Consider the following 203218-nt stretch of genomic DNA (forward strand, 5'->3'; position numbering starts at 1 on the left):
TGTCAGATAAATACCAGTGAGGTGGGCAGCACGGTGGTGCAGTGGTTAGCACTGTTGCCTCACAGCAAGAGGGTTCTCCAGCTTCCTCCCACAGTCCACATAGGTAAGGTTAACTTAGTGACTCTAAATTGCCCATAGGTGTGAATGTCAGCATGAATGGTTGTCTGTCTTTATAACTCGGCCCTGTGATAGTAAGACAACCTGTCCAGGATGTACCCCACCTCTCACAGTCAGCAGGGATAAGCTCCAGCCCCACCACAACCCTGAATATGATACAGGTAATTAATAATGAATGAATAAAAAGCACAATATTTGCCTCTGAATCAAGGGCGTACGTTTTGTTTTGACATTTGGTGGGACACATATTAAGGTGTTGAGGCGTCACACACTATGTTTCTTGCATTCTGGTGAAACATGCACAGATGAGACAAATGTCATAGTACTTCCTGCTTCAACCACCATGCAGTGTTATTTTTCAATCTTCCTTCTGTTAAAGCAGATTGCAATCAACTACTTTAGTGGAGACATTGTTGTGTCTAGGAGTTCAGTTGCATTCCTGCAGTTTGTCACAATAAAAGTCCTCTGGAGCACACAAATGCACATGTTCTAAATATTAAAGGGGGCATGTCTCCTGCATCCTCTTCAGTATCTACACTTTTGCTCTTAACTGTAATGTGGTAGAGTATAAAGCAAGCAGCAGCCTCCAAGGCTGGAAAAATGGAGCCAATTCAGATGTGCCAAAAACTGCAGTTCCTCTAATGGCCACATGAGGCTGGCTCCAGAAACCAGTCAATCCCCACTGACCTCCAACTTTATAACAGAAATCTACATGTTTACAGCCTGGTATGAAAAACGTCTCAATAACTAATTTCATTAAGGCTTAGAGTTACATATATTTAAGGGTGGGGCCACTTTGAGTGACAGGCTGTCTGTGGATACTGTCCTCGGGTTCTCAGTCAGATCCAACACTCGCTGCTCCATTGCCACGGCCTCTCGTACAAATATGTCCACTTCTGGCTCCAAAATTCCAAGATGGCGACAGCCGAAATGCTGAACTTGAGGCTTCAAAATGGGAGTCCACAAGCCAATGAGTGACGTCACAATGGCTACGTTCATTATTTTTTACAGTAATGGTATAAAGTGACAAAAAGTACACATAGAGAAATGCATACTTCCGTACAGCATCTAAGTAACTGCACTTATCATACTCATCGCTGTGATTAACTTCACATTACTTACTTTACGTCGTTTTTTACAGGGGAGTCATAATAATCACAATACAGTTGTCCTGTTCCAGTTTGTTGTTGTTCACACTGAGCTTGTTTTCTGCACTTTCTAGTGGCAAACTGTTATATTTGTGCTCACTATTGTCATGTGACCCTGTCATGTGACATCTACAGGAAGCAGTTGTTCACAAGGTGCTTTTCAGCTACACCCATCTGACAACAATCCATCTGCCATCATGTGTCCTGCTGTTGTATTGTCTGTATGTATTGGTTCATTTTCATCGTATCTGTTTTATCTTAAGTGTATTTAGTAAAAAATGTTAGTTTTTTTGAGTTTTTAAATTTTTTTTATTGAAATTAGCTCATCTGTTTAATGTTACCTTACGTCTTATGTCAGTCTAAACTGATTGGAATGCTCTTTGTTTGTGTTTCTGTTTCCAATTTCAGCCTTCCATAACTGATAAATATGTGGATGAAAGAACATCTGTCTGTGGGGTTAGTGAAACACTTTCAAACCACATGTTCATTTGGAGCACATGAGTAGTGAGAGATTACTATCACTTTACCTGAGGGGGGCACAAAACAGTAATATTTAAGTACCAGTAATTAGAAATTAACAAGTTGTCATATTTCTGCTGCTCATCAGGTGATTCTGAGGAAATCAGGGATGACTTATTACTCAGATACTTAACCCAGTAAAAGTACCAGTACCACACTGTGAAAATTCCCCCTACAAGTGTAAGTCTCGCATTTAAAATCTCACTTATGTTTAAGTATAGATGTACTATCAGATAAATGTGCTTCAGGTATTAAAAGTAAAAGTACTTGTTTTGCAGAAAATTGGCCCCTGTGACTGATATGATAAATATATTATTATTATTATTATTATTATTATTATTATTATTATTATGTGTCAGCCCTGTGATAGTCTGGCAACCTGTCCAGGGTGTACTAAGCCTCATACCCAATGTCAGCTGGGATAGGCTCCAGCCCCCACGCGACTCCTAACAGGATAAGCGGTTACGGAAAATGAATGAATGAATATTATTAATACAGATGCATCAGTGTGAAAGCAGAATGTATTGATGTAGCTGGTCCATGTGGAGCTAGTTTTAACTACTTTATATGCAGGTGGGTGTTTAGTGCCCTGGATTCCTAACCTCGGGGTCAGGCCCCCCTCTAAGGGATCAGCTAACTAAAATAGAAGTCTCTATCTGTCCTTCAGTTTTTTTTTGACAACCATTCATTCGATCGACTTCACGCTTGCTACATGTTTGCTGAGGACCCAAGGAAGTGCAGCGTCCAGGGCAAGCTCGTGAGATCTACAGGATGTATTTGTTATTAGTTGTGCGCTACCACCACAAGAAGTGTCCACTGTATATAGTATTGGGGAACCCTATTAACTTTTACATCACCAAATGCATGCTGGGTAAAGCTAGCTCTCTGTCGCTCGCAACAGTATACTCAAGAAAGAGAGACCGGAGATGTTACACTGTAGCAAAGTCAAACACTTCAAGCATCAGCGATGTGATTTTCAGAGTGAACGCTTTGGTTCTGGAAATAGCCTGGTCCAAAATATTTAGCTGTTTGCAAAGGACATGTATACTCTGGCATAGCTGGGGATGCAACTATGGCAGGTTTGTTGCTCAGGACCCAAGGAAGTGCAGTGTTGAGCATGAAGTTGTTTGGATTGGCAGTTCTTTGTGAGCAGCAACACTGGAGGCTAAGCAGTTGGCTCGCTCCAAACAGGCACCTTTAACAGGCACTGCACTAGATAGATAGAAGATAAATCTGAGAGGTCGTGACTTTTCAGTTCGGACTTTTCAAACCTTTGCCACTTGGTGAAATATTGGAGGCCTTTAGAGACATTTAGGGGGGACATGTTTCCTTTAAAACTTAAATTAAAATGATTAAATGATTAAAACATCTGAAACATGACAAGAAGCCTCAAATAGACACTGCTGTTTGTTAATCCTAGACATAGACATAGACATAGACATAGACGTCATATGTGTCCCTGAAATGTAACGGAGTAAGAGTAAAGTGGCATAAAATAAAGATACTCACAGCTCAATGGATTCACACATATATTGATGTAATTAATATGAAGTTATCAGTGGTGAGAGTTCATGGTGCTGGTACTAGTACTAGCCCTGATCACCATTTCTATTTATTGCCAAATTTTAAATCCATGTCTCCTGTATTCTGTGGAGATCCTTGAGTATGAGATGGGGCAGGGTGGGTTGCTATTAGGGTTTTGCTTTTTGTCTTGTTTTGTGTTGTACTGTTGATGTTTTATGGCGTTTGCTTGTATATATCTGAAGCAAAAGAACAATAAAACAGGAACTACATAAGTACAAGTACCTCAGAACAGTACTTTAGTATAGTATATGTACTCACTTAAATGTAACGGACTTGGCCGTGCTCTTCTAAAATTCCGGCAACAGCCCTGAAACGGTCCCAGATGATGGCTGCTGATGTTATCACAACTTCACCTGCTTTAACAAGATCAAACATGGCTTTTCACGCAGTGCAGTGTTAGCCCGTTTTATCCTTGATCCTCAGTGCTGAGCTCTGGGTTAAGCATCCAACGTCACTGGCATGCGTCTTCTCTCAGCAGGGGTCTGTTGGCTCGAGGCTGAGTTTTAGAACAGTTGTCTGATTTTTTAAATTGAACTTTTTATCAAACTTACACAGTTTTAGTGATCTGTTTATTAAGACTGCTCATTCAAGGCAGAGCCATAAAGCCAGGTGGGTGCACAGGTGCTTCTTGAGTTGAAGACGAGATGAGGGAGAAACCGGTGACACCAGTGAGACACCGTGTGACGGTCGAGGGAAATTCACTGACAGCTGCAGAGTCAGAAACAAGAACCAATCAAGGAGATTTCTTATTTCTTTTCACTGACTCATTTCCAGCCACAATTCAGACAAGTAGACTTGTTTAAGTCAGATATCTTTCACAGATTGCAGTAAATATAATCACAAACACAAACACAGGCATCATCTGTCTCCCTGACACTCCTCCTCTCTTCTCATTCTCTACATTTGGATGATGCCCCATCTTGTGGACACTTTCATACAGCTACTGGTGAAAAACAACCCCACCCCTTTTTCCCTTTGGTTTTTACATATTTTGTTGTATTGCATTTTACACCACTTCCTTGCAGCTGAGAAACAAAAAACAGATAAACCTGCCTGTGTGTCATCGCCACTGCAGGGTGGCGCATTTAACGAAGACATCATGACAGATATTGGCAGAGGACGGGCACACATGAGATGAGTGATGAGGAGAAATGCAGTATTGATTGTACACCAAGCTGGACTATCAGACAAACAAGTAGGTAACTGCCCTTGGATCCTGGACCCACAGAGCCCCCCAAAACCCCTGGTTCACTGTGGGACAATTAGCCTTCAATAATTTGATTAATTGCAAATTTTCTAACACTGCAGTGATAAGGGCCTTAAAGGATTTTCAAGTCTACTTGGATACAAAACTCACATGCACTGTAATTGTTTCTCCTGTCTCCTGTGAAAAGATTAAATCCAGAGCTGAATCCGAAGTTCAACTGAGGCTAAGCAGTCTGACTTTAATTTAAGTGGGTATTTTTAATATGAAATTCCCTCTTTGTGTTTCCACAGACCATATCTCTGTGCTGAGCTGCAGTATGGGGATGGTAACAAAAAAGAAAGGAATGATCCCTTCAAGGTCAGTGTGGACAGGAGGGACAGCAGCTGAAAACTCTTTTAAAGTACATATGGACACGTGAGTATTGCTTTGAGATACCTTTAAGAAACATGAACCTATCTTCTGAAGAATGTCTTGCAATGTCAGTCTTGTTGAGGGCAGGGGTGGAGCCAGACATAAACATTCAGGGCTCAGCCCAAACCTAAGGGGTCTGGGGACATGCTCCCTTGGGAGATTTTTTTTTCCCATTTAGTGCAGCTATATGTGCTATTTTGCAAGCCATTCATTACAATAGAATGCCTCAACATTGGTACATCATTTGGGAAAAATATGATGGCTGAAAAGGAGAAGAATCCTGTATTTTGTATCTAATTGTTGTCCAACTGTCTTCATCATTCTGAAACTATAACGCCACAAAATGTTAAAGATGACTAACTTTCACTTCTGCCATCTAAAATTGGCAAAAAATTGTCTGGTGTTGCCATTTTTAACATAGATAGAAAGAAAATAAATATGGAGCCACAGGAGGAGGGTAGGGCAGCACAGTGGTGTGGTGGTTAGCACTCTCGCCTCACAGCAAGAGGGTTGCTGGTTCGATCCCAGGTGTGGGAGCCCTTCTGTGCGGAGTTTGCATGTTCTCCCTGTGTCAGCGTGGGTTCTCTCCGGGCACTCCGGCTTCCTCCCACAGTCCAAAGACATGCAGATTGGGGACTAGGTTAATTGATAACTCTAAATTGTCCATAGGTGTGAATGTGAGCGTGAATGGTTGTTTGTCTCTATGTGTCAGCCCTGCGATAGTCTGGCGACCTGTCCAGGGTGTACCCTGCCTCTCGAGGCAGCTGGGATAGGCTCCAGCCCCGCGACCCCCAAGAGGATGAAGCGGTTAGAAGATGAAGAAGGAGGAGGGTAACTTGCCAGGAGCTCTGCACATAGGGTCAGGTTATTTAGTGCAGTGGTTCCCAACAGGTCCAGCCACAGGATCCAGATTTCTCCTTAGTCATTATTTCAAGGTCCATACAGTTCAATGCATTCAGCGTCATATTTGCATTTGGCCATGTCATCAAGCCAGTTTGCGTATCTGTCAAGTAGCTGTCCGTTATTCACTCACTCTGTAGCAAAAAAAAACAGCAATTCAAAATATAAACTGTTTCTGTGCTGGAAATTCACTGTACTTGTAAATAAAATGTGTTTTTTACAAACTTGACATTTTTGTGAGTCACTTGCCATCCATTCAGAATGGACCCGTGACCCACTTTTGGACTCACGAGTTGGGAACCACTGATATAGTTAGTTGTGGTTTTTAACTCTCTGACTTGAATGATAGGTCAGCAGAAGAACATAAACTCAATTATGTTTGATATCTTTGGGGGTAATAGTGGGATTAACAACATGAGCATATAAAGTTGAGGGTGTTTTTAAAACCTGAAAGATTCGGGGCTTTTATATAATGATAATAACCTTAATTTATATAGCACTTAACAAGGATACAAAGTGCTTCTCATAAAAGACAGCAGATTAAAACAAAACAGCAATAAAACAACAATAAAATAAAATAAAATGCACACAACACAGCTGTCATAAAATGCATAAATACTGGGGGACAAAGTGAAGGTTAAAAAAGTAGAATAATATGGCAAAGGAGAGATGATAAAGCCTAGCGACATATAAAATGTTCATAAATGCTTTCCTAAGGGAACAACCGGGCTGTTTGCACAAGACTCTACAACACCTTAAGTTAAGATTTTCCTTAAAGTCCTACTGTAGTTAAGGTTTCCTCAAAATGAAATTGGTTGCACAAAACACCCTTAAGTCTTCTCCTTAAGGTTTCCTTCAACTGTTCACTGTAGTACTTATGGTTTTCTCCTTGTCTTGGTCTTATACTTAAGGAATCCTTAGACCATTGCACAAGAGACCTTAGCAACCAAAACATGGTTAAAAAAATAACATTTAAGGTACATCTGACTCTGTTTTAACGGCAACATGACAGAGAGTATGGTAATAAATGGAAAAAACTAACACACACCTCAAGAGGAGTGTTCTGCGACCAGGAGAACCAAATGATTTTACACTATAGATTTGACTGAATTAATTTTCATTGCATTTCCTCCTACAATCGTTCTCTGTTTTCTGGTATTTGGGAATCAAATTTACTTTGTAGAATGTGCTTTCTATGATTATATTCCTCCAGAGGTGTAATCTTTTCCTCCTCTGTCCAATTTTTTTTTTTCCTCTGGCATTTTTTCACGTCTAACTAGCAGCCAACTTTGTGAGACAATAAGGCATCACAAGCGTGAGTGTAAGCAAACAAGCAATCTCCCTGGAAACTGTAAAATCTCTTTCAACACAGTAAATGAGTTAACATTTTTCCTAAACTAAGGAAACCTTTTAAGGGATTCTGTGCAACTGGGAAAAATTAAGCCTTAAGTGTCATACTTAAGGAGAAAGGTGCTAAGGTGTTTTGTGCAACTGGTCCCAGGAAGTTAGTTAGAAGATAACTAACTTCTTTTTTTGTTTGTTATTCTAGTGTTGTTTGTATGGCATTTAAAACGTTTGCATAGTTGTTTCTAAGTATATGAGTGTATTGGTGCATGTGTCTTGCAAAAGCATTCACCCCCTTGGTGTTTTCCCTATTATGTTGCGTTACAACCTGTAATTTAAAAATATTTTTATTTGGATTTTTTGTAATGGACATACACAGTATAATCATATTTGGTGAAGTTTAATAAGGAAAAAATTACACACTTAGTAAAATAAAGTCAACCTGGGTTCAGTCTAGGTGTCACATGATGTCAGTAAACATACATCTGTTCTGAAAGGCCCCAGAGTCTGCAGCATCACTAAGCAACAGGTACCACCCATAGACTGTGGTACCACCAGCAAGTGACTCTCTCCAGACAGGTCAGAGATAAAGCTCTGGAGAAGTACACATCAGGGTTAGTGTATAAAAAAAATATCTAAAACTCTGAACATCCCAGTGAGCACCATTAAATTCATCATTACAAAACGGAAAAAATGTGGCACCACAATAAACCTGCCAAAGGCTGCCCATCAACACTGACTGACCAGGCAAGAAGGACATTAATCAGAGAGACAACAAAGAGACCAGAGATAAACCTGTAGGAGCTGGAGAGCTCCACAGCAGAGACTGGTATCTGTCTATAGGACCAGTTTAAGCCATACACCCCACAGAGCTCAGCCTTATGGAAGAGTGGCTAGAAAAAAGCCATTGCTCAATGAAATAAACAGAAGCATGTTTGAAGATTGCCAAAAGCCTCATGAGAGACTTGGCCATATAAGACTAAAATCGAACTTTTAACCACTCTTCCATACTGCCCAGCTCTGTGGGGTGTATGCCTTAAAATCGTTCAGATAGATACTCCAATCTCAGCTGTAAAGCTTCCCATCTCCTTCAGAGTTATCTTTGGTCTTGTTGTTGTCTCTCTGATTAATGTCCGCCTTGCCTGGTCGGTGAGGTTTGGTGGGTGGCTGTCTCTTGGCAGGTTTGTTGTGGTGCCACATTTTTTTCATTTTGTTGTAATGGATTTAATGGTGCTCACTGGGATGTTCAAAGTTTCAGATAGTTTTTTAGAACCTAACTCTGATCGACTTCTCCAGAACTTTGTACCTGACCTGGATGGAGAGCTCCTTGCTCTTCATGGTGCCTCTTGCTTAGTGGTGTTGCATACTCTGGAACAGTGGTACTCAGTGTAGAGTACCACTTGATGTTGATGCCGAATAACCAGAAGCCATCGTAGTAATGCTTCAACTCATCCACAATTCTCACATGCAACTTAGAGTTGAGTACCACTGGCTCATGACAGGTTGCTGGGTGGCCCCCTTACCATTTTCTAATTCAGAATAAAAATAAATTGTTTCACACTGGCATTTACCATAAATAAGATGCCAGAGTGCATAAAAGGCATCAAAATAGAGGGCCAGGCCAAATGTCTTCATATCCTAGAAGCGCCCCTGCGTACACCTGACCAGTGCTGAGCTACTGTGACTGGGCCCTGGCTTTCTGTCATTTTGCAAAAATGGCCCCTGGACAAAGCAAGTTGAGTATCCCTGCTCTGGGGCCTTTAACAACAGGTGTATGTACACTGAGAACATGGGACACTTAGATTTCACACAGATTGAGTTATTACAACTAATTATGTGACTTCTAAGTGTAAATAGTAGCACCAGGTCTTATTTAGGGGTGTCATAGGACAGGGGATGAATATATATGCACGCACCACCTTTCAGTTTTTTATGTTTTGGAATTTTTTAAAACATAATTTTGTTTTGCTTTTAGTTTTTTTTTTCTTTCATTCAGTCAGCCCTGTGATAGTCTGGCGACTCCACCTCTTGCCCAGTGTCAACTGGGATAGGCTTCAGCCCCCCTGCGACCCCTAGCAGGATAAGCTGATAATGAATGAATAAATGATTGTTGTTTTTGTTTTTTTCATTTCACTTCACCAAATTTGACTATCTTATGTAGGTCTGTTGAAGGTGAATGCTGTTGACTGTACATAGACATGATGTGTACCTGATAAGATCGTTGAAGAAGGCCCAGTAGGTCCTGGCTGATCCCAGTCACCCCTTATTTAATGAGTTCAGGTTGCTTCCATGTGGCTGCAGTTAAATGCCAGCTTGCAGGACAAATATACCATTAAATTTATTAATAATTTAATTTAATTATTTTTATTTAATTTTAGTTTTGTTTAGTTTAGTTTAACTATCTTGGTGTGATTTTTTTTTTTTCTTTGTTTTGTTTTGTTTTCTGTATTTATTGTATATTTTTTTATTTGCTTATATGCATGCCGACTGCTCAACATATTGCTCTTTGGGGATAATAAAGATATCCTGAATCCTGAATATATAATCATAAATGTTATATATGATATCGACATATCATATATGACATTTATTTATTACTACCACCACTAAATAATGAAGGACCTGGCAACTATTAATTTTACTGAAATCATATTTATGATTTCATTTAACAAATAAATTGACTGATTGATTGAATATGTAAAAAAAAAAAATGCATAGCCATGTACAGATGAAGTTCTGCGTTTTAATGTATTCTACATCTGTTCAGTTGTTTAACTGTGAGCATGAATGCTAATAAACTCAAACTCAAGTTAAGGGGGCCCAAAGCTACATTTGGCCCCAGAGGACCTTTGGAGGAGTCAGGTCTGGACAGCAGCCTATAAAGCATAAGCAGACTGAGGAGCTGTCCGGTGCTGAAAACACTTAAAACTGGCCTTATATGGACTATACAGTTTTATATGTGTTTTAAATCAACAGTGTCCCAACATGACAAAATGACCTTTCATCAGATTCACGATGCAGAGATAACCACCCTGCAGGAGACTTCTTGCTTGTGATTGGCTCGTCACATGTGTGTGTGTCCACTCCTGTCCCTGCGTTCATGTATGATGGTGACGTGTTCCAGATTAATGGGACGGGTTATAATTAGCTTCATGAAGTATTTCTGGAGTGGCCCATTTGTGTCTGTGCTCCTGCAGGAGTCATTCTTGGTTTCTCACTGCCACCTTGTGGATTTGGGGGTTGTCGTCCTTTCAGTGTGTCATGATGTCGTAGGTTACATCTTCACCATTCAAACGCCGTCCTGTCTGCACACAGAAAGTACTAAAATAACATGTGACAGGTGCTTATTGTGGATTTAATAACAAACAGCGTTAAGATCACGTGCAGATGTTTTTCTTTAATGGACTCAGTTGATAATGTCGGGATCAAACTCATTCACATGATCGCAGAGGGGAGAATTAAATAAATAAATAGAGGCAATTAAAGGAGTATTTAGGCTCGTGATTGTGTCTTTACGTCTGCCCTCTTGTTTTTTTCCACAAAGAACAAAACCAGCGACCCTCTCCCCCCTCCCCTCCTCGATCCTGATCCCTCCTCACGTAATGTGTTGCTCATATCATCAAACTTCAAGTCCGCGTCCGTGACCAGGATTCAAACCAGAGCTGTATAGATCCGAAGACAATCAACACTTCCAAAAAAAAGAAAAAAAGTCACTCTTCAGGGGCCGAAAGCGGCGCCATTCACTGTCCAACCTGCAGACTTGCCTGCAGACGGGTCCGTTCCACAGATATGCAGCACCGGTGGAGGTAGTATACTTGCAGTGACTCAGTCGTGCGCACTGACAATAAACAGACAAGGCTTGCTTTAAATGTCAGCAAATTAAACCCCAACAAAAGCAAGGTCACCTTGGGATTTAGCACTGAACTGAAGCTCGCCTCTGGCTTTCTTCTCTTTTCTTGGAGTGTACCAAAGAGCGCAGCAGTCTCTCATTCAGGACTTAATTTGGTGGTAAATTCACTTTTTTTTTGGACTGCACCTGTTCACCTGGACCCACATCACCACGGTGAGTAGTTTTATTAATTTATGGCGTCTAACACGTGAAAACTAAACGAACTATTTCCTAATTGTCATTGGAGATGCTCTAACAGGTGTTTTATAAGGTTTACTCCCTGCAAAAATTAAGCTTTAAGTGACAGAATCGGCCTGTTTGTGTGTAAAATGCACGTGTTTATTAGATTATACACAGAAAAAAATATCCTGTAGCCTTTAGTAAAAGGTTGGTGGTTTGCACAAGAGGGATGCATGTGGATTTTTCTGTGTGGGTGACTTTAATCTGCATCATCAACAATGCAAATAATCACCTTGAGCTGTTGCGTGTCATGCAAGTTTGTGCACCCAAAGCCAGGCTGCTGCTACAGGCCATGAATATTGTGGATTTAAGTGAAATAAAAATTGCATTTTTTTGCACACAGCCTCACCTCCACATATCAATATGTGTGTATTTTAAAGCTCATAGCTGTAGGACAATTAGTGCTATGAGGATGACAAACATGGAGCTGTCTGGCGGCTGTTAACCATCATCCATCCTGAGCAGGATCAAGATATGATGCTGAAATAACCTGCCCCTGTCACTGGCTATCAACTGGTTCAAGTGAGGATTTTTCTTTTGGCAGGGAGCAGCTTATATCTGAACTTGTCATCTTAGATTTACCTTTGTTTCTGTCTGAGTCTTGTGCCAAATATTGGAGTCTGAACTTGTAAGACAGACTGCGCCCTTGTCGCCAATTTGAGCATCTCCTTCAATGTGAGAAATAAATATTAGTAATAAAAAAAAAAAACAAGATGCGCATATTTAAAATGCTGTATATTGTATGAGGTTTTTCTCTTTCCCTGCCAGTGAGCCTTACTTTTCATCTTGGATGATATAAAGAGAGAGATTTTGGGGGCATTTAAGGAAAGGAAAAAAAAAGTGACCAGGCTTTTTGAGGTGAGGACTTTGGCACAGGGTCTCGGGAGTGATGGCGGCGTCTGCACCCTCCTCCTCTGGCGGCGAACCGGATCCCAACTCGACAAATTTACGACCACCGGGCTCAAGTAGGTCCATCACAGATAAAATGCTATTTCACGTGTGCTATTTACTTTGTGGGCAATGCCATTAATCATTTCCATCGAGGGGGAGAGAGCGAGGGGAGGGGAGAAAAAGAATCCGCTGCCATTTGAGAAGGCTTCCTTCGCCACAAATCACCGCTGCATTTCATTCACCATACCGACCTCCCGGCATCTGCGTGACAGACGAATGCTGCTGTCAAAACCTGATGTCCTCCACTAACATTACACTGGAGGCAATTAGCCTGGAAAACAAGCCCGAGGCTGCACCACCGGAACATCCTATCACAGAGGCTGGAAAATGAATATTTATCAGCAAAAAAAAAATAAAAGAATTATTATTATTTTTATTATTATTATTATTAGGGATGGTGTGTGTTAATGCATTCGTGTTTTTTTTCTTCATTGTTTTGGCTAAATGTGCTCTGGCTGAATAAAGTGCCTGCATGGAAAAATGAAAATTGCCCCTGAAGTGGCTGTTAATTCAGCCATATTAAATTGCCCCTAATGGCACACTTAAGCATTGTAGCCTTCGAGAAAGGGCACTGTAGAAACCATACAGCCACCACAGTCCTTTCATTGTCAGCTGGTAGGAAAAATAAGCCTCATCCTCCCTGTGAATAGAGGTCTGAAATCACGTACAGGTGTATATATGCCCCTAACGTAAGAAATATACAGATATTTACCTTTTAAAAACACCATGCACTATTCTCTGTGCAATGCAAATATGAGCTTTTTAATTCCACCAGTGTTTGATTTTAATATCTGTGTAGCTTTGCATTGTCAAGTGATGAGTGTCTGATGAAAAGCAGAGATTGCATCATGTTAGGCCCATGAAGAAATTGCCTGTAGCTAAAGCCTTCAAGCTGCACCTCTGCAAACAAGGGTGTAGATTGATTCAACATTGAGGGGGACACATATGAAATAGGGGACACATGAATTTCCTGAGATTTTTATGCAGATTTTTTTGGGGATTTTCTGCACTAATTGATGGTGCAAATGTCTTTAATTTGTCAAAAAAAAGTCCCCTTCTACTTTCATGCTTTTTTGGCACATGTTTTGGTGTCCTCTGCATCCCTCCCTGAAATCTACACCTGTGTCTGCAAATGTGATATAGGCTGCTCTGAATGCTGTTTGTCAGCACATCTGCTCTTGTTCCTTTTCTTCCATCTTTTTGTGTGTCACTTGTCTCCTTTGTTGCCCATCTCATTTCCTCTGGCTTGGAGAAAATCATTGTGGGGACCGTGTTAAAGTGCGTCCAATGAGCTGAGCAGAGCAATGATTTATCTAATGATCCAAAGCAAGGGGTTAAATTGGGATGTGGGAATGGGACTGCCCCCCCACCCCTCCAACCCTTCTCCACCTCCCCTCCCACCCCTCCTCCTCCTCCTCCTCCTAAATTGCTGCTTTTGAGGATTTCGTCTATGCTCCCCATCCAAGGTGCCCCATCCCCTCTCTGGCTGGAAGCCCTTGATAACGCTGTAATTCTCTATCTGTCACTGGCCAGCCGGCTCATGTCTACTGATGCTCGCATTCTAACCAGCATCCATTCACTCAATTAGATCTTTAGCCTGGCGTGGATCCAAAGGGCTAATTAATTTGAAGTCCTCGCTGAGGTCATGAACAGTGACATATAGTGGAAATAGGCTAATCCAGATCCAGGGGCCCGGGGAGCGCCGGTTTAATGTTTAAATAATCCCAAGACATCCATGCTTGCTATTTTTGTTTCAGCTCTCGACCTCATACGTTCCTCCATTTATTTTCAGCACCAAATTGTCCAAGAAAAAAAGTGCACTTTTTTTGCAGGCTAGTGTGGAGGCCCTCTAATTGTTTTTTTTTTTTAAATCATTTTTAGGCTATGATGCTTGGTGTGGAGTTGCTCATGGATGTACTAGAAAATTGGGAATGAAGATATGTGGTAAGTTGCTCTATTTTTAATAGAATTATGAAAAAAATTGAATTGTCAGGGAGAGATAAAAATATTTTTTTAATGTGTCCATAAGCATGACTGTAGGCTATTTGTGGCCTGCATCATTTTACTCGCGGCTCATTGGATTACTGAACCAGCAGGATTTTGAAATATCATCCAAACAATGATTAGATTGACCAACATTTTTTTTTTATCTTATCAAATAACCACTTTAAGTGATCTGGGTAATTTTAACAAAATTATTATTTTTTTTTAAATTCGAGGAGCCAAATATCACACATTTATCTCTGAGTTGAAGATAATGAAATTGAAAAGGGGGAATTATACAGGAAGGATTTTCCCTTTTCACTCTCACACTACACTAAACAAGGACGGAGTGACATCTACCATAATGGTGAATGTCATGCACCAGTGCGCACTATTTTCTGGCATTTTTGACCGACACGTTCTGCTGGTTTCATTAAGGCCATTTAATTACCCAGAACCTATAAAGCTACAAATACAAAGGGGACAGAAAAATACAACAAAGGTGTAGTCTGGTTGGATTAACATTGCAGGGAAACAGGTTTAATATCGCAAAAGTGGCGTTTTGCGCAATTTTTACATGAGATTTTGTCAAATTTTACCTGTGAACCAGCAGGCTTTCTTAAAAAAATCAAATCAAATGTGCCTTTGGCCTGTGTTGTTATTGTCTATTGTTCTATCTGCTCCTCACATGTCGCAGGAGCTTCAACAACAATTTACAGCCGCTACATAACAGCCATTTGTTTTTGCTTGGCTGGAGTTTGATGCTGATGTCACCGGGCTCCAACCTCCCACAGAGCCTCGCGCCCATAAATAGGACACCCTGGGCAGGATGGGACTTTTTCCACATTAAAAGAAAGAGAGACAGGGAAAGAAGAGTGGAGATCCCCGGAGATAGACAGATGAGATAAAAAGTCAGAAATGGAAGAGGAGATTTATTAGTGGGCCCAAACAGCTGCAGCTCTCAACATGTATGGGGAGTGTAACCACCCCGCGGACACCTCTGCTTCTTGTAATCGTTTAGGGTTTTTGCAGAAGAACAACAGTCTGGAGGAGAGGAGCAGGATTGTGAGTTCCTTCAAGGAGCGCGCAGCCAAGAACCTGCTGTCCTGCGATAACACCGGTGGAGATGCGCATTTCAGACGCACCGAGACCGACTTCTCCAACCTGTTCGCCAGAGGTAGGTTAATGAAATTTATCATCATGCACTTAATGTAAAATATACTTTGAGAGACGTTGCATGGATTTTTTTTATCTGGATTTTAATAACCAAATATACTGAAAATGCTTGGAAATAAATACAAGTAAATCATATAGATAATCTAGATAAATGATTATCTAGACAGTCATAATAGAACTACCCATATCTTGCATGTGTTGGTGGAATCAAGTGCTGTATTTTTAAACCAACTGTTGGAGGATCTGCACAAAATAAATATGTTAAAAGTCATTTTCTAACTTGCTGATAAAACCAGAGGTTACAGGAAACCAAGTGTGAAGGTTTTGTTTCAACACTTGAAGCAAAATATGAATCAGAGGGTATGAGGGTCCTCGGCCAGGAATTTTAAGTGTCAAATACTTAATTTCCTGCATTTTTTATTTTTATTTTTATGCACCTATTTGTGCATTTGTTTGCATAATTTTATTGTGCTAATGTCTACTTTAATTTTGCCAAAATAAAAGCCCTCTGCTACTTTTATTTTTGTATTTTGGGGGGTACATATGTTCTAAATATTGATATTATTTTCCCCTCAACCCCCTGAAATCTACACCTATGCAGTAAACTCAAAAGTAAATGGACAAGTCTCAACATGAGAGCGATCTTCAGATTAAGGTTAACCAGAAGAGACACCAACAACTGTCAGTTTAATATTTTATTTTGTAGATCTGTTGCCTGCCAAAAATGGAGAGGAGCCGACCATGCAGTTCTTGCTCGAGGTTGTGGAAATCCTCACTAACTACGTCCGGAAGACCTTTGATAGATCCACCAAGGTCCTGGACTTCCACCACCCGCACCAGCTGCTGGAGGGCATGGAGGGCTTCAACCTGGAGCTCTCTGACCAGCCCGAGTCTCTGGAGCAGATCCTGGTGGACTGCAGGGACACCCTGAAGTACGGAGTGAGGACAGGTGAGAACAAAGAGGCCCGAAGGCGTTCAGCGTGGCCTGCTGCAATCAATAACTCTCATTAACTTACATGCCAGCGTAATGATTACAGATAAGCCATTTTCTCCCTTACAGTCTTGAATGATGAATTGTTTTCTGGGGATTATGTTGCTTTGTTGTCTCTCTTTCAATCACAGGTCACCCCAGGTTCTTTAACCAGCTCTCCACTGGATTAGACATCGTCGGGTTGGCAGGAGAGTGGCTCACCTCCACAGCCAACACTAACATGTGAGTACAGTGTCATTTATCAGTTGTTAAGTAATATTTGCACTCTTTAAACACAGTCATGCAGATAATATTTGAGATATAAGCATTAAGAATAAAACTGAGTCTGAAAGTCATTAGGTTCATTTTATTTTACTTTTCTTTTTAAAGCTTTTTTGTACTCATTGTTTTCTAAATGGCCCGTGCAGAAGAGGGGCTTTCTGTTAGAGGAATACTTTTAGTGACATACAGTAATTACTGTCGCTGGCTGAAGAGCACCCTGCATGCTCTAATAGATTGTCAATCAAGCAGGAAAATAAAAAGCACAAAAGAAGACATTTGTACTGCTACTCCCCCACAGTATTGTCAATGTTGGCCTGTGCTCAGGCTGTGGTCACATAATTTAGCCCTGCAGGCAAACTAAATTGCATATTGATTCGCATTCACAGTTTACATGGTGTCTTTGTTTCATTTAGTGCTAGTTCCTGTGACATAACAATGCCAGGAGGGGAAAAGAGCCTCTTGGCCTCAGGCCATCTGTACACAATATGGACAGCCATCAGAGGGACTCAGCCATGAGTTTGGCCTCAACTATAAGAAACTTATGTTTAGTTTTTCATGACTGTGTCAGCGGGGTGTTGATTCATTATTCATTATTCTCTGTCTTGTACTATAATTTATTTAAGGTATTAGTGTGCCTTATAAACTGGTAGCTTAGTGTATGATGATCAACTTAGAGGAGCTGTGTATGATTAATACATTAATACAGCAGCAAACCACTGCTTGCTATATAAACATATAGTAAAGCAATGGTGTCCTGAGCAGAAAATAAAGTCATGCTACCTCTCTGTGTGGGCTGCAATCAGAGCTTCTCTGTTCTTTGTTGAAGTACATGGTTTGACTGCGTGTGCTTGTTAGCAAATGTGAGTCCCAGTTTGTGTATCCCCCTGGGTAGCTAATCGCTACCACGCTGCATTGCGCTCATACAGCAGTACCCGCTGACATCTGGACGGGGTCTTTGTGGAGGCTTAACACACACCCTCTGTTGTTAGCACTGTTCTTGTTGTGAGCACTGTTAGCTGCTAGCTGCCATGGATCTATACAGAGAACTGGATACAACATTGGAGGCAGGGCCCTGCTCATTCCTATGAAAGTTGCTCAGTAGCGCATGAAGCCAAAACAAGTTACTATGTGCAAACTGTGGTGCATAGAATTGTCCAGATCAGCACTGCTTTGGCATTGTGTGGCCGATAGAACAGGCACACCGACACTAGAGACTTCCGTCGACTGAGCCAGCTACATACAGTTTAGCAGTCTGCTAACTTAAATGTGGATAAAATGAGTCAATTGTGCTCTCTTCTAGACTTTCCAAATGTTATCGGACTGAATGGATCAAATTCTGATAGTGAAACAAATCATTTTATGGGGGCTGTGACGCTCCAAAAATGTATCCAGCGATCTATAAATGTCTCTTTTGCCATGTAAGTCAATGGAAAAACAATGGAAAAAAAAGTATTTTTGGGCTCAGTGGCATCAGGTGATGGATGTAATTCTAATGTTTGGCCACTACAAAAGTTGGCTTCAAAGCCTAGAGCATTTCCTAGGGGACTGCTAGCCACCTGCTCAGCCACCTCCGTGTTGTGTGCAGACAACCTCTGAATCATAGATACGATCTGAATATCATAAAGAGCTTCTTTAAGGACTGAGACTTGAATTCAGGGTCCCTATTTCCCATTCCTATGTATTTTTTTTTAAAGATTATTTTTTGGGCGTTTTGCCTTTAATGGACAGGACAGTGTGAGAAATGGGGGAGAGAGAGAGTGGGGAGATAACATGCAGCAAAGGGCTGCAGGCTGGAGTTGAGCTCGCAACCGCTGCAGCGAGACATCGCCTCTATACATGGGGCGCCGGCACTATCCACTACGCTATCGACACCCCCCTATTTCCCATTCCTATTACTGTTGTAAGCTGGGGTCACCTGCAGCCTCAGAGATTTTTTTGTTATTATTACAGCCCTACAACTTTTTGTAAAAACGATAGCAGTATCATAATTAAATCACTTGATGTAGATGACTATTCAGACTAAAATAACACTAAAATAAATTAAAAAATCTAGCTGTAAATTGATAGAAAACATCAAACTATTTTAGTAGCACTCTCTTAAAATACTTTCCTTATAAAGGGTTTTCTTGGTTAACAAATCATTTACTAATGCTTTATAGATCAGTTATAAGCCATCAGTAAGAACAAAATATCAGTTATCAGGTTGTGAAAAGTCCCTTTCACCAATCAGACTGTCTGGCCACTTATCATCTGAAAAAGACATTTATTAACAGCCGGGTTACTAGCATTTATAACTGCAATTTTCCAAATAAAAACATCAAACACCAGACATTTTTCTTTCTTATTAAAGGTGTATCATTTATGTATAAAGCTGTCTTTTATAAAACGAGCCTAGTTAGAAAGTGGTACCATAATTTATGATTTGTGGTGAGGCCTCTCAAGATGAAATTAGGATCTTGAGAGCGTAACAGAGGTGGATCTTAAACCTTTATTTCAAAACTTGGTTAAAAATCTTATATAAGCAGTCATCAGGCATGTCTTAATAGCCTTGTTTGTTCTCGCTGGTTCAGCAACAAGTCTGTCTCCCACAGCCGACCTCAAAGAAGCGCTGTAGTCAGCTTGTGTGTTATTGGCGACATCACCGAGGATGACTCGAACCAGAGGGTGGAGGTTGCTTACATACTTGTAATTTACCTTTATTAATTACCCCATCAACCCTAATTACCCCTGGCAGATATTGACTGACACTAATAGACTGACAATCACATCCAGGTCTTACATAATCAGAATGAGTGAGCGTCGTCTGCATGAATGAATGCGGTGAAATTAATGTGCGACATCTGCGGAGTGGCATCTGACTTGTTTATTTTTTTTCCCCTCTCTCCATATTGCTGTGTGTGTGTGTGTGTGTGTGTGTGTGTGTGTGTGTGTATGTTAAAGATGCTGTGGGGCACAATGCGACATTCTGCAATGTTCCTCTGATTCATTTACTTTCTTTGCATGAACAGATAGATACTTATGTAATTGGAAGAATATTGGTCAGGAGAAGATGGATGAGCCTGCCTGCGCTGTAATTCCAAATCGACTGTGCTCTTCTCTGAAGCCGAGGGGTTTTTAATGTACTTTGATAAAATGGGGAAAAAATTATATACTTGAGAGGATAAAACATGGGACCCGTTCCTGCAATGAGAGAATTAAAGGCACCTGAAACATCTTTGTTTTGTGATTGCAACAGCAGACCATTCAAATTAATTTCCAAGTGTTTTTAACCATGTTGTCCCATTAAAGGTGTTCATATCTTGACTATCCTCACCGGACCAACGTCACATTTCTTGCTAATTTTCTGCAAAACCAGGCTCCTCATGCTGCATCAGTGAGCGCAAGACTGTGTGACATTTCACTGCAGCAAGAGGCCATTTCTAAAACAACAAGATGGTGTTGTCACTGAAGTGTGACTGTGTACACAGCACTGTATCTGTTCCATTTCTGTTGAGAGAGCAGCATGCTCAGTAACCATGCTGTACAATTAGACTATACAAATGCATGTTGTTAAATATCAGTGTACTTCATATCGATCCCATCAGTCTCTCCTGCAGCCTGTAGGTGAAATGGCGTTTTACTTGAATATACTGTTGCTCAATTAACACACAACAAAACACAAATCTCACAAATGTAACACTGAGATTATGTTCAATGACACTTTCATCACACATTCAAATGGGTTTTTTGGTTTGTTCCAGGTTTACCTATGAGATCGCCCCTGTCTTTGTGCTCATGGAGCAGCTGACACTGAAAAAGATGAGAGAGATAGTCGGCTGGCCTGATGGAGAGGGAGATGGCATATTTTCTCCAGGTGAAAGACAAACCAATAGCTCAGTAACTCTGAGCCCTCATGCAAACATGTCAGACTCTTGTAATAATGTCATACTTTATCTGATACCACTTGATGTTCGATGTAGTTTTCACTTCTAAAAGATATCGTCTGGTTTCCAGTGGTGAAAAAAATGTTGTTTTGAGACTACTTAAAAGTGTAGAAATACTCTTTTACAAGTAAAAGAGTATTTTGCAAGTGTTGGCGTCAAAAGAGTGGCACATTTCAGAATAATATATATAATAATTTTGCATCATAATTATTTTTATTTAGCTGTTATTTAACCAGGTTTGTCCTTTTGAGATCAAAGATATCTTTTACAATAGGCCTGGCCTAGAATAGCAGCAACACAGAGTTTTAACAATTAACATAAAAGCACATAGATTTGATAGGACTGAAATGATCACATAAACCATTTGCAAACAGACAGCCTAGACTCAACAGATTTCACCATAGTTTAAACATATTTGGGGTTACTATGGTTACTATGAAGCTCAACATCAGTCTGTGATTGCTTCGTGCAGTAGGTGCAAAGAATTTAAAAGCTTGAAAGTTCTGACTTTAGGAACAACAAAACACAAGAAGTCCTGGGATGAAGATTGTAATTTCAATAATTCAAATTTAAGGGAAACAATAATTAGGTTCAGGTTCAAATTTTACCAAAAATAGCTTTGTAACAGGGTCTGAGGCAGCGTGTACACAGAGCAGGTCAGCTTACTTTGAGTGTAAAACACAATGGTGAATAAGTTTGTAATGAATCTCAGAGCAGGTAAAATAGGAAAGAAGTAGATTCCACAAATGACCTCTTTTCACAAAAAAAGCAAAGCAAGACTTTCTTTAAAAGGAAAATCCAAATAAAAGTTTCCCATTGCCAGTAGAAGAGTGTGCCTTTTTGTTTAATTTTTCTGGTGCAGCAAGTTTGACATCACAGACAGGCCAAACAACATCTAAATAAAGAGTAGAAAGTAGCGTGCAGGCCAACTAAAATGCTACGGTGGTTACTTATTTTTTATATCTATATGTCTTAAATCTGTATGTATTCAGTCTCTCTTTCAAATTCTGTGTGAAGGTTTTGTGGCAGCCTTTTATCGTTGCACTGGCAAAGGGGCTAAGATTAATGTGCCCACACAGGGTTTTAATTGCTGAGTGAAGATGATTGGAGCTGGAGCTGATAAACACACATAAATACTGCAAAGTCATCTGTCCCAGGAGAGAATGCACAATGCACAGAATCTGTATAATCAGTCGGTCATGAAACAAGCAACAAAAATCTCTTCAGACTCTACTCACCCACTGTCCTCTGAATACGAACTTCTCCCATCAGGAAGAAGATTTCGTATACCAAAGTACAAAACAAACCGCCTCAAATTATCATTTGTTCCAGCCTCCATTAAGCTGTTGAACAATGTTAAAAACTAGTGCAATAGAGCAACGAGCAATGTGCATTAAACACACGGCACTTTAGCACTCAGCACTTTTTCTTGCACTTTAGACGTCTCTGTATGTTTCTGTGTTGTAATTGTTAAATGTAGTCCATGTCTGTTTCATGTGATAGAACTGTCATTGTGATGATGTGCCCCTGTGATGATGTTTTTATCTTGTCCTGTGAAGCAATGAAATGTAGCACTATGCCCAAGATGAATTTCCCTTAGGGGACAATAAAGTTTACCTTACCTTACCTTACCTTAACTTTTCTCATTAAATAAAAAAGTCAGATGTTAACAGGTGTTACAAAGTCTTTTGTCCATTGCAAAAAGATACTCAAGAGCCTTAGTAGGGGTTGGTGCAAAGCAGTAAATGACAGTGTCATCAGCATAGAAATAAAAGGCTGCGTTTAATAGATTCTGCCTGAGGCAATTTACATGTATAGTTAATAATAGAGGGCCTGTAACTGAGCCATGTGGTATCCCCTTGAGGACTTACAGTACATCCAAGTTAACACCTTCTAACTAAACAGACTTAATTATTGATGCAATCTGCAACATTATAACATTACTTTAATGTTGTAGGCTGTACAGGTGAGGCTAATTTTAACCGACTCGCCACCTTAATTATGCATAATAATTTATTTGCTGATTATGTTTCACTTTGATAATCCTATTCTGCAAAGTAACTAGTAACTAAGGCTGTCAAATAAATGTAGTTGGTAAAAAGTAAATATGTTGCCTCCAAATATGTGTACTGTAAAATACCTTTAAAATTTAATTACTCCAGTACAGGTACCACAGATGTGTACACTATAACTGTATTACTTTCTACCACTGTTGGTTTCTACAGGAGGAGCAATCTCCAACATGTACAGTGTGATGATTGCCAGATACAAGTTCTTCCCTGAAGTCAAGACCAAAGGCATGGCAGCTGCACCCAGACTGGTCCTCTTCACCTCAGAGCATGTTAGTCTCTGCATTACAGTTATCACAAAGTTTAACAATTAATATCTCATAAATCCAGTCTGAAACGTGACTGATCGAACATCTGTTTCTTGCAGAGCCACTATTCCATCAAGAAAGCCAGTGCAGCACTGGGCTTCGGGACGGAGAACCTGATCCTTTTGAGCACAGATAAGAGGTTTGCTTTACACTGAACGCACATGCAGAGAGTCTGGTAAAAGATCGAATATCTGGATGACTTCCTACTGTATGTCTTCTTCTTTTCCAGGGGGAGAGTCATCCCCGCTGATTTGGAAGCCAAAGTAATAGAGGCCAAGCAAAAGGTGAATGCCAGCAGCAGTGACTCAGACATCGGCCCCTCTAACTTATTTATTTGCTTCTATCAGTACAATGAGAAACACTCCCCTGAGCCGTGGAGTTTACTTGTAGCAAGGAAACACTTATGTGTGCCAGAACAGCGAGGTTATTTCAGTAAGGTTAATGCTTCTGTCTGCTCACATGTGATGCTGCCCTGGTCTAAAGTACCTCTCCTGGAAGTAATCCTTCAAAAGCAAAGTGATGTGCAGACTAGAGGAAATGGGAAAGCAGGAGGTGCAGACGGGCAGAGTGCATTATTTGAGAAATGTGTTTTAGTCCATCTCTTTGATGTTGGCAATCACAGGAAGAGAATGAGCATAACAGCTTGAATTCAGCCCAGAATTGTAACCAGTCTTTTTTTTCCTCCGATGTTTTCGGTTTGCAGGGGTATGTTCCGATGTTTGTGAATGCCACTGCTGGCACCACCGTCTATGGAGCCTTTGATCCCATCAATGAAATCGCAGACATCTGTGAAAAGTACAACATGTGGCTTCATGTGGACGTAGGAGAATATCAATAATGTTCAATACCTTAAACAAAAACATCAGATGCATATATCAGCCACTGTAGTAGACTGCTATAATATACTGTGTTGTGACCTTTGCAGGGTGCATGGGGTGGAGGTTTGCTGATGTCCAGAAAACACAGACACAAGCTCAGTGGAGTGGAAAGGTAAAAGAGTGCAGTACATGAACATATAATTCATTTACCAGTACAGGAAAACATGTTTACTCATCACAGCATAGGTATAGATTTTGTGGGGGATGCAGGGGACACATTATTTAGAACACGTGCAATGAAAACATGAAAGTAGCCGAGGACTTTTATGGACAAACTGCTGGAACGTGACTCCTAGACAACAACAATGGTAAACTAAGTGGTTGCAGTCTACCATTAAACAGAAGGACGAAGAACTATGCACTGTTGAAGCATGAAGAACCATGATATTTCCATCATAAATAGATGTAGAAGAGGCGTGTTAAGTGTGTTAATGTGTTAAACAGGGGACGCTGAGTTTGGAAGACATGAGCAGACATGATGGATAAAGTTTACCACAGACACTAATGAGTTGCATTATGGGAAATGTAGGATCTGGTGTTGGTGACACTTTGAGAAAGAAATTTAGGACATTTTGGGCTAAATCTTTTTTAATTTCCCATTTTTTGTTTTATATTCTAGTATTTTTTAGATAGTAGACGGTATGGGATGGGACATAGACCTTACTGGAGAGGTGGATTTGGCCTCCAGGTTTACTAATGGCCAGCAGGGGGCGACTCCACTGGTTGCAAAAAGAAGTTTGATTGATTAGAAGCTTATGAGAAAATGACCCTACTTCTTGCTTGATTTATTACCTCCGTTAAGATTTTCCTAATGACTTCATGATCTCAGTCCCTAATTTCAAGTCTTCTTCAATACATTATGATATTGATTTTGTAAATTATGGTCCCATTTAAGGAAACAAAGCAGGGTATGCTTTGGGCACAGCCACCTTATGACTGACAAAGTTGCTACTAGGCGCTGTCCTCTAGTTCTCAGTCTGATCTACCTCTCACTCCTCCACAACTCCACCTTCTTGTCCAAATATGGGTTCCAGTACTTACTCCATCATACTATTTAGTATGCTAGAAAAAGTTTTATTGTGTCACAAGACATCGTATGTCAAATGCAATATGCTAAAAATATTGCTTCCAGTCGCATTTCGCAGTCTGCAAGCCAACATGCTTTTCTGGCTATTCTGACCAACAATCCTCTGTTCAGCTGAATATTTGGCACATAGACAGATGGCAGCCCACTGACAGCTGACAGAAGCCGCAATTACTATAATCAATCAATCACAAACAATGTGCGATGTATGCAGTTATAACTTTAAAGTTAAATTACATACTGTAGTGACGCCCACATTTCCCATCATGCTGGATGGAGTAGTTTGTAGTTTGCAGTTGAATTTGCAGTGTTAAGTTCTATAATGCAAATGTCACTTTTATTGTTACTGTCTATAGCGTGTATGTTCAGAGCATGGTGATTTATGCTAGTTATTGTCATTTAGTGAGTTTGCTATTACATTTCATGACCCCAGCTGTATTTCCCCACAGAGTTCTTGAGGTTGGTTCTCATTTGTCACATGTCAATAAGACGTTGACACTGTTCAAAGTCACTCCCTGTCCACAGACAAGCAAAAGTTGTCACAATACATTGTAAAATAACAACAGCAGCTTGCTAAGTTGACCTCAGTGAGCTCTGCTGCTAGTGTCATGCCATGTCTTTGAGGTAATGAGAAATGAGGATGTTAAGATCTGCTGCTCTCCAAGTTGCATGTCTTTTCTTTTAACTTAAAATTTTACATTGCGGACTACAATGGATATATGAGCAAGAGAGTCAGAGTTCAAAGCATGCACATACTCTATGCAACAGTACATACTTTTTAAGGGCAGCTGCAGTACGTACAGACAGTTAAGTGAAAAAGTATGTGATTCAGAATGGAGGGATGGTCACGTCTGGCTCCTTAAAAAAGGGGTGTCAACAGCCAAAATGCCAAACTCAAGGGTTTTAAAGGTAGTCTATAAACCAGTGGGTGACATCACGATGGCTACGTCCACTTCCTTTATGCAGTTTGAGTGGTTAGCACCCTAACCCCAAAGCCACAAGGGCACCCCAATTTCCTCTCCCACATGGAAGTACAATACTAAATAGCTTGAGTGCCCCTTTAAAATCTGAGCCAAAGAATCTGGTGTCCATCTCAGATCTGTAGTCAGCTTGAACAAAACCACAGATGTCTCATACTATCTTTGAAAAGACTCATGTGCAGAGTTATTTCAATAAAATTGAAAGGATCAGTGTGTTCTTACATTACAGCTCCTGTTCCTAGACTTGACACACACACTCACAGAGCTCTGTATACTGTTTCAATATCTGTGCAGGGCCAACTCAGTCACCTGGAACCCCCATAAAATGATGGGAGTGCCGCTGCAGTGCTCTGCCGTTCTGGTCAGAGAGAGGGTGAGACTGTTTTTCCACTGCTGCACACAATACCCCTCCTGCACTAGCAGGATAAGATAACTGTTTACCACCGGTGTTTGCTAACCTAAATATCTTTTTCATCACCACTGTGTCCGTTGCAGGGATTATTACAAGGCTGCAACTCCATGTGTGCTGGTTACCTCTTCCAGCCTGATAAACAGTATGATGTTACATACGACACAGGCGACAAGGCCATTCAGTGTGGGCGACATGTCGATATCTTCAAGTTCTGGCTCATGTGGAAGGCAAAGGTGTGCATTTAATCAGATGTTTTCTTCTAAAGCTTCTATGAAGCCTGCTGCCATATTTAGATTGTGATGGTAATGACTCCTTATTCTTTCTTTTTCAATCTACCCAAAAGGGAACAGTGGGATTTGAACAGCATATCGACAAGTGCCTGGATCTGTCAGCATACCTCTACAATAAAATAAAAAACAGAGAAGGCTTCGAGATGGTGTTCGACGGAGAGGTGAGAACATTATTTCCACAGACAGCTTCTTTTTTTTTTTAACGAACACCAAAGTATTCACTGCACGGAGTTATCAGATGAAGATAGATCAGAATTCATTGGATACTCAAGATGATCAGCTGCAGCAACAAAGGAAAACTGTCTGTACTATTCTGTTTATCACAAGAGAAAAGCAGGTGTTGTGTAAAGCAGAGAAGCCCAGGTAATAGCATAAACAACTGCAACAATATATTTCATATCTTAACTTGGTTTCGGGATTGATTGGATCATTTTGCATTGCTGACACGTTGACAAGAAAAGCTGAAATTACAGAAGGTTGTTTTTATCTGCGCTCATTACAACTGTTGTTCCCATTTTCTCTTATCAGCCGCAGCACACTAATGTGTGTTTCTGGTACATTCCACCGAGCCTGCGCAGCTTGCCTGATGGCGACGAGAAGCGGGAGAGGTTGCACAAGGTAATGACTCATCAATCTGCTTTTAAAGCCACATTTCTAGCTCACCTGCTGTCTTAGACTGGTTTATATAATCTCTACTTACAAACCCAGATTCCAAAAAAGTTGAGATGCTTTGTAAAACATACAGAAAAACAGTTCTTACAGTGGGGGAAACAAGTATTCAATGTCAGGTTTTTTTTTTCATTAAACACATTTTCATCAACAGGAAGGCAATCTAGGCACTCAGAAAACATGTAGAAAAACAAGGAAGGAAATATTAAAAAGCCTTAATTGTAGTGGCTAAAATATTTTTTTAAAAATTACAAGTTAATAAAAAACACAGAGTGACATGAGATAAGATACCAAGAAAAAATAAACATAAATATATGCACACCTATCTTAACACATAGGCTGTGAGAAAGATGGTGAAGCATGTAGAGAATAATGACAAATCACAAAAAAACACATGAAGTCTATATACTCATTGAGACCAGGATACTAAAAAGCAAACATTTGATGGATCCAAAAAACATCACCTAATTTTCAGTGCAATTATTCACATGGAATTTAGACCTAACATTGGTATTAACTCAATAAAACTACACAGATGAAGAAATTGCAGTGTTTTGGTCTATTAAAAAAAAGTGCAATAAAGTAGAATGACACGGAAAAAAAGTACATGCTAAGGTCAACTTGAAGATGCTTCCTGTGTGAAGAAACTAATCTCTCACAGTGTTCAGATGGGATTTTAGTCCATTCTTCCACACAGACAGTCTTTAAATGAAGAAGCATGGAAATGCCAAATACTGCAGTTCTTGGAATGACCACTTGAGGCTGGCTCCAGAAGTGAGTAATTCCCATAGAGACCCATGTTAAAATGCCCAAATTTATAGCTTGATAGAAAAAAACAGTTTTTGTCTGTATAGCTAATTTTAACACTCACGACACACATTACATTTTAGTAAGGCTTAAAGTTACAAATAATTAAGGGAAAGCATCTTTGAGTGACAGGCTGTCTGCTGATGCCAATAGACAATAGAGCAGGGTATGCTTTAGGGCGTGGCTACCAGTGATGGACAAGTCGCTACCATTGCGGTGTCCTTAGGGCTTTCCGTCAGATTCACCCCTCACTCCTCCACAGCTCCAGCCTCTCATTGTAAATATGGTAAATATGGCTCCAAAAACCAAGATGGCGACGGCTGAATTGACTTGAGGCTTTCAAAACTTTCAAAATGCCTACTGAGTGTAAATGAAATGGTGATGTAACACAGTGGTCAACATGCCCCGACCAAACTTGTTGCAGGCATCAAATTCAAAATGAGGGTATATTTATACAAAAATGATCAAATTTATCAGTTTAAACATTAAATATCTTGTCTTTGTACTGTATTCTGGGTGGCACAGCAAATTGCCTTTACTGTAGGTGTGAACGTGAGTGAATTGTTGTCTGTCTCTATGTGTTAGCCCTGTGATAGTCTGGTGACCTGTCCAGGGTGTACCCTGCCTATCAACCAATGTCAGCTAGGGTAGGCTCCAGCCCACCGTGACCCCCAACAGAATAAGAGGTTATGGGGGAAAAAAAGTATTTACCTGAATATAAGTTGAGAAGCATTTGCAAATCATTGCATTATGTTTTGATTTATGGTTTACACAGCATCCTAAGTTTTTGGGAATCAGGGTTGTAGATTCAGAGATTCCCACAGTAAAGTCATGAGCACATTGTGCGTGCTTGTGTTTTACAGAATTTGGTTGGTAACTGTATGTTTTCCTACAACAGGTGGCCCCAAAGATCAAGGCAATGATGATGGAGTCCGGCACTACGATGGTGGGTTACCAGCCACAGGGAGACAAGGTCAACTTCTTCCGTATGGTCATTTCCAACCCAGCCGCCACCAGGTCAGACATCGACTTCCTGATTGGGGAGATCGAGCGACTTGGGAGCGACTTGTAAGAGCCTCACCTAAACCCCCCTATTTTCCCCAAAAACAGTTGCGACTCTGGAGAGCCTCGAGCTTGGCTTCTTGTCTCTTTTGTCTCATAAAGACGTTGAAATTTTTTGCTTACAGATCTTCTCTGGCAATGCACAAGAAATAATACGCCCTGTGTGTCTCCTCTCTGTCTCTGTCTTTAGCAGCGATGACATGTATTCAAAACATTTACACACCAGGTTATCAGAGAAAAAAGGACGTAAGTCAAAACGGTGGGAGAATCATAGAAGCACACTCATATTCTTGCTAAACCATATGTTTAGTGGAATTTATCCCATAATAATGTTGATTAAATGAGATTAAAAGTGTTTAGCGTCCATGTTAATATGAATTAGCAAGAATATCTGAGCACACAAATGATTCTTTCTATAGCAGCTATAAAAAAACGTAATTTTACTGTTGTACAATACGAAGGTCAGTATTAAAAACAGACTGAAATCAAAATATTTTTTCACAAGTAACAGAGCACAATGTAGGGAACCTTATAGTATAGACAAAATTAATGTATACGATGTACTGACTGTTGGTGCTCCATGTCGTCTGTGTATTTATCGAGCCAGATGCACCGCCACATTGTACCCTAGCTGTTATTTCCCTTTGATATTACATAGGTGGAAATATATAACACAGTCGTTGTACTTGATCGCTGTGTTTTTAGAGATTTTTGTGTAGATTGTGTATAGTATTGTTACATTGCCTTTGTGTAAAATGTGTCCTAGTTTTACAGTGAACAAAAAAAAGCCTATATGTAAATGGACCACACAGTATAGTATGTAATAGATGAATCACTTTATTTATATCCAGAGATTCTAATTGTGGATACGCTGTTCTGTTCCATTTGTAATGTATCCTCCTTCCTATTTGGAAACTCTGCTGTACAATATCACAATGTTTTGGATAACATTGAATTCTTTTAGTGTATTTGTGAACCAAAGAAGGGTTACGTTACATTTATGAACATGCCCTTATTCTCCCTTATGGATGGATTCAGATGTTTATATAAGAATACTTAACGTACCGCTCTTAACTTTAGTGCAATCTATGTTGTGTAACTGTGCAATGTCATTGTGATTCACTGACTGAATGTTGGCTCTATGTGGGAGGCATGACTGGCAGTGCGGCCGCGACTGCCGGTGCTTTGTTCATGATAAAAAGCACAATGCTAAACCATGATCATGGGGCAGCTTTTATCCTGCAGACACGTGACTGTCTGTATTATAATGTGTTGAGTGGAGTAAAACTATAATATGCAAAATTTTGTTTGTCTTAACACTGTATCTCACTATAGGCACACTTTTATGTTGAGAAAAACAAAGTGAGAAACTGGGATTATTTATCATGAAGAATTTTGCTTGAACAATGAAATGCACAGTGTTTGCTACTGTAATAAGATTTATTGAACAATTGTACATTCCTGAATTAGTGGGGTGGAATATCCCTTGTTAAATTCAATGTGGGCACTTTAACTTAACACCATCATTTGCAGAGTATTATTGTTGTATCCACAGCACTAATAAAGACATGAGCTGTAGAACATCTCTGACTATTTTTTAAATTTATGTAGTTTTTTAAAGGACAATGCACTGCCTATTAATGGCAAACAACAGTGGAGAAGACTTATAGATGTTTCCATATTCATGGGTACTTCAAGCATGTTTTCATAACCAATCAGAAAGTCAAACTTTGCATGCATCATCATCATTAACATTAATGGGAAGATATGAAGTGTAGAACTAATGTCAGTCTTTCAACATATACACGAGAACATACAAGAACTTGTGAAGCTTTTCTGCCCTGATTGTTTATGACACACTCTATTGCTTGATGCTTCTATTTTGTGATCAATTCTCTATGTTTCTACTGTAAATTCACTAAAGGACTCATTATGTTAAAGGGACAGTTCACCAAATACGTATTTCCCTCCTACCTGTAGTGCTATTTAGCAATCTAGATTGTTTTAGTGCATCTACTGCTAGCTCACCTAGCACCACCGGGCTAGCTAACGTTACAGCTCAGCTAAATGTTTACATCATGGCAACAAACCTCTCGTTCATGAGTAGATGCACGCTTCCTTCTGCACAGTGATGTGGTTGGCAGGTGTAGTTTGGTAGAAAAAAAAATAATTCCTACATGAAACTGCTCACAACAAGGTCTGTGGATTATCTTGAGTAACCGGGTCATGGTTTCTGGAAAGAGACATTGCTGTTGAGTTTTTCAAATGTATTTTTTGGCGCTTTGAGCATCACAAGCTTAGCACCTTCTGGTTTCATTATATTGGAGAGAAGGCAGACATCTCTACAGCCGATATCTCCAACACTCAGTAACTCAGTATCTAGACTGATAAAGAGCACTACAGGCAAGAGGAAAAATATTTTTTTTTTTATTTATTCATATATTTTTATTTGGGGTAAATTGTCCCTTGAATTAAAGTATTTAGTTGACATTAGCTTTACTTACACTGCTAGAGGTGTAGAAATAAAAAGGTGCTCCTCAAGGATGGAGCAAAAAGCCTGGCCAGCTCACTCAGTATAAAAGTCCATACTGTAGTACAGGCAGGCAGTCCAAAATGCATCCAAGGCACTCTGACTGTAGTTAAAAATCCTTTATTAATAAATAAATAAACCAATGCGTTTTGATTAGAGTCTTCATCAGGGTCTTCAACATTTTTTGTCTTTCAAACAGAAGTAATGTGTAATTTTTGTTAGTTCAAAATCATTATCATAAGCAATCCTCATTAGGATAAGTTATGAAACATCAAGGTGATAAAACATTGCTATATATGTTTTCGAGCTGAGGGCCCGAGGTCTCCAGGACTCCAAACACAACATTAGAGGTAAAAGACACTCAGTCTCTGGTCCTGGCTGTTCATCAGTCATTGTCAAAGACATGTCGAGTGCAAGCTAACTGTCTTTGTTCTGGTATTCAACCTCCAGACAAACATATGCAAAATAAGTTGAATATATGGAGAAAAATGCACAATGTGGTAGAGTGATAAATCAATCTCAGCTTGATATTCTCTACTCTACTACAGTAGAAGACAAGTTTGGGTAAATGTGCATATTTTACATTTTTTGTTTCTTTTCTCTCGCACATCTTTTCAATCCACCTGGCTGTCACCAGCCACTGGTCAGATTAATCACCCTGGAGGGACTTTTTATTGGCTGATCATCTCACAGCTGAGATTTCATGAGCACCCCCCTGCCAATTCCCTCACTCCTCTCATTACTCACACTTTTAAGATATTTATCATAAAATGCATTAGACTGTGCTCTCTTAGCATTTTTTCTTCTCAGGCGCCTATTTCAAGGCTGTGCCTGGCTGCCTTTTATTTCGACACAGCCGTAGAGGGACTGACTGTTTCACTGGCTCTCCTCCCATCCTCCACCAGGGCAGACGCTGCTTCTTTGTTTCATGCTTCAGTGCAGCGATCATTACAGACCCGGTGTCACCGGCTGGCTGCTGTGTAAAGTTACAGGGAACAGAGGATTAAAGGGATAACTACTCATATAATGGGGTAATAGAAATAATAACCCCTGACTTCTTGCCACATCTAAAGAGAGAGTGATTCTTTTTTTGTTTGTTCCTCTGCAGTATCATTGAAGGTTACACGTGCCAAAGCGTAATGACATGGCTAATTTGGAAGCAGGTGTTAGAGAACCTTGTAATGATTGAATGCAAATGAAACCAGGCTTTCAGCTACTACACTCTAAGTAATAAAGGTGCTAACTAGAACTATATAGGGTTCAGTGTGCTGTCCCCACAGAAGAACCATTTTTGGTTCCTGGTGGAACGTTTTCCTAGAACACATCATAAAGGGGTATACCTAGAACTATCTGTGACCATAATTCCTTTGTGGTGTAATGTTTATTTCCAGAACCTGCTCTGGGGGTTCAGTCCAGAACCTTTTCACCTTCTGAGGATGCTAACAGAATCCCACCAATGGGGTAGAGAATAAGGATGGCTAACTTCCATATTTGAGTACACACAGTACATTACCATAAGGTATTCATCTACTTGCAAAAAGAAGTCTAACGTTAGAATAGGAATGTAATTTGGCCAACAGTGGAAACAAGTGCAATTTAAAATTAATTAATTAAACAATTAGGCTTCAATTAGCCTATTATGACATCAATTTAACATTAACATGAGAAAAATCAGCAAACATTTTGTTGCTGCTGTTAACTTCAGTATTACCTAGGTCAGACATAACACTTCAGTAGGTCAGTTCAACGTACCTGACTACTCATGCCCATCCCTAGTGGAGAACCAATTTATATTCCAATGGTTTCATCTACAACCCAAACGTGGGGTTATAATAATAGGAAATGGCTACATAGATCTCTCTCCCGCTAATAATGGTGTAAGTGTAATAGGTTAGCTCGGGGCCAAGAGAACCACGTTCCACAGCCTTGGACGTCATAGTTCCTAAAGGGACGGGGCTGATGTGGTCCAGCACAACTCACAATACTCATGGATCACAATCATGTTTTTAGGGGGTGGCTATTTCGTGAAATCACTGCTACTACAGCGTTTACTATTTCAATTGTGCAGTAGGTTTGGGAACCGAAATTGGAAAATTATAGATAAGAAAAATTCGAAATTAGAACTGAATACAAAATGTCGAGTAACAAACCAGACCATGACCAGACCATGTGGCACTGGATGGCTTGATGGTAACTATGGCAAAACACAAGTAAAATGAACTGATTACGGGAAATCCAGATACATTTACATTTAAAAATATCATTTGAATCATGGGTAAACATTTGATTTGCCAGTGAGGATCTTCCAACATCTATGCTTTCAACAATCCTTGAACAACTCTTTCTTCCAAAGGGGTTTTTAATAGAACTCTTATGGCTCATGTACACACCCTTTACATACTTAAAAAGATAACATCCATTTTAATGTCACTGCCCTCACACTCATACGTCCTTTATGATGGTATAAATACAGCCAATAGATGGCACTAGAGAGGAGAGTCAAGGGTTTCACACAATGACAAACAAGGTGATGGTTGAGGAGCTCGTAATAATTTACCTTTTCACGGAGGCACATTGTTTATGCCGGTGGTCTGTGAGGCCATTGAATACTTATAAACATGTAGGAGAATTCTTTTTTACTGTTTTACTGATTCACTTCATTTCACCATATTTTTAAAGGTCTTCACTGTGTCCTACAGTTGTAACCTGACTGAACTACACTGCGCTGCCTCTACAATCTCCAGTGGTACTGCTCCGTTTCGCCAATATCCAAAAGCTTCAAGAAAATATGCACAAATACAGACAAAATAAACACAGAATAAGGACAAAAGGCTCCATCTGTGTTTGTATACGTATCTAACATTGAGCATAAATGAGGCCTTACAGAGAAATCTTGAAGAACTCTTTCATCAAAAAAGTGTTCCCCGGAAACAAATGGTTATGGGTAGAACCTCAGCTCCTCAGGAAGCACCATTGTAGAAGCTTTATTTCTAAGAGTGTATAGTTTGTCACAGTCTGGTAACTCACGAGACGTGAATGAATGATGAATGGCCTCTCAAAGTAAGTAACAAATATCAGTCTGTAGAATACAAAATGTTTCAGAAAATCATTTATATTGACGTATGATCATAAATAAAGTATGAAAAGAAAAGGTTTGTGGCTGATTTAGACCATCAAATTGATATATAGTGGTATTTTAAGGGGTTCATCACTTTAATCAGCAATCAGCATCTCCATCAATTCTAATTATAAGCATAATTAAACTTTGATCGAGAAGAGATCAGGCCAGTAAAATAATACCGAGCTGGAGCAGTTCTGTTTTTGCAGTGGCGTCTGTCTCTGGAGGGTGGGTGGGCTGGCTCTGAACACCAGACTGTGAAACACTTAATGTCTGTCTCTGCACAAGTCTGTTCACCCTCCATTTCACACCTGGCACACACACACACACACACACACACACACACACACACACACTTGTTCAAATACTGCAAATGAAACAAAGACCATCACATTCACTGGGCTCGCTGCATTGCATTTTCTCCTTGTGTGTTAATTGTCTTTCCACTACGGACACATTTTGTGAATATTCTGAGGTCAGAGCAAAGTTTCCTTTCTCTCTCTCTCTCTCTCTCTCTCTCTCTCTCTCTCTCTCTCACGCACACACAATAGGTCGCTCACCCATCTATCCTTTCTCAGCTGTGTTACTCCTCTCTCTTATATATCCATGAATCTCGTCAGTGGTTTCCTGAAGTGCCAAATATATCTCCCGCCCCTGGGAATCACTGCCACATTAGCTTCCTGATAGATACTGACGTTCCCATTGTGTAAGGCAAGTCTAATGAAATGATGATGATGATGATATTGACTGTGGGCTGCTTGCCAGCCCTTCCCCCCTCCCCCTCTCCACACACCATTAATACACACATGCAGCTATGGCCACAATTTAGCCTGAAAACAATTTCTTTTTTTAACCTTTCCAACCTTATTTACTTAAGTTCACAGCTCAGCATGGCCACCATTTTGTCCTTATACTTCAATTTAAAGGTCAGTGTGCTCCTAAAAGGTGCTCATGTGCCACTGCAATCTGCTTATTTTGGTATTAAATTCAAATCCTGCTTGACATTAAAGAACGGCATCAATTGTAACACCTTAAGGCCTCTGACTTGTAAAGTAATTATAATGGGTTACACTTATCTAAATAGCCTCCTCTTATTGACTGCGTGTCCACGGCTTGATTAATCCTGGCAGAAAGTACATTTTAAGCAGGAGATTAATAGTCCAGAGACTTTAACTCGCCTGTCTCCATGGCTGGGGAGTGTAAACCTAATGTGGCGCTTGTTAAAGTTGATAGGCTGCTAGTAAATGTCTCCGTTGGACATTTTTTTCTAAAGGAATAAGCATGAGCCCAGGAGCAATTACACTGCAGCTAACCAAGTCTATGTGTGGTGATTGCTATCATGCATGCTAAATGAGCAAAACAACCTCTAAACACATGACAGTAATCTCGTCCTCTTTCAAGTGAGGTCTGCTGCCATTTTTTTCTCTCCCGAATGGGGACCATGGGGCAGCCCAGGACAGGAAACATGTGTGTGATGCTGCTGAAATTAAAATGATAAACAACAACAATAATGACGTGATAACTACTTGTACTGGTGTTTGGCTCCGCTGCTCGGCCATCTCAACGCAGGCTTTTCTAATTCACTTTTCATTTTATCTCTGTCTCCCAGCACAGCAGAGTACATTATGTCTGTGTTTATTAGACGACCCTTTCATCCTGCAAAAAATGACCTCTCGCAGACATTAAGTAACCAACCCTGACAATAACAGCTGATAATATTTGTAGTGCTTACTGTGTAGAAATGCACTGTGTGAGGGTGGGGCACAGCGAGCGAGGGGACCTATAGATATTTACCACATTACAGACATTTTAATTTCTGGCCACTTCTTTGTTAATGCCTTCTTGGCCTCCTCGGGCTTGTGGTATAAATGCCTGAACAAAAGTAAAGTGCTCTGCAGCTTTAGCTGTAAATTCCTTGGGGGACTGAAGAAGTATAAATCTGAGAGAGCTATCCAGAGCAGTGATCACAGAGTTTTAAGGCGTCAGCAAGCTTCTGCTGAAATACAGAGTTTATTTATCTGCTTCTTGAAGGAGCAAGTGTCACCATGTGAAGTTTATTTCTCACCGGTAGTAGATAATAGATAGATTTGTTAAGGGACAATGAAAGATGTAAGTTTCAGATTTGTGTGGTACTGATAATGGGACTATAACAAATGACTAAATTATTAGTCTGCTGATTATTTTTCACTAGTATTTTATTAGTCATTTGGTCTATAAAACATCAGAAAACAGTGAGAAAGGTCCTTTGTAACTTGTTCTTGTGTATATGTTGAGAAACTGACTTCAGTTCTACATCTCATATCTTGCCATAAATGCGAAATGATGACGATCTAGTAGCATGCAAATTTTGACTTCCTGACTGGTTATAAAACCATGCTTGAATTACCCATGAATATGGAAACACCTATGAGGGAGCAGAGCAGGTAACCTAACCAGATTTGTGCCATTGTTGATTATCTATGCTCCACTAGAGCTGAGAGGACAGGGGAACAACATTTGGTTTTCTTCCAAGGTTAAACCTGTCGTAACATAGGGAAAGGGTGAAATATCCCTGGCACTGAGCACCTTACAATTTCCTTTTATTGTCTTGTGAGGCTTAAATATAAATGTGTTGCACCAGTGTCCCTAAAGATGCTGGCGGTGAATTTTGAGGCTGTAGTGTTAATGCAGTGACCAACTGAACCAACCTGTTTACTGAGATGTTCATGTTCTGCATTATGTCATGTTTTTAGACTGAGCCTGTTGTTGTAACAGAGATAGTCTTGCTGTTAAAGTACTCACTTTGTGTTTGTCTTGGTAATTTTGTCATTTTGATAATTTGTTGATTTGGTTTTAAGATAATTTTTTTTTTATATAATTGTCAGCAAATAATAAGAAATGCCTTTCTTTTTCTTTGTTGGTATTTGCACATCTTATTAAGGAGACAAACTATGATTCTAAAGTGATTATATGACCCATAATGTTGGTTCAAAGCACAGTGCCACGAGTAAAATCTTCTTGTCAGAATGTATCACGCCGCTGCTTGATCTCCTCTCTTGAATGAGGATGCACTTTCAGCTTAACATATCTTCCAGCGCAGCCTGCAGAGAGACGAAATCAAGGTGAGCTCCAGCGGACGCAGAGACTGACAGGATAACTGGTGATTGATGAGGAGAATCACAACACTGTGCAAGTTTATTTCAAATTATTTGATAAGAGCTGCTGCACTACAGAGATATTCAACTACATATGCATTAGTCTACACCTCCAGCTCGTGTTCTTTATAGCACTAATGATAGCCATTATTATCACTGTTTGATCAAAGAGACAATTTTATTCTCTTACATCTTCTCTGTCTCTTGTGTCTGCTCTGACATGATTATACAATCACGTCAGAAGCAGCTGGGATCTAAAGAAAAATAAATAAATAAATAAAGCTGAGGTTTCACTGATATCGGTCAGTTATGTTAATGGTTATAGATGGTGACAGGAGGTTACTGGCTAAAAGGCTCATTACTCATCTTTCAGAAAAGCTAAGGTAGGTTCATCACCTTCATCACCAACAGAGCCAGTTGATAAATCAAGCTTTTACCAAATCCAATCTGTGACTGGCCTTGACTGGTTTTTAATTTCTTGAAAGAATGTTGAGCTCACATCATCAGGATGGTCTTACCAGGCTAGGTACTGGTGATATACATCAGTGTATTTCATTACATATTATATTCTGAATAAAACTTTATCTGGAACATAGTGTTACCTAGCAACAGCAATCAGATTTTGGCAAAAAGTATAATATATTCTACTGAAATATTGTGGGGTAAGTTTCATCAGTGGAGATACTCAGGTATTAACTTGTAATTGTAAAGAAGAACTATACACAATTAAGTGCACTCAACCTTCCAGTAGAGCTTTGGGCTTCAGACCTAAATTTGAGTCAGATTTCCTTCATAAAAATGTACAAAACTCCTCCAAGAGTTGGCTTGACCTGATCAAAAGCAAAAACATTTAGATCTCAGCTTCTGACCTCGAGAAATACCAAGACAGAAAGCAAAAAACAAAACAGAACAAACATTACAGCATTCAGAGACCTGAAGGGCTTGCATATGACTCACAGTTTACCCATGAAGACAAACCTTGTGAATCCCCACGATGGACCCTCTCACCCTCCACAAACCGCACTCGGTGCACTGTGCATGTCACCTCCAAGTGTGCTAGGTACCCCAACAGAGGGATGATGAAAAATGGTGATGGTAAGGAAAGGTTCTATTGGTACCATCCACAACTTCTCATAATGTAAATGGAAAAATTACTGTTCTACTGCGTATCAGACTGAACTGAACCAGACTGCTTGGTGCATCACGCACTTTGCAGCTGCCAACCAGTTTTCACGTGCAGGTTTTCTGTGAGTCAGTTTGTGGAAAGTTGATCTAACACATTTCGCTCACTCTTGAAAATATGGACAAATCCTTATTTTTTTTGTATTTGTCAGTCTTCAATTATGCTGGGAAACTATATTTTAAAAGATCAAAGTCTTGACTATTAAACCTTGTAATGGGCCAACCTCCCAGTGATTTCAGTTTTTTCTTAAATAGCATACATGATTGATGTCAGAGGTATAATCTGATGGAGTTACTGTCTTATGGAGTTGACAAAATTTTATATATTTATTGATTTCACAGCAGTAGTGACTAGTCATTTTAATTTTCAAAGTTGCTAAGAGGTCTCTTAATGCTAATCAAAATACTCATTTTAAACCCTAAGTCTCATTTAGTGGAACACACTCCCAGACCACATTAGACAGTGTACCACTTACTGCTCCTTTTCACGAAGTCTGAAAACCTGGTTTACCCAGAACTATGTATGCCCTCATGACTAATCCTGCCTGCCTACCCTGTCTGTCTGCTTTAGCTTGTCCCAGGTTTTGTTGCCTGCTTTATCGTTGCATTCTGGCTGCATGTATTACTGGTTGATTCTCTGCTTGTCCTTGAATAGGAAATGGTTTGTTTCTTGTGGTGTTATTCTATTGATGTCGCTTTTATTTGACATCTCTCCCTTCCTCTGTTTCCTCTACCCCTCTCTCTCTTCTCTGTCTCTTCCCTGTGTGCTTACAGTTCTATTGCATGTGCTCCCATGTACTGTCTGGCTATTTGTATTGTTTATTCGTGCAAGTCTCTCCTTGAATTACTGCATGCTTGTTTTATATACCTCCTTGTTTTTAATGGCAATTCAATCAGGCCCAGGGACAGCAGCTGAAAATTAGCTAAAGCTAATGCTGATGCATTTACAGCAATGTGTAAATGTTGTTGTTGATTAATGTGTATTGTCCCTGCACAAATAAATCAATTAAAAAAAAAGATTTAGAAGGGCTACAGAGTTAACCTGTTATGGCTGAAACATACCCAATATCAATATCATTTAATGAATTTATCTAAAAATAGAAAGCTTACCAGTACTTGAGCAGCAAGTACTTTTTTTTTTTAGAAACCAGGAAGTGAGACAGGAGTTTTTAAGATATAGCTAACCCCCTTTTATGCCTGATTAAATTATGTTTTTGTAGAAATCTGACAAAGTTGACAAAATTCAGGGACACATTTTTATAAGGGCCAACATTTTCATAAAAATGTATTTTAAAACAAAGATGAATATAACTTTTTACACCTATGCTATCCGTATGTGCTGTTAGTTATAGATTTCGAAGGCTTTTAACACATTTTTTAATTGTATGAAGTTGTGAATTCTTGTCTGAGGCAAGTTTTCAGTTTTCTGGCATAGGGGTGCCAGTTTAAAAACTAAAAGAATGAGAGCAGATCAAAAATATTTTTCAAATGATATTAATTTCCTATAAATAAATAATTTTAGAATAATGTTTCACCCAAGAAACAGAATCATGGTGTTGATAAGTTATTATTTTTATTGTATTTTATTTTTTGGCAGGACATGATTTGTCCAGTTCTCCAGAATGGGTGATTTACATAGGAATATGCACACTGCACCATGTGAGGCACAATATCACCCTAAAATAAAAGCTCCAACACTAAATTTCCACACAACCCCACAGGCAGGACTATTCTCAGTTAAAATTTTACTGTATTTGTGTGAACTCACTTGCAATTGTGCAAAAGCAGATGCATGAATTGAAAACATGCAGTGGGGTGGAGCCCTGAGGCAGTTGGTAATGCAATAGAGTAAAAAAAAAAAAAGCCACCTCTGTCCTCTAATGTGTCCACCTGGATGATTAATAATGAGATGTGTAGCCGTGCAGTAGACATGTGTGCAGTGCTCCAACAGCAGCCACACAGGGCTGCACCACAGCGGAAGTGCTGGGAACCAGGAACAGCAGGAGCCACGGCGCTGTCATGTTCTGGTGGAGAGACGCCTGCTAACTAACTCCGCTAGCCCACCCTGACACACACATCCAGGGGACCATGGGAGGGTCTTCAAGCGTCGAGATACCGGGTGGAGGGACTGAAGGCTACCACGTCCTCAGAGTAAGAGCAGTTTAATGTCCTGGTGACACGCAGTGTGTTTTCTGTGGAGGCAGACAGACCTGATGTTAGCTGCAGACACAGAGGAGGGGGCTCTGCTAGCTAACCTCTTAGCTAATGTTGGTGCTACAGCTAAATATTATTATATCTTCACTCAGTGGGGTTATTTGATTATGACACATGAGAGGTTTCGCTAACATCTAATTGCCTGTAGTAGCTAGCTAACTGTCAGCAGCTAGTTGTGATGTATGTGAGTGTGTTTGATGTAGGTTAGCATGTCGTTAAGGTGTATTCTCAGTGACCTGTCAGCCTGTTATATGTTAGCCTCCTCATCATTTATGTTAGCTATTTGTCAGGTTGTGTTTAAACTGCATGAATTCATGGGACTTGACTTGGTATTTAGTGTTACAGCATGCGCAGTCGTCCTAACAAACAGATAATTACCTGTGTCTGCTGAAACCTCCATGATGCCTGAAGAACCGGTGTGGCTACTAACTGCAGGACACAACCACTCAACATGGGTGTGTGTACCTTCATATAGGAAACCCCTCATTGTTTTAATATATATAAGGCCATTAAAGTTCACCTTTATGTCACTTTTTTTTCCAATGATGGAAGAAGAATTCAGATCCTTTTATTTAAAGTACTAATACCACACTTTCAAAATACTCCACTGCACGTATATGCCCTGCGTTCAAAACCTTACTTAAGTATAAGAATGTAAATATAAACAGCAAAATGTACTTAATGGCAAACTTAAACACTCTTCAACTCTGACCCTAGTCTTATGTTTTTGTGTCTAAGAAGGAATTCACACTGGTGCTATTTGGTCCGCTTTAAACAAACCCTGGTCGGCTTCCACGGATAGTTCGGTTCATTTGGAGTAGTGTGAATGCCCATTCGAACTCTGGTGCGGACCAAACAAGCGACCCCTGGTCCGCTTAAAAACTGGGGGTCTCACTTCACTTGCAAGTGAACCCTAGTGCAGTTTGCTAACAGTGGGAAATGCAAATGGACTATCCAGCGAACCAAAGAGAGTAAGTGACGTAGAGTGCATTTTGGTTAGAAAAAAACAAAGCCAACAGCACAAACTGGGAGATGCAGAGGTAAAAAAAAAAAAAGAAAAAGTCGGAAAATGTTTCATGGGCGGATGTGGAGTAGTGAGGAGGTGCATAAATGCATAAGTTTGGTGTTGCTCCATTGTTGTTGTGGTGACCAAGCCGGCTGAAGGGGATGGATTTCTGTTTTCGGTCCTAGCCAACCGATGAGCTGGGTTTTCTTCTTCCTCATGTTTTTCTCTTCCTGGTCAGTGGTCGTTTCGGCCCTCACCGCCCCCAAAAGAGCAGCTGTTGTAACTGTGTGACGTTGTCCAGGTAGCTTGGTCCGCTTTAAAAAGTGCAGTGTGAAAGTGAACCGAACCAACTGAAGGTGTGAAATTTTTTGGCATTCCCCCCCCAATCGAACTGAGTCCCCTGGACTATCCTGTTGTGAATGCGCCCCAAGAGACTAATGGAGATAACATCCTTTTGAAAGTGGTTCAGTATTGAGTGAGGCCGCTGCACAGCAGTGACGAAACCAGCTCCAGTGTAACCATTGGGGGTATTTGCAACAATTTATGTCCCCTAAAAGGGCTTATTTTTGCCACTGACGGGGTCAAATTGTTATTTGAAGTGTCTGACAACATTATGGATTGTAAATCTCACTCCATTCAAAGTTTACAGAAACAAAATAAAATTCACGAAAGCCATCTCAGTTCATCATTCTGCTGTTACAACAATCAATAACTCTGGTTTAGGTATTCATCCAGTTATTTGCAAACATATGCTCTATACATGCTAAAATTACTCTTTATTTTAATGGAGTCTGTGAGTTTGGTGATAGCAATTATGTGGCTGTTTCTGGTTAAACATAAAGGATTATACTCAGGGTTGAAATTAACTTTTTTGTTTACCTGCCACTAGGGCTGCCACGGTTAGTCGACTAATCGATGACTAATCGACTATTAAAATAATCGATGACTATTTTAGTAGTCGACTAATCGGTTTGAGTCATTTTTCATAGAAAAGTACTATAAATGTACCCCAAAATACTCTTATTGCAGCTTCTTACGTTCAGATATTGGCAGCTTTACACACTCTCCCATGACGGTGAACTAAAACCCTTTGGTGTGAGTACGAAACAAGACATTAGATGACGTAATTTTGGGGTTTGGGAGAGACAGACCGACATTTTTCAACATTTCAACACATTTTTCGATAAAATGATTAGTCGACTAATCGAAGAAATAATCGACAGATTAGTTGACAATGAAAAGAATCGTTAGTGGCAGCCCTACCTGCCACTGTGGCTGCTGGATTCCAACATCTACCAGCCACTCAATAGATCACTGTTGTTTATTTGGCTTGTGAGTGAAGCTAATCCAGCTGACAGCATTTGACTGGTGCTCACATTCAACCCTGATAATTATCTTTGTGAAATAGGTCTATCTCTGTATGGATCTTTTCCATAATGTTGTCAGACACTTAAAATAACAATCTGAGCCTGTTAGTGGCAAAAACAAACACTTGAAGGGGACATAAATTGACAGTACACAAATGTTCCAAGTTGTTACATTGCAGCCTGTTTAGCCACTGCCTGCTGCAGCCTCTTTACTCAATGCTGAACCAATTTCAAAACTGTTGTCATCATTACTCACTTAGACACAAAGACATGAGGAGATAGGACCAAGGTTAAAAAAAAAGTTTCCCTTAAAGTATGTGAAGTAAAAGTACTCATTGTACAGTAAAATGTTCCCTCACAGTCTAGGATGTTTTAGGATTATTATTACTGCATTTCTGCATTCTGCCGCTATAGCTGTTTAAGGTGGGCTAAGCTCAGTACACGGATCTTAAATGTAGGATAAAGAGAGAGCACTAGTATTGGCGCTGGAGTGCTGCTTCAAGAAACAACTGGTTAAGTCACGTTTATTTCATGCCAGGCATATTTCCAGGGAACTAGGTTCAAGTTACTTGGTTCCTGCTTCCACAATAGGTTGATTATAGTCAGAAATTAAAAAAAAACAAAAAACTATAGGATTTTGCCTCTTTTGACTTAGAAACAGAGCAGGACTCTTTGTCACATTTGTCTGGGATTTTAGAGGCAAAGACGATAGTGTGAAATTGGCAAACAACCCAAACAACCAATGTTTTCCTTTTAAGGTTACGTCTCTCCGGAGATTCACGTTGTATACACCAAATTCCGACCCTGCTATCTGCATGTGGCAGCAGAAACCGAAATTAGTTAGAGTGGGAGACGGTTTTCCACTGTCCAGTTTTTGTCAGGATGTGCCCAGTGTGGCCTCAGTTTCCTGCTGTGGTCTTCAGCTGCTGTAGCCCCATCCACTCTCAGGGTCAACATATTGTGCATTCACAGGTGCTGCTATGAGACTGTATAGCATTGTTGTAATTCTGTTGTAATGAGATGTTGCCACATCATTGGCTGTTTAGATATTATAGGAACATATACTGGTGTTTCTAACAAAGTAGCAACTGAGTGTAAACATCCAGCAGATGATGGTATTCCTTCATACATGTGATGTAACACCCCCCTAAAGAATTTGAGAGTTTTAACAGGTTTCAGCGGGACGTTCAGTGTGACAGTGACATTTTCGCAATATAGTTAACAAACTGACTGCGCAAACGATGGATCTGAAATGGCAATAACATTTTTTGCCGATACTAGGTATCAAACAAATCAAAGACTGTATCGTAATTAGTTGCTGTGAGCTGTTAATTCACTGCTTCAAAGCAGAAGGCAGAAGATGAAGTTATCTCAGAGCCTTACAGTGAAAAGCCTCTCCTCCTCCAGACAGCTGCTGCTGTGTCTGCAGCTGCCTGTACTAAGCAGCTGCATGAAAGTAGTGACGAGCGCTCACTCTGCAGCAAAATCCAGGGACCAAAATGTCTCCAGAAGTACACTGCACAGCCCACTGTCTAGCCAAAAAAACAACTGCTGGACTTGAAGCAATCTCAGTCAACTGAGGGGTCTCCGACTAATGATTCAAATCTGTGAATTTCAGGGGGCAGCCCTTAACACGATGTAAGATGTAATATAATATAACAAAGAACGACTTTGTGTCCCTCCTGATCTGCCTCATTCGTTTTTCCGATGATATTTTATTGGCCTTTACTCACAGCTTCTGACCACCAACTGTAATTATTCATTAATTATTTATCTTGTAGCTACACCTCAGGATGAACACTTTCATATTAGTGTTTGACCATTTTGGCTGTTGGTAAAGCTTTAGTGTCTTATTGTTATGATTTTACAGGTGCAAGAGAATTCCCCCGGTCATTGTGCAGGACTGGAGCCTTTCTTTGATTTCATCATTTCCATTAGTGACACTAGACTGGTGAGTATAACCTGCTCTAACAATGACAGAGGACTGCTTTATGACAGATGATCCGAACGTTGTGATCTCTGACAGAACAAGGACAATGACACCTTAAAAGAGCTGCTGAAGATGAACGTGGAGAGGCCCGTCAAGATAACGTTATACAGTAGCAAGACGCTGGCAGTGAGGGAGACGACCGTCACACCAAGCAACATGTGGGGCGGACAGGGGCTGCTGGGAGTCAGCATTCGCTTCTGCAGCTTTGAAGGAGCCAATGAGAATGTTTGGCATGTTTTGGTGAGTGTGCCGCTCTGATGAGGAAATATCCTGAAAGCTGCTGAGATATAATACTGGATATGATTTTTGGATGTTTAACCATTCGCAAGCTTGGAAATGTAACACAGAAATGTAATTGTCATTCAAGATAAATATAAATGAGCTTTCATTGCTGTCACCTAATGTGTTTGTACATGGTGTTGGAGTCCAGGAAGTGGAGCCAAACTCCCCTGCAGCCGTTGCTGGTTTGAGGGCACATACTGACTACATTATAGGAGCTGACACCGTCATGTGCGAGGTATTTGCTTTCATGTGTAAGATATTTGCTTTCCAGATCAGTGGTAATATTGACTTAACAGGTGAATAACTCTTGTTCTTTCAACAGGGTGAAGATCTGTTCTCTGTAGTGGAAACACATGAAGGGAAGGAGCTGAAGCTTTATGTTTACAACACAGATACGGACAACTGCCGCGAGGTGGTCATCACTCCAAACTGTGATTGGGGTGGAGAGGGCAGGTAGGAGGAATTTTTACATCTGAAGTCAGTCGAAAACTGTGAATCGTGGTATAATATTGTTTTCTATCAGTTAACAAAATGTTGGACATAGAAAACCCTTAAAGAATGCACTGTACAGTCCTTCCTACTGGCAACACGCATACAGCACCATGAAACCATAAAGTTTCAGGTGTAAATCCAGCCCTCAACCTTTGCCGCATGACTATCACACACCTCCTTAACATCTTTAGATGACAGAAAGTAATCCCAAATAGTATAATTTTCACATAAATGCTTGGTTTTACCTGATAAAAATCAAGTATTGGTCAGGACACTTTTCACAAGAGAGAAATGGTTGTAGATAATTTATGTTTATACACTTAAAGGTCTTGTCAGCGATTCTATTTCAACACAGTTAAATTCAGCGAATATCTCCTCACAGTCGCTAGCTGACAGTTTTGTGTGTGCACAGAGAAATATCTGCTCTTTATATGTAGCCCTGCCTCTGTAAATGCAGGGTGTCTGCAGGTCCTTAAAAAAGTCTTAAATTCAATTTTATAAATATAAGGCTTTACAAGCAGTTTAATAGTCTAGTCTAATAGTGATTTTATTTATTCATTTTTTGATTTATTTTTGTAAAAACTAGTCAAGCTCAATTCTGCATTAAAGTTCACATGTCTGATGTTGCAAATATTTAAACCTACCACTGGACCTAATACTGTCTTTCTACTTTATACTTGCACTTACCTGTTGGCAACATGTACATTAACTTAACTCACTCCTTTAACCATATTCCTACATAAAACATACCTCTGCAAGGGACCACATACACACCACTTACCTCGATACTGAACTGCAGTGCACGAATAAGAAAGATGCTTTGTCCAAGTGGCTCAGACTGAGCTACAACATTATGTCGGCTGCTCTTCCACATTCTTGCCCATGTGGAGCAGAGCTGATGGGAATGAAACATAAATAACATTGAGATATTTCTGATGCTTCTGAAGGAGCACCTGGTTGAGTTGAGTTCAAGTGTCATCAGTCTTTCACCCGAACCATTTCCTGTTTCAGTCCACAATCTGTCTTCAGTTTGGGTTTGGTAGTTTTGTTAAGGTTATTTTCACTTCTTAATTCAGTATTTTTAATAACGGTGTTCACAATTACATTTTTAATAATTGCAATGTTGTGTATTGTTCCTAAAAATAATATTTATATAAATTTGTCAATCATTATTTAGTCGAGATTATATTGAATCCTATTTGACCCTGAAAAAAACATAAAAACAGTTGTGTATCGTTTTACTGAATTTTAGTTTCATACAAACTTGTTTTTTCAGTCGTCTGTTACATATTTTACTTTTAGATCCCCTTTCTTTTTCTGAGTAAATTTTACGGAAACTTACAGAAAAGTTAATTTTCTCATCTAATGACAGATGGACTCAACAACAATAGCATATTCATGGAAAACAGTCACTGACTGAATGGGTTTTTAAATTATAGCATGCTAAGCAGCTACCGTACCATCATCTTTTAAAGCCACATGTTGCAATTTGTATCCCCCAGAGTGGAAGGTTGTTATCGCATATCATCTTTAAGGGCACTATGAACTCTCTGTGTGAACATTTTCCTCTCCAATATTTCCATCTCTTCAGTCTAGGATGTGGGATTGGCTATGGCTACCTGCACAGGATACCTACACTGCCATTTGAAGAGGGCAAGAAAACCAGTTTCTCTGCACAGACTCCCAGTGAGCCAGTAACTCCTCCGAAAGATGGCTTCACAGAGGTAGCTCAGCATCTTAAAGAAAGACATAATTGTCTGCACACCTTTGTGAACATTTACTGAGATGATGTAATTTTGGTTACCAGGTCCATCTCTCTGCTGTCATTCCAACCGTTCCAGTTGCTGCGTCTTCTTCTGCTACGACTGGATTAGATCAGTCACTTGCTGGCTTGTCAGTGAGCTCTAATCTGACCGCTGTTGTTAGCGATCTACCGACAGGTACACAATCATCTCTAAATTTTCAAAACATCCTGTTGACCTAAATTCAACAACATATTACTTTAAGAACTAAAAAGAATTGACAGTGCAAACAAACAGAATAACAGTTTTGTTAAAAATTTTCAGGAGCTCCTACTGTCCCTCTGCCCAGCCATGTCCCCTCCTCACAAAGCACTCCCCTGTCTGTCAGTCCTGCCGCCACACTACCAGGTTAGTAGAAATTATTTTGGGAGGCTATAGCTCCTCAGGCGTGGCACCAAAACCAGCTACTCTGAAACCAAACATGCATGACATCTGCTAATTTAACACTGTCTAATATACATCATATTTGTTGCACAGGTTTAATGCCCTTACCTGGAGGTCTTCCACCCTTTCCTCATTTACCAAATCTAAATATCACCTTGCCACCTGGAGCTGGTGGATTACAACATACAGGTATTGTTTTGTTCTCTGGAATGTACTGGGGTTGGTGTAGATAATCCTGAGGTCTGGTATTATTCGATATTTTTCTTACTGTCCACAAATCCCATAAAAAGACGAAAACCTAGGATGAATTGTTTGTACACTAATAAGTAATACATGTTTAGCCAAAGCATGGTATAACTCAGTGGTTCCCAACTGGTGGGTTGTGGTCTCATTCTGGATGGACCCCAGGTGACTCGCAAACGTGTAAAGTAAAAGGGTTATTCTGCTGCAAGTTATGACTTTAAAGACATCTGTACAGTAATAGTAATGGTCTGTTTGTGTTGTGCTCTACAGGTCTTCCACCCCTCACCCTGCCAAGTGTGGTCCCTGGTGTAACTCTGCCTCCACCTGACTTTGTTCTTCCCCCAGTCGCTGCAAACACACTTCCTGCTGTTACAATGAATACCACATATCCCCCCTCTGCTATCCAAATGAACAGTTCACTGACCAGAACCCCCATCACACCATCAGTGGCCACCCCTGAATCAATAAATATCACAATAACTGCTGACTCATCTTAGCTGAGAGCACTGTTAAAAGTTGTCGGCTTACACAATATAGCCAGTCTATTAGCTGCATCACTCAGTTGACAAATTGCTCCTACATGCCGTTACGATTGTCGTATGAGCTCCGGTATCTGGAGGATACTGGGAGCTGGTGCTGGTCTGCTCACATGAAGCGTGAATGTGTGTCCGGCAGCAGCTGGCTTGTTGATGGCAGTAAAAAGAAAATTACAAGAATAATTCAAGCCTCCCAGCAGAGTTCAAATATTCACTCTGCTTCAGAGCAACTTTTAAAATAGCTCATAGCTCAATAGTAATAGGTATTAACACAAACTATGTGGGCTTTTTTAAGCTTGGCTGAAAAACAAGGTGTAAAATATGTGGAAACAGGTTACTTTTAAGCGTGTGGGTCAGTATGTTGGCTTTTTTTTTTTGTTTGTTTTTTAGGACTACGGAGCCTTTGAAGGGTCATAATTACCCCTTTTCCACCACATGGAACCAGTTCTGTTCTGGTTCCCATTTAATTTTGAACCGTTCAGAGCATTTCCATCAAAAAGTTGGTTCTCAGGTCAGGCCAAAAAATAGGTTTTCCTTAAATTGAAGTGCCAATTGTCACCACATCAGTGGGCGTGTCATTTTCTACAGGTTGGAAAGGGAGGATGGAGGCGGCAATGATGGAGAGGTCATGTGAGAAATCAAAGAGCGTGCAGTGGTCTCATGAATAATTAGTCCATGCATGTTTTTTGGGGGGGGGGTTAAGACATATCTGTACTAACAGAACAAAAGTTTGCAGGTAATGAATGTAATCAGCCATTTTGCTGCGATTGTTTACTTCCATAGTGCATTATGCGACCTCTTCTGTTGATGACACATCCTCCATTGCAATGGTCCTGCTCAACACTGGTGGCAATGCAGGCTGCCTCACAAGATATACCATGAATTGAACCAGTTAAGGACCCAGAACTAATTTGCTGGAAAAGGGGTTATTGTTTTTTCCCTCAACTACTTTTGTGCTCCCTTGCAATGTTTTTGCAGTCTCCCTGATCCACAGGAACATTTTGTGTGTTGGTCCAGTCAGTTCTAAAGCACAGTTTAGGGAAATATTGTGCAGATACTACAGAATGGAGACCTGATTGCTCATTACTCCTCTTAAAAAAGCCAAACTCCAACAGTATGCAGCCACTGCCTGTGAGTGCAGCTGCTCTGCCTGGCTGTGAATATGGTAATTGCGTAGACTAAGGTTGCAGTTTTGGTTGTAACTATGATGCTGTGAATATGGCTACTGTAGCTGTACAGTGACTATTTACTGCTTCTGTTAATGCTTTCACAGCTAATGCTAACCATACAGGCTATAATACAGATGTATTTAACACCACACTTAGCCAGCATAACCATGTCAGTTCACTGCAAACATTCCATCCCTGCATGCAGATATTGTTACACCATTATATAGATTAACTTGTCATAATCATAATGACCAAGGTATATATATAGCTACATCCAAAACCACAGCTACCGTCTGTCTCAATCAGACTTGGCAGGAGTCAGTGAGAAAGCTGTGTCGACTAGTTCTGCTCTATCCAGCTGCAATGATAGACCGGGCGACATACAGCTAAGAGTACACCCACACGAGGTGCTCCCAACTAGCAGTGGTCATGTAATACATAATAGTGTATTCATAATACAGCTCAGCCTCTCTATGGATCAGAAGAAATGCAGAACATATTGTGAGGTAACACAAAAAAGGAGAGAAAAGGTGGCTCTTTAAACTACTGGAGGTCTTCAGGGGAAAGAAGAGTGGTAACTTATACTACTGGGGTTTCTCTTAGAAAAGCAGGTTTGCTTGCTACGGTGCTGTAGCCATTAAAAATGTATAATGGTGTTGATTTTGTACAAAAATGATTTGTATAGTGTTATATCGTTACCTTGATTAAACTGATGTATTTTCTCTATCTCAGCCTCGTCTCCACTTCATATTCCTGTGCTCATCTCATCATCCTTGCTACGCCCTGTAACAATGCAGTACCACACAAAGCCACAGAGTGTCAGTGTGATTTCAGAAAATGGAGACAAATGGCAGCAGATTGCAGACTAAACTGTTCAGTGGGTCATCAAGTGAATACGGATGTTAACTTTAGAATGAACAGGCTGATTTTACAGTACCATTCAGTGGGAGAGAAAAACGTTTCCTGGCATTTATTATTCACTCTTAGCAGAACTGTACAATTTGTACCCGAAGTGGAACATACAGCCCTTGAAAAAGTAAGAGCAACAAAGCAGCAAAATGAAACACTCCAGGAAACTAGTTTTGCATGGGGAAATTTTAACTCTTTGTACACATTACTGCTGCAGTTCAAAATTTGAAAATTCACCTGTACAGCATATACAGTTTCCAATTTATCTGTTAATTAATATTCCTGCATAGGATTCTATACATTGTCATTTTCTACATTTGGTTACTTTGTGCATTAAACGTTAAGTACGCTGCCCCAACCTACATGTCACTAGATGCCACTTTTATGCTACACATTACATTCTCATGGATAAGTAACTCAAATTAAAGCCTAACATTTGTGAAAAACAGAACATTTAGCCAAATCAATAGTGAAATCTTTGTAGTTCTACATTAACGATGACTGTCCTCACAGTAAATTAACTTCTAGCAGCTGAATCATTTGCACCCTGGCAGGACCATGTTATTTCAACTAAACGGCGGGCTGCCAAGTCTCCCTTCGGCCCGTTAAGGCTTTATCCATCTGCAACATCTGAACAGAGCGTCCAGTCACATTTTCTTCAAGGTTCATCGTCAGTTTCAGTGCTTTTATCGGACCCTCAGGAGATCCTTTTACCCATGTCCTTTTAAAACATCCCCTCACTGTCCCTCCGTTAATCAAGTCCTGGTAAACAAGTAGAAGCCCGGTACAGGTCAGAAGAGGCCAGGTGAGATCTCCCCCATGGGTGTCCTGCTCCTCCTGTTGCCGGCTGCTTTCCTCTCCCACGAGCCAGAGCCTCTAAGAAGCTCTGCAGGCGTGGGAGCAACTTGGTCAGTTTGCCTTTTTGTCACAGTACGTGGCTGTCAGTATGAGATGATGCTGGAGGAGGCAGGTCCTGAGCCAGCAGCATTCATCTGCAGGTTCCCAGAGGAGCTTGACCTCCGCATGTGAGGGAGCAGGTAGGGGTCACTTCCCAACTGGTGAACGTCGATCCTGTCCTCCTTCCTGTATGCCAGGCACCGCCTTATGAAGGCCTGGAGGGGGAGGAATAGTATTAATTTGCAGGTCAACAAGCTATTTTAAAGGGGACCTACTATGCTCATTTTTTAGGTTCATACTTGTATATTCAAGTTCACCCCTACCTTTGCTTCATTACTGGAGACTGGCTTGACAGGGAACTGAACGTCTGTAGCTTTCAGTATGGTGTTCTCCTGCAGGATGTCCTGTTGTGACTGATTGTGGCCAAAAGGCTGAAAGGAAAAAGGGACGAGCAATGCTTTATAATCATGCAAGAAATTACAGAAACATTCAAAGGTAGAATCTGTATCGCCCTCCTTACCTTCCTTCCATAGAGACACTGAAAAAAGATAACACCCACAGACCACACGTCCACCTTGTTGGAGATCTTTGGAGGTTCTTTACCAACTACAAAACATTCAGGAGGCAGGTACCTGGACAGAATAATAAAAAACGTCAAGTGAAAAGTAACTTGGCACACTTACACTGTAAGTACTGTCTGCTTTATGCCGCTACATTTATTTAACAGTTGTTACTAGTAACTTTTTATACCAAGATTTTACACATAAAACATGGCTTTAAAAAATATGATGCAGATATGAGATTAAACTACCCCAGAGTACATACATCAGTTTAACTTGGCCCCACCACGACCAACTACAACATTAAAGTATTGCTTACATGTTGATTACATAAAATAAAAGTGAAAGGGACCACTTTGCATGACCAGTGCCGTTACGTCAGATACTTATTGATAATACTTACGCACTTTTAATTAAAGAACGGGTCCATTTTTTATTTATAAGTATTTTTATCATTCTGTAGTTTTCCAGTGATCCTTTTCGTTGACGTGCCTATGTTTTAGCATCAAAATGCTATTTTCTCCAACATTCTGGAAACATTTTTCAACTTGACCTGACGTGGGTTTCTGCATGATGACGTTGCTACATATAAACCCCCTAGCCTGCCCAATGTGCCACTTCATGACTAAGCCTAACTGTGTATTATCAATCTTCAAAATTAGCTATATGACATTATCTAAGCCCCTGACTGGCACAGAGGCTACTGCGTGGACACTACGTCAGTTGGGATTCATCAAAATGACTAAGACAGTGGTAGACAAGTAACTCCCGTGTTTCCTGAGGCATAATTACTTTTTTTTTTGTCAAAAGGAGTCTGGTGGCTTTAAAGATGGATGAAGATAAATGGATATCATGGCTTCTGTCACCGGTCAAAAAGGGCTGTCTGACGGCAAGGTAAAGCGATATAAATATTACACTGGCACCTCACACAACCCACTTACAAAAATCCAAACTAAACCTTAAGACGACGTGCCTGCCCACACTATCTTTCAGTTGTTGTTTTTTATTTCTGTTGATTGTGCAATGCTATTTCGGTTATTTTTTTTTAAGATATTGTAAGCTTTTATCATTTACTTATATTCTGTTATTTATAATTGTTTTTATTTGTTCATTCCTGCCTTTTAATTTGATCATGCCTCTGTTTTAATTAATTTGTTTGTGAAGCACTTAGGTCAGTGTTCATTGTTTATAAATGTGCTCTATAAATAAATCTGACTTGAAATGACTTTTAGTCATCATTATTATCAGCGCTTGCCACTCTAACGTACATCACAGCTTTTCTGCTAATGGCTGAGCAGACCTTTCCTTTTGAAAAACCTGGAAAAGACACGGAAGGACCCACTCTTTCAGTGAAAAAAAAAAAACAACGCAAATTCACTATAGCTCTGACCATTTACACACACACACACACACACACACACACACACACGTCTCTGGTCAAATAATGCTTCTCTACAACAACTGAGTTATGAAAGGAGAAGTAGCAAAATGGTGTGTGTTTCAACAAAGTCATGATCTGTGAATTCAATGTGAGGTTAGGCGCCCAAGTGACCTATAGAGGTGCTGGTCGCAGGTCCAAATTGAACACTAAATCATTACTTAGAGTATCTTTATTGTGTGGTATTGCTACACTGAATATTCACATTGTATGTGGTGTGTGAATATGGGACACTGTTTCTCACCAGTAGGTCCCTGCACCCTGTGATGTCAGGTCCATGCCATCCACGCCATAGTTGTCATCATCCATGATTTTTGACAGACCAAAGTCTGTGATTTTGATTTCCCCACAGGCTGTGCCGTCCACCAACAAGATATTGCCTGGAAATCAAAGTAACAGAAGTTAGTACTAAAGAGGAAATGGCGCACTATCAGTTATATGACTGCAGCCCACCACACAACTGACACTCAGTTGGCACAATACGATTTAATGTAGAGTAACTGATATTATTGAATTAATATGTCATCAGTTACCCAGAGGGGCGTGTTTACCTGGCTTAAGGTCGTAATGGATGATGGGAGGTTTGATTTCATTCAGGTATCTTAGTGCGTTCACAATCTGCATGACTATAGACCGTGCCTCCTTCTCAGACATTAGCTTATGCTGTTTCAAGTAGAAATCCAAGTCATTGCCTTCGCAGTACTCCATGACAGTGCAAAACCTATTGAACGGAAAAAGACTTGTTAAGAATTATGACCCACATTGAACAGAAATGAGCTGAAAAGTGCTGGAAATGGATGAACAAGAATACATCGAGTGCACTAACGTGTCCGTGTCCAGTGAGAAGTAGTCGTAAAGTTTCACGATTCTGGGGTGGTCCAGCTCCTTGTGTATTCTGTACTCTCGACATGCATGCCTGTGGAGAGGAAGGTAATTATGCTTGTATTAGCTATAAAGCATGAAGGTGGAGGTGCTGTCTCCTGCGCTGACAGCCCAGGGTTGGTGCTTATGGAGAGGAATAACAATACGCTGAATGTAAAAGACATCAGAACAGCTTGTCAAAGTGTGTCACAACAGTTTAAACATTAATAATAGTATACTGCAGGTGAGGTTATGCATTTCCACATTAGTCTACATACTTGTGATAGTTCTCCTTTTTCTCTTCTCTCCAGTTCTTGTTAAGTTGGTGGATTTTCACAGCAGCATATCGTTGCTCAATCAAGTCAAAAGCCTGCACAATATACGGACAAAACATTGGCTTATACTTGAAATGCAACACCTGCTAAGAGTATTATTTCACTTTGACACCCCTGACGTCAACATTTAATTACTTACCTTGTAAACTTCACTGAAGCCCCCTCGTCCTAGAAGGTGTAGGAGCAGATATCGTTCATTCAACGTTGGGTGATCTTTAAATCTTTGGATGGAAAAACAACAGAGACAATAAGCTTTGCTGAGCCAATAAATGATCAATGTGGAAAAACACAGAAGAGCTTCATGCAGTGGGCAGTCACTTAATATCACCACTATGGGTGAGGATACTGGCCCTGTGTGCACATCATGTTCCAATGTCAATGCAGCAACTGTCAGAGAAATTGATTCAGACTCACTGTGAGCTGTCTTCATTATTAATTCTCTTCAGCTCCCGAATGTGAAGGTTGCGCACTCTCTCCAGACGCTCCAGCTCCGCCTGGATCTCAGCTTCTTCCTATAAATGATTCAAACACGCAAACACACAAATGCACAGAGAGAACTTCAGAACTCTCGACTACAAGGAGAGGAGCTCATCAAAACCCACTTGTACACAGCCGACTAGTTCTGTATTAAATATTAACGGTTGACTTAGTACAGAGTCTGTCAGGGGCTGCCTGTGATGCTTATTCATCGGGAAAACAATGAATACATCGACAAACTACAGGCTCGCTCCATCTTTGGGGAGATTCACACAAAAGGGAACAGTGGTTCAGCTCAGGAAGCAGGAGAATCAGACTGAATATGTTCAATTATCTTTATGTTGAGGACAAATATTTGCTACGTGTAACAAGATACAGACTCCAACAAGGGTTTAATTTCTAAACTGTGTAAAAGCGCCCTTTATCATATACTAGGTCCTGGAGAGGATTAGGTTCCAAACTCTGCACTTTTTTTGAGAGATATTTTTTGTGCCTTATCTCTATTTGATAGGAGAGCTATCGTGTGAAAGGGAGGGAGAGAGGGGTAATTGTAGTGTAAAAGTTTGTGCTTAGTAAATCAAGTAACAAAGTTAAGATATCTAAGTGATTGGGAAACAAAAAAGAGCCATATAATCATGTACAAGGCATTATAAAAGCTTTGAATTTGTATTAGATACTGTCGAGGTCATTTACTCCTTTGATCATTCACTCCTTTGAATCTGTTGTCAAGGTCATTTACTGAAAGAACACACCATGTCCTGTTTCATGATGAAACACATACTCAGGTGCTGTAACTAGCACACACTTGCTCACATATTGTACTCCAAGGTTTTATTTTGCATGAAACTAGAAACACTGTGCGCCGTGTAGAAGTCCCTGGGATTCACATCTTGCATGAAACTAGACGCACTATGGACTGTATAGAGAGTCCCCAGAATGCACATATTTTTAAAAAATAGAGCGAGAATGGAACCGAACCTAAGGGAAGGAATTTTGGGAAATTCCAGGCTACATCACACCATTAAAAACAGCCCAATCAGAATTGGTCACAAAGAAGTTCTCCACCAATAGAATTGGGTTCGAGTAGGAAGTATTAGCAAAAAAGGTGGAGACTCGTCTGGATCTTCACCAGCATATAAGCTAGGGTTCTGAACGCAGTTCTTTAGTCACACTCTGGAGTCTGACTCACTAAGTTGTATGTGTTAAAGCCTGTTGACACATTAAACTTGATTGCATTGGACCTTGCCTGTTTCCAGTGTTTCTTTAAGTATTTGCCAGCTGAACCTAAGAGATCAAATCGACATTTGAAGACGACTAACAAGAGACAAGAAGTTCAAGGTCGGGAGCCTACAGGCCCACTTCCAGGCACCGAATCTTTGACACTTCATAATGACATACAGCAAAGGGCCCTAGGTTGGAATCAAACCCGCAGCCGCTGCGGCAAGGACACAACCATTGTCCATAGGCACGTGTTCTACCTGGAGCATGTGGGCGCCCCCAAACTCTGTACTTTCAAGGGTACCGACTGAGTTACGTTGGTAATACTGAGTACCAATTCACATTACATAAATCGGTGCCAAATTTTGGCACCTAAAAGTTCACCTGAGTGAAAACATCAGGCTCAGACAGGAGGCAGAAGTATCGTGAAGCACCCCAAAGTGAAGACGCCTTCTGTGGAACACCGTGCCCTGCTTCTGTGCTTTGGGGAACTTCACAGTGGAGCTTTGTGGAGCTGCTGGGGAATTTGTCTTCCTGTGCAGTACAGGCACATGACCTCATGTACTGATTCATTTCACAAGTTTCTCACTTTATCCAGGACTAGGGTTGGGCCTACTAAGCTCTGCAGAGCCGCAGGCTTGAGAAAGGAGGCGGAGGTGCGGCTGAGTGCTCTTCAGCCTTGAAGCCAGAAGGCCACAGAGCTCCACTGGCTGCTAGTGAGCCAAAACTCTAATTGAAGCACTGATAGTTTTGGTCTATTTTCGATTTTAGAAATAGCCAAGTTTTGATGTTGTTGTTTTTTTAAATTATATACCATTTCCACATATTTGTCAGTCAGACAAGCACAAAGACATACAGACACTTAACTCTATGTGTAATAAGAGAAGAGAGAAGGAGCAGGATCGCTTGTTGCGAAAAAAGTACAGTTTAGTACCGGTGCCGAATTCAAGGTACTGGCATCAGTACTGCTATTGGTTTAAATGTGAACGGTATCCTCGTCCTAGACAAATTGAGTAACTTGTGAAATAAATTAATATATAATGTCATGTGCCTGTAATGCACAGGAAGTCAAATTACCCACTGAAACAAAAAAAATGTTTGAATAAATTGGGCAAACCTTTTTGAGATGTCCAAGTCGCAGTTTGAAGATCTCTTCCTGTTCATGGTACTCTGCTAATGTCAGCCTTTTCGGGATGAGAGAGAGAGAAGTTTCTTAGATTACTACATTCAGTTATTCATACATTCCTGTTAAATGTGCTTTACAACAGCAGAGTATGCAAAGGAATAATGCCAAAGCTGAACTTACAGCTGAGGTAGGCTGGGTTTTAGAAAGGGATCACTTTCTGCTCCATTCACCGCCTTGGTTTTGCGTTGCTTTGGCTCTGAGTTTGTGGTTGGTGCTTGGGAGTTGCTGGAGGACGGAGGTTTCCTCTTGGCCAGAAGTTTTCTCTGCCTTTCAATGTCCTCTCTCTGTTGGTTTATCGACTCTTGCTGTCTGCAGATGGAAAGCAGTGCTTTTTGTTAGATGAGATTATTTCCATTTCCATACCTGCGCTCCACTAAAAAGTCTAGTCAAAACATTTAATCTGACACCATGATAAATATAATCAGCAGTTCTGAAAGTTGTAATGTTACTTTTGGTCTGCGCCTAGAACATAATTTTCCAAGCTGAATCTGATTCAGATCAATTACATGCCTTGAGAGAAGCAGCCAGACACTAGTGGTGGGAATCTCTAAGCACTAGCCTGTGTGACTACTTGCTACCTTTCAAACAGCATATTTGTATTGATCTATAATTAAAATAAAAGGACGAATTTATTTCCATTATGTATTATTAATACAAGAGAAGTAACAAATAGAAGAGGAAGGTTACATTTGCCAACATATTCACTGCTGTTCTTATTATTTATTTCGTGGAAGCTTTGATGTCACATATTCGATTCTCTGGTTGGCAGCATCTACAACAAGCTGTTTTTCTTCCAACCACAAAAGCAACATGAAATATGGTTTCTCATGTTTACTGTGTTTCCCAAATATTTTAGTTTAGTCAGGCACAGCTTGCAAACAGTGTGGCTTTCATCCAGATCCCCTTTCCTTTCAACTTCATAGAAACCATAACGCTTTCATTCGCTAGCTTTTAAGCCAAAGGGTGCCAGTCAGACTCTAGTCTAACTCACTAGGGGACTCGTTTATAAAACAATGCGTAGGATCCGTACTAAAAATGTACGTACAGACAAAAGCCAAAAAATATTAGAAATCCTACAATCAGGTTTCCACCTCACCCTCTCTGTCGCCTATTTCCTGTCTCCTAAATGTTCGTAAGCAAGGGTCAAAGTTTGTCCCATCAAGTCTGATCGCATGTGAAGTGGCATATGCCTCTTTCAGACCTTATTTTATGCGTATGCAATGTTTATGAACAAGACCCCAGATATGGACTGTAGATATAAACCTGCCACTGGTCAGCTGATTTAGGCTGGCATTCTCCCTCCCTTCCACTATCTGCATGTTACCATATTCAAAATAGTTTTGATAGGTAAGATCTGGATTATGCAATAAGACATGCCTGCGTTGCTGTTTCGGTTAACTGCTGTAAAGATCTACAACAAAGATAACAAACTGAGGGAAGCCCAGACTCCATCTTGCAGGAGTCTCATGTCTGATGTTGATCCATTTTCTGTCACGGCCAGTGGATTTGCCACATTTTGTAACTCTGGCAGCAACATGCCCCACTGACACTGACTTAACTGATGTACCCATCTGTTCCACTCCACATGAGCTTTGGTGATATCACTAGGTTAGCAAATACGTTGCTGGCAAATATGTTTCACCACCCATTTTATCAGTCATAAGGGAATGTACAGCCTGGTCAAAGTTCCGAATTGTTTGAGAGAATTGCGCTACACAAGAACTAATTTTTTCCTCCACCCCTACCGCTGAACTGTTACAGCCTACATATTGAGGGGAAAAAAGTGCTCTACTGTGACATGGATGTTTCTGAAAAAGAGAGTGTTTCTCCAAATATAACTAAAGCTTAAAAATGAAAAACGTAGTAACAAAAATAATCCTAAAACAACTAGAAAAGGACAACATCAGTCAGTCAATTTCAGTAAAATCCTCTTACTTCACAAGGTTCTGAAAGGCATAGCCATCAGTCCACTGCTCTGTGAATGACGCTCCATGTCTCACTGTAGTGAAATGGCCTAAACGAAGTCTGTCCTGCATGCTTTTCTCCCGACAGGCCTGCTTCTCCTGGGTGCTCTGAAGAACAACACAAAGTAGGGGTTTGCATGCAGGTTTGCAGACATACAGTAAATCCTGTGTGTTTATAAAGCATTAAGAAAATTTACCTTCTCTATGAGCAACTTCTTGCTCATGGTGATGCATTTATTCAAGCGTTCCTTGTACTTTTCGAGTAATTTTTGTTGTTCATCTATCTGTCTCCTGAGATCACAGTTTGCCTGTGAAGCAGAAAAAATGGAATCAGCAGCTGTACAAATTTTATTATTTCCCCAATCCATCACTTACTTACAAAATTTAAAAAATACCAAACATCACCTTTTCAAACATTGTCCACTTTATTTTGCATTTAAGTTACATCGAAGCCCAGACAAGCCTTTCAGCAAGGTAGTGAACAGAGTTAGACCTTCTCCTTACCCTTAGCAAATCGTCTATTCTCCCCTCCTTCTTCTCAAGGTCTAGATTCTTTGTGCTTTCAAGGGCAGCCAACTTCAACACTGTGAGGTCAGTCTAAAGTGGAAAACAACAAGAAAAATGTTTTAAAAACTTGCCCAGACACATTTGAGAGCATTTGCAAAGAGCCGGTGGCGTTCAGGCGATCTACAATCACCTCTCCTCACCTGAACAAATTTGACCGCTAGTTGCTTTGGATGCGTCATGTGGTCCCCAAAAGACAGACTAGTAGGAGATGAGCTATTTTGTCTAACCTGCAACAGAAGAGAGAGCATTTCTCTATGACAGGGCAACACCAAATGGAGCAGCAAAGAAGATCCTGTGTACAAGTTTTGGCGTAACTTACAGCAATACCCTGAGCAGAGTGGGAATGTGAGTTCTGGGGCGAACGAATCACTGGTGGGAGACCTCTCACAGGACTGGACCCATTTCCTCCCTGGAACTAAAAGGTTAAAAGAGGAAAGGTGACATCACTGCCAAACATTTGATAACAGCACCCACTAGTGATTCTTTTTCTATCACATTACTGTTAGTTTAGAGACAGGAAACGGATTATGCCTCAGTGGCTGAAAAGGCGAATACAGCACACATCATTCACTCAACACTTCCTTTCAATGCACACATCATGAAACTGAAAACTTACATCAAAATAATCACTTATTTTGGGTCCTCGCACAACTGATTTCCCTGTGAAGGTAAAAGAGGAAAAAGAATGCTCCTTAATAAAATATTTCACAGTGATACTGTTAACAAGATTAAGTTTAACACACTTACCTTGGCTACTCTCTGATTGGATCTCAGGTTTCCTTTTTCTGCCTCTAGTTGTTTCTGACTGCTTCTTCTCTGGGGTCTGAAAGAGAAATTTTATTTGACGATGTTTATTAAAGCAATAACTCCATAAAACGGCTGTTTTGACTTTTAGACTTGGTGCAGCAAAGAGGACAGAGGAGACAGTTTAAACTAGAGATGTCACCAGAACCAATACTTGTGTATCACATCAATGCCAACTTTCTGAAAACGTGAAGGTACTCATTTTTCTTCTGTACCGTAAGTACCAGGGATGCAATTCTTCCAGACCTGAGGGGGCAGCATGTACGCCTACAAGTGTTCTAGTCAGCCGTTAAATGTCAAAAGAAGAAGATGAACGCCTACAAGCATGAAAGGAGAACTTGTTGAAGACAGCGACAAGTGCAGCTGCAGTGACAGCTCTGCCTCGACTCGTCGCAGTTTTGTCTTGAGGTCAGCATAATTTTTCTACTGCCAACTCAGCGCTGCACGTTTGGCATTGTGTACTGGTCATCCAGAGTTAAAAAATGTTCAACTTTGGGTAAAACGCTACACTCGTCACTGTCAACCACTCTTTCAATCACAGTGGAGGAGGGGCGGGACAAATAGCCTACCATAAACGCTGTCACATCATACACGCACTGAACAACATCAATAGAGTAGAAATGTGTTAACATACTGAATACATATATATTGATATGTTTCTGGATTAGTCCTTTGCATTTGTTTAAATTACATAAAATTTAAATTTTTAATTCTTTTTAAAATTTTATATACTTTATTAATTCCCCTGAAGGGAAATTCAATTTTTTTCACTCTTTTTGTCATTAACACACAGGTCCGAAAGACACACACGTGCACAAACAGGACCTATACATGCATAAAGTAGAGAGATGTCAGAGTGAGGGGCTGCCTTGGTCAGGCGCCCCGAGCAGTTGGGAGGTTCGGTGCCTTGCTCAAGGGTACCTCGGCAGTGCCCAGGATGTCAACTGGCACCTCTCCAGCCACCAGTCCATGCTCCATATTTGGTCTGGACGGGGATTTCAACAGGCAACCCTCCGGTTCCCAACCCAAGTCCCTATGGACTGAGCTACTGCTGCCCCAAATGTATTTAATAAAGAAGTGTATGTTTAACTACATGAGATTAATTGTTTTGTTCTTTACCATGGTATCGCATTGGGTATAAAGAATTATATAATTTCACTGGCATTGGTATTGACTACTAACTGCCTGGTAGACTAAACAGACCCAATTATTGATTTGTTATTTAGTTACCACAACAGATTTTAGCCATAACATTAACTGATTTTACTCTGACTTGTGTGACTGTTCTGATTGCAGTTTTGTCCAGTGTTCATGTTACCCACAACTATGGAAAATACAACAGCTCTTATCAGGACTACTTTTAGCTGTAAGATTTCATCATATACTCACCGAATAAGCAGGAGAACTGCCTCTTTTCACATCTGACCCCTGTGTAAGTGAGAAAGACAAGAACTTCAGAAAAATAACATGAAAAGGAGCAGCTACACATAGCGGAAGGCATTTTACTCCATCAGTACTTGATTAAAAATAGACTCAACAGTATTCTTAAACAATGAAATAATTAAACAGCATGTTTCTCAAAATCGATAGATAGATTGATAGATTGATAGATTGCCCTCTTGACTTTTTCATCACAAGAACTACCATTTCAGACACTTTGTGATGACCAAAACCAACCAACTTTGTGCCTCCAAAGCATTTGACAACAGGTGCTGGTCTGATCTGAGTCATCCCTCGTGCCTCATTACAAACCATGTCATGGGGACTGCACAGCAACAGACATTTACAGTTTTTATAAATATAGCAGAGTGTAAAGGTTAATTCAGCTGATCAAAATACTGGATCAAAAATGCTACAAAATGCTGCTTAAATATGTCATTCCAGATGAATTCAGATGAACAATACAGAGGCAAAGTCTCCCCCCTTCCAGTGTTTCCCCTATGGGATATTATGATATGGTAGTCTTTTTTTATCCAAATTCAACACAAAATGCTACTTTTAATCACTACTGCAGTCTCAAAATTATTCAACCCCCTGTCTGAAGCACACTTGATGCAACTAATCACAATTATTCAACCCCCTGTCTCAAGCACACCTGGTGCAACTAATCAAGGGCTTCATTAGTTCAGGTGTGCTTGAGACAGAACACATAAATACCTGGACTGGCTAGGGTTTTGTTGAGAGTGACGTTTGATTGCAAAAAAAATGTCCAAAAAGTTCAGAGAAGAAATCATTGCCTTGCACAAACAAGGAAAAGGATACAAAACAATAGCAAAAGCTCTGTCTGGAGGAAGAAGAATGAAGCATATGCTGAAAAGAACACCCTGCCTACAGTGAAGCATGGCGGTGGCTCAGTGATGCTCTGGGGCTGCTTTGCTGCCTCTGGCACTGGAAACCTGCAGTGTGTGAAGGGCACGATGGATTCAGTCAAGTATCAGGAAATCTTAGGTGAAAACGTCATGCTGTCTGTGGGGAAGCTGAAGCTTGGGCGTCATTGGACCTTCCAACAGGAAAATGATCCCAAGCATACCTCAAAGTCCACCAAGGCTTGGTTTCAGAAGAAGAAATGGAAGATTCTAGAGTGGCCGTCACAGTCGCCTGACTTGAACCCCATAGAAAATCTCTGGTGGGATTTGAAGAAGGCAGTTGCAAAACGCACACCCAAGAATATTACTGAACTGGAGGCCATTGCCCATGAGGAATGAGCTAAGATTCCTCAGGAACGTTGTCTGAAGCTGGTGTCTGGCTATGCATCACGTTTGCTGCAGGTCATAACAGCAAAAGGGTGCTCTAATAAGCACTGGAGATGCTTGTCATGAAGGGGTTGAATAATTTTGAGACTGCAGTAGTCATTAAAAGTAGCATTTTGTGTTGAATTTGGATCAAAACCCTTGTAATATTAGTTTCATTGAACTACTTAAACAGTTCTTGTGTAATTTGTTTATTGCAAACAGCTGCGAAATTGTATATTTTGCCAATAAGCCTAATATGCAATGGGCGTTGAATAAATTTGATTACAACTATACGAAATAAGGTCCTAGTGTTCCACCAGTAGGGGAGCAACTTCACCTCTCTATAACACTACTGCAAAACAAGACATGAGGTTGCAGTGAATTGGGAGTGCTGCTACATTGTATAAGAAGAACATAAAACATGAGCATGGAAATCCAGTTTAAGGCTTATTAAATACTGGGACACAACATGGTGGTTTGCATCACACACTGTGCCAATGCAGGGAACTGAGATGGAAAGGAAGTCTTTGTTGGCCTGAATGCAGTCTGACACACTTCCCATCAGGGAGATTTAAGTCTGTTAAATTCAGATGTGGAGGTTCTCAAAGTTGTGTAGCCAAATGGCCAAGCAGATAATTTGGGAAATGTATCAAAGACTGACACAAAGTGTCAGGATGATGATGTTCATGATATCAGCTAGTTGAAATACCAGCTGCAAAGTGCAAATAATTTTTTATTTTTTTTTTTAGAACATTTAATGTGATTTTCAATATGATGTTTAAGCCTATGGACAACATGAGCTGCATGAACAGCATTAGAGTAAACCATGTTAAATATCTAAGTATGGTACTGTTATTGAGACAGCAGACATATGATATATACAACTCAGTCGCATTATGACACAGGTATTTCATGACATACACAACAACCCTGGTCTGCTCTCAAGCTACGGAAAACTCTAATCCAGCAGGCCACTGTAACTCATTTATTGGTCCTAACAGCTATACACAAGAATATGAAGGGAATATCAATGTTAACTATAAGCCATTAACTAATTTAAAATAATGATTTGTCAATTGTTCAAGTCAATAGGCTAGCATACCTCTGACTCCTTGTCGCTTGAGGATCCCAGGCTTCCAAAACTGTGATTTGAACATTCATTATTGGTCAAACCCTGGTTTTAAAAAAAAAAAAAAAAAAAAAAAAAAAAGATATCAGGATATGGACTGGATTGGATTGGTTTTTAGAAATTATTACGCTAAAACAATGACCCAGCTTAATATTTACTCACTTTGGTTCCCCCGCTTGTGCTACCAGTGCTGCCCCCTGTGCTGCCACTGACCCCACCCATAAAGCGTGCCTCCAGCAGCTCCTGTCTCCGGGGGTCCAGGCTGTGCAGCTCCTCCATGGTGCCTGGGAGGATTAGCAACAATTCACAGTATGTCTCGGTTATTCAAGGATCAGCTTAATTGAAGCCTTTGAATGCTCCCACTCAAGAGCAGATGACACAGTAGCAATGAGCTTGGGAGCAGGGTTATAATAAAGGCGGCTTATTTAGTTACATATACAACCTCAAACCCTGGCAGGTGATAATATTTTAGTCTAGATCAGAATATCAGCCCAAATTAAATATATGCCCATTCCCCAGAGGCATAACCAAGACAGGTTTCACTCTACCTTTGTGTCGCACAGAACAAGATTTTCATTATGTGTACTCCTACACCACAACTACATCTACTAGAGCAGCTCAATAGGACTCCTGCAAAAAATAAAGCCACCAAAATAATTTATGAAATGCAGCGTACAAGTCCAGAAGTAACAGGCATCTCTATGCCGCAAACACTATTATACTGAGAGTCCGACAGCAATGTTTCGACTGCTAGGCACTGATGAATACTGTGCTCCTGTGGGACTGTTACGTGAGCTCCCTGGGCTTCGTTGCTGCTGCTGACTCAGAGGGGTCTGCCCACTAAACCTGTGCTTTAATGAGACAACCATTTTGAATCTACAAAGGAATCAATTTAAATGGAGGAAAACCTAATGTATTGAGAAATTCTTCCTAATAATAACTACAAAATCACAGCAGCTGGGAACAGACCATATTTGTGCTCAAAGAAAGGTTGGTCGAATGATGAATGCGCAACAAACATGTACAAATATGCTAACTTTAACATCCATGCAACATCAGTGTCTGAACAGCTCATTTATTTACAAAATGTTTAATATAAAACTGCAGACTTAACAAACATACTAGATAAAGAGAAGTTGTGAAAAGTCAAATACTACTTGCGTATACTGTCCACATCCTTATTGACATGCACGCACACACACACAAGTTTCACATCTCAAAACAATCTTCAGTCATCATAGAACTTGACAGTATTTGAGCTTAATTTAGGCCAAGTGTTGTAGTGTCTGACAGAGCCTCAGCTAGAACAGCTTTTTAAAAAGCCTTTCATTATATCCTCTAAAACAAAAACACTGTCTGCTATCAAGTTATACATCACAATGCGGTAGTCAGCACATAGGCCCACATCAGTGTGCAACATGAAGCCTTTTGAGAAATGTGTTTGAACAGGTATGAATGACAAAATAATATCGGCTTGTGACTATGTTCCAGATTAGCACAAGAACAATGATCATGTACATAGAATTGTTAAATAGATCTGCACTTGAATAGCATCTCTCTAGTCTTCCAACCATTCAAAGAGCTTTTACACTACATGCCACATTCACCCGTTCACACAGATGTTCATATACTGGAGGCCAAGGCTGCCACACAAGGCGCCACCTGCTACTCAGTTTAGACAGTCACACACATTTCTACACTGGTGGCACAGCCATCAGGAGCAATTTGGGATTTAGTATCTTGCCCAAGCATACTTCGACATGTGGGCCGAGGAGCCAGGGATTGAGCCACTGCTCAGTCACCCAAGGTGTCCAAAACAAAAATGCAAAATAGCATACGTAAAACCAGCTGCAAAATGTATTTACACTTCAGGGATTTAAAAATTCAGGTCAATTCTTTAACAAAAACTAATATTTTATTGCTAGTGTGTCATTAACAACTCAGTTAACAAGCAATGACCCACCAATAATATACAATGAGAATATGAACAGCAGCAGAGATAAAGAAAGCATCCATCGTATCTTTTAAAGAGCCACTGTGGGGACAGTTTTGGATAAATCTTGGATAAATTTTCAGTTTTCTGACAGAATGTTAGACTGACTAACCTGCTGGTCACTCGTCTGTTAAAAAACTTAACTGTCCAGCATCATAGGATGGAAATGGGTGGCCGCCAAATTGAAAACAGGCTCTAAAACCAGATTTACTGGTATGTCATGGTTACCAATAATACTCTGTACATATGAAATAGTGCACTGAAATGCAACACAGAAGCAAAGGAAATGTTACTTGAAATTAAATTATCAGATGCACAAAAGTATCTAAAGATAAGAAAAATGCATCATAATTAAGAGCTGCATGCAAGTTAAACCTGGACTCAACATAATGATATGGTTTATTGAAGGACATTTACCTGGATTAGGATGCTTTTGTTCAACTGCAAACCTCAATTGTTCATCAAAAACCTCTCATTATTATCTCCTCCACACATTAACCACTCACTACATTAGAAGCAATGATCAGATTTTCAAGAGACTGGCAATGTCAACTAACCTTTGCCCTCACACTTTTACCTGATAAGACCTAAAGATCACATCAACAGCCACTACCTTCCCATACTTAAAGACACTTGTGCAGGTTAAAAACATGTTATTAGAACAAATCTTACTAACAGTCAGGCAACAGGACAATTTCCTCTTCCTAAAGCATCTCAGAGACAACAAAGTAGGCTTGTCATATTTCCTATGATGGGTCTGTGGCTTGTAATCAAATTTGCCATCTATTTCGCCGAAGGAGTCATCGGTCTTATACAACTACAGGAACAAACAAGACTATTTTGCAATCAGTATTTATACAGCAGTGCTAAATATTTAGTCCAAAACAAACAGAGACAACCTTTCTTACCCAATTTCCAACCATTCAAATCAAATGCACAATTTTCACCTTTCACCTCACTGTAGTACGACTACCAAGTGTAAGTCATGTAGTGAATACGTGACTGGTGTGTTGTGTTTACTGTTTCATCATAAATTCAACATAAGCACTGTAATATACACGAGAAGCAGTTGTTGAAGGTGTGCAGTTGTAGGAGTTCAATTGGCCCTGTTAAAATGATATGATTTCACCTATAAAAACTATAATCTTTACGAGAGGGTGTAGCTCTAAAACCCTTCCTCCTGCTGCTGCTCCTCGGAGCAATCTTGGGTCTTGCTAAGATGGCTCCATAACCATATCTCACTTTTCACCCAGTACGCTTCTGCCAGTTTCACATCATAACTACAAATCAGCTGTGTTGCGTTTCTCAAGGATTTCCCTTTGTTTCAAACATGAAGGCCTCAGTGCACAAGTATTATCTATATCCCAGCCCCTGCAGGAACAAGTGGTTGAACCCTTATAACTCTTGCTGTGGATGTCATTTTAACTCTGTGCTGCTCAGCAGAGTGACCACCTGTTTATGGCAGACACTTGTAAAGTCTTAAAAATCCCTTGCATAAACTGGGTTGGATTCATTGGCAATTTAAGCTTTAAAAACACAGATAACAGTGGTCTTCCTAATATTAATATTTACCATTATAAGTGATGTAGGCAGCCATACTGATTGTCAATCAATGCATGCAACAGTGATATTACAAAGAAAGCTAAGGTAAAGTCCTCCATCATTACAATATCCAGTGAAAACTACTGAGGGTGCAAGAAGGCGTGATTAACACAAGTGACAACTATACTGGGCCACCAAAAAGGACCAGTTATTTGATTGCGTGTGTTAGCATGCTGCACAGCCCAAAGCAGCATGTATCCCATGGGTGTCCCCTCATTATTGTCGTGGCATCTAGCGTTACATGACGGTCCTTGCTCCAAGTAATACTAAAAGGTCAAACAAGGCTACCTTACATCCTGTGCAGCAGCATCTACAGCAAAGGGCTATCCTTAACACCACACTTAATGTTACATGCATACAGTCATGTTTAAAGCCGATCTAAGACCCTTATGTACCGTTAAGAGGATGGTAAACGTCAGTTACACATGCACATATACTGTGACCACTGTTGGTAAGGAAACACCACAGTCTACAAACAAAGGATTGCGACGCACACCTAACTTATCCGGTCATATCACATTAACCATCACCATAAAAATGCTTGATATCTCTTCTTGCATTTACTGATCCATTTTACATCTCTAACTTAACTAACGTTAGTGTTTGCTCTTGTAACGGCAGCATGCTTAACGAAGGATGCACCTAACACAGCGGTTACCCTTTCTGCTTTCGCATAGGTTTAACGCCATTATGCACGTATTTCTCTTAAGGTTACTGCACTGGCCTGAGCACAGAAAGACGGTCCTGTGTCTTCACTGCTACTAGCTAGCCAAACAGGCTCAATTGACTTTGGAGCTGACGCGTTAGTGTAACGTTAGCTAGCAAGCTGGTTTCGCCACCAACATTTGCTCGGTCGTTTTAACACAATTTCCTTTCGTCCTGCACAAAATGAGCTAAACGAGCAAGTAGAAAATATATGTACGTCTTAATACGTTTAACGATACCTTCCTGGGCCTTCACCACTGCCGTGGTATGTTGCTGAAAACACAGTCCGTGTTGGGGACGTGGAGAGCTGGGACCAAAGATGGCGTCCCCTCCAAACTTCCACTACTTTGGACACTCATCAAGCTACTTTTCGTGTGTTGGTACCACAGCGCACACGGTTAATCTTCCACACGGGCTGTGAAATTAACCGACTGACAAACCACGGTTGTTTCTCACATGGACACGACGGCTGCCACCGAGTGAAAATGTGTAATAATTATCTGTTTTTAGGGCACAAACCTCTTCACACCTCAGCAGTGCGTCCTGGCTCCAGGGCCACCTCTCCGTCTTCAAGTGGTTGCCTATGAAACGTCATGCATCGTGTGCAAAATTTTTATCGCGAGGGTGATACATTTTTTCCTCACGTCAATGACAAAATGAGGACTGCTCTTAAATTACATACACTGCACACATGATCTATGCACGACCACACTTTGTGTACAAGTTGTACTGGTGGGAAAATCAATGGCGATTATGATGTTCAATAATTAAAATAATTATCTGCCATTTGTATTTAAAGAAACTAAATAACTGTTGGACGACATCAAACGATTATAAAGTCAAGAAGTCAAAATTATGAGATAGGCTACTAAATTTGAAATACATGCCATCATTTTGACCTACTTCATAATTTAATACCTTATCATTTAGAGTAATTGACAGATTATCTCGTAATTTTGATTTAGTAAGGGACTGTACTTAACTTATCAGAGGAGGGGGTGGCCTGACATATGACTTATTTTTTTTCTTTTCTTTTCTTTTTTAGTCTCCGAGGCTATAAATATTTTTCCTTGAGCCTCACTGTTTGTCCGGAGGAAACGCATGGCCCTCCCTCCACTAAACAAGAGTGACAATATAATTGGCACAACAGACATTATTCAGTTTTAAAAGGTTAAGCTTTGATGTTTGAAAGTCAAAAGTTGAAAACAAAATCCTGGAGTTGAAAAATGTGTTTTCACTATTGTCATGCATGCAGGGCTGCAGAATTTATACATCATATGAGTAGAGAGACTTGTGCGAATTTATACAATGTAAAATGTCATAGGCCTGTGCTAATAATGTTAGCATCTTATATTTGTTTGGAAAACATGTTAAATATAAGATGGTTCTTTTGTCAGTGAATCTTGTGAGTTGCAATAGAGCCACATTTGTGACGTTTCCTTTGTTAAATGTTGCTGTTGTCCCTGGCTGCAGATGAGTAGAGAGAAGTCTGCTAATTTACACAATGTAAAATGTCATAGGCTTGTGCTAGTAACATTAACATGTTGTATTTGTGGGGAAAATATGTCCAGAAAAAAATAAACACTTTGTCTGTAAATGCTGCAAGTAATAGCGAGGCCGATTTGTGTACTTGTGTCTGAAATTGTCTCTATTAAACAGGAGCGTACCTATGTTCCCCGGGTTCTATGTTCCCCGGGTCGTATGTTCCCCGCTTTGTATGGGACCAGGGAACATAGAACCCTTTTTAATAATAAGGGTTCTATGTTCCCCGCTTTTCCCCAAAAGGACCCGGGAAACATAGGCCCTTTTTTTTTTAAAGGGTCCTGTGTTCCCCGATCGGGGAACATAGAACCTCGGGAACATAGAACCTGGGGAATATAGGGATGACCCCCCTATTAAACCATGTTTAATGTGTGTTTAATGTGTCTTTTGAATCAACTAAACTTTACAGCACTTTACAGAAACCTCCGCTGCAGACTAGTGTTTTGGAGGTGTAACTGCAGAGTGACACAGACAGCACTGCACAAGTATAAATGCTCACAACAGTGTCAGCCACTTGTGTAGGCTACAGCGTCTGCAGTACAAGTATAAATCCCCCTTTAGCTGATTTTTAAGAGGAAAGCCTACATTGTGCATGATATGCTGAAGGATCATTGGAATTTGAAATTCCTGTCATCTAAAGTAGTATTTCCCTTCTATAATATGTAGTTAAAGATGAAAATAAGGAATCATTAAATCATTATCAAAGTTTTCCATTTGTAGAGCCCAAAGCTCCCCAAATATAAATCATATACTCACCTCATGGATATTAATACAGTGATCTACAGTACATAGAATAACAGCTTTGCCTGACATGTTTTGTAAATTTATTGCACACAGTTTTGTTGATACAGACTCCTTTGGTAGAAAAAAAATAATTGAATAAATAGGTACTACAGTATAAAAAGTATAAATATACTAAAAGGCACAAAGCTCCAACTTAGGCTGCGTATGGTGTTAAGATGGTGAAGGTGGATATGGTTTTCTGAACTTGCTCTGCATCCAGACCCGATGCATTGCAACTTTCTTTCCTCTGTTCACTTGAAGTCGTCTGTCCTCGAGATTCTGAATTTCTTGCAGTCCAGCGTTGGAAAATAAATCATGAACCTCATCTGTAAAAATATACATAATAACACTGTCAGTAACAAGGGCTGTACACTAGAGATCATGAGTCCCCCAAGAACACACTAAAATAAGGTCTTAAATTGTTTTGATGAATTGTATTTTAAAAAACATAATTTGCTTTATTTACTTAACTGTTAAGATATATTTGTTAGTCAATTTCATTTCCCAACATGGACATCTACATATTGTTTTAAAGGAGCTCTATACAATATTCAGAGGTTGTCTGCACACGGCCCTCGTCACTGAAGTGACTGAGACGGTGGCTAGTAGCTAACAGTGCTAACAGCACAAACAGTGCTAACAACAGCAACGGTGCTGACAGAACTAAAGGTGTTAACCAGTCCCTGCACCTATCCCTGCTGTCCCAACATCAGCTATAACCGCCATATGGGCACAGCGCAGAGTGGGGGCAAAAAGCTGGACACAAAGGACTCGCATGCACCGACATGCACATGCGCCTGGACCATAGATGTATAATAACTACATATTGGACTCCTAGATGGAACTACTCAGACCAGTGGAATTGCTCGTCTGGTGCATGAGCCAAACAAGTTTCTGGAATCGAACCTGCTGCCACTGCAGCAAGGACACAGCCTCTGGACATGGGGCGCACACTCCAACAGATGAGCCAGTGGGCACCCCATCATAATTAACCTTGTCTGCAGTTCAAGGTGTGCTGTCAACAGTTACTCAGATGTCTCTTTCCTAATGGTGGTCTATGGGGAAAATGCTTTTTGGGCCACAGGGCATTTTTTTCCCGCTGCAATACCAAGAGTGGCCACTGGAAAAATTTGCTGGGGGGGCGTGGGCCAACCCAGCAACCACAACAAAGAACAGAGAAGCTCAGATCACACAGCAGGAGTACTTTGTTCAGGATACCACCCACTACATCTTTACAGAGCAAATAATTGTTTGCTGCTTTATTAATCCTCAGAATATCACTTAGAGCTCCTTTAAAGCCTTGTGCTCACTGCCAGGAGTTAAATTCTAGTTGGAAAAACAATTATTTATTTACTGGCCTGAAAATAATCAAGCTTAAACTGTGTCAACCTATTCCAGTACCCCCTAAAAACCTGGCCATGTGGTACGTAAACTCCCCCAAGGTTCCTAAAACCCCCAAATGCTCAGAAAAAATACCAAGGACATAACCCCAGTGTCCTCAGTGATAGCTCTGGTCTTATTCACTGCATGTAGAAAAACATTCAGATCTCGCGGTACAAAAATACCTTTAGTAAAAAAGTACACGCAGGTTCCATCTCCACGTGTGTAGAAATTCTCTGATAAGCACCGTCCTGATTGGAAGAGATTAATAGAGTAGATTAAATGTATAAAATTGTTAAAAAAAACACTCATCAAAAACAGAATCGTGTACAGAATATAAAACAAATTACGTGAAGTAAATAAAAGTGGCTGTGTTCAGGTGTGTGTCACTATTTGGAGGCTCACCCCTCTTAAACCTGAGCTGTGAGAGGTCATATCTCCCATAATCACGGAAGAGAAATATCCCTCCATGTTTCAGGTATGTAGATAGTCGGTTCACAACTCCTTGCGTTCTGTCAAAGAAATGTCAATTAATGGAACGATAATGTTGTACGACAGGATTGTATGTAGATATATTCATTTACAGACAGCTAAATGAGTGAAAACTTACAAACGGAGATGTCTTACTGTACATGGATAGTGCTGTGGTGCCAATATAAGGTAATACTAGAGCCTTAAAATTACAATATGCATACTGCCATCCCTTTAATGTCTAGCAAATCCCTGCACAGATAATATGCTGTACTCACTGACATAATACAGCTAGATTTATACTGTAGTCTGTAATGAAATTCAGACAAAGCCCAGGGACAGTGAAGGTGGGTTGGGGGTTGTGAAGGGGTCCACAGAGGAGCCTGGCAGGTGAGAAATGATATCAGGTTCTCCTTTGTCTTTTGATCTTAACCTACCGCTCCGGATGAATGGAGGAGAGCACAAAGACCGCCAGGATAACATCCAGGCTCTGTGGAGGGAAGGGAAAGGAGGCCATCTCCTCACAGATGTCATGGACAAAGGCGTGACACACAGAGTCATCGTATCCTGGGTGGTCCTATATGAGGAAAATAAAGTAGGCTAGATCCCAAACTGTTTTATAGTCACATAAAGTCTCCAGGTGGTAGCTCAGATACAAATTTTAGCAACTGGGTTTATATTGCAACCACAGTATCTATTATGTTACAAATTTCACACCTGATTTCCCCCTCGCCATCATTTATAAGAAGTGTATGTATAGTGTAGTTTTGCACTTATTTTAAGTCAGGTTAAAATGCAAATGTACTTGATCTCAATGAATGCTGCTATAAATAATCCAATAGATGTGCTATATTGTAGAGGTCTGTCCTGGAGTCACATGACAACTACACAAAATCAAAAAACATTTGCAACTCAACTTGGACTTGAACACCAGTGACTTATGACTTTACTTGGACTTGAGCCTTTTGATTTGAAAATACTTGATGCCTTACCAGGTGCCCAAATATTTGAAAGTATGCTATTTAAAACATGTGCCACAAATCAATTAAATTCGCCTCATTTCTGGAATCAACAAATGTTAATGGTTTAATCATTTGCGTTAATCTTTCCCAGCAAGTCGACACTTAATTCCCCAGATCTACTTTGTTTGATCCAGTCTAACAGCATCAAATCAAGTTGCAGGAGATAATCATGAAGCGCTAACGTTACATTACGGAGCGCCAGTTCAAAAAAATTATACCAGATATAATTTTGTTCACAAATAAATCTACGTGGTGGTCCACAAAAATCGAAATGTAGTGTGCAAATCAAGCAGGTAAAAAATTATAGACAGAGATGCAACAACGTCCAACAAACTTGTTTTAACAAATAAATACAAATTTTAAAAAGCATTCATGACTTTTGTAAAGCTAAGATATCATTACTTAAAAAGGCTTTACATTTGGTGAAGAATGCATTTTGATTTGTGCAGGACTCAAAACCCAGAGCTTAGGACCTGAGACTGGACTCTGGACTTGACACTTACTTTTGACTATGCTGTAAAGCCCTCTGAGGCAAATTTAAATCTTTAACTGTGTCACATGTACTTCTAGATGTTCCTGTTTTACCTGATTAATGGTTTTACATATTTACTGTTTTTATTCATTATTGATGCTTTTATTTATTTTCTTTTACGTTTTTAGTTGTGGCTTTTATTGTTTTTACTTCTTGTTGCCACTTTTATGTAAGTTTCTCTCTGGCTTTTCTGTGTCTAAGTGCTTTCATTTTTTCTATCATTGTACTCGGCTACATTTTAAATGAGGTCTCTACCTCAATGTATTTCCGAGTTAAAATAAAGGAAATAATAATAAAATAATAAAATTGTGATCTGTGATATTGGGCTTTATAAATAAAATTGAATTAAATTGAAAAACAATGACTTGGTCCCTTATATTATATAGACAAGAGTGACAGAAAATAAAAGTTGTCTGGTATAGATAATACAATCTCAATCATGCAAGCAAAATTTATGTTACACATCTTTTTTTTTTTCATTAAATATTACAAGGAACAATAAACTGAGTGAGTCAAATGATGAATAAATCTCTTTCAATATCAAAGCAAGCTACAGGATGTGAAAATAAATATATTCCATTATTTCAGAATAGAAACATATTAAAACAGATCGTGAGTTTAAATCAAATGAGTTATTTGCTGAGCCAAAAGTTAAAAAAAAAATCACTTTAAATGCTAAATGGACTTGCACTTGTACAGTGCCTTTCTAGTTTTCCAACCACTCAAAGTGCTTTTACAACCTTTTCAAATCCTGTGCAAAAATGTCATGTACAAATGACCAGACTCTCTTTGCTGCTTCTTCACATATTAATACTAATTGGTTGATTCAGATTCAGCTGTAGCTACTAGGCAGAGCTTTGAGTTATTCTGCAGTATGCACATTGTGTGAGGGAACAATGGTCTGAACTATAAAATCTAATATGAATGGATATGCTGGAAAGCTCAAGGACTGACATTAACAACAGCTTTACAATGAATGAATTAAACACATTACTTCATCAAAAGTTAATGTATTCTGTCTAAATATTTTAGCACTTGATGACATGGGGGGCTTAATCATGATCTGATATGACTGCAAGCACCCTGAACATATTGTCCGTATGACCACAGTAAGTACTATAACTACATCACTGCTGGTTTAACATTATATAGCTTTGGCTGTTTGGCTGCTGGATATCAGTTACTGTTGCTTTGAAGAAATGTATTAACTTTGATACAGCATATAGCCTACTATACTGAGCAATATTAGAAATGCTTACCTTGACCAGCTGAATGGCACATGTGGAGAAGTCACAGCAGTATAAAAATGCATCTGTTCCTCTGTGAAGCAGAAAAGCCAATATATCAACCCTTGACTCAGTATCATGAATATCTCATAAGGATTACACCTATCAGCCAAAACATCAAAACCACTGACAGGTGACATGAACAACACTGATCATCTTGTTCCAATGCATTGTTCTATCGGGAAATCTTTGGTTCTGACATCCATGTGGATGCCACCTGACACGCTCTACCCACCTTAACACCAGTGCAGACCATGTACCCCCCTTATGCCAGCAGCATTCCCAAGTAGCATTGGTCCCCCAGCAGGATAAGGCACCATGCCACATCACATCAACTGCTCAGGAGTGGCCCGAGGAACGTGACAGAGACCTCAAGGCATTGACCTGGCCCCCATATACCCCAAATTCTAGTCTGATCAAACATCTGTGTTACATGCCAGCATCCCACCTCCCACTCAGATCATTCCTGAGCAGTTTTTGTGATGTAAAAAATGTGTACAAAAGGTACAGGACAGCACTCCAATTACAGTGTTTATTGCCACACGAACGTTTCGGGTGAAACCCTTCCTCAACGTGCACATGCAACCAAGTAAATGGATCACACACAGGTGTCATATAAACAATCAGGCTGACACATTTTTACACATACACATTTTTTACATTTTTCATTGAGGATTCAGCACCCATTCATACTTCTGAGGGTTGAGCGTGTTTGTTTGGACTTCTGACAGTTTTTGTGATGTGGCATGGTCACTGTCCTGCTGGAGGGCACTGCCATCAACAAGTGCCATTGCCATTGCCATAGGGGGGTTTACTTGGTCTGCAACGGTGTTCCGGTGGGTGTAGCGCATCAGGTAGCATTTACATTAAATGCCAGGACCCAAGGTTTTGCAATGGAATATTGCACTGTAACAAGATGATCAATGTTATTCGCTTCACCCACCAGTGGTTTTAATGTTTTAGCTGATTGGTGTATGCACTGAAGCCAACATTTTACATTTACTTATTGTGGAAAATAACTCCCACACACTGTCGTCTACATTCAAATTTATCGGGAACAACGCTTCGGTGCAGAGACTGATTAACAAACGGATGAAGGTCTCTGTACCGAAACACTGTTCCCAATAAATTTTTTATGATTTTAAGAGTAGAAGACAGTGGGCAGGAGTTTTTTGTTCTACTATAAAGTGCTGCAGGGATGATGTTTATTTGTAGGCTAACCCAGAAGTTAGCATTGCTCTGGAAAGAGGCGTGAAAGAAGCCATCTACATCAAATTGGAACGATCATCATTGAACAGAGGAGGTGGCTTCCAACACCACTTATCACCCACCTACAATGTAGTCTTGGGATCCCTCCCCAAACACCTGGACCCATCTAACCCTAACAAAGCACACGATGGCTGGGTGGGTCGACAACTCACATGCGACCTACACGACTCTGTAGGGTTCAAACCCAAACAGAGTTTAAAGCCTGCGACGCTGTTAGAACTGAAAAAGCCTCTTAGATGAGAGGTGAAACATCTTCAAGAAACTCAAGCAAGTCCAGTTGCCTACGATATAGCACTTAAGACTACCATGACCCAGATGACTGAGAATCTTCACCAACCAATTGCTCTGGTTCCCTCGTCAAAAAGCCAATGGGATTTTTTCTTTGGATTATTGCAGAAAATAAGCTCTGTGGCAAACAAAGGTTTAAGATACTTACACATGTTGCTTAGCAAGATAATCTGTACATACAAATGAAGACCACTTCTATGATTTCTAAAGCCTATATGCTATCACCAAAAGTAAAACTATAATGACAGGCTATAACCAAACTAAACAACGAGCACGTGACTTCAGTGTCACCACCACGACAAGGCTATAAAGTCGTGTTCGGCGTCATGATGCCCTGTAGTTTCATTAAGCCACATGTTGGCACCCGCCTTTTATAATAGACATTAAAGCTTCAAAATTTACGAGCGAGGTATTTAGAGACGTATTTTAATTTGTACAACAAAATGGGAAAGTCTCTTAAGCATGTGTTAACTGCAGACCTTCTTTCAGGCATCTAATGAAAAACCCATTCAAAAAACCCATTGACTTCAAAAACGGGGGAAGCGTGAGTGCTAAAATGCTAACTCATTTCCAGGTTTTAGGACTCATTCCTGCAGGACTCTATAGTTGACTCATGGTCTTCTCTTATGCACTGGTCAACCTAAAAGTTTTGCGTTTTGACCTTTATTTATTGCCTATTGCCTGCCTCCCTTAAAAAACAAATGGACATGATATTGCAGAAACAGGAAATGAAAAGTGTTAACATGCCACATTTCACAACGTTAAAAGAGTCTTCATTCTAAAAAAGGGAAAACGTGAAAACCTGGCATACAAATTCTCACTGTGCACTACACTTGTGCACTTCTCTGCACCACTGCTGGTGGGTTGATCCGCACCTCTGGCTTCAACTACAGCCTGCGGTGCCTTCCAATACCAGCAAAATGCCTCCTCTTTTCTTTCCACACTACTATCTTTACCCAGTCCTTGATTTTAGTGCTGATATCTCGCCAGCTATGCCATTAAGCCATTTCAAAGCCACTCTGCAGGAATCCTTGTCTAAAGAAGCACAAGAGGGCCTTTTCACAGAGGACATTTTGACATGTCACAGTAGGGAAATTAAATGTGTAAGAAGGGTCAGGGTCCTGTTACTGAGCACGCTGCTGACTCACTTTCACACTGTCATGGCTTACTGGGACACTTGATTGGACAGCGCCATTCTTATTGTTATATGTAAAGCCTGTGCTTGTCCTGCTATGATGAGTCAAAATGTCTGCCCATTAATGCCTCACAAATTTTTAATACGTTCCCACATCTGTTACAACTTCTATTTCAATTGTAGTATTGCAACTGTTTCAATTGACCCTTCAAAAGTGTTAAAATATTTTAACAGTACAAGTAATATGTGTACATTTCATGCAATGGTATAAATCTTGCTCCAACTGAGATAATATGTTACACCATATTATTCATGATGAGACACAGTTTTGTGCTGATTGAGGATATGTAACCAGATAATGTCATGGTCTATGAACAATAAATGGTTAATAAAACAGTATTTTACAGGACATTATTGTGCGTATTTGAAATGTTTGCTTCTGTAAACATATGAAGGACTGAAAATCTACACATGATCTACATTGATAACACTGAAATGGTCAAACTTTAATGGATTAAATGGAAATATCTGAAATATTTACTCACTTTAAGGAATCAACGATGGGAAATACACTGTTACCAACCCCACATCCAACCTGTGAAAAGAAAATATATTTTGTCGATATTTGTTACCATTTGTAAGTGCTGTTATCTAACACCAAATTAGAATAGCAACTTACAGCCTACTACTTTTTATATCACTATTGTATAATGATCCACATGCAGTAATTTTTATCAATACATTCAGAACAAAAAATCAATACATGTGACTTTTGAAAACCTCCAAGATCCTGAAAGATGCATGCTGGCCAGGGAAAGTAGTCGTCTGTGTGGCAGCACACGACTCCTGATGGTTGTGATGGTGTGTGGTGCCATTGTGTTGCTGGTGTCTGGTGTCTGTGTCTACACTGGATCCAGTAGGTTGTAGGTATGACGCCTGCTCAACACCCAGACACCTGTTTGTGGCTTGACTTTTTGCACCAGAAGGAAGCAGCTCTGGGAACTCTAAAAACAGCCACTTGCGGTCTTTAAAGAATTTATCCTGATGCATCTCGTAAAACTTGTCCCAGTATTGGTGAGCCTCTGTGTCGAATTTACCTGCGTGGAGGAGATTTACAAGTATATTTTTTATTTGCAGTATAAAACAAACGTAACTGACTTGGGAAAATATTATTGCAGAAATACAGTCTTGCCTTGTTCCTCTTTGGGAATTTGTATGCAGGAATTTTCTTCTGCCTTCTGCCGTGCATTTTCTTTATCCTCCTCTGTCCAGTGCACATGATCCCTAAAGCATTACAAAAGCAACTGTTGGATATTTGTTCAACTACAATAACTCACAAACTGCAACAAATATAAAACTGTGACATATGTCCACGGTTGTGTTTTAGAGTCGATCAGAAAGGTCTTAACTCTAACCCTGAATTTCAGCTCAATGTCATAAGCACACAAGGTCAACTGCACTGTAATCCTACTATCTACATGAGAGGCATTTACTAGTGTGTGACAAATTAAAGTCTTACTACAATACATCACTGACCACATGTTGTGCTTAAAGATGTCATCAGGACTGGTGAGAATCCGTGAACCCAGTGGAGCTGAAGGTCTTCCTCCTGTGCCCTTTAGCCTTGAGGGCCATCTGCTGACAGCTTTAGCCAGTTTGGCTGCAGAGAAGCGCCGCAGTGTATGCATTTACTCTGTAAAAATGCAGACAGAGTTCAGTACATGGGAAATGGAGCTGTTTAATGCAAACAAGATAATTGTTTTTACTCTTCTAGCAATATTTTTCTGCTGTATGTTGTCATCAACTTAATACATTTTCTTTATCTAGTTTTTTTAGAAGGACAATTTGCAGTTTAATATAAATACATTCAAGCAAACATGAGACACATGAACATATATTAAATGCCATAAGACAAAGGTCCCTGTGTGCTCAGTTAGGAACTTAACAGTGAGCAGCATTTTTTTTTTTTTTTTGAGAACAAATTTCATTTTGTATTTCACTGGCTTTTCTGCAGTGACCTAAGGAGTTGCTATTTAAAAAGAATACAGTTTAGGAATCCTAATTTGTTTTGGTTATGCAAATTTAATATCGCTCTACTGAGGAGGCTTCATAACAAGGAGGTTTTTGTTTTGGCAAGATAAATATTGAGGTTGAGACAGAACATCCTGTATCCTCGACTGTTACTGCTATATGTTTGGATCTTTTGAAATGTTTTCATATAACCCCCTGACCTTCTGGCGTGTTCGCTATTGTAAATTAAGGCCATGCAGCCAAACTTTGTTTAAACCCACAGGACTTTATTTCAGATTCCGTAGGGATCCTAAAGTTCCTAAAGGTAGCAAATGGCAGGCATTTTTGTAAATGTGAATAATATGATGCACAATACAGCTAGGATATTTCTATTTGACCAAACAGAATACACAAAAATAAATAAATAAATGGAAAAAAATTAAATTAAATTAAAAACATGGAAGTCTTTGGTTTGAATATTTCAGTCAATGTAAGCATCAAGAGGTGGGTGGAAAAATTGATACAGCTTTGTATTGCAATATCATGTGTGCCAATATTGCATCGACACATGGACGCCAAATTTTATCTTTTATTATATGAATTATTAATATTACAAATAAAAATGAAATTTTGGGAGCCAACTAGAATCATAAAATCAATTGTTTTTCAGTCCAGTGGAACATTTTGCTGCAATAAAAATAATTTAAAAGAGAAACTTTATTTTTTAAAACTTTATGATATTAGATAAAAGATATGATATTATGATATTAAATAAATTTTTCGCTAATAAAAAAATAATAAACTTATATATTATTTGTATATACATCTAGCCTATGTTACTCAGCATATCACAAAACATTTAAAATCACAATTAAATTTTTCCAAACATAAGACTTAATTTTGGGTGGTTTGTGTATTATTCTTCATGGTCAACGTATCAACACTGGAGAGGAGGGCGCTACTGTTCTAAGATGGATGCCGTGTGCCGTAATTCCATTCGTAGAAGAAGAATCTTGTGAAGACTACAAATATGGAGCGGGGGAGATCAGGCAGCTAACATGGCAACTTTTAACTACTGATATCCTTTCTGTGTTTTCACCCCAGGACAACTACCAGGTTACGCTAACGGCAGGTCATAAATATCGATATAACCAGGTACGACTTTAGAACAGAGTACTTGAACGAGACGTCGAGGTGCTGTAGTTCACCGGTGCTAACTTTAGTTAGCGTTAGCTTCCAACTGATCGTGTTAGCTAGCTAACGTTAAATCCAGAGAGAAGGTTCAGTGGTCTCGAGAAGACGGAGCATAGGTGAGGGGCTCTAACGTCATCACTACCTCGGACTGGGAAACCACATCGTCCTTACCTGGCTCTGCCTGTGCTCTCGGGGGTCAGCTCAGGTTGTTGCCTCCTGTCATGCTACCAGACAGTCCTGTTGTAGGAACAAGTGCCACCTGCTGATGGCGCCGTCCCGGAGAAAAAGAGCCGCTAACGCCACTGAGCTGCTGGACCGGAGGAATAGAGGTATCAGGGATGCTGGGACTCTGGTCAGGCACAATATGAAGGTCCTTAGAGGTATCCTCCTGCAGGTAATGGAAGAAATGGTGCTTTTAGATACTCACTGGAGCAATGAATACTGTAATCACTAATATATTCTTTATTATTGTGACATTGCAGGACAACAGGGGTTTTATTAAAGCATGGAGCAAGACCTCAAAATCCACAATAACGTACGAGAATGGTAAAATCTACTTTGAAAATTACCAGAACTGCTACAGCTGGTGAGTAAGAATAATTTACGTTATATGTTTTCAGTCTTCAACACACAGACAATACAAAATAACACATTTGAGTTACAGATAAATAGCAGAAAAGTCACATAATTCCTAAGTCAATTATTATATCTCTGAAGAAATCAAAATCTGAGAATTACAGGAAAGATATGAGGAATGAATAATTCCACACCATGATTTAATCTGAACCTTGCAACTCATGAAAGTCATGAAAGACTGCCTTCCTTTATGAATTTGGTGGCAGGCTTTGTCACTCTAAATACATAGCTTGCCAGATAAGATTCTACTTGGTTTACTGACGTCATCTCCTAATTAAAATGATTGTTCCCTGTTTGGTTAGAGCAACATGAAAACATGCATGTATATCATCAGGATGTTTATGTACATGGCATTCAGGTGTAGAAATGAAAGGGACACTGACATCAGAATAAAAGGTTTAAACTCTTGACACGTGAGTGATTAAATCTTCTGTTTTCAGTGTTCATTCAGAGCCTCAAGTACTGTACAAACTGCCCAAGAGGTCTAAATTGGAGAAATTCGAAGATGCCTTGCTGTGTCAGAGCCCACTTGTAAGTTAAAATTAAACAAACACTCTTATGGAGTTACGCTGAATTTTCAATGATCAGATTTTAACAACCCAGATTGAGATTGTTGTTTAATTTGTCTCGTTGACAGGACAAAACGTTAGCCTCCCCCTCTGATCATAAACCCAGCCTCTTGGCTCTAACAGCTAATAACTGGCTTTATCGCCTTTCAGCTGAAACGGGAGAAGAGCTGCAGAGAGTTTACCTCTCTCCAAACCATAAGTTCAGGTATCTCCAAAGCTCTGACTTCTCTGTTCTTAGAGTTAAGATAATAAATGTGTTTTTAGGTGTAGTTCCTTTAAAAACATTTTAACCTCATTCTGTGTTGTTTTTTGGTAGGTATCTTGGCTGGGATGTTTCTCATCAGATGTTTTATGTTAAATCTATTCAAAACAAAGAAACATCTTTAGCACGACAGGTAAGTTATTTTGTGGGGTTTTTTTTGCCGTACTGAAGAGTGTCCACGCTCTTTCTTGAGCGTAATAGAATCTAGGATCTTTCTGTACATGTATTTTCAGCAGTTCATGAACTTTGACAGGTGCATTGCATACATCTAGGAAAGCTGATGTCAAATCTTGTAATGAGTCAGTTAAGGAATTCAGGTATCACTAGTCAAGGGCTGCAACAAAAAAAAAGAGATCAAAGTGACGTCTTTGAATTGCTAGTTTTGTCCCAAACCCCAAAACATTATATTTACAATAATCAGAAACTCATCAAAACCAGTAAATCCTCAAATTTGAGAAGCTGGAACATGCAAGAGTTTTGCACCTTTGCTAAACAGATGACATAATTGAGTCCCATGAATTTTTTTGTGGATGTAATCTATCAACTAATCCATTTTTTTCTAATTCAAAGGCGGGTATCACTCAGAATACGGTGTTGCATCTGGCTATCTTTAATGTCTTCCCTTTACAAATTGTGGGCATTTTGGAGATCAACAAAAAGGTATGCAGATTTCTCTGTATAGTAGTTTAGTATTCTTTTTTCAAACGTGCCCACAGGAGTGAAATGTTAAAAAAAAATTAACTTTCATCCTTTCAGGTGTTTGGAAATGGCGTTACCGACGTTGTTCTGTCTCAAGGTGTCCTTGTGGTGTCATACAGCAACAAGTCAGTGAAGATGTACAGCTTTGAGCACATTGTCCAAAAGGTATGTCTGTATTTTTTTTATCCTGAAAGAGTTTTCTGCACACTGTTGAGCAGGCTGAATACATAAATACATAATACATATTTAATCAGATTTCTAAACATTGCATCAGGAATACATTTGTTGGAAACTGAATATTTGCAGGGCTGTACCTAATGTGTTTTTTTTTTTGTTTTTTTTTTTTACATTCAAAGCATTAAGTGAGGTTTTCGAAAGTAGCTTCAAATGTCTGTCGTCATATTTTATGATGTCATCAGCCTTAAAAAATAAAATAAAAATTTAAAAATTCTGGTACAAAATCCTCAATTTGAATTAAGTGATTCATTGACCATTCATTGAGTTATTTTTTTAATTAAATCAACTTTCAATAATGAAAAAATATAATTAATGGTGCTGTTAGATTGCTGCTGGACTGCCCTGTTAATACAGGTGCATGCTTCCCTTTGTTTGCGGCAATCAGAATAGCAGATGGTTTTTTGACCATAGAGAAAGTGTTGGGTTTTAAAGGTTAAACACCCACAGATATGCAGCCCTGTCTGCCTAGAAACATACAGTACATTTTGAGGGAAACGTAACAAAAGGAACAAAAGGAAAGAAAATGTTCCTAATTAATGTACCTGGCATGACCAAAAATAGTGATAGTTAACCTATTAGCAAAGCAATACTTCGCACGTCTATTTCCAAACAGGTGCACAGGAGAGGTATGAGTAGAACAAAACTTCTAGAAAAGACTTCTGCACACTGTCTAACTTGCAAAAATAATGATTTTAATGCTGCAGCGTTTCAGTGACTCGATCTTCATCAGGCTTCATCACTGTTTGCCTGATGAAGGTCTAGTCACTGAAACGTTGCAGCATTACACCATCCAGCCATGGTGACTACAGCATCATATTTTTATTACATTTTTCATTAATATGTAACCAAAATCACAATGTTTCCCCTCACCCTAACCAAAGTATTGTGTGGCCTAAACCTAGGACTGGAATCTGTATGCAAACCTGAATTTCTGGTATCTAAGTTCTGTCCCTTTCTGCCCGCCATCCTCCCCAAACACAACCTTGCAAAGCCTGCATGACACATGAATGTGGTGTTTTGTTACCTGAAAGAAACGTCTGTGAACATAATCCAGGCAGTGATTAGTTTGCCACAACAGTGTAATTAAGACAGCAGCTTTGTAACACACACGGTAATATCCAGGAGACAGGTTTGCAAATATGGAATGAAGCTGAATGTTTTTTCGACAAACGCATATTGTGAATTTTGGAAATGACTACATCTCGCTTTTTACAATAAACTTTGACTTTTGGATTTCATGACATTCTGGAGTTATTGGAAATGTTTGGATCACTTGAGTCAGACACAATGCTACGCAGCCACCACTGGAACCTAATTCTACAAATACTATAATCCTAATTATAGTAGTGTAGCCTAATCATTATCTGCAACTATGCAGACATACAGAGTTTCAACAGAATAGATAGGTATGTAAAAAAAGCTGCACAGCATTCGAATGTTGATCTAGAATTTGAATGCCAGCGTTATGAATGAAGCTTCAAACTGTTCGGTGCAGTCCTAAATATTTGCATAGTCAGTGTTTTATTATCCTCCTGGCTCATCTTGCTGCTGTCTATTTAAAGAATATTTTCTTTGTTTTCAGTACTTGACAGAGAAGTTAACGCTTGGAAACAAGAGTTCACTTCTTGGAGGCAGAACAGTGGGAGATGTTCCATTTGGTATTCCAGTAAATATCCAGATCACTGGTGAGTCAGATTATAAGTCTAGTGCTGTGGTTTCTTATTGTTAAAGATTTTAGTAGACCTACTTTGCTACCATTAGCAGAAATGCTTTTCATGCAGAAGTAAACATTGTAGATTTTTTCTTTGTTGTCTTGTACAGATTGTCCCCCGGTGCTTTTCGAGGTGTCATGCACTGATAACTGTGTCCAGATCGGAGGCTACCCGTGGCACTACATCTACACACCACCGCAAAAAAAACACAAGGGCTCTCATCACATCTGTTCGCTTAAGGACAGCATGATGGTGAGTTTAAAGAATCCTCTTTAACTATACATGATAACATGACATTTCCATTACCATTACAGTTGTGTAATCTGAGTATAAAACGTAGCATAAGCTTGACTCTGATGGATAATTATCCCCAATCTTGCTCTGTGATAGACCACTAAATTGGGCAGAGCTTATTGAAAGTGTCAGAGGAAGAAGGGCCACAGCTGTTTGTGACAGTCCTTGTACTCGGCTGCCCGGCAGAGCAGGACAAAAACAAACCTGTAATTGCTATTCAAAAACCCATAAAGTGGTTCAGCTACTTTAGTGCAGCTCTTTTATGCACGTGTAACATAAGCCTCTCTGTATTATTCCTGATTTAGTGCCTTTTCACGACACTGCTCCTGTTTGTTTCTTACCAGAGACAACTGGTAGACAAAATCACATTTAAGTTGCTGCAGTTTCCAAAAACACAAGAATTATTATTATCACTATTATTGGTAGTATTATTTAGAAATGGTACAATACCTTTTAACTGATAAGCAGAAACCTGATTATTAAACTGATCCTCCATCTGTATCAAACGCCACCATCACACCCCTTTAAGCTCTAAATCGTCACCAGAAGCAGTGTCTTACACAACCACAGTTGAAGTCTGCAGTGTCTAAGCTGTAATCAAACAATAGAGTTTGGGTGGAGTAACACGTAAATAAGTCAAGTCTTGCCTTTCCCACAATGGTGCTTGCACAGGTTGTTGACGCTTTGCAGACAAATCTAGTTGCACATCTCAAAACAAACTTGTCAGTAGATTCAAAGTTTTTTTTTCTTTAAAAACTGCAAGAGGAAGCAATCTCAGAGTTACATGTTCATAGTACCATGTGCATTTTTCAGTGCCATTAATAATGCATGATACTTGATCATTTTGTGACAACAGGCAACAAATGGAATACAAAACATGAACTGCTGCTCTCTAGAGAGCGATGGGATCTTCTTTCACCCTGACGACTCAGGAAGAATCATTCATGTTGGACCAACCACCATAAAGTGAGTACCACAGTCAGTGTTGTCAAAAATACCAATTTATTGATAGATATTGATTCTGAATTTTGTGTAGTGTTGATACACAAGTACCAGTTGTGCTTTCAAGCTTTCTCTTACTGTTAACGTTGAAGTCATTCTGCTGGTCTGTGCCCCCAACCAAGGAAAGAAAAGTCATTGTTGTCATGTTAAAGCCTTGTTCTGTTTATCTTTTATAACAAATTTTAACTTGAGTGTCCCCAATTTCAGTTTATCCCCATAATATTGAAAACTGAATATTGATATTTTTCAAGGTGTTGCATCAAAGTTAGAAAACAGCATCATGACGACACTAACCACAGTCAGCCTTTACATACCTAAATGAAGACTGTGCAAGAAAACTTTGGTAAAATATCTGTGGTGTGTGGAGGTAGATGTGTCAAAATAAATGAATCATGAGGCGTTCCTATTGAATGAAGGATTAAAGCCTCATTAAGTGGTTGATCTAAGCCCCTGTTAATGAAAGCAACAACATCATGTTCTTTGATACATATACATTTTTCTTACTATCTTATTATGCTGAACTTTTCTTTCCTCCAAGTGTCCTAAAAATTCTTGGTGAACTGAACAGCAGTTTGCCATCAAAGGTAGTTGAGGACTTCTCTATGGCAACCCATCGAAACAACAGTGTAAGTGTCACACTTCACTCACTGCAGACTCAGTTTACCTTGATCATAAATCAGCCTCATGTAGAGTATGTGTCACATGTGCTCTGTCACATTGGTGAATCAGTCTTGGTGTGGTTAAAATGTAATGTTTCTGCTTTTCTTCCACTGCAGCCTACCTCACAAGTCACTGTCACTTCATCGGGCCGCACGGTGAAGAGACGATTTCATCAGCTGGATGATGACCCAGATCAAGAGGTACTAGAGTGATTACACTTTTATTGTTCGAGTATCTCTGAAAAGAAAATACTTATTTTGCTGTTTTTATCAAAAGAAAGAGGATGTTCAAGCACACAGTAGATCCAAGTAAATTATATAGATAAATAGTATACATCAGGGCTATTCAATTACGAATTCAAGTGGGCCACATTTTAAAACCTGGAAACGTCAAAGAGCCAGACATTTTCAGCAGCCTATTCAAAACCTTTCTTAGCTTTTGGTAATGACACATTTTATACAAATGCAAATGAATGTAGTACATTAATAGCAAAAATCTATTATTGGTCCCAGGCACTTTACACAGTGCAAAAACAGAATAAGACACACACTCTATCTGTCTCTACCAGTATCTCCCTCCCTCTCCCCTCTGTCTCCCACACACACATACGCCTCACCTCATGAACTTATCCATCGAGGTCATGGAAAAGTGTTTAGGAAAAGACATAGGACAAATATTTTGATTATTAGACTGCAGACCAGATGTTCTGAAAAGCTATAAAACTTTGTCAGTGGCATTGGTTGATTTGTGATGGATTCCTAAAACAGATAAAATATAATTAAGAACCTAACGAAAAGTTTGTGAAAAAGGGTATGTTTTTAGTTTTTTACTGTTGTAGCAGACCATAGTTCATGCGGAAGAGAATTCCAGAGAGTCGGATTATAATGACTAAAAGCACCACGAGCTGATATGAGATTTGATTTTAGGTACAATGAGTAAACCCTTATTTGATGATCTAAGGCAGGGATGTCAATCATACGGCCCGTGGGCCAGAACCAGCCAGCCAGAGGGTTCAATCCGGCCCACTGGATGACTAGGCTAAGTACAAGGTTTTAAGGGCCAGGTTCAAACGTGATTAGACCGGGCCTCTCCGCCGTAGCTACAATATACTTCTCTAGATAAAAAGACACCCAAATACTTACAGATATTAAACATTGTGCAAAATATTATCAATCAGCAGCTTCAGCACAAAAAGAATCTGTGGAAAAATTCTGTCTTAAAACAATATAAAAGGAACCGTATCACCAAAAAATGTGTAATGACTGAGTGGTGGACTGAAACAGCACCTATTTTTCTGAAGACAACTCAGGTTCATCTGTTTTATGAAAGGATGAATATTTACAGAATGTACTGTATTTGTGCTTGTTTACATGAAAAGAAAGAGCTGCTGTTATTTACAGTACAGGTTATTTTTTGATGGTTTTATCGGTCCAGCCCACTTGAGATCAGCTGGGCTGTATGTGGCCCATGGACTTAAATGAGTTTGACACCCTTGATCTGAGGGATCTCTCTGGTGTGTACTCTGTGGGAACATAGGTGGGAGGTGCTTAACCATTAAAACATTTAAAAACAATAAGAAGTATTTAATAAGAGTTATGTGGTCAGACCTTTTAGTTTTTGTTAAAACTCTGGCTGCTGCATTCTGAATAAGCTGGAGTTTATTTAACGTCTGCTTTGTCAGTCCAGCAAAAAGTGCATTACAGTAGTCCAGCCTACTGGAAATAAAAGCATGAACCAGCTTTTCAGAGAGTAACTCAGAGTAACTTTTGATATATTTCTGAGGTGATAAAAAGGCAGTCTTAGAAATATTAGAGATGTCCTTCTGGAGGTTAAGATCAGCGTCTAAAATCACACCCAAGTTTTTGACATGCCCTCATGGTTTTACAGACAGGGGAGTTAACAGAGGTTGAATTTCATTCCTCAAAGCTTTTGGTCCGACTAACAGAATTTCTGTTTTGTCATGAATAAGCTGTAAAAAATTCTTCACCATCCAACATTGTCTGATATCTGTGACATACTCTCTGTGAAGGTGAGGAAGCAAGTCCAGTCTCACAAATCATTTAACGTTAGCTGTCTGTATTTTAAGTTTTTTGTTACTGTCAATGAACCTCACGAAAAGACCAAAACCATCAATTAATTGATCCTGTTAACAAGTATGGGTCTTTTTATGATAGTTGTTTAGTGTTAAACATTACAGAAGCTTGATAGAAGGTGAGAGAACACTTGAGATTAGAGGATATACAGAGGTATTTAGTAGTCCATTAGCCAATGTTTGTGTAAAGCTGTGACTTCTTACAAGTCCTCAGGCCACATTTTTACACATGAGAAGAAGTTTCAAGGGTCATCCTCCTGTTGAGTTTGACCAAGATCAGACCAGTGGTGACTGAAACACCACCTGAGATACAGACAACCACAGTTACAGCTGAATAACACAAGGTCAGAATTATGTTTCTTCATTAGACCACTGAGGGACTGCTTGCAAATATGCATTTTATTCAAAGTACAGGAAGTTCAAGATGATAGCTCGATTTCAATATTGAATCAGTTCTTTAAAGAGACTGCTAATAAGAAGCAGGGTATGGGATTTATGTATGTATTTGGTGTAGGCGTCCCTGTATAAACAACTGAACACATCTTTACAACAGCGGGCCTTTGATTTTCACAGACTTTCCGTATGGTGGAATACGAGGATGAGCTGGACCTTCTGGCTGTGGTGGTAACTAATGGTGAGGAGGGAGAAGGCAGAGCGCACATCCGACTGCACGACAACCAGAGCGGGCAGTTACTGCGGACGCTTGATCTGGTTGAACCATGGGACGAGGTGAGTGACCCGATATGACCTGACATGACCTGATGTGACTGTACCAATACTAAACCGAAGTGTGTGTGTGTGTGTGTATGTGTCATGAATTCATGTGTGCTCTTGTCTTTTGTTTCAGACTTATCGACATGAGTTGTTCTTTGACAAAGACACAATTGTTCACATTGAACAAAAGAACACCAACTTCTGCTGCCATGTTTACAAACTCACTGCTGACAGGAAATAAGTGGTGTTTATGTTTTAAGAGCATGTAAGTATTTGTTTACAACTTGTGTTGCTATACAGCTGTTCTTGAACACTCATAATGATGTGTTTCACATCTGGATCACTGTGTCATTATTTCTTCTGGGTAAATAACATTTGATAATTATTGCTGGTTATTTAAATCATTGTAAGTAACACTGTTTTACTGTTTAACATGTTATCTTACATATTTTTTACACTATTTCTCTTAAATAAAAATAGTATATTTTACGAAGTTAGTCTGTAATTTCTGCCTTCTGTGTTTCCATCTTGCCCGTCTTGACCGTGAAGGCCCTTGCACACCTTCAGTTCCTTGTAGACAGGTGTGTAGGAGAAAATGTCCACTGTCCTTTTACGCACAGTAAACTTTATTATAGAAATACATTTCGCTCCTTAGACCTTCATCAGTAAAGCAGCATGCTTTGTATTTATCAAGTAGAATTTATTGCAAGTAAAAGGACAGTGTGGAAATGATATATTTTCCATCATGTCCATCCAAATATTAAGATACTCAAAAGTTGCTTCCATGTATTATATATGTGCATTATTGGGTATTTGCTTTCACAACACACTGTGCTAGTGTGTTATTTTAGTCCATAAATAAAGGGGTGCAACCAGGCTATTCGTTTGAAATTATAGGTTTTGCAGTGTGGTATGTTGAAGGCCCCAAAAATAACTTATCAAATCAGCTTCTTCTTACTATGACTTTTTCCCCTGAATTTAGAATTGGTTATTTACACTCACCGGCCACTTTATAAGGTACACCTGCATTTAGGCATGTAGACACGGTCAAGACGACCTGCTGATGTTCAGATGGGCTGGTCTGAGTTTTTCTTTAAACACCACAGCCTACCTGAGTATTGTTGCTGGCCGTGTCCATCCCTTTATGACCACAGTGTACCCATCTTCTGATGGCTACTTCCAGCAGGATAACGCACCATGTCACAAAGCTCAAATCATCTCAAACTGGTTTCTTGAACATGACAGTGAGTTCACTGTACTCCAATGGCCTCCACAGTCACCAGATCTCAATCCAATAGAGCACCTTTGGGATGTGGTGGAACGGGAGATTCGCATCATGGATGTGCAGCCGACAAATCTGCAGCAATTGTGTGATGCTGTCATGTCAATATGGACCAAAATCTCTGAGGAATGTTTCCAGCACCTTGTTGAATCTATGACACCAAGAATTAAGGCAGGTCTGAAGGCAAAAGGGGTCCAACCTGGTACTGGTAAGGTGTACCTAATAAAGTGGCCGGTGAGTGTATGATTAATTTTGGTTTTCACTAAAACTAAAAGGAGCTCCATACGATATTAGAGCATATCTATGATTAAGAGGTTGTCTACACACGGCTCTCAACACGGAGGTGGCTGAACTGGCATCTGACAGTGCTGACAGAGAACCAGAGGGTGGGCACTTGCTTCAGCACAACACCATCCTGAAATCAGCAGTAACTGCCATATAGGTGCAGTGCAGAGTGGCAGTGATAAGCTATCCAGTGGGATACACAAACAGGACTCACATGTACAGAGGCTATGACTTGATTCTCTGATCAGGATCCCATTACTCCACCATATCTTTACATAGCAAATATTTGTCATTACAGTATACCCTGAATATCATTTAGATGTTGTTTAAACTTACATGCAACCTTCATTTATATTCTGGAAAAAAACTGAGGAACAGGAGCCTGCTTTTACAAGTGTGCTGAGAAAACAAGAAGTAACAATAAACATAACAGTAATTACAGGCAAAATGCAGTGATAAAATAAGCTCAGATATCCAGTAATGAAAGAACATAGTTTAAAAAAACAACTTATAAGTAGTCTATTACTGAATCAGTGTGTTAGTCAAAAACACTGTCACAAGAACATGTGGCCCACAGCTGAGATGAATCATCAGGAAATGTGTTTGTCAGTGATACAATGCACAAAAAAAAGAAGAAACTTTTGGTTATTAAACTGGTCCCAGACTCTTGTATAACCTCGAACTTACAAAACGCGTATCCTCCAAACATTTGCGCAGTTCTGTGTCACGTGACCGAGGTCCCACCTCACCACTTTAAGCTGTTGTAGTTGTGAAAACAGCTGCTGTGGTCAAGGCTCTCCTCTGTCTGACAAACACAGGCAGCGATGGAGAACTTCAGACAGTTCCTGGTCGCCTTGTGTGCCGCCGCCGCCGTCGGTGTTGTCTCCATTATATTCGTGCTGAGATGGGTCCTGCATTTTAAAGAGGGTTTAGCCTGGGATGGAGGACTGGCTGAGTTCAACTGGCATCCGGTCTTAATAGTCATCGGGTTTATTTTCTTGCAAGGAACAGGTGAGAGGAGTCTGTCTTTTTTTTTTTTTTTTTAAGAAATGTGGTGGGTAAATGTAGATACTTGCTGAAAATATGTAAACAACAGAAGGAAATTATTGCTCAAGGCCAAGTTACACAAGACTTTCTTTTTCCCACTATGTCAGAGGGGAGGTCGCTTCTAATAAGTGCGCAATTATAAAGCGTCGCCTACCAACCAAACCTCTTTTGAAAATGCGACCATTTAACATTGATCACGTTCAACTGAGTTTGCTACGACAAATAGAGACATGTAATTAAATGTGAGTAAATTATGAGCGAAGCCTGACAATTCGCCTTAGCAACATGAGCAAATTTCTGTCAAGGGTGAATGAAATTTTGACACATGGCATGTCAACTTCACATATCATTTACACAGACGGTAGTAGAGCTTCCTTTAAGTTGTTGCCATCAACAAGCCTACACTTTTTACACATCAATCTTGAAAGAGGACATTTCATATATTCTCCTATAGTCTAAGACACTCCAAAAACTATTGGTAAACATGAACAACTTTCTACCAAATCCAAAAACAAAAGTGCGAGACTTGTCATAGGGAATAAAGTCTGCAGCTGCTCCATAGGCAATGTATTGGGAAAGATGTTATACATGAAACCAAGAGCATTCCAATAGAATAAAGCTCATTTTGGTATTAAAAAAAGATAAAAACATTATGTGGATCCACAAAATCAGGCCCCCATTCATTTTATATGGAGCAGCTCCAGACTTACACTTGATGAGATGGTGAGTTTGAGGCGTCCTATCTGGTTTCTTGCTTTGAGAGTAGCTCATGTTCACAAATATTGATTGAATTTTCCTCGGCCATTGAAAAACATGCTTGAGTTCATTAAAACATGTTTCATACTGTCAAATTTTAAAATATGCGTCATAGTTGCATCACAAATTGTTTGAATGAAACTGAGTTACCTTCTCTTGCAGCCATTGTCGTCTACAGGCTCCCATGGACATGGCAGTGCAGCAAGCTGATAATGAAGTTTATCCACGCGGGCTTGAATTTACTAGCCTTCATTCTCGCTGTCATATCTTTGGTGGCGGTTTTTGACTTCCACAATGCTGCCAAAATCCCCAACATGTACAGTCTGCACAGCTGGCTGGGCCTGACAGCAGTCATACTGTACTGTCTACAGGTAAATACGCTCTATTTATTTTGAGTTATTTGAAGAAATGGATGATAAAGAAAGGCTGCTGGTTTGGTTTTGTGGTGCTGATCATGCTACTCATAATAAAAAGTACATAGTTTTAAAGTTTGCACCTGACAGACTTTTTTTTACAAACCTTTTACGGAGGTATGAACATATTTGAAACAATACATACAGAGTAGAGCAGACCGATTTACACACTGAGAAACAACACACTCTTCTGGTGTTTTCTAAAACGCTAAGTCATTGTGAACAACAGTCTCATTTAATACAGTATCTGATAAGTGGATGTGTTTTTTTCTCCCTCAATGAGCAGCTTGTTCTTGGAGTTGGCATGTACTTGATACCAATTACACCTGCGTCCTGGAGAGCAGCCTTCATGCCCCTCCATGTCTACAGTGGTCTTTTAATCTTCACCGGCGTGATAGCTGTGGCACTCATGGGCATCACTGAAAAACTCATTTTTGGCCTGTAAGTATTAAAAAAGAAATAAAGGCTTGTAAAAGTTTATTAAATTACAAAGCAGGTGTACAATGTTAATGTGCATAACTTCAATTTTTTGTTCTTCGTCACCAAGGAGCAACCCAAAGTACAAGGACTCTCCCCCAGAGGCAATTTTTGTTAACATTCTGGGACTCCTCCTCGTGGTTTTTGGAGCTCTTATCCTCTGGATTGCCACTCGAACGTCTTGGAAACGCCCCAGTGACCAGACCCTGCATACTCTGCATACCAACGTGGGAGGTGAAGACAGCAGCAAAGTCGGTCCAGTTATGTCTCAGCTGTCTGATGGAACTGATGCTGAGCCGTCTGGGGATGTCAGACGGAGGAGTAACAAACTAGATGAGCAGGATAACTGATTAAAAAATATCCGACTTGGAGTGGAGACTGTTTCCAGTGCTGAATGTATGTATACCCAGTCTACACTGGTCAGAGAAAGTCAAAAGGAATATGTTTTGGCTGGTCTTTTGATACTTCGCTTTCTCTCTTGCACCTTAAAGTATTTTGTTGTTGTTTCTCCAACATGTATTGTTATGAGTGCATGTAAATAATATTGAGCTACTTTATAACTAGATTCAGATTATGTGTGTAAACTATATTGTCATACATGTACCACAATCATGACAGATTTTCTATTTGTATATTGTCTCTTTAGTTTTGTCATATCAAGGTTTCTGAACTATCCACATTTTACAATAAATATTTGCAACTTCTAACTAGCATCTCTGTATATTAAGAAATAGATGACATGCAAAAAGAAAAGGAAAAAATGTATACAAAAGAATACTGTCAATAAATATAAGCACCAATTTGTGGTAGTAGGCCAAGATACCACTTAAACCATTAGTGCTTTGGGTCATGTTACTGTTCTATATTAATGCCTTTCAAAGATAATATTATAATATTCATTCACAATATGAACCACTAACATTAAGTACTATACTCAAAGGCTTGTCCTCACACTGTTAACACTTCCTTTTTTGAGGTTTAGCTCTTAGTTCTCCATCTTTGACCTCAGATGGCAGCAGCACGTCCACGTCAAAGCGAAGCCCCTCTTTTTGTCTTTTCCCAGCACCTGTAGTTGTGCTGGCAGCCCGTTTGTTTTGGCTGTACATTGGCTATAGGCATTTGGTGTCAGGTCGAGAACCTGCTGTAAGGTTTGTAATACACACATAAATGTCATGTTAGCTGTAGTATCCGATAGTTGTAACATTCTTTGTATTTGTCGCTGTGTTTGTAGCCCAACTTGTTTTATTCATTGTGCGGACAGTGGGGTTGAACGCGCATGACAGCACTGCGGACCAAGGTCCGGTTAACTGTTAGCTAGCTGCTAACCAATAAAGCTAATGCTACATCTCTAACCAAAAAGGGTGAGATAAATTAGCCAGGTGACACTTTCTGTCACCTCAAAAACATTTTAGCGTAAGATACTACATTTATATACCCGCGGTTTTAGGAATTACTTATCAAAAGCAGTTCAACAATGATGGCTAAGCTAGCTCTGTAGCCTGTCATAACAAGGAAGGCTAGCAGCGGCAGAGGCCGATTGGATGCTAACGCTGCGTGTTTTCTATGAAACAACTGTGCTATTTGCAAAATCAAACGTCATATTAACACGAGGCAGGCTTGTAGTTTGAAACCGTATACTACAAGCTGACAATGATCAGAGACATGTAACTGAAACAGAGAGGATAACCCGGTGCTAAGCTAACCGGGTGTACACTGTTGTATCAGCGGTAGGGTGGGGCTCTCTGCTAGCTAGCTGACAATGACTGGTCAGTCGGGCTGTGGGTTTTAACCGAGTAACATCTAGCTGAAAGTATTTGTCTCCAGACAGATAAGATGTTTAACTCACCCAGCTGCAGAGAAGACAGTAAACACTGTTGGATTATGATTTTAACTGCCAGATCAGGCTGGGTAGTAGCTGTCTCCATTGTAGTGCAAGGTGGTACTGAAGCTGAGAGCATCACCTGTCAGGAGATGCTTGAGTTTTAACAAGCTTCTAAAGCATTTTAGATAAGATAAGATAGAACTTTATTCATCCCGAGATAAACTACTGTGTAGGAGTTTCAATGCAAAGTTATAGGGGTGCAGATACAAAGCATGCAGTATACAAGGACCAAAATAACAAAGTAGAAGAAGCAATGTACAGCAAATATGAAATACAATGTAAAGCAACTATGAAACTAAATATAAGAAGTAGCCCACAGTAAGGTTCAAAAACTGGCTAACAGCTGCAAATTCTATCAAAAAGCTACCAATAAGGTGCAACCGATATATACAGTATACAATGGCACAAATAGGTTAACTGTTGCTTATAAATATGTTTGTATACTGTTAGATCTGAGGTAGTTGGCATAAGAGTGCCAGAGTGCATGGTTAACACAGAATGTTCATGATTATGTCCATGACATTCCCTAAATGTCACATCATTGCCAACTATGTCATGTGAGTCAGCTGTGAGGTGTTGAGTCTGTCTGACAGAATCTCATGATACACTGTATGTGTGTGAGAGAGAGATTTTATTTATCAGTAAACAGTACAAACACAAGGAGACCACTCCACCACCAGGACACCCTTGAAGTTTGTTTTTTGTCTGATATACTTGAGTCGTAACATTACAATATATTATGTAATATGAGGACAAACAAACTGTGTTGTTTTTGTACAGCTGTGGCATTATGTCTGACAAAAGCGAGCTGAAAGCAGAGCTTGAAAGGAAGAAGCAACGCTTGGCTCAAATCAGAGAGGAGAAGAAAAGGAAGGAGGAGGAGCGCAAGAAGCAAGCGGTATGTTTAACATTTTGTAAATGCTTTCAATATGATATTGAATGCAAGAATTAAGAAGGGGAATGAATGACTTCAAAACCATTAATGTCTCAGTGTGAAGAGTGCAAAACCATTTATTTAGTTGAATGCAAACTTTTCCTACACTTAATTTTTGTGAGTGTTGGTAGTCCATATCCTGCAAGACTTCATTGATGGCCATGATTTCCATCAGTGTCAATGCAGTTTAGAGCTTAAAAATGCTGATGGCTAGGTTGAGACATACACAGCAGGTTCCAAGGTGTCTTACAAGGACTTGTCATACTAATTTTTAAATAAGTAGTATTGTTTATAAGTAATGCCATTTATAACATTAAGTGGTTTGAATTGGAATATGGATATTTAGAGATGGCATAAGTGGGTAACGTGTTGCTATGTTTTCCAGGCGGACCAATTGAAAGAAGCTGTACAACACCAGGATGATTCAGACCTGGAGAAAAAAAGACGTGAGGCTGAGGCTCTTCTACAGAGCATGGGCATAACCCCAGATGTTCCTGTTGGTATGTTATATATTACCTGTTGGTGGATTGTACATACTGAGCTATCATTATACCTATATCTTTAAGACTCTGTAACCCACCAGGAAAAAAACAGGCTTATCCACAGGGTTCCTGGACATAACATTTCCATACATTCTGTGTAATATATCCTCCTAAATACCTGTTTTTAAACAAAACTATTATAATAGCTCATGTACCATAATATCACACATACACTGCAGTTACTGTATAAGGACAGTCAATATTTTTATTCAATGTTTTGGCACTTTGACTAGGGTTTGAGGGTGATACACTTTAATTTTTGGGTGAACAGCGTAGGAATCGTTGCATTTATTATTCCATGTCCCTCAAAGCAGATTTCAGCAGTAGGGTAATGAGCTAAAACATACAGATATTTTAATGGTCAAACAGTGGAATGCTCTTTGCTGACCAGCTCAGTCACCTGACCTCAGTACAGCTGATCATGTGTTTGACTTCTTAAAGACCAGACTGAAGGCAGAAGCTCAGAAACAAGCAAGAGGTGAATATGGCTGTGGGATTCTTCGTCATTCACTGCTATGTTTGTACAGCCAAATTTTAGATATTATGATAAATTCATATTTACTTGTCTTATTATTTTCTGTCCCCTAACACTGGATTTATGTATATATTAAAAGGCAGTCATCTTAATACTATTTATCTGGTTAGGATGCAAAACACCCCAGCATTTTAATCCTATTGTCGTTATCATGAAGTTAAAATGTGATTATTTCATCATAATAATGCCAGATTTATTACGATGGAGTGCACAGCCAACACAGAAAAATGTGTCAGTGCTTAAATGAGCTGCCACCTGCTAAGTACTTTAAGTACATTTCCTGAAGACAAAAGTACATGGTAAGGTAACCAACTAAGCGAAGCAGAGTGGAGGTTTCTAACACAATGTCATCTCCTTTCAAGGAGCATTTTAGGTGAGACTAAGTGGTTCAGGTGCAACAGCCATCTTTGCAGGTGGGTGAGTGTATGGTCTACAGGAAACAGTGAGCAATCAAGTTGCACCTTTTATACTGCCATAACAAAACAAACTGTAACATTAAGACAGCAAACTCAAGGTAGACAACATATTCTTTGTTACAGCAAGGGAAGCAAACATAAAGAAAATAATGATTAAACTACGTTGCAACGTATGATGGCATAATCTCCTTCATGGAAAAGTATCACCATTTAGCTTTAAAGAAATTCCTTTATGGTCTCACAGGATAACACCAAATTAGAAGCATGAGTTAACACTACTGAAATATACTTAAATCACCTACTCTCAATACAATAAAATACTCTTAAAGTAACACCATAGTATTGTTTCTCCGTTTTGGTTCCGTACATAATGTTTTAGAAACAGTTAGGCCAACATAAAGCCAATTCAGGCAGTAATTTATCTTGTGGAAAAAAACTACAGCATTTATATTTAAACTCTCTTGATAAAATTATTTGTGAAACTTGGCAACTAAGCAGGTTTGTTTTACATGCAGGCTGTGATATCCATACAAACAAGCTGCCTTTAAAATTATTGACTAGCATGGGAATATATGCTCAATGCTCATGGACGGCACATGATCAGACAAGTCCACTCTCACCTCAAGAGTCTCTTCCACATGCAAAGAGAAGGGGAAAGAGTTCAAAGAGATCAGCAACACTTACAGTATATTGAACAACTTTATTGTTAAAGGCCCAGAGACACCAAGACAAAATTTAAGAACTAGTGTTGATGAAGGCTGAATGTTACATCACCTGTGTCTCGGCCCAAAAGTTGCACTGAACACACTGCAAACACTACAGCCAACAAGCATGTGCCTTCTGCGCCTGTGTGAGAGGAAGTAACTCCTTCTATAGCAGCAGGCGGCAGCAGTCAGTTGGTGCTTCTCAAAGTCAAGGAAGAGTCCTTCAAAATTCTGCTAAGGGACTGTTCCAGTGTCAGGGACGCTTTGAATTCTACGGACGATCAAGTCCTTCCTTCACAGAATTTACAAGGATGCATGTGTGTATCCTCAGTAGGCATGAAGTGCCCACAATATGTTGCGCACGATTTACCGGAATTAAAGGCAGGGCCTCTTCAAAAACACACACCTGGGCAGTCGCTGGCCTGTTCCAATGTGTGTTGACTAAATGCTAGGAGGGAGTCTTGCCTAGCCTCCATAGGACGCAACTTGGAAGGATCCGTATTACCAATGAAGCATCCTTGACTTTGAGAAGCACCATGTATTTGTCATTCAAAAAGGGAAACTGACAGGACGGATTCAAGTCGCTCGTTAGCCAGTTAGCACATAAAAACACTACCTGATGTTGAAAGACCAAAGTGTGTTAAGAACTGTTTCTGCTAAAGAGCTCAATAGCTAAAAAAAATCATACCTAATTTAACAAGTTTGATTCAATGTCACGTCCTTTTGACTTTCTCTTCTTGTGCGCTGAGCTGAACTGCCAATTAGAATGACTTCATTCTCCAATAGACTCCGATGTCGATTCAACATGGTGAATCTCCTGGAAAAAAAGCTGACAAGAGACGACTAGTGCCAATGGTGCAGGACACACTGCACAAACTAGGGTGAAGCACGCTCACCATGTTGGTCTTACAATAAAGGTTTTCCATATACTACAAGTGTAACAAACCAACTGAGAAGTGGCAAAAAACATGTTACTGCAACTTTTCCTCTCATAAATAACCTCTCAAACATGAGTCTGACGTTTAGATCTCTCACATTTCTAATATTTCTAGTGGATTCCATAAAAACATGTCCATAAACACCTCTACAATCCAAGGGTAAGCCCTGATAGATTAAAAAAGGTTAAATAATACTGTCATAGACTGTATTAACATCAGTTTATAGAGTTCATCCATGAGCAGGGACTGTAACAGCACTGACATGTTGCTAACAGCAGGTGGCAGAAGAGATCCATAAGAAAATCTTCATGAGCCTCACAGGATGCAGACAGACCTGAAACAAAAATGAAAAGAATCTTTTTAATCATTTGTATTGCATTTATTCAAAACATTACATATAAAGACAAAATCAGCTTAAGTTTGTTAAGTACAGACTGATTTGTATATTGAAACTCATTTTGCTACCGATGTCAAGGCTTCACACGCATCACAACACACTCACTAACATGTAGCCGTCAGGAAATCTACATTAAGACTGATAGCATTCAGCATGGACACATTTGCACTCTGTTGTGAGAAGCTTTTTGGTGTCTTGCACACTGTAACAGATGATTATTGTCTGTTTCACTATCTAGTCCCTCCTCCCATCTCTCCAACTACCAAATCGGCAGGCACACCGAGTGAGGCAGGGAGCCAAGACTCTGATGGAGCTGTGGGACCCAGGTACACACACACACACACACACACTTCTCAGCAACAGTTTGAGTAACAACATTTTTCCCTGCTGCTTCCCGTACAGTACATGACAAGTATGGAAACAATGGCAACATCCCTATTTATGAAGAATTAACGTCCATTTATCCCCCCAAGGGAAAATGCTTACATGCATACGTCTTTATTGAGCTTTATATGTCTCCTCAAAACGTGCTTTCTGTGCTCTTTATGTGCTCAGTTGTGCTTATGCCAGCAGGAATGTAATTTCAGCGTCCTTGTCACGGCCTCTCAAGCCACTTAAACTGCAGATGTGTTGTTCAGCAAATTAGTTCTGAAGTGTTTTGAGTATTGCCTAGGAAAAAAAATGTAGGTGTGTTTGTGCTTTATAAGCTTTGCATCACTTTTAACTCCAGACAAAGGCTGTGAATAAATTTAAAGCATGATTACACTAAGAAGAGCTGAGCTAAAATCTTTTGGAAAGTCTCACACCATCACAGTGAATGATGACGAGTTTATGCCAACTGAGTGCATGTTTATTTAATTTGTGTGCCGTTGAATTAGGACGATCCTAAATTAACAATAAAACAGCAGGCTGCTGTGATGCCTGGGGGACTTCTTAACCCCTAATTAGAGCCCCTTCCCTGGGCTGAAACTCAAGCTCCCCCAGTGTCCCATCAGGCCCAGGGAGCTGTTCCCCCTACGTGTTGACTCATTTCCCTCACCAGCATGGCCATTTCCTACACACATGGAGGTCATGTTTTCTCCCTGAGGGTTCTCTCTCTCCCTCCCTCTCTGTCTGCACAACACTCAGAGCCTTTGGTGTGACACAGTTCAGGCTGTATCAGCCCCGCAGGCTGCACATTACACCCTGTGTCATCTCACTCTGAAAGGTGGTGTGTCCATGCATTTTAAGCAGATACATTCTTCCATCTCTGAGCTGTGTGCAGGCAGATTCAAGAAATAAAAAAAAACAAACCAACACACAAAAGATCCGGTTTTTATGTTTTAATAACATGCAAATTCAACTGATTTATGACCTAGGATCCAATCAGCATGTTGTGTGCCATAACGCTAACTTTATCTCCTCTCCTCATTTGTGCTCGTTCGTCTCCTCTCACTAATGCTGCCTTGTTGCTGTGACACTAACCAGGACTCTGCACTGGGACTCTGACCCGTCCACTCTTCAACTTCACTCTGACTCTGAGCTGGGGTACTGGACACTCTCTTCTCTCCTTTCCTGGTCATTTTCCCTTCTCTCAATCTATGGCATGATTACTTTGTCTTTCAAAGTCATTGCTCAGATAATGCAGTCCAGAAAAAAGAGTCAAGTCGTGCATGCAAGAGTGGTCAGAATAAAGCTTTTAATTGATTCACATTGGTTGGTACACTAATCTGAAGTCTTTGCCATCTCATGAAACACACTGAGTAAGCAGGATGAATGTATTGTATGTTTTTTTTTTCTTGTTAAAATCATTACACTTTTGTGGTGATAATGAGCTGTGCAAAGTGTGAGATGTTCTGTGCTTTTAGGCGTGGAACCCCAAAACTGGGAATGGCCAAAATCACACAGGTGGACTTCCCTCCACGTGAGACGGTGTCCTACACAAAAGAGACCCAGACACCTGTCATGACTCAGCAAAAAGAAGGTGAATCTCACACATTATTACACAGGTTTACCTATGGTGTGTTGATAATATGTCGATACCGTGATATGAGATTGGATATCATCTTAGATTTTGGGTATCGTAATATCATAAGTGTCTTTTCCTGGTTGTAAAAGCTACATTACCGCAAAGTGATGCAATTTACCAACTTAGTCATTATATTCACAATACTATATGATTATTTATCGAAAATTTCATGTAAATATTTTGTGAAAGCACCAGTAGTCAACCCTACAATATCGTCACTAACAATATCGAGATATGTTAAAAAATATGTGGATATTTGATCTTCTCCATATCACCCAGCCCTGAGTTAACCTTAAAAATGGACGAAACCTGTGTGCACATGAACCTAACTGATCGATTATGTGGACTAGGGCTGCAACTAACTATTATCTTCATTATCGATCCACCTGACGATTATTTTTTAAACTAATCGATTAATTGTTTGTTCTAAAGAACGTCACAAAATGATGAAAAATGTTCATTTCGGATTCTCAAAGTCCAAGGAGATGTCTGTATAAGTCTTGCTTTGTCAGCCCCAAACCCAAAGATATTCAGTTTAATATGATATAAAACTAAAAGCAGAAAAAAATCAATTTTTGAGAGGCTAAAAATGCATTTTCTGCCATTTTTGCATGAAAATGACTTAAGCAATTATAAAAAATATTTTCTGTTGATTGATTAGTTGACTAGTCGTTGCAGCTCTAATGTGGATGCAGTAAAAATGTGGTGTTCCATTAAAATGTAAAGCTCCTTTTCAAACAAACGTTTTGTTTTGCCGCCACTTGTGGAAATAAATTCATGACGGGGGGTGTTGTTGGCTGTACGAGTGCCCAAGTGGGTACCGGAAGTTGACAACAAGTGGAAGGGATTTGATTCGAGATCAAAGTAATGGAAAAAATGAGGCCCAGGAAACACAAGAATTGGAAGGAGAGATTAAATTCAGACAAGCCGTGCTCCTCTGAACCTTACGACCAAGTCTGCTCCGGTATAATTAATGAGCAGGATGAGAAAACCAGTGACAGGAAGGAGAAATGCGATTGAGGGGGAAGATATGAAGCGCTGCGCATACGACTGCTTACTGCCTCTGAAGCATGTCGATATGTATGTAATTGCTGCACTGGAGCTTTCATGCGGTCGGCCGAAGAGAGTATTCGGGCTACTACTAACACCACATGCTGAACACATGTTCCATAAAATATGCAATATTTGTGGGTGTGCGGCTTACTCTTGGTTGATTTATGTAATGACAGATGGCGAATAATGCGGTCTGCTGAAATCCTGATTAGGTTTTTTGTTTTGTGTTCATGTTTTGTTTTTGTGTTTTTCCAAAGAAATATCAGAAGTATTCCACAAAACCTCAAACTCTCGGAATGAGTCTGTCTTTTAAGTCGTCTGCTCAATTTATTTGCATCAGCTAACACGTCTTTTTAAGCATCCTTGAAAGCCTGGTTAGGGTTTTAAACAGCGTATGGGTTGTTGGTTGTTGTCCCATCAGGTGATGTGCAGTAAATCCTGAGGTGGCATGCAGCACGAGCAAGATGAAATTGTGTGATTTTGTGGAAAACTATGAGCAGAACTAGTGAAGGATGAAGAGCATCCCTCTGCTCCTCATCGCTCTTTACTCTGGACTCTACTGGGCATTGTAAAACTGTGTTAAACAACGATGGTTTCTGCCAGCTGTTCAACACGAGGCCCCCTTCCCCTCTCTGCCACTATGTAATCATTTCATCAACTCCCTCGCTTCCCTGTCTTCTCCCTTCACCGAACAGGCACATAACAAAACACACTCAGTGACATTGTGCATTTTCACACCATCACTTCTGGCACTCGATGAGACGGCATCCCCTTCCTAGCTTGCTCCCCTCGGCGCATTTTTGATGTGTGGGGTGGCGTCAGGCCTGTTCTCTGATTGAGCGATTTATCATGTTGTCAAAAGGAGGCAACGGCGCAGCACTCTCAAGGTCAGCAGGCGGTGGCATTAGAGGGAGCGGCTGCCGTGCCCCAGCTGCTACAAACCGAGGGTTCCCACAGTGTGTGCAAGACATCTCAGAAAAAGGAGTAAAAGATTTAAGATTTTAACATCACCTGCCCTGTTGACCCAAAGAAAACCCCCCGAACAGTCAAGGAGAACGCATCATCGGGTTATATGATTTGTTTTTGTTAATGCAGAGTTTCTAACTTTGATACAGTACCTTGAAAAATAATGATATTTAATACAATTTTCAATACAACTGGGATGAATTAACATAGAGGGCATATAATTTACAGTTCTTAAATGATGAATACAATAAGGATATAACATGACATCAACAACTTTTCTTTGTTCTTAGAAACCAGAAGAGTGACGGAAGTAAATAGAAATGAAACTTCAGAAAATTTCGATTTCGAAATAATGATTACAGTGACCAAAATTGTCTTTTAGTATCAGTGTTATCACAGTATTGTAAAAATGCACTAATATGCACACTGAAATAATTTCATCAAGGTAATTTTCACCACAAATAGAATTAGCAGCACTATGCAGTTTTTGTTTGCATAAACATTAAAATAATAACAGCCATTTCCTTATGTAAACATATGAAAACCATATCAAATGTGCATTAGCATTAAAGATAGCCTGTCTTTAAGATACTTGCTTAAGTGTCTGTGTCATTGGCCACGTTTACATGCACACTAATATTCCACTATTATTCCGAGTATGATAGTAATCTGAATTTGATGCGGTGCATGTAAAAAGCATATTCTGAGTTAGGCCTTTATCTAAATTTAGCAATTTCCGATTAAGACGTGGGAGATGCCAGTATTATTCAGCTTTTAATAGCAATGTTTGGACATCTATACAGCACATTGGGAACATGCATCTCAATTGGGATTTTTGCTGCAATTTGTGACACAATCTCTTGCCTGTTTATGGTAGCTTCTCTGAGTTGTCATGGAAACCAACTTGCCAACATTTTGCAAGGCTGTGGTACAGAGTCATTCTCAAAAGAAAAGCCCACATTTCTGCTCAGAAGGAGGAACACCTACTTATAAACACTATTTAAGACTTGTATATCAACAGGTTTTTGGATCTGTGCAACTATTGTAACACCGACCTTCTTAAGAAGGTGGTTGAAGGAATGAAAGAGGGAGGCTGCGTTTGCACAATCTAACAAGTCTGCCACCAGTGGAAAATTTTGAAAGAATCCTATTTTGATGCTAAGAATCACAATGGCACAGCAACTTGAGCTGTCTTGTCTATATTTTGATGTGATAAACGTCATGTTAGGGCACAATAATCAAAGTATGCACATCTGCATGTAAACAGGAATATTAGTGGAATATTTCTTTTCATGAGGTATGTAAACAACGTTGTAGGAATATTGTCTTTTTCAAAATAAGGGCAAAAACCAGATTCTTTTGTGCATGTAAACCTAGCCAGTGTCGATGTCGACAAGGGACCAATAGCATCACTGGATTTGCCTTCTGCATACCCACTCTGTAAACAAGGGAACAGAAAAACAAACCCTCAGTGCATGCTGCACCTGCGTCTGGCAGACTGTTGCTAACTTTGGTGCAATAAACAAACAAGGTTTTAAGAATAATTAAAATTTTAAACGGTAATACTACCTGTGAGGATTTCACCGCCATTTATCTTAAAAACCAGAAACCATTTCATCCTTAGTAGTAGATATTAATAGCAGAGAGTGAGAAACCACAGCTGGCTGTATCAGTACTGCTGAAAATGAATATTGAAGCTGTTTCAAATTTTCAGAATCAGTTTGAATGTAACACTAATGTGGACACTATTGGATCATTCTGCTGCACAAAATGACCTAGCCAGTCTTGAAATTGCCTCTCAGATTTCTATGACTGGACAAGCTTGATATGAATTGGCCTACATCTTTATTTGCCAAGTTTGTGACCACAGGATAACACAGGTGCATTTCTTTTTTTAAAATCAGTTCTATTCCATTTTTAGGTAGTGTGTTGATTTAAGGCACCAGATTGGTGAATTTCTGTGCCGCCACTGCTGCAGTATTCCCAGACTGCACTAGTTGGTAATACGCAGCATCAGTATGCACTCCTCAACAAGAGGCTGTAATTATGGAGTAAGATATTGTTGGAGGTTGGGCGGTGGTGGTGGTGGTGGTTGGTTGGTGTGTGTGTGTGTGTGTGTGTGTGTGTGTGTGTGTGTGTGTGTGTGTGTAGAGTGGTTGGTCTGGTGCAGCGTTTAAAAAGGCTTGTCAGGAATATGAGTATGTAGAGCAGTTTAGTAAATCTAATATTTAATTGAATGTGATTGTTTTAATCACTCTGAATTCAGAGGCAGGTCAAAACTTTTTATCACAAAAGCCCTTAATGGCCTTCTTGTTTGAAGTGCCACTTGTAATTGTGGTCAGCTTTTATGCACTTGATGATTAGTACTGTTAAATATCTATTGTATCCCTCTGTCATACAGTAGCTAATCATTTCCAATGGAAAATTTGGAATATTCTGCTTTTTTCCCCAAGGGTATGGTTTGAATGTTTGCACCTTTACAATCTGGTTATTGTTCTCAGTGTCATTTAACTACATTATGAGTTTCTATATAATCTGTGATAGACTTTTTTTTAAGAGCAGAGTGCTGGTTTTGGATTTCTCCTTGGCCTGCTGGTGATCTTTAGACCTCACTGTCATTAGGGACATGTGTAACTCCGTTGAAGAGAAAACAATAGACTCCTGTTTCACAGATGACTAAATCCTGAACAGTGTTATCACATTGACAAAAGTCTGACTGCTGGTGTCTTTGTTTTTTGGTGCCTTGCAGCCATTTTAAATTTGCTACACTAGTAACAAACAACCACAGATGTTGACGGTGTGCCACATGGAAAATGGTTGATCACAGTTTTTGAAGTGCATTTTGGGAGCTCATGAAAATTTCACGTCACAGTTCTTCCGGCCAAAATAATTGGAATTCTCGATATTATCCCAGTAGTCGTCAGAATTTTCTTAAAACTCTTACAATGGCCCAAAAACATCTGGAATGACTTTACATTTTGTTCAGAAACAAATGTTGTAATTGCATCACAGATAAGACTCACATCTTTTTTAGATTAAACATCCCTTAAAAAGCCAGGCTTTCAACTATTTGAAACTGCATTAAACCTTTTGATGTAAAAATAATGGCAATGCTTGATTAAGATCTTTTGCTTTTCTTTTCTTTGAGGGTGGTGTGTACGCTGCCTGTTTTTGTGTAAGTGGCAACCCTCAGGGCTGAAAAATGAAGCCAGTGCCAAGTACCAAAAACTGTAGTTCTACTAATGGCCACTTGAGGCTGGCTCCAGAAGTCAGTCAATCCCTATAGACCACCTCATGTTAAAATGTCTGACTTTAAAGCAGAAATAAACACGTTTACAGCCTCGGACCAAAATAAAAAACACAGTTGTGGTCTCTGTAGTTAATTTCAACATTCATATCAGCTGTACACGGGCTGATTTTTTTATATGACCCACCTATTTATATGTTATGAAGACTTACAGTCAAAAGCTGCTTTGAGTGACAGGCTGTCTGCAAGGCGTCACCACACACTATGAGTCAGATCCACCCCTCGCTCCTCCACAGCTCCACCCTCTTATCCAACTATGGTCACATCTGGCTCCAAAACTCCCAAGACTATGACAGCCAAAATAGCAAACTTGAGGCTTCAAAACGGAAGTCCACAAACCAACGAGTGACGTCATGGTCGCTAAAGCCATTATTATACACATTATGTGGTTTTTGCAAAGTCTTTTTTATTGTTGATTGTCTAGCAGTCTCTTCGGGCACTGCTGCAGGGTCCCTGTGTATCCTTAAGAAGCCTTAAATGACTTAAAGGCCATTGAATTCATTAATCTAAACATAAGGCCTTAACTGGTATTAAAATGTCTTAAATCAGTCTTTCAATAGTCTTAAAAAAGCTAAGACATAGGAAGTAGGATTTTCTGAAGTGTTTTTTTGCGATGTTGCATTGTAAAATCTCAAAATATGTGGTAACATCGTCATCGTCATTTCATAAAAAATTTACGAAATGCCTCTCATGTTAACGACACACAGATCAGGACAGCGGAACCAACAACACTCATATTTTGTTTCCGTCCTGGATGCTCAGAGCTCATAATTTAATGACAGTTGTATTTTTAAACAAGATTTAGTGGCATGGCTGAAACTTGTACAAGACATTGAAGAGGCTCTGTGTGCTTTATGCATTAAGCCTTTTAAACTCAGCATGATGGGAGTCAAAGCAGTTGAATTCCACATGCAGAGGGAAAAATAGAAAATAGAAAAAAAACGCCAACAAACGCCAGGTATTCCCAATTCTGTTCTACCCTGGTCTCAGCCACGAGACAAAAAAAGTCGTGTTTTGGGTTTTAATTAACATCTGGGCAAAAATGTTCCCTAACCCTCAGCAATTAATGTTATTTGGTTATCATAAAATTATTCTTAAATTTGCCTCCAAGTGGCTTTTAAAAAGTTTTAATCTATCGCAGTCCACACCAAAATCGTATATGGTGGGGCGACGTTTAGCCCACCAGGACATTGTGTGTCCCATATAGGTTGAGTCTTGAGCAGCAGGGTTCGATTCCAATCTGTGGCCTTTTGCTCCATGTCATCCCAAGTCCCTCTACCCCTCTCCTGTCAACCTGCAGCTGTTCTGTCATAAAGGAACAAGCCCCAAAAAATCTTTTTTAAAAATCCCCTCCCTAGATTAGAGGTACTCTTTTTTTTCCTAGGAAACAAAGAACGATAGGGCACATATTTTCATATTGGTAGAGTTTCTGTTTTTGTGGTTGTTGGCCTTTGCACACAGCCAGAGACAAACAACCCTGCTGCACGTGCTGAAGTCAGATCCTCATTGTGCAGGGACATATAGAAAGTGGAAGACACCTGCAGTGGAGGGGAGCAAAGGTCATTTAGTTTTATACTTTGTACATCACTGGCCGCGTACTGTGTTTGCATTAATATATTGTCCATTGACTAAGACCTGTGATTACCCCCCCTCCCCTCCTGTCCGGCTCTCCCCAAAAAAGCTTTTATTTCTTAAGTGGTACAAAAGCCATAATTGAGCCTGCTTTGAGAGGAGGTGTCAGTGTATGGGACATCGGTGATCCGGGTGAATTCTGTTAAATGCAACCCCCCCCATCCTCCAACACCCACCCTCACTAGGCGTTACTGCCCCCCTACACATCCCCAGCGGGGTCACCAGGATCACTAGCTTTTCTCCAAATGGCCATTTTGGCTGGCAGGTGCATTATACCCTTTATTTTCAGATTGTCTATCCGCTCCTAATGCCTGGCAGGTTGATTGCTCTGGCTGCCTCACCAGGGAAAGGGTTGACGAGCACGGCTGGGACTAGCTGAAAGACAGTGATTACTGTTTTCCTTTAAGCCTGATTGAGGCCCTTGAAAGGAAAGATTTTAACCTTCTCCTGTTGGTTGCAGAGTATGGCCGTACATTGAAATGGCTTGTGTCATCAACCCAGTTCTGTAAACTCATCAGCGTACCCAATAACCTTCTTCCCCAAACCTCCATCTGAGGAAGGGGATAAATCACTTTATGGACAAAGTGACAGATGACATTATCATTTAGATTATCTCAGTAGGAAGGAAATTCTGGCATGCGGTGCTGTCATCTTAGATTAACTATAAGGCTCATACCAAGATAAATGCTTGGAGGAACCAGGCGAGTATTTCCCCTCTCCTCATGAATCTGTTTTGTCCTCCTTTTGCTATTATTTTTTACATTGAAAGCATAGGCTATATACCGCCTCTAAGAGTTGTGTTTTTGAAAAAGCGCGTTCATCTTCTTTGAGGTAGAGCCGGTGTGCAGTTTGCCAGCTGGTCTGGCCTGTATTTTGTTGTACATTCTCTGAGGTTGAATAGGAGTTGCAGGACCTCCTGCTAGGATGGTAATTGCACAGGCTTGCTGTTCAGGGAGAAGCTTGTCTCGGGGCAGCCAGGCGGAAAACCTCTGTGCCATCCCCATGCCACCTCTGAAGAGCACAAGACAATCCCAGCATCACCATCTGCTTTTGCACCATGCCGTCATCTGGCCAGACCAATGGGACGAGCCCGGGCAGCTGCTCCACACCCTCTGCCCTGCTGCCCTGTGGCCTAGAAGGGGGCAACCTGCCACTGGGACACAGAGGAAATGGCTACACTGACAGCTAGACTCTCCATTGAATGGCTCAAGTCTCATTAACAGTTGGGAAAGACAGGGGTCCCTATGACAACAAGGCACCCGCTGCGCTGTGTCCCTTTAACACAAATGACAAACTTCCCCGCTTTAGAGGAGCAGGTTCCTCTTTGAAAGGCGACATTGTGCTGACAAACCAAACAAACGCGAGGCAGAGATACAAAATCAGTTTTTTGCTGTGCCCATAATCACTGGGTGGAGCTTTTATTGAAAAAAAGGAAATAATGGAAGTGAAAGACGTAGTGACCAAAAAGTATGACATGTCTGAATGGAGGCATGATCACTTGAAATTAATTTTATTTCTTCTTTGCATACCAAGTTTTGACTTAAATATTAATGTCATAAACAAATTTGATTTATTATTTATTGCAGATTGCAAATATTGATAATGGGTTTAAAAGAAATGACGGATTCTGAAATCAGATTAGATCAGTGCTTCTCAACTTTCTTGTGTCCAGAACCTCTAAATTGAAATACATTACGTGCACCATCTAAAGCAGTACATTGCCTAGCTTCCATGCCGGTAGATTTGGTTTATCAGGGATGATAGCAAAGCACCACAGTACATAAAATATACATATCAGAAACATCATGTACATTGGACCACTATGTTTAAGTTAGGGATGCACCGAATATTCGGTAACCGAATATATTCGGCCGAATATTGCAAAAAAAAACCACACATTTGGTATTCGGTGGAATAAGTTAAAAGCAAGGCTGAATAATAGCAGCGTGTTTTGATAACGCAATCAAACAGCGTGCCGTGACGGGCGGAATAAAATGTCGGCAGTGTGGCAATCCGTCCCTCACTGCACTCGCATTTGTGACTAAAAATAGTTTTGAGCGAGCAAAATAGGCTTAAATCATTCAACACGCTGTGCGAGCAGCCTACAGTTTTCAACCAGCAGCAGAAACGAAAGGCGAATCCCACCGATTGTGGGTTGAACGGGGGTCACACACACAGACAGTAACGTTAATGTATTCCTGTCAGTTACGGCGGCCATCGGCTTACCGGGCGACGGAGAAGTCGGTTCCAATAATATCCTCTTCTTGGTGTCATGACTGCCCAGAAGTACCTGAACAGCCGAGCCAGCCTAACACAGGTATGTGACGTGTCAGAGGAGAAACGAGCCGTTCACATTTCTCTCTTTTTGGCAGTAACGGCCCACAAACCTCACCGCACTTTAGGGACTGTTCATTACTTATGAAGGGACTGTCAGGGGAGGAGGGTGGCTGGTTGATTTTTATTTTATTTATTTATTTTATTTTGATCCCCCCTATGTTAATCACTTATTGATGCTGTTTTTGAAGTATGAATAAGTCAGTAAGTAATTTATTCCATTGAAATATCATTGATGTATTATGGAAAAGTGATTTATCTTTTTATAAATGACAAAAGGCACATCTGCCTCATTTTCGCTGTGGTATCGTGATACTACTCAGAACCATGATATTTTCATTGGTATCGTACAGTGGGTCCCAATTTTGGTACTGTGACAACACTAATCTGGAGGGGGTTCATCTGCAAAAACTAATGAAAAACTAAACAACGATATTCGGTATTCGGTACTCGGTATTCGGTTTTTGGCCAAGCGTTTAATATTATTCGGCTTTGGCTTTGGCCACAAATTTTCATTTCGGTGCATCCCAAGTTTAAGTCTTTAAACACTACAGTCACGGCTGAAAATGATAACAGAAATCAACAAGTTTGCCAGTTTCCCATATCTCCGCAATTCAAATCAATGCTGGTTGCCTACCCAGAAGTGATTGTGGGTAATGTGCGACGTCACTGTTATTCGGTCTATAGTTGTCAACTAATGAATTCTATGATCAGAATAGTCATTCTTATGATTCTTACTCGTATCAGGCTCACATCTATTTTAAATTAAAGTCTAAAAATACAACTAATAATCTCTATTTTTCTGTGGACCTTTTTGAATTCCGCCAATGGCCCCTGTTGAGCCCCATTAGATCACATAATCTAGTCTTGGTTTTGATCTGGATCAAACCTTCAGCTTGTGTTGTTGAAAACCTTTTTTTGTAGGATTAGGACACTTTTGATCCAAAAAAAATCTGGATAATCTTGATCCCAGCAAAAGGTTGGATTTAGGGTGCATTTCAGGAACAAAATAACTTAGAAATCTTTTAAATTTGTCAAATATATTTGCAGTTATTTTTATTTTGTACTTGATTTGATGAGCTGGCACAGTGATAAAGTAGATAAGGTAGACATTAGGCCACCTATGAAGTGTTACATTACTGTAAAAATAAAGGATTTTCCCCCCATAAAACAATACCTCAAATAGCTGTCAATATTATATATAAGTATTAAAATGTACCTTTCCTTTATCACTTAAATCACACAGTCAAATGTGTTTTCTAACAGCTGCATCCTCCATGCTTTTTTCTGTCTCTTTAAATAAAAACACATAATATGACCCCATACTGGCTATTGTTCCTGTTCTTTACATAGCTCGTGGTCTGCATTGTGATATTTGGTCCCAATTTAGAGCGCTGGTTATCCAGATTTGGTCATCTTGAACAGTTTGTATCTGGATCAGGGTGCTCCAATCTAAAGTTGCTTTGAAAAAATGGTACAAATATAAGATGGATTTGCTGATCCTGGATAGCAAAACATGGGATTTCCAAATCCACATCACCATGATCCAGATGAATCTTTCTGAACAGCTGGGCCCTGGTGTGTACAACCTTACTCTGTGTTTTTCCAGTGTTTAATGTAGTTTAATTTCTGATCAGCAGAGGAAGAAGAAGAGGAAGAAAGTGCTCCACCTCAACCAGTTGTGGAGACTCAGACTGAGAAACCCGACCAGAAAGAGGAGGAGGAAGGTAATTCACTGCCACTGATGATGCATGCTTGCAATATGAAATGAGCAAATTCTTTAGGGATTTTTTTATAGTCGTTGCGGCATAATAAGAGGTTTCTATTACTGTAAATCACTGCACCACATCCGACACGTAATGTCGGTGAGCAACAGCAAGTATCCTGACTACATTTCATGTGTTTCTCTGTGTAGCACCCCCCCACGAACTGACAGAGGAGGAAAAACTCCAGATCCTGCACTCCGAAGAGTTTGTGAATTTCTTCGACCACAGCACTCGCATTATTGAGCGAGCTCTATCAGAGCACGTGGACCTCTTCTTCGACTACAGTGGTCGTGACCTGGAGGAGAAGGAGGGGTAATAATTGGACAACTAGTGTTTTTTTTTTTTTTTTTTTAAAGATGGTAATTGGTTTTTGAAGAAGTGTTTTTATTGATTTGTGGTGCTTTGTTTTTCCCAGTGAGATCCAGGCCGGAGCAAAGCTCTCCCTCAACAGGCAGTTCTTGGATGAGCGCTGGTCCAAGCATCGTGTCGTCACCTGCCTGGACTGGTCCCCCCAGGTCATTTGACTTTTTGTAATTAAATCAGCAGTTCAGCACATTGCTCAGAGCGGCAATTGGAAGGTGTTCGCAATTGTCAAAACATCAATCCTAAAAATGAGAGTAACGTATATGCATAAGTGTCACTAATTGGCTGTTGAAACAGCTTAACTTTGCACAGCCATAATGCTTTATGATTACATAGCTTGAGTTTGACAGCATTTACTTTGCGCCACAAGTCCCTCAGGAAAAGTAAGTTATGTCCCACACATTGTCACTCAGTCAGGGGCCGTAATGATTTGTTTCCTCTGGTGTCTAAGGTCATTTAATGCATGATTCTGCAATGACTTCTGACAGTGATTGAACACCAACTCTTTGTTCGCAGTATTTACTGCCTCAGAGCGATATACATGCCCTTGTGATTTGAATTTCTGAATTCACAAACTGTAAATCTCAGATCAGGTATGAGAAGCAGCAGAGGTGTGTTCCCATCTGGGAAGTGTTCTCTGCCTGTGTTTTAATATCCGCCTCTGTGGGTTTTAGATTCTCGATGAGCTTCTATGCACCGCTGTTCCTCCTGAGCGCTTTCAGAAACATAGCTTTTCCTTAAATTATAAAGGGAATAAAAAGGGAATTGACCAAAGTTCTTAAGGGGGTGGGGTAATTAAACAAGTCATAAATCTTGAGAAAAGGTTACTCATTCTTTAAGGCATTCAGCAGCACCACACACAGCAGGCGAGGCTTTTCCACATGGAGCCAAGCCTGGGGGGCACGTCTGCCTCCCCCTGACATTCATTTGGGCTGATTTTTTTTTTTCCTGTCACCAGTATCCTGAACTCCTGGTTGCCTCATACAACAACAACGAGGAAGCTCCCCACGAGCCAGATGGCGTGGCCTTAGTGTGGAATATGAAGTACAAGAAGGCCACACCGGAGTACGTCTTCCACTGTCAGGTACCCAAAGCCCCTCTGCTTCTTCCTCTCTCCCCACATCCTCACGGGTGGCTTCTTCCATGACAAGCGTGGAACACCGCCGACCAACCCCGTTTGCCCCCCCCCCCCCGCCCTCCCCCACCCTCCACCCTCCCACCTTCATCTACACTGTGAGTTCACCGTACTGGCATCCACCTCCACCACATCTATCCACAAACACATGTTCGAGAGGCGCCGGAGAAGACCTGTGGTGCAGGAGTTGAATGGAATCCGAGCGCTGCAGCAGGATTAAGTGTGTGGGGCAGGGCTGGTTATCATGTGCATCCAAACAAGGGCCCTGTGTTCAGACAAGCTAGCAGCTCCTCCACTCTGCCCAGCCTTATTATAATGCCTGCCCCAAGGCTCCTTCAGCAAGACAAGTTGAGTAGAACCACATGTTGTTGCCTCCAGAGCGGATGTAGATGCAGGCGTATTGCTCAGATGAATAAAACTGAACAGAAGTGTGAATGCACGTTTTCTCCATGCCTCAAAGTCGGCTCATAATGAGATTTTCTTGAACCATGCGTCACAGTTGTTGTCAAGAAAAGTCCCTTTAGAAAAAATACTGAGTCAAGATTGTGATAGGTGAAGCAATGGGTGTGCGTGTACCACCTAAAAAACAAGTAATAAAATTCATGAAATTAGTCATAATCCAAAAATAAATCCCGATCCTGTTGACCAGCCTGGAGGTTTGTTTACACAGTAAGAACTGAGGGAGGAGTGATGAAAGACGTGTTTTGGAAGAGTGGGAACACGCTCAGAACATTTCTGTAACTTTGAGATGAAGCAGGAAAACAACAGGTTGAAGTTTGAAGTTTTCCATTTTCTGATTATTGCCAACATTGAATATTTGTTGCTGATATGAAGCTTAGCAGTGTTTTGCAGCCATATAGCCAGAACCTGATGGGATACAGAGTTGCATTGTGGTCTGTTGCCTCAGTGGAAAATTCATCTGAGTTATTTTGACTCTAGATCCATGTTTCCATTCATTGTCATTATAAAATAGTGTTAAATGCGTATGTTGTTCAGTTGCTGTACTGGTCTGTGTCAGTGAATACAGTTCTGCAGTATTACACCCAGTTTAACGCAGTCTAATACAGCTGTCCTGCATCAGAGTTTTTGTTAAAACCATTCGTACAGGTGAGCACAAATGAGGATCACAGAATAATAGAAACACTTGTCAGGTCACAGCACCACAAACTAGATCCTCCAAAATGATCACTAAGTTGAATCAGCACCTCTCTTGGCTCCTGAATGCAATCTTGCTTTTGCGACTGGACATGATGGTATTCCTAGAGACCTGTCAGCAGCCTGTCTCACTATAAACATGCACTTTTTCCTCACTGGAGAAGCTAAACATTGCCTGTCCCTTTCTCTGTATTTTCATGACAGTCTGCTGTTATGTCGGCTGCGTTTGCCAAGTTCCACCCCAACGTTGTGGTGGGGGGCACATACTCGGGGCAGATTGTTCTGTGGGACAACAGGAGCAACAAGAGGACCCCCGTGCAGAGGACTCCCCTGTCAGCAGCAGCACACACGGTATGCTAAACAACAGACACACTGGGCTCGTACTTTATTCTGTGAAAACAAAGAGATCCTGTAACCTCAAAATAATGAATTCATCCCAAAATAATGACTTAGTATCTCAAAATAATGAGAAATGCTCTCAAAATGGTGACTTAGTATCTCAAAATGATGAAAAACGTTCTCAAAATAATGACATAGAATCCCGAAATAATCTTATTTTCCCAAAATAATGTCTTAGTATCTCAAATAATGACTTAGTATCTCAAAATAATGAGAAATGGTCTCAAAATAATGACTTAATATCTCAAATAATGAGAAATGTTTCCAAAATAATTACTTAGAATCTCAAATAATGAGAAATGTTCCCAAAATATTGACTTAGAATCTCAAAATAATCTTAGTTTCCCAAAATAATGACTTAATATCTCAAAATATCTTGGTTTCCCAAAATAATGACTTAGTATCTCAAAATGATGAGAAACGTTCTCAAAATATTGACTTAGAATCTCAAAATAATCTTAGTTTCCCAAAATAATGACTTAATATCTCAAAATATCTTGGTTTCCCAAAATAATGACTTAGTATCTCAAAATGATGAGAAATATTCTCAAAATGAAAAATGTTCCCAAAATAATGACTTAGTATCTCAAAATAATGAGAAATGTTCCCAAAATAATGACGTAGTATCTCAAAATGATGAGAAATATTCTCAAAATATTGACTTAGAATCTCAAAATAATCTTAGTTTCCCAAAACGATGGCTTAGTATCTCAAAATGATGAGAAATGTTCTCAAAATAATGACTTAATATCTAATTGTTCCCAAAATGATGACTTTGTATCTCAAAATGATGAGAAATGTTCTCAAAATATTGACTTAGAATCTCAAAATAATCTTGGTTTCCCAAAACAATGACTTAGTATCTCAAAATAATGAGAAACTTTCTCAAAATAATTACTTAATATCTTAAATGATGACGTAGTATCTCAAAATAAAGAGGAGCTATCTTAAAATGACTAATCTAAAAAGATTGACTTAGTATCTCAAAATGTTCTTAAAATAATGAGAAACGACTTATCTCAAAATAATGACTTCGTATCTCAGGTCATTGTTTTGAGAATGTCTCATGATTTGGAGATGCTAAGTCCTTATTTTGAGACAAGTCATTTTTGAGATACTAACTCATAATTGTTTTTCATCACACTTGCAGAAATGGGCAGCATATAACCCAGCAGAGGAATAAAATGTCTCCCTCTTTTCTCTCCATCTCTTTGAGTCTGGACATGCTCTCTCAGCCACAGGTAACATATAGTGTGTGTGTGTGTGTGTGTGTGTGTGTGTGTGTGTGTAGGGTTTCTCCTATGGGTGGTCAGAGGAATATATCTGAATTACATAAACAACTCAGGGTTAAAGCTTAAACCATAAAATCTAATTGCTGTGTTAATACTCCATCACATTTTAAAGCTTTGAGCTTAGTTTTTACAGTTTGTGTATTTTCTGTCTCTTCAGTCTCACATTCCACACACTTCCTGTCCCTCCCTTTCATACTAAATGTCAAACATTTTGGCCGGGCTCCTTCATTTGAACATTCCACTTTGGTATTTCCCTCGGCTTTACCGTTATTTTTTTTCTACAACTCATTTTTCACTCTCAAGGAAATTAACTTTGCTGGCTGTGTCATTTCATCTGTGCTGCCAAGACCTCAGTGTCAAGCTTCCATTTTTTATAAAGTGCTAGTTGAATTTAGATTACGCATTAATAAACTGTCAAGTGATTTTTATAGGTTGTGCTTGGCAGCATGTGTGTTAACATAAAGCCCAAGCGGGGAGCTTGTTAAAGATGTTGTTCCATGTTGCCTTGCCTCCACAGGACAGCATGGAGCTGGTGTTCAAGCAGTCCAAAGCTGTAGCTGTCACCTCCATGTCTTTCCCTCTCGGAGATGTCAACAATTTTGTGGTGGGCAGCGAGGACGGCTCCGTCTACATGTCGTGTCGTCACGGAAGGTACGTTTATAAGCAAACCACGGTCCCCGGCGTCCCTCCCGAACACCGCCAGGAAACTGAGGCGGCTTGTTAGGCCCACCTCGGACCGAGTGTCAAATAAATATAGCCCACTCACTTCCCAGTGCAACGCAAATCCAACACTTGATCTCCTGCTGTTTGAGGTTTCACTCCTGCCCAGTCATCCTGTTTTTCTTTTCCGCTTGTCAGTTGTGTTTGTAAAGGTCGCTCAACATAAACAGGGCACACATGCAGGGGAAACAAATCATTTTTTCCCTGTCCTTTTTTTTTTTTTTTTTTTTTTCTCTTCCTCTCAGTATGTTTCTCTGGGTGAGAGAGTTTGTTTACAGTCGGTCTTCCCAGGGAGAATTAAAACTGCAGTTCATCCCACAATGTTCTCATTTAAGACACCGGGGCTCCTCTCATGCTGGTTGGCTCTCTGGTAAAGAAGCAAAGAAATGTGGCTTAAATCAGAGCTGCCACTGAGTACATGTCCTGCAGTGTGCCCGGAGACCACAGAGAGGGGATAGCTGCTAGGTTTTTGCACAGCAGAATCACCTCTGTAATTGAGAGAATAATTTTCCACCTCATTTACAATGGTATGATACTCTCATCGCAGTTAATAATGCATAAGCATCACTCATGCTGAGTATTTACCTCTCTACATTAATTATCAGAGCCTCAGTTGGGTAACAGCTCTGCAACATGTGGTTGAGGCGTCGCAGGCACTTTTGCCACCCTGCTGGTAATCACACGATATAAGTAAATGATTAATGTGAGTGTGTCCAACAGAGGTCCATCTGTGCTTTTTTTAATGCTTAATGTAATGCCCAAAGGGTTTAAGATCAGGAGTGTTCACCGTCTGGATTTTCTTTGTTCGTTCCCTTCATGCAGTGTAAAGAAATGTATATTCTATCGTTATTTACTCAACATCAGCTGCTTTTGGATATTAAAATAATGCTTCAACCCCTCAAATGACCATTTGTATATCAGTTGCTCACCCCGTGTTATATTGAATTCTTGGAGAACACTTTTTTTGCATGCCTCCAAAGTGAACGAAGAATTCAAAAATTGAGAAAATTCTTGATGAATTGAAGTCATAGGGTTCCTCAGACAACTCGTGCAGGATAATCCAAGTCTTATTTATCCAGTCATATGCTCAGTACTTCCCAAACAGACGGTTCTGTCTGACAGGGATCTGAACTATACGTGAAATTAGTCTATGCTCTCTTCAAAGCCAGACTTGACAAAAACAGTAATTTTACCTCGCTGAACACGGAAGCTGCTGGTCTACCACTGCCTCGATCTGTCAGTTAATGATGAAAAGAGGGGAAAATGAGTGGAAGCGAGGAGCAAAGCGGCGGTGAAGCTGAAGAAGAGCTATTGCGTTATCCTCAAAAACGGATGAAATTGTGGATAGAAAAGGTTACACAATGTTAATAATTTGGAAGTGGTTTGGCTACTTGAAAGGTGACGATGCACGGACAAAGACAGTCTGGAAAACATGTCGGCAACAAACCATCACCAGGTGGCATCCCAGTGACTACACTGAGAGCGTGAAAATCGGGGCCAAAACTGCAGTAAGTCTGTGGGCAGCACTAGTGGGGCTGCACCACAACAGCAATCAATAGTAATAGATATAACAGACGCAGTGTCATGCTGTCAAGCCAAAGACATGATGCCCATGAGCACCATGGAGAAAGATGGATTCAAGATATTAATTAAAGAGCAAGACTGCAGATAGGAGCTAACAGGCAATATTTTTCTCAAACTGCTCTGCCTCAGCTTTAGGACGAGTGCCATGGGAGGCTGGAAAATTTTTCAGGTGTCAGACATTATCAGGATACTTTTTAAACTTGCAGCATTATCAAGTTGTATATCATGATAAATATCAATATCGATCAATACGGGGAAAGAACTGTCTGCTTAGGAAGTACTGAACATCTGACTGGATAAATGAGACTTGGATTATTCTGCACAAGTTGTGCAGAGTTTATAAACAGATGTTATTAAATATGATCCCCTTATACTTACATTCATCAAGAATTTTCTCCATTTTTGGATTCTTCGTCCACCATGGAGGCATGTGAGAAAAACATTGTTTTCTCTATGAATTTAACATAACACAGGGTGAGTAATTGAGACACGAATGTAGGTGAAGTTATCTCTTTAAGTGCTTGATCTAATGTGTCAGTACGTTTGCACTCACTCCCCACTTTATCTGCCATGTGCTCCACAGCAAAGCGGGCATTAGTGAGATGTTCGAGGGCCACCATGGGCCCATCACAGGGATCCACTGCCACACGGCTGCAGGGCCTCTGGACTTCTCCCACCTGTTTGTTACCTCCTCTTTTGACTGGACTGTCAAGCTGTGGAGCACCAAGGTATGAATCACATCTAGGATGCATTTTAAAGGCCAGAGTGAACCTCATAGTTATGGTTTTTTGGGAGGGGGTTGAAAAAGACATCTGTGTGTAGGGATGGTTTCCTCCCTCTGTGTGTTTAGTGTCTCTACAAGGCTCCATATAAACCAGCTTTTGTTAGGTTTTAACAGCGCTATAGTTCAGGGTGGTAATGTTTCTAATGTTTATTGTAGATGCTGGGTAGCCAAAAAATAACTCATTTGTTCCTCTGATTTTTACAAGCATAAGAGGCTAACAACAGCTACGTGTTCTCTGAGGCTGATGCCTGCACAGCTAATGCTAACATGCTAATGGTTAGCAGGTATCATTCACCATCTTAGTTTAACAATGCAAATAGCATTCAACACAAACTACAGCTGATAAAAATGTCATTAGTTTTGAATGTATTTGATCATAAAGCAAAATATTGGACAAATTTTTACCTGATGGTAGTGCCAGATAAAACAATTTGTATGGAACATAAAAGTGAGTCAGGTTTTTTGACAACCTATCAAACATTTGTCACGATGCTCTGACTGTGGACCAAAGTGCAGAGATCCTTTGAGCCTCGCTGCTAAAAAGAAGCGTGACCAAAACATTGGGAGCTTGACAGGAGATGAGAAAAAACTGTGGCTTTCAAAAATGTGACAACCTGAAAACATCATCGGGTTTCATATTCATGAAGTATGTTTGATCATATCTCTTCTGCAGAACAACAAGCCTCTGTACTCATTTGAGGACAACTCGGACTATGTGTACGACGTCATGTGGTCTCCAACTCACCCTGCTCTGTTTGCTTGTGTGGACGGAGTCGGCCATCTTGACCTGTGGAACCTCAACAATGACACAGAGGTATTACACTCCAACCTTTCCTTCACTACATAAGAGGAGACAAACATTTTCTAATAGCAGACACACTTAAATCTCATTTATCTACTTTTTTTTTCACTAAATAAATTTCTATGATCAAAAACAGCATCGAGGTTTGAGAGCTTGTTTCCACTCCTCTAATAGGTGTTTCATGGTGTTGTTGTTTTAGGTTCCTACCGCCAGCGTGACAGTGGAGGGTAACCCAGCTCTCAACAGGATCAGATGGGCTCACTCTGGCAGGGAAATCGCTGTGGGAGACTCTGATGGACGAGTCCTTGTGTACGATGTTGGCGAGGTAAGCAGGCATGACTCAGCTTTTCACCATCGAGTTTCTCTTTATTTTTTAGTCATAATCACTTAGGCATGTTGTTGCAGACGTGATTCAGCCTCTTCGCTTCCAGTGATTAATTGCACAGTGTTTTGTGGATTTAACTCAAACTATTCTTAATGGGTTTGAGTGTTATTGAGCCATTGTCTATGAAATAGCATATTAGGGCTCTTTTTTTTCTCTTTACATTCAAAGCTTCTATTGAGGTTTTTGAATTCAACCTTGAATGTCTGTCTTAGAAAGATAATCCTTAATTTAAATAAGGGGATTTGTTGGATTAAAGCTCCAGTGTGCAGGATTTAGGGGGATATATCGTCAGAAATTTTATATAATGTTTTCTTTAGTTCATGATCACCTGAAAATAAGAATCCTTGTGTTTTCGTTACCTTAGAATGAGCCGTTTGTATCTACATAGGGAGCAGGTCCTCATGTATGGAGATAGCCATGTTGCACCACCATGTTTCTACAGTAGCCCAGAGTGGACAAACCAAACACAGATTTTTCTTTTTTTTTTTTTTTTTTGGTGAAACTGCTTTATTCAATGTTTTTACCTGTTTTAATCACCTGGCGTCTCATTGATATAACAGTGCGTAGGACCTATGCTAAAAATGTATGTATGGACAAAAGCCAAAAATGGTGTGCACCAAAAAATGTTCGACAGTTTCTACAATCAGGCTTCTACCTCTCCATCTGCGTCGCCAATTTCCTGTTTCCAGAATGTTCGTAAGCCTGGGTCAAAGTTTCTCCCATCAAGTCTGTTTTTATAGATCACAGCTTTTCCGTGGGAAGTGGCGTACGACTCTTTCAGGCTTTGTTTTGTGCATACACAATGTTTCTAAATGAGACCCAAGGTCCGTTTGGGAGGAGACCTCTATGGAGAATTCGGCTCACGATTTTCTCTTAAATGAAATCAACTTTCTTTAATAAATAAATGTTATTTATGTTGCTGTTAGATTGCTGCGAGACCGTCCTGTAAATTCAGGTGTTTGCCTCCCTTTGTGTGCAGCAAGCGGTCGGAGCAGTTGTTGCTTTTGAAAGGCTAAATGCCAAAAAATATGGATTGAAGCAGAATATTTAGTTAGATGAAAGACAGATTGTGAATTTGGGAAGGATTACATTTATGTTTTTTTTCAAAAGATTTTGACTTTTGGACTTCAACACTCTGGAGTTATTGGAAATGTTTAGATCACACAAGTCGCAGTCACCACTGGAATCTTACTCTAGAAATAGTATAATACTAATAATAGAGTAGCCTAATCTTCATCTGAAACTGTACTGAAATACCGAGTTTAAACAGAATGTGTCGATGGAAGAAAAAAAAGCTGCTAAGCATTCAAATGTTGATTGACTGTTATGAATGAGGCTTCAAACTATTCGATACAGCTTTTTAGAGCATCACCTGTGACCTTGTGCCACTGCAGAAGCCTGTGTTCCAGATTTTAATCGTGCCTCTGTTCTGCCCCTCCCCCTCCCCCCAGCAAACTGCGGTTCCACGAAACGACGAGTGGACCCGCTTTGTTCGCACGCTGGCAGAGATCAACGAGAACAGGGATGATGCAGAGGAGCTGGCAGCTCAGCGCCTGGCTGCCTGATCCACTCGCCACAGATGTGATGTTAAAGGGACCAGTGGTGCGCTTGTTAATATCAGCCCCGACTTTGATGGAAGGAAACGATGTGATGACAACATAACCGGAGGGAAAAGGTTTTGATCAGAAAGACGTACAGACATCTTTTCTTTTTTTCTTACACTTTCTTTTTTGGACAACTCTGCCTTTCTCAGTTAGCTGGACTGTCACCAGTCTTCCGTGGAATAACACAAGCGACAGGGCTATCGACCTCAGACACTAAGCCATATTCACGAAACACAAACCAGTCATCCTTTCTCCAACCAGATGCCTTAAACTTTAGTTTTAACCTTTGATTGTAAAACCTGTCGTCATTTAGTGCATGTCATCATGAGCCTTAATTTTGAGTTTTTCAGTTCAGACACTCTGCGGAGCTCCATTTCTCACCAAAGCTGTAGTGAAACAATCACATCTCTAAACACCCAGGAATGTAAACTTCTTATACTGTAGAACCGTGTTGTCATCTCAGCTCCTTTTAGACTTGATAACGTAAATATTCACGTGTTTGTATAATACTGAAATGTCCAAAATCCAAATGTCTTTCTACTTTCTATATTCTATACTGCACCAGGCTTCACTTAATCAGTGGAGCTGGTTAGACTGGAGATAGCTGGAGTATCCTCAATGCCTAAGAAGATGATCGTGTATGCTGTAAGTGCTGTTGACAGGATCTGAACAGAGATCCTTCTGTTTCCTGAAGAATCTCAAAATCTGAGAATGTACTTTTCACACAGTAGAAACATACAGTTTGAATGATTTATTTCAATAAAATACAATAAATACATTTAAATTATTTCCCGAGTCCCTGGTCATGATTTCAAAATAAACACTTCTGAAAACTTCTGTACATCCTCATGTCTCTGAAGTTTAGCTGGCACATGCACACCAAAGCTATTGCACACCAGAAAAAACGCAGTTTACAATCCTTCGTCATGCCATAATGTCCCTCTGTGGAGAAGTACAATATGTACAGTAAAGTTGTGCAAGCTATGCAAACAAAACGCAATAAAGCAGAACTCATGCAGCATTCAAAGTAAGACAACCGCTCAAATGCATTAAATTGAAACGTGGCTCAATAAAACCATTTTGGAGGAAACGTGGCTGGAGGAGTGCGCAGCCCTCGCAGTCACGGTGAGTGATGCTTTATGAGGCCAGGGCCTCCGCATTGGGCATCGCTGGTTTGATTGTCACGTCTCCAGAAGGCTTGAACTTGGGCAGGTGCAGACCGAACTTTCTCTCCACACCGGCGAAGGTTGCAGCAGCCAGGTGGTAGCCGCCGACGTGGTCTGCGGTCACAGAGGGAAGGTCCTTGATGGCGGGTGTGGGAGTTGGCTCAGAGCCGGCAGGACGACTGAGGAGAGAGATCAGGGTGAGATGCACTTCTTGACACTGACGAGAGGATGCATGAACTGTTTTAAAGCTTTAGTCTGTAGGATTTAGGGGGATTTATCGGCAGAAATGGAACATAATATGTTTTCTTTAGTGTAGAATCACCTGAAAATAAGAGTAGTTGTGGTTTCTTTACCTTATAATGAGCCGTTTGTATCTACAGAGGGAGCAGGACTTTGTCTACGCAGTCCGTCATGTTGCACCACCATGTTTCTACTGTAGCTTAACATGAAAGTGCTTTATTCAGTGTTTTTACCAGTTTAAATCAAAGTTTTTGTTCTGGAGAGGAAGAGATCTCGGCGGAAAATTCGGCTCCCTTTTAAAACCTCCTGAACATCTGGATCTTAAGTGATCAGAGAAAAAACATGGGCACACATTAGCAGGTGCTGTTTTGGGATAATTCGGCTCTCTTTAAGAACTTCCTGAACGTCTGGATCTTAAGTTATCAGAAAAAAATGGTAAGGAATTCTAATCGGGAGAAGTTTCAGTTGGTTGCAATCTGCAATCCTTACCACTAGATGCCACTAAATCCCCCTAAATCTTACACACTGCTCCTTTAAGATACTTACTGTCCTCCGAAGTCGATGTACAACCATCTCTGTAACAGTTCATAGGTCACCAGAGTCACGCCAAACTGCGGTGAAGATCTGAAGACGCGAGCTAATGGAAGAGAGTTTCAAAATTACATTATGGGATTCAATATTCTTGCGGTGTCTTCTACACAATTACAGCCACCACAGTGAGCCTCATTTCCCAGCCACGAACCCTTTTATAGGACTGTTGAGTGTGTGTGTTCTTTTACCTCCTGCGCCCTTCCAAAAAGCCCTGAAACCTTCCTCCCTCAGGATCTTCCTGAAGCAGTCGATGACTCCGCTGTATGTCGTCTGGCCTGCTCGGGCCGCCACCTGGAGCCTGGTCTTGATGACATCAGCGGGGGTCACCAGCGAAGCCGCTGGCACACCTTAAGAGACGTTTCACAACAGACATAATGAAGCGCTTTCACTATGCACAGATGGGTGTCATTCCTGCTGCAGCATCATGCAGGGCTTGAAATGGGTATAGCTGTATAGTGTGATATGACAAAAGTACTGTATATAAATATATATATGTGTACAGCCAGGGTGCTGTGAGAGTCAATGGACTGAGAAAACACTAACAGGAGGAAATGCATTTCTTGGAGCAGAAAATGTGACACATCCCTCGATTAATCTCGGATGTCCTTTCCATTCCAGATGTTTGTTACCTGCAATAGCTCCAGCAGTGAGCAGCTGTAGTGCCCCCAGCCTTCCATCCTCATCTGCCAGAGCCGCCTTGGAGTGGGCATAAACAGGAAAGTAGATGGCGGAGAAGGGGATGTCACGCAGGAAGCATGCTTTGGCTCCCTAACAGAAAAAAAAGATCAGTTTAAATATATATATAAATATATCATGAGCAGAGTCAGTGACGGGCAGAGGCTGAGGAGGTTTGTCTTAGGGATTAAGTGGTCTGGGAGCTGTCTTATTCAGCCTACAGGGGGCTTTAGTGTTGATGACGGAGCCAAAGAGCCCCCAGGCAGAGCTGCAGCAGTGGGCCTCCAGAGAGAGATCCATCACACACACACACACACACACACACATAGAGCACAGCCACGGACCCCGGTGTTCTCGGTTCTTCTGCCAAGAGGAAGTCAGCTTTTTTTTTTTTTTTTTAACAAGCCACACACTGTCTGCTCCTCATTAAAATATGGAGTATGAACACATGACTGGAGCTGTAAGTAAACCCACAAGGATCTGGAGAAGGAGCGGTAGCACAGCATAATCCCTCACTAATTTGCTTGTTGGTTGTTGGCCACGGCTCCTTTTTGCATGTTTAACGCTGTTTTGGAAAATTGCAAACAGTCAGCAAAAGGACTGTTTGATCTTCAAATTTGTGATCCTGACCTCCATTATGTCTGTGTACACACACAAATGTTTGCTCAAATACAGTAGTATTTCATCTGTGCATCATTATAGGAAAAAAAAAACATCAAATCATATCAACGGTGGAAAGTACATTTAATCAAGTACTGTATTTTACTTGAGTATTTCCTTTTATGTTTTTACTCTGCTGTATTTACTGTATTTTGACATTTACAGTGATGACTTGTATACCTCCATATCAGCGATATTGTAGGGTTGACTATTGGTGCTTTCAGAAAATATTTACACAATGAGATTTTTGATAACATATAATCAGTAATGTGGATATAATAAGTAAGTAAATTATATCAATTTACTGTAATTCAGCCTTTAAAAGCAGGACAAGAAGGCACTTACAATATATGCTATCAAACATCTAAATCAACATCTAGTCTCATATCACAATATTGATACATTATCATTACTGCCCAGCCCTGGCGAAAAACTCCACCGAGGCCAAATGACCTGTCTTGCAATGTTAAGAAAAGTGGGAAATAATTCCTGTATCCATTCAGTGAACTGGACCATGCTACAACCTTCCACCAAATTTTATGTAAATCAGACCAGTAGTTTTTCCGTAATCCTGCTGACAAACACACCAACCTACAAACCGAACCAAAACCATAACCTCCTTAGCAGAGCTAGTAATATAACACTCTGCAAAATGAGTACTTTTACTTGTGATATTCGCGTACATTCATTCATTCATTCATTCACTCATTTTCCGTAACCGTTTATCCTGTTGGGTGTCACAGGGGGGCTGGAGCCTATCCCAGTGACACTAGGCAAAAGGCACTGGGTGGAAGGCAAGGGTATACCCTGGACACCCGACTATCACAGGGCTAACATATAGAGAGAGACAACCATTCATACTTTGGCCAATTTAGAGTCACCGATTAACCTAACCTGCATGGGAGGAAGCCGGAGTACCCGGAGAAAACCCACACTGACACATGGACAGCATACAAACTCTAAAACTCTGCCCTAAGTGCTGTGATTTGCCAAACGTGTAGTTATGTGTACCTTAAAAAAGTACATAAGTTTTATCAGGATATTCATGCACATTATCCTGATAATACTTCTGTACTTATTTAAGGTGGCATTTTGCTTGGAAACACTTAACTTGTGAATATGTGCTGTTACTTTGTGGTATTGCAACCATTACCTCAAAGTAGAATGGAAATGTTTAGTTGATGAATTGTAATCAAATTTATCTGCAACTAAATTAACAAATTAATTGTTAATGTAATTTTTAAACAAAAAAAAGCCTTAGTTCCACCTTAATTGTAAGGATTTTGTGTTATTCTTTGACTTGTTTTAAGTAGCTTGAATCTCCTTTTGTACAATTGATCAGACAAATCAAAACATCTTTGGCTTTAGGGAAATTTTGATGGATGTTTTTTACTTTTAGTTATTGGTAGATGAATGTCTGAAAATGTCTTTCACCAAACTTCTACCACCAAACTACTATTAACACTGACGTGAACAATAAAAAAAATGTCAGTATTGTGTCTGAGGGACATAAGAGCACCTTTCACTGCCCTTGTATGACAGTTTACAGAGAGACGTCACAGTGCTGCAGAGGTGCTGACCTACCTTGTAGAGGCCAAAGAAGCCCAGGTCTCTGACAACAGTCAGGGCTTTGACCCTGGGGCCTGTAGTGATCTCTCCAGCCACCTGCAGACGGATCTTAACAATCTCCAGAGGATTGGTGAAAATCACCTGGGAGCCTCCAGCCTGCAGGAAGCAACAGGACAAAGACACAGCTGAGGAGTGGTTCATATGTGCAGATGAAGGTTTATCAGATCGACTGAGGTTACATATCTGAGGGGTGAACTTTGGGTGACGATGTAACGATGTGTAAGCATTTTGAAATTTCTAATTATCTCAGTAAACTTCAGCACAAAAGACACTTTTTTCCCCTGATCTGATTTCATGTAGTAAGAGAGTGGCCTTGACAGGAGAAGGAAAAAGCAGGCATTGATAGAGGAACAACTGGGGTCAGAGTAGAGCAGGCGTAGGGTGAGGAGAAGCCCCGGCTCATGGTCGGGAGGCTCTGACCCTGGCACCGGCCCTCTGCCCCCTCGCCTCCCCCGAGGCACCTCCTGTGGCAGGGTGAGCGGCCCGGCCTGGCCTCGCCCCGCACACTTCCCCAATTCACCCCCATTCCCAGGGGAGAGCGTTGAATCACCCGGACGGCTCATGATGCCCTGAAGGCACGGCACCCTCTGACTCAGGCACATTTATCACCCTCCCCAAATCTAATCAGGCCCCGGGTTGGCTGCTGGTGACATTCAGGGCAGGGGGCTTATCTGTAAACATCCGAGCAAAGGTCTAAAAAAAGCTCTGGCACATTCAGTCATTTTCAGAGTGGAGGGGGAATATCCGCTGCTGTGAAGATTGATTCATTCGTCCTGTCTCTTTTATCTCCGCTCCTCAGATGGGAGCGATAATTTAACAAACCGTCAGATTAACCAGACTTTTAACTTTTATAAAACAACACAAGGATGTCATCAAAATTCATATAAATTAATATAAATCTAATGGGACATATCCTGAGCAGTTAATGTTGGGTATTGGAAACATCCTCACTGTCCTGTGTGGGGAGCTGCAGTGTGACCACGCCTCAGGTATGTACCGCGTTGTCAAACTCAATCACACTGAGCTAAACCCAGCGTCATCCAGGACCCTCCAGGGCCTCTTCCTACAATTACACCCTGACAGGGGTCACGACCCCGCAGACCCCGCTCCTCTGTGAGCAACCTGCGGGCTCTGCAACGAGACCGGCCTGTTTCACTTCATCACAGCCAGTGAAGGAATTATGTCTTTAATCTAGTGTTGCACTAAAACGATGTTATTATGTTGCAATTTGAGCCACAAAAAGTCCAATTTGGAGGATTCAGAGACAAAAGTCAACATTTGTATTCATGTAGCCAAATTAATTATTTGCTGAATAACTATAACCTCTTACACAGACTAGACAAATGAGTGACTACTAATCACTGAAAAAAATAAACTACATTTTCTTTTATAATCTTGTAAAACGTGTCAAAATAAATTAGCTCAGTTCACCTGACTGGTATGATTTTTGGATGAAAACTTTATGAGAGTCCATCATCAATCATCATCATCATCAGTATGAAGTGGTGAAGTGATTCCAAATCCTGCAATGTTATGAGAAATTTTATACTTTTTATTCCACTTATCCTACAGTTTTAATTACTAGCTACATAGAACACAATTATATCTTATAAAATATGATAAATATAGTTAAAGATTAAGCACTAGTTCCTAACCTGGGGGTCCCACCCCCCCCATGGAGCTCGCCAAAGCTTCACAGGGGGTCAAAAGGCCTTCTTGATTTTAAGGGATGTATGAAAACTTTTTTGAAGGCCTGTACCTCAGCATTTCACTTGTTTCTGTGGGGAAAACTAAATTAAATTGTTATTTTTAAAGCTTATATTATTATACAAGATAAACACTTTCCCCAAAATCTCAAAGAATAAGGGCACAGTGAAGACTTGAACGCAAACTTTACTGACAATCACTGCTAAATAGCCTCATCCTGCATCAGAAAAGTACCAGTTAAAACAACCAAAGAGCTAACAGAACAACAGCCAAACATCAGGGAGAAGAAAACACTAAAATTATCAAAAAGAAGCCTATTAAATACATGATTGTTAAAAATTAAAAAAAAATAATACATAATACAGAGAACCAAAAAAACTCATATTTAATGGAATATTCACAGTAAATAATCTGTTCAAAATTCAGCCAAATTGCTTGTTTCACACAAAATTCCTATAGTTATTGCATTAGCTATTTGGGTTAATTGCACAGTTTATCAATTGTTCTCTACTGTTATTGTTATGCATTGAATCTAATATGAAATATCCATGAAACAGGTCACTTACTCCAGTGTCCGTGATAGAAAAGGAGCTGCTTTAGAGAAAAGGTTGGGAACCACTAGATTAAACTACCCTATAATTAAATAGTGAAAACCCCGACCAACTACAACAATAAAATGATACTTACACACTAATGCATCAGTAATAATAATCCCAGAATATATAACAATCACAGGGGGCATTTTCTACATTTACTCTTGATACTTCAAGTACATTTTGCTAATGATACTTAGTACTTAAACATAAGTGACATTCTCAATGTAGAACATTTACTTGTAATAGAGTATTTTTATATTTGCAGTATTGCTACATTTACGTAAATAAAGGATCTGAACACTTCATCCACTGCTTCATATAGTCATTAGACTTTGCCTGTTAACAAACAGCTATGTAGCCCTGGGGTACTTATTCACATCGCAATGTTAAACATTCAATATGCAGTCATGTAGTTTGATTTCTCTTGCACTTACTAATGAACTAAAATATTTCTCCATCTTATAAGAGAACAAGCAAGTTAGTTATATAAAGAATACTATTGATAATGTAGGAGTTTAATTAGTATTAGCATTTAAATTGAACAGTAAAAGACAGAAAATAATCTCCACATTATTTACTTATAATCGTGTATGTTTTGCACATCTCTCAGGTGTTCCTTTACTTGGTTTTGAGTTCATCTACAGACTGAATTTAAAAAGATCACTAAAGTAATGCTTACACATCCACCAGCGAGAATCTCTGCAGGCAAAGCGATGGTATTATCCTGTGTGGTGAACTTGTCTCTGACAAAATCATTCACCTGAAAAAAAAGAGAGAGGGAAGAAGAAAAAAGGCAGATGAGACACAATCCCAATCTTGATAGCAGGGCATTAATGTTAACTTGTGGTTGCAGTCACATCTTGATTGCGAAGAGTGCGTTTCTTCCGCGCTCTATGCATGTTTTTCATTCGCACTGAATCATTCGGAGCAACTTTTTGAACACTCTGAGCTACACAGTGGAATGACTTGCCGTGAGTTTGATAGCTTTCTCCGGGGCAACGCCGATGAGCTGCGGGAGGAGACCTGCAAAATATTATTCATAGATACCATTAGAATACCTGACAGAGAGACAGACAAAGCCTGGCTCCAAATGAATGCACATTTTTTATCTTTGCCGAATGAATACATCTACTGACAGCTAGAACAATGTAAGCTGCAGGGTTCTTGTGTGCGTAAAACAAACCCATAAATATTTACAGATGTGGCTGATACATCTGATGCACCACAACACAAAGGTCCCATTGAAAGTGAACAAAAGTCCAAAAATATGACACTGCTGGTGCGCATGGGATCAGCATTGTTGAGGCCTGATCCCACTGTTGGTGGGGAACAGAGAGAGCTGTGTGGTCACGGACAAGATCGGGGGCAAGGAGGGGGAGGGTGGGTGGGTGCTACGGTGGCGATAACCACCATACTGTTTCACCGTCTGTCCTTCATCAAGCCAGATAAACTTCTGAAGGAGCTGTTGAGTGACTGCTGCTGGTATGCAGCCAGAAAACAGCCGAGCGTGTCTGTCTCAGAGTCAATCACCCTCTTATCATGTGCAAGAGAGGAGGAAGGAAGGCAGAGGGAAACAGATCAGAGCAACAAAGAGCTGCAGCGGTGGAGGTAGCAGTAGATGGCAGTCTTGACTTCCTTCATATACGCAGCCTGAGGGTGGAAGTGTTGTATATCACAGGCCTTCAGCACCATTATCACACAGCTGGGCAGAGGCAGATCAGACACTGCTACTACATGAATTCTGCTGGTCATTTCCCTTGGGGAGCTCTCCCAGGTATTGAGATAATGAAAACGCGACCCCTGGGTGTTGCTTTATTCACTGCTGAATGAGGAGGGCAAAGGTTTCTGGTATCAATTAGCAAACCATGCTGCTGATATTAGCACACTGACAAATCCTAATGCCTCTCCATCAGATGGTCTGTTTTGCACGAGAGCCACATGTTGGCCTGCACACACGTTTCCCTTCTATGTACTATAAAACCTGCAAGGGATTACCTCTGTAGAATCCAAAGAAGCCCTCGTAACGGAGCACCTTCTTCGCACAGTCAAAGCTGTTCTTGTACATCAGCTCTCCTACGAAGGAGCCCGTGGAGCGTTGGTTCTGCATGCGCGTCTTCACAAGGTCGATGGGATACACAGCAGTGGCACCGGTTGCTATAAAACACACACACATTTGTCACTGGTTAAAAGCTTTGTTGATGTTTTTGAGCATCTCAGCAATGTGTTACAAATTACGTTCAATTTATTAGCTTGTATTGGTTTTATCAGACTCATACTCACAACTGTTTGACTTACAACTACAATTACTAATTCTTTTCACCGTTGGTTAATTGTTTCATCTACTAAATGACCGAAGGAGTTACAAATTTCATTACACAGGTGTAGATTTCGGGGGGATGAAGGGGCCACGTCCCCCTCAATATTGTGCAATTGTTCCCCCCATTAGAAACACAGAAGTAGCAGGGGACTTTTATTTTGACACAATTAATGCCATTAACATCATAAATTGATGTAGAAAAGGCACAAATTGGTGTATAAAAATTCACCAGAATGCAGGAAATTAAGCGTTTGATGCTCCCCCAAACCCTCTCTTTAACATGTGTCCCAGCCAATGTTGAAACAGAAGCTACACCCTTGGCCCATTATAATGTCACAGAGCCCAAGGTGGCATCTTTAATTCCTTCTTTTGTCCGTCCAACAGTCCAAAACCTGAAGATAATTAATTTACTATCATACATGACAAAGAGTATCAGCAAATCCTTACATTTAAGAAGCTGAAAGTTTTGAATACTTGGTCTTTTTGCTTAAAGAATGACGAGAACGATCAAGGACATTTGTTTATTTCAGCCATAGCCATCATTTTCTGTTATCAGCTTATAGGGAAACTTATCTTGTTCTTGGACAGTTATCTTGGTGCATATAGGTCGACTTGTGGCTCTAATTCATAGTTTTGCCTCTTACAAAATAGCATAATAATTCTGCAGATATGTTCAGGGAGGGGTCATTAATGTGTGTCTGTGTATGAACTATAAACAAACTGCTATTAAGCCCAGAGAAGGAAGTCTGGTAAATGTGGGGAAACTGTTGCAATGCAAGTTGCATTAAACTCCTGCTCTCAGCTTTACTTGCCTTGTCTTGTCTGACATCAAAGGCTGCGGTAATGACACGTCTCAAACATGCAAACAGCTCGGTCAGCACAGAGTGAGAAACAGCTCATTATCACCACCAGCCTCATGATATATATCTCTTTTTGACCCTGCCTGAATTTGCTGCTGGTGAATGACGATTGATGAGTCTTTGAATGTTTGGAGAGAGCACACACACACACACACACACACACACACACACACACACACACACACACACATGAACACTCACATACAGAGGGTCAGAGTGTGTTCCTATCTGAGGGGGGCAGTTATGTCAGACCTTCCTTGTATCAGTTCCTTCCAGTGTAATTAGATGGAGATTCCAGAGAGTGCGGTTCCGGAAGATTTGTGTCATTCCAAAGCCCCAACTCCAACGACAGCCTGGAGCCACCAGTGGCACGGCAGCACAATGCCGGAGCCTCACATCATAACCCCTCTCCCATGCAGCACAATGGCCGGCCCCGGGGCCTCAGTGCACCAGTCTGGCCGGCTAAGGTTACCCCTCAGGCGGGCCAGGGGCTCCGCCGCAGACATGTCACTCACCTCCAGCGATTGCGCCCAGAGTAAACCTGTAGGCAGACTCCGCGGCCTGGAGCCAGATGGGCCGAGACGTTTCAGGACCATGCTGTATAGGAGAAAAAGACACCAGTGGTCAAATGAATCTGGAGAAAGACGGGGGCGGGGGATCAGAACACTAACCATGAATCGGCTGGCTATTAAACTATAGCGAACCAGATACATTGTGGAAAGAAAAATGCTATGGAGTACTCAACAACGGAGGAAGGACATGTCATATAACGTCTAATTCATCATCAGCCAGGATTAAATGTCACAGACAGACCAGCTCTGGTATAAATGACTGTGTGAACCTGGAGTTTCCACACATGCTACATGTGGGAGGCTACGAGCTAAAGGTCTTCATTTATTTTTACAACAAAGTATAATTTCTCTCTTATCTGCTTGATCTCTGGATTGGTGTTTGATGTTGAAAGCGGAGCCCCTTTTGTTTTCACTGTGGTGCAGGGGAACAGATTAGCCCCACAAGCCTTTTCCATGTACAGATAAGTATCTACATGAATATTACACAGTCCGAGTGAGACTCTGTTAAAGCATGTGTGTGTGCAGGTTGAGGCTGTGAGTAACTTGTCCCAGACCAGATGAGGAGGGAGCAGAGCAGATCAGTCTTTCCTCTTCCCAGATGCTTCCACAGAGGGTTGCATGCTAACAAGATCGAGGTCTTGATCAAAGGGTTTAAACAATTAGCCTACTTCCACTAAAGGGCAGGCCTGAGAATTGCTGCATCCCCCCCGAAGGAATCAAATTCCAGACCTCTGAGTGTGAGTCCCAGGAGCATGAGTGGCCTGAAAGCTCTGACCACAGTCTGATATAGAGCCGTGTTATCCGGTAGAGGCAGGAACTATTTTGTTCTCCCACATCCACCTTGACTCTCGCCATTAGCAGACTTTGCTAAAGGCTTCTAAAACTCCTCAAGCCCCACACTGATAAAAGCCTCTTATTAGCGTCTCAGATGTGTGATTGCAGCTCATGTGTATGTGCGGCTATACTGAATAAAAGGGGGAGAGCCTTTCATGGAGAGGTGCAACGCAACAATCCATTCCTCTTCTATAACTATAATTGGTGTACTTTTATCTGGGAGTTAAAGTAATGCACTTCACAAGGGAAGAAAAACATGGGCACTCTGCTAATTCAGCAGCTGAACATTCTCCCTTTTTAGCTCCTTTCTGAGAAGGAAGCAGAGAGAGAAGAGGAAAAGGCTTTGATAAAAGGCAGGAGGATGTGAGGTGTATTAGAGGAGTCAATCAGGCTACCTGTCTCTGGGCTTCTGCTAGGTGGTATGGCATGGCACCTTCCTCCAACGGAGCTATCCTCTCGATGTCTGCATGGTTCAGCCGCCTTAACAAACAACAGCAGGGGAGGGAGGGAGTTAGGCCAGGAAAAAGCAGAGAGCCCCGCATCTCCTGCGAGCAGCAGCAAGTGATGTAAGATTTTCCACAGAACTTTTACTGGCATATAACTTGAAGTTACTGCAACTTTAATTTAGGCTTATATAAACAACAGACAAACAAAGCTGGATGAGTGCCCGTGGCCCAGCGAGTAAAAGAAAGTGTTTTGTTACTAAATGTTTGAGACACAAATATTCTCCACTGGCCTGACGCATCATAAAGTCTGTATCCATGTTTTATGTTTGTCTTGTAAATCAGCCAGTGGAGCCACTGTTGTTAAACCGAATGAGCAATAACTTTATCTTTACAGCCAATAAACAGACCTGCAACGTATTTATTCCATTCATGGTGGAATAAAAAAATAACATGGTTTTGTGTAAATGTTTTCAATAGTCTTAGTGGATTTGAGGAGCTGCAGCAGAACCTACCACAGTGATGCATGGACAGTGGAAAAGTAGGGATAACTTAAATTTATAGTCTGGGTGGATTTTGATTAATTTTTTTAACCACTGTCTAAGCATTCATTATTGTGTTTGTTTAGTGCCTTTTAATGTATGCCATTCTGGATTTTCCTAGAAAACAACGTATGAACTCATACAAAAGTAATCTCTGTGTGTGGCGGTGCATTTATCTCCAGAGACTCTGCCCTCTGCCTGTTTCTTATTTTCCTCTTATGTTGCTGTGGTTGGGATGTTCCTGGGCACAGCACAAGGTAAGATCAGGACTTTAAATCACAGACACAGCTCTAAAAAAAAAATGCAAATATCGCGAGGCAAAACATCAAGTGGACAAAGCTGAGGTTGGCTCTCACTTTCACTGGCAAACAGTGGTCAACAGTTCCTGCATAGTGTAACCTTTTAACTGTCCTTACCCCACATGCATGGTATCCTTTTCAGCTAGAACTGTGATTTATAGCGCCTTTATAGGAGTTTCCAGGAGCGCAAAATACATGAAAAATGACACATGCCTGCAGCAATTTATAAATCTTTAGTCACAATCACTCAAACTATTATTTTAAAACAGTTAAAGGTTGCAAAAAATATTTAGACATACAAATAGATTAGAAAAATATAAGAAATAAAACTATAATACAGCCTATTTTCATGTAAAGTGATTTTATTCTGAATTGTTTTGCCTTTTTTATTGAAAGTTTATGTATGCCTGTAAAAATATTAATAATTTACAGTTTGAAAATATATTTTAAATATTCTATGGTCTACAGACATGTATGAGATGCTGCCCCACATCAGCAAGTTCAATTGGCTTTCTCAGCATCTTCCTACATGATATACAATTTAAGTTATGTCACAGTAAATCACAATTACCACCTCACGGTGGTATACCTTCGCCAACCAATCAAGTTGCAGTTACAGTTCACATCCATGTCTGTCCAGACTCACATGTTGCCATGACAGTTGATCATGCTTCAAATATGGATGCTGCTGTACAGAAACTACAAACTCTAAAACGTGAATGCTTCACACTAAGGTTGCAGGGATCTGTTCATACCGTGTACATTTGCTTATCTATGACATTGAAAAAAATACAACTAGAAGGAGTGCCTCACCTTGATTTTAGTTTTAGGGAAACTGTTTACACATATGTCCATTAAAAAATGATTTCAATTTAAATTACAGAAACAAAATGTTTGTTCAATGAAAGTCAACACCTTCTGTTTTCATTCCATTAAGGGTCATTGTATCTGATGGTAATAATAATTCTGTAATACTGTGATACTGTGAAACCGCAAGATTTTGGGGAATGGTCATCATACCATGAAAATCTTGTACCGTTGCAACCCCACTTCACACACATCTTCAACCTGGCAGCCAGTTTCAAGGTGGACACCCGAGATTAGTGTCACCAATTAAGTGTCTCCACTTCTGTTCCTGAGTTATTACACTGGCTAATGGCTAGAAAAGTGTTTTGCAGAACATTATGATGTCACAGTGAAGCTGACCTTTAACCTATTGGAAATAAAAATGTCATAAATTCATAACTTTATCCAATTAGACATTTCTGCGACATACAATTATGTCAAAATTAGTGCATAAAGGCTTGAGTCATGGCCAAAAATCACCAAAATCTAATCAATATATCGTTCACTTAAGGCAGGGGAGTCCAAACCTTTTTAAATGATGGGCCAGATTAGATTATGTGAAAATACCTGGGGGCCAGCTGCTTCTCTCATCAAATAGGTTATTAAAAAAACAACATAAAAAAAAATTGATGTATGTCTACAAACTGTGTGATAGTCCTACCATTGTGAGGTGAAGGGAAAAAATGTAAAGTGATCTTGCTTGATTTAAGGCCCACATATAACTAAGCACAAAAGTAAGGAAATTTGGTGTGGAGAGGATGGAATGGCCTGCCAGCAGTCCTGACCTCAACTTCACTGAACACTTGTGGGATCAGCTTGGGCATGCTGTTCATGCCAGAGTGACCAACACAACCACATTGGCTGACTTGGCTAAAATGCTGGTTGGAGAATGGGATGCCATTCCCACAGCATTGTGTGACCAGGCTGGTGACCAGCATGAGGAGGGGGTGCCAGGCTGTTGTGGCTGCATATGGTTCTTCCACATGCTACTGAGGCTCCTGTTTGTTAAATGAATAAATTGTTAAATTGCCAATTTGTCTTGTTTCTTCAGACTTCAATCATCTAATCCACCAAACAAGAGTCAACAGCAAAAAAAAAAAAAAAAAGCTGTTTGGTATTGGCAGATAGATCTGGCAAATTTCTCATGGGCACAACCCACATACCCAGCTCTGCTGCTCATCCCACAAATCCATGCTCCTTACAAATGTGGCACCATTTAAAAGGGAAATAAACAGGCTTTCCAATGGTACAAGTTTTATTTCCAAGAAGCATTGTTACAACAAAGAAATAATCTACAAATTTCTAATTTCAAATCTAATACAAATTTCCATACTTTTTGTGCTTAGTTTAGTATATTCTGAAAGTCAAGCCAAGGGCTGTGTAAAATTGGACCGTGGGCCAGGATTGGCCCCTGACATGCCTGTCTTAAGGTGTCACTGAGATGTTACATTCATCAGGATGGGGGGGACAGAAAACCCAAAAGCATATTGCTTCCAGTTGGCCGGCTGTCACCAGTGTGGAGGCATAAAAAAACACGTTCAGTGTAGTCACAGATCGATAGATGGACTCTAGAGAGTTAAAACAAGTGACTCAGAATCTTACCCGGAGTGAGAGTGGAGACCAACGAGCTGGTACAGGATGTCAATCTCCATCGGAGTGATCTGACCAAACTTATTTGCAGCACGAACAAACTCCTCTACAAACGCAATAAAGAGAAGAAGAAATTAGATGAAGCAAACAGCAAACTTTAATCAATGGAGGCCTCAGTTATAATTAAAGTCAAACAGGAAGCTGAGGGGTTAGCCACGTCAGGTATTGTCTACAGCAGGCTAGTATTAAATAGTATTTGCAAACACTGTTCCTTGTCTGTTTTAGAGTTATTGTGGATGCTTGCTGCTAAGCAGGATATTTAAGGAGATTACAAAGAAAGTATTTAAAACCATTAATGCTGTATGTGTGGGCAGTACACTGGCTGAGCGTGCATTCTCTCAGCAGCGCCCTGTGTCACTCTTTTAAATGTGCTTTATATTTAGTTCTTTACGTTGCCTGCTGAGAAGGTCCATTACCATCAGGTGGTATTTCTCAAAGTAAACCTGATGGTGGTTGTTGAAGGAGGGAAAGGACTTAGTTATTCACATCCCCCACTAAGACCTTCTGTCAGGTCCAGGGATTGCAACCTTCAGTCACAAGCCTGCTTCTCTGATCTCAAGTACTGCAATGATATACTTCCTTGCGACTGACAGGCGGCATGTGAGTGTTTGCTTTACCCTCAATCTTATCTGTTTTGTCGTACAAATAACAAGAATTATTTGCAAATACTATTCACCCAAAAAATTGTCTAGAAGGAGGAAAACCATGGGGAGGAAGTAGAGGAACTGTCTACGGTTTGCGTCTTAATAGGAAACACAATTAGGAGCAGATGTGGCTGACAGTACCACTATCAGTTACACAGGTCTACATGTAGGAGGTGATCTGATTACCAGGTTAAAAATGTTCATTTACCTTCGTAATATAGTGCTACAGTAAATGTTCCCTGTGTGTTCTCTCACACCACTCTGTCAAGAAAGTTAAGACATCATCGCACAGCTACATTTCATTTCACATATGAAACATGACTCATTGCAGTGAGCAGAGTGTCTCAGGTGTACCTTTGGTAACAAGTGTGTCTTTGTAAGTGCCAGCGAGCGTGCTGTAGATCTTGCGGACCAACTCCATGTTGTTGAGTAGGGCGTTGAAGGCATTGAAGTAGGAGAAGCTCACCATGTGGGAGGTGCTGCCTCCTGCAGCCTGGAGAAAGATCCAGAGTCAGTCAGCTTCTATATGGGGCAGTCTCAATATGTTTCCTCTGTGTGGGAGGGCTTCAGCTGAATATCATTATACTCTCTTAAAGAAGCCCCCCAAATCATTTGTGTATTAGTATCATTATTAAATTATACCTATTTGTATATCAATTACTCACCCCTTTGGGAAGAAAATGTTTTTCTTGCATGCCTCCACAGTGAACGAAGAATCCAAAAAGGGCAAAGACTCTTCGTGAATTTAAGTCATCATTTAAGCCATGTTTAACAACAGAGAACTTTTAGCAAAACATCTGTTATAGATATATCCTTTATTCAACCAGTTAAAGAGTTAGTTCAAATTTGCTTTTGAAGAGCAACCTGGCCAAGAGGGCAACATTACAACAATAAACACAAACAGACAATTACAACTGTCACAGCACAAGGTAAAAGCAAGTACAGCATCCAGTTAAAAAGCAACATAAAAAGAACAGTTAAATGTGTACAAATTTCTAAAACGATTTCAGTGAGAATTTTAGTAGCAATCGCACTGACCAAGATGCTACTTTCTCGATCCTTTATAGTTGACTTAAATTCCCCAATAGTAACCTTAACAAACTCTCACACAACTCATGCAGTATAATTTAAGTCTCATTCATCCAGTTGTATACTCAGTGCTTCCCAAACTCCTGCATTTTCGCTACAAAATTAATATCTACAACACATCTGCATGATCACCAAAGATATTATGTGAAATGTTATTCTCTGTTTGCTCATTATGATTATCAAACACAATATGCAATGACAAAAAGGTTCTTGCTACCTACTGCTAAAAATAGTATGATACAGTAAACTGCTGTGCACAGAGCCGTGGTCATGTGGGATCCATTGCCAGTGCATATTGTTCAAGAGAACATTAAAGATTGTTTCAAAATGTTGTTACAACAGTATCTCCAAACATTTCAGGAACTGTAAGTGAATTGTGTTCGTTAATTATGGAAATGGTGTAAGAGTTAAATATATGTATGGGTGAAAGTAGAAATCCCTTTTGGAAGACAATGAGATATATTTTTAAACACCGCGTTTTCTTGGAATACGCGTGAAAGCACAGGATGGATAACCTATATATCAAGGTCAACCAAAAAAGGATTTATGTTTATTAAAAATTACTATGTATTTGTATAATGTATCAAAGTCAAGTTTGCTATGAATTCTTATGGATTGTGACTGAATCATAAATTTGTGTTTAATTTTTGCTTCCTCTCCGTTTGACAAAAATATACTCAATATCACTCAATATTAAACCAACAAGATGAGCTGTTTTGTTTGTTGTGTTTATCTGTCGTGTTGTTGTAAGTGTGTATAAATGTATGTGTGTGCACCCTAGGAAGAAAAGTCACTGCTTATGCTGGAGCTCATGGGGATCCAAAGAAAGAAAGAGAGAAAATATTTTCACTACAACGATTTTAGCTGAAAATGGATGTGTTTGGGAAGTATTTAGTCTATGACTGGATAAATGAGACTTCGATTATACTGTACCAGTTGTGTGAGTTTGTAAACGACTGTTTTGATTTAGTTTTTCTATTGTTAAATGTGACCCCTATGGCTTCAATTTATCAAGAATGTTTTTGGATTCTTCATTCACAGTGAAGGCATGCCAGAAAACCAAAGTTTTCTCCACTAATTCAAGGTAACACAGGGTGAGAAATTAATATGAACGATTATTTGGGGGACAAACAGTTAAGTAGTGTCATGTTTCATTTATTTTGAGTCGTGTTTCAGGCCACCTGATGAATCTAAGTCCAATATTCTCTTTCTTTTAGCTCTTTTTTGGTCTCTACCAACTCCTGAGGGGAATTTTTGTCACTTTAGCTGCTAATGCTTCACAGTGTTCACTACCTAGTTGCTAACTGTCCCTGCCTGCTGCTGTGGAGGTAGAGTACAAAGGGTTTTTAGAGCCTTTTAGTTGACAACAGCTGCCTGCTGGGGCCAAAAAGGACGTTATGAGAGCACTGAGAGTGAACCAGTGCAGTAAAGTTATAGGCCAGACAGCTAAACAATGAGCTGTTGATGAGGAGTTCTGTATTATTAAAAAAATTGATTACAGCTGCTTTAAAGGTGATGTATGTAACTCTAGAGAAAGATAGTTGATTGCTGAGTCTCATTTCCAGGTCGTCAATTACAATCACTTTGGGTTGGTGGTCGGACTGAACCACCAACCCAAAGCGTCGGTATTTCACAACCTGGAAATGATACTCAATCAACGATCTTTCTTCAGAGTTACATACAGCACTTTTAAATGTTACACAACTGGTATTTAACTTTTTCTTAAACTCACTGAAACCAGGTTCTCCTCCACAAACGGAGTCAGCATGTGGTGTCTGATGGTGGCCATGATGTCGCTGAAGTCCAGGGCAGTGATGGCGCCACTTTTGTTCTTGTCTTTTTGTGCAAACGCCTGGCGGGCATGCTCAAACTGCAGCTCCTGCAGCAACACACACATAAAGAGGAGAGGAGAGGAGGTCAAGCTGACAAAAGAGGCAAAGAATGTGTTCCTGTGATGAGGAGCATCGCATTACAAGAGAACGGAGAAACAGAACTTTAGACGATGAATGTGTAATAATGTCAGCGTTGGACAGATGTGAAAGTCATCAGATGTGACAGTGTCAGACACTGGCTTTTGTAATCACCACCGTCTCTCTGGAGACTAATGGAAACCATGTCCCGAGAAGTCTGATCCCGGAGCTGAGCCGAGCGGCTGGTGAGGCGGCCAGCAGGTGTGTCCGCAGGAAGATGATTCAATATGACAACCATGCAATCAGATGGGGATGCAGGGGGAGGCTGACCCCGGGTCAATGTCTGCTGTCAAAGCTCATCGCATACAACCAGAGGATCACAGAGAAACGTCACCGCCATATTCAGCTGTTGCTTCTTTTTTACACTCTGGTTCTGATAACCTAATCAGTGGATTGTTGCTGGAGATTAATTCTCACAATGTTTGCTGATTATATTGTTGAGAACTCATCATGATACTTTGTCGCTTCACAAACTTTTATACTTTTCAAGCCTAAAAGTGCTCTACTTTGTCTGAACTCACTCAAGTTTCGAGTTAAATACTGAAACAACCACAAGGTGGCAGATCCAAGACCGTTTGAAAAACAAATAAATCTGCACGTACATCTGCACTTTTTTGTATTTTAAGTAATATTCAGTTACAATAAATGAAATGTGCTTGGACATGACAGAATAAGAAACAATAAAAATGACTGATGTAAATGAAATCCTGCACATACAAGAGCCTTTGGTGTAGCGGTGGGAAGCCCTAGTCAAGTCTGATAAACCACAAAGTGCTCTGAGGGATCCCACACTGCAGCCCAGCCTGTCTAACACTGGGACCACCCAGCCTCTGCCTAAGACCACAGCCCCTCGACTCCAAACTAGGTTTCTCCCTGACCGTGCTGCTGCTGCTGATTTAACAGCACAGAGGTCTCAGTGAGATACAGGCAACAGCCAATAAAGCAAAACAACAACGTTAAGTGTCTTAATGGCACACTGAGCTACCGCAAACCGCCAGAGCAGCTGAAGTGATGAAGCACTAAAGATGTTACTGCACACCACAACTCCATTATCTTAAGAGATCATGTATGGCATGTAGTTCCCATTACGTCATTTCCATTTGTCCCTCAGCAGGAGGAAAATGCCTCGCCACGGGATGAGGGTGATCATTATGAATGGTCTCACATTTTATTGACATGCACTTTCTAAGATGTCGGAGACAGAACAGAGAAATACATTTTGTGTGCTGTCAATATGTTTTGTACCATATCATGTTGCCTTTACACACAAATATGTTTATCTGCAGCTCTTCTTTTGAGCTGCTGAGGGTCAATGAGTTTACATCATACTTAAACTATGCAAACTTCTAAATGCAGAAATACAATTTTATTTTCATTCAAATTACACACTAGGTTAATAAGCAACAAAAAAATGCATCTATCCTCACTTTCATTCTGTAAATGGTTTGGCCTCTACACTCTACTCTGTCTAACTTGGTTTAATTCTGGTCCAAGAGGCGTCACATCTGTGTCACCAAGCAACATGTTGATATACTGTATATGAATGCTCTGCTAAAAAGGGGAAGACACCCTCCATAGCATCAAGTGGCAGTAACGTGCCACTTTGTTGTTTGAAAACAAGCAAAAGGAAGAGGAAGACTTTGCGTCAGAGGAAGTGCTATAGTCAGTGGGTTCATTATTGGCTGCGGTCAGACAGTCTCTTTTGCTTAGGAAGGTTCCTAATTGGGTGAATGACCCTGAGATATCTAAGGGCAGCCATGATAAAAAATGCTAAGCAAAAGTTTTTAATGCCTCCATTTTTATCTCCTTCAGTACAGGATACATCAGACCAGCCTTAACCAAAGGAAAGGAGACAATGCCATTACCCAGTTTCTTGCGGCAGCAATGCACCATTCAGCCACTCTTTGGGGAATCAACTATATTGTCACATTCAGTAACACATCCACAGCCTGTATCAGCCATGACAACTTCAAAGCACAATCCAGTCAACATTTCAAGGTGTTAACTGAATTGTGTGGTGTTTTTTGAGCTATTATATGCAGAGGGTTATAATCAGGGCCCAGTTCTTTAAAAAAAAAAAAATCACCCTGGAAATCCCATGTTTTGCTGTCCAGGATCAGATCATCCAATTTATTTCCATGCCAGCTTTTAAAATCAGATTTGGACTAGATCACCCTGATCCAGATACAAACTTTTAAAGATTATCAAATCTGGATAACCAGTGCTCTAAATGGGACTACAAACACACTGCAGTTATCATTTATTAACATGGGTGCAACCAAAGAGAACAAAACAGAGTTAAGATGAAAACTTTAAATAATTTTTGTCTGATATTGACAGCTTTTGAGGGGATCATTTTATGGGGGTAAAATCCTTTTTTTATTTACTTTACTGTGCTGCAGCACGGTGCAGTGATTAGCACTGTCGCCTCACAGCAAGGCCGGGGGGGGGGGGGGTGTTGTTGCATCTTCACCCCGTGTCAGCGTGGGTTTTCTTTGAGTACTCCAGCTTCCTCCCACAATCCAAAGACATGCAGGTTAATTGGTGACTCTAAATTGCCCGTGAATGTGAGCATGAATGGTTGTGTGTCTCTATGTGTCAGCCCTGTGATAGACAGGCAACCTGTCCAGGGTGTACCTTACCTCTCGCCCAATGACAGTTGGGATAGGCTCCAGCATACCTGCTACCCCTAACAGGATAAGCAGTTATAGGATATACTGAAAGGCATAATAAATATCTTAATGTCTCCTTAACCTATATTATCACAGAAACTGTTAAACAAATCGAGTGCAAAATATAATAAATGTATGTATATTTCAACAGTTTAAAAGTTTCATGAAATTTTGTTCCTAAAATCTGACCTGAATCCACCATTCTGCTGGGATCAGGATAATCATGATTTTTTTTTTTTAATCAAAGGTGTCCATATCCTACTAAAAATTTTGAACACACTGAAAGTTTGAAACCAAGACTGGGTTACATGATTTAATCCAATTTCAGAATCCTTTTATTCTTTTAAGCAACCCATGTCCAAGATTTGATCCAATCCGATAGCTAAAATCAGATCAGATTACTTCTGTACAGCTGGGCCCAGATCACAATCAGCATTAACCATAACATGGAAAATCTGTCTTTCAGGAAAAAAAGGGATGTTTTTAGCCAGATGATGTTTTGTAATTCAACATGTTTGGAACTTACGAATGCTGATATGTACAGAAGTAGATTTGTAGGCCTGTCACAATACGCCTATCTTGCATAAATTTGACAATTATTTCCATATAATCATTATAATTAGGGGATTGTGACGAGAAATATGAGTGCACAGGAGGGTGAGCATGAGCAACCCTTCTCAGTGTGGCAACCGTTTTGTTTCACTATTGTGACTGGTTGCCAAGGTTCGTTTTTTAATTTAAAGTCCAACCTTTGTGATGAAGTTATAGTTTTCACCGGGCTGTCGACATCTACATGGCCTGCATGAAATAACACAGAAAGAACGCAAAGGGTGAATTATATAATTTGCGCTTTCTGAAGTCCATCTTCACAACATTGTACTTTCACCATGGCAGACCCATTTCAGTAACATCTGCATAATTACGTAGCCTTGTGTAAATGCAGTCAGATTCTCATCTTCATGAATTCTCCTTCACACCTTTTCTTGACTTATGATATTTTTGATCGAGGTCACAGAAGAGAGTTTAGGAAATGACACAGGACATAATTTTTTGACTATTTGACGGCAGCCAACATCTCAGTTTGGGGTTTGTTTTCATCTCAGCTCCAGATTCTTGTTTGCTTTTAATATAAGTTTTATAAAGCAGCATTAAAACATTATTCCAGCATTTTGGTAAATACATTTATTGCTGTCTTGCCAAGAGTTAGATGAGAAGATTGATACAAACTCTTAGACATGAGAGTGGTATCAATCTTCTCATCTAACTCCCAGCAGGATGGCGAATAAACATATTAAACTGCTTGTCTGTGATACTTGGAACAAGTTTGTCAAACAGCTCATAGATTCTGAAATAAAACCAGTGAAGATATAAATCAAATATATATACCTGAAGAAATTGGCTGAACTCTGTGTAGCTGAGGTTCTTGTTTCTTTCATGGCCGAAGTGTAGCCTGATGAACTCACAGTCCCAGTTGAAGGGAATGTGGTGATGAACTGTGGTCTGGCTGAAGATGTCACGTACATTTTCTGGAAGAGTGAGACATGAGGAGTGAGCCGTAACAAGAGACAGAGGGGAAAACATGCAAGATGAAATTGTAACATCCATCTCACATCCTCATTCCATTTGTAGAGAACCTCATTAAAGTAGAGGAAAGAGTCCATTTGGACTGCAGAGCTGAAAAGGCTTTTTGACAGTCCCACTCCTTTTACATTTCGAGGGTTTTGAGTCCATCCAGGAAATTTTCTGTATAAGCACTGCCCTCAATTTCAGCCGCCTTTATGGAGGCCCATTGCACAGACAGAGCACAGCAGCAGCTTCTTTGTACAACTCCATATCTCTTGGTTTATGACATGCTGGATTCATTTCTCTGCTTGTCAGATGGAACTGGTTATGATGTGATGTTCCACACAACTCACTTGCGGTCCTGCCCTGAGATGAGACTTGCTGCTAGCATATGTATTACATCAAAAAAGACATGGCTACCGCTGTATTTATTGGCCACAAATGCTTTAGTAGGAATAGCACATGCAACCCACAATGTTTAATGTCACATGATACTGGAATTTCTAACTTTGATTCAATACCTTGAAATACATTGATATTCAATGCCATGCTCGATACCACTGAGAGAAATTGACATTGAGAGCATAACAAGGCTATAACATGTCAACGAAGACTTTTCCTCTCTTGGTTAGTAGCACAGAACAGCAGCATGACTGTAGTGAACATTTACAATAAAGCGAGCAAGCACAGCTGGTACTGGTGTATCCATACTGGAGAAAATGAGCACTGGAACCATTTCAAATATTCAGAATCAATATGTATCAACATTTATATTTTTGACAACACTAATTCAGACACATCTTTAATCATTCGATATTAGTTACTAAGTCCAACTTCAGCAACAAGACCTTAAATATGTTTCATTACCTGCATGAAATCAACATCTTCAGTCAACTTACTCTGACATTATGGTGTTTAACTACACTGTATGTACATAACATGACATTTTGTCCCTTGTAATTGAGTGTGAAGTACACCCCCACACCAGCATGCACCAGCATGTACATACCAAATGAGATGTTTCCTGTGCCAGTCTTGTCAAACAACTGAAAGGCAACTATGAACAGGGCATCCGGGGCACATAGAACTGATTCAAAGGCCAGAAACTCCTGGAAAGATATCAGTCTGTTTGGACAAGAAAGAAAGAGTGCTATCTGAATAAGGTATCTTTGACAAAATTATCATTTAAATAAATAAATACTGACAACACAGGACAGCAAGCAAGTGCAGTAATGTGATCCTACACCTCTTTTTCCAGCGAAGCTTCAAAATTCATTCTTGACCTTGGAAACAGCATTTGACAAAACAATTTAACCAACAACAAGATCAAGTTAGCTGCTGTTCCAGGGCTTTCAACCATATCACATGATCTTCATCAGCAAATGGAGTAAATCAACAAAAACTTTAAAGGAATATTTCACCCATAAAATGATCATTTATATCATCCAGTGTTACTTTGAATCCATGAGGAAAACTATTTTTCTCGCATGCCTCTTTAATGAATGGGGAATCCAAAAATGCAGAAATTTCTTGATGAAATACAGTCGTAGGTAAACTGTATTTAACAGCCGCAAAACAACATCCATTTACGAACTCTCACACAACTTGTGCAGTATAATCCAGGTCTCACTCATCCAGTCGTTTCTTCAGTACTTCCCAAACACATGCATTTTTGCTAAAACCTTACTATTAACACATAAACACATGAACTTTGCAGGTGCACTACTCTGGGGTCTGCCCATTGGTCCGACAGCCCATTGGTCCGACATTCCATTGTTCCAACCATATTAAACCCATTGTTCCGAAGTCCTGTTGTTCCGAAATCATCATGATGAACTGTGGTTAAGGTCTGGTTAGGTTTAGGCACAAAAACCACTTGGTTAGGGTTAGGAAAAGATCATGGTGTGGGTTAAAATGAAAATGAAAGTGGCAAACACATAAGCCGTGAGCCTGCTTCGCCTCAAGCCTTTCCCAGCTGACCCAGAGCCGGTCGCGGCGCACCATCAAGGCAGAAATACGCCCGCCGGGAGCCATTCAGCACTGCAGAGAGCTCCCCACACAACCCGGACCCCAGAGTTAATAACAGGAGGTCATGGTGTTTCATTCTCTCCCCTCTATGACACTTGTATCTCGACCAGTAGCCTACTTTTGTTGCATTGCTGATCCTCTATGGTACACAAATACAGTATAGCCTAGTATGATCACATATCGGAACAACGGGACGTCAGACTAATGAGAGGTCAGAACAACGAGAGGTCGGAACAATGCTACAGCACCCACTACTCTTCCGTGTGTGCGACAGTTTATGTCAAAGTCTTTTCAATATTACAAATTTAGTGGAAATGCACTTGTGTTTGAATTTCTCCAGTTTTGGATTCTTCGTTGAAAATGGAGGCATGAGAGAACATGAGTAATGGATATACAAATTATCATGTTGTGGATGGGGTATTCCTCTAAGTTATGGGTGGGTGAGATAGAGAAAATCACATATCATAATATTTTTGACCAAATACCTCAATATCGATATTGGAACAATACTGTAGATTATTGGTGCTTTCACAAAATGGTCACATAGTGAGATTTTTGATAAATATTCATCAATAATGTGGATAAAATGACCAAGAGGATTAAGGCAAATAACAAAACAGCTAGAGCAGTCCAGTAAGAAAATGACATCACTTTACTGTAAAGCAGCCTTAAAACTAGAAAAAGATAACACTTACGATATTACGATATCCAAAATATTATCATGTATCTAGTCTCATATAATATTGATATAATATCAATATATTGCCCAGCCCTACTTTAAGCCTAAACGTGCACATATTTCCACGTTTATTTCTTCCATTTTTTAGCTGCTCATGAGACACAGTGGAGGTCCAACTGCTGCTTTGTGCTCTAAGTAAAGGTGAATACATCTGAAGGCAGGATCAGGTGCGTCAGATATATTTTGTCTTATCTTATCAGTGGATTTTAAATTGATCAGCTGCAGGTGTAAAACTGACTGATAAGACACATATTTACTCTGCAAACATCATTGAGATAAATCATTAACAGCTTCTTTGGCGCATGCTACACACGTTGGTGGCACAGAGCTCCAGTGAATCTGAAGAATATTAAATCAACAGAGTGCAACAGGTGGGACACTGGGAAGATTATACACAGATTAAAGGTGTCAAAGTGGCATTAAAGGTTAATTGCTGCTTGATCATTTGACATCCAGATGGGGTACATAGTTTGTTTTGTGGTAAATATCCTTAAAAGCTAAATTTATATGGTTCTAAATTGATGGAAGTTAAGGGGGTGAATGAGATTTTACAGTCTGGCAAAAGCACCAGATTATTGGTGCCATAAAATGTACAGGAATTTGTGACACAAGTTCAGGAATCAACAGTGACGACATAATGTCAGTTCATTAAACACAACATCACGCTCACATAACAGCTAACAACGCACATTAGTTAAGACTGACACGCTGTCATCTTCTGTAATAAAGCTAATTCACGTACTGCAGTATTGTAATGACAGCATGTAATCTGCAAATTCCAGTTTCACTTGGTTCCTACATTGCTCTCAGGACGACACACTAAGACAAGTAATATTTACTTTTATATACACTGACGTAACAGCGGCTGTTGCAGAAATACCAGGATTATGGAAAAATCATGTCGTTTACCAAATGAAATTAAGAAATATCACAGTCAATGTACAAAGAAACACCAAGAGGCTATTTTAGACCAAAACAATTTATTATAGCCGACACTGAGAATTTAAGCGCAAGTAAATCTTGACCCAGAAATTTTCAAAATGAGTTCTACAAAACATTTGTTGAGGAAATACAGACATAAACATGTATTAACACACCTCTGAGTTGACAGAGGACTTCCACAGAGCTTTGCTTACACCACTGTAGGCACTCACCCATCTTTAGTAGTGTCAGCCACTCCAGCTATCAGGTCCACAGTTTTGGGATTGTACTGTGGCTGTGCATGCAGACCCAGGTAACTCTGTACAAAGTCCCTAGGAGTCATGTAATGCTCCCCATCCTCCACCACGCTGGCATACTGCATGGGAGACACAGACAGAGCTGTAAACAACGTGGACGTCTCGTAACATACGAGGATTTAGATGAGAAATCCATAGGGTAGAATTTCCATTGTGTGCATAAGAAAGTAAATGATGTGGAGCACTGAATGCAAAGAGAAAGGAAAAACAACCCATAGGTGATAAATCAACAAGTCTGTTTTTACTGCAGCTCTCTCGAATGGTATCTCTTTTCTTTGTGATAATGAAGTGTTTGTGTTTCTATACCAGCACATATGGGTCTCAGTTTACTGGCACGACACAGTGTTTTAAATTTATGCAATGCTTTCTGCATCCTATCATGATAACATGTATTGACAAGCGTCAGTGTCTTTCACAGCATTGTCATTCTGTGGCTCTATTGAAGAGAGATACATGTGTCCTTGCATTCAATCTGATCATATACATCTCATTAACAAACAGAGTGACACAACTACATTGAAAAACATATAAGACACACAATATTGATGGTGCAAGCTGTGTCGTACACTTTAATAAATATGTCCTGCATTACATTACATGTTTATTGTTTTGATGATGGGAGAACAGTGTATAACAGTGTATTAACTTTTATTTATTCAGAGGATTACTGCTCAGAGCCAGGCTATCTTTTTCAGGAACACCTTGTTCAGAATCATACAGTTACACACAGTCGCACCTGGAAGCTGCCCAGTACAATCTGCTGGCTCCACTGGAGCAATTTAGGGTTCAGGGTCTTGTTGGAGGGCACCTCTGGCATGAGCAAATCTTGCTTTTTAAGTTTTTCCACACATAAAAACCTGTCAACAAGGGGGTTAAACCGGGGCCTACTGATCACAAGACCACTCCTCTGACCTTTAGGCCAACACTACCAAAAAATTTGGGGGTAATACGGATAGAGATACATTGAGATACTACATTTTTTAGGAAATTATCTGTTTATGGATACAGTTAGCATATAGGAGTGATTCTTTTTCAGCTAATTAAGTTATTTAAATGCCAAGGTGCTTTATCACATTAAAGGGACAGCTCACCCCAAAATCAAAAATACATATTCTTCCTCTCACCTGTGCACAGTTATTAAGTCTAGATTATTTTGGTGTGAGGTGCAGGAGTGTTGGAGATATTGGCCATTGAGATGTCTGCCTTCTCTCTAATATAATTGTACTAGATGGCACTCAGCTTGTGGTGCCCAAAGCGCCAAAAAATACATACGTAAAACTTAAAAGCAGTGTGTCTTTCCAGAAATCATGACCCAGTTACTCAAAATAATCTGCAGACTTTGATGTGTACAGTTTCATTAGGGAACTATTTTCTTACTACTGACATAAACCTGCCAACCAGATAACCGTGCTGGTCCTCCTGAAGCAAAGAGGATTTCAAGAGTTTCACTGAGCTAGGTAACGTTACAGCTCAGCTGTTGAGGACATTATTAATGTTTACATCTCATGCTGTCACAAAAATGAGCCTCTCATCCATGAGTAGATGGACGCTTCTTTCTGCACGGTGATACAGCAGGTGTAGTTCAGTATAAAGAAATTAGTTCCAACATGAAACTGCTCACAACAAGATCTGTGGATTATCTTGATCAACCCAGTCATGATTTCTGTAACAGGACATTGCTGTTGAGTTTTTCTAATGCATATTTTGGCACTTTAAGCACCACAAGCTGAGTGTCTTCCATTATATTAGAAAGAAGGCAGATTAGCTCCAACACTCTGAAACTCACACCAAGACAATCTAGACTGATTAACAGCACTACAGGTAAGAAATAAAATACAGATTTTTTGATTTGGGGGTGAACTGTTCCTTTAATATAAAAATCCTATGAGTCTAATATGAAGGTGACCTGCTCACTGATTTGTGATGACCTGAAACACCCAGACACCGTAGCTCCTGTCTTAAAGGGACACCTCCATATAAACTGTACAGCAACATATCTGACAGGGAACAAATTTCAGTCGTCTCACATACTGTCATGACACCCAAACCAAATTGGAATTGATAAATACATAACACACCATGGCAATCCCTCAATCAATAACAATTAACTTGCAAGCGTTGTGTTGCGACTGTGTTTCACTCGACTGAGTCAAAAACATGCACAGCCAACACAGCGCTGTGCTAAACCTGAAATCTCAGTTGGGCTTTAAGACGTAAGGTCATTTATAGAGCCTGGGTTGGGTTTCAAGTTGGAACAGAGATAGCTCCGGGAACACAAGCGCCACATGAACTGGCAACAGAAAGGCCACGCTCATGGGTGCGAGCCAAGCCCAGATAGAGAGAGCATGAGATAAACAGAGAAAGAGTGTGGGAGGAGACCTTCACGCCAAGTGTTCTCAGGGCTACAATTCAATGCACTCTGCTGAATTAATGTTTTAAGTGAAAATATTAATTCCAAGCAATTTATTGCCACATTACTCCATCACATGATTGTGTATCCATTTACCCTCACAGTGGGCCTCAAGTAGTTCTTAATCAAATTATACAGGCAGTCAGAATGAGCTTCCAGTAATTAACTCTTCCACCTGAATATGCATTACAAATTAAGACGCCCTCTTATAGTGAAGTCAAGAGATGTGGAAGGACCATAAGGCGACTTGCACATTAAACAGAGTCACCACTTTCAGGAACAAGTTTACACTCCAAACACGACATGTGTGCAAACAAGACTACACAGTAATGGCAGGGATTTGTTTCTTTGACGGGTAGCGGACAGAGCAAGATGAGAAATCCAATGACATGCTAAAGATCAAAACGCACGTGAAGTCAAAGCGAGGGGGGGGGCCCTCTGTTGAAGCAGATCCAAAATTAGTCGAAGTATGTGTGTGACCTTTACTGAACTTTCTATCCCAATGGACAGCAGACAGAAACTACTCACTGACTGCAACATGTTAGTAGACTTATAACACACACTTTCTGTATGTAACTGTGTTGTTGCAGTGTTGGTGAAAGCTCCAAGTGTGTTTGGTGTCTGTGAGTGACAGTCTTACCTTCAGAAAAATTGTCTTCAAGTCATTGGGGTTGGCTCTTTTTGTTTCTTGCACCTATAACACACAAGTTGGATATTCTATAAAGAAAACCCAGAGTCAGATCATCACAGTGGTGTCAACAGTTACAGGACACTATGCCATATGTTCAATCTGGTGATAAATCTGAAGTTCAGGCTGCCCACTGTTTAGCTTTGATTTTTAGGATCGATCACATACGACTGTAACAACAACAACACTCTGCATGTCAAAAAAGCGCAAGTAAATCCGCTTCAGGGTACATCTCTCAAACACAAATGCAACAGAGGAAATAAATTACAGTTGTCCCTGCGAGGCCGGCAGAGATGAGCCTATGCAAAGATGCAGAAATACACGCATGGGGGACTCCGCTGCGTTTAAGACAAGAGCTTTAAAACCACGCGTCCGCACAGACATGCTGTCCTCCGCGTCCGACCGCCGCTTTACTGCTTTTTAAAATTAATATCTGATAAGAAATATTGACGGAGTCACCTTGACCGCCATGCTGGGTGTGACGTCAGCTGCAGTGGACTAGCGCAGGCGCTGGGCAGGAGGATGGCAGCGGGCATGACAGGAGGACCGCCGAGGTCTGAGACACCAAATACGTATTTAGCCGTGTTATTGTCCCGCTGTGTTTGCAGCAGGGCGGCGTGACGGCCGAGGAGCCGCCGGGAGACGAGCTCCAGACAGAGAGGCGTTGGTCAGGAGAAGTGTACAGCGTTTCCTCTCTGCACGGGTCAGACGAGGACACTGATCAGTGTGCCTGCAGACAATAACCAGGACAGCAGAATATGCAGTGCACAGGATGTGTACACTGAATGTGTGATGAGTGATGTCATGGTAAAAAAAAAGTTTAACTTTTAAAAAGCCACTATTATATTTAGCTTCAGGAAACGAACTGTTTAATGGAGCTGCAGATCATATTTCCATCAGATTTATTTCCCCACCCCTTACAGAAGAAAATGACACATGATTGAACATGAACACATGTTTTTTCTGTAAGAGATTTTTTTTTTGTCCATAAAATTTCACAAAATAATGAAACTTTATTATTATTATTATTATTATTAAAATACAAGGCGGGTATTTTTTAAAATATGAGGGTCCAGTACATGATGAAAAATTAACAAATAAGTCTAGCAAGAAAGAGAAGAAAACAAACTAATGAACAAAACCATGTCACATATATATGTCCTCATACATCACTTTACAGGGTCACATAATCACAGAGCAAGTTGATAATTATGTTGGCTTATCTTTCATTTTGATATGAGTCCATAACCGGTCCCAAGGACAATAAGCTGCCATAGTCATAACTGACGTCTTCAGATTGCTTGTATTGTCTGACCAGCAGTTCAATAGACAAGTTAGTTCAACACTACAACCAAAATATGTGTCATCCCTTAAAATAGGGTTCATTTATTTATTTATTTTTTGTATAATTAAATCACATTGCTCCAGAGGTGTGACCACATCCATATTTAGCAATGCATTAGTAAGTCTCAAGTCTTTGCGCTTAAGCTCCAAGTCCCTAAACAAGTTCTCACCAAATGTAATACCAATTTTAACAACAGAGTAACAATACAATAAATTTACAGAAATAATGCATGCTTTTTAAAAGCTGTTTTTATTTGTTAAAACAGCTTTGTTGGAAGTTGTCTGTGTTATTCATTTTGCAGTTCATTTTGTGTTAACCACCCAGTAGTTTTTCTATAGGAACAAAATGATTGCATCACTTTTAACAACTGGCACTCAGCAACATAATGTTAGTTGTTCATGGTTTTTCCTCCTGCAGCTTGACTGGATGTGGTCGGATTGGTTCAAACAAAGTGGATCTGGGAATATAAGTGTCAATTTAATGGGAATTAGTAGTGTTAATGTTGATTCAGAAAATGACAGGAAATGGCTTGATTCGTGGCACACTTTTTAAATAACATACTTTTAAATATTTGGGTGAGGAGGAAGGTGTCAAGTATTTTCAAGTCAAAAGGCTAAAGTCCAAGTGACACCAAAAGTCATTTGTGTTTAGTCCAAGTGCAGTAGCAAGTCTGTTTTTTTAATGTGTCAAACTGAGTCTAAAGCAGGGGTAGGCAAGAACCACATGCGGCTCTTGAGCCCCTCTCCAGTGGCTCTATGCGGCTTTTACAAAAAATTACATCAAAATGAATAACTTATGTTTTTAACATTTTAATTTTATTTTTTCATTGCTGTTGACCAAAAGTGATTCTTACATTTTCCAGTTGTTAAAAGGTGTAACCTATACACTCAAAAAAAAAGAGTTTTAATACTTTCTCAACTAAAGTGTGCATCCTACGTCTATGATCTGGTCCCTTCTCCTAAATTTTGGTGACCTAAATAGCGGTGGCTAGTTAGCGGTGGAGTCTCCCTCGCTAGGCTAGCTATAGTTTCCAAATCCAAAAAAGAAAAATTCTCAGAGGAAAACAAAGAACCGGGCGGCACAGTGGTGTGGTGGTTAGCGCTGTCGCCTCACAGCAAGAGGGTTGCCGGCTCGATCCCGGGTGTGGGAGCCCTTCTGTGCGGAGTTTGCATGTTCTCCCTGTGTCAGCGTGGGTTCTCTCCGGGCACTCCGGCTTCCTCCCACAGTCCAAAGACATGCAGACTGGGGACTAGGTTAACTGATAACTCTAAATTGTCCGTAGGTGTGAATGTGAGCGTGAATGGTTGTTTGTCTCTATGTGTCAGCCCTGCGATAGTCTGGCAACCTGTCCAGGATGTACCCTGCCTCTCGCCCGATGTCAGCTGGGATAGGCTCCAGCCCCCCGCGACCCTCAAGAGGATGAAGCGGTTAGAAGATGAATGAATGAATGAATGAATGAAAACAGAGAACCTAATAGAGAGTGGACAGATTTTTTTGCTTTCGCCGCCAACACTGCAATGTTTAAGTACAAAATAATCATAAATAGTCCACTGCAGAGTAGCCACCTCGTGCTAAAACATATTAATGAATGCTCATTTACAACTATGAGTAATACTGACAGGCTAATTAAGACCTAACAGGCTGTGCTATCTTTATTATAAAGCACAAATATGTATTGCAGCTCCAGACAAAAAAAAAAAAAAAAAAAAAAAGCTAAAAATGGCTCTTTTTGAGCTCTGTTCTGTTCCTCTCATTTTGTTGTGGGCACAAAATATGTTGAAAATTAGTTTTGCTGGGTCAGGCCAGCAGTATTTTAAATTAAAAGGTTTTAAATTGTACTAAAGTTGGAGGAATTTCATTAACTCAGACTCTGTTTTTATACTACATGGTTCACATTTTTTCAATAACAGCCTGTTACTCATATAGTAGGTTTCAATTTAAGTGGCGGGGTACGCCATTCCCTGCAGGATTCAAATTGCCACTACAACCACAGGGGACTCACAGGAGACTGTGCAGCGTAATCCAGGATTACTTTATCTTAAAGGGCCAGTGTGTAATATTTGGCATGGTTTATTGTCAATCTGAATCTGAATCTGAATATTCTACCCATTAATATGTTTATACAAGTGTATGATCGCTATAAAATAAAATTTGTTTGGTTTTCGTAGCCTTATAATTATGCTTTTATATATATATATATATAGCAAGGGCCTTGCTTTAGAGAGGTCGCCATCTTGCGCCGCCATGTATGTACGGCACACCGAGTGGACAATCCAGCCAGCCAGAGAATGCGTTTCGCGTGTATAAATGAACCAACGAAGACAGCGGAAGGACGGAAGAAGGAGGAGGAAACAGCAGAGAGTGTTAGTAGTTCGTCGATAGAGAGTAGTGAAAAGTTTTTTTAGTTATAAAGTTTGCGAATGGACCACACTTACCACGCAACAGGAGAGAATGAACCCCAACCGTCATCTGCGAGGAAAAGAAGACGCAACTTCACTCCTTGTGATGCACTCTCTGCGGCACTTTTCCTCCTGATGATATATCTCCCCAACGATGGTAGCAGTAGCATCGAATCCCATTCTGTGCATTCAGCCTCTCTTCTCGCCCGCTCAGCATCAAACACATGGAGTTCCTCATCTGTATGCTCCGGCTCAAACAGGTATGGCTCTGGGTCTGTGTCCGCTACAAGAAACGCATTCAAAGTCATCCATTGCAGCTACTATAGTCCAGAGATATTGCTAGGCTAAATAAACAGCTGAGCCCTGTTTAGCGGCTACGCTGTCAGTCAGTGTGCAGGCTGGAGATTGGTGGAGCAGAGAGGGGAGGGGGGGTCCCCACTCAGTATGGTCAACGAGTATGTGTGTAAAGTTATGAAGTGTGTCTGTTACGCTAGAAGAGTCAGAGTTTGGGACGGAGTGGAGTGTTACCGGAGTTTCTGGAGTGCTCAAATAAACGGGCCTTTTTCCCGAACGCTCCTCTGGTCTCCTGCTCGTGAAGGATTCATTACAATATCATAACATGGTTTAGATTTCTAAATAAACATTGACTTCGTCGCTAGATAGACCTACTCCTGAAAAACTCATGCGCAAGGCTTTTTGTCCCTACGAGGCCGCGGTCATTTACCTGATGGGAGGGGTGACCGAGTGAGCCCTGCAATCTAGAATTTGACCACTGATGTCACTGTTTTCAACCCATTTTACACACTGGCCCTTTAATGATATCAGCCTCACTGTTAACTGTTCACTTTCCCAATGCCATATCACATCACAGAGGTAAGCACTGACTTCTTGGGTGTTGCCAATTTTACCTGGACTGAAATATTAAGGATGAACTCAAGCATCCAAATGTGAAACTTCAATATAGTGATCTAGTCACAGGCCACATGAGGCCCAACAAGACTGCCAGGACTGACTTATGATTTATGAGCTGACTTTTGTAAGTAACCCCATAATCTGTTTATTACAGCTATCAGATGAATGTAGTGGACTTTAATGCACCATATTTCTGTTTGAGACAGTCTCAAAGTACAAAATACTAAATGTGCATGACGCGATGAGTCAGTGTAGTTTGTTACTTTCTCTGTTTACAAATTTTGGCTGTTACTTTTAACCCTGCAACACTTACTTAATCTGACCACATCATGGGCTCACCTGTGAAATGTGGAAGTGACAGTGGTGTCTTTTCTTCTCTGTGTTGAGTCACTCTCCTCTCATTACACAACATTCAAAACCACCAACCATATAATAAATGGCCAAAGCGCTCCAACACCTGAGCTACTGCTGCTTACCTGCATGTGACACATCCATGCCACTGATGGAGCCAATTCAGACAAACACTCCTGAATTTTGTAGAACGCGTCCACCAGATGACTGACTGCACCAAACACAGCAACACTGTGTTTCCTTCCTCTGTTGTGGGATAGTCTCATTCCCTGTATTTGAAGAGAGAGAGAAAAAAAGTCCAAACGACTGTAGTTTGAAGTTCAGAGATCAAGCAGCATGTTTTGCCTCCATGCAGTCACAATTTGTTGCCTAAGGGTCGTAAAAGGTATGGTATTGTTCAGAAAAGGGATAATCTAGTGCTGACAGTGTGGCAGAGGTAAAATTACAGTGGCTTAAACATGACTGGGTAGGTCATTCACTGATGCACCTGGAGGACAGAATAGCTGAGGCCGGGATGATAGCACAGCATTACCCGGGCACAGAGGGTTGTTCACAATTGCACTTTCCCCTGGAGAGTCAATTTCTGTTTATTTTATCGAGATGTCCCAGTAGTCTAACCTAACCACTGTCTGAATGAAAAGTTTCTTTACTCTCACTAACTTGTGCAAATGAGGTGGGGATTGTATCCAAAATATGTTGTTTAGCCCACATTTGTGTAACAAAACAAACTCATTTCACTCATTTAAACCTAACAAATGATCACCCTGACTCAGCAAAAAATGATTTTCACTGTAGTAGTTGTACTCTTCTGCATAAAGCAAACACAATACAACAAATTGACAAATAAAATGTCACTCAAATTTGTTATTCTGTACTTTAGGCACCAAACTTATCTGCAGCTTAACTAAACCTTTTACTGATATGATGATGATATTTTGTCTTTCTGTGACCACAATATCTTTTTTTTTCTTTTTTCTTTCCATTTAATATTGAATATTTCTGTGCTTCGTCTCCTTATTTTTCAAAGTTTATTTGTTAGCCTTATAAATCTGAATTGATTGTGATTATTGAAAGGGGTGGAACTCTTGTACAAGCCCATTGGGCTCCATTCCCTCCTTGCACCATTTATGTTAATGTGTACTAAATAAATAAACCTAATATGCCCCTTGCCTTAAGGGTTATTTGATGCCCAAACATGATAAAGCCAAACTATGAATGGAATTTTAAGTCTGATAGTGATATTGGAAAATTTTGAAGAGTCCATTGAATGTGATTATTAAAGAATTGTGATCAAGATATGTAAAGAGTGTGACATTTTATAGTGATAAATAAACAAACGTGTCAGTGCTTGCAAAACTTGAATCAAACTTTGCCTGGTCAGTGCAAAACTGGTTGAGCTCTACAGCACAACCATTAAAATCCTTTAATGATGTGTTAGTTACCAGAAAAAGAAAGAAAAAAAAAACACTGGTGGTGATCATTTGGCAGATATGTTCCATGTAGACATTTCATGGTTATAGTGGAGAACTTTTGACAGATATTTTTAAAAAAGACATTTTAGTTAAGAACTTTGGTCTCCCACACAGAGTATTATAGTTAGCATTAACTTGTATTACCAATTATATAATGTCTGAGTTATGACATTAAATGAAGCTAGGCTTACATATGTAGCACAGCTGCTAACTTGTTTTAATATATAGGCAGATTTTTTTTACACAGTAGCAAGGGGGCCATAACTGGAAGCATTAATGTTAAGTGGCTTAGTTGGTTTGTGTTTGATGATGATGATGATGTGTTTGAAGATGATAGAAAATATGGCTGAGCAATATGGAGAAAATCAAATAGCACAATATTTTTGACCAGATACCTCAATATTAATATTGCTGCAATATTGTAGGGTTGACTATTGGTGCTGTCACAGAATACTTACACAATGACATTTTTGATAAATAATCATCAGCAATGTGGATATAATGACTAAGTTGGTAATGGCACATGATAGAACAGCTAGAACAGTCTGGTAAGTTCTGAAAATTACATCACTTCACTGTAATGTAGGCTTTAAAAGCAGGAAAAGACAACACTTACAATATTACATCCAAAAACTAAAACAATAAGTAGTTTTATATCACAGTAATCAATATATATTGCCCAGCCTTGATAGAAACGCCAATATTTGTCTAGTTCTAATGTTTTTCTTTATCAGAGCCATGTTAGTGAATCAATTCAAGAATCCAGAGAGAGATTGTAAAGCCTATTTAATCCATTTAACATGTTGATATTTCAACTAACAGTGCTAACAGTGTGATAATGTTGATCAATTACTTGTGTAAATCATGTACAAAGCAAAAATACAAATATTTACTGTTTTTTTTCTCTGTTTTCTCTAATATCATAGTTTCTGGCATGTCTGTTTCTTGTTCGTCCAACATGTAGCTACACAATATATTTGCAATAAGTAAAATATCAGCTTATATACTCAACCTGACAATTTGCAAGGCCAACGCTGGTAGACTTAAATTTCTGCTCTAGGAAATTGTAAAAGGCATTTGTTGTCTTTCTTTGTGAGTTTATAACGTTAGACTTAACAGTTAGCTAGCTAAGCTAGTCAGTCAAGCTACCCATCAAAAATACCCCCTAACTCATGGTAACATTTGCTATACTAATATAAATCCATAACGAAAATAATCGGTAACTGCAGCCTTAATATAATTAATTCCTGTTTGTAAACAGGGATATTTCACGTTTAACTTACCTTCCTTTGTGTTCAGTAATTCTGTGTTCAAAATTAAAAACAGTTATTTCACATTATGGAGTTAATGAGACAGTCACAATTTTAAAAGTCTTTAAATTAAGCCTCAACTTTTATGGAATAATTTTACGTAAAAAATATTCTTAAATTAATTTATGTAAAACCTTCTAGTTTTAAATAACCGTGGTTTAGCTCGTTTTAATAAAACAAACAATATAAAAATATCAAGAAACCGACCAAGAGCAGCCGTTAAGAAAAAAACTACATCCTGTTTCCACGGAAACACGAGGACCCGGAAGTCGTCCTGATTCCGCGGGTCTTTTGGGACAACACAGCTCCGCACAGCACTGTGTGCAGAAATGGCGGGTAAGTGACTAAACGCATTCCTGCTTTAACATTACTGTCTCAGTTTTAATGCATGTTCGCCGAAAACAGACGTTGGTCCCGCTTTTAGCTCTCTGTGGTCGTAGACTGGCTCGTGATATGTCCAAAACATTGCTAGCTAAGCTAACGTTACATTGAGAAGCAGCAGTGGGGGCCTGCTAACGTTGGTAGCATGCTATCAGGCTGTCATAGCATGCAGTGTGTTTGTGTGTTTATGTGTTTATGTAACGCGTGGATGTGGAGTTGAATGTGTGCCTCGAGTGTGTGGGTGAATGCTAGCATATTTACGTTCGCTTTAACGACTTTCTACATATAACTTACTCTTACCTATTTAATTGAAAGGATCACTGGTAGTTCATCATTGTAGAGCAGCTAAAATTGGTAGGATTTATACTATTGCACGTAGAGCACAGATGGAGCTAATGTAAGGACAAGTTGGAGTTCAGGGGGTTATAGTGTCCATAAGCACTGTGATCGGTCAGCTTGTGTTTTCTCCTGCATGTTTCTGATGTCATAACAGGCTTCTGAGTGTATCAGTCCTTTACAGCAAAGCCATTTTCAGCGCTGATAAAATCAGGCTGAATCTGCACAGTTGCATACATCATTTCCTCCACCAGGCTTATTTATAGCACACTGGTCATTAGTGCCAACTGTGTCTTCATCACTGTGTTTTACTATATATCAGAATGTAAATACAGTTGTGTTTTCTGATTACATTTGTATTAGCTACCTAAACGTTTGTGATGTCTTAAGCTGCTGCTGACAATTAAGTGATTGTTGAAAAGGGAATAACTTCAATTTGCTTTTCTTTTTATGAAACCTGCACCATTGTTATTGTGCAGCAAGAAAGACATTAAAAATGATTAAGCTCTTAAGATGAAATGGAGAAGTAGATAAGGTTTTCTCTTGAGACAACTGTTAAAAACTGGCAAAAATTTCAACATGGTTTGTGGTTTATGTGTTTCCTCAGGAGTAAACACCATGGAGAAGAAACTGGCTGAATACAAGTGTGACACCAACGAAGCTATATGCTTGAAGCTGGGTATGTTTATTTTAGCTTCATTTTGTTTGTTTTGTAAATATGTATGGTAATAGTAATGTGTGAAGTGACAGTGTTTTGTGAAACTGGTGTCTCCTCTCAGTCCGCTTTCCTGAGGATGTTGAGGATGACGGCACGACATTCCACCCTGAGTACAGCCACCAAATTTATGGGGATGAGTAAGTATTTTTTGTCAGCATTACGTTTCCCTGCTTGGTAAAATGATACAGAAATGATCTCACAGTTTTCCCTGTGCAAGCAAGGGAATGCCTCACTGTATATTAATCAAAATATTATACTGCAATAAGTTTTGACAGATCCTTCCTTAGGCATAAAATGTGAAATGGAAGTATCTAAAAATGTAATTATAGCATGAAATCAAACTAATAAATAATAGCTGATTTGTTTGAAATGCTGCAAACTGTGACAGAGACACTTTTTCTTCTTACCTATAGTGCTATCTATCAGTCTAGATTGTTTTGGTGTGAGTTGCAGAGTGTTGGGGATATCGGCCATAGAGATGCCTATGCCTGCCTTCTCTCGAATATAATGGAACTAGATGGCACTCAGCTTGTGGTGACCTGGTTACTGAAGATAATCCACAGACCTTGTTGTGAGCAGTTTCATGTAGGAACTGTTTTCTTTTTACCCTATTACGCCCAGCAACACTATCAACGCACAGAATGAAAGTGTGCATGTACTCATGAACAAGAGGCTAGTGCTCATGACAGTGCGAGATGTAAACATTAATGCTGTCCTCCTTACCTGAGCTAGCAGTAGATGTACGGTTCTTGTGTGCGGTGATACAGTTATGGGGTATAGTTTGGTAGACAGAAAATAGGTCCTACGTTAAACTGCTCACAACAAGGTCTGTGGATTATCTTGAGTAACGGGGTCATGATGCCTGCAAAAAGACATTGCTGTTGAGTTTTTCAAATGTATTTTTTTTTGGGCACTTTGAGCACCACAAGCCAAGTGCCATCTAACTCGATTGGAGAGAAGGCAGACATCTCTACGGCCGATATCTCCAACACTCTATCTAGACTGATAAACAGCACTACAGGAAAGAGGAAAAATATGTGTTTTTAATTATGGGGTCCCTTTAAGTTGAAAAGTGAAAATTTGTGGTGAGATACAATCAAATATGAGCATTAAACTGACAATCTGATCACAGGTGGTGGTTACTTGAGATGTATCTGAGATAAACTTTGATTTTATGTGATCATTGAGCATGCACATGTAAAGAGGAACTGAGATTTGTCTTGCATGTTATTTTAGTCTCACAAAAGCTGCAAAGAGTTGCACTATAAGCCCTAATGTGATGCACAAAGAGGTATTGCTATTTACTACGTTATTGGCAGTGACACCTGTGTCTGTGTGTAGGCCTACAGTAGCGTGTCGTTATGCTCTAAATTGCATTTCCAAATTAGTCAAAACTAGGATTGGTTATTTTTGCTCTTGCTGCAATCAGCTCTAAGGGAACTCAGTAATTGGGGCATTAATTATTTCAGCAAGCGTAATTGCTAGTAAAGCTCAATCACACAGTTGCATAATGATGAAATCTATTTTGCCATGAACTGCCAGTGATGTATTGGTGAAAGAAACAATGCAACACAGTGAAATAAATGGCCAGACCTACAATACACATTTATCATTCACTCTCGGTGTGTATTTAATAAATGTCATCAAATAGGAATAACGAAATGTTTGTAATTGTCCCCCTGATATGAATGTGTCTCAGACTGCATATAACATCTGTTTTATTGTGTTCTGTTTGCAAGTTATTGTCCTAGTTAAAACATGTGTGACCTTGCTTGGATTTTTATTGATTCCAATCATTTTGTCTGCAGTGAGGTCGCTTTTGGATACAAAGGCCTTCAGATACAGCTCTTCTACACTGCTGGAAACCTGAGCACCCTCTTCAAAGTGAAATATTCCTCAAGAGTCACTGACACATTTGATTGTGTGGAGGTAGGACATGCATTTCTCTATTTCTTTTAATTTATAAGTTCTAGCACCCTTAAATGTGACTTTTAGTGCTGTGGCAGGATCCCTGCTTATTATACTTGTGTCGGCCATTTTCTTGTGTTACTGTAAGGATCGTGGGTAAACATGTGGTGCTAATTGTCTACCAGTATTTAAAAAAATGTGTCTTAAACATGCACAAGAAACCAAGGTGTGATGAAAACACTTTACCTCCAGGTAGATATAATGTTTTTATCCAAATCTGCTCCATAATACTTTAAAGAGAGGGTATTATGGATCACAGCTGTCTGGTGGTAGGGTGGATTTTAAAGTGCTGTTGAAGTATGAAGTTGTGACCAAGTCAGTGTTTCACCAACTTTTTGAGGTGATGATTGTTTGATGTCACAAACTGAATTAAAGATTTTTAGATCAAAGTTGCATAGGGCTGTATCCAAATCAGGATTTAATATTTTAATCAGTTTTGACTGTTTAATATGAACACTCGACTATTTACTCTCTCTGTTTGTGTGCACTGCGGGTATAACGGTGCCTCTTTTAGGGACAGGATTTGACCCTGGGCCGACTCGAATCCTCGTCGAATCAGCAAACTTCTTGTTGTCGCCATTACACAAATTAGACCTGGATTAGAGCCACCCTCAACATCTGCCCGGTTAGCACAAGCTAAGACAGCAGCAGCTAACATCCAATATCATCTGTTCAACATTTAAAACAAACCTGTTAATTTTCGCTGGTAATGTTTGCTGTGTGATGCTAGCCCTGTCACTGTGCATGCGGGCGGACCCCCCCTGACACAGAGCTCACGTACCAGAAGTAGTATTCCTACTGACACTGGGGTACACTAGCAAGCTAATTAGCTATTAGCTTGTATCATGATATGGCCAAAACTGCTGTCAAAGTAAAATGTTTATATCAGTCATCGATTATTACAGTAAATGTCAAATCATTATTTCTTTCAAGTTTAAAGGCTGATTTTTGTTCCTGAATGATGTCAATGGGGGGGTTTGTACCACCATTTTGGAACATGGACATAAATTAGTCGAGAATTTGTTGAGCGATAGCTGGGCCCCTTAGTATTGAGGGATTAGCAAGCCAATGGCAGTAGCAAAGTTGTTGTGGAGAGGCTGCTATGTATGGTTTGACTGTGTCCTGATTGTAGGACGGGCCTGAGCCGTGAGGAATGGACTGATGTTGTGGAGCATGAATCTGCAGAAGCGGGTTGTTGCAGAGATGCTAGCAGCAAAAGACAGCTGGTCAGCCAGTGTTATAGCCAGATTCATTGCAGTCTGAGTTTCGTCACTACAGAGTCCTCAATGGTGATGGAGGGGTCATGGACGGAAGATGCTTTTTCTGAAACGAACAGCAACTCCCGTGTTGTCAAGACTACAAGAGTCAATATTGTGAAAAAAGCAATTGTCAAAAAGCATTTTAGCATGTTGGTAAACTGACGAAGAAAGACATTTGATGTATTCTGAGTGTAGCTGTGAAAATGTTGGTTTTGATACCCAGTGTCACATATAATTTGTGTTTTTGGAAAACTAACAGCAGGCGATGACAAAAGTGAAAATCATACGGGATTTCAATTTTATTTGTCAAAATGTTTTGGGGAAAAAACTCAACAGCACATCAAAGTGCAGTAATAGACGTCCCTAATCATCTGAAGTTTTGTAAATCAAACTGCAACTTTGACAGACAAATACTGGACGGCTTCACTGAGCGGCTGACTCTATAATAGTGTAACAGCAGGATCATGCAATCAATTATTCTTTACAGGGAGTGAGTGGACCTAAGGTGCTCTTTTGTGGGCAGTTTTTGGTGCCATAACGTTATTTCTTTATGTACTGAAGTAACTTGGAGCCTCTCTGGGTGGTGACATTATTCCTGTAAGAGATCTCCCGTTTTGTTAGACTAAATCTCAGCCCACCATGGCCCCCTGCACCAGTACGCTAATCCTACTCCTCTCTGTCAGAAGAGAAGGGTTTTAAAAAGGTTTTGTATGTGGGGTTTAACGTGAGGCATTGATTTTTAGAGGTTTGTGTGATTGAATCAGCAGGAGGAGTAATGTGACACGGTGGGATATCTTGTACATATATTTCCAGGAGGCGAATTGTTGTTCAAGTCATCAACAATCAAAATCGTTGAGGTTGAAAACTGATCTTCAGTGGGTTTATATTCCGTTTTTTAATGCGAGACAACACTTTCTTTGCAACGATGATAGCATTCATTAAATTTTCTGATGGCGTAAGAATAAGTTTTAAAGTCTGGGTAAAGCAAAATCAGTGCTGTTTTTCTGAACACATTATACACTTTAGAAAATATCATTAAAACATGTCAAAAGACTGGGAACTGTGTAGTACTGAATTGTGGAGTAAGATCATTAAACAGTTTATCATCATTTCTGTGTTCAGGATTTTTCAGGTGGGCCTGAAATCATGGCTCAATGACGCACTGCAGCCATCTTTAAAGGGCATCTTTTGTATTTTTCAACCTGGACCCTATTTTTCCATGTTGTTTTGTCTAAGTGACTAATCAAGACAACAGTTTTGGAAACTGGTCCAGTATTGATCAAGGGTGCTGCAGCTGACTGCGACACAACAGGCTGCAATGTAACCACACGGGACATTTGTGCACTGTTAGTTTAAATCCAACTTTAAGTGTTGGTTTTTGCCACTGACATGCTCAGATTATTCTAAGTGTCTGACAACTGAAATAGACCTTTTTGTTAGACAGTAATATCCTTTATGTTTGACCAGAAATAGCCCACCAGACTCCATTTAAATAAATGGTAATTTTAGCGTATGTAGAACCAGAATACTTTCACATCTAACTGGGTGAATTAAGGGTTTATTTCAACCAAACCAGAGTTTGTGGTTGTTGGACCAGTTAAAAGACAAACCATGATGGTTTTTGTGGGTTTTATTTTGTTTCTGTCGAGTTTGAATGAAGTTTGTTTTACAATCATAAAATTACTGTTTATTTAAATGCAGTCTGGTGGGTCTGGTGGTGGCAATTTCAAGGCTGTTTGTAGTTTCTGTGGTGTATGTTACGGTGCTGCTGAGTTAGCTCCTAACAAGAGTTGCAGCAGCTCGTTCTTTGTTTCTGTTTCTCCAGCAGTCACGTCCTCAGAGAATTTTATTTATGATTTGGAGACCTAATTTATTCAAATTTGGCTGGCTAGTTAATAACACATTCTGCAGTGATGTGACAAACTCAGAACACATATTTATTTGTACTTTACCCACCCTTAAAGTTCTTCCACTGCTTAGTATGTAAAACTTTCTGCCTTTTTTTAATTAGCAGACATAAGAATTTACATATCAACGGCCCGTATTTGGACAAAAACGGACAGTAAAGCGAAATGCTGAGGCTTCACAAAAGGCCACTGGCAGCTTTGAATATTTCCTAAAGCTGTCAATGCAGCAAACACGTAACACAAGAATTGGCCAGGGCCCCTATTGAGGTCAGATGATTCAACTGTGGGACATCTGTCCTATCTGGAAACAGCAGGGGCTCCCCCATTGGACAATGTGGCCTTCAACTGGTGGCACTGGGAGTAACTTATAAACTCACCGGGGTTTGGTGTTTTTGTGGATGCGCTCAAATTATAAATAATCCCACAAGACAGCAATGGTTCCTTCCGATAGGCATTCAACATTACTTTCATCTCTGGGGCCTCCAAAAAAAAATGCCATGGCAACCAATTGACTGTTTTTAAACCTTAAGAGGGCCATTAGACTTTTTGGGAACATAGTTTGAAGCTGATATTCAAACCGAAATGTGATGGCTGGCTTACTGTCTGCGTGCGCCACTACTTTAGTGTTCAGCGTTGACCCCTGAGTGTTCACCTTGTTAAGGGTTTGAGTGCAGCTGGTGTAGAGGTAGAGAGTGAGGGGAGCAGCAGAGTTCAGGCTGCATCTGAAGAGTGTTTGTCTCTGAGTGCATGTGGACGGTCGGGGTGCGGTGCAGCTGGTGAGAGAAGAGAGCGAGGGGAGGCAGAGATGGAGTTTATGCAGCTGCCTCGCTGATACAAGACTCTCATCATCACATCACCTTCTCCCCTTTTAAATCAGCCAAAAACACCGTAGTGCTGGACCTCTCACAGAAAACACTGATTTTTAGTGCCAGACCTTTTGTGCACGCAGGCTGGAAACTACTGAACGCTTGTAGTAGTGACATGTCATTATGTCTATTACATTCATAATCAGTGTGGATGTGTAAATATGCTTTAACATCAAACATTTAAGCCAATATTTTACAAATAATTCTAAACAGAAAAAAATGACTGCAGATTTTGGATGTAGTGTGGTCTTTGAAGTAGATTAAAGAGAGGAAAAAACACCAACAGGACAAATTAGATAGTTTGTACTCCCTTTGTGCTCATTGTTAGAAATCAAAGACATTAACAAAATGTTCTAAAGGTACTTTGTTAACTTATATTCATACCAAACTAAGGCATCTATTCTGGAAGGCTGTGCAATTTAGTGTCTAGTATGTAGGAGAGTGCTTGGGACAAAGGGACTTGTTTGTCCATGGCCTTTTAAGTATGGTCCTTGTTCCTTAGAAATGTGGCTGAACAATTACAATGGTTAAGAGGCATTCAGCTGCAGGTGCATTACTTCCAGTTAGATATTAGCTGATGTCTGAAAAGGAGGGGGAATTAGCAGTATGTTGTATTAGCCTTTTGTAGTGCATTTTGCTCAGACCTTCTTCATTTCCCAGTTTTCAATGCCGAGCAGCAAGGGTCTCTGTGCTGAAATAATGCCCATCACACATGTAAATGGTGTGAAAGGGCTGCTTAGCAAAGTGTTCTCATGTCAATCCTTGTGGAAATGGATACAATGCAAACATTACAGCTGAACTAACCACAGGTTGCACTGAGTAAAAAGTCCAAGGGTAGGGCCCCTTTGTCTCTGAGGCTCTTTGAAAAACGCAGGGGCAAATTCATTTGATTGGGTTCACTTGGCAGGATTAGAGGAGAGGCCTCTATTATGGATGCCCCAAAGGTTTGTTAAGTTGAGATCAATTCATAAGATTTTATTTCCCAGTGAGAAGCAGAAATGCGTTTATTGTGGCAACTTCATCACATATTCATGGTTTAACATAAGTAGTAAATGTACTGATTTAAGTGGTCTTTTCAGCAGGGGGGGGTGCTGCTGTGGTCTCTGCTCAGCTGACAGTTTTAATTGCCTAATGGTTTTCCTTTCATTGCCACAAAACATGTGTGCTTCCAGTTTTGTTTTATAGCATTTAATATAAGAACAAATGCTTCTATGAACAAACAAAGTCTGTGTGTAAAAAGTATGTTTTAAAATCTGATACTCTGGTCACATTCATGGAAATGACTCTTACAAACTTATGCTAGATTGTGCCTTTATCGTCCTGATCTGTTTGTTGCACGACTGAATTCATGCACATTGTGTTATCCAGCCAGATGATGTCGAAGGGAAGATCCGTGAAATCATCCCCGCTGGGTTCACCTGCAACACTGACGACTTCATCTCACTGCTGGAGAAGGAGGCCAATTTCAAGCCCTTCGGCACCTTGCTTCACACGTATACAGTCCACAGCGAGGAGGCAGGAGAGCTCACATACCAGATTCACAAGGTGCGAACATCACTCACTGCCTCACCAAAAACTTTAAAGGGACAGTTCACCCCCCAAATCAAAAATACAGATTTTTCCTCTTACCTGTAGTGCTATTTATCAATGTAGATTGTTTTGGTGAGTGTTGGAGATATCCGCCATAGAGATGTCTTCCTTCTCCTGAATATAATGGAACTAGATGGCACTCAGCTTGTGGTGCTCAAAGCGTCAAAAAAAATACATTTGAAAAACTCAACAGCAATGTCTCTTTACAGAGATCATGATCCAATTACTAAAGATAATCCACAGACCTTGTTGTGAGCAGTTTCATGTAGGAACTATTTTCTTTCTACCAAACTACACCCACCGACTGTATCATCATGCAGAAGGAGGCGTGCATCTATTCATGGACAAGAAGCTTGTGCTCATGTAAACTTTAATGGTGTCCTCCTCGGCTAAGCTGTAACGTTAGCTAGCTCTGTGGGGCTAGGTGAGTTAGCAGTAGATGCACACCTCAATCTGGTGATGTGGCTGGCCGGTGTAGTGCCATCTAGTTCTGTTATATTTGAAAGAAGACAGACATCCCTACGGCTGATTTCTCCAACATTCAGAAACTCACATCAGAACAATCTAGACTGATAAATAGCACTGCAGGTAAGGGTCCAAACACAAAAACGACATCAAAGACTGGCTGTTGTATTGTCTCATGTTGCCTGTGTCTTGGCCAAATATTGCATTTTAGCACTCCGCAAAAACTACAGCCAGCAGCCAACTAGCATATACATTCTGCACCTGCATGAGAGGAAATAACTCTCCACACTGGCAGGGGCGGCCTGTTTTACGCCAGGGAATCAGGACGGAGTCAAGACAGCAGCATTTTCACCGTGTGCCAGTGTTTCCGTTGAAGAGCTCAGTGGCTAAAAACATAATCTTACCTCATAAAACAAGTTTGTTTCGATCTCACTCCCACTTGACTTTAACCGTTTGTTTACTTTCCTCACTTCCGTTTCTCTTCTCATGCATGGAGCTAAACTGCTTATCAGAGTGATTTTATTTGCCAATGGACTCTGCCGATTCAACATTGATTCAGCACGTTGAATCAAGGTCGGAAGTGGTGGAGCCCGTCGAATGAAATCAGTTATCCGCAGTTTAGTGCAGTGCTCAAGAAGAGAAAGGAAAGTGAATAAACAACTAAAGTTACAGGGTTCCTACGCAAGTATGGAAATAAATTTGATCAATTTCCAGGTATTAAAAAGTATGGAAAATGAAAAATAAAGTATGGAAAAATAGTTATGTGTCCAGACTCTTACCACTGTTCTAAAATACTGTTTGCTACAATAGAAAAAATTAGGTATTTCCAAAAATAATTTAATCAATCCGGATCGTGTTTTATACCGGGCCAAGCACAGTTTGTGAGAGCAAAAGTCTCAGAAAACATACTGCCCCTTTTACCTGATTGACAAGTGTTATGTCCAGTCCGCTGCCCCATGACCCTCCTCCAGTCCCCCAAGTATCAAGTTTCACTCCAACACTGCACCTTCGACAAGAAAACGAGTTTCACATGGTTCACAATGGGTAGATGGAAAATTTTGGATGGATGGCTTGACATCGACGTCTCGTTACTGCATCGCTTGCACCCAGAGTCCCAACCTTTTTGCCTCAGCCCAGACATTGAATTTACCTGAGTTTTTATTTGCATGCCATTATGGTACTTGACTACAGTTGCCTATTAAGAATAATTAAATATGATATGAAATATGATAGACTGATATATTTACTCGGATGTCGCATACTCTTGGACGTCGGTAGCATAGTGGATAGTGCCGGCGCCTCATGTTCAGAGGCACTGTCTCGCTGCAGCGGCCGCGGGTTCAAATCCAGCTCACGGACCCTTGCTGCATGTCAGTCCCCATTCTCTCTCTCCGTCTCCCCATTTCACTCTCTATCCTGTCATTAAAGGCAAAAATGCCCACAAAAATAATCTTTTTAATAAAAAATTAAAATAAAAAAAAGATGTCGCGTACTCTGAAAAAAGAAACGCCGAGAAGTCTGGAAATTAGGGTATGGAAAAGTATGGAATTTTGAAATTCCAAATGTGTGGGAACCCTGAAGTTAAGAGAGAGTGAGATTAGGGCTGCCACTAGCAATTATTTTCATTGTCGACTAATCTGTCGATTATTTCTTTGATTAGTCGACTAATCATTTTTATCGAAAAATATGTTAAAATGTTGAAAAATGTCGGTCTGTCTCGCCCAAACCCCAAAATTACATCATCTAATGTCTTGTTTCGTACTCACGCCAAAGGGTTTTAGTTCACTGTCACGGGAGAGTGTATAAAGCTGCCAATATTTGAATGTAAGAAGCTGCAGTGAGAGTATTTTGGGGTACTTTCATAGTACTTATCTATGAAAAATGACTCAAACCTATTAGTTGACTACTAAAATAGTCACCGATTATTTTAATAGTCGATTAGTCATCGATAAGTCGACTAATCGTGGCAGCCCTAAGTGAGATTAAAACAAACTTGTTTGAGGTAAGATTCATTTTCTTTAGCCTTTGAGCTCTTTAGCAGAAATGATTGGTTATTGTTCACTGGCACACAGTAAATATCTTTTGTTCTTTAAATGTTGGGTTTTGTTGTTAATGTGCTAACTAGCGTCATGATGGTCTACCAATTTCCCTTTTTTGAATGACAATTACAGACTACGGCTATCTGCTGCTATGGAGAGTTATTTCCTCTCATGCAGGGGCAGAATGAAAGTGCTAGTTGGCCATTGATTGTAGTCTTGAAGGTGTGTTCATGTGGAACTTTTTGGCTGAGACACAGGCAAGGTGAGGTGACCCAACAGTTGGCTTTAGTCGCCACTAGTTCTTTGATGTCTGTTTGGTGTGTCTGGGCCTTAAGAGGAAAACATTTTGGGTAAACTGTCCCTTTTAATATCCATTTGTAACTTTTTATAGTTGCTGTTACTCCTATGATGTCATGACGGGGACAAGATTTATCTCTCAACCATATCAGACATTTGTTTTTGCCGTATTCGCCCCCAGGCTGACATTACCTGCCCGGGATTCCAAGAGTACCACGAGCGCCTGCAGACCTTCCTCATGTGGTTCATAGAGACTGCCAGCTTCATCGATGCAGACGACGATCGTTGGGACTTCTTTCTTGTGTGAGTGCCCTCCTTAATTGACATCATACCCCCACCCTGCACTCTCCTCTACGCCCACCCCTACCCTAAAGCCTTTATTGTGTCATTGAAAAACAAAGCCCCCCTTTGTGGCGCTTGTGACCAATTACCAGGCCAGTTTGATTATATTTCCCCCGTAGGAGAATTGTTGATCAGGCAAGAGCTTCCTTTGTGCCAAAAGCCCTTTTCAGATTTTTCAGGGGCAAGAGCTGAATTGAATACTGTTGTCTTTTGAAACACTGAACAATGTCTTAACAGTAAAAAGAGCCTCTGCCAGTGTTTTCTTTACCCTGGCAACTATTAATACTGACAATGGGGAAAATGGACTGAAGTGATTTTGAGGAGCTCAGTCCCTCCTCCAACCCCTTCTCTTCCTCTAAGTTGCAGTACTCCAATTAAGTGCATAATGTATTCAGGTTGTAGCAGGTGTACCAATCGGGGCCTGGCTGCTCTAACATGCTGACGTTGGGGGGGGGGGGGGGGGTGGAGAACAGAGAGGCTAAAATGGACACTGCATGGGAGTGTGCCTGTAATTGACCTGTTTGCCTTTGTGTTTTATCTGCAGATTTGAAAAGTACAATAAAGATGGGGAGACTCTCTACGCAACTGTTGGCTACATGACAGTTTATAATTACTACGTGTACCCAGACAAAACCCGACCACGTGTAAGGTAATTGCTGGGGCAGCACGTGCCTTCCCATTCTTTTGTATGAAAAAGGAGTGGAAAATTATACATTTCTTTATCCTCTTCCCCAAAGAGCCCAAATTACTGGCTTATATAGCCAACTATTCAACCAGATTTTGTTTCATTACCAAACCAAGGTGATTTGTATCTGAAAACAACTTTATAGATAAGCTTTTGATGTGATTTGATTTGTTGCATTGATGGATCAGGATAACAATCCATTATTTCCCTGGTTTAAAATCACCAAATGTCTGTTCTTGCTCAGAATGTCACATGAATTTGTTTTTGTGACTAACTCTTAACAAACCTGTTTTCCTCATTGGCTCCGTGTTTGCGTGTGCCCTTTAATTAAACAGCCAAATGTTGATCCTGCCTCCGTTCCAAGGAGAAGGTCACGGAGCTCAGCTTCTGGAGGCAGTGCATAGATTTTACTGCAGCCTGCCTAAAGTGCAAGACATCACAGGTGAGCATCTTGTTTCTTCTTCTTCTTCTTCTTCTTCTTCTTCTTCTTCTTCTTTTTTTTTTTTTTTTTTTGAGAAGAAGGTGTAGATAAACATGTAATGTGAGATCCTCATGTCTCCCACAAGCAGTTTAAATGATTTTTCTCTGCAGTTGGTGGATCCAGGGGTTGAGTTAATTTGGAGGGCTGGCATGTATACCAGAATGTGCCGAGGCTCTATTGAAGCTAGTTGGATCGAAATAGTTTCTTTGCATGGAGACAGAGGATGAATACTAAAGAGGCATCCTTTGAGAGAGGAATCCTTTTCAATAAAGAGTTTAACATTTAGCAGTTGAATAGGCAGAACACTCCTGCTCACAGTTTGTCTAGTTTGTGAACAGCTTCTTGGAAAAGTTTTGAAAAGGTTTGAAATATGTCAGTTTTTGCCTCTCTCTCTCTTTTTTTTTTTCTTTTTTTTCTTTTTTTTTGTTAGATTAAAAAAAAATTTGCCCTGCTTCCCCAACACAAATATTTACACCCTCTGACCACAATATTACCAGTGTTAAACTAAGGTCTGTGTGTCTCATTTTAATTGTGTGACGGTGTGTGTTATCAGCTGAAGACCCCTCTGAGAGCTACGTGAAGCTGAGAGACTACGTGCTGGTCAAGCTGTGTCAAGGCCTGACGTCCTTCGCTGCCGACAAGCTGCACCTCGGCTTCTCAGCTGACATGGTCAAAGAGGCACAAGACAAGTTGAAAATAAACAAGGTGCTGTATGAGGCTGCAACCAACTATTATTTTTCTCTTTCTCTTCAGTTTAATTTAATTTTCATTTATTTATTTATATCAGGGGGAATCAGCAGATTCCTCACAATAGTATCTATCAATACTGTATCAAGATACTTTAATCGAGATACCATTTTATTTTGATTTTAAACATTTTACGATTATGGCTATACTGCTAATTATGTCCTCAGAGGAAAGCTTTGTTAACATCTGTTTTATTTAATAAGATTTTCGGTCAGGTCATCTCACTTACATCATTTTATTTCAGCAAAATGCATCTAATAGATTAAATAGATTTTATTATTCTGGTAGGCTACCAAAAGCTTGATAGGTCTTTCCAGTATTATAGGTTTATATAAGAAAAAGTCTGACACTTGGCCCATTTATCGATAAAATATTGCCACGCAAAATGTTGTGATACTATGCTATATTGATTTTTTTTCCCCCACTCCTTTAATATACAGAACAAGGTTATAGATTATACACTTACAAAGACATAGAGAGAAAACACAAGCAACCAAGTGGTCATGTTTCACATCAACACCACACGAAGCAAATGAATGATAATTTACTCCCTCTTGACCTCCTTCTAGCCACGTGCTGGCCCTTTGATGTTAGCTGCCGCTCACTGACAGACATTATCAGTATTACTTGCTCGTCCTTCATCCTCCATTTCATCAGCCCCTTGGTTTTTTTTACCTTGTTTATCAATGCCATCACAGGCTTTTAAGAGAAACTCTGGACACTAATCATTGCTGCTGTGACACTTTGCAGTGGTATGTGATGATCTATCAGTAGCCTACCATTACAATAGCTGAAGCCAGTTAGCCAACAAGGTCATGCACATAGATCAACACAAGGCTAGACAGTAGCTAATTAATGTACTCACACCACCAGCTGGACAGGGATGTGGATAACTTAAAGTTGAGGTGGACCAACAAACCCAAATTATTCATCCCACAGTGATAATAAAACAGAAAAGGAGCAAATCCTCACATTTAAGAAATTGGAATCATGTTTGGCATATTTGTGTGATGAATTATTTAAACAGTTATTACAGCACAATTTGTATTAGTTGACAGACAACAATTATGGATTATCAAAACTGTTGTCTGTCAGCGAATCCAAATTTTGCCCTACATGCAACAGCTTCAGCATTAAGACCTTAGCTTTAAGCTTCACAATATGTTTCAGTGTAAAACTACCTGCCCATGAGAGTTACAAAATAAAAAAGTCAATGTATTTGTCTTAACATGTTTTCGAGTTGGTCTGTAAAGGAAAGAGGCCCTCACTAATCTTTTCACTCGCCTATATTCAGTAAAATAAGGTCATGACATGCTCTCTGTACTGTAACACAGAGGTTTGAGACAAGAGAAGGTTGGCCATGATCACAACATTACTAAAACTACAATATCATCCAAGTCTAATCATTACTTATTTTGAAAGAGTTTTTCCTCTTTTGTGTAGCTGTGTACTTTCACACTGAGATTAATTCACTCCTTTGTTGTCATTTAATTAAAAAAAAAAAATTATCAAGGTTCAATGTTGCTCAAAGAAAAAGCCTTTGCACACTAAGTCCGTCCAAAATTGTTGCATGTTTAAAAATAGATATGCCCTCAGGTTGTGTCAATCACGTTTACACAACTGGGAAACTTTCGTCCTTCGTTAAAGTTTTCGGAACAGGTTTGAATTTCTATTTTCTGTTTTTATGCATCAACCAAAAGCCTTTAGAGAGTTATGTGACCAAGAAGCAGTGAAGAAGATGTGGCGTAACCTGCGTAAAACAGCCACATCTGCAAAAAGGGAGAGGAATAAGACGCACGGTATCATTTCATAACTCATAGCCTACTCTCAACAGGTCAGATAGTAATATTCAGGTGGATGATGATGACGAGGAGGAGGATGTAATAGAGGATGAGGACTGCACACAGACAGAGAGGGAGGACAGCTCAGTCCCTTCAGGTAGCCGCGGTGCCAAATGCAAGAAGCAGGGAGAGATCAGGGACAGCTAGTGAGGTAACTCCAGTGTAGAGAAGCAAGGGAACAAAAGTGTCTTTACATTTTGTCTTGTATAGCAATTTTTTTTGCAAAGAATAGAACAATAAAAAAACATCAGACTCTGTGCTAGGTTTCTGTGCATAACAGTTTTTATCGGATATATTTTTTAAAAATGCAAAGGAAAAATACAGATTTGGTGTTCAAAGGCTTTAAGTTGGAGATAGATAGATAGATAGATAGATAGATAGATAGATAGATAGATAGATAGATAGATAGATAGATAGAGACTTTATTGTTATTCACATCCACATCGTCAACAGTGCACATAAAACTGAAATTTCGTTGGATCTGACTCTGAATAAAATATGGATAAAACTACATAGCAACCAAGTTTGCTGCTTTGCCTGTTCATTCCTGCCACTGGTTATCATAGCATGAAATCTGTGACGTAAGTGGGACACATGGTGCTTTTCCTAAGAAAAATATGCTCTTCTTGGAACAGATAACTAGAGATCTGATTGGTCATAAGCCTGTATAGCTTGTGACTTCCTGTATTGTGCTGGAAAGTTTGTTAGGTTGTGACAAGTAACACTGGTGTTGTGTAAATTTAAGAATAATATGATTTTAATTAATTATTGTGTTCTTTTTCTACAGAAACATGCAAGGCGAGTGTATGAAATCCTGCGTCTGAGAGCGACAGACATGAGTGATGAAGAGAAAGCAAGAGAGTACCGCTTGGAGGTGAAGAAGAGGCTATTTGGACCATACAGGGTGAGGCTTTAATCATCACAGCTTCAGAGTGGGTTACATGCCAGTGTAGAGGGGGTCAAAAAGTGATTTCCTGATTTATTCAGAAATAAATCTGAATGTCAGCGCTGTTGCTATCAAACAAGAATCCAGTGTGCAGTCTTCTACCTTTTGTTAGCAAACCATTACAGCCGTTCAGTGTAGGAAGCAAAGTGGCCCGTGTGCGGCGTACACTTGATCGGCTTACAGCTCCGTATTGTCACTGTTTATTATGTTACCTTTTAAAACAGCAGAAAAATTGATCTTCAGTCCCGTTAAAATTGATAGATTACTAGTGCCGTATTGTTACAGCCACAATAGGGCGCACCAGGCGTCTGTGGTTTTGCTGCTGCCGGAGCTTTTTTCTATTCAGGCACATGTCATTAGTCGGGATTTGCATTTCTTTGGGAGAAATAATTTTCATGAAAGTGTGTTTGAAGCACTTTGTCAAAAAGCTGCCTCCATTCAGAGTTCTGCAGCTTTACGATTGCAGCACTTTTCCAACTTTATCGGGAAAACAGCGCAATTTTATGAAATCGCTTTTGTTATTTTCTCATGTTCTGGGCAAGTTGTATTTGAGTTTGAGAGATTTAGTGTAACAGACTTAAGCCCAGTGAACAGAATATCATAAGCTTCTTTGATTCTGTCTCACCACACTTGACAGTGGGGAAACACTGAGTAGATCTGTGTGCACCAACATTACACCCTACATCCTGTTTGCTTGTGACATTTTATGTTTGAGCTGCTCACTGAGACTTTGCATACCAGCCATTAGAGAATTTGCTGTCAGCGGGGTAACCACATGTCTCAAAAAAAGGCAGAGTCTGACGTGGAAATGACCTATGTGGTGAAGCGGGAAGTAGGAATTCCTTGGGAGAGTGGCAAGGAAAGATCTGGTGGCCAGATGCAGAGCATTTTTCCTTCCCTGAGGAGATTTAGCATGTAGTTAGTTGAATGGCAGAAGCCGCTGCTCTGTGAATGTGAGGGGGATTATACATCTCTGCTCTTAACCCCCAATTCCCCTGTGACCACGTCTGTATGCATGTGCGTGCAGGATTTTTCAAGCAGCAGATTGCACCAAACTAAGTGAATGTGTTTGTCCGTCCATGACCAGAAACTCTCAGCCGTCAGATTTCACTACAAAGGTTTATACCACTGTCTAATAAGGCAGACTTTATAAAGGGTGTGTAAACTGTAACTTATGGACCATCATACCCATCATTTTTGATGAAACAATTATGAATTAAACCGCGTACTTGATGATTATTGTGATGGAAAAACCCTTTATTTGAGGTTTGGTACAGATCCCATATGAACTGGTGCTGGTACGTGGAATTGGGTACCAGTATCCCACAGCACCTTCTTTTAGGTCCTAAACTCTCTCTGTAATAACAAAAACGTAATTTCACTTGTGAAATATAAGTCCAGACTTCCAGCTGCTGGCCAAAAGTGAAGGGATAGTCTGGGGGAATACAAACTGGAGCAAAGTGTGTTGCTCTCTGGCTCTGCCCAGTCTCATCAGACTCTGCCTAGGTTGCAAAATGTAGATTAACATATTCAGTCAGTGCTTCTTTATTAGGCATCGACCTCATGTTTATGCACATATTGTCAAAAAATAGACTTTAAGCATAAATAAGTGCTTCACATTGCAGGTACATCCTTGAGATAGCAGTGGAAACGCTGGCCTTCATGGAATTGGTGCGGACAGCTGCATAGATTAAATAAGAGCAAATCTGTTGCGTGCGATATGCATGGGTGGTATCATGGCCTTACGGTATACCAGGGTCTTTAGAAATCTTTTAGGCGACTTTCACATCAGGGATCTGGGCCTGGAGACAAGTACGCCTGGCCCCAAAGTTCAGTTCGTTTGATAAGTTAGAACACTGTGTACCCTACCCGAGCACAGTGCGCAGATCTGTACCAGTCCGCTTGAAAAGGAGATCTTGAGTACGGTTCATTTGTGCTGTAGCACAGTACCCAGTCCTGTGTGAACACCAGCTGTATCAAAGCACGAAAATTAACTGCTATTAAACAAGACCAGAAGGAGCTTTTTTTTTCTAGTTATGAAACAGTCTCAGTTATGAACTAATGCCCCTACATCAGGACAGCCCTCAGTCGCTGCCTTTTTTGACCTGCAGTTGGGGCTGGAGCCAGGAGCAAAGCTTCGCCCTGCTGCTGAAGTTCCATTGGGCAGCAGTGTCCATCTATGGTGCCCTTTTCTACACTGTATCACAACAAAAATGTCATTTAAATGATGTCACCACTGTACTTGAGTACGGAACAGTATTAGTTACTAGTGAAAATCTGAGCTGCAGGGAAGTGGAGATTGCCGGTGCCTTATATTAAAGTGCCCTTGGTGTGAATCGGTACTTGGTAGTACCAACATGACTTGGTCAGTACTCTTTTCAGTACCCTGCCCTACCTTTATTAGAAATAAACCCAACCCACTGTCTAATAATCAGGTCTGCAGTTGAAAATGCAGATCTGATTGTGGGCTGGAGAGGTATGTGGCACTCATGAGGGCTTAATAATAATAATGATAAAGAAGGCTCACTGGTTTCTCTTTTTGTTGAGCCACGACATATTGTTACTAAATATTGAACAATATTTTAAACATTATTGACATATTGTTTAAAATGCCTCAGGAGGAAGTGACCAAACTGACTTAAAACCTCACCTGTGTGTGCTTGTGCTCTTAATGTCATGCAGAAGAATCAGAGGGAGCTGGCAAAGATGAGGAAGTGTCTGCGGCCAGAGGAGCTGGTGTCCCACATGGATCAGATGGACACTCAGACGCAGCACGAGGAGCTGGAGAAGAGCTATCAGGTTGTTGTGGAAGACTACAGGAGAATCATTGAGAGAATCGCCTCACAGGCCTGATCTGACTCTGAGATGCTGCGGGCCTGGAGCTCACCCCTCTCAAACATACAGGTGGTCTGCCCTGTTTGTACAAAGCCCACATCACCACAGACTTTAGCTGCAACCAAGAAGAAACTCTCCTGATGTAACAAAATCACAGTTTTAATTAAAGAGTGTTACAGGTTTATTGTGGCTGAGTTGGTGGATAGATTGCAGTGGAGAAGACCTGTCTGTTTCCCAGCTGATATACAGTAGAGGAGAATGGTGCAGCTGGAGGGTTGAGACTTCCTGTTTGTTCCATGAATTTAATCACATTGTGTGAGATTAACTGATATGTAATATTTCACAGGTGATAGGAGGTCCACTACCCTGCAGAGAAAACCTGCTTCTTCTCCATCGTAGACATTTTGTAAAGATCTTTTGTCAAAACAGTTCCCAGTGTGTGTTTTCAAGCACTTCATACTGAAAATAAAAAAAATCTTTTGTATATTGCTCAAATGGTGTGATTCTTATTGTAGAGAAGAAAATAAAACATTGAAATTCAGTATCTTTTTTTTTCATTTAGGTTTTTGTCTGAACATTGTGACTCTACAGCATTTGAAAAAACAAACTTGCATTTTATTTGGATACAAAGAAGAGCAGCAGGCAAAGACTAAGGACAACAAAAAAAGTAATATCAGCAAACAACTATGTAAAGAAAAGGCAGTGCATCAGTGTAAGAATGCTGCACACTTCTCCACACCTCTCCAATATTTCAGACTCAGTTAAAGGAGGTGAGGCATGAGGTCAGACTTTTTTTTAGCCATTTCTGCACACTTCATGAAAGAATAATCCACAATTCAGAGTGTTGTGACAAAAAACGAGGTAGCCAGGGGAAGCCCAAAAGTTAAAAAAAAAAAAAAAAAAACATGGAAGGAGCAACTGCAAGTAAAAAGTTTACAAGTATAAGCACATACACTCACGTACACTTTATTAGGTACACCTTTCTAGTACCAGGTTGGACCCTCTTTTGCCTTCACAACTGCCTTACTTCTTCATGGCATAGATTCAACAAGGTGCTGGAAACATTCCTCAGAGATTTTGGTCCATATTGACATGATAGCATCACACAGTTGCTGCAGATTTGTCAGCTGCACATCCATGATGTGAATCTTCTGTTCCACCACATCCCAAAAGTGCTCTATTGGATTGAGACCTGGTGACTGTGGAGGCCATTGGAGTACAGTGAACTCATTGTCATGTTCAAGAAACCAGTTTGAGATGATTTGAGCTTTGTGACATGGTGCGTTATCCTGCTGGAAGTAGCCATCAGAAGATGGGTACACTGTGGTCATAAAGGGATGGACACGGTCAGCAACAATACTCAGGTAGGCTGTGGTGTTTAAACCATGCTCAGTTGGTACTAAGGGGCCCAAAGTGTGCCAAGAAAATATTCCACACCCCATTACACCACCACCACCACCAGCCTGAACCGTTGATACAAGGCAGGATGGATCCATGCTTTCATGTTGTTTACACCAAAGTCTGACCCTACCATCTACCCACCTACCCATCAGACCAGGCAATGTTTTTCCAGTCTTCTATTGTCCAGTTTTGGTGAGCCTGTGTGAACTGGAGCCTCAGTTTCCTGTTGTTAGCTGACAGGAGTGGCACCTGGTGTGGTCTTCTGCTGCTGTAGCCCATCTGCTTCACGGTTTGGCATGTTGTTGGTTCAGAGATGGTCTTCTGCAGACCTTGGTTGTAACAAGTGGTTATTTGAGTTACTGTTACCTTTCTATCATCTTGAACCAGTCTGGTCATTCTCCTCTGACCTCTGGCATCAACAATTGCCCAGAGGAATGCCGCTTACTGGATATCTTCTCTTTTTCGGACCATCCTCTGTAAACCCTAGAGATGGTTGTGCGTGAAAATCCCAGTAGATCAGCAGTTTCTGAATCACACCAGCCTGTCTGGCACCAACAACCATGCCACGTTCAAAGTCACTTAAATCACCTTTCTTCCTCATTCTGATGCTTGGTTTGAACTTCAGCAGGTCATCTTGACCATGTCTACATGCCTAAATGCACTGAGTTGCTGCCACGTGATTGGGTGATTATCTATTTGTGTTAATGAGCAGTTGAACAGGTATACCTAATAAAATGGCAGGTGAGTACTCAATTTCATAATGGATAAATTGAACGTCTCACATCCATAGTGGCCAGACCAACATTTTAGATCACATCATTCCATAGCACTTCCTAAATCTAGATCTATTCATAATATACTGACGGAGAATGCAATGCAATCCCTGTTAAAACCAACGACAGACCACACTTGACTCCTTATCAGTAAATATTTCCACCTGTACCCTTCATCAGTTAAATACACGGTCCTTTCAGTTCCTCAGGCACTTTATGATATTGGAATTATTGCTGTATGATTGCCTAAAAAACTCGCTTATAAAAAAAATTGGCTGTATTTTCTTTAGCATTTAAGTATTCTTACATCGTCTCTGATCTTTAAACTGATAAATGACATGAGCATCATACATTTTCAATGGTCAGTCTAGTCAGGCCTGTAGAAACTGAACAGCTCACTACCTGTATGTAACCTAAATGGGGCCCAGTATATCACGGAGACAATGTGTAGATGTTCATACATGATTTGAAATATTGTTAGTGCATAATAATCCCATGCTATAAATCCCAGCCAGCCTGATTAATGCATTTTCCAGTATGTGTTTTATATATTTGAGCCGTTTTAGAGATGTAATTTCGTCCAGGCCCACCCTCTCATGGCTAATGCAACTTCTGATTGCCACTGATGTTGAGTGTTACACTAATGAGTATTATGGTTTTCAATTGAAAACCTTTGTGCCACTGTATTGCCCCCGCTTGTGCAGATCACTGTGATGAATACCCATCATACTTTATGATACTTTAGCACATTGTCACTAAATGAAGGCTGCCGGGTCAATTTTCAATTTTTTCTCCCTCTTCACTTGAAACAAGACAAAACCTTGGAACCCTTCACATCTCTAATTCAGATTGATTGAATCCACTCGTGGCCACAAGGGGCCTCATCTCACTGTAGTTTTCTCTGCTTTTTCTGCTGTGAGTGCACATTTCACATCGCACTGCATAAGCTCAGCCGACTGACCTGCTAGTGGGAAGTGGCATTATTGTTTAGTAGGCACATGTGCTGTCTCATTAGTTCCACCTGCACTACACCACTGTTTAATAGAGCCATCGTCAGGTTTTTATGCAGGATGTTGATGCACCTACTCCGCTCCTCACATATCTGGCGCAGCAGGAGAACAAACTGGTGTGGATGTGGATTGTTTGGACGATCTGCAGGCCTCTGTGCAGTCGTCAGAAGGTTGTGAAAGCCCTCATGCTCCTTCAGACCACACAGTTGAGTTTACAGAAGCTTAATTATTCCCCACACAGTTCACACACTGAGTCAGTCCTGGGCCCTCATGTTCCGTTGCACCTGTCTGCAAATACTCAACTTCAGAGGAGATTGTTTTATCTGCATTTTGGGAAACATTCACGCTTCTCGCACAGAGTTAGACCAGTGGCCCAGCAGAGAGCGGAGACCCGACCAAGAAATAGTCTGGTGCTAAGAACGACCTCTAAAGCAGCAATTTTACCACCACACAGCACATAATATTTAATAATTGTATTTGTTTATTTATTGTGATCAAATTTTTAAAAATCTTTATACAAAGGGAATATAAATTATATTATCTTATTCCATTGTATATTCCATTTCATTTCTATTCTTTGCTCGAAGTTACAGTGTATATAACTGTTTGCCATCGTCAATCAAACCTTTTTCCCTCCATCCATGGCAATCTATATATAATGAAGTAATTTTATTTGAAACAAATTTGCCATTGCAAGACTGTGATCTTACCTCAAACCTCTTGTTATATGTTTGATTTTATTGTACTTTATCATCAGAGCCCCTTGGTTCAGTATGGAGTATTTAATGAATTTGTCAACTGACTAAAGTTTGATTGAAATTTGCAAATATTTAAATAAATGATCCATCGATTCCATTCATTTTTCAAGCAAATATAGTAAACATGTTAGTTACAGCAGTTTAAATGTGAGTATTTGGTGCTTTTCTTTGTCATTACATTACAATAAATCAAACATCTTTGGCATGTTGGTTGGACCAACAATCCATTGGCAGATTAATTGCTAATTAAATTAATCTCTCTTATATGATGCACATCACAAATAGTGTTGTTGAAAGTAACTATTTTGATCAAAAATCAGCAACAGATCACTCTCTTTAGATTTTTGTCATGTGTTTTCTTTATTTCCAGTCCAAACCAGTGTCAGAAATATTGATTTATCGCTGGCCTAGATAATGATTCTGAATATTTGACATGGTTTCAGTACCCATTGTCTGAAGTATAGATACATCTCACACTCTCTTATTGATAATGTTTACCAGTCAGTCTGCTGTTCTCTGCTACTAACTATCAGTAGTCTTCCTTGTCATATTATTGCATTGTTATAGTTACCTTTCAATAAAAAAAAAATTAGCTTTAATGCCCTAATTCTTTCTCCATGATATTGAAAATGGTATTGAATATTAATGTTTTTAAAGGTACCGTATTAAAGTTAGTAATTCGAGAATTATTATTATTATTACAAAATGAAAATCACAAAAAGTAGGCTATGGCTGGGCAATATATCGATGTTCAGTGCTGGCCTGTGGAATAGGCAGTATAGGCGAATGCTAAGGGTGGCGTCATCCATAGGGGGGCAGCATAAATGGGGGAAGAAAAAGATTTAAATGTTTATCTTTCACGATTTTTTCTAATACTATTACTATTACTATAACTATTACTACTATTAATTTGAAATATCACAATATGCCTTAGGCACCTAGGGCACCAAATGTGCTAGGGCCACCACTGTCAATGATATCGTTAGAACTTACTGTTCTGTCATTATATCCACATTACTGCTGATATTCTATCAAAATCTCATTGTGTAAGTATTGTGTGAGAGCACCAGAAGTCAACCCCACAATGTTGTTGCAAGATATTTCAGTATTTGGTCAAAATAATACTGCACTATTTGATTTTCTCCATATCGCCCAGCCCTCTGCAAAGATTACAAACCTGTTTCATCGCCTGTCCTGATTATGAAGTGCGTTTCTGTCTTAAGATTGGTCTCTTCTTGTGTTTTTAGATGCCATATATACAGCATGAGAGGTTTATATGAAAAAACAAAGCTACATCCAGGCTGAATATTTCATCTTATTCCCACTCTGCAGTCGATCAGCCACTCAGGTGCAGTGGATTGAAATCTAAAGAAGGCAGCCCACTTTCTTCTGGAGTCGAGGCTATTACAGTGGATCCAGCAGTGGGCCCTCAGTCGCTGCGCTTTTGTAAGGGGGACACAGTCTGTCTATTATGTTGTGTCAGAGTGGAGATGTGGGAGGTTGATTTATGTCTGAAACTGTCATGGGTTTCAATCTACCCTCTCTCACTTTTATTATTTCACTAGGAAAAAAGGGGGGACGAACATCCATTAATGCTTGTATTCCCTCGCTTTCGTCTATCATGTTGGAGCGAGTTTAATCGTGCGAATAATTCAATGTAACTTACATTAAAGCAGGCAGAAAGGCTTAATGCCATTATTCTGTGAAATGACAACAACAGTATCAAGCCTGGCTCGAATATTTGGTTTCACCTGTTGGCGTTTCTGCTACTGTTACCTTATGGCGCCTCCGCATCTCTCCACTGAGACAGACAGTCAGGCGGTTTTGGACCGGAGCCCAGCTGCACTGAAGGACCTGCTGAACATGATACCTGTGTGGAGGAGCTCCTGCGTCTTAGCCCCCAGGTTCCCAGGAGAGAGCCAGGCAGGGGAAGTTGGAGTCCTCCCCCTCCAACCCTCCACCCTCCACCCTCCCACCATCACTGCTTTTCTTATCGTGTTCACATTTCTTTTGTGCTCCTCGGTTACCCACATACCCCGAGGCTACTGAGCCCCCTCTTCACCGTCAGTGAACCTGGCCGGTCCCTTTTCTCTGCTAAATGAGTCCTCTTTAAGATAATGTTTGATGCGCTGACAGCCAGAACCAAAACAGTGTAAAAGAAACCGAGTTTGACATCTTTTAATTGTGCGTCAGAAAGCAGAGATTGCGGTTTCTTGGACTGCTTTCAGATCATGCTGCTGATATGGTAATTTGCTCAAGTGAAGGATGTGATGAAAGTGGTGGTGTTGATAGTTTAGTAGTAGAAGAGGTCCCTGGAGTCCAGTCTGCTGGTCCCCCCTCTCCATAAACATGATTCCTCTGACAGTGCATATTTAAACAGTATTTGTTTCAGTAAATCTAAAAATAGCAGCGACATTTGGGGTTTATTTCCAACAAAATGTTTTACATAGGACATTTCTAATCCCTTGTAATAAACAGACACAAGTGTTCATGATGATTTAGAACAAATGGCAGATGTGCGTGAAATGAATAAGTCCTGATCATGCCAGTGTTTTTTCCCCTGCAATATTCATGGTAATTGATTTCCATCTGTGTACGACCAGAGCTTGCGGTTTGTGATTGCATCTGTCGGCTAAATGATTTGGGATCATGGTGCACTTCGATTCGAGCGTGTATTAAGCCGGATTTCTATTCAGACGACATAAAAATAGATCAGTTAGCGCACATAAAGCACTGGATTTTGTTATCATGATTGACAGTGAGCGAACAGCCGCGTGACAAGACTTGTTATTTTTGTCACAAGCGATGCATGTTTGTAGAAATGATCCTGTCCTTCATTAAAGCTCGATAAAGACGATATTGAAAACCCTTTTACCTTCCCCTCTTTCTCGCTGTTGTGCTTTTTTAATTGGCTTGAACACATGCAAATGGCCCTATGAGTTTTGAGTCATCATATTACATATAATCATCAATGACTGGAACCTGCTGTGGCATTTGGTTCTCATTTACTCCATGTGCAGCACTAAAATACGACATAACATCTACCAGGAAGTTTGTTGAAAATCCATGGAGGACTAATTTTCAATGTGTGCTTTAACAGAAAATTGAAATGTGAGTTATTATTAGTTAGAAGAACGAGGAACATTCATGTGTCAATGTGCTGCACAGCATGGAGGATTTAATTGTGAAGTTATTTCTGTGGGGGGAAAAAAAATCAACAGAAAACATTAAGAGTGGGCTTTTTGTTTTGATCTGCACATGAATGGCCTTCTTGACTAGCTGTTATTTCTCAACACTGACTTTTCTTGTACTGCACGACCTGCCTGTATTAATCTCTTAAATGAGCCGTGCTGTGGAGTTGGATGAACATGTGCTTTCCTAGATGTAGTTTTCCAATTAAAACTGTCCCATTAGGCCATAATTGGTGCTATCTGAGGCTGGGATGGAGCCACATGGGAGGGGAGCGAGAAGTCAGACTCAGATGGTATCGGGGCCGAGGAGACAGGAAGCCTCTGTGTAATCTTGTCAGGTTGGAGATTGAGGCCGCGATCAAGCTGACTGGACTGAACTCTGCTTGTCTGCTGCTGTTGTGTAGCTTCAGAGCGAGTGAACTGAACTGCCATGAACTCTTATCTTGGTTGTTTCCGCAGGAGCCTGGATTTCACCTAGGTGTTTACATGTTGGAGTATTTTCAGCTTTGTATATTTAGGAAAATAGAGAGTTATGGTTTTGATCAATGTGTACAACGAGTATATTTGAAGAGATATGTTGTTAGATTATATCAAATCTCAGGGGGTAGAATAATATTTGTGCCTTATACTGTTGGCAAACAGCCTATTTAATGTACATTAGCCTATAAACATTCCTAATAGGTCTAAATGAGCATTCATTAATTTGTTTTACAACAAAATAGCTTCTCAGCAGTGGGGTATTTATGATTAGTTGGTACTCAAACTTTGCAGCGTTAGTGGTGAAAGCAAACAAATCTGTCCACTCACAGTGAAGTCCTCTATTTTCCTCCATTTTTCCATTTTATTTCAGACGTTTTCTTATTCGGAAATCAATGGCTAGCCTCACTAAGGAGACTCAAGCTTAGCCATCGCTATTGAAGGCACCAGGCCGTAGATGGATCACGCACATAGTTGACGAGATGTTAAAGCATTTTTTACTCAGCATGCAGGCTACACATTAATACAACTGGAAAATGTAAGAATCACTTTAAGGCTAATTAAAAAATAACTCGTTCATGTCCATATCATTTGTTGCCATAGCCACAGGGTGCCACTGGAGAAGGGTTAAAGAGCTGCATGTGGCTCCTGAGCCGCAGGTTACCTACCCCTGGGTTAACAACATCAAGCATTTTTGACTGGTTATGCATGTTGGTTTATAGCTTTGGGTTCCAGCTGGTGGGTCATGGTCCAAAAGTGGGTCGTGGTCCATTCTGAATGGACCACAAGTGACTCACAAACGTGTCAAGTTTGTAAAAACACATATTATTTTTAAGTACAGTAAAGTTCCAGCACAGAGCTTTTATTCTGAAGTGCGGTTTTCTGTTTTCTGTGAGTGACAAAGGGACAGCTACTTGACAGAGACGCAAACTAGTTCAACGACATGGCTGAACGCAAGTATGACGCTGAATGTATTAAACTGTGGAACCTCGAAGTAATGACTAAGGAGAAATCTGGACCCCGTGGCTGGTCCAGTTGGGAGCCACTGGTCTATAGGTTAATTTTGCTACTCTTCAGTTTTACCGCACTGTGCACAATTGGGGTCTTGTAAGAGCTAACAATTGGCGCCGCTCATTGAGTGATAATACAGTCTCAACACCAATGCTGTGGAACCATGTGCCCCCCCATGTCTTCCCCCAGATCGCCCCAGAATGGTGTTACCAGCGTAACTGCCAAATAAGCAGCGCCACTAGCTTCCTCCCACTTGTCCCAAATGGTGCACAGTTCCAAGCTACTATTGCTAACGTAAGCTAACATTAGCTAACCAGTGGAGACCTGAGGGTGGGCAGTGGCCACGATGTTTTCGCATGTTAACATGGCTAGCGACCTCTTTGTCAGAACAACAGGAACTAAAATTAAAGGCGACACATTTACGTCACAGAACGTTTGAATTTCACCGTCTTTGAATGTGTAGCGCAAAATAAACTGAAGCTGACATCCCTAATGGGAACCAAAGTCCAGTCAGATGATGTGCAGTTTTAAACTTTCTTTTCACACGTGATGTTCTCCGTTTGAAGCTGCCACCCCAGAATCACAAGACACAATTAAAATATTACTTGGCTGCAGGGCAAACAGACAGAGAACATTATCCATTTCATCCTGAGCCATTAAAGTAATAGATGTCAAAATCAAATCCAGTAGCAAGGGCCATTCAGAGGAATTAAACAGCTTCACACAAAGAGTATTTCTGCTAAGCTCACACAGTAATGGATATGTTCGTGGGGGTGTATGTGACCTACAGTGGGATGAGAAATGTTCGGTAAACCTTAACCGTACACAAGAATCAGGGGATAGTGAGAAGACTGCGATTAAATTACACATATGTCACTCACAATACGATAACAAAACACTTTCAGGACCCCGGTCTGAAACGCTACGTCGCTCTCACAGTGTTTTTTTCCAGCGAGCTTACTAAGTAAATAGGAATGCTGCACACAGACACACACTGACATTTGCCAGATGCTCGGTGCTAATTAGGGCCAAGTATTCCCCCTCGTATGGAGTGTGTGAGAAACCACAAGTGCACCGCTGGCCGACCTGTAAGACCTGACTGGGGCGGAGCTCTGTGTTTGTACTCTGAACGCTAGAACATAACAAACTCAGGATTGTTATTCAGAGCAGGAATTTGTTGTTTCAGTTTTCATACAAGAGGAAGCACACGAATTCCAGTTTTCTTTGATGTAAGCTACATTTTTTTTTGACTAAGATCTCAGTTAATTTCAAACCCAAATAAACAACTCACATCGTATTTTACTTGTAAACATGAGTGTTAAATCTAGCAAAACCCAGCATCTCCCAGAAGCTCCGGTTAGATGCGTGAGCAGATATTGCTCTGCCTCTCGACTCTGTCATTTAAGATACTTAGTTCTTGCTGTTCAGTAATGCCTGTGTGGGTGACCCACAGCAAAACGCAGGTGCTATGAACCGAAACACTTTCGCCTTGTTGCTATTTTCAGCAGTTAACCCTCGACACATTATCCTTTTCAGGTATGACTTTCATCATTTATCATCTAGCCTCCATGTTTTAAAATCTAAGCCACCATAACGCCTACAAGCTTCCAAATTTAATCCACCCATATCCAAAGACCTGTCCCTCCCTCCTGCATAATGACCTACTCTGCAAGCCCTCCTCCACCCCCAAAATGGTGGTGGTGGGGCACTAAGCAGGAAGTGAAAGGAGACCTGAGAGCTCCAACCACCCACAGACCCACCCCTCCCCCTCCATCTCCCACCTCCTCACCCCACTCTCCCAGGCTGCAGCGTGGCTCTGTGTCCTGGCTCCTGTCCAGGTTCTGGTGCTGTGATGGGGAGGGTCACGCTTTGCGTCTGACCCCGGGCCTGCATGTTGGATGTTGTTATTATTAGTGCTCCGTGCCCCCCGGGCAGGCGGTCCCCAAAGCAGGAGGAACTGTCGGGCTCTGGAGAGGCTCTAGACCTGGAGAACAGCTGTGCGGGTTAGAGGCTGCTGGGGCCCCCACGGTCCACTGAGAGCACCGCTGCACCGGCCCGCCAGGAGGTACAACTGTTTCTGATACAGACTCACTGCACAACCTCATCATACACTGCTGCACAGCAGGGCCGAGCCAAGATACACTGTACAGGAGGTGTGCATAGTCCCTGGAGGCTTACAATATAACACAATGCATGCAATATATATCACTAGAGACTGTCCACACAGTAGTTGTGGACAGTATGACAGTATATACAGTGGGAACAACAGATGAAAAATGTGACTTTTTATCATGGTACCATCCCTTTATGATGTTCAGGTGTTTCACTGGTTCCCAACCTTCACCACTTCACCACCAGCCCAGACGCCAGAATGAAATGTTGGCATTGTACATGTCTGCAAACCACAGATATGTTACATCTGTGTGTTTCATATCAGTATTTCTAAATTGACGTAGTTCAGACTGCATGCGTATGAGCTGAGTTTCTCATCAGGAAGAGGACAAGATGGTGGATAGCGTGAGACCTAAGTGAGACAGTTCGTAAGCAGCAAACAGCAGCAGACCACTGTAGGAAACCGGGGACATTTCCAGCCACGTTTGTGGCGACCAAACCAGCTATTTTAAGCCAAAACATGTTTTTCTAACCCTAACCAAGTTGCTTTTGTGCCTAAACTGAACCGCATGTTAACCACAGCGGTGTCACAACATAGAGCTGAAATGTAAAGAAATGTAAGGTTTCAACGTCTTTATTACATACGAAATGTGCAAGTGTTTGCAGTTTGCAAAAAAGTACAATGCTGGCATTTACTCTGGGGATTGGGTTGCTGTGACCTCTTAGAGGAAGCAATGTGTACTTGGGATCACTGATCACAAGTTATTCCCTCAGTGTGAACATTAAATGTCGATGTTTGCTTCTTGTTTTATTGTGAGGACTGCTAGAAACCTGAGGAGGTGAAAGTGTTCAGTATGTCAAAGAAAAAGTAAAATTACAGAAAAATTTGAAAACTCCTTTTAGAGGTCTTGACCCCCAGATTGGGAACCACCACTGTATTAGACCAGGGGTTTTTAGTGTTTTTCAGAAGAAGGACCCCTTAGCTCAAAGAGAGACAGAGCAGGGACCCCCTACATACATACTGTATAAAACTGAGCTGTACTTGAGATGATTCTGAACATTTTTAGGTCTTCTCTTGTTTGCCCATAGCTGCTAAGTCAACAGCAGTTGTAGCATGGCTAGGTGCATTAGCCTCACCCATCTGCACTTTCATCGTTGGTCTCTAAAGGCCCTGACACACCAAGCCGACAGTCAGCCGTTGACCAAAGACGGGCCGTCGGTGAGCGTCTGTTGCCATAGTTTTTGTGGTGTGTCGCACCGTTGGCACTTTGGCGTCTGCGGCGTCTGCTTTTTCGGCCAATTGAGCATGTTGAATCTGCGGCGGAGCTTGTTGGTGAGAGATATCACTCAGATTGGCTGTTCAGGTTTTATTTCCTCGTTCCTGTAGCAAGTGAATCTGCCTGTAGTGAAACTGGGGCTAACCAGTGCTTCCTCCTCAGGCTCGTCATCGTTGCCGCTAGTTCTTTGATGTCAGTTTGGTGTGTCCGCACCTTAAGGTGGACAGTGTGTCAGAGTTCGTTGCTTGAAAAGTAACAAAACAATCCATTGTGGCTCACAAGAACATCCGTACATTTAATACAGCCAATTGGCTAATATTAAAAAAACAACAACAACAAAAAAAAAAAACAGGTGCCACACAGTGATGTAGCGTTAGCTAGCTCACATGATTGCATAAGGATTCATGGGTAACAATTATATGTTAGATTCATGTTAATGTGGATTTTCGGACACATTTTACTTCCTAAAACCTTAATTAATTAATTAATTAAATTATTTAGAGGTGTTGTTACAGTGTTGTTTTTTTTCTGTATCAATTTGATAGAGTGATGTAATTTGCCTAATTGCCCAAAAAGAAAACACTCCTCTCGATTTGTTTAATCTATTAACAGTTATTGTGTGATTTAATTTAATTAATTTTGTCACTTTATATATTAATATTGTGGTTTTTATCCAGAGCAACGCCTACATCTTAGTGGATCCAACATTTTAATCTTCCCAAAAGTTAATTAGCCTGTAATCGAGCCCTGTTATATTTTAACAGGTGCTTCAATCAGTGTGTGAACTCTCTGAATTTATACATGTATTTTTGAATGTATCTATATGCTGCATTACTCACCAATGCAGACTTTTTTTTCGTAAGCCGTCAGTTTCTTTGTGAATGAATTGCAGCTATAGGAGGGCAGAGTGTATTTAAAAGCCCACCTTACCTCTCTACCATCTTAATTCTGCCTATTCTTGGCAGTTCTGGAGGGGGGCCGTCTAACTGTGTAAATAGCTCTGGAAATTGCGTGTGGCCTTTGACTGTCTCTGTAATTGCGAGACTCTTGCAGTATTTTGCTTGGCAGTCTGAGAGGTTAACCCCTGAGGGCTGGAGGCCTGGAGCTCTCCGTCTGACTGGCAGAGGGCTCCTCAAAGCCCCACTTGTTCACCTCCCAGCCCGGGCAGCTATAAGCCGCTGCTGATCCTCTTCTAGACGAGAGGGGAGAGTGGGAGGCTGCTGCATTCAGCCGTGGCTAAGGCTCTGCAGGGTGAAGCCTGGAGTGTTACAGGGCCACACAGACACACCCAGCTCCCCCTGGCTGCACCTGGGCAGTCAGTAGCGCTTGTCGCCTTGTCACCTGCACTAAACTCGGGCTTTAGCGTAATCAGATTATATGGATGCTGCTGCAGTAAGTGGACGATCAGCTTCCCCACAAACCTTTTTCCCATATTCCCATGAAACTGTAAATGTGCACTGCTCCTGTAGTTAATGATCTGCAGATGGATGCACTTAGTTTGGTTAAATTGAATGAGAATTTGATGCAATTGTGCACTTAAATGTCAATTTAGCAATTTATACAATGTATCACTGTTCATTTACAAAAATGCTCATTACAAGGCCACGAAATGCACTCAGCTGCACTGAAAACAATGAGGAGAGTCAGATTAGGAAAATAAATACTGAGTATAACATGTCCAAAAACAATGTCGTGTTAAATCCCGATTCCGCACATTAATCCTGCACATTGAAGGGTTTCACAACTGTGGCACTGTTGATTTTGAAAGTTTTCATCCCAGAAGAATTTAGGGGTCACATTGGGGACTTGTGCAGAAGGTGCAGTCAAACTGTCTGCGGTGATGGATGATGTTGCCGTATGAAATGGTCTGTAAAGATGCAGCCTCTTTTGGAGTCACAGCAGAAACTGTAGAGAAAAGACAACATGTGCAGTTTGCTCCTTGGGTTCCCACATTGTTCTCGCCAGCGCTGCTCCCCCTGGGCCTTGAGAACGACTCTGTACACCCCAGACAAAAGTACACAGGCAGAAAAGAAATATCAAGGCACAAAAGCTCTTTATGTAATGCTGTCAAGTTGCATTGATTTTTTTTCCCCGTATATTTGACAGACAACATAAAATCGTTGCTTCATGTCATGTCAAGCTGGGCCTCGGAGATCGCATCGGCTCTGCCAGTATCACTCAATTCTTTGGTAGAAGTGTTTCTTGGACTAGACATTGTGGAGAGACGTAGACTGTGAGTAATTCATTTGTGTGATCTCTGAACATGTTGCCTTTACACAGTGACACAAAAACAAACTGTTCCACAGAAAGTCAACCTGAGTTAGTTTTGTGACTAAACTTTGAATGCCAGACCGCGAGGCAATGTGTGGAGTACAGTATCCGAGGTCGGGTCTGTTTCATCTGGGAGACAGTGGATGGATGGATTCAAGGACTGCAGCAGGGACGGGGTGCTGGTTTGTCTCTGGGATTTTGTGGAGGATCAGCAGCTGTGTAATCAGACCTGGCTCTGACCCTACCTGTCCGGACGTTCCTCCACACCCTTCATCATGTACATGTGTCACGCACACGCTGATGAACCGCTGGTCGCGTGCAACCTCTGAGCTGGCCTGACCTGCAGGCTGATTTAGTGAGGATATGCTGCATTTACCAGTACTGTAGGAGCTACTACTACAGTACATTATTCTTTTACCTTAACATTAGTCAGGGCTCTCTTTAATCTCACACTGATTTACTGACCTGTGGCCACTCACGCTGAGTAATTAATGGACAGATCATAGGTACATCATAAAAATACACCTCAGTATAATTTTGAGGTTTGAGTTTACTTTAGTATTTTACCCCTTTGCATTTCACAGAGAAATATAGTCCTTTTTACTTTACTGCAGTTACAATTTACTGCTTAATGTGCTTTTCAGACTCAGGCCTATTTTTGGGACAGGCATCTATATGGGATATATATATTACTTTATATACTTTCTTAAGTTCAGTTCAATTCAGTTCAAAGTAAATTCAATTTACACAGGTGCGAACACACACATGCACAAACAGGACCTATACACGCACAAAGTGGAGAGATGTCAGAGTGAGGGGGCAGCCTTGGACGGTTTGGGGGGGTCCGGTGCCTTGCTCAAGAGCACCTCAGCAGTGCCCAGGCGGTGAACTGGCACCTCTCCAGCCACCACTCCATGCTCCATATTTGGTTCAGACGAGGACTTGAACAGGCGACCCTCTGGTTCCCAACCCAAGTCCTTGTGGACTGAGCTACTGCCCCCCAATAATTTCTTTCACACAAAACTGTTGCTCAGGGAAGATGGGAAATATGTTCAAATTGTTTATTTAAACCAGTATGAATATTACTTGTTTAAAAATTAGGCTTCAGATAATATATCAATTATGAATCATTCATTTGATCTTGGGCTGTTGATCTGGACACATAAGTTGAGGTAGCCAACAACCCGATTCTATACATGTGAAGAATCTCTATAAAAAAAATAAAATGCTTGGCAACCAGACCAGGCATCTAATTGAGACAGATGTTTATTTGTCAAAATGTGTAGCCACATCAAGCTAGTAAAAGGGACTGGGCGTTTAATTGGGACTAGGCTTTTGATTGAAGTTTTACGGTATTAGATTCTGTATGACTAACAATAAAATACTTAAAGATCAAACTACCCAGCAACATAAGCTATAATATAGAAGTTAAACTTAACCTCATCTGGACCAATAACAATATTTACATGCTTCACACCAACACATCAATGATCATATTACCATGATACAATAAATAAAACAGCAGTAACTCTCTGAAGCAGTGACGGTGAGAAAATGGGTTTAAGTATTTTCAGTCTGGCTGGAAAAACTGCATCAGATGAAAATAATGCCATTATTTTATGTTTTTTAAGGGCAGGGGTAGACACATTTAAACAACATTTTTCCCTTAGCTCTATTGGTTATTTTAACAACTTTGTTGGCTAAATACAGTCTAATATCATAATGCTTTGTGTATGTCATTTGGTGCCACTTGCCTATACTGAAATCAGTATAACCTAATAAATTAATCTACTACCTAACACAATTAAATTTGTAATTTGGGTAGTTTAATAACACCACATCATACAAACTTTACCAAAAGTCAAAAGCTGAGTTGGCAGTGGGAGCAAATTTGTGTTCCTTTGTTCCTCAGCTCAGTACCCTAATAATAGGACACAAAGAGACCTTTAAGGGAGTTTTATACTCTCAGCAGTGTTTTCCGACCAGGTCACATTTTCAGTGTATGTTTCCCTGGGTCAATATGTTGAAATCACCCACCTTCAGCTGATAGCCTCAAATTTATGGGCAAGACAGTTTCCTTGACTTTATGCATTGATGTTTCCATAGTGGATAAATGGATTTTTACCATTTAAACTGCACTTTCTTTGTTTTTGTTTTTGCAGTTTAAACTGTAAAGATAGCACTTACCAGTCTTTTCTGTTGTTATATCAAGAGACACATGCTCAAAGGTCAATGTACAGCTACGCTAGGCCCTGGGAACATAGGAATGATGCTATCATGGTTACTGCTACTCTGCTAACATAGCTAGCTTGTTAGTTAGCAAGAGTTGCGCTGTGTTTTTTTCACCTTCATGGCTGAATTTAACCACCAATTCCGTTATGTGGGGTAATGAACCGAATTACCAAGATGTTGGTTAATTACAACTGATATTTTTCAGATTCAGATAACAGCTGGGGGGAATTAGTAGGCTATGGAAATTTAGTTTTAGCCTTAGCTAATGCTAGCTTCAAAGCTACCTCACCAGCTAGCTCTCCCATTAAACAGCGCTCTTGTTTTAAATGCCTAAATTGCTGTTTCTCTGCAACAAAGTACAGTTACTACTCCTGTTTTTTCAATCATTTACTATAAATGTCACATGCTGTTGTTATGAAGAACATTTCTATTGTGTATTATTTTTTGTAACTATAAGGTAAAACAGATGCTAAAAAGTCAGATTCGGGTTTTAGCTTTGATTTGAACAAACATGCAGTGGCTGTGTTAATTTTGCTGTGCAACATAGTCGGCTACAGATGATGCACAAAGACTAAAATGGCTATTTACACACAAAATATTTAATATACTCTAAAAAGGTCACAATTAAAGGTTGAGGTTTTTGTTTATATGCATTGTGGTGTTTGATAGGCCTATACAGCAGTATTTTGTGATCACATGTAGAATGGGCATACTGTTAGTTTGGTGCTTGTTATTTCCATGTCAAGTTTTATTTCCACATGGCATTACACTAACTTTACTGATATAACATCAGTAAAATTATAAATGCAAGACTTTCATTTGTATTTTTACATTGTATTATTTGTACTTTTACTGAGATAAATGATCTGAGTGTGTCTTAAACCCCCGCTGTCTAATAAAGAACCACATTACCTGCTGACATTGTTTATTTGAGGATCGAGTTGAATGTGACACAATAGAGGAAGCAGCCAGTGTCAGACATGTGGATGCTCTGCGGTCCCTGTTGAGAACACTAAGCTCTGTATTTGCACTCCTCTTGCTGAGGATAACAGCCTCTCCAGCTCAGGTTAGGAGTGGGGCTCCCTGCAGCTGCTGTCTCTGCGGCTGATTAGTGCAGTGATGAGCGAATGAGGGCCAGGGGAGCCGCACACACACTCTGAAAGGGTTAAGCAGGCGGTTAGGGAGGAGACCTGCTCTGTGTCCAGGATGTTGAGTGCTGCAGCGCAATGGTGTGCTGTTACACTGCATGAGGCCTCGGCTCCACTTGGGTTCTGATTGGGCCTGTAAGATCACAGCCACCAGCGCCCCCGTCCTCCCCTCCTCCTCCTCCTCTCTGCCAACCCCCTCCTCCCTGAGGGTTTCTCTCTCCACATCCTCCCTGCTGATTATCACCACTGCCAGAGCTGACTCTTGCACTCCAGCTGCTGTCCACACTCTGGCTCTGGGGCTAATTTAACCAGGCTGCATGGAGGGAGAAAACTTTCTCACACAGCCCGAAGAAGCAGAGCTGCTGCACAATAAAGCTCCTCCCAGGCTTCAGCTTGTTGCCCTCCATCAAGCTGCTGCTGCTCACTACAAAAAGGGCCGCTCTGCTCACACTGCATGCCTTTCCGTCAGGCTTTCCCCGGTGGCGCATTTAAACAATATCCAGAGCTACATATGATCAGAACAAGGTCATAGTCCACTTTGCTTGGGAATATTTCATCAGTGCAAAATAGACAGCGGAGGTTTGCCTGCAGACCAACATGTGTTGCTCTCTGCAGGTGTTTCCTCTGAGCAAAGTCAGGGCAGAGTGCTGCCTTCACTGTCCAATAGGTGACTCTCAACAGTCATCTTCAATGTGAAACTCAACCCTTAAGCTCTTAATATAAAACACACACATGCAATATCTCACGAGCTACTGTATATCAAAGCATTGTGCGCTCCCATCACAATACAGCCATGAATAACAGAGGTGAATGGTGTTGGAGTTGGGAAGATTGACGCCTTCTCTTTCCAAGACAGATGACTGAGTCTGGAAAGTGAGTTGGAGTTTTGTCCCTGAATGATAGCAATTCTGCATTAGGGTATTTCAAGTTATTGTTATTTGATAGAAGCAGAGGCTGAATAATTCACACAAACATCGTCATAAGACGGTGCTACGAAAACATCTATTTGACTTTGTGAGGCTGCGAGGGAGAAAAACATAGTAATTGACCAGTCGAACAAGTGACTTTGGAGCAGGACAAAAGAGGTGGATCTCAAAGAAGACAAGAATCAGAATCAAGTGTCGCCTTAAGATTTCTAGCAGAAAAAATTTGAATTTGAAATGTTGCCTGCAGAAAATGTTCAATGAAACTAGCTTCTCAAACCCCCTTAAAATTCTGTGTACCAAATATTATGGTGTGCATTAATATTTAATTCAGTTTGGCAGTTAACAACTCAAACAATATGCACGCTATAAACATTAGGTATATCCTCTGCCCTGGCAAATATCCATAAGCCACCTGGATTTGTGCCAGAAGGCCTTGTCTTACTCGTGAGTGTGTGCCAAAGCAGCATTATGTGAGTGTTGATGGGGAGAGTCCTCTGTCAGCCTGCAGGGCTCCGGTGTCTCTCTGCCGGGCCGTCCTGGGTCGCACGCTTGGGCTGAGAGGGCAAGACACTGCCCCACAATCCCCCCCCTTCCTCCGTCAACCCCACCATGTTAAATGGAAGCATTGTGACGGCAGACCTGCTCTCATCTTCATGTACACTTTCTTTTTTCCTCCTTCTCCCAGTGCATAATGACCCCAGACTACGTGACGACAGGCATTGTATCTGACTGAGCCGACCACATAGAAATTAAAGA

General features: G+C 40.3%; 9 protein-coding genes across 11 annotated transcripts; 6 read left to right on the forward strand and 3 right to left on the reverse strand.

Moving 5' to 3' along the window:
- Nucleotides 1–11223: 11223 nt before the first annotated feature.
- Nucleotides 11224–30771, forward strand: LOC125900054 (glutamate decarboxylase 1). Of its 2 annotated transcripts, none has more exons than XM_049594815.1 (17): nt 11224–11293; nt 12236–12324; nt 14192–14254; nt 15315–15470; nt 16176–16418; nt 16592–16682; nt 20462–20574; nt 22870–22985; nt 23081–23160; nt 23251–23305; nt 23725–23841; nt 23947–24011; nt 26258–26336; nt 26459–26608; nt 26719–26826; nt 27194–27283; nt 29040–30771. In XM_049594815.1, exons 2-17 carry the CDS (start codon nt 12249–12251, stop codon nt 29211–29213), a joined length of 1776 nt encoding a protein of 591 aa, XP_049450772.1. In that variant the 5' UTR covers nt 11224–11293; nt 12236–12248; the 3' UTR covers nt 29214–30771. The 2 variants fall into 2 exon arrangements, with proteins under 2 accessions (XP_049450772.1, XP_049450771.1); XM_049594814.1 differs by having other exon boundaries at nt 11225–11293; nt 12128–12324.
- Nucleotides 30772–40990: 10219 nt separating this feature from the next.
- Nucleotides 40991–51378, forward strand: LOC125900017 (Golgi reassembly-stacking protein 2-like). Its single transcript, XM_049594757.1, has 10 exons — nt 40991–41318; nt 45625–45705; nt 45781–45984; nt 46175–46261; nt 46349–46479; nt 48110–48242; nt 48326–48458; nt 48585–48668; nt 48798–48893; nt 49218–51378. Exons 1-10 carry the CDS (start codon nt 41256–41258, stop codon nt 49442–49444), a joined length of 1239 nt encoding a protein of 412 aa, XP_049450714.1. The 5' UTR covers nt 40991–41255; the 3' UTR covers nt 49445–51378.
- A 213-nt stretch (nt 51379–51591) lies between these two features.
- Nucleotides 51592–70599, reverse strand: tlk1a (tousled-like kinase 1a). The gene is given in 24 exon segments (XM_049594274.1): nt 51592–52673; nt 52782–52889; nt 52979–53090; nt 54701–54836; nt 55008–55177; nt 55283–55372; nt 55596–55687; nt 55792–55873; nt 56067–56164; nt 58465–58531; nt 58654–58842; nt 60469–60605; nt 60695–60805; nt 61002–61094; nt 61205–61291; nt 61384–61479; nt 61681–61724; nt 61812–61887; nt 63258–63296; nt 65703–65774; nt 65892–66013; nt 70269–70305; nt 70307–70345; nt 70347–70599. Coding segments are annotated over 24 exon segments (2310 nt in total). The 5' UTR covers nt 70389–70599; the 3' UTR covers nt 51592–52502.
- A 1782-nt stretch (nt 70600–72381) lies between these two features.
- On the reverse strand, nt 72382–83198 carry mettl8 (methyltransferase 8, methylcytidine). The gene is made up of 10 exons (XM_049594808.1): nt 83113–83198; nt 81274–81430; nt 80930–81021; nt 80518–80834; nt 80283–80332; nt 77019–77079; nt 74643–74782; nt 74140–74246; nt 73920–73985; nt 72382–72680 (listed from the first exon to the last, which is right to left on the reverse strand). The coding sequence occupies exons 2-10, from the start codon at nt 81423–81425 to the stop codon at nt 72526–72528; spliced, it is 1140 nt and encodes a 379-aa protein (XP_049450765.1). The 5' UTR covers nt 81426–81430; nt 83113–83198; the 3' UTR covers nt 72382–72525.
- Nucleotides 83148–92354, forward strand: dcaf17 (ddb1 and cul4 associated factor 17). Its single transcript, XM_049594809.1, is given in 15 exon segments — nt 83148–83184; nt 83187–83335; nt 83424–83527; nt 84018–84108; nt 84215–84351; nt 84463–84541; nt 84979–85068; nt 85165–85272; nt 86927–87029; nt 87166–87308; nt 88207–88316; nt 88891–88978; nt 89129–89212; nt 91678–91833; nt 91952–92354. Coding segments are annotated over 15 exon segments (1572 nt in total). The 5' UTR covers nt 83148–83162; the 3' UTR covers nt 92060–92354.
- A 1763-nt stretch (nt 92355–94117) lies between these two features.
- LOC125899431 (plasma membrane ascorbate-dependent reductase CYBRD1) lies at nt 94118–96785 on the forward strand. The gene is made up of 4 exons (XM_049593744.1): nt 94118–94396; nt 95351–95559; nt 95888–96042; nt 96149–96785. Exons 1-4 carry the CDS (start codon nt 94210–94212, stop codon nt 96426–96428), a joined length of 831 nt encoding a protein of 276 aa, XP_049449701.1. The 5' UTR covers nt 94118–94209; the 3' UTR covers nt 96429–96785.
- A 291-nt stretch (nt 96786–97076) lies between these two features.
- Nucleotides 97077–126502, forward strand: dync1i2a (dynein, cytoplasmic 1, intermediate chain 2a). The gene is made up of 17 exons (XM_049593321.1): nt 97077–97226; nt 98741–98858; nt 99280–99394; nt 102665–102752; nt 103894–103953; nt 104274–104389; nt 115367–115453; nt 115642–115804; nt 115908–116007; nt 116814–116939; nt 118350–118496; nt 119705–119785; nt 120354–120487; nt 122724–122868; nt 123598–123738; nt 123926–124051; nt 125563–126502. The coding sequence occupies exons 2-17, from the start codon at nt 98751–98753 to the stop codon at nt 125674–125676; spliced, it is 1851 nt and encodes a 616-aa protein (XP_049449278.1). The 5' UTR covers nt 97077–97226; nt 98741–98750; the 3' UTR covers nt 125677–126502.
- Nucleotides 126452–157101, reverse strand: LOC125899430 (calcium-binding mitochondrial carrier protein Aralar1-like). Of its 2 annotated transcripts, none has more exons than XM_049593741.1 (18): nt 156843–157101; nt 156336–156389; nt 153202–153344; nt 150290–150405; nt 149104–149243; nt 144808–144954; nt 142341–142479; nt 141295–141388; nt 137958–138042; nt 136672–136753; nt 134975–135133; nt 133950–134002; nt 133659–133739; nt 130632–130772; nt 128342–128480; nt 127901–128059; nt 127668–127758; nt 126452–127060 (listed from the first exon to the last, which is right to left on the reverse strand). In XM_049593741.1, the coding sequence occupies exons 1-18, from the start codon at nt 156852–156854 to the stop codon at nt 126853–126855; spliced, it is 2043 nt and encodes a 680-aa protein (XP_049449698.1). In that variant the 5' UTR covers nt 156855–157101; the 3' UTR covers nt 126452–126852. The 2 variants fall into 2 exon arrangements, with proteins under 2 accessions (XP_049449698.1, XP_049449699.1); XM_049593742.1 differs by lacking the exon at nt 156843–157101 and adding an exon at nt 156652–156810.
- Nucleotides 157102–164419: 7318 nt separating this feature from the next.
- Nucleotides 164420–184370, forward strand: hat1 (histone acetyltransferase 1). The gene is made up of 11 exons (XM_049594765.1): nt 164420–164508; nt 165497–165568; nt 165669–165744; nt 167416–167536; nt 172976–173152; nt 176180–176301; nt 176885–176989; nt 177361–177467; nt 178060–178211; nt 180882–180998; nt 183723–184370. Exons 1-11 carry the CDS (start codon nt 164502–164504, stop codon nt 183891–183893), a joined length of 1227 nt encoding a protein of 408 aa, XP_049450722.1. The 5' UTR covers nt 164420–164501; the 3' UTR covers nt 183894–184370.
- Nucleotides 184371–203218: the final 18848 nt, after the last annotated feature.

This window comes from Epinephelus fuscoguttatus, linkage group LG13 (assembly GCF_011397635.1).
Source record: "Epinephelus fuscoguttatus linkage group LG13, E.fuscoguttatus.final_Chr_v1".
NCBI lineage: Eukaryota > Metazoa > Chordata > Actinopteri > Perciformes > Serranidae > Epinephelus > Epinephelus fuscoguttatus.

Bases quoted from the DNA above. Each gene is read 5' to 3' on its own strand.
- LOC125899431 (XM_049593744.1), top strand. From the start codon at position 94,210: ATGGAGAACTTCAGACAGTTCCTGGTCGCCTTGTGTGCCGCCGCCGCC. The intron at 95,560-95,887 runs GTAAATACGCTC...CTCAATGAGCAG, and splicing joins TCATACTGTACTGTCTACAG to CTTGTTCTTGGAGTTGGCAT. The intron at 96,043-96,148 runs GTAAGTATTAAA...TTCGTCACCAAG, and splicing joins GAAAAACTCATTTTTGGCCT to GAGCAACCCAAAGTACAAGG.
- LOC125900054 (XM_049594815.1), top strand. From the start codon at position 12,249: ATGGCGGCGTCTGCACCCTCCTCCTCTGGCGGCGAACCGGATCCCAAC. The intron at 24,012-26,257 runs GTAAAAGAGTGC...ATATCTGTGCAG, and splicing joins AAGCTCAGTGGAGTGGAAAG to GGCCAACTCAGTCACCTGGA. The intron at 26,337-26,458 runs GTGAGACTGTTT...TGTCCGTTGCAG, and splicing joins CCGTTCTGGTCAGAGAGAGG to GGATTATTACAAGGCTGCAA.
- LOC125900017 (XM_049594757.1), top strand. From the start codon at position 41,256: ATGGGAGGGTCTTCAAGCGTCGAGATACCGGGTGGAGGGACTGAAGGC. The intron at 41,319-45,624 runs GTAAGAGCAGTT...ATGATTTTACAG, and splicing joins AAGGCTACCACGTCCTCAGA to GTGCAAGAGAATTCCCCCGG. The intron at 46,262-46,348 runs GTATTTGCTTTC...TTCTTTCAACAG, and splicing joins CTGACACCGTCATGTGCGAG to GGTGAAGATCTGTTCTCTGT.
- hat1 (XM_049594765.1), top strand. The intron at 165,569-165,668 runs GTATGTTTATTT...GTCTCCTCTCAG, and splicing joins AGCTATATGCTTGAAGCTGG to TCCGCTTTCCTGAGGATGTT. The intron at 167,537-172,975 runs GTAGGACATGCA...TGTGTTATCCAG, and splicing joins ACACATTTGATTGTGTGGAG to CCAGATGATGTCGAAGGGAA.
- mettl8 (XM_049594808.1), bottom strand. From the start codon at position 81,425: ATGCATACACTGCGGCGCTTCTCTGCAGCCAAACTGGCTAAAGCTGTC. The intron at 80,835-80,929 runs GCAAGACTGTAT...TCCTCCACGCAG, and splicing joins AATTCCCAAAGAGGAACAAG to GTAAATTCGACACAGAGGCT. The intron at 77,080-80,282 runs GTGAGTAAATAT...TCTGCTTCACAG, and splicing joins CCCATCGTTGATTCCTTAAA to AGGAACAGATGCATTTTTAT.
- dync1i2a (XM_049593321.1), top strand. From the start codon at position 98,751: ATGTCTGACAAAAGCGAGCTGAAAGCAGAGCTTGAAAGGAAGAAGCAA. The intron at 119,786-120,353 runs GTAACATATAGT...TTGCCTCCACAG, and splicing joins ACATGCTCTCTCAGCCACAG to GACAGCATGGAGCTGGTGTT. The intron at 123,739-123,925 runs GTATTACACTCC...TTGTTGTTTTAG, and splicing joins ACCTCAACAATGACACAGAG to GTTCCTACCGCCAGCGTGAC.
- LOC125899430 (XM_049593741.1), bottom strand. The intron at 136,754-137,957 runs GTAGCCTGATTG...TCTCCTATACAG, and splicing joins TAGCAGAAGCCCAGAGACAG to CATGGTCCTGAAACGTCTCG. The intron at 127,759-127,900 runs GTAAAAGAACAC...CTCTTCCATTAG, and splicing joins TTTTTGGAAGGGCGCAGGAG to CTCGCGTCTTCAGATCTTCA.